General features: G+C 48.7%; 6 protein-coding genes, 3 long non-coding RNA genes and 1 other non-coding gene across 36 annotated transcripts; 6 read left to right on the top strand and 4 right to left on the bottom strand.

The window, feature by feature from the left end:
* Window positions 1-8,496: 8,496 nt before the first annotated feature.
* Tmem216 (transmembrane protein 216) lies at window positions 8,497-13,733 on the top strand. 4 transcript variants are annotated; one of them, XM_052760730.1, is made up of 5 exons: window positions 8,497-8,625; window positions 9,180-9,281; window positions 9,716-9,811; window positions 11,991-12,192; window positions 13,138-13,733. In XM_052760730.1, the coding sequence occupies exons 1-5, from the start codon at window positions 8,613-8,615 to the stop codon at window positions 13,172-13,174; spliced, it is 450 nt and encodes a 149-aa protein (XP_052616690.1). In that variant the 5' UTR covers window positions 8,497-8,612; the 3' UTR covers window positions 13,175-13,733. The 4 variants fall into 4 exon arrangements, with proteins under 4 accessions (XP_052616690.1, XP_052616691.1, XP_052616692.1 ...); XM_052760731.1 differs by having other exon boundaries at window positions 8,498-8,625; window positions 9,719-9,811; XM_052760732.1 differs by having other exon boundaries at window positions 8,500-8,625; window positions 13,159-13,733.
* Cpsf7 (cleavage and polyadenylation specific factor 7) lies at window positions 12,227-38,710 on the bottom strand. Of its 7 annotated transcripts, none has more exons than XM_052760725.1 (10): window positions 38,597-38,710; window positions 37,880-37,988; window positions 32,340-32,558; window positions 31,423-31,526; window positions 30,848-31,020; window positions 27,592-28,006; window positions 26,521-26,639; window positions 24,902-25,070; window positions 24,000-24,167; window positions 17,296-19,327 (listed from the first exon to the last, which is right to left on the bottom strand). In XM_052760725.1, exons 2-9 carry the CDS (start codon window positions 37,931-37,933, stop codon window positions 24,005-24,007), a joined length of 1,416 nt encoding a protein of 471 aa, XP_052616685.1. In that variant the 5' UTR covers window positions 37,934-37,988; window positions 38,597-38,710; the 3' UTR covers window positions 17,296-19,327; window positions 24,000-24,004. The 7 variants fall into 7 exon arrangements, with proteins under 7 accessions (XP_052616678.1, XP_052616685.1, XP_052616684.1 ...); XM_052760724.1 differs by lacking the exon at window positions 38,597-38,710 and adding an exon at window positions 38,313-38,555; XM_052760718.1 differs by lacking the exons at window positions 17,296-19,327; window positions 38,597-38,710 and adding an exon at window positions 12,227-12,251 and having other exon boundaries at window positions 37,880-38,430.
* Sdhaf2 (succinate dehydrogenase complex assembly factor 2) lies at window positions 37,869-62,591 on the top strand. 4 transcript variants are annotated; one of them, XM_052760726.1, is made up of 4 exons: window positions 37,869-37,973; window positions 44,107-44,324; window positions 44,405-44,526; window positions 60,661-62,591. In XM_052760726.1, the coding sequence occupies exons 1-4, from the start codon at window positions 37,932-37,934 to the stop codon at window positions 60,789-60,791; spliced, it is 513 nt and encodes a 170-aa protein (XP_052616686.1). In that variant the 5' UTR covers window positions 37,869-37,931; the 3' UTR covers window positions 60,792-62,591. The 4 variants fall into 4 exon arrangements, with proteins under 4 accessions (XP_052616686.1, XP_052616688.1, XP_052616687.1 ...); XM_052760728.1 differs by having other exon boundaries at window positions 37,881-37,973; window positions 44,405-44,514; window positions 60,661-62,589; XM_052760727.1 differs by lacking the exon at window positions 37,869-37,973 and adding an exon at window positions 38,708-38,865.
* A 16,162-nt stretch (window positions 62,592-78,753) lies between these two features.
* Window positions 78,754-78,827, bottom strand: Trnaa-agc (transfer RNA alanine (anticodon AGC)). Its single transcript has one exon. It is a non-coding gene; the product is annotated as a tRNA-Ala (tRNA).
* A 2,509-nt stretch (window positions 78,828-81,336) lies between these two features.
* Ppp1r32 (protein phosphatase 1 regulatory subunit 32) lies at window positions 81,337-93,934 on the top strand. Of its 9 annotated transcripts, none has more exons than XM_052713241.1 (16): window positions 81,337-81,646; window positions 83,657-84,113; window positions 84,387-84,812; window positions 85,721-85,856; window positions 86,244-86,361; window positions 86,541-86,694; window positions 88,564-88,692; window positions 89,212-89,275; window positions 89,582-89,694; window positions 90,110-90,169; window positions 90,272-90,358; window positions 90,775-90,888; window positions 90,964-91,058; window positions 93,065-93,229; window positions 93,576-93,655; window positions 93,840-93,934. In XM_052713241.1, the coding sequence occupies exons 3-15, from the start codon at window positions 84,786-84,788 to the stop codon at window positions 93,643-93,645; spliced, it is 1,332 nt and encodes a 443-aa protein (XP_052569201.1). In that variant the 5' UTR covers window positions 81,337-81,646; window positions 83,657-84,113; window positions 84,387-84,785; the 3' UTR covers window positions 93,646-93,655; window positions 93,840-93,934. The 9 variants fall into 9 exon arrangements, with proteins under 9 accessions (XP_052569201.1, XP_052569202.1, XP_052569208.1 ...); XM_052713242.1 differs by having other exon boundaries at window positions 84,036-84,113; XM_052713243.1 differs by lacking the exon at window positions 81,337-81,646 and having other exon boundaries at window positions 82,461-84,113; window positions 84,387-84,556; window positions 84,692-84,812.
* A 3,790-nt stretch (window positions 93,935-97,724) lies between these two features.
* Window positions 97,725-100,103, bottom strand: LOC128094849 (uncharacterized). Its single transcript, XR_008213095.1, has 2 exons — window positions 99,946-100,103; window positions 97,725-98,376 (listed from the first exon to the last, which is right to left on the bottom strand). It is a non-coding gene; the product is annotated as an uncharacterized LOC128094849 (long non-coding RNA).
* Window positions 100,104-118,515: 18,412 nt separating this feature from the next.
* Lrrc10b (leucine rich repeat containing 10B) lies at window positions 118,516-120,616 on the top strand. The gene has a single exon (XM_052713427.1). It carries the CDS (start codon window positions 118,619-118,621, stop codon window positions 119,495-119,497), a length of 879 nt encoding a protein of 292 aa, XP_052569387.1. The 5' UTR covers window positions 118,516-118,618; the 3' UTR covers window positions 119,498-120,616.
* A 3,551-nt stretch (window positions 120,617-124,167) lies between these two features.
* On the bottom strand, window positions 124,168-186,144 carry Syt7 (synaptotagmin 7). 7 transcript variants are annotated; one of them, XM_052713420.1, is made up of 13 exons: window positions 185,709-186,144; window positions 162,445-162,548; window positions 158,050-158,129; window positions 154,324-154,455; window positions 153,157-153,384; window positions 149,503-149,871; window positions 145,665-145,787; window positions 140,401-140,536; window positions 136,576-136,846; window positions 132,384-132,553; window positions 131,836-131,950; window positions 131,121-131,320; window positions 124,168-127,456 (listed from the first exon to the last, which is right to left on the bottom strand). In XM_052713420.1, the coding sequence occupies exons 1-13, from the start codon at window positions 185,737-185,739 to the stop codon at window positions 127,352-127,354; spliced, it is 2,064 nt and encodes a 687-aa protein (XP_052569380.1). In that variant the 5' UTR covers window positions 185,740-186,144; the 3' UTR covers window positions 124,168-127,351. The 7 variants fall into 7 exon arrangements, with proteins under 7 accessions (XP_052569380.1, XP_052569379.1, XP_052569381.1 ...); XM_052713419.1 differs by lacking the exon at window positions 185,709-186,144 and adding an exon at window positions 185,366-185,507; XM_052713421.1 differs by lacking the exons at window positions 154,324-154,455; window positions 185,709-186,144 and adding an exon at window positions 185,366-185,507.
* LOC128094838 (uncharacterized) lies at window positions 182,935-189,446 on the top strand. Its single transcript, XR_008213093.1, has 3 exons — window positions 182,935-183,402; window positions 183,816-183,923; window positions 188,778-189,446. It is a non-coding gene; the product is annotated as an uncharacterized LOC128094838 (long non-coding RNA).
* Window positions 189,447-231,130: 41,684 nt separating this feature from the next.
* Window positions 231,131-244,045, top strand: LOC128095181 (uncharacterized). The gene is made up of 3 exons (XR_008213178.1): window positions 231,131-231,600; window positions 234,576-235,091; window positions 242,420-244,045. It is a non-coding gene; the product is annotated as an uncharacterized LOC128095181 (long non-coding RNA).
* The last annotated feature ends 27,211 nt before the right edge of the window (window positions 244,046-271,256 follow it).

Consider the following 271,256-nt stretch of genomic DNA (forward strand, 5'->3'; position numbering starts at 1 on the left):
ATATCCAATGTCCTCGTCTGGCTTCCTCATACACTGCACATGGTGCACATACACAAAGGCGAAGACACTCAGGCACATACTATAAAAAACAAACAAACCTTTAAAAAGATAACATATGGGCCTGGAGAGATGGCTCAGAGGTTAAGAGCACTGGCTGCTTTTCCAGAGGCCCTGAGTTCAATTTCTAACAACTGCATGGTAGCTCACAACCATCCGTAATGAGATCTGGCGCCCTCTTCTGGCGTGTAGGCATTCATGCAGGCAGAACACTGTATCCATAACAAATAAATAAATCTTTAAAAAAAGAGATAACATATAAATGTCAGTAGTCCTCAAGACCACACCTAGTTTCAGTGGTTCACTAAGAAAAAGCACAGACCTTGTCACCCCCTACCACACACACACACAGTGTAAAATATTTTTAAAAATCAAGAGTTGACTGGTATGCTCCTGTTATCTAATCCCTAAGGAGGTGGAGGCAGGAAGATTGGGAGTTCACAGCCCTCTTTAGCTACATAGCAAGTTCAAGGCCAGTCTCAGTTATAGGAAAGCCTGTTTCAAAAACAACAACAACAACAAAAATCTACTAAAACTTATTTAAAATAATGGGTGTAGTAGTCAAGGTTCTCTAGAGGAACAGAACTTCCAGAATGAATGTTTATCTATATGGGATTTATTTGAATGGTTTACAGGTTGTCCAACAATGGGTGCCTACCAACAGAAAGTTCAAGAACCCAGCAGTGGTTCAGTCCACAAGGCTGGCTGTCTTAGCTGGTTTTCAGTGTACACCAGAATCCTGAAGAGGTAGACTCTAATACCAGGGAAGGAATGGAAGTTCTAGTGAGATCACGAGCCAGCAGGCAAAGAAGGCAAGTGTCCTTCTTTCACTTCCTTTATATAGATGTGGCTCAGATGAAAAGTATATCTTCCCACCTCAAAAACCTAGATTAGAAATGGGTCTTCCCAACAGGCCTGCTGGGCAGAGAAGCAGTTAAGCTAATTGCAGATCTTCACCTCTCTCTGCTCCTCCAAGTCCGGGTCCCCAGCCTCATCCCTAGATCTGCAGCAGAACACCTCCCGAAGCCTCCCTTCCCCTCCTGCAGCCTCCCTTGCCCTCCTGCACCCACCTCCAGGGGATCACACAGATCTTCCCCTCCAGAATTCCTTCCCCCCACTCACTGCTCTGTCCCAGCCCCCAACTCCAGCAGGCACTCCTTGGGAACCTACAGGCCACTCTGACCAGGGAAGCAAGTAGGCTAACTGGAGATCTTCGCCTCTCCCTCCATTCTTCCATCAATCCCTCTGTCTCATCCCCAGCTCTGTAGCAGGTCTTCTGCTGTGGCCTCTCTTCACTCTCTGTCCCCTCTCCCGGGGAAGTAACTAAGCAGATCCTGGTGGAACACCCTGATTTTCTCCCTCTTATAAAGTCCCTCACTGCCCCCAGCCCATCCCCATTCCTAAGTCTCAGGTCCCAATACCCAGAAACACATTTTACCTGAACCCCCAGTGCCCACACCTATCAGGACCCCAGAAGATTTTTCTACAGGCAACACACAGCCACCACACTCTCCTAAGCTAAGAGGGAGAACAGAAATAGAAACCAAGGAACAAAACACACACCAAAGAAAGCAAGACCAGATATCAGCACCTAGAATTACAATCTTCCCAATCCCAAATGCCTAGATACCAGAGTAAAAACACAGTAACAGTCAGGACAATATGTCTCAACAAGAACCCGGCAACCCTACCACAAAAGGCCCTGATATATGCCAACAGGGCTGAAACACAAATAAAAACCCTTAAACAGCCTTTATGAATATGACAGGGGTCCTTAAAGAGAAAACGGATGATCCCTTAACGAAATCTATGAAAACACAAGCAGTGGAGGGAAATGAATCAAAGTCTTCAAGACCTGAAAGTGGAAATAGAATCAACAAAGAAAACCCAAACTGAGGGAAATCTGGAAATGAAAAGGTTAGGAACTCAAATAGGAACCACAGAGGCAAGCTTCATCAACAGAATACAAGAGATGTAAGAATCTCAGGCACTGAAGACACAATAGAAGAAATGGATACATTGGTCATAGAAAATATTAAATCTAAAAAATTCCAGACACAAACACCCAGGAAATCTGGGTCATTCTGAAAATACCAAATCTAAGAATAATAGGAATAGAAAAAGGAGAATAAACATAGGTCAAAGTCACAGAAGATATTCTCAATAAAATCATAGGAAATTTCCCTAACCCAAAGAAAGGGATGCCTATCACAGTACGAGAAGCATACATAACACCAAATAGACCTGACCAGAAAAGAAAGTCCCCTTAGCACATACATAATCAAAGCACTAAATATACAGAACAGAGAAAGAATATTAAAAGCTGCAAGGGGAAAAGACCAAGAAACATATAAAGGCAGACTTTTTAGAATTACACCTGACCTCTCAAGGGAGACTCTAAAAAGCTAGAAGGGCCTGGACAGATGTGCTGCAGACTCTTAAGAGACCACAGATGCCAGCTCAGACTTCAGTCACCACAGATGGAGAAAATAGGACAGTCCACGATAAAGTCAAATGTAAGCAATATCTACAAATCCAGCCCTACAGAAGGTGCTAGAAAGTAAACTAAAGAGGTTAACTACATCCAAGTAAACACAAGGAATCAATAATCCCAGACCAACAAAATCAAAGAAGAGAAGTGAACATGAGTGAGCGCATGCATACACACACACACACACACCCACACACACACACACACACACACACACACACACACACCTATCACCACCACCACCACCACCACCAACAACAACAACAACAACAATAACAATAACAACAACAAAACAGGAACCAACAATCAACGGTCTCAATTCCCCAATAAAAAGACACAGACTAACAGAGGGGATATGAAAACAGGATCTATCCTGCTGTATCCAAGAGACACACCATTATATCAAGGGTAAGCATCACTGCAAGGTAAAGAGTTGGAAAAAATATATTTCAAGCAAATGGACCTAAAAACAAGCTGGTGTAGCCACTTTAATATCTGACAAAATAGACTTCAAATCAAAACTAATCAGAAGAGATGGGGAAGGACATTACATACTCATCAAAGGAAAAATCCACCAAGATGACATTTCACTTTTTAATATCTATGTCCCAAACATAAATGGATTTTTCTTTGAGTTGCCAGCTCACAAAAAAATGACACGGAGACTTATTATTAATCATGAAAGCTCAGCTTTAGCTTAGGCTTGTTTCTAACTAGCTCTTATAACTTAAATTAACCCATTTCTTTTTGTTTGTTTGTTTGTTTTGAGACAGAGTTTCTCTGTAGCTTTGGAGCCTGTCCTCGAACTTGCTCTGTAGCCCAGGCTGGCCTTGAACTCACAGAGATTCACCTGCCTCTGCCTCCCGAGTGCACCACCACCACCCGACAAATTAACCCATTTCTATTAATCTACATGCTGTTGCATATCTCATGACTTTTACCTCTCTTCCTGCATGTCTAGCTTCCTCTGTGTCCAGCTGGCAATCCCGCCTTCCCAAAGTTCTCTCTAGAAGTCCTTGCTATAACCTCCTGCCTAGCAATGGGCTGTTTACTAAACCAGTCACAGTGACATATCTTCACACAGTATAAAGGAATATTCCCCAACACCCAAACACAAGGCCACTCAAGTTGCAAAAGAAATACTACTATAGCTTAAATCACGTATTAACCCTTACACACTGATAGTGGGAAGCTTCAATACTCTGCTCTTGCCAGAAGACAGGTCATCTAGACAAAAACTAAACAGAGAAATGCTGGCGCTAACTGAGGTTATTTATAAACTAAATTGATCTGACATATTTACAGAACATTTCATCCCCCAAAAAAAGAATATACTTTCTTCTCAGCACCTTATGGAACTTTCTCCAAAATTGACCCCATACTCAGACACAAAGCAAGTCTCAATAGATACAAGAAAATCAAAATAATATCCTTCATCCTATCTGACCACCATAAGTTAAAGCTGAATATTAACAACAATAGACACAAAAAAAGGTTTACAAACTCATGGAAACTGAACAACTTTCTATCGAATGAAAAATGGGTCAAGACAGAAATAAAGAAAGAAATCAAAGACTTTCTAGAATTGAATGAAAATGAATACATGACATACCCAAAAATCAGGAGCCCTCTTACATACAAATGACAAATAGTCTGAGAAAGAAATCAGGGAAACACCACCTTCCACAATAGCCTCAAATAATATAAAATATATTGGGATATGTCTATCTAAGTAAGATATGTATGATAAAAACTTCCAGTCACTGAAGTAAGAAATTGAAGAAGATATCAGCAGATGGAAAGATCTCTCATGGTCATGGATTGGTAGGGTTAATATAGTAAAAATGGCCACCCTATCAAAAGTGCTGTAGATAACGCCTATACAATGCATTGAACAATGGAAGTGTGGAGCTGGTGCCTACATAGAGCCTTCACCCCTATGTTCTAGTGTCTTTGGTACAGGAAGGTATTCTGCATGCTATCAAAAAAGAAACAAACACCAAGCCAGCCACAACACCTTTATCTACAATGGTATACTACCTGCAAGATAGGCTAGGGCAATAACGGCACAAATCTCATGGGAGTAACCAACCAATAACTGGTTTGACTTAAGACTTACTGCGCAAGATGGAACTCATACCTGACACTGTTTGGGTGACCGAGAACCTGAGATAGCCCAGTGCTCTAGTGTGAAACCAAATAGTACTGCTCTAAAGAAAGAAAAACAAATGTAGTGATAAAATAACTCCTAATGATATTTTGCTCTACTCAGAGATTAGTGCCTTGTTCAGCCATCATCAGAGATGATGCAGCAGATGGGAAACAGAGACCCACATTACACAGGAAGTGAGAGACCTTGGAACACTCAGCCCTAAATGAGGTGTCTCCATCAAATCCCTCCCTCTCAGAGCTCAGAGAACCCCCAAGGAAGAGGAGGTGGAGAGAATATAAGAGCCAGAGGGGATGGAGGACACAAAGAAAACAAGACTCTTTAAATCAACTGAGCAAAGCGCCTATGAATTCACAGACTGCAGCAGCAAGCACAGGGCCTGCAGGGGCTGCACCAGGTCCTCTGAGTCCATATGGCTTCCAGGTTAGGGTTTTTATGGGACTCCTGAGCATGCAAACAAGTGGGTCTCTGATTCTTGTGTTTTCTCTTGGGTTATTTTCCTTTGTTGGTTTGTTTTGTCCAACTTTGATGTGATAGTTTTGTTATTTTATTTTAAAAATAAATGGATTGAATGAAAAACCTAGCCAGAGTGAAGGCTAATAACTGAACTGTCCTATCTGCTGGGAGAGGTAAAATCTGTTTGCTTCAATGGAGTGACACTGGGTATATCAACCACTCCAGGACAGGCCACACGTTCAGCAGTGGTTGACCAACATATAATGAACTCCACAGTTTTTTGTGTGTGTGCTTTTATTTGGTTACAGTTTGGTATTCTTGTTTGTTTCTGTTTGGGTGTTGTTTTATTTTGTCTTCTTGGTTTGAGGTGTTTGTTGTTGTATTTCGTTTCTGATTGTTTTCTGAGAACGAACTTAAAGTTGGGTGGGTGGGCAGGGAGAGGATCTGGAAGGACTTGGGGGAGGGGAAGAATATGATCAAAATATATTTAAATTTAAAAGTTGTTTTAAAGGAAAAAAAGTGGAAGAAATAATCTTCCTCATGGAAGAGCACACCAATTAGTTATCCCATACAGAATTGTCAGCCCTGGAAAGAACAAAGAAAATTACGCAGCTTGAGCAGGTTGTAATTAGGAATATATATGTATATGCATGTACATTTATGCATGAAAAAAAAGCCATGGATTTGAGAGAGAGCAAGGAGGGGTACATAGGAAGGTTTGGAAGGGGGAAGGGAGAAATGATGTAATTATATTATAATCACAAAAAATAAAATAAGCGGGCTGGAGAGATGGCTCGGAGGTTAAGAGCACTGGCTGATCTTCCAGAGGCCTTGAGTTCTATTCCCAGCAACCACACAGTGGCTCACAACCATCTGTAATGATATCTGGTGCCCTCTTCTGGCATGCAGGCAGAACACCGTATATATAATAAATAAATCTTTTTTAAAAAGTAACAAAAAAGGGTGGAAAGTGGATCTTCTCACTTCAATTGATTTAATGAAGAAAAAATGTCCCTCATGGCCTTTGAGTTTTAGTTAATTCTAGATGTAGTCAAGTTGACAACCAAAAATAGCCATCACACTGGGCAGTGGTGGTGCACACCTTTAATCCCAGCACTCTGGAGGCAGAGGCAGATCTCTGAGTTTGAGGCCAGCCTGGTCTACAGAGTGACTTCCAGGGCAGCCAGAGCTACACAGAGAAACCCTGTCTCAAAAAAACCAAAAAAGAAAAAAAAAAAAAAAAGAATTGCCATCACAATGTGTAGACAGAGGTTTCCTCCGGTCTTGCCCGGCCCCGAAGTCCCGAGTTCCTATAGCTGTTTATAAACTAATCATTCAGAGGCTTAATATTAATTACCAATTGTGTGGCCTATGGCAGGCTTCTTGCTAGCTAGCTATTATAACTTAAGCCATTTCTATTAATCTATAAGTTGCCATGAGGCTGTGGCATTACTGGTTTGCTCCTTCGGCAGCAGGCTGGCATCTCTCCCTCCTCTCCTTTCTTTTCTCCCTATATCTGCCTAGATTTCCCGCCTGCCTCTAAGCTGCCTTGCCATAGGCCAATGCAGTTTTATTTATCAACTAATCAGAGCAACACATATTCACAGTGGACAGAAAGACAGCCCACAGCAACAATGTGTTAGTTTAGCAAGGTCAGTGAATACTGGAATGAATCTGTCATGGGTCTTTGTATTTCTAACCAATGGTGCACGGCCTTGAAAGGTCCTGATACTGAGTACATAGGGCAATTAAGTAGGTCAACTAACTATGTAACTATAGTAAAATTTTATTCCTCTGTAGAGGTCGGGGCTCAGCTTTATTTGTGGCTTACTAAAGAAAAGTACTGAAAGACTAGAGATACAGCTCTGTGGGGACTGTTGGATTAGAGCCCAGAAATGCAACGATTTGAATGAATAAATCAATCAATAATGTTTAAGAAGAATGCTGAGTCTTTGGCCCTGGTTTCCTCAGCCCTGGCAAACTTGCTGTGTGTGCCATTATCTGGGCCCACTGTATCATGCTCACTGACTTGGGGGCAGGAGACCAGGCTGCTATTCTGAGATTCCTGCTGTTTACTGACTCAGTCTCAGTGTCCCCTTTTCGCACCCATGGAGTTATGGCATCCTTTGACATGGGACAACATCATTTTTCTTAAAGAGCCAGGTGATAGGAAAGCTATGGACTATATAATCTCTGTTGACAATGGGTGAACTTTTCACTGTAGCATGAAAGAGATATATGTGTACACCACACGTAGATGTATGTACTGACTGGGTGATTTAAGACCCTCTATTTACAAACAAAAAAACAACCGGCCACCTTCCCTTCATCTAAGGCCCAGAGCAGGAGTGTGTATAAAGGCAGTGCAGATGGCGTACAGGACCAGAGCTCCTTTCCATGGCCTCAGCTTGCCCTGGCCCTTGTTAGACCCTAAAAGTTCCAGTTAAGACCAGCCAGAGCATTGTGGCACCCACCTATAATCCCAGTACTGGCGGGAAGCAAAGGCAGGAAGATTTGAGGCCTGCTGGCCTACATAGGGAGACCTGTCTAACCAAACCACAACAAAACCAATATGCCAGTGGAAGGCAAAAACAGGGGTGAAGGGGCCTGAAGAGCAGAGGTGGAGGTGAGGAGCAGCGGAGGGAGGCTTTCTACATAAATTTCTCTCTCCAGGTGAGGAGAAGTAACAATTACCGTCTTTACCCACACTCCTACTAGCTAGGGGTGTAGCACTTTCATTACAAGTTAGTTACTCTCTCCAGTTATTTGTTGCCTGCCTGCTACACTTTAAGGCTTGCCGGCTGAGTCAACCTGAGTCCTTTTAGAAACCTTACTCTTCCACTCCCCTGCCTGCAACAACATGCTCTTGCTGCTTCAAACTGCAACCAGGGTTCATACTCAGCTTGTTGGAAATGCCTCTCAATTCCCGCCTGGGTGTATGCAGTCTCTCAACACCCGAGCACTTTTTGGGTCGCAGGAGGATCGCGTTATAGCACCACTGTTTTTCCTTGTACTTCTAGAAAGGGCATTCTGACGGTTCTGGTTTCTCCAGTAGTATCGTGTTACGCCAACCGCCCCCAGGCAAGCCTAGTGCAGGGCAGTGCCATAGGCGTTTGTTTTGCACAAAGCAGTGGGAAAGAAGAATGGTGGGCCGGGGCCGATCCTCCGACCACACTACCCCACCCGGCCACTCAGGCCCAACGCCAGGGCGCGGGGAACAGAGTTCGAGAGCTGCTTGGGTCTTCTGGACTCCGGCTTCGTACAAAATCATCACCCTCCCACAGACCTCAGCAGGGAGTTGACCGCGAATGCTCTTCCGCGCGCGTGCGCAGCCGGTGCGATGGTCATAGAGTGGCACGGACAGGCAGAGCGGCGCTTCCGGCCCCGCCACATTTGCTCCCGGAGCTGCCGCGTACGCAGTTTCCATGGGGACTGAACATGGCGCCGCGAGGTGAGACTCCGGAGGTGTGTGTCTCTGCCCCCTGTCCCATCGGTACCTGCCAGGCCCTCCACCTCTCTGCTCTCCAGAGCTCGACCTAATACCCCATTCTTAAAAGTTGGGGGTCTCATTCTTCATTTGTCCGAGTGGGGCTTGCGTTGCCCTGACCACCCCGAGTGCCCGCATGTATAGAAGTCGGATACTGTACCCTTAAAAATCCCGGGCTGGCCCTATTCTGAGACTGCTCAGTTACGAATCCTCTAGCCTTGGACAGACACGCTGTTGGTCTCTGCGCCCCAATTTCCCCTTCAGTAGTGACAGGGTTGGATCTTTGAGGTGCCTCTCAGCTGTGATGATAGCTGAATTGCCAGAAAAGTCGACCTGAAAGTAATTCCTGGGCAAGGAGGTGAAGGCCACCCCTTCACATCAATACTCTCACTTCATAAGCAATCAGAAGTTTCTCCCTCATTCACCATGACCTTGTGTTTTCTTCAGATTACACAGAACCATACAGGGAGTAGAACTCCAGCTGCCCTTCTGCCTATTCTTTGTGTTGCTCTTTTCAGATAAAAGGTTGTCCTCAACACCTCTGGAAGTCCTGTTCTTTCTGAATGGGTGGTACTATGCGACCTATTTCCTTCTGGAGCTCCTGATTTTCCTGTATAAAGGTAAGGCTGGTCTTGACTGCCTCTGCCCCAGCAGCCCTTAACCACCTTAGTCGAGCACCACCTCCCACCAAAAACCTTTCATTCTTTTCTGGCCCTGCAGCATCTCTTTTCACTGCAAGGCAGAGGTCTCTCCAAGGGATGGCTTTAGAATGATTCTGTAGGAAATTTCTTGAGTTTGGGAAATGTGGGCTTCTCCATCCTGACTCTTCCCCATCTCTCTTTGATGAAATATTCAGATCTGTGTACCATTATAATTCAGTCATTTGGTGGAGTAGAATCCCCACACTTAGTAAAAAAGCCTGCAGCTGTAACAACCCACACCTCGATAACTGGTTCATGGGAAGCTAAGACTGGTGTCCGTGTTGTTCCTGGGTGTGTGGCAGTCCTTGTGGGGACTGTTAGGTGGTGTTTGCAGACTCTGGCTTTTACACCAGCAGGTCTCTTGCTGCCATACCCAACAGCCAACCTAGTCCTGGATGTGGTGATGCTGTTCCTTTATCTTGGCGTTGAAGTAATAAGACTGTTTTTTGGTAAGTATTGTCCAGAAAATATTTCCACTCCTTATGAGACATGCTGGAGCCTGTAACTTGATTAACAAGACAAAGAATATAACCTAGACTCACTATCAGAGGTTGGATCTGGTAATATATCCCATTACTTCTTCCCTGAAGCTTTAAGCTACTGCTTCATATTTTAGGTCAAGATTTACCTGTGTGTTTCTAAGTGGGGCTAGAGGACGGCAGTAGCATTTGATCTTAGATCATTCCTTTCCAGTTGCCTGACTGCTACAAGAGTTCTTACTTCTTGCTTTGTTTGGGAAAGTAAAGCATGCCTAAAGAGCTCTAAGATTCCCTCTACTTCTCTAAACAAGGATTTCTGTAGAAGTTTTTAAACCCCAGAAACAGAGCAAAAAACCCTTATTACTTAGAATGTATCATCTCTGAAAACAGGTTAAAGTACAAACTCAAGAGGGGGAAATGGTAAAGGGATACTAACAGTCAATTCACCTAAGTCATTATAGAGGATCAAAAACCTTGCCAAGGTGAGCATGGTGGCACATGCCTTTAATCCCAGTACTCCCAGGCAGAGGCAAGGGGCTCGCTGGGCATTCAAGACCACATAGTGAGTCCCAGGCCAGTCAGGGCTGCATAATGAGATCCTGTATCAAAAAAAGACAAAACTTGCTAATGTGCTCAAAGTCACTAAAGAAAAGCAAGCTGAAACAAGGCAAGATTTTTTTTCACATATTACATTGGCAGTACCAACAACCTACAGTATCCATATTTGTCTTTTGGAACACACACGTTTTTTTAATTAAAAAATTATTTTATGTGTATGAATGTTTTGCCTGGTGGCTACAGAGGTCAGAAGAAGATGTTGGGCTAGAGAGATGGCTTACTGCTTTTGCAGGACCCCAGTTTGGTTCCCAGCATCAGGCAACTCATAACTGCCTGTAACTCCAACTCCAGGATCCAATGTTGTCTTCTGGCCTTTGTGAACACATAAACACACAAGTAAGAATTACAAGGAAAAAAGAGGAGGGTATCAGATCCTTTGGAACTGGAGTTCCAGACTATTGAGCTGCCATGTGGGTGCTGGGAATTGAACCTAGGTCCTCAGGAAAATCAGCAAGGGCTCTTAACCTCTGAGCCATCCATTTTTCCAGCCCCAAGTAACAGATATTTTTAATTTTCTATATTTTCTTACATTATTTTCCATGTTAGTTGAAAAGTTTTTAGTGTATGTATACACACATACATTGTAGACACATTTTACATACAAAATTTTTATAAGTTGTTGTATATATACATATGGTTACAAATGCATATGTTATACACACACACACACACACACTTTGGTTTTGATTTTTTGAATCAAGGAGACCAGGATGATCTTGAACTCTCAACTCTGACACCTTAGCCTTGGCTGTCGTAGACTCTCAGTATAGACCAGGCTGGCCTCAAACTCAAGAGACCCATGTTGTTCGAATGTTAAAATGGTCTTTTAATAAAAACCCAGAGCCAGATATCAGGATGAAAGTTGAAAGATCAGAGAAGCAGAGCAAGCCACAGCCACCACCTCTTACTCACTAACTCCTCAGTCTGAAAGAACTCCAGCCAAAAGGGCTTCAGCTGAAAGGGGTTCCTCAGCCGAAAAGCCTTTAGTTCCCGTCTCCTCACACCTTATATACCTTTCTCCACCCACTGTATCACTTCCTTCTTAGTGCTGGGATTAAAGGTGTGTGCCACTGGCTTCTCTCCTAGAATGAGTCAATCTCATGTGGGTGGCTTTGAACTCACAGAGGTCCAGATGTATCTCCACCTCCCGAGTGCTAGGATTAAAGGTGTCACTGCCTGGTATCTATGTTTAATCTAGTGGCTTGTTCTGTTCTCTGATCTTCAGGCAAATTTATTAGGGTACACAGTGTATCACCACAGACCCACACCTGTCTTTGCTTCCCCCATTTTTTTTTTTTAATGCAGAATCCCATTGTTCCCTGGGTTGAGTCAGAATGGAAGCAGGGCTTCTGGAGTAAATGACTTCAGTCATGTAACGCCCTGAAGCTTCAAAGTTTTAGTTCAGTGGGACTTCACTTTTAAATATGACACTCGTATCTGTCACATCCAGACACTTCCTGAGGAGAAAATAACAGACTGCCAGGGAAAGCAGTCACCACTTGGAGGTGACTCTGGGGGCTGTGTTTTACAGGTACAAAGGGAAACCTCTGCCAGCGAAAGATGCCCCTTGGCATTAGTGTGGCCTTGACCTTTCCGTCTGCCATGATGGCTTCCTATTACCTGCTGCTGCAGACCTATGTGCTTCGCCTGGAAGCTATCATGAACAGCATCTTGCTCTTCTTTTGTGGCTCAGAGCTGCTGCTTGAAATGCTCACATTGGCCACCTTCTCCAGGTATCACTGCTGAGGGCTGGGTTCCCCACTCAGGGATGGATGCATTGCTCTTTAAAGGCCTGCAAAGTGTAGAAAACTGGATTTGAGGGGGTGTCTGTGGGGATGCTTTCCTTACTTTCAGTAGGTAGGAAGGTTGTCTGTGTGTGGGCTGCATATGTATGTTTACCTGTGTATACACAAATGTCCAGGTAGGTAGGTAGGTGTGTAGTATGTGTGCATGTGCAGACCAGAGGGTGATATCAGATGTCTTCATCAATCACTTTCCACCTTATATATTGGAGAGTCTTTCACTTGAACCCAAAGCTCTCCGATTTGGCTAATCCAGCTAGCCAAGCTAGCCAGCTTACCCCAGAAATCTCATTTCTCCTTCCATGGGTGCTGGTCTTCATGCTTGGGTGGCAAATACTTTTACCACGGAACTATCTTCCCAGTCCCAAAAGTTTCTTTTTTAAGGAAGATAGTCTTCTGTTTCTTTGGAGTAAAGAAGCTTGAAATATACAGAGTTCAAGCTAATAGTTGTTACTCAATGGTCTTTTTTTTTTTAAGTAATTATTATTATTATTATTATTATTATTATTATTATTATTTATTTTTTTTTTTTTTGGTTTTTCGAGACAGGGTTTCTCTGTGTAGCTTTGCGCTTTTCCTGGAACTCACTTGGTAGCCCAGGCTGGCCTCGAACTCACAGAGATCCGCTGGCCTCTGCCTCCCGAGTGCTGGGATTAAAGGCGTGCGCCACCACCGCCCGGCTTAAGTAATTATTTTTTATTTTATGTGCATTGGTGTTTTGCCTGCATGTATGTCTGTGTGAGGGATTCAAATCCACTGCAACTTGAGTTACAGACAATTGTGAGCTTGGAATTGAGCCTGAGTCCTCTGAAAGAGCAGCCAACGCTCTTAACTGCTGAGCCATCTCTCCAGCCCCACTCACTGGTCTTTTAACAGTTTCTTTCTTTCTGCCTTTAGTATGGACAGGATCTGAAGTACAAGAACTCCCAACTGGTAGCCCATCAGGGTGACAACACTTATCCTTCTGGCACTTCAGCCACAATTGTGAAAAGGGGTAGGTCAAGTTGGCCTGGGAAAGGTCCGGTGTGGTTTTTCCTCAGTACAGACATTTGGGCCTTGAGCACCTACCTGAGGTCAGTGGCATCGTCTTTAAACCAGGATCATCAGCAGAAGACACTGACATTTTGTGGTAGGGAAGGGCAAGGAAGGGCAAGGCTGTCCCCATCTTGGTCTAACAGCTTCCTACTGACCTCAAGTTTTCTTCCTTGGTCATCATGGCCAGAGTTCCCTGTGTGGACCATCTAGGCTTGCTGGGCTTCCAGTAGGACCTGAGCCACAGCACCCTGTACATGTACCACATCTGTCCTGCATGAGCACGAAAAGTCATGATGATGGGCTCCTGGGCTGATTCAAATACCCTCTACCCTCCATGCTCAGAGATGGAGATCCAGAACCCCCTTTTAGTAGTTCATAGTATTTTTCTATTATGATCATGAAGAAAACATGGTTTTATAATAAAAATTATTTTCTCACGTGGGGCTGGTTGTCTTTTCTTTTCTATATGACACCTGTCTTTAAGTTTCATCTCTTCTAAGTGAGGGCAGAGGCTGTCCCAGCAGTGTGTTCTGAGGCTGCTTAGTGGTAAACTTCGACACAGAGGTAGTGATGAAAGTGTCCCACTAATCTTTACCCCCCCCCCCCCCCATACCCAAGTTGCAGCCTGAATCCCAACAGGCATTGCCATGGTGTTTGTCTTCTTTAAAGACTGGGTAAATGTTCCACTGCTGCCCCAGGTTTGCTGTCTCAGTTCTTTCCCGCATAGGCCACGTATAATTAGAAATTGCAAGAAGTATATTCAAAAACTGACCAAAACCTTTTTCCTTGAATTAGCTGAAAAGGAACATTTATTGGTCAGTGCTGAATATGGCCATGTATTTTATTCCAGGAGGCTACCAGGAGTTGTGAAAGAGTCCACTGTAGGAAGCCTTGAGGTCAATCTTCTGTGTCAGACAGATCCTGGAAGATTTTTGTTTTCTTATGCTGCCTTTTAAGCCTGTTTTTTTTCCCCCTTAACTTTCTTTTATTAATGTTTTATTTAAACTCATTTTATGTGCATTGGTGTGAGGGTGTCAGATCCCCTGGAACTGGAGTCACAGTTGTGAGCTTCCATGTGGGTGCTGGGAATTGAACCCATGTCCTCTGAAAGAGCAGCCAGTGCTCTTAACTACTGAGCCATCTCTCCAGCCCCTTAACTTTTTTTTTAAAAAGATTTATTTATTATGTATACAGTGTTTTGCCTGCATGCCAGAAGAGGGCACCAGATCTCATTGATGGTTGTGAGCCACCATGTGGTTGCTGGGAATTGAACTCAGAACCTCCTAGAAGAGCAGCCAGTGCTCTTAACCTCTGAGCCATCTCTCCAGCCCCCTTTCTTAACTTTCTTAAGGCTGTCATTCTATGGGCTCCACAGCCCAAAGCACTGATGCTTTTGTTTTCTCCTCTCTGTGCCCTTGCCTCCTAGTTGTCCTTGAGTCTATGATGAAAGTTCAACCACAAAAAATAACAAAAATGTCTAATAGGCACTCTCCTGATGTTTCTATCTCCTGTCTCACTGAACATCAACTTTCTGCTTCTCACATTTGCTTTCTCTAGCTTTGCTTTGATTAGTGGCCTAGAATAGAGAGGAACCCATTCTCCGTGACTTCCAGATTTCATTTAGATGTTCACTGGTTTCAGCCCCCTTCTCAGGAGCACAAATGAACAAAGATCAGCTAAGTGGAAGTGGCTTCTACACCTAATTGTTAAAATTCAGAAGGACTTTCTAAAAAAAATTTTTAAGATACATTTTAAATAATTTAACTTTATGTGCACTGGTGTGAAGGAATCAGATCCCCTGGAACTGGGAGTTACAGTTTAGTTTTAAGTTGTCCTGTGGGTGCTGAGAATTGAACCCCAGTCCTCTGGAAGAACAGCCAGTGCTCTTAACCACAGCCATCTCTCAAGTGCCTCAGAAGGGCTTTTGAGACTGTACTCATCCATTTTGTAGGCTTAGAGGTGAGAAGTAAAAGCACCCATGGAACTCTAAGCCTGTCTTACAAGTCAACATGTACAAAGTGAACTATAAATAGAGACCCAGCCAGGGCACAGTGGTATACACCCACAGTGCCACTGAGGATGAGTTTAATGGCTGAGTAGGACATCATTTCACTTCACACTTATGTGGAAACTTAGTCCACTGGTTGCCATGGGTGGCTCCTTGTTCTTCATGCTGCTGGAGCCACTTGAATAGTCATGCACAAGAGAAACCAAGACAGTGACTGGATGTGGTGGGACACCTTAGTCCCCACCACTTTGGAAGCAGGGGTGAGGGTCACAGCTTTGAGACTAGCCTGGGGCCCCATCTCAAGACTGAGCTCTAGCTTTTCTGTAGACCACAGCATTTTACTGTGATCGTGAAGCAAACACTATAATCAATACATGTTTTTACAATTTTTTTTTTTTTAAGATGGGGGAGCGTTTACAGGTAGTTTCAAATGATCCTCCTGTTTCAAACTCCTGCGTGCTGGGACTATAGGTATACCACTCTATCTGGCCTGAATTGACTTCATTTTTTTTTTTGAGACAGAGATTCTCTACTTAGTCCAGCATGACCTTAAACTATCCTCCAGCTTCATTCCTTTCAGTGCTGAAATCATCTGGCCTAGGGAGTTAACGTGGCTAAAAGCTATGCTTGTGAGAGTGAGGCAAGCTACTTTACAGACCTGGAGACACCAATGTTCTGAGACGGTACAAAGTCTGAGGGCATAAAAAGCACATGGCTGAATGTTAAATAGGTGGATGGAGCAAACCTGGTACTTAGCAAGCATAGCAGGTAACTGACATGCACGTGACCATTGACCCCAATGTGAGAATACACATCTCAATAGTGAGGCACTAGAAAATCTAGCCCATCCAAGGAATTTCCTTTTTTCCCCCAATAACAGTACACATCTGGTCTGCAGTTTATCTTTCTGTCATGTAAGCCTATTCTTACTTCACTTAAAAAAAGTGACCTAACCGAGCATGGTGGTATACCTATATAATCCCAGCACTTTGGGAGATGAAGCAGAAGGATCAGTTCATTGTCAGCCTAAGATGTAAGAGACTGTCTTAAAAAACAAAAGGGTTGGTGTGATGGTTCAGTGGGTTAAGGTGGCAAGCCTGATTCCCCAGGAACCACATGGTAATCGAGAACAAAGTCTGCAAGTTGTCCTGACCTCTAGACGTAGGCCTGTGTGTATGAAGACAGGCAGACACACACACATGCACTAATATGTGCATGTAAAAAAAACAAAAACCAAAACACACAAAACAATCCAAGTGACTTTATGGATGCATTCCTGATTTTTGTGGATTCTGAATCTAATTCCTCCATTCAGGCTTAGATACTAAGTTTTAGGGACTAGCTCAACACCTGCATTTCAGTACTTAACCCCTCTTGTCATATTTGTCCAAACAGTAAATTGTTAAGATATGACTACTTTGCCAGTGGGCCTTTATCTGTACTGCTTTAAAAGGAGAGCTCTTATGGAAACCCCTCAGTACTTCTAAGCTTTCTAGTTTCTACTTCTCATATTTAGATGGTAACTCTGTTCACAAAACACATTCATTATGTGATTCCTAATGCATCTTTAATACGAAGGCAGAACAGCAATTATTCTCGTTTTGATGAGAGACTGAGGACATATTGCTTGCCTATGGTTAAGTAGATGGAGGACCTAAGTACTAGCACCCAGGTGTTTATTTCAAACTGGATACCACCAGAACTCCACAGGACAGGAAACACAATGTGCAAGTAAGACTGGAGAACATGAGTGGTCAGGATGACTTGGAAGCGCTCTTTAACTCAGGGAAAGGACAAACCATGAGAGGCACAAGTAAAGGTTCAAATTTTATGTCTAGGGGGCTCACCATGTCGGCTACAACTGTGGAGAAACGACTGCCCATCACCAAGTTAGTTAAGAACCTGAAGTTTCCCTACATCACACAGTATCTGCATCAGTCCACACCCATGGCCCAGACACCTCAACAAATCTATTCAATGCAGAATCCGTAAACAGCTCACACCCCATTTATTATTTAAAAATATTTTGTTACAAAAGGAAAAAAAATACAATGCAGTATAAAAGATTGACATCGTCATCAAGTTTATTACACAATTTTCAACCTATCAGAAAGACAAACAAATCACCGACAACAGGGGGACGGGGCCTTGACCTTTTGAGGGCTGGGATTCTTTTTTTTTTTTTTCTCCTTTTGCTATGAGGAATAAAACTAAAAATTCTGTCATTGAGTAAAAATAAAACAAAAATGGGGAGAAAATAATTCTCCGGGTAAACAGCTTTTCTGATATTCTATATATTGTTTTTCCTTAACTGTCACTTTACTTGGTTTTCTCTACATTTTAAAAAGACACCCCAAGTTGCTTTCAAGAATAAGCACATCACTTAACACTTGGCCAATTGGGCAGGGTGTCATGTTCTGAAGTGGAATAGGGATTGGCTTGGAGGACAGGAAGATAAGCTACAACTTGTAGCCTGTCCCAAAGGAATGTGCCTCTCCAACCCTGGGGATGCTCCCTCAGTGATTGAAGGGGTCTATTAGAAGTGTGCTAGGAAGAGAGGAAGGATCCAATTCAGTCTCTCTTCTGAGTCTGATGGGTCTCACATACCAAGTCTCATCTCACACGCCACGTCTCTTTTCACATTAGATGTCATAGACCCTGCAGATGCATGCAGAAGGAACATCACCCTATGGTACTCCAGGACTGTGGCTGCCTCCTGCAGGAGCAACCTATCACAATCTGGATGCTGAGGAAAGCAATTCCATTTGCCTGTGCAGAAAACAGCCATGAGTGTGCTGGCCCTCAGAACTCTTAGCTGAGTTCACTTAAGTCAGGCTCCATTTCTTCTCTGCTCTTTGTCAAAGGCAGGAAGCACCTCCAGGCCAAGTGAGGGGAAGTATTATAGTCAAAGGATAAAAAAAACCCAACAAAACACCACATTTGTGACTTTATCTGCCTACTAGTGCTGAGTTATCCCACAATAAGTCAAAGTATGTACCGTGGGGATGCAAGCCCATGCTTACATCAAACCTGAAAAAGAAGAGCCCATGCAAGTAGGCCACATCCTGCTCAAATTGCTTCCTTCCCCACACTCCTGGTACTTAATTAACTAGGGGTCCTCATTACTGAGGTCCCATGACATCCCTATGTCCCAAAGGCAATACCTTCCTCTAAAACAAGGAAGCAGCCTTCTTGGGGGAAGGATTCCATGTTAAATGGAAAACCTCAGGGAGAGGAAACATCTAAGAGCTGGTTATTGCAACAGACAACCGAGCCTGAAGCAGCAAATGGTGGTAACTGGCTTGGCTAGGCCTCCAGGAGAAAGGAACCTCCTGGGTTTTGCTTCTGAGGGGCAAGTCCACTGAGGAGTTAGATAGCAAGGGGTCAAAAGGAGTCAGCCCTCTAGAAGGCCAGGGCAATAAACCGTCAATACGTGAGAAGAGAAAACCCAGAACAGCAGCTTGTCACAAGGTAGTTTCTGTTCTCATGGTCCCTCCTCAAAGGGCTAGGAAGGTAAAGGAGTTGAACAAAGAAGTGGTATGTTAGCAGGGTTTGGACCCTCTTGCCCCCACCAAATCTAGTACCGAGGGCAGAACCCTGGGCATTTTTGGCACACCCAGTCACTCTCCTAAGATCCCACAAAGAGGATCCATTGTCTCTGGGAAGGAAGTTTTCTCAGTAACCTCACCATTGACTGCTCCTGGGGAATCAGAAACTCAGGTTTCCTTGGACAAAGCACCATTCTCTATGGAGACTAGGGGCTGGACATGTTGCTGTCCTCCTGTCTGCCCCCATTCTCTACCCCATCAAGTCTTTAGGTTCTTCCCCCCTGGCAAACAGGTGGTATGGGATTGGGAGGGCTGCTGAGCCATCTTCAATCCTGTAGGGCAGAGGGTATTGCCTGGAGGAAGTTAGGGGTTTGGAAGAGGGGAAAGGGGTGGAGCGGCCTCCGTCCTTTAGTCCTGATCAAGGTGAGGAGATGCAAGTCCATTAAAAACAATTTGCTTCCACCCAGACAGACTCCTGCAATGAAAGCACCAGAAGAGAAGAAAACACCAGTTAGAGGCCACTCTCTTTATCAGTAAGGGCTTATATGAGACACACTGGCATTTCCTGAAATCACAACCTAAGTCAGAATGTAGGAAGAGAATGCAAGCTTAGCAAAGTACAATAAAGTGGACTGTCTGGCATCGAGTAATGTGAGGAAATGGGTGGAGAGAACACAATGAATAGAGATTAAGACTAACCAAAATGGTGACATTTTTAAGGTTAAGAGGAAAACACAGACAATAGAATGAAGTCTCTGAAAGCAGTCTGAGAATATTTTAGCAGGGAAAGGCTGGGAATTAACATTTCAAGAAAAGTTGCTGCAAGGAAACACAGCTTCAGAAAGTCCATTATGAGCAAGTCATAGCTTACCTTAAGGGGAAGAAAAAAAAGAGAGAAAAGAAAAAGAAAAGGGAGAAATAATAGTAAGAAAAAAAGTGTATATACAACCAAATCCACCAATTCCCAAAACACCCCAGAGGTACCAGCAGGAAGCACTCCCATAGCAAACTCCTCAATTATCTGTTTTCTTTTAAAGCAGCCCTGGTTAGAACAGACTTCAAAACCAAAGAGCATACACACTCATACACCCCAACCAAAAGCCACAAACCAAACCAAAATACAGATTCCAAACATTATGCTTATGCGTGTGCACACAGATACACAGCAACAGAGCCTTTTCAGGCTGTACTGAATAAAATGCAAGTGATTGTAAGACTTTCCCCAGATAACTGTTGTGATGAGGACCCAAAAGTACAAGAACATTAACTAGGAATGACTTGGCCAAGCCAGAACTAACGCAGAGATGGAAGAAGAAACAGTAGAAGTCATCACCAAAAATATCTGACAGCCTGTTCAGAACCTTTACACCCAATAGAAGAGTCTGCTAGGCCACTTGCCACATTGCTAATCTTAAGATCCCTAGCAAACTCGAAACATGTAGATGGTAGTATGGTCACTTGATGATAAAAACAGAAGCAACAGTAAGAAGGAAAGGGGAGAATTAAATTCAATAAATTTAGTAAATTCAATGTACTAAATTGAACCTAGAACTGCAGCCATACATGAATGCTTACCCTTTATATAAGTAACTTTGTAAAAAAGCCTCACAAATCTTGTAAGAGCCAGCCAAAAAGACATATACACACAAAAGACATCTGCATGCTGCCTCATCCTTCTAACCCTGGGCTGGCACTATCTTAGCCTGCTACTCAGAATCTGTATCATCATCTTCTTGCTGACATCTCTAAACATATGTGCAAGTATTTGTCCTTTTTTCTATAAAGAAAAACTAAAGCTCTTGGTGCCTTCTTTGTTTCCTAAAATTCAGGCTCCTGAACGTTGTTTTCTCCAGACAGGGTCCTGCTGTGTAGCTTAGGTTGCTTTGAAATTATGATCCTCCTACCTTAGTCCTCCAAGTGCTGGGATTACAGGCATGTACCATCAGAACTGGCTGAATCTTTAAGCCAATTTCTGTTCAAACTTGAACAGAAAGCCCAGTTTTCAATGGATCAGGAGGACATGAATAAAGTGAGAACGAATCTATTTCAAGTAAGAAACACCCTAAAAATAATGGACAATAATTATAGAGAACTGAAGACACAGACCACCTAGAACACCCTCAAACTCCAAAGCATACACATGCACGTCCTAAAGAAAAGACATTTTTTGTGAAGTGTCCTTACAGAATGAGACACAGAGGGTAACTGGTTCGTCAAGGGAACTGGTGCTGGCAGTAGTGTCTGAATGCAGACAAAGTCAAAGATCCATCACTTTAGTTGGCCCATCAAGCCCCAGAGCTGGGGCTCTCTCCTGAGGAACAGAAGAGGATGTTGCTGTTCCATTGATGCCTCTGCACAAAACATACCTTTCTTGATCAAGGAACACATGTTCACAGCATAGAAACACAACCATCTTTTTAAGAAAAGATGCTATAAATGCTGTTCAAATAGCATGGAGGATTAAGTTCTTTACAGAGAGACCTGTACATCACTTCCCCAACATGAAACCCTTCTAAGCTACAATTTAGTAAATGAAGATACAATTCAGACTACCATGAAAATTACAGATGATTTTTTTTCTCTTTTTAAAGTGTCTGATTCACTTGTACATATATGTTAGGGGAACAGGAAAAGAAGTGACGTGGAAAACTTACCCAAGAGTGAGCTTTCCTCACTTCATCACAGGCCTGTGCCAGTCAAATAAATGTTTTTCTATAACTACCAAAAGAGGACTTTCAGGTAGATCAATAAATCTTGCTGGCACTTTCACCGTCAAAAGGTTGTTAAAGGAGCAAAGGCAGCAGGAATGTTCATATACAGTCATATAGTCTATTAAGTACACTGAATATGGATTAAGACTACAACTGCTGCTTTGTACAGACCAATTAACAGCTCCCTTCCTGATCACTTTGTTTTAGTTTTTCAAGACAAGAGTTTCTCTGTGTCGCTCTGGCTGTCCTGGAACTCACTCTGTGGACCAGACTGGCCTCCACAACTGAAGAGATCTGCCTGCCGCTGCCTCCTGAGGGCTGGGATTAAACCTCTTATCCTATCCATTTCCAAAGAACACATACTACATAATGGGAGGGGATGGCTCCCCCCACGCCCTCCCACTAGGTCCTGCTACGTGGCCCTGGCTGCCCTTGAACTTGTGGTTCTTCTATCTAGGCTTCCTGAGTACCAGCACCCCAAGTTTGATCACAACACCCAGCACTGGTTGTTTTGGATTTCAAGTAAGTCTTCAATTGTGCTAGCTCAGAAGAGGTGATGCTGCTACTTACTGAAGGGAAAGAGTAGAACCAAGACATCCATGCCCACCTTGCCCAGCCCCAACAAGAAAGAAGGCCAAAGCCACTAGTAGGCTCCATCTTCATTAACCTGCATTTCCACAGGCTACGTATGTTATGTGAGCACCTTTCAAAACGAAGTATGTTGCAAAAATCTAGAAAGACGAACACAGAACTCATTCAGAGCTAAATTGTTGGCTCTTATGCGCGTTAGTCTACATTTTAGAATTCCATGAGATAAGTAAAGAACAAAGAAAGCATTTGCCTGTTTGTTTTCTAAAGAGAGAAAGAAGGCACGAGTTGGATTGTTTGGGAGGTGAGGAGGATCTGGGAGGAGATGAGGGAGGGGGAACCATGATCAGAATATACTGTATGAAAAAAATTATTTAAAAAGACAAGAGAAAAGGCCGGGCGGTGGTGGCGCACGCCTTTAATCCCAGCACTCGGGAGGCAGAGCCAGGCGGATCTCTGTGAGTTCGAGGCCAGCCTGGGCTACCAAGTGAGTTCCAGGAAAAGGCGCAAAGCTACACAGAGAAACCCTGTCTCAAAAAACCAAAAAAAAAAAAAAAAAAAAAAAAAAAAAAGACAAGAGAAAAAGAAACAGGCAGCTTTAAAAAAAAAAGGACAGAGAAAGATGTAGATTGAAAACTTTAGTAATTTTTATCATTCCATTTACTTTCTGTGGAAGATGACAAAAACACTCTCAGCTATGAAACTGTTTAAGTAAAGTGCCAGGTTGTTTTTAATCCCAGCTTTCAAGAGTCAGAGACAGGAGGATCTTTGTGAGTTTGAGTCTAGCCTGGTCTATATAATGAGCCCATGAAAGTCAAGACCATATAAAAGAGACCCTGTCTCAAAAAACCGAAAAAGTTAAGGTAGATAACGCCAACAACAAAGTAGAGGGCAAACACAAGGGAATGCTTTCTTGTCTGTTAGTAAGCTGTACCTAGGCAGTGTTCAAAAGATTTGAGTTTACCACGAACTATGAAGATACACAAGTAAGGGTTTCCAGTTTCCGTCATCCAGTCATCCATAGTTAAGATCTACACAGCCTGCTCAACTACACTACTTCTCAACAATCAAGCAGACCACAGACCAGACAGCTCCTCCTAGCCATATTCTAGTCTATTTTATACATCTCCACAGAAACAGAACCAACACCCACTCTTTCCTACACCACAAACAATCCTTAGCAGCTTTCTTTCAGTTGGGATTGCAAAATGGTGGGATAAAACTCAAGAGTTACAGGCTCATCCTCCAAGATGGAGATGTTTCTGTGAATGAAAATCGAGAAAAGCAGAGCTGAGAGACAGGGAGCCTAAATACTGCTGACACAGTCCCCGAGCCAGACAATCCGATCTAATTTCAATTACCCACGCCAATTCCCTCACACCCCTGCTTTTAACAAAGCCTACTAAAAGCAAAAATATCCTTCTATTATAATTATTCATAGGGTCTCTAAAGCTATGAAGGATTTTTCAGAATGGTTTTTCCTAAACTAAACCTCCAGTTTTCAAAATCTCTTTAATGGCTATCAATTCTTGAAGTCATTAATATTGCTTCATGAAAACTAAGGCAATAATCCTGCCTTGGCCAGTTTTCCCTTTTACTTGAAAATTGGTATTAAAAATGTAATAATGATAGTAACAGTGGTTTTCATTTATTGAGAACTCGGGGGAGAGAGGAACATCTCTATAACAAATCTTTCTTTTTGAGACAGGGTCTCACTTTGTAGTCTAGGTTGCCCTTCAACTCATGGCAATCCTCCTGCCTTGACCTCCCAATGCTGGGATTACGGGGATGAGCCACCACACCCAGTTTATACTCAATCCATTGTTCAGGAACAGGGCTTCTTCCCACCTTTCTCAGTGGTGCCGGTCCCGTTCTCTATCCCGGTGTCTCTCATGCTCCCGGTTCCTCTCTTGGAAATAATCATCATGCCGATCTTCATTATGAAGCAAGTCTCGGTGCCGCCTGCTGCTCTCCCGGGACCGGCTGGGTGACCTCTCCCTGGACCGATGTCTTTTCCTATCAGAAAGATCCTTCAGTCTCAACTCAGAGGGCCTACCACATTCTTTCCACATGGGGTTTTGTATCTTCCAGTGTTTGCTTAAAATATTCTTAGTTCTCTATCATGGGGGTACTGTCTGAGGAGCTTAGCTCTTTGAAGCCTAATCTTTATGGGGGAAATGGTTGACAGATTTGTTAAGACCTTACTACTGTATTGGATGGGGTATTTAGAATTTTGCAAGTATTATGATTTCATCTTTATAACAGGTCTGTAGGTAAGTACTAGGACTTTCCCCCTTAAGTCTTGGAACGTTGCTAACTTCCATACTCAAGATGGTCAAACAGGTAGTTAGCAACCGAACTGAAATTCAAACCTAAGATTCAAAATCCCCATGTGTCTACCTAGTCCAATTCCCCCTTTTCCTTGATCCCATGGTGAAGATTGAACCTAGGGCCTCATGAATGCTAGGCAAGAAGTCTTATCACTGAGCTACCTCCCCAGCATGGAAGTCTGTGTTCTTTATTAGTCTTTTTTTCCTAAATGAGGCCAATGATTCTATAGAAGACAGGTTTCAGACATTAACAATAATTAATGAAATCATCTCATTAATTTCTTCTCCTTAAAGACATGAATGTTAGGTCCCCTCTTTAATCCAGACCCTTCTCAGATACCCTGGGTGTCCTTCTTTTCCCAGCCAACCTGCAGGACAGTACTGCTCGAGGCCCATCAGCCCCCAAAGCAATCAGCTCACCTGGAAGAGCTTCCACTGGCACCCACACTGTATGACTTGGCCTCTATGCCATGAAGACAGTCTTTAAGAGAGGAGATGAGGACACGACAACGCTCATCATTGGCGACTCGGGACTGTTTGATAACTGCAATGGCTGTGAGTAGTGTCTCAATGGCGTCACTGTAATCCCCTGGTAGGATGGAGAGAAAGGCCAAAGATAAGAAAAGACAGTAACCAAACTGGACCAAAAAGAGAATGCAGGAGGACACAAATTCTGAGTGACTGGCTGTTTTAAAGGGCCATGGTAAAATGGACAAGGCAGACACAGCAGGTATAAAACTGAATGAGTTATAGTATAGTTTGAAATCTGACAAAGGCTAGTTAGTGGCCCTATAATCAGTGCATCCTGATTATTGTCCAAGGGCTACCTGACAACACTGATTAAAATGAACTGTCCTAGGGCTAGAGAGATGCTTAGCTGTTCAGATCACTTGTTGGTCTTATAGAGAACCCAGGTTTGAGTTCCAACACCTACATGACAGCTCACAACCACCCATTAACTCCAGTTTTAGGGAATCCAATGGGCACCTGGGTCCCAAGGATGCATGTGATATATGTACATATACACATGCAACACACACACAAGTCTAAAAAATAAAAATAAACTGCCAAATAAACATCTGAGCCAACAATTCTAAAATTTTCTGTCCATAGAACTGTGTATGTTTAACCATGTCTTAATAATATTGTTTGTTGGGCCTGGAGAGATGGCTCAGAGGTGAAGAGCACCGACTGCTCTTCCAGAGGTCCTGAGTTCAATTCCCAGCACCCACATGGTGGCTCACAACCATCTGTAATGAGATCTGGCACCCTCTTCTGTATACATAAAAAATAAATAAATAAAAATATTGTTTGTTTTATCTTTGCTAGGACCTGGCTAGGGTACATAAATTAAGGAACAATGGCTCTACAGATAACTAGTTGTTCAACTCATGAGGTAAGTTTGTAGGCAAATAAAGTAATCTATGTAAAGTGTTTAGCCTAGTGCCAGACACACAGTAGAGCTCAACAAATATTAGATGTTAAGATATACTAATAACATAGGTGTCTAAAACATAGGAAGTAAAAAGATAATGCTGAGAGCAGGGCAAGTTAGCTAAAAGGGTGTGATATGCCTTAGGACGATAACAAACTTGCCTTTCTAGAACAGGCTACCCACAGGCCACCAGCTCTGCCCAGATTTCTTAGTGTACCAAATCTGTTATCATAGCACCATCTAGTTGAAGCACTACTTCTAAAACCCCAGAGCTTTTAATTCTACCTGTATGGAGTTACTACACAGACACAGTTCTAAAGATTGTTTCTGAGATAAAGATCTCCTGAGATAGCAATTACATTCTACAATAGATACAAAAGGAACTAGTGTCTATTACTCATGTGTAGGCACTGAGTTGTTCTCTACAGGGCTTAGACATATCAGTGGAGCTTCCCCAAGCCAAGAAACCAAGTCATATTCTTCTTTTGAAGTGCTTATCTTCTGACATCTAACAGTGCTCCAACTTCAACTTTTCAAACTTTTCCAAATGGAAATGACAAAGGGGAAAATTTAAGCCAAAGGCAGCAAAGTAAGAGTTAATTACCTGCACTGGCTCCAGACACTGCTTTGGAAATGGCACTGCTGGAAATTGCTCTGTTTCGCTTCATTATCTCTTCAAATTCAGCTTCACTCACTGTAGAGGGTGGGGGGCCCGAATCTCGGCTGCAGAGAGGTAATACCATATCAGACTGCCACATCCTTTATTACTCTCACTATATTCTATAATACTGTTATTTAATTCTTCTCTAGGATATGTCTCAAATGTTTTATGCGTTCCTTTTTTTTTTTCAAGGACAGGATTCATGTCACATATGTTCATAATTTTGGTTTGACACAAAAGTATTAATCACTGCAGGCATTTATGGCACCAAGTTTAATCAAGCTGCTTAAAGGGAGTTATGAAAAGATATGATTTGGGTCAAGTAGTTAAGATGAAAACAGAAAACACTAAATAAAATACATTGATGGGAGTTGGGGGAACTAAATTAGCCAGTAAAGTGCCTGCCAGGTAAGCATGAGAACCTGAGTTCAAATGCCCAGAACCCACATAAAAATACCAGGAATGGTGGAGCATGCTTATAATCCCAGTACTGGGAAAGTGGAGACAGGTGGATCCCTGGGGCTCACTGGCTAGCCAATTTAATCTACGTGGACAGCTCTAAGCCAATGAAACACTGTTTCAAGCAAGGTGGACAACAAAATTGAGGATGACACCAAAGGTTGTCCTTTGGCTTCCATATTCAAGTACACAAAAACACATATGCAGCTGCACACACGTGCACTTGCACATATAGGCATGCAAAACAAACCTGACAGATACTAATCTATGTTCCAGGACTCAACATCACAACACGATTATAGAGGAAAAGTATCAGCATTCAGTACTAATTCATGTAAAACAAATGTCTAAAACACTGTCTACTTAACTCACTCTGTAGACCAGGCTGGCCTGCCTTTGCCTCTGGAGTGTGTGTGCCACCACTGCCCAGCAAAATACTGTCTAGAGGTCAATCTGGTCTACATAGTGAGACCTTGTCTCAAAAACAAACAAACAAATAAATAAAAACACTGTCTACTATCCTGGCTCAAATCTGCAGGGAAATATAGTTTTTACCTGCCATGGTGGTTATAAGGTGTAGAGGCCTTCATGTAAGTATCTGGTGGAGGCCCCACTGTAGCATTTGGTGGGGGGAAGAAGGCTGGATTGAGGTGAAGGGCTGGTGGAATGGCCCCAGGGGGAGGTACAGCCAGATGAGGAGGTAATCGAGGAGGGGGGGGCATGAGATGCTGGTAGTGGATACCAGGAGGAGGAGGAGGGACACCAAAGCTTGAGGAGAGAGGTGGTGGGGGTGGAATTGGGGGTGGGGGCAGACCCATCAGGGGAAGGGCTGAAGGAGGACGGTTAAAGTAGGGCAACACGCTGGGGGGCTTATCCACACGAGCAGATGAGGGTACAAGGTTCTCAGAGGGAGTTGCCCGTCCATCAGCAGAATCACTAGAATCTCGGGAGTGGGCCCGTGGAGGTATTCCTGCAAAGCAAAACAGAGCTCATGTTACTGCCCAGGCAGGCTTTGGACATAATAGGACCAGCTCATCCCTCAACAAGTCATCGGGCACCATGCTGAAGAAAACAAGTGAAGCAGCTGAGACAAGAAACCAATCACTTGATGCCTTTCCGCTGGCCTCAGTGGAAAGAGCGAAGTATCTTGGTTGAGACAACCCCAAAAAGCAACATGATTCCAAAGTCCTGTATGTCAAAGAATGCTCTTATCTAGGGTCCTTAAAGTGCTTTGAATACATTTAACCCTTAAACTTATCTCTTGTTTTCAAATACACACATTCCAAACAACCTATAAGAAAATGATGTTGAAGCACTCTCACTGATGTTCTGCTGGATTCTACCTGCCTTAAAATCCTACATTCCCCAGATTTCAGAGACTCTTAAGGCTACTACAAGTCGACCTTCTTTATTATGCTGTACTCTAGAAATGGTCTCTGTGTCATAGAACTCTGGTCAGAGAATTGAAAAAGTATGGGAAAAGTAGGAGACAGAGCCATTTTCTATCTATATAATTTCATTGAGAGAGCTAGCTCAGCCTTCTTAAATTAGACCCCAAGAAATATATGATAGTATAGCCTTGAGAGTCTTGCAGGTAGAAAGATGCTTAGCAAATATGGAGAAGAAGAATGCTTTTTCCACTAGAACTTACGGTCAGGGCCAATGCCCAAGACAAGCCTATGGTGGGATCAACTACACTGACAACCATCTTGACTTCTTTACTCTGGGATACTGCCAGCCTGACACAGGCCCTGTTCTTCATGTTTCAAACACATGACAATCTGTTCCTTTCTCAAGTTGTTATAAACTGAAGAAGTTTTAAAGTAAGTGCAATCCTCTGTTAACCATGTTCTTAGGCACTGTTCCAATATTGACTTGTATATTTGGTTACAAGTCCCCAGAGAAGCAGCCATTTTTAAGCAGAGGACGTCCATCAGCTTTATGCTTTTCAGTAAAGTAACATGTACAAGGAAAAAGCTGAGAAGAGGTAGAAATACTATTCTCAATACAGCTATAAAGAGCTGCATCTTATGGGAGGGTCGAATTATACAAAGACTCTGAAAAAGAAGGGACTTGAAAATGTGAGTTGTCAAGGAAGCTAAGTGTGTGCCTTTAAGCCAGGGCAATTGGAGCTCACACCTCATCCACCTAGCTGTCAATACAAAGGACAAAGACAACTGTTTCTACTAAAGAGGCTCTATTTCCACATGAAGGACATACCCCATTAATACAAGGAACTACTGTTTTAGAGCTTGGTATTTAGAGTAGTGACAGCAGGTATGTGGTGAAATGTTGCTGCCACTACCTATCCCTGAGTAGTGAAAGAAAAGGAAGCTGACTATTTCAGGCAGGGCCTTACAGGGTAGCTGTACCTTGTGAGGTCAGGGTAAGCCAAGATTGGTCCTCAGGTTTAGAAATCTGATTTCCGTAATTTACCAGGGAGTAATCAGACCCCAGGAGAGTGAATTGTGCCAACCAAACTCATAAGAAATTGATACACAAACCAAAGTAGTAATTTATTAGTTGATACTAACAATTATTTACTGCCAAGCAGACTGGAATACTTGTAGGCTGGTCAATGCATTCTCTTCCCAGGAGGAAAGCCTCATTAGGAAAGTAAGGTAGCATCAGAAAGTGGTTTGGTGAACAAAGTCAGATTAAAGGGAGTAAGATGAACTTAAAGCATCAAACTAACATAGAATGTTGCACTTTTAAAAAATTGTTAAAATTTTATTATGTGTATGGGTAAATTGCCTGCATGTATGTCTGTGTACCGCACATATGCAGGGCCCACTAAAGTCAGAAGAGGGCACTGGATTCCTTGGAACTGGAGTTAGAGACAGTTGTGGGTTTCAATGTGGGTACTGGGAATTGAAGCTGGGTCCTCTGGAAGAGCAGCCAGTCTCTTAACTGCTGTGAGGCATCTCTCTGGTCCGATATACCCCCACCCCCCAGACAGGGTTTCTCTGTGTAGCCTTGGCTGTCCTAGAATTCGCTCTGTAGAGCAGGCTGGCCTCTACCTACCAAGTGCTGAGATTAAAGGCGTGCACCACCACTGCCAGGCTCCATTTTCTAAAAAACCTATGTGATATACTTGCCAAACCAACTACATATTCAATAACTGTTTCCTTTCTCTAAGATAACAATGGAAAAATAATGCTTTATTTTTATTACCTAACACTTCTTTTGGTTGATTCTTACAGAGCACTCCATATATATACTCATGATGAGATCACTTATCTTAATTACACTCTAGGGTGTCTGCTTTTTAAAAACTCAAGAGAACCAAGTCTTACTTAAAAAGCAAGCAAATTCATGGTGTGTCCATTTATGGAAGAAATAGAATTGACAGTTGACAAGAACTTCAATCACTTTTCAGTTCCGATGGGAAAGAGGTCCTAAGCAGTGAACTGACTCGTTCAAAAGGTTAAAAAGGTCAAAGGCAAAGCCGGGCGGTGGTGGCGCACGCCTTTAATCCCAGCACTCGGGAGGCAGAGCCAGGCGGATCTCTGTGAGTTCGAGGCCAGCCTGGGCTACCAAGTGAGTCCCAGGAAAGGCGCAAAGCTATACAGAGAAACCCTGTCTCGAAAAACCAAAAAAAAAAAAAAAAGTCAAAGGCAGAACCCACTGACAAGCTGAACCTGATTCCCAGGACTGTGCTATTACACAATCTCTTAGGCCTATCCACTTATTGTACTAACAAGCCATACCCAAACAGTACCCTTCTCCTAAATACTCCACATTAGTCTGAGCCCACACCATACCAACAAGCCCACAACCTCCCCCCATCATACAGATGGTCTCCACGTACCCCCTCTTGGGACTCGGACGCACTCACGTTTCCGAGCCTGCGCCTCAAACTGTGATAAGTTCTGCCGGGTGGCCGGCCTCACATCCACTTTTTCTCCATTAAGAACTTTTCCTGGCAAGAGTTCCAGCAATTTGTGGACAGAATTTTCAGAGGCTACCACCACCTCAGCATACCTGGAGGAACCAAGTAAAAAGGAGAAAATTTTTTAGACACTAGAAAAGGAACAAAAATTCTATTTGACAAAGGAAAAGACATCTTGCTAAATTAAATATTTATACACACACACACACACACACACATACATACACACACACACCAGCAGTAAGAAGGTGCCACTCTATATACTTCCTGTTTTTCCTTACTTTTTGGAATTTAAAATTAACATTCTTCCCTTCAACAGACGGATGTTCAACTTCAATCTAGCTAGGTCCTCAATCTACTAAGGCAGTTTGTCAAAACCAAAGTAGTAAGCTAGGCTGGGGTGGAAGGGGGTTGGAATCCAAGTTCAAATATATAACAGATCCGTTACCCTAACAATCACAAACTAAAGGGGGCTCCCCAAATCCAGACCTCACCCTTTAGACTGGCCATTTGCTCGGTTCTCTGCAAATTTTAACTCCACCACATCATAGACTCCTATAGAGCGAATAACCTGGATCAGCTGCTGGTCTGTAGTCCACTGGGGCCGGCAAGATGGAAAAGGGAGAAATGTCAAGAACTACATGCCTGATACCCACCCACCCAAATGTCCCAAGTCCTGTTCCCAAATCTAGGACGCCTGCCACAACCATGACCGCCCACAGGAAACCCCCAAAGTCCAGCATTATTTCAATCAGTGCAGGCTTTTCCCATTGTCCTGAACTCTAAACCCATCTAAGCCCACAGCTCCTCTGTTTGGAGATTTAAGATTGAAATTTAATTTTGACTGACATGTGGGCTGGTTGATCATTAGATCAAACAGATTGCTAGTAACTTTAACTATAGATGTGACAGGCTAGAGTTGACCATGCCAGGAACTTTCCCATCAGTATATACATCTCCTGATTTGGCACCCCCCACCACCAACCCAAAAACATGTCACACAGTTAACTTTTACAGAATAGCCAACACATATCCCAATACACTAGAGCTATCAAGGTCTTTGATCCCCATCACCCACCATTATCACAGGACCATCTAATGACCACCAAGAGTTCAAGGTGTTCACTCTGAAATCTCGTCCCATAGATGACCCTGCTAGACATAAAGCCCCAGGGTCAGGGGCAGTAATAAGATGGCAGAAAAGGCAACTACCCACTTAATCAATGCTTTCTTCGGCACCAGTACGTCCTCAGGATAGTTCTCTTTCAGAGATCAATCCAACCTGATCCCAGGAAAAAGAAATCCAACCCCATCAGAGCACAAAACAGTGCAACAGTGGTTTCTGAAAATGCCATCACCTCCCAGTGCTCTCCCTCCAGCCTACCCATAAGACTTGGTTATCCGTGCTTACCCAGGAGAAGCTGCCTACATAGACAGCTGCTCGTCTACTCCGTAGGCCACTATACGTATACAAGATTGCAGGGGTCTTGTTGTTTGGTTTGGGAGACGGCTCCTGGCGGACAGGAGGGGGTGGTTCAGTGCTACTGCTTCTATCATCTGAAGGCTGTGAGGTAGCCGTCAACACATCATCATACAGGTCAATCTGATCTGTATTGTTGAACTCCGAGTCCTAAAAGATGAGAAATTGACAATGGAGTCTTCAAACTTTTCAGTTTGTTTCTTCTGCTTCATTCTAGCTGACTTAGAACCTATAGTTAAATGCTTTGTAAAGCAATGCACAAAGCCACCCTGTCCCACTCTAGGAAACAGGGTAAGAAAGAATTCCTGATTTGAAATTCTTAGTAGTGCTTATGAGATTTCCAAGACTATTCATGGTGTGCAAGTTTCTGTTAGCCTCCTGTGAGGATCGAAAGGCAAATGGTGAATAAGCAAACAAACCACTAATAAATAATTAGATACATGTGCTGCTGTCATCAATGATGTCAGATTCAAAGACCACATCTAAAATATATTCATAAAATGTATTTTCAATATCAGGTTATATACTAGTATTGTTTTTAATAAGAGTACATTTATTTAGAAATATAAAGTAGGGAGAAAGAATGTGAAAGTGAGTAAGCAACAAAATGCGAACAAAACATTGAATTACCCTTTGGTTTATACAACTGATCCAGGGAAACTTTTAAGCTCTTAGAATACAATCTCAGCTTTCTAATAACCATCTAAGAAACATTTAAAAAAAAAAAAAAGAGTAGAGGACTGGGGATATAGCTCAGTTGTAGTAGAGTGCTTGCCTTGCACACAGAAGGCCCTGGGCTCAATTCCTAGTACTTATGTGCCATATATCAGGTAGTTTGAGGTACAAAAGGACTTAAAACTGGGCATAATGGCACATTGGCCCGTAGTCCCAGCATTTGGGAGGTAGTAGCAGATCATCAGCAGTTCACAACTGGCTTCACACAGAGTTTGAGAACAGCATGGGCTGCATCAGACCATCTTGAAAAAACCACCAACACCAATGAGATGATTCAGTGGCTCATGAGTTCAATTACCAGGACCCATATGGTAGAAGAAAAGTCTTGTCCTCTGATCTCAACACACTTGCCATATACAAACAAATGTAAAAATAAGTAAATCACCAAAATCCCAAACAAACAAATTCCCTCCTCCCAAAAAAGACTTGATGACTCCATCCTGCTCAATGCTCTAATCCTCAGAAACCACTATACCTAGCTTTCCGTATCTGTCAGTTTCCCATCCAGCTAAATATCAGCTGAAAACATCCTTTAAAAAGCTTTTTAAGATGGGGGCAGAAGAGATAGCTCAGACGTTAAGAACAATGGCCACTCTTCCAGAGAACCTGGGTTTGATTCCCAGCACCCACTGGCAGCTCACAACTCCAGTCCCAGGGGATCAGATGCCCTCCCTGGCCTCTGAAGGCAATGCACATGCATGGTGCATATACATCCATGCAGGCAAAACACTCATATGCATAAAAAATAAATGAAAAAAAAAAAAAAACTACAAAAGGCAAGGCCTGTATTCAACCCTTAGCAAAGTTGAAATAATCATTATCATCTAGAGACATTTTTACAGCATGGAGAAGGAATGCATAAAGATTGTATATGCAAAAATACCTTATCCAAGTGGTTCTGAGCATGCTAGGTGAGGTCTCTACCACTGAACTATATCTTTGATTTTTTTCTTTTTTAAATTTTGAAACAGGGTCTGGCTAAGTTATTTTTTTTTAAAAAAGATTTATTTATTTATTATGTATACAGCATGTATGTCTGCAGGCCAGAAGAGGGCACCAGATCTCATTACAGATGGTTGTGAGCCACCATGTGGTTGCTGGGAATTAAACTCAGGACCTCTGGAAGAACAGTCAGTGCTCTTAACCTCTGAGCCATCTCTCCAGCCCCTGGCTAAGTTATTAAGACTGGTCTTGAACTTGCGATCCCTTTTTGCCTCAGCCTCCTCAGTACAGGCTCATAAGTTTTTTTTTTTTAAGATTTAAGTACCTGAATATTTTGTTAAAGAGAAAGATTCTGAGACCAATCCCCCAAGGATATTAAGGACAACTAGACTTTATACCTCCCATGAAGGCTTTTTAAAGGGGGGGAAAAAAAAAGATTTTCAAATGAAACTTAAAAGACAATAATAACAGTATTTTATATATTCAATGCCAGAAAACTAGGATTCCTTTTATGCAGTATCTGTGATTGTGAGATGTATCTAAAAGTTGTAAGACAGACATCATCACCAAAAACTGGATTAAAACTAGATTTAAAAAAAAAAAAAAAAAAGTGAGCCAATAGGAAGATTTCAACTTGGAGAGCAAACACATCAGTGGAAACCTTTTCATACTGTTAGCTTAAAGGCAATCAATGGACTCTTTCAAAAATCTCAATCCTGGAGGACCTTGTTTCTGTAGATTACCACTTCAGAAAGAAAATCCAATGAATTTGAATGTTCCAAGTTTCTATGGTCTATCTGAGCCATGGAACCCCAGTTTAAAAAAAAAAAAAAAGCTAGCAATAGCTGGGCATGGTGGCACATGACTTCATCTTTCAGGAGGCAGAGACAGTTGGAGGCCAGCCTAGTCTACAGTGAGTTCCAGGACAGCCTGGGTTACAGAAAACCCTGTCTTGAAAAAAACCAATAAAAAAACCCCACTTATCCTAACAAAGAAGTAAAAAAACATATACCTACATTTTATAGGTGGCAGTGCTAAAATTTTTATTGTAAGAAGTTTAAATTGGAAATATGCATTCAACACTGAATAAGTATCTCAGCAAGATTTTGTGTTACACACACACACACACACACACACACACACACACACACACACACACACGGCTAGTTATATCATGAAACTTCCTATTAGGAATTTGATTTTGCCCTCTAATATGCTCAATGTTCCTACCTTCTAGCCCATTCTTGGTACCAACCCAATGAATTGACTAACTTGGGTATATTTTTCTCAGGGCAACCGTCTTGACTATTGGTTACCTTTTCTTCCATTTTTAGAAGGGCACATCAATTGGGGTCTCACACTCAATCTTCACAGTTCTCCTCACACCTCTCCCCATCACTGTTGCCCATTACTCTGCATTGTTACTATCCATTTTGTTATTTTACAACTTTTGTTGTTGTTGGGGCAAGGGAGGGATTCTAACAGTTTCACATCCTAGCCAAGCGGGCCTCCAATTTGTAGCAATACTGCCTCAGTCTTTAGAGCACTGGGATTATACACATGTATCACCACACCCAACTAATATCACTACTACTTTTAGCCACTAGGAATGGCACCAATTTTTGAGCACAGGGATTTACTTACACTCCCAACAACTCACTAGCTCTGGCAGTGCTCAGCAGACAGTAGTAGTTCAAATCCTTGATAAAGAACCAAGCATACTATCAAGCCCATCTCAGCATGAGAAGGAACAAACAGAAAACTTAGCAGAGTGGCAATTCTCAGTCACCGTTTTAGGTTTCCCCTGTCCAGCAGAGCAGTGTGAGTCCCAGGGCTCCCAATGCAACATCAATAATGTATCTCTGCAAAAGGTTTTGCAGTACAGGCTGCCAGAGATCAGAAGCAAATACAGGGTTCCATGTGGTAACTGTGCTAATTTCCCTTTGGGAGCAAAGTGCTCTTGAGGAAGTTGTATGCAGGGCTAGCTTGGGGCAAGTCAGTAACTGTCTCAAGATATTCAACAACCCAATTAATACTGACTGCTTTCCATCTAAGCCAACTTTTAACAACTCTTAGACTTTTAAACCATTTAGCAGCTTCCAGATTACACTAAAACCAGCTTGGCCAAAAATTAACTTATGGGGATGGGGTTCCCCTGCTCTACTTTCAAAGTCTACACTTGTTTCAATTTTCCCTTATCAAACATTGCCTGTTTGGTATATATGTCTAAGTAGTCCACACACTAATTTTGGTTTTAGACCAATAAGTCCTTTAAAAAAAAAAAAAAAAAAAAGCTAACTAAGGAACAAATTCCCGATGTTAATAATGTCTACCTTGACAAAGAAGTTGACCATTGGACAAGAACTATGTCTTGTCTATGACCCCCCCCCAAGTCACATTGCTTAAGCAATTATTAATTTTTTTTTTTAAGATCAAATATGGCCCACGGTCAAGGATTCTGCCATCTATTCTTTAAAATAAGTGAGTTGCAGTAGCAGTCAACAATACACAGATTTGGAATTGGAGTGTGTATGTGGGATACTATCTTTTAGTAATACAGAACTAAGAAAGTCTTGTTAATTAATGACAAAGCTATAAATTTCAAATGGTGAAAGTCTGATTCAAACAAACACGTAAAACTCAGGAAAGCAAGACTGGAGAGGGCTCCATAGTTAAGAGCACTTTGTCCAGAGAAGCTGAGTTTGGTTGCTAGCACTCACATCAGGCAGCTCACAACCACCTGTAGCACCAGCTCCAGGGGGACCTCATACTGCTGGGCTCCTTGGGCACCTGCACTCACATGCATGTAACCACACACATACACAAAATTGAAAATAAAATAACGGGGCAGATGAGCCTCTTTTGTTGCTTCCTATCAAAGTCAGGGTCCAACCCAGGCATTCTACTTCTCTGGCCCATTCTCCCCAGGTCTTTACGCCATTGGAATACACTAATGACAAGAACCAGCTTGCTCAAGGACAATGGTGTTGAAGAACCCAGGTTAGACAATTAAAGTTTTAAATAGAAAGTTTCCATTGAGCTTTGACTTCAAGATCACAGAACTCAACTGCATAGATTACTATTTCAAGGGACATTTGTATAAATTCCCTGGTATCGTAATAAAAATGCAAAGACAGGAACAAATTCAACCTAGCCTTTGACTTGCCTTTAAACTAGTTTATTCAATGGTCTTTACTTCCCTTCCACCTTCCAGAAATCTTAAGTTTTATAAGTAAAACGTATACCAAAATGCCCACAGGCTTCTCAAGACCACAGTTTAAAAGGACTAGACTATTTAAAAAGACTAAAGACACCTGGAGTGGAGCTGGACCCCCATCTTTAAAGTACCTAGTATACTGTGTCTTTCGAAGTTATCTCTTATACTGTCTGCACCATTGGGAGGGGACTAGCAGGAGGGACTAACATTCTGGAGCCTGGAGCTGCACTCTGAGAGAACAGCAAAGTAACAAGTATCAAAATTATCCTCACAATACTGCAACAAATGTAATTTTGATTTTTAATTACGGTTAGTCATCCAACTTTGGAATGACTTGGGGAAACGAATTCCACAGGCTGATTCACTATTCTATTACACTTGGCTTTTTATTTGCTCTTAAAGCAAACCCTTTAAAATTGAAGCCTGGAGGTTCAAATTAACATAGAGGAATGGTCAGTCGTCTTCAAAGCCTCCGCTAGGGGGAAACGCTTCGACATTAAGGGGAATTATTTTGAGCTGAGAAAGAAACCACTGTCAGTAGACTGATGAACCCAAAGCTGCTTATGATTCCTCTCACCTGGTTGAACTCTTCATCAGCGTAAATATCAATCAAGTCCACTCCTTCTGACATGGCTCCGGAAATACGCTCTCGAGCCCGGAGAACGGACAAAGTAAGAAAGATGCCACTACGGTATTCAGAAAAGGGTAAACAATTTTAAGGGACGAGGGTCCCAGGCTGGGAGGAGGGCAATGGTCTCCCGGCAGCCAGAGCCTGGCCCCACCCGCTCCGCCCCGCCCCCAGCCTCGCGCCGCCCCCAGCTCTCCCAGGCCGCCCGGGCTCGCGGGGCTCGCTGCCCATCACCCGCGGGCCCGACTCGAGTTGCGCCGAGTCGGCGCCCGTAGCTGCCTGTGGCGCCACCGCCAAGTCCAGGCCTCGACTCTCGAGAGGGCCCAAGGGCTGCGCTGTGAAGAACCATCGCAGCGAAAGCCGCAAGCTCAGCCCGCCGCACCTGCTAGACCCAGGGGGCGGCCCAAGCTGGAGTCCCCCCGCGGGCCCGGAAGCTACGGCCGCCTCCACTCCAACCGGGCCCGGTCCTCGCCCTCGGCTAGGCCTACCCTTGCTCCCTCCCACAGCTCCACTCCAGGACCTCAGCCCCTCCCTCAGAGGCCCGCGCTTCCCTCCACCCGCCGTCTTCCGCCACCGCCGCCACCTCAACCGACCCCCTCCCCGCCGCGGCGCCAGCCCCGGCCCTCCTTCCGGCCCCGCCGGCCCCCGGCCGCGCGCCCCCGTTACCGGGAATATGGCGGCGGCCGCGGAGAGTCCCGACTAGGCCCGAAGCGCGCGAACCGCTCTCCGCCCCAGGTCCCGCCCCCCCCGCCGGCGGCGTCAGACGCACCGCTACTTCCGCCATACGCTGGGACGCGCCTTCCGGCTTGAGGTCCACCTCCACTGGTGAGGTCCACGGATAGACCGCCTGGAGTTCCCGGAAGTAGCCCGGTTGCCAGCTTCCGGTGCTGTAGGGAGAAATGGCGGTGGTCACCTTGATCCCGACGCTGGCGCGGGTGAGAGAGCCGAAGATTTAGGGTTCGGGGCGGGCAGCAGCTAGGACTGTTTTGTTCTCGTCTGTGTCAAGGAGACTGTAGGGAGAGTTCAACTATCCCACAGTCCAGGGAAAGAAGCTCTTTTTCCGTTCTTTGCTGAACCCACGGTGTGCTCGAGTGAGAATACTCGGTAATATGTGGTTAAGTCGGCAGTCATCGTGCGAGACAACTCAGATCTTACTTAAGTCGCCAGGCACAGTTACCTAACCTCCTCCAAAAGCCCACTTCTAGCTCCTGTTCTTAAAGTCTTCAGTTCCTTCTCCCCGCTTTTTAGCCGGTCTTAATGTGTTTGCCCAGGCTGACCTCTAATTCGCAATTCTCCTGCCTCATCTTCCCAACTACTGGGATTATAGGCTTGAACCAACACACTTAGCTTACCCTTTTTTTTTTTTTTTTTTTAATCGTAGCCATTTGCCGCTATAAATTTACATCTTGGTGCTATTTTGGTCCCATCTCCACTTTTTTGTTAGGCTTTAATCTGTCTTGAGATTTTTTTAAAAAGCGTTTTTCACTACTCTTAACATTTTGGTTGTTCAAATCTGTGGTTTAAGCATCTGCATGTCTGTGAATTTTCCGGTTTTCATATGCTGTTGGTTTGCGGTTTTATTTCAGTGTTGTTGAAAGGTAGTTGTGATTTGTCAAGACTTGTGACATAACTTGTGTTCATCCATGCATTCGAGAGGAATGTATGGTCGGTCTATTGTATGGAATGTCTGTATATCTCAGTTAGATAAACTTATTGTGTTGTTCTAGTTGTCAAATATTGAAACCCCCCCAACCAAGCCCTGCCTCGTCTGGATGTCCTGTCCCTTATTGAAAGTGTGGTATTAAAATCTGCTGCTTTTTTTTTTTCTCTCTCCTTTCAGTTCTGTCAGTGTCTGTTTCATAGATTTGTGTTCTCTAATGTTAGATCCACATATAGTTATGATTGTTATACCTTTCTGTTAACTCTTCTTAATACTATATGTTTGTTATCTCATGCGACAGTTGTTGTTGTTGTTGTTTTTGTGAGCTAAGCCCCAAACCCAGCGCTTAGGGAATCTCATTTTCTTTTCTCTCTTTTTTTTCTTTCCTTTTTTAGATTAAAAAATATGTACATATGTGTATGTGCTTTCATGAGTGTATGTCTACTATGTGTGTAGGTGCCCATGAAGGCCAGAAGAGGGTGTTGGATTTTCTGAAATTGGAGTTATAGATGGGTATAAGCCATCTACTGAGTGTGTTGGGAACTGAACCCCAGTCCTATGTAAGAGCAGTAAATGCTCTTAACTGCTGAGCTGTCTCTCTAGCCCCAGCAATCTCATTTTCTTTTGCATCTCTTCTACAGGAATTTTCCTTGTGGTATGGTGAGGCTTACATAGAATATTTCTAAGTCTATCTTAAATTGATAATTTTAACTGCATACAAGAACTTCTCTTCTACTCCTTATGTACAGGATATTGATGCCATAGAGTATACTTTTTTTTAAATTGGAAATTGGTGTGTGTGTGTGTGTGTGTACTCACACACACTTGTGAGTATAGCTACCCACTGAACACCCACTAAAGCTGCAGAGGGTGTTGGATCCCCTGGAGCTGAAATTATATGTGCAGAGCAAGTGGCCTTGCATATCTGGTTAATTTCAGAGACTCCCTGAAGCCTTTGAGTTGTTTACTTCCGGATATTAAGGAGCATCCCTGTAGGATGGGATATATTACCTTCCTTTAAAACATTCTGTGTCTTGGGCCGGGCGGTGGTGGCGCACGCCTTTAATCCCAGCACTCGGGAGGCCGAGGCAGGCGGATCTCTGTGAGTTCGAGGCCAGCCTGGTCTACAGAGCGAGATCCAGGAAAGGCGCAAAGCTACACAGAGAAACCCTGTCTCGAAAAACCAAAAAAAAAAAAAAAAAAACATTCTGTGTCTTGGCTAGGTGTAGTAGCATAAGGCAGAGGCTGGAGGGTCTCTGAGTTCAAGACCAGCCTGACCTAGATGTCAAGTTCAGGTCAGCTAGGGCTACATAGTGAATAATAGTAATAATAATAATAATAACAACTAGGGCTACATAGTGAATAATAGTAATAATAATAATAATAATAAGAAGAAGAAGAAGAAGAAGATCCTGTGTCATAATGAGCTTCTCTCCAAAATTGAAGGAAATTGCTACACAACACCTATCATGCATGAAAGCCCTGAATTTGATCCCTAGTGTCACATACAACAGAGTGTAGTAGTAGCAGCATATGCCTATAATTTTAGCACTCTGAAGTTGGTGGCAGGAGAATGAGAAGTTTAAGGTCATCCTTGGTTCTTTAGCAAGTTCAAGGCCAGCCTAGTGTGATGCTATGATGAGATGGGAGGTAGAGACAAGAGAATCCCTGGAAGTTCACAGGCCAGCTCGGCTGACATACACAGTAGAGAACAACAAAGAAACTGTTGCAAAACAAGGTGGAAGGCGAAGAATGACACCTGAGCTGTTCCTCTAACCTCTACATGTGCACCCATGTTTGCACACATAAGGATTTTTTTAATGCATTTTCTTTTTTTTCTTTTTAACTTACGTATGAGTGCTCTATATGGATGTACAACTTTATGCCAGAAAAGGGCATCAGATCCCGCTATCGATGGTTGTGAGCCACCATGTGGTTGCTTGGAATTAAACTCAGGACCTCTGAAAGAGCAGCCAGTCCTCTTAACCATTGAGCCATCTCTCCAGCCCCTAAAATGCATTTTCAAGTGCCTTTTCCAGAGATGCTGGTCCAGAATGCTTAGGCTGTGGCTTAGGAAACTGAACTTTCACAGCATGCTGTATTCATTTACTAAAGGTGCCTTACAACAAAAATTTCTATTTTTAAAGTTCTGGAGACTGAGATCTCGGATAAAGATGGTAGTACAGTTAATTCTCTCTTGTGGTCTCACTCCACGACTTGCAGATAGCCACTTTTCCATTGTGCCCTCACATGGTCTTTCTTTATACATGCACATTTCTGACTTACTGGACAATTTGTGCCTTGGTGTGGACTTCCTTAGGGTCATGATACTTGAGGTCTCTTGAGCTTCTCAAATCTGAATGTCTGTTTCTTTTTCCAAATTTTGGAAGTTTCAGTCATTTTTTTTTTTTTTTAAAGATGGTATACGCCTGTCTGTCTCTGCCTCTCTGTATGTCTTTCTTCTGTGTGCATGTGTTCTGGGAATAGAACTCAGGTCCTTAGGCTTGGCAACAAGCACCTTTACCTTCCTCTATCAGTTCATAATCAGTAGCTTTCCCTAGTGTCTGTGATGCTCTAGTTTCTTTGTAACTATTAAAGTTGTTCAGAGTCCCCTTCCTCTTTCCTTTGCTCCCTCTGTTTTGTCTGGTATTGGAGCCCTTCGGTTTCATAGTAGCCCTGCTCTAGCCTCTCAAATGCTGGGATTACAGGCATGAAGCACCACGCCTAACTAGTTGTTCTGCTCTCTCTCTCTTTTTTTTTTTTTTTTTTTTTTTGGTTTTTTTCGAGACAGGGTTTCTCTGTGTAGCTTTGCGCCTTTTCCTGGAACTCACTTGATAGCCCAGGCTGGCCTCGAACTCACAGAGATCCGCCTGCCTCTGCCTCCCGAGTGCTGGGATTAAAGGCGTGCGCCACCACCGCCCGGCTATTGTTCTGCTCTCTTATTCTCAGTGGCTGCTGGACTTCTAAGAGTATGTTGACTCTATTAGTGTTGCAGGTTGTTCAAAATAGAAACCAACCAAGTCCCTTAGGCAATGCCAATGCCCATGTTCCAGAACATTGACCATACATTCCTGAGCCCTGGGGAAGAGGCTCCCGAACGATACTAGAGTTTGTCTGCTATCTAAGGTTTCCTCTGCACCAAAAGTAAGCAGCTCAGCTTTCTTGGTCTCTGTGGTCCCTAAGTGTCAGGAATGGGTTGTGTCCTATTGTTGCTCTGAGGCAAGAGAGACAAAAACCAGCCTCATAGGCGGCCCCTGAGACGCTGGAGCATTAGGTGGACACCCCAGCTCTGTTTCCCCAGGAAAAATTGGGAGTTGTGATCTTTTTTTTCATTCTGCAGTAAGGCAGGAATGGGAACCATGGCAAGTGAATGCTTTTTGTGTTAACCATCACCTTCGTTTGCTACAGCTTTCAACCAAGTGCCTTTTCCTATAGCACTTAGATTCAGCTTGTTCAGATGACCTTCTAGAAGTCTTACCTTTCTTTCCTAGGTAGAAGCCTGGTGCTGGGATATTTTCCCCATCATCTTGTGCTTGGGTGGTGGGTTAGAGTGTTGGGGAAAACAGGATTATGGCATGTGCAGCCTTCCTATTGGCAGCTAATTTTGTACTTATCTGGGGAGCAGGAGCCTGTTTTCCAGACTTCTCACAGAGAGAATAGATCTGTGAATTGTTGAGTCAGTATCTCCATTGGAAGGGTTTGGTGGCAAGGAGGATGTGGGTCTTCCTGTTCTGCCATCTTGCTAACATTACCACCTTACCATTGTGTCTTTTTAAAATTTGTGTATGTGTGTGATATATGTTTGTATGTGAGAGGGGGAAGGGGAGGAAGGGAAGTGCTTGCCTATCCTTGTGTGTGGAGACCAGAAGTCAACTTCAGGTGTCTTCCTCTATTTTCACTTTATTTCCAGAGACAGAATCTCTCTGTTTTAGCTGGACTCCCTGACCAGTGAACTTCTAGGATCCACCTGTGCTGGGGTTACAGATGCAGGATGCCATTCCTGGCCACACTTGGCTCTTATGTGGCTCTGCACTCAGGTCCCCATGCTTGCACAGCAGTCACTTACTTAGTGAGCCATCATCCAGCCCTTCTCATTATGTCTTAGGGTTTATGCCCTTCTTAGGTTTGGAGTCTTTAGGAGACCTGGGTATCCTTGGCTTTAACCGGTGAGTAACTGGAACACAACAGGATGTACAGTTTTAAAGAAATGCAAAAGGAGACGTGTTTCTGCTGGGGTAATTTCTGGAAAGACTGGTTAACAGTACATCTGGAATATTCATTCTGTCTTGTAGAGTGAGGTGTTGCCCAATTTATAAACATGTATCTGTGGTTCTATTTCAGTGACTATCGCCTCTAAGTCTTAGATTCATTGGTTTCTGTTTGCTTTACTATAAAGGGACCAGAATCAGCACAAGGACTAAGTGAGCTCTAATGCATTTAGCACCTTATGTGTTGAATAAATAGCAGTGATAGTAACCATTGTCTTATAAAGATGTTTGTGGTTTGTTTGTTTCAGGTACTGTCAAAACACAGCCTGCTGTCTCCTTTGTTCAGCGTGACATCATTCAGACGATTCTACAGAGGTGACAGCCCAATAGATTCTCAAAAAGACATGATTGAAATTCCTTTGCCTCCATGGCAGGAGAGAACTGATGAATCCATAGAAACCAAAAGAGCCCGCCTACTCTATGAGAGCAGGAAGAGGGGGATGCTGGAGAACTGTATTCTCCTTAGGTAGTCGGGAAGAGGGCTCTGGGTGTCACTTCTCTTTGACAGGGCAGTCTTGTCAACCTCATTTTCCTTTTCCTTTTTAGCCTCTTTGCTAAAGAATATCTGCACAACATGACAGAGAAGCAGCTGAACCTCTATGATCGCCTAATTAACGAGCCTAGCAATGACTGGGATATTTACTACTGGGCCACAGGTATGCCATGTGGTAAGCTGCATTTCATGATGATCGGATAACAAGCCTATTTGAGTCTGAAATAGTATCTTAGCAATCTTTTGAGACAGGATCTTTCTGTGTAGTCCTGGCTGTCCTTAGATCAGGCTAGCTTTGAACTCACAGAGATCTGCCTGCCTCTACCTCCTGAGTGCTGGGATTAAAGGCATGTGCCACTAAGTCAGGCCCTGTTTTCATCATTTTTATTTATATATTAGATACCAAACCTAAACAATGTTCAAAAATTTCCAGAATGTGCAAAATTTATTTAATTTGTTGTTTCTTTAAAATTTTTTTACATTTATTTATTTATTTTGTATGCATGTGTAAGTGAGCATATATGTGAATGTGTATTGAGGTCAGAGGACAACTTAATTAGCAACACATTTGCCATACAGAACATCCCACAGCACTTCCCCCATTTTTTTTTTTCAAAAAGGAAGGTTTTAACCTTAAAGTAAAATTACATATAATTTGGGAATTTGGGCGTAGCTTCTCTTACTACTTCCTGCTGGAGGGGGGCGCTGTATCTTATGGGGATACAAAGAAAATTTTAGAATTATGGAATCGTCCATGAGGGTGTATTGTCTGAGCCAGTTGCCTTCAAATCGTTCTGGATGTTGGATCATCTGGGCCATGGTGTCATCGGAGACCTTTCAGGGGGTCTTGGCTGGTCAAACCTGATGTATCTTAATCTGGAACAAATCCATAGCCTTTGGCTTTCTGTGGGAACAAAAGCAGAGTCTCCTTTCCAAAGCAACATATCCTTATATCCAAATTTTGAAGTCATGGTATCTTTAAAATATACACATTGGTTTAACTCAACATCTTTTTTTTTTTTTTTTTTTTTTTTTTTTGGTTTTTCGAGATAGGGTTTCTCTGTGTAGCTTTGCGCCTTTCCTGGGACTCACTTGGTAGCCCAGGCTGGCCTCGAACTCACAGAGATCCGCCTGGCTCTGCCTCCCGAGTGCTGGGATTAAAGGCGTGCGCCACCACCGCCCGGCTAACTCAACATCTTTTATGATCAAATGTTTTTCTGCAGTTAAAAATCCCAAAGACAACACAATCCAGATTCTCCGTGTAATATCCATTTTTATGTGGCTTATTTTTTATACTACCTTTACTGTCTCTTTAAAGACTTTATTTTTTAAAACTATGTATTTGTTTCTATAACTCTATATATCACCTTTTTTGTCTCTTTCAAGCCTATGTATCTTTTACACACATTGTAAACTATTACATCTGAATCTGTCTTATTGTGAATCTATTGCCTTAAACTGCAGCAGCTATGGCTGCTGGCTCTGCCCACCTCAGCTTCCCAACATGGTGTTACCTTTTCCACCAGCTCTGGGAGCTATCGTGGGTCTATGCTTTTAGCCAAGCAGCGTGTAGTCCAGAAACCTCTTTTTTTGTTGTTTTGTACTAGCAAAGTCTAAATCCACCATGCAGCTTAATGTGCCACTTGAAGAGGTCTTATTCACGCCATACTGCAGGTCGAGCGCACACGCTAGGAACCCACAAGTAGCTCAAACTGGTAGCTGCCGCTCATTTGAGAGAGACAATTAGGAACTGTTTTTAGATCCGTTTTAGAATCTTTTTTCTCAGGTTTTAGGTGGAAACTCTTGCCACCACGTTGGACGCCATTTGTAGCTAGAGTTTTCCTGCCTGGCCCCCAGTCAGGACAAATCTCTATCACCTGCCAGTCCCACAGCTGCTCAAACCCGACCAAGTAAACACAGAGACTTATATTGGTTACAAACTGTATGGCCGTGGCAGGCTTCTTGCTAACTGTTCTTACAGCTTAAATTAATCCATTTCCATATGGCTCGTGGCTTACCGGCATCTTTACCTGCTGTTTCTCATCGTGGCGGCTGGCAGTGTCTCTCTGACTCAGCCTTCCACTTCCCAGCTTTATTCTCCTCCTTGTCCCGCCTATACTTCCTGCCTAGCCAATGGCCAATCAGTGTTTTATTTATTGACTAATTAGCAACACATTTGCCATACAGAACATCCCACAGCAAACTTACTTTTCTCTTTTCACCCTGTGGGTTCCAGGAATTGAACAGAGATCATCAGGCCTTGCAGCAATACCTTTCCTGCCCTTGGTTCAGTTTTTTTGTGAGACAGATAGGCTACAGTCTGATGTAGGTGGAAAGGGAATGTAGTAAAGCAAGTGAAACTCACAGTATCAAAGGGAAGGCTGAAGACTAGGTTGGGAACGGGATAGAAATATGCGAGACTGCTTCCTGCAGAACAAGCCAGTTCAGTTGAGAGACAAGGCGTCAAAGTAAAGGCGGCAATATTTTTGGGTTGTTTTGTCTTTTGAGACAGGATCTCGTTGTATAGCCCAGGCTGGCCTGGAACTTGCTATCTAGACCAAGCTGACCTTGAACTCTGCCTGCTTCTGCCACCTGAGTGCTGGAATTAATGGCCAGGCACTTGCTCTGTTTTGAGACGGCAACTTACTGTGTGGCCCAGGCTGGCTTTGAACTCATGATCCTTTCATCTCAGCCTCCTCAGGGCTGAATTTACAGAGTGTTGGGAATACAGACATGTGCCACCATCCCTAGTCAGGATGATGACTTTTTATTCTAACAGCTTAATGCAAAGATGAAGGGCTCTTGTCCAAAGTCCACCTTAATCCTGGGGGGCCAGTGAGGGCTCTTAAAAGGGAAAGTTTAAGGAAGTAGGAACAGAGGCTGCAAATAAATCAAGCGTTTTTTGTTTTTGTTTTTGTTTTTTTGTTTTTTTTAAACAGATTTAGCTATTTATTATAAGCGCCAGAGATGGTTGAGAGCCACCATGTGGTTGCTGGGAGTTGAACTCAGGACCTCTGGAAGAACAGTCAGTGCTCTTAACCACTGAGCCATCTCTCCAGCCCCAAATCAAGCGTTTTTGAATTGCAGGCCACAGGTATAATGAAGATTGGCTTTCTTAGGGTAATGCTCTCCGAACTTCCTGAGTTTTCTGTGACTTAAACAGTTTCACATTAGTGTAATGGCCATCTTAAGCTGTATATTAACAGATTGCCTACTCATAACTTCCTGTAACTCCAGCTTTTAGCCTTTTATGAGCATGTGCACTCATTGTACACTCACACAATTACAATTAAAGATAAAGTAAATCTTTTTTAAAAACAGGAGTCTAGATGCGTATTTGGTTATTGGAAAACCCAGCAAATTCTATATATTTGCTGTCTGGCCCTCTGTAGAACAAGTTTGATGCTGACTTAGCATAAGACGTTTGAGAATGACCTTTGTTGCTTGTGTCAGTAGTTCATTCTTTTGTTTGTTGAGTGATACTCCAGTGTGTGGATTATACCACAGTTTAGTTCTTGACCAGTAGAGGGATTCTAGTGTTTTCAGTTGTAGGCAATTATAACCACTGTCACCATAAACACTTGTGTACAGATTTTGTGAAAATAGATTTCAAGTTTTCTTGGATAAGTACCCAAAAGAGTCATTGGATTGTGAGTGTGTTTCCCTTTATACCATACTTTATCCATATGGGCCAGACAGTAAATATTTTAGGTACTGCTAGCCATATGGTCTCTCATAACTCTGTAACTGCATCTGTAGCATGTGATCAACCACAGGTAGCAGGTCTACAAATGAGTGTGCCTGTGTCTCAACTGAATGTCAATCTTGGACATTGGATTTGGACTTCATATACTTTCTAATCATGAAGTATTATCCTTTTGACTTTTCTCCCTCAACTTTTTGAAAATCAGTCTTGCTGGACATGGTGGTGCACACCTTTAATCCTAGCACTTGGGAGGCAGAGGCAGGTTGATCTCTGAGTTTGAGGCCAGCCAAGGATACATAATGAGGCCCTGTCTCAAAATTAAAAAAAAAAAAAATCATTCTTTGCATATGAGCCATTACAAAAATAGGCAACTGTCCATAGTTTCCACTTATGTACTTAGCTTATGCTAAGATTTAAGGAGTATCTACTATGTGCTTACGTTTTCATGACATTCTGGGAAAGACAAAACAACAGGGACAATGGATAGCAGCGATTGCCAGAGACAAATTATGAAGGAACACTTGATGTCTTAGGGTTTCTATTGCTGGGAAGAGACACCATGACCACAGCAACTCTTGTAAGTGAAAACATTTAATTGAGGTGGCTCACTTACAGTTTCAGAGGTTCGGTCCATTATCATCATGGCAGGGAGCATGGTGGCATGCAGGCAGACATGGAGCTGGAGAAGTAGCTGAGAATCCTATATCTTGCAGGCAATAGGAAGTCAGCTGAGTCACTGGACATTATCCTGAGCATAGGAAACCTCAAAGCCCACCCCCACAGTGACACACTTCTTCCAACAAGGCCATGCCCACTCCAACAAAGCCACACCTCCTAATAGTGCCACTCCCTATGAGCCACTCCCTTTGAGGGCCAGATACATTCAAACTACCACACTTGGTGTTGTCAACATGACAGCCATGTTGGTGAGACGTCATGGGTGTAACTTTTGACATTGCTAGGAGATATAATCTAATAGCAAATTCATTGTACCTCTGGCTCTTGCAATCTTTCTGCCCCCTCTTCCACAATGATCCCTGAATCTTAGGTGCAGGAATTGTGTTGTAGTTGGCACTGGACTCTACAACTTCAATTTGATCAGTTGTGGTTTTCTGTAATGGTCTCTGTCTCTTGCAAAGAGACATTTCCTTGGTGGAGGGTGAGCACTGTTCTTTCTGTGGGCATAAGGACAGATATTTAGAATACACTTAGGATTATGCTAGTGTAGTGAAGTGGCAATTGTAGGTTCTCCTCCAAGATCTATGATTTCCCTACCCCTGGATTTCCAGTACCAGGCATGGTTTCCCTCTTGTTGAGCAGGTCTTAATTCCAATTAGAGAACTGTTGGTTACTGCTAAGGTATGTGTACCATTATTGCACCCTTATAGTTATCATGCCACTCTGGTTGTGGCTCAAAGATGTCATAGATGGGTAGGACTGTTGGTTGCCTCCATCCTTTGGAATCTTGAATGGTGCTGTCTTAGATTTTCTGTTGCTGTGAAGAGACACCATGACCACAGCAACTCTTATAAATGGAAACATTTAATTGAGGTGGCTTGCTTACAGTTTCAGAGGTTCAGTCCATTATTATCATGGTGGGACATGGTGGCGTGTAGGCAGATTGGTGCTGGAGAAGTAGCTAGGAGTCCTATGTCTTGCGGGCAACATGAAGTGGTCTATCTCTATGCATTTCTTAAGCATATGTGAGACCTCAAAGTCCACCTCCACAAAGACATACTTCCTCCAACAAGACCACACATACTCCAACAAGGCCATACCTCCTAATAGTGCCTCTCCCTTTGGGGGCCATTTTCTTTCAAACCACCACAGGTGCCTTCATTTCTTTTCTTTGGTGAAGTGACTCTCCCAAGTTTATTAATATAAGTTATTTGGCTTTGAAATCCTGTACCAGCCTTATATCCCAAAATTAACACTAGAGAGTCTTGATTTATTAACAGTTCAAGATCTTTCGTCTCCATGAATATTGGTGTATAATATTTCATAAGTTGTCATCTGGTTTTGATCAGATAGGTTGTGAAGTGCTCTTTTCCATTTTCTGGAAAATATATGTAGAATTGGTGTTATTTCTTCCATAAATATGTGATAAAATTTGCTAGTGAAGTTATCTGGGCTAGTAGTTTTCCCTCCTGGATACTTTAAACTGTGAAGCCAGTATTTTTAATAGAGATTGAATGATTGTAGATGTTTCCTCTGGGGTGAGATCCAGTCATTTGTCTTTCAGAGTATTTGCCGTTTCATCTAAGATGTCCGGTATATGGATAGGATTTTATTTGCAATGGCTTCTTCTTCCTTTTACTGTTATAGGAGCTATAGTAGTATCTTTCCTGGACCTGTAATATGGCTCAGCTAGTGATGCCACTTGTTGCTGAAGCCTGGTGACCTGAGTTCAATCACTGGAATCCACATAAAAGTGGAAGGAGAGAACCAACTTCACAGAGTTGTCCTCTGACCGCTGAGTGCATGCTGTGGCATTTGTACCCTCCATTATGTACTCACACACTTACTAAGAATAAATAATAAGCCGGGTGGTAATGCACACCTCTAATCACAGCACTTGAGCGGCAAAAGCAGGTAGATCTCTGTGAGTTTGAGGCCAGCCTGGTCTACATAGTTAGTCCCTGGGTAGTCAGAGCTACATAGTAAGACCTCCTCCTACCCCGCAAATAAATAATAATAGGTATCTTTTATATCTGTTATTGGCAATTTTTATTTTATCTCTCACCCCCTCCCCCTGTCTTTTATTTTGATCAGTATTGCCAGAAGTTGCCATTGATTTCATTTTTTTTCCTTCAGAGGGCTTGTCTTTTACATCATTGGTATTTTCTGTTGTTTCCAGTTTTCAGTTCCATTGGTTTCTGTGGTTACTCATGTCTTTCTTGTCTTGAGTGTGATTGGCATTTCCTAGTTGTTTGAAGTAGAAGCTAAGCTCATCAGAGACCTTCTTTTCCACCATAAACATTCAGTCCCTCTAAGCCAGTGGTTCCCACCCCTCCTAATGCTGCGACTCTTTAATACAGTTTCTCACATTGTGGTGACCACCAACTATAAAATTATTTCATTGCTTCTTCATAACTGTAATTTTGCTACTGTTATGAATTGTAATGTAAATATCTGATATGCAAGATATCTGATATGTGACTCCTGTGAAAGGGTCATTCAACCCCAAAGGGGTTGTGACCCACAGGTTGAGAAACACTGCTCTAAGTACTGTTCGAACTTCTGTTATATAACCTTCATTTCCTAAGATTCAAATTATTTTCTAATTTCTCTCATGACTCTGTTCAGCCTATGAGTTATTCAGAAGTACATTTAAGTTTCAAGTATTTGGGAATTTGCCAGAATTTATTGAAGTTTGCTTTCAGGCCTGAGATACAAGTACTTTGGTGATATTCTGTGTACACTTGAATGTGTATCTTTTGTTCTTGTGGCCAGAGCACTCTATGAGTGACAGCTAGGACAAGGAGGTTGATGGGGCGTTCTCCATAGTTCTCAGTTTCTGAGGGAGGAACACTGGAGTCTGTAAGTATGGGTTGTCTGTCACCCTTCTCTTTTCTGGGTCTTTGTTCAGGTGTTAGGTGTAAACACATCTGGAACTGTTATATTTTCATGTCAAATTGCTTCCTTTGTCATTGTGTTTCTCTGTCTCTATTGTTGATAATGATTCTTGCTTTGAGGTTCTGTTAGTATAGACACTCTAGCTTTTTTAAACATTTATGTGTGTGTGTGTGTGTGTGTGTGTGTGTGTGTGTGTGTGTGTGTGTGTGGAGGAGGGGCACCTGTACACTACAGTGTAGATGTGAAGGCCAGAGGACAGCTTGTGGGAGTTGATTCTCTGCTTCCACTTGCAGGTTTCAGGGATTGAACTCAGGTCCTAGGATTTGGGGACAAATACCTTGATCAACTAAGCCAGCTTGTTGGGCCTTCACATTTCTTTTGATTAGTTTTTGCCTGGTGTGTAGCTTCCTGTTTGGATTATTTTCCTCTTTCTTTATGAACAATTACCACAAGTTTATTAAACTTGGAGCCACATCTATTTCTTGGATCATAGTTCTGTGGGTCAGTAGCTCTGCCCAGATCTCACACTCTGAAATCAGTGCGTCAGGTGTACTGTGTTTCTGTCTGGAATCGCTGGGGAAGGATTTAATTCTAAACTCATTGACATTTTTTTTCCCCTGAGAATTTGTTTCCTTATGTTGGAGGGCTGGTTCCTTATTGACCTGCCAGCAGCCAGTTCCCTTCAGCTCTTTGAGGACCTTGCTCCGTGGCCCTCTCTGCCTGAGCAGTGGCTCTCCTCCCTCCTACCTCACCTTTGTCTGACTGCCCCTTCCGTTACCCGCTGGAGTGCCTGTGTTCTAAAATCACCAACTATCGTTGTCTTTATATGTAAATTGAGTTTTCTGTAGACAGAATACAGTCTTTCTTTTCTTATCCAGTCTGATGGTGTCTGCTAGTGCGTTTAGACCTTTCATATTTACTAAATTCTCAATGTGTTTGAATTCAACTCCACCATTTTTGGTTGTCGTTTCTTCCATCTGTTCTTTTTCTCTTTCTCTTATTGGTTTGTGTGTGGGGGGGGGTATCGCCACTCTTGATTTATTTATGTCCTTTTAGGTTTTTAATGATTGCTCCTGGGTTCACAGTGTACAGCTTTAATTAATCATAGTCTGCTTTCGAGACCTGTGACCCTCATGTATAATGTATGGCCTTTACAACAGAGTGTGCCACCCCATCCCCACCCCCGCTGCCCTCAGCTTTTGTACTGTGGTCATTCTTTTTACTTTGACCTTTACTCTAAGCCTGGAACACATTTCTCCTGTTTTACTGTGGGCAGTAAAGGAAAATAATTCAAAATATATGTTCCACTCTCATTAACTCTGGCCATTTTGGAGATGGTTGTTTCTTTATATAAGTCTCTGTTTCTATTCTATCCTGCCATAATCCCTCTGCTGAACTTCCTTTCCTATTCCTTGTAGCACAAATTGAGTGCTTTGAATTCCCTGCCTTGGGTATGGAACTGAAGGCTCACAGGTTTGTTTGTTTCCCAGCACTTTATGAAGGCGTACTTCTTTTGCCAGACTGTCAGTGTGGAACTCCAGTTCCAGGGGTTCTGGCACCCACTTACGGCTTCCGTGGGCACCAGGCACACACATGGTACACATACATATACACAGAGACAAAACACTCACATGCATAAAATAAATAAATAAATCCAAAATCAAAATAAAAAGAATTTTTGAAGTTATTCTTTAAGAGATGAGGTCTTACTGTGCTCCCCAGGCTGGCCCCAAACTCCTGAGCCTCCAACAAACCTCATGCTTCAGCCTCCTGAGTAACTAGGATTACAGACACATGTTGCCATGTCCAGTTTAGAACAGGTTTGTTTGGCTCACAGTTTTGGGGGGTTCAGTCTCTGGGTGATGGACCCCAGTGCTGGAAGAACTGAGATGTGTAGGTGAGGCAGCACATGGCAGCAGCAAGTAGCTGCTAAGCATTGTTCACTTCCTGGCCAGGAAGCATGTGTTGGGGGGGAGGGAGGGACTGGATCCTGGTATTTCCTTTGAGAATCTATCTCCAATGACTGGAAGACTTCTTGGGACCCCCAAGGTTTTCACTACCTCCCAATAGCACCAAGCTGGGGACATATAGGGGACATTGTCCTTGGAGGAACATTCCCCATCTAACTATAGCACTGTGTCTAGTGTTTGTTTTGGTATTTATTCTGTTTGGTGCTTGGGATGTTCTATACATTAAATGTGTTGCTCTGATTGGTTAATAAATAAAACACTGATTGGCCAGTAGCCAGGTAGGAAGTATAGGCGGAACAAGGAGAGAGGAGAATTCTGGGAAGTGGAAGGCTGAGTCAGAGAGACAGACGTTGCCGGCCGCCATGATGAGAAGCAGATGTTAAGATACTGGTAAACCACGAGCCACGTGGCAACTTATAGATTAATAGAAATGGGTTAATTTAAGATATAAGAACTAGATAACAAGAAGCCTGCTGCGGCCATATAGTTTGTAAGCAATGTAAGTCTCTGTGTGTTTACTTGGTTGGGTCTGAGCGGCTGTGGGACTGACGGGTGAGAGAGATTTGTCCTGACCGTGGGCCAGACAGGAAAACTCTAGCTACAGTTTGGGTTCTCTGGACATGCTGGATCTGGATTTTTATGTCTTTGATTATTATTGGGAGGTTCTTCAGTCTCCATCATGCCCTCCTTTTCTTTTGCAATTCTGATTGCACTTTGAACAACTTGTGTCCACAGTTCTTGGCTTCTGTTCTGTGTGCTTCTCTCTTTGTGAATCAGTGTGGGTCCTTTGTATCTGGCAGCATCTCTTGGCCTCTCTTTCACTGATTTTTCCTTTTATTGTGTCAGATGTCACGATGAGCCTCTTGAAGTCATTTTGCATTGCTGCTCTGTGATTTTATTTTTGGCATTTCCATATGACATTTAGACTTTCTCATTCCCTGCTGGAATTCCTCATCTGTTCTTAGACTTTGCCTGTTTTTTCCACCAGCGCTTTTGATGTTAGTCATAATTACTTTGAATTCTTAGTGGGAGTCCTGACACAAGTTATCCCTGAGTCTGTTTCTATTGCTTGCTTGCTTGTAGTTTCCTTCTTTCTGGATTTATTTTATTTTTCAATATGTGTGTCTGTTTGCCACATGTGAGCACAGGTGTGTCAGTGGAGGCCAAAGGCATTGGATCCCCTGGAACAGGAATACAAGTGGTTGTGAGCCACCTGTCATAGGTGCTGAAATCAAACTCAGGTCCTTTAGAAAAGCAGTACATGCCCTTAACTGCTGAGCCATCTCTCCAGCCCCTGCATCACATTTATTTTTTTTGAGAGAGAGATAGATTGAGATTGTGTTACAGTGCACATGTGGAACTCTGAGTGTGAAGTTGGTTTTCTTTTACCTTAACATGGGTTTCGGGAATGGAATTGGAGCATGACAAACAGCTTTGCCTAGTTTGTTAGGTGCTTCCAGGGATTCCCCTGTCTTGTTAGAGGAGCACTGGGATTACATATGTGCTCCTTTATGTGAGTCCTGAACATTCTAACATAGGCCCTCATGCTTGCATGCAAAGTGCTTTACTTACTGGGCCGTATCCTGAGCCCTGTGTTAGCTTTTTGAAATGGGTTCTCATTGTGTATCCTAGGCTGGCTTCAAATCTTTTTTTTTTCCTTTTGAGACAGGGTCTCACTGTGTAGCCCTGGCTGTCCTGGAACTTATAGAGATCTACTCACCTCTGCCTCCAGAGTACTGGGATTAAAGGCAGGCTCCACCTCACTTGGCTTTGGTTTTAAATTTCTGATTTTTCTGTCTCAGTTTTACCAGTGCCAGGAGTATAGGTATGTGCCAACCCACCCGTGTCTAACTGGTGTTAGACACCTTAGTTAGACATTGGAGATGAAGATATGTAGTGTCTGTGTCTTGAGGAGCCATGCAGCATCTAGGCTGTTACTGTAGGGAATCAAGTTAGTGAGCTTGGCAGTTAAGCTCAGTCTAGATGATGATTTTGCTCTGTTTATTCAGGACCTCAGCAGCCTCATGTAATGGTGTGCTCAGGGCAGAAGTTGTTTCTAAAGAGTGTTGTCAGTGTTTCTGTTCTATTCCCAGCCTTCAGCCTTCCTATATTTCTGGGCCTCAGAAGGATGCTGTCTGCATGCTCTGGCCTTCCTCAGTGCTAGACTCCTGTGCCTTCCACTTGGCCTTGCTAGTTGAGGGGTGGCAAGGATGACCTTCCCTCTTTTCCTTGTTCAGCCTTGATCTCGGGCACCGCCTACGGCCTGGCTCTCAGAGGTGGGTTTGCTCAGTGATAGTGTCGCCCCCTCAGGCCTATGTAGATGTAACCGTCTTGTTAAATAAGAAACACAGAGCCAAATACAGAGTTAAAAGTCAAGAGGTCAGAGCAATAGCTAAGAGCTGAGATTAAAAACCTTACCCTTCACTGCCGCTGCTGTCCTACCTCTCCGCAAGAGACCTACTTCCTGTGTGTTTGTCCTTTTTATTGACTTTCTATTTCTGTCTTCTCATTGGTTGTAAACCCAACCACATGACCTCCTCTTCACTGCCCATCTATACAGACCTCCAGGTCTTCTATGGTTGGTATTGAGATTAAAGGCGTGTGTCTCCATGCTGGTGGTATCCTTGAACACACAGAGATCTACCTGTTATGTGATTGGGATTAAGGGCATGTGCTACCACTGCCAGACTTTTGGTATGGCTTGCTATTAGCTCTGACCCCCAGGCAACTTTATTTATTAACATACAAATAAAATCACATTTCAGTACAAATAAAATATCACCGTAGGCCTACATGTTGCTAGAGTTTTCCTGCCTGGCCCACAGTCAGGACAAATCTCTCTCACCCGCCAGTCCCAAGCCCCTCAAACCCGATCAAGTAAACACAGAGACTTATATTGGTTACAAACTGTATGGCAGTGGCAGGCTTCTTGCTAACTGTTCTTACAGCTTAAATTAATCCATTTCTATTAATCTATACCTTGCCACATGGCTTGTGGCTTACCGGTACTTTATATCTTCCTTGTCCTGATGGCGGCTGGCAGTGTCTCCTCCACCCAGCTTCCTGTTCTCTCAATTCTCCTCTCTGTTAGTCCCGCCTATACTTCCTGCCTGGCCACTGCCAATCAGTGATTTATTCATTGACCAATCAGCAACACATTTGACATACAGACCATCCCACAGCACCTACATGTTTTTCTTTTTTCTTTTCTCCTTTGACTCTTCTTTCAGCCCGTATGAGAGAGACAAGACTGATTTCTTCACTCTCAGTCACAGGTTACCTTTGTTCTTTCTAAGAGAGGGCCCCAGCTGAGCTCCCTGTTCTTTGACCACATGGACTGGGCTCCTCCTCCTGGCTTCCTACTCTGGGCCCAGATTCCATCAGGGCAATCCAGTGGAGGCTTTCAAGGAAGAGCCTGTGATTGAGTACCAGCTCCACTTGGGTGTGTGGGCCCAGAGCTTTCCATTCTTAGGCTAACCCACACTAGGCTTTGGACAGTTACTTTAGATGTAGCTGAGGGTTTTTTGTTTTTTGGTTTGTTTTTTTTTTTAAATTTTATTTTGTTTGTTTTGAGACAGGGTCTCAAAATGTAGTCTTGGATAGCCTGGAATTCACTGGAATAAGCCGGTCTCTAACAGAGATCACCTGCCTCTGCCTCCTGAATGCTGGGATTAAAGGCCTCTGCCACCATTCCTGGCTTACGAATTCTTGTCTGTTTGTATTACACTCAGTGGCTCTTCCTGTCACAACCCAGCAAGTGCTCATGTCCAGTTTCCTGTTTGATGGGCTTCTCTTCCTTATTCTTTATACTTTGCTGCACTGTGACCTCAGCCCTGACAATGTTATTTGTTGTCAGGCTTTTCCTTACTGTTAAAGTGCATGTGATATCCTTTCCAACTCTCTGTACTCTAAGGGAAGCCTCAAACTCCTGGATTTTATTTTGACTGTCACACAAAACCCAGAACAGGCCAGGACTGTTCCTCCTTCATGGCTTAGCAGGTAAAAGTGCGGCCTCACAAGCCTAGGACCTGGGTTAGATCCCTGAAACTCACATAAAGAGCTCATGCAGTAGAGCATGCTTTCTATTGTTTTGTTGTTTGTTAAGATGGGGTCTCGTTATGCGGCTCTGACTGGCCTGGCATTTACTATGTAGACCAGGCTGGCCTTGAACTCACAGAGATCCACTTGTTTTTGTGCTAGAATTACAGTCTCACACCACCGCATCCAAGTGGTACATATCTGTAATGCCAATACTTTTATAGCAAATCCTCTGGAAGCTGGTAGGCCAGCCAGCCTGGAACATCCAGCTCAGAGACAAGGTAGGAGGAGAGAACTGACCTCCATGGCCATACTGTAGTATGCCTGCATGTGCACACACACAATTTTTAAAAATAAAAAATACAGGGGGCTGGAGAGATGGCTCAGAGGTTAAGAGTACTGACTGTACTCCCAGAGGTCCTAAGTTCAATTCCCAGCAACCACATGGTGGCTCACAACCATCTGTAATGAGATCTTGCGCCCTCTTCTGTATACATAATAAATAAATAAATTTTAAAAAATAAAAAAATAAAAAGTACAATAAAAATATAAAATTAAAAAAAAAAAAACTGTGTGGAGATGACTTCACGATTAAGAGCATTTGCTATTCTTGCAGAAAACCCAGGTTTGATTTCAAGCACTCACATGGCTGCTCACAAACGGCTGTAATTCCAGTTCCTGGAGCTCTGATGCCTTTCTTTGGCCTTTGCTGGCACCAGTCATGCATATAATATATGTATACACTTGCAGGCAAAATACTTATACACTAAAAAATAAATACTAAGAAAAAAAATTTTAACCCCCCAAATCCAAAATACACCCAGAATATTCACTGGTTGCCAGGCTCTGGGCTGACAGAATCTGTCTTGGTTTGAAGGGATTCTTTCTAGCATTTTATTTAGTTTTCTGGAACTTGCCACCTAAGCTTTGCTGGTGGGAGGCTTTGCTTGTAATTAATTGGCATCTTAAACAAGTGTCTCTAGTATGGAAAGAAAGTGACGAATGCTGCCAGACTCCTACCACTAGACAGGACTGGCACTTTCATCTTTTTGTCTTCTTGTCTTCTTGCCCCTTTGCCTGTCCATTAACATCTCATTCTGCAGGTTTATGTTCATACTATGGACTTCTCATTTCTTTCAGAAAATTCCCATTTGCTTAAGTTTACTATAGCTAATTTCTGTCACTTAGATCCAAGGGTACCTAACTGATAAAGAGAAGAAGCACAGCTTTGTTTCGGGGAGTTTATAGCTTAGAATAGGAGCACTGGAAATGGAGCTCAATGGCAGAACACTTGGAGCGTGTACATGAGGCCCTACCTGGGTTCAGTCTCCAGCACCACAAAACACAAAAGAATATAAGTGTAAACAATACTGTAGTCTCCCTTTCTTTCTAGGGAATTCATTATAAAATGCTCAGAGGATTCCTAAAACTGGATGACCCCAAGCCCTGTGTAGCCCTTGCTTTCCCCCATATACCCTGCAGTGTTACCTGCTGCATGGCACTAGAATCAACCTGTCTGTCCATGTCTATGCCCTGGTGCCTTCTTTGCATCATACTCTTGTGCTTTGGTCTGTTATTGAAAAAAACAATTATATATATTTATGTTATATAAAAAAAAAATGATTACATAGCCAGATACAGTGGCTCACGCCTTTAATCCCAGTACTCAGGAGGCAGAGGCAGGCAGATCTCTGTGAGTTCAAGGTCAGCCTGGTCTACATAGTGGGTTCCAGGACAGATGGAGCTGTATAGTAAGATCCTGTCTCGAAAACAAACAAAAAACAAAGAATGTGGTCACTTGAACATAAGCCTGCAATATTTCTACATTCATTATATTCCCAAAACTAAGATGTCTAAGTGACTAATGTATGAGTAGCATATACAGTGTGGATGTATTGGACAAAGGATGATTCATATGCAAGGTGGACAGAGCAGGATGGTGTAAGATTTTATCAGCCTATTAAGAATAACATGCAGTTTAGAACTCACAAATTATTTCTGGGACTTTGCATTTTATTTGTCAGACTGTAGAGGAGCCAAGCTAAGTGACACTGTGGATGTGGAAACCAAAGGTAAGGCACCTAGAAGACAGCTGAGGCCGAATGCAAGCAAAGCGGTCTAGCCAAGATGCACAATCAAAGGGTCATCTGATTTGTTTCTTAAGTACCAGATAGTAAATGTTTTAGTCATGAGGCCATATGAACTCCGTCGTCATCCCTCAGCTCTGCCATTGTAATACAAAGTAGCCTGGACCATATGCAAGCGAATGAGAGCAGCTGCACTAACGAAACTTTATACAGGTATAAGCCAATCCTGGTATAGCCTAGAGTATTTGGAGGCCCGTGGTCTATTTATCCATCTGTGGTTCTTGGCGATTGCCAGAGTTTCAACTTGCTCTTTGTTGTTGTTTACTTTTAGATTTTTAAAGAGATGTTTTCTTTTAAAAATTATTTTTATAGTACATGTGTGTCTGTGTCTGTGTCCGTATGCGTGTGTAAGAGGTCAGAGGATAACTTGGGAGTTGGTTCTTTCCTTCTACCATGTGGGATCCAGGGACTGAACTCAGGTTATTAGGGCAAGTGTCTACCCATTGAGCCTTTGAGCTGGCCCTTAAAATTTATTTTTTATTTTTATTGATATATGTGTGTGGGTGCCTATGGGTGGCCAGAAGAGGGCATAGGATCTCTTGGAATTGGAGTTAAAGGTAATCGTGAGCAGCCTGACATGGGTGTTTGGGAAGTGATCTCTGGTCCACTTCAGGAGCAACAAGCACTCATAACAGCTAAGCTATCTCTCAGCCTCTGTTTTTGTTTTTGGAGATAGGGTTTTACTCTAGCCTGGGCTAGCCTGGAACTCACTCTGTGACCCAGGCTGGTCTTGAACTTATAGTAATCATCCTGCCTTAGCCTCCTAAGTGCTGAGACTGCAGCATAAGCTCTGTATGCAGCTTCATAGCTCCGTGTCTTTCACATGAACATTGACAATGGTACAATTCTTTCTGCCTACCCTTCTGTTGCAGAAGCAAAACCAGCCCCAGAAATATTTGAAAATGAAGTCCTGGAACTGCTGAGAGAGTTCGCGAAAAACAGAAACAAAGAGCAGAGACTGCGTGCCCCAGATCTGGAATATCTCTTTGAAAAGCCTTGGTAGACTGTGTGCCACTGTCCGTCATGGTGGTTAGTATATGGACAGAAACTGCTTCTGGTACAGACTTTGGCTTCCTGCTTTTCCTTAGGCCCTTGAACCTCTACCAGGACAGACATGTAATATGAAGATGATACACTCATTCTAACCTGCACTTGTCTGTACAGCACTGGTCGACCCCTTCTCCGGCTGCTATGTGCTGTGGTGCAGGTCTGCCACAAGAGGGCACTGTAGGGGAAGCAATTCAGCTGCCTCAGCCCCAGCAGTACAAAAGATGCAGCTGCTATATGAAGAGCCACCCACCCCACCCCACCCCACCCCACACCCAGTGCCCTGGCCTTTGTTAAGGTAAAACTGCCTTCTTCCAACCTGGTGTAGTTTTTTCTGCCAGAGAGAGCCAGTCCAAGCCCCTGAGCTGAGCCTGTCAAAGGCATAGCAAGCTGAATGAGGCACACCAATGGTGTGAGCACGCTGCTTAAGTCAACATCCTCATCAGATTTTCTTCACAACACACACTTTGTAAACCGAAAGGTAATTGAATATTGAAGGATATCAAGACAAGGAAATTGAAAGTTTTCTAACCCTTACAATAATTATCTTCATTTGGTCTGTTCTGTGCAACCATAGTAATGCTTATAATGGGGTTTTACAAACTTACAGGGTTTCTGACCTTGTGGCACTGTGGCAAACTTTTCCTCTCATTTCTACAGCCTTTAAAATTATTTTAGTTGACCAAATAATGATGACACTTAAGAAATAACATGTTAACTGGGTGTCATGGGTCATGCCTGTAATCCTAGCCCTTGGGGTCTGAGGTAGAAGTATCACCAAGAGTTTGAAGCCAGCCTGGGCTATAAAGTGAGTTTGAGGCCAGCCTGGACCACACTGTTAGAATGAAGTAGCTGGGAGGCCTGTGCATTGCTGAAGGTGTTCTCTCTTTAGGAGCTCTGCTCTCAGCTGAGGAGAGGCAGTTATTGGCCAAGAAGTGAAAGTCATGGCTGGAGAAAAGCAGGCCAGAACTGATAAACATGAGCTTGGTAACGATAAGAGCTGTAGGCAAAGAGGAACAAAAGAGTTCCCTGGCCAGAGGAGGAAGTGGGGAAACCAGCCTTCAGTTACCTCTCAGCACTCCCACGGACAGGTGGCATTAGGCCTGTTTATAGACGAGAGAGTTGCCATGGAAGGAGTGAGTAATACATTCTTTATCAAAAGCCAGAATTTGGGGCTGGAGAGATAGCTCAGTGGTTAAGAGCACTGGCTGGCTGCTCCTCCAGGGGACCCAGGCTTACTTCTTAGCACCTACATAGTGGCTCATAACTGTCTGTAACTCCAGTTCCAAAGGAGCCAATGCCCTCTTCTGGTCTCTGGGCACTGCATGCACATGCTATATGGACATACGTGCAGGCAAAATGCATAGAATAAAGTATGGGTTGGAGAGATGGCTCAGCAGTTAAGAACACTGGCTACTCTTCCAGAGGACCTGGATTCAATTTCCAGCACTCAAAAGGCAGCTCACAACTGTCTATAACTCCAGTCCCAGGGGAATCTGACACCATCACACAGACAAAATGACAAAGCACCTTAAAATAAATAAATCGGGGCTGGAGAGATGGCTCAGTGGTTAAGAGCACTGGCTGCTCTTCCAGACGACCTGAGTTCAATTCCCAGCACCTACATGGTGGCTCACAATGATTTATAATGCAATCTGGTGCCCTCTTCTGGCATGCAGGCAGAACACTGTATACATAATAAATAAATAAATCTTTAAAAAGTAAATAAAAAAGAAAAAGAAAAACTAGAATTTATTACTGTTTGATTTAGCTTTCTGCTAGATGACAGGGCTTCTTCACTTCTGGACACTGCACTGGAAAAGAGAAGGCAAGTAAATAAATGACCGTCTGAGACCCCAGGTCTGAGGTGAGTAGGCTACCAGCTACTTCCCAAATGAGGGCATTCCCTCACCTTGGCCACCCAGAACAGCTCTGGTAAGGGAGAAATGTTGGGGAATATTATTTTAAGGTATGTTACTTTTGTTTATGTTGCATTTTTTTTTTTTTAAACTCTGTGAAGCTGTGTTACTGTGCCTGTCTAAAACCCCTGATGGGAGCCAGGTGGCGGTGGTGCACGCCTTTAATCCCAGTGTTCGGGAGGCAGAGCCAGGTGGATCTCTGTGAGTTTGAGGCCAGCCTGATCTACAGAGCGAGATCCAGGACAGGCACCAAAACTACACAGAGAAACACTGTCTCGAAAAACCAAAAAATAAAACACCTGAAAGTCTAATAAAGATCTGAACAGCCAATAGCGAGGCAAGAGAAAGGATAGGCGGGGTTGGCAGCCAGAGAGAATGAAAAGGAGGAGAAATCTGGGAGGGGGGGGGAGGAGGAGGAGGAGGAGGAGGAGGAGGAGGAGGAGGAGCCCAAGAAAGAAGAGGACTCCAGGGGCCAGCCACCCAGCTACACAGCAAGCCATGGAGTAAGAGTAAGATTTACAGAAGTAAGAGAGTGGGAAAAGCCCAGAGGCAAAAGACAGCCGGGTTAAGTTAAGGAAAGCTGGCTAGGAACAAGCCAAACTAAGGCCGGACATTTGTAATAAAGAAGCCTCCATGTGTGATTTATTTGGGAGCTGGGTGGCGGGCCCCCCAAAGAACAAAAACAAACCACAACAGGAAGCAGTGCAGCACGGTGGTTGCAAGTTCAAGGCTTCCCTTCATTGCTTAGCTGCTGAGTAAACTCACTGGCCTAAGCTTTGGTTTCTAACTAAAGGGAGCTTTAATACATAACACTGGGATGGCTCCTAGTGCACGGCACCATAGGATGACAGGAGCCTTTGCTTGTAGCCTCACCCTGAGACTTAGAGCCTGTCTTCTAACAGATTGCCTATCATCAGTTGCATGCATACATGCAGGGCAGTTTCATCTGAAGGTCAGAAGGCTGAGCCTATTAAAGTAACCACAGAGTGCCTTACCAACCAGTGGAAACTGGAAAAGGGAAAAAAAAAAAAAAACTACCTTGGTGACAAGTCCTTTGATGGAAAAGTATAGCTCTCACTTAAGCAAGGAATGGGAATGAGACCTAGGGAGTAGAAGCAGGAGGTTAGAGGTGCTGGCCCTTTGCTTGGGCTTCTGATGTCCCTCGGGGGGAGTGCTAAACAGACAGGGTTTATATATAGAAACATCTGGACTGTAAGGAGTGCACAGGAATTGCTAGCACCTTCCCTATTTATCCTGAGTACCTTATACAACAAGCCCCAGAAGCCAAGTATGCAGTGTTGGCTCTCCTCAACTCTGATCCCTTCTTACCCTCATTTCATCTCATTTCAGTGTTCAGTTGCTGTCACTTGTACCTGAGAAGGGCATGCTTCTAAAGGGATTGTTTTCCTTCCAGGCTGCTGGTTTGTGTAATCTTTGAAAGTGAAGGATCTTGCTAACTTCAGCTGCTTAGTGTCAAGCCCAAGGGTGCTATGTAAACAGCTTTCCCCTTTGTTAGGCATTAAGGAAAACTAGGCCGGCCACAGTGCATTTTCAAAAAAATTAATAAACGTATCACCGGGGCCAGCAGCTCCCCAGGAGCCACAAGAAGCACCAGCTAGACTCATTGTTTTCAGTTTGACATGTTGCTTGCTGACCTCATTCAGAGCCTGCATCAGGCACATGAGCCTCTGACCTGCCCAGAGGTCTGCACTGGACCTGTGGGTCCTGTAGATGTATCCAACCTTCTTATTAAATAATAAACACAGAACCAATGCAAAGAAGAAAGCCAAGAGGTCAGAGCTAAGAGCTAAAACCTTACCCTTCCTCCTGCGGTGGTCCTACCTCTCCGAACCAGAGCTACCCCTGTGTTAAAGTCTTTATATAGAGTTCCTGTCCTGCCTTCTCATTGGTTGTAAACCCAACCACATGACCGCCTCCTCACAGCCTGTCTGTATAGGCCTCCAGGGTTTCCATGATTGGTATTAAGGTTAAAAGCATGTGTATCCAATAATGGCTGTATCCCTGAACACACAGAGACTTACCCAGCTCTGCCTACCAAGTGCTGGAATTACAAGCGTACGCTACCACTGCCCTGCTTTCCTATGGCTTGCTAATAGCTCTGACCCCCGGGCAACTTTATTTATTAACATACAAATAATATTTTAATACAAATAAAATATCACCATAGGGTCCCCTTGCACAGGCTTCTCCGGAAACATCAAACCAGGTCAAGGCTGCTTCCTTCCCATCACTTCCTCCCTTCGTTGTTTTAAGTTGTACCCAGGCTTTCCCTGGTGGGTGAGTGTCTCTTGTGGCTGCCATTGGAGAGGCATCTCTTATTGACATGGAGCACCAGCTGGAGATCATCCACCCTCTTTCTTCAGCTCTCACCAAGGCGGCAGTGGCACAACCTGGCTTATATTTTTAAGCATCAGTGGGGAAGGAGACTCCTCTGAGATAGTTGAGAGCTTCACATTTATCCTTCAGTCCACCTGCCACTTTGTGGCTAGACAGGGAGAGGAGAGCTTTGTAGTAAGTAAGCCCAGAGCCAGGTAGAGTGCCACTCACCTGTAAGCCTAGCATTCAGGCAGCTGAGATAGGAAATAACTGTGAGTTTAAGGTTAGCCTGGGTTACATAGTTAATACCAGCCCAACCAGGGTTATGGAATAAAGCTCTATCTCCACTAGATGTCCACCTCTGGCCTTTACAGACATGTGTGCACACCCGTTCACACAGACAAACACACATGTTTGCATGTACACTAGCACTGATGAGCACGACCATTCATACACAAAGGTAAGTCAAACAGCCTAATATGATAAGGTCAGTGAGACTGGGAAGCTGAAAGTCCCCCTTGTTAGTACAGCCCATCATTTGTAGGATACTGAACTTTCTTGTCCTGCGGCTAGCCATTTGAGACTAGCCAGGTGACACCTGAGTTTCCCAGCAAGCTCTGTGGGGATGGGCTGTGTAAGCCTCTATCCCCATCTAGTAAAACAGCATGGGTGGATGGGTAGCTTCAAATAGGGGCTCTCAAACATCTAGCCACACCTGGTGATACATATGGACCAGAGCGCAGTGAGATCCTGTTTCCAAAGATGAACTTTAAAAAGCAGTCAATTGGGAGAAATGTAGACATCTGAGCTGTGAAAGTATCAATCTTGAAAAAAGGAGATGTGTAGAAAATTCTGACCCATGATGAGTGATGTCCAGGTCCCAGGCTGCACCTGAATCTAGAGGTTCCTGGCCAACATGAGAGTATTGTCTGCAAAATGTGAAATTGGCACACCATTTTACATAACTAGCCAGCACTGCATATGATTCTTTGTTTTTGTTGCTGTTAATTTTTTTTTTTTTTTTTTTTTTTTTGGTTTTTCGAGACAGGGTTTCTCTGTGTAGCTTTGCGCCTTTCCTGGAACTCACTTGGTAGTCCAGGCTGGCCTCCAACTCACAGAGATCCGCCTGGCTCTGCCTCCCGAGTGCTGGGATTAAAGGCGTGCACCACCACTGCCCGGCTGTTGCTGTTAATTTTAGACAGGGTCTCATTTAGCCCAGGCTAGTCTTGAGCTTGATATGACCTTAATCCCTGATCCTCATGCCTTTACCACATGCTGAGACTCCCACTGTGTGCTGTGAGGCCGGTGATATGGCTCAGCTGGTAAAGGGGCTTCTGCACCAAGCCGTAACTGACTCCTCCAAGTTGTCCTCTGACCTCCTCACACATGTTGGGGCACTCACACAAAATACAGGTGTGCGCTGCCATACCCAGCTTGTCTGTGTTTAATAGTGAGATTTGCCTGTGGGGGCTGGAGAGATGGCTGAGTGGTTAACAGTGATTGTGCTCTTGCAGAGGACTCAGGCTTGGTTCCTAGTTTGGCACCCATGTTGGACAGATCACAACTTCCTGTAACTCAGCTCCAGAGGGATCCAGCCTCTCTGGCTTCCATGTACACCTGCATGTAGCTAGAGTTTTCCTGCCTGGTTCACAGTCAGGACAAATCTCTGACACCCGCCAGTCCCATAGCCGTCAGACCCAACCAAATAAACACAGAGACTTATATTGCAAACTCTATGGCCGTGGCAGGCTTCTTGCTAACTGTTCTTACAGCTTAAATTAATCCATTTCCATTAATCTATACCTTGCCACATGGCTCATGGCTTACCGGCATCTTTACATGCTGTTTGTCATCATGGCGGCTGGCAGTGTCTCTCTGCCTCAGCCTTCCACTTCCCAGCTCTATTCTCCTCCTTGTCCCGCCTATACTTCCTGCCTGGCCACGGGCCAATCATTGATTTATTTATTGACCAATCAGCAACACATTTGACATACAGACCATCCCACAGCACCTGCACTCACATGCACATACCCCACACAGACTCATAATTTAATATAATAAAAATTTGGATCAAGAGAGACGGCTCAATGGTTAAGAACAATTGCTATTCTTGAAGAGGACCCAAGTTCAGTTCCCAAAACTCAGGCAGCTCATAACCACTGTAACTCTAGCTCCAGGGCATCTGACCTCCTGATGTCAGAGGGCATCTGTACAAGTGCACACATACACACCACACACACATTTTTAAAAAAAAATGTAAGCTAAAAAAAGTGCCTATTTTACCCTAGAACACATACAGGGAAAATAACAAAGCTGTTAAGAGCAGGCATTTGGGAATTGGGGATCAGAGTATGGCTCAGTGGTTAAGCACTTGCCTAGCATGCATGAGATCTTAGGTTCAATTCCTAGTCCTGCAACAAATCTGTAAAACTAAAGCAGTGGGTCTGGAGAGATAGGCTAGGGCTTAAGAGCACTGATTGCTGCTCTTCCAGAGGACCTGGGCTCAATTCCCAGCATCCACATAGCAGCTCACAACTATCTGTGATTCCAGTTCCAGGGGATTCAACACCCTCACATAGCTGTACATGCAGGCAAAACACTAATGCACATAAAAAAACCACCACCAACAACAGCTTTTTAGAACTCATGCTCAGAATCCTAGAACCATCACTGGTCAGTCAGGTGACTGGCCACATTTCTTCTCCAGCTTCTGCTTCTCTCCTGTGGATGCTCCTGAACCTAACTTTCTAGTGCAGGGAGAGACAAGGACTAAAGGATGCATTGAAAGTGCTCAGTGTGGTACCTGGTACCCTAGGGACACAATAGTAGCCATAGTAAATGGTTAACTCTGGCCATGTGCCCAGATGGCTAAGGGTTTTATGTAGATCTTATCATTTAATCCTTGTTTACCATTTCCCCCCTATTGGTAGGAAATAAGGCTTGGTAGAATGGGTTGCTTGCTCAGAGTCACAGATAGGAAGTAATAGGACTAGGGTCTGAAAGGAGGCAATGGCCCCCAGGGCTACCATGTGCCACACTTCTTCATGGCATGAGCCCCTTTGTAGATCTTGCCGCAGTCTGTGGAAGGCTACTGATCTCCGATGACTCAGCTGTAGCTACCCTCTGGTGGCTCCCTGTAGAACTGTTAGTCACTTCTTGTAAAATAATGCCTGGCATACATAACTTAAAAGGAGGAAGGATTTGTTTTGACTCACAGTTTCAAAAGTTATGGTCCATGGTTGGCAGAGCGCCACAGCAGAAGGGTATGGAGGGCCAACCTTCCCCATCTCATAGTGGCCAGGCAGTAGAGAGAAACAGAAGGGACAAGATGCATCCTGGGTGTGTCTTCAGGACCTATTTCCTCCAACTAGGCCCCACCTCTTACTTTTCACTACCTTCAAATAATGCCACCATATGATAACTCCATAAGGAATGAGGTCAGAGCCCTCAGGAGCCAGTGACTTCCCAAAAGCCCATCAGCTGGCAACACAGTCCCCAGTATATGAGCCTGTGGGAGACATTTCATATTCAAACTGTAATGAGTACCCCGGGGCATTGATTTTTCACAGAGAGATGGTCACAGCCTTAGCCACTGCAGACTTAATTACTTAAGCCCTCCAAGTAGGACACACAAAGCCAAGCTCTCTTGCTGACAGTTTGAGCTCAGACTTCCTTTAGACTTAGGGAGGGGAGAGCAAGAGGGAAGGATTAGAATTCCCATCCTGCTTTGAATATTTCCTACTCTCCTGGGAAGGAGAGACAAAGTCTGGTGCTTACAGGGTTGTCCTGTCACTGGCTGCCTGTTTCCTCAGAGTGTGGGTGAGGGGGATGGCTGAGGGTTGGATGAGTGTTTTCAGAAAGCACATAGGGACCTCATTCCACGGTCCCCAGGTTGGTTTTCACCCCATCACAGCTCCTGCTCCAAGGCTGTTACTGACAAACCAGCACTGGTTCCTCCTGAGGCTGGAGACCCTGAGGCTAGCCCTCTTTTGAGCTGGACCCTTGCTCCCCAACCCCTGCTGCTCCGGGCTCCCATCCCTCAGCAGGGTCATGCTGTGGGAGGTTTCAGTGGATACTGGATTAGATAGCGTGTCTCCTGTTTAAGCAGAAGCAGGATGAGTGCTGCTCAGAAATCTAATTGGAAAGATAGACTGTAATGGTTTTCACTAGATGCTGGGGATGGAGAAGAGTGTGCCTTGTCTTCCCTTGAAGTCCTCACTGTTGTCTTCTGTGCTTTATTCCATTGATTGCCAAGCAGTGTGCTATGCCCAGTACCAGACACACAGACAGATCAATGAGATACAGCTCACACTGCGGGGACTGCTGAAGAGAAATGGCTAAATGGAAGGCCTGGGAGGCCTTGTCTGTGTGTCTCTGCCACTGACCCCCAAAGGCAGCAGCAGGACAGAAGCTAGCCTTGGGTGATAGGTCTATTTGCAGTTGTGATGAGGATACCAGGCCACGGGATCTTTAAGGCCATACATATAAAAGTTCCTTATTCTGAATTCAACTCCTCAATCTGGATTGCCAGACTCTTAAGCCGGGCAGCCTTATCCTTTGCTGTGCAGCTTCGATAGGATCAGCCATGGTCCTGACATTGGCTACCGATTTGTCAGTGATCATGAAGCTTTCATGATGAGTGCTCACTCTAGTTCTCCTGCCTCTGCTGCTGTCCATCAGCCTTCCCAGGCCACATGTGTGGAGAGTGAGGGACTATGTCTAAGCCATGCCCAGTCTCAACTGACCGGTGAATCTGGTAAAGACAAGAAGAATTAAGCTGAGCAATTAAACGCTCTCACTGCTCTTGCAGAGGACCTGAGTTGGGTTCCCAGCACCCACATGGCAACTCACAACTGGCTGTTACTCCAGTTCCAGGGCAGTATCTTTCTCTGGCTTGCACAGGTACTACATACACGTGGTACATAGACATACATGCAGGCAAGATACTCATATGAATAAAATAAAAGTAAATTTAAAGACTAGAATTAGCCACACCCAGTCCTAATTGCTAACCCACAAACTCTGGCTTATTAGTTCATGCCACCATGTTTGGGCTGATTTGTTATGTACCATCATTGCCACAGTTGATAATTGATGCAGGTGGTAAATTGGGCTCCAATGTGGCCTTGCTTACAGGGAGAAAAGTCATTGACTGGCCAGTGGGAATGAGAATTTGTCCCTTAAACTGGAGAACTTGCCACTTCAATTTTTTTTCTTTTTACTTTAAAAACCTGTGGGTGGGCAGGACCAGGCATGTAAGACAGTCTGTGGACTTTTGGAAGTCCTCTCCCTCCACCATGTGGTTCTGGGGATTGAACGCTCCAGGCTAATAATAACAAGCACTTTTACCTACTGAAGCCCTCAATTTTTTTTTAAGGTAGTTTCTTAGTATCTCCAGCTCTAGGCAGTTAGTACATCCATCTTGCCTGAACACATGCAATTTCTCCTTTGCTATTTGAACAGCAAGTGATGACTAATACTATGGACCGTTTACTCCAACCAGACACTGGGCTACCAGTGGGGGCGGTATGCTGCTCCTAGGGATAGCTTGCTCTGCCATCCTACTTCCTTATAGTCCAGGAGTAGGATGTCAAAGGAAGATTCCCCACCCACCCAGGGAGAAGAGCTGGGCAGTGGGAAGATGGAAAGAAGTTCAGGAGCCCAGCAGTGGCTGGCTGTCCCGCCCGCCCTGAGCAGGTGGCCAGGGTGGCCTGCCGGGTCTTTGGTGGCTGAGTGGTTGGACAAAGAGAAGCCACACAAGCATGAGACAAGACTACTGCATATCACCACAGATCTGGACTTTGAGCTGGACATGGGGGCTTGTGCCCCAAGTGTGAAGTAAACCTTGATTTGGCAAACAAGAGGGTTGGCAGTGCCAGAGATGAGGGTGAGAAACCATTTCTGCTTTCTATATCATTTCCATTTTCTGCGTAAATGGCTTATGGTGGTGGTGGGGGGTGGGGTGGGGCTTCTAGACACACAGCAAACCGGAGGGAGCCTCAGTAAGGACTTGTGTTATCAGTCAGGCCAGAGGAATGTGGGTAAAAGGAATGAAAGGCCTTGGTCCTCAGGCCCTTCAACCTGCCATTGTACTGCTACTGATTTCCCAGAGGCTACTTGGTCAGAACAGTGGGCTACACAAAGCAGGAGGGCCACCTAAATTCTTTCAGACTGTGTGAATATGAAAAAACCACCTTTCCTGTGGTAAGCTGGAGACTTGGCTCCATAGTCCTTTCCTTGTTATTGTGTGCCGCAGTTGGACACATCTTAGAACAGAAGGCTCATGGTGTATCACCAGCCTGTCTTAGTAGAGCAGACTCATCGTGTGTCACCAGTGCAACTAGGGACAGTGGACTCATGCTGTGTCACTAGCTTTCCACCTCATTACTCTAGGATAGCGTTCCTTCCCAAGCACACTGTGACCTCTGCATCCTCAGACCAAGCAGACCTTAGACAACTGTTGCCATTGCGTCTGAACAGTAGGAGAAACCTCCACCCTTGGCTTTACGGTCTGACATTTCCTTGGGCTTCCGGCTGCATCTCTAGTCATATCTTTGCCTCTGTGAGTCACATCTAAGTCATGGAAAATGATGACTTTGTGATACGCTAATCTCCTTCTCCATATACTCTGAATAGTGACCTCATCCACACCAGGGTGTCCCTGACTACCTGTATGTGAGTTATTCTCCTTCAAACCATGCTTAAGAGTTCCAGCCTCAGAACTGATTGCCAATGTGGCACCTCTACTATGCCTTAAAGGCTCAACAGGTCCAGGGATCCAGGAGCATAGCTCTGTGGTAGAGCTCTTACCTCATATATACCAGGCCTTGCGTTCAAGACTCAGCAACTCCTCGCCCCTCACCTAGGCAGCGTAGGAGAGCTGGCCCTGGTGGTGTGGGCACAGGACAGCTGACAGGCTGACCAACTCAGCTACCATCCAGGCCCAGATTCAGGGATTTGAGTTGGCCCACCCCAACATCTACTCCATCTGTGAGCTACTGGATGGGAAAAGGGGCTGGTTCTGCAGAACCATAGCCAAAGGGTCTCCATGACTCAGGACAACAGGAGGATATCAAAGAGGAATCTCGGCGAGGGTCCAGTATTGATAGTGTAGCAGAAGCTAGAGGCCTTGCACTAGACCGATGACATTGCAATGAAAATTTGCAAGTAAAGCTATTTGGGCAAAAGGGTATATACTGTGTGACACACCACAGCTTCCAGTGCCGCTGTGATGAATGTGATGGAGAGGCAGACAAGATGGAGGAGCAGAATGGTACATGTACAGCAGAACTGGAGACTCACACAGCTGTGCCAGGAGTCAGAGAAGGCTGTAGTAGATAGAGGAGCAGGTCGTGCCTAGCAGAGGTTGGGGAGAATTCCCGCCTCCCACTGCCCAAGAGACGGTTTCTCTGTGTAACAGCCCTGGCTGTTCTGGAACTCACTTTGTAGACCAGGCTGGCCACAAACTCACAGAGATCTGCTTGCCTCTGCCTCCTGAGTGCTGAGATTAAAGGTATGCACCATGACTGCCCGGCTGTTTTTTTTTCCTTTTATTTTTTATTTCCTTTCGGGGGGGGGGGGGGAGGGGGAGGTTACAAGGGTGGAAGGTAGATATGGAAGGACTGGAAAATGAATGGGATTGGGGTTTTCGATGGGAAATTCCCAAAGAATCAATAAAAAATTATGTTTAAGAAAAAAAGACTCAGTAATACACACACCCACACACACCCACTCACCAACGCACACACACATACACACACACACACACACACACACACACACACACACACACACACACAGAGTTGCTTCCACAGCTTTCCCAGAAGGCATGTCCTTGGTCTGTCTCCAGAGGCCAGAAGGAAGGAGCTGAGTACTGAGGCCTCCCTACTGTACTATCCTTGGGTTGTCTTAGTCAATCACCAGCCAGAGCCCTGTGTACGGACAAAGATTCAAAGGATATCTGTGGCTTGCTCTGGCACAAGTATCAGTTTGTCACCAAAGGGGATAAAATGGTGGTCAGTGTCCAGAATGTTTTGTTTCAGTGATGTGTGTGCAGGTATAGTTTCTAGAAACCACAGAGACCCCTGCCACCTAACAGGCCCCTAGGCAACGTTGCCAGAGGTTTGGAGCTGGGAACCTGGGTCACATGGCCTGTTGCCTGGTCAGTGTCAGGAAGACAGTCAAACAGTGCCTCCTCCCCTGATTTGGTCAGTCATCACCTCTGGGAGCCTGAGTCTGAGACTGTAAGCTGAGAAGTTGCTTACCATATGTGAAGTGTTCGTACAGAAAAGCAGGAGCGCTCTTATCATCCCCACTGAAGCTGAGAAGCAGAAGCAGTGAGATGTCTTGCTGCTTGCCCGCCGGGTCTTCCAGTTTGTCTCTATCCCTCCTAAAACATCAGGGAGCCGTCTCCTCTTGGGAGCCCCACACTGCTGTTTGGGGCCTGCACTCTACCTACTCTCTCTTGTCTGAGGCTCCTGCCCAAGACCTCAGTCTCTAGTGGGTGCTGCAGCTCCCGAGTCAGGTCCCACTGGACCTCAAGACTAGCCTCTTGATGCTTCTAGTAGTTGGTAGCACACAAAATCCCACTTCCTAAATATGGCTTTCACCTTTGCAAACACAAATGCAGCTGGAGAATGATCTCTTGTCGCCTCAGGAACCATTGAGGAGATCTGTGCAGGGAGAGGGATTGCGGGCAGAGGAGACTGTGCAGTCAGAGGCAGGCACTTGGGGAGTGCAGGGTGTGTTTGGAGAGGGCAGCAATGTTCCTGGTGGGGCGAGGACAGAGGGCATCCAGTGGGAAAACATTAGGTTGGGGCTTCAAGAAGAGAGAGCGGCAGATCTCATACAGTATGCTAAAACTGCTGCACTTAATTATAAAGAAAAACAGTGTTTTAGGTTTTCATTATGATGAAACAGCTGAGATAATTAACGTATAAATACAAAAAAGATGTTTGGTTCAAGGTTTCAGAGGTTCTGGTCTAGGACTGGGCAGACCCATTGCTTTGGCTTCTAATGGGGGAGTCAGCCAGTTATGGCAGGAAGTGTGTGGCAGAGAACTGTTCACTTTGTGGTCAGGAAGCAAAAGAAGGAAGAGGGAGCCAGGGTCACCAATCCCTGAGAACATGCTTCCAGTGACCTAAGGACCTCTGGTGTTGCTCCACCTCTTAAAGGGCCACAGTACCTACCAGTAGTGCCACTGTGGGGACCCAGGCTTTAACACATTAACAGACATTTAACATACAAAATATAGCAATGTAGTGTTTAAAAATTATGCTTGCCAGGCGGTGGTGGCGCACGCTTTTAATCCCAGCACTTGGGAGGCAGAGCCAGATGGATCTCTGTGAGTTCGAGGCCAGCCTGGGCTACAGAGTAAGATCCAGGAAAGGCACCAAAAACTACACAGAGAAACCCTGTCTCGAAAAATGAAACAAACAAACAAACAAACAAACAAAACCTAACAAACAAAAAATTATGATGCTTAATCACAGACATATAATTCAGTGATAAAGCCCTGGCCTAGTATTCCTGTAAGGCCTTGGGTTCTATCCCCAGCACTATAAAATAAAAACAAGTAAGTTAAAATTATGAAGATTGGGCCAGGGATGATGTCTCAGTGGGTAAAAGTGCTCATTGGGAAAGCTTGATGACCTGAGTTCAAATCCTCAGAACCTGTGTAAAGCTGGGTTCAGTGGGCTATATCTGTAGTCTCAGAGTAGCTATGGCAATATGGGAGGTTGAGTCAGGAGGATCCCCTAGAAGCTCTGCAACCAGGAGCCCGGAGTATGAAGCACAGATGCGAACAGGTGAGTGTGAAGGGCCAACACCGGAGGCTGACCTTTGATCTTTACACACATGCTGTGGCCCACAGGCGTCCTCACACATAATCATGTAGACTCATCAGTCAGTCGGTCAATCCATCAATATTGAAGATAAGGATGCCTAAAAGTCAGGATGGGCTGAGTTGTGTATGGAGACCCCAGAACTTGGTGGCTCCTAGCAGGACGTATCTGCTTTTTGCTTGTCTTACGTGTCATGGACTGTGGTCTTGGTGAGACATCTTTATTGTCCTCACTCTGGGCCTCTCACTGGCAGAGCACTCGTGTGCCCGCGTGGAATACTGCAGGTACAGACGGGCATGTGTTAGTGGGCTCAGGCTGTGGTTTAGTCTGTTTTCTGCTGCCATCACAGAATGCCACTGACTGGTCAATCCGAAACAGAAGTCTATTTAGTTTACAGCTCTGGAGACTGGGAAGTCCAGAGTATGGTGCCATCTGGTGATGACCTTTGTACTGGTCGTCCAGTGGCAGAGGGACAAGTCAGTACCTGTTAGATAGAAAGGGTGTCTGCTCAAGGGTCCCTTCTCTTCACATCACGCCACTAAAGCTGCTATCATGGGCCCAACCTGCCTGACATCATCTAACCCTAATCACATCTCTATACTATCAAACACACGAATTTGGGGGGTTAAGTTTTCGACAGATGGATTTTTGGGGGACACATTTAAATCACAGCAGGCTGCCATAATAGATCACCAGGCTGTTCCCATCTGCCAGGTCCCACATTCACTCTCCATCCTTGAGGGGAACCTTGTACCAACTCCAGGGGACCTCAGATGGGAATGGCACAGAGTGGCTCCTCCCACAGCACCAGCCATTCCAACTCAAGGCAGGCTGGGAGTGTAGTACTGCCCATGCTGTTCACTGAGTCCTGTCTGTGTGGCAGGCTGTGTGTTCAGTACTTGAACACTGTCTTTTCTGGATCCTCCACTTCACTCTGAACCGTTTCTCCATGATTCCAGCTTGCGGCCGAGAAACAGGCTTAGGGCGGAGAGGCTTGGGTTTGGGCTATGAGCCCAGCTCTCCCTCTAACCCCTTCCCCGAGTGTCTGTCTTGCTGATGGCTTTGGAGAATCTCCTTTGCTGTGTGAGACTGAGACGGGCTCCTGTTCGCTCATCTTGCAGCATCTTCTGAGGGAGTCATAAATTTTTAAATCTTGTGCAAGATCAACAAGCTCACCAGAGGAGACAGTGAACAGAACAGGCCGAGCCAGAACAGCCATCAAATCAGCACTGTTCTTCCAGGAAATGTTCATGGTCGGCTGAAGGAGGAAGCACAGAGTTATGCTAGGAGTGTGGAGTGAGGAGAGAGCCATCCTGGGAGTCTATGTCGTTGAGAAGAAGGGAGCTGGGGAGAGATTGCATTTAACATATTAGACTCAGAGCATTTGTATTCCCAGTGATGATGTCACTCCATGAACAGAGTCCCCGAAGTGAGCATGCGTGTGTGTTCACTCACCCTGTATGTACATTTACATTTGCATGTGGAAGTCAGAGGACAGCCTTAACTGTTACTGCTTAGACTCTGTCCACCATGTTTATTTTTTTAAATCGTTGTTTTTATGTGTGTGTGTATGTATGTTTGTGTGTGCACATGGGTGTGCATGTTGTGGGAAGGCCAGGGATCAACGTCAGGTATCTTCCTCAGTCACTATCCATCTGCATTTTTTTTTTTTTTTTGGTTTTTCGAGACAGGGTTTCTCTGTGTAGCTTTGAGCCTTTCCTGGAACTCATTTGGTAGCCCAGGCTGGCCTCGAACTCACAGCGATCCGCCTGGCTCTGCCTCCCGAGTGCTGGGATTAAAGGCGTGCGCCACCACCGCCCGGCTCCATCTGCATTTTTTAGATGGAGTCTCTCACTGAACCTGGAACTCACAGATCAGCTAGATGCTGGCCAGTGAGCCCCAGCGATCCATCCCCATCTCTCCTTTTTCGGGGCTGGGATTACCAGCACAGGCTGCTGTCCCCAACTTTTTCGTGTGTCTCTGGGAGATCAAGCTCAGGTCCTCATGCTTGCGTGACAAGCACTTTACTGACCAAACTGTTTCCATAGTTGGCCTTGTGTTTTGAGACAGGGTGTCTCACTGCCTTGAAACTTGCCCAGTAGGCTGGGCCAGTGGACTAGCGAGCTCCAAGCAAGCGTCCTCTTATCTCTGCTTTCCAAATGATAGGAATACAGGCATATGCTACCATATCTGGCTTTTTTTTAATGTGTGGTGTGTGTGTGTGTGTGTGTGTGTGTGTGTGTGTGTGTGTGTGTGCGCGCGCGCGCGCGCGCGCGTGTGCACACACACACACACACACACACACATGTTCACACAATAGTTTCCTCTGAGATTGAAGCATTCCATCTTGCAGGAAAGTTCTTTAAGCAGAATGGTAAAGGACTCAAAATAGCTTCAGGAAGTCCCTGAAACTGATCAGATTCACTGTGCCTCTCTGTGCCAGCTATAAAAGCTGAGAGTCCCTCTTAGACAAGCCAGGCTGCAAAGAAGACTCTTGAGACCAGACCAGCTTCCTGGAAGAAGCAGAAACCAACTGAGCTGCCTGGGTGAGGTTTAGACCAACTGAGGCACCTGGAAAGGACACTCTTCAACTTTTTGAGCTGCCTACAGGCTGTTCAGTGTGCTCCAGGTTCCCTGCTTTGTGAACTGTCACCCATGCTGGGGTGGGCTTTGGTGATGCAACTGTCTGAATCATTTTGGTTCCTGTAAGTTACCCTTCACCACACACCTGTCACTAACCTCAGTAAAACTCACTGGTTAATCAAGTTGGACTTTGATGGTAGATAGGATTCTGGTACTTTTGTCTGTCAAGGGCTGCCTACCTGGGGTGAGTAGATGTATATGTTGTGTCTCCCCAGGAAAGGTTTGGTCACACAACATCACCATATGTGTTCATGGTGCTTGTGGAGGTCAGATGGCATCGGATCTCCTTGAACTGGAGTAGAGATGATTGTGAACCACCATGTGGGTACTGGGAACTAAACCTGGGTCCTCTGCAAGAGCAACATGTTTGTTTGTTTTTTTTGTTTGTTTGTTTTTTGCTTTTTTCGAGACAGGGTTTCTCTGTGTAGCTTTGCGCCTTTCCTGGAACTCACTCTGTAGCCCAGGCTGGCCTCAAACTCACAGAGATCTGCCTGGCTCTGCCTCCCAAGTGCTGGGATTAAAGGTGTGTGCCACCACCGCCCGGCTGAAGAGCAACATGTGCTGAGCCATCTCTCCATCCTTCCCTCCTTTTAGAAAATGTGGGTTCTGGGGATTGACCTCAGGTCCTCATCTTGCCTGGAAAACATGCTACTGACCAGCCTGCTACTCCAGTCTCTCGAAGCAGTTTTGAAAGTTTGGTCCTGTTCTGCCATTCCTTCCTCACTAAGGCTTGCTGGTTCCAGTGCAGAGAAACTAGAGATGGAGCCCTGTCCACTGGCGTCTCTGGATACATGATCTGTCTACACAGTCCCATCACCCACCACTCCCCCACGGCCATCATGTGGCACCATTCAGACTTTCCTTCACTCTCTGGCTGTTTCATCTCTCTTTACTGAGCCCAGGAAGCAGCCACCTCCTACTGTCATGACTAGACAAGCCTCCTTGGCCGGTCTGTGACAGATCTCTGATATAAAGGCATGTCCATAAGGCCCCAAAGTTAGGGCTCTTAAATATCTTCATTTATTTTCTTTTGAATTAAGGTTTCCTGTAGCCTAAACTGGCCTTGAATTCACTATCTAGCAGAGGATGACATTGAACTTCTAGGATCCTCCTGCTTTGACCTCCTGAGTGCTGTGATTGCACACTTGTGCCACTGAGTGGTGGCATCACTAGTTTTATACAGTGCTGGGGATCGAACCCAGGGCCTCATGCATGCTAGGCAAGCACTCTACCAACTGAGCTACATCCGCATCCCCCGGCTTCCCACTTCTGATTTTTTTTTTTTTTTGATTAAGACTGGACAGTGGTGGTGCACACGTTTAATCCCAGCATTCAGGAGGCAGAGGCAGGTGAATCTCCGAGTTAGAGGCCAGCCTGGTGTACAAATCAAGTTCCAGGACAGCCAGGGTTATACAGAGACACTGTCTCAAAAAACAAAACAAAACAAAACAAAAAAAACCAAAAAACAAAAAACAAAAAACCAACCAACCTAACAAAAAAAGGATGAAAAAAACCATGTCATCAAAAGGAAGATTTTTTGAAAGGAGCTCAGAGAACCTCTAACACAACCCACGAGGTGCTATCAAAGTGGTTAGCAGTGTGGCCTTGGAGGCAGGTGAACCTGCTTCAAATAGTGGCTGCTTCCTTTACTAGCTGCTTCCTTTACTAGCTGCGTGACCCCAGATAAGGCAGGCAGTCTCTCTGCGCCTCTTCACCCATGGGGAGGATCTGATCTTTTCCACTTGCATGTAGTGAGGGTTAGATGTGCTAATATGTGGGGAATGATCAAGATGGCTTCTGGTACCCAGCAAATCCCAATCGGCCTGCTGTTACCGTCAACCTGTGAGGCTCTTGCTTGAATGCCCCTGTTAGATGGTACCCTTCCATTAAGCTGGACTCTACTGGCCTGTCTCTTCTTGGCTCTGCGCTCCAAGATCAGCCATAGAGATGAACCGACCAAGGTGAAACCATGCATGCTTGATGGCGTGACATCTTACATGCTCCATTTAGCCCTTTTATGGGGACCTGTAGCCCAAGAGCGTAAATATCTGAACTGATTCGGATCTACAAAAGAGGAGGATGTTGCCCTCCTGCCCAAGGCAGCCATTGCTTTGCAAAACCATTAAGCTGAACCAAGTGGTGGCAGAGCTTACCGCCGCAGTCCCTGCACTCTGCAGAGGATTTCCCGGCAGGAAGGGAACGGACTCTTGAGTTAAAGCTGAATTTGGAGCCAAGATCCACCTCTTCCTGCCTGTGAGACTGCAGTCGGCCTCCCCATTTGTAAAGTAGGCTTATTAACAATAATTCCTGGCTGGTAGGACTGGAGCAAAAATTGATGAGATGTAGTGGGGAGAGGACTGGGAGTGTAACTCACTTCTTAAAGTGCTTGCCCAGCATACACAAAGCCCTGGGTTAAAGCCCTAGCACTGGATCAACTGAGCAAGTAGCCCATGCCTGTGATCCAGCACTTGGGAAGTAGAGACAGCAGGAACACAGATTCAAGGCCACCAGTGGCTACACAGCAAGTCAACATGAAGCCCTATCTCAAAAGTAAAACGCCAGATGTTTCCTAGGTCGGTGCCTGCTGTGGGCCGCAAAAACATGAAGCAGGAATTCAGCCGACTATAGCCAAGGCTAATGTCTGGAAGAAGCAGGGCTCCTCCAGAGGAAAAGCCAAGCCTCAAGGCGTCTCGGTGACACTAGCTTTTAAATATATATTACCCAGTTCCTGCAATGATTTTCTCGTGTGCTTTTCCAATTAATTCTTCTAAGAACTTCTAACAGTGTATTTTATCCGAGTTACCTCTCAAACATCCAAAGACAAGTAAGTGGCAGACAGAATAAGCATTCCAGACTACCTGCTAGTCTCCTGAATTAAGGTAAATATCTATACGGAGACATCACCCAGGTCAGTCGGATAAGGCGGACATTAGGTACATAGCTTTGTTTCTTGTGCAAATTAAGCTCAGACCCTCCTTTCTTCCTCACGCCAAATGGCATCCCCAGAGTTCCCCTAAAACAATTAGCCCAGAATGAAGGGCTTTTTTCTTACCAGGTACATTCAAGCAGGTTTCCTAGCTACCGAGAAGACTCACCCGGCCCGACCAGAAGCAGCAGGGCAGAGGATTGCTGATGGTATGTGTAGGGAGACGGGTTATGGGAAGAGGAGAAGAAGGAACGAAGATGGAGATATGAATGAAGACAAAGATGAGAACGAGATGGAGAGAACTTAGAACTATGAGAGGACAGGAGGAGAAGGGACAGAGAGGAGCTAAGTATGAGAACACAACTGAAGCTGTGGAGATAGAATTTTGTCTTAGAAGAACAAAGTGAATGGACTGAAGAGTTTCGTTTAAGTAGATTCATTGATACCCCTCAGATTAGTACCCCCGCTGCTTGTAGCGTCTTCCCGAGGACTCTGGGAGAAATCTCCTCAGGGCAGGCACCTGAGGGGGTTTCCATAAGTGCCCAGCACAGAGACAGTAGTTAATAAATAGGAACGATTATGGGAAGAATGTGGGTGATGTGGGTCCTGGGTTTTCAACCTCAATTGAAAGGATTGTTAGCTTCTCTGTAGAAGTAGAAAAGCCTAGGTACACGGAGGGGCCCAAGTCACATAATTTGCAAGGACCTTCATCCATGTGGGCAGCCCTTAGGCTTCAGCCACTCGTGAGATCCAGGCCTATTGAGTTTGTTCTGGAGAGTGGGTGTGCGGGGGTGCGTAGGTGAACCAGACTCTGGCCATCTGTCCACTCTGCAAGCTCCTCCAAGGAGTCCCAGCTCTATTAATGTTCTCACCCGCAGTTCTGGGTGACAGCCACTAGATGTCGCTGCATAACAGAAAACAAGGTCTGCAGCAACCTGGGACTGCCAGCCCTAAGCAGTTACTTCTGTAGCCCCAAAGGGGCTATCTAGAACTTTCCTCCCACCTCTCTTCCCTGTACAGGACCCAGACACACAGAATCTGTCTCAGAACCCAGGCTGAAGACCACTTCGTATTTGCTGTTTCCTTCCTGGTGGAGAGTCCTCTTTCCCCTCTGCCCGTGCAGATTGCCAGACATGGTTGTCAGGTATGTTATCTCACCAAAGCCCCTGACCTTGAGAGCCAGATGTGTCCTCCCAGCTTGCAGAGGCAGAAACAGGCTCAGAATAGTCCTACAGAGGAGACAGTTTTGAGCTCAGACTCAGAGCAGAGCTCCTTCCACCCCATCCCATGACTGTGTCTGAGAACCTGTGGGATTCCTGTCTTTAACTGTTTGCCTCAACCCTTTGCCTAAAGAACAGGGACATGGCTCAGTAGGTAAGGCACTTGCCTCACAAGCATGAAGGTCTGAGTTTGGATCCCTGGAAACCGAGTATTGTTGTGGAATGGAATAACTGGTTAACTATGTAGAGATGTGTTGCGTTTATTTAGCTATGTAGAGATGTGTTGCTTTTATTTAGCTATGTAAAGATGTGTTGCTTTTATTTAGCTATGTAAAGATGTGTTGCATTTATTTAGCTATGTAAAGATGTGTTGCTTTTATTTAGCTATGTAAAGATGTGTTGCTTTTGTTTATGCTGCATTTGTTTAACTTGTAAAGATGTGCTGCTGTTTCACTTTGCCTACCTAAGCACCTGATTGGTTTAATAAAAAGCTGAACATCCAATAGATAAGCAGAAGAGGAATGGGGGGGGGGGCTGGTGGGCAGAGAGCAAAGGGGAACTGGCCAGCCCGCCAGAGCCAGCCAGATACGGAGGAAGCAGGAAAGCAGGATGGACAGTATAAAGATCAGGTAAACGAGCCTCGGGGCAGCACGTAGATTAAGAGAAATGGGTTAGTTTAAGTTAAAGAAAAAAAAAAGAGCTAGCTAGAAACAAGCCTAAGCTAAGGCCAGGCATTCATAATTAATAATAATAAGTCTCTGTGTCATGATCTGGGGGCTGGCAGTCCAAGAAAGCCTGCTACAACGTATAAAGCTGTGTGTGGAGGAATGGACTTGTAATTCCAGCCAATGCAGGATGGGAGACAGGCAGATTCCTGGAAGCTCGGGGACCAGATAGCATGACTTATGTGGCAAAGTTCCAGACCAGTGAGAGACTGTGTCTCAAACAAAATGTGGAAGGAGCCTACGGTGGTCAGTGTTCATTGTCAGCTTGACAGGACCTAGCATTTACTGGGAGATGGGCTACAGGGTATGCTTATAGGAAGGGTTATTTTGTTTTGTTTTTTGATACAAGGTCTGTCTCTTTAGGCCTGGCTGACCTGGTACTTGATATTAGACTAGGCTGACCTCAAACCCACAGAGGTCTCCCTGCCTCTGCCCCTGGATTAACCGACGGGGAAGATCTATTTAAATTAAGGACGTACCATTTCCTGTCCTGGGGAGGAACCTGGACTATGTAAAATGGAGAAAGCTAGCTGAACAGTAAGATGTATTCATTGGCTGTTTTCTTAGAGGGTATAGGATATCCTGGAGCTGGAATTACAGATGACTGTGAGTCATCTGAAGTGGTGTTTTCTGAAAGAGCAGGAAGTGCTCTTAACCACTGAGCCACCTCTCCAGACCCTGATTTCTGCTCTCTAGTTGTACATGTAATGAAACCAGCTATATCAAGCCTCTCTTACCCTGACTTCTCTGCCTTGCTGGGCTGTATGCTTGAACTGAGAGCCCAATAAACCCTTAGCTTGCCTTTTTCAGAGTATCTTGTCAAAACAACAGAAAAAGAAACCAAGACAGAGCCTAAGGTCATACACTGAGGCTGCCCTCTGGCACGCACTTGCATACGGTGTTGGTACATACATTCGTTTACACACACACACACACACACACACACACACACACACACACACACACACGGCATCTCCCTCCAGGGCTTTCCTTAGCTCAGTAGATGGCCTTTTTCATGCACTGGTGCTTGGCTAAGTGCTTCGTTTGTGCTGCAACCCACAGGCAGTTGTCATTATTGTCCCTGTCTTCCAGAAAGGGCTACTAAGGCACACACACCCTGGACCAAGTTTCATATGTGTTTGGTGGCAGAGCCACGGCCCGTACCACCCAGCTTCAGAACCTGAGCTCAGGCTGTGACCTCTTCCCCAGGGGTGGCGGAGCAGCACTGACTGCTCTCTGCCTTTGCCCGGGGCGTGCCCCACCGATGACCTTCTCAATCTTCCCGTGATTCCTGTGTGGAGTGCCCAGGAGCCTCTCTGTTGGCAAGCTGGAGCTGCTTGGTGGAGGCAAGGCTGAGTGCCCCTGACCTCTGGGCTGAGTCATGACTTTGGAGGGTGAGAATCCGGTGTGCCTCGGTTTGTCCTGAAGCCCTCCTAGACGCCCTCCTAGACGAGGGTCAGTTCTGAAGCCAGGGCTTCTCTGTCGTGGTATGAAGTGCTCATGATCCCTGGTGCTGGTAGGGCTAATGTGACGTGCAGATATCTGAGGCAGGGCAGCCCCTTTCTCTTTCTGTTCCTTTTCCTCACAGGTCACTTGTCCCAGAAGAGAAGTTCACACACTCATGACAGCTGAAGGCAGAGAATCTACAGCTGGCTGTTAACCCCCGGTGTGTTCAAAATGAAATGATTTGAAGTTCCATTTGGGCCGCAGCATTGACTGAAAGCAGCAGTGATGGCAGAACTTGCACCCCAATAATTGGCAGACCCTGATCAGAGTGCCCCCTCTCCTCCTAGAGATCCAACTGTCACAGTGTTTACAAGGCTGAAAACCAACTGGAGGCATGCAGGCTGTTAGGGCAATCCCGGGGAGCTGGCTGGGGGCTGCCTGGAGACAATAGCTTGCAGGTAAGTAACAGTGTTGCCCCCTTCCTTCCATCAAGAGCTGGACCCACACTTTCCTGCCAGAAGTTACATACTTAAGATGGAGAAGTGAGGTCCTGAAAAGGAAAGACACCTTATGAAAGCCAGCAAGCCTGGTTGGAGCTGCTGCGGTTATTGGCCATATACCAAGAGCCCCAAGCTCATGGGGGAGTCTGGGAGATTGTAAGAGGTAATGTGTGTAAAGAGCTTAGCACAGATTTGGCTGGAGCAGAACAGAGTAAACATTAATTTACCAAGAGGCATAAGAATGGGATCAGGATCCACCCACATGGAATCTCAATTGGGTTATTTTTTTGATTTTGAGATCTCTGGCTGGTCGAGCTGCTTTGCCTATCTAAGCCTCTTGTTCCCCAGCGAAGAGAGGATAATAATAGCTACCTGGAAGAGCCGATAGGAGGATGGAGATAAAGGATGTAATGTGTCTGGTGAGAAGTGGGTACTCTATAAACGGGAATGATTGTCCAGGGTTATCGCTTATTTCACGTCAGTTAGGACAAACAACTGTTCGTGGTCTTGTGCAGGCAGCTGGGCCCAGAGTCATGGAGATAGGACCAAGTCTGGGCCATGCCTGACGCTCCCCTCTTGGGCAGGTCAGCCCTTCAGTGGGCCATGGCTTGAGAAGGGCTTCAGAGGCTTGGGACGCTGTTGCTAGGTGCTGGTTGCCAAGCAACACTCTGTTTCTTCTAGCTTGGCCATCTCCACCTCAGGAGGGCCGGCTTCTCAGCAGCTCCTGCCTCCTGTGGCCTCTGCCGACCTCAGAGACAGCTGCAGAGGGCAGGTGAGGGTGGGGCCTACTGTCTAAGGCCCCAGGAGAGCACAGTGAGCTTCCAGAGGGAGCGGGGTGGGGAAGGAACTGAGTAAAAGATGGAGGTGAGGGGTATGTCTCACAGGAGAGAAGAAGTCCCAGGTAGGCAGTGATCTGGTCATGTACTCCATAAGACACACGCGTGTGTGTGTGTGTGTGTGTGTGTGTGTGTGTGTGTGTGTGTGTGTGGGTGTGGGTGTGGGGTGGTGTCAGACCAGAGGACTAGGATTCAGATACCCCGGGTCTGAATCCCAGCTCTTGGCTCTTGTCAAGAGCTTCAGTTTATTCCTCGGCACTGAAGCCTCTTGGCTTTAAAATGGGGGCGGCATTTGAAAGCTGGTGTGAGACAAGCCACACGTGTGAGAGTGTGAGAATTCAAGATGGGTTCTTCCTTTGGCTTGAGGTGCAGTGTCCAGAAACGGGAACAGGGGCCTTACAAGAAGGACTCGAGTCTGTGGGGGTGATTGCCCCTGCTGGGGTTGGAGCCTGGGACCAGGACTCCTGAGGGCCTCCCGGGTTTCTTCTCAGGCCTGCGGGGCCCTGCCCCACAGCATCATGATGGGAAAACTCCCTCTCGGGGTTGTCTCTCCTTATGTGAAGATGAGTTCGGGGGGGTGCTCTGACCCTCTGAAGTTTTATGCTACCAGCTACTGCACAGCCTATGGTGAGGACCCCCCGATGTGGGACCCTGGGTGGGAAGAGGGGCCAGGAGAGGCACAGTCTCTAGGAAAATCCTACTACGGTGACCTGCCGCACAGAGCTGTTCTACTATTCCCGGAACCCAAGGGCTCACACTATCCAGCTGGCCTTGTCCAGCCACCCCCTTGTCTTGTCACTGCAGTGAGTCTGCCACATGGTTCTTGTGTCCCCACGCCATTGGCTCTGTTTCCTGCCATCATAGTCCCCTGAAGGGCCAGGTCTACCCAGCTCCCATCACCTAGGGTGTTGGGTATTCCCCTGGCTTAGTGGCTCCTGGGCCCTGGGGGATGCTGACACTGGAAGCCACGCCTCCTTTTCTGATGACCTTTGACCCTGTCTTGCTCCCTGGCAGGTCGGGAGGAGTTCAAGCCCCGAATGGGGAGCCACGTAGGCACAGGCTACAAGTCCAACTATCGGCCCCTGGTCTCCTACCAGCCCCACCTGGACACCCTGGAGAATCCAGCCGTGGGGTACGGTTTCCGTTGCCCCCCTTTCCTCCCACCTCTGCCCTGCTGGATTTCAGCTACCAGAGATGTCATTGCCCCGCGCTCCAAGGCAAAGCCTGGCAGCCCTCAGCCCGAGAACAAAGGCAGGAAAGGCGGGCAGATGGCGCCGGAGGTCACAGCGCTTACCTCCTCCTGCCCCTTAGGGAACAAATCCGGGACACTTCCAAGTCTGTGACCAGTCAGAGCTACTCTCCCCTAGAAGTGCCCGATGGCAAGCACTCCCTGCCCTGGAACCTGTACCAGACCACCTCTGGCTATGGGCGAGAGAAGCTCAATTCGGGGCCGCTCTCCAAGGAGGTCAGTGCTGGGCCCATGCTGGGAAGGAGGGAACCCAGGATGTGTGCAGGAAGGCAGGGAGGGTGGGTTCCTTCGAGCAAGCAGGAACAGTGCTTCCAACCATCGCACAAAGCTCAGATGACAGTCTTGGGTGGGGGAGCACTCCCCAGTGTGACCTTCCCGTCATCCACGCTGTCCCCACCGCCACCCTCCCCTCCATTTCTCCCCACAGCCCTGTCACCACCCTCCCCTCTACTCCATCCTCCCAGATGCCAGGGTCCTACTCCTGTTCAGAGCCTTTGCCACTACTCTCCCCACCTCCCACCCGCGCATAATCACCCCCATCTTCTCTGCTTCTGTTGTCTATCGCCACCATTCAAGTCACCACCGTGGTCCTGAGGATGGCTGTTCCTTCATCCAGCCAATCTGTTCTGAACACATTTTGACTTTGGAGGGAGTGTGCTTAGGCTGTAGCTCAGTGCTTAGGGTGCTTGCCTAACATCCATGAGACTCTGGGTTCCATCCCCAGCACTTCATAAACCAGGCATAGTGGTATTTACCTGTAATCCCAGCACTGGGGAGATGGAGGAGGCAGGATAAGGAGTTCAAAGTTATCCTTAGCTACATATCAAGTTTGAGGCCAGCCTGAGCCACATGAGACTGTATCTCAACTTTGATGATGATGGCAGGAGATATGGCTCAGAGATTAAGGGTGTTTGCTGCTCTTCCAGAGGATGTGAGTACAGTTCCCAGCACCCACATCAGGAGACTCATAACTGCCTGCAACTCCAGCTTTAGGATATCTGATGCCCTTATCTGGCCTCTGTGGACACCTGTCTACATGTGACATATATAAGCACAGACACATAAAATACTAATAAATCTGTTTTTTTTTTTTTTTTTTTTTTTGGTTTTTCGAGACAGGGTTTCTCTGTGTAGCTTTGCACCTTTCCTGGGACTCACTTGGTAGCCCAGGCTGGCCTCGAACTCACAGAGATCCGCCTGGCTCTGCCTCCCGAGTGCTGGGATTAAAGGCGTGCGCCACCACCGCCCGGCATAAATCTGTTTTTTAAAAAGATTTAATTATTACTATATAGGCATGTGTGCCTGCCCACCAGAAGAGGGCACCAGATCTCATTACAGATGGTTGTGAGCCACCATGTGGTTGCTGGGAATTGAACTCAGGACCTCTGGAAGAGCAGCCAGTGCTCTTAACCGCTGAGCCATCTCTCCAGCCCCACTAATAAATCTTTTTATTTTAAAAAATCGGAAGGAGGGGCTGGAGAGATGCCTCAGAGGTTAAGAGCACAGACTGCTCTTCCAGAGGTCCTGAGTTCAATTCCCAGCAACCACATGGTGGCTCACAACCATCTGTAATGAGATCTGGTGCCCTCTTCTGGCCTGCAGGAATATATGCTGTATACATAATAAATAAATAAATCTTTAAAAAAAAATCAGAAGGAGTAAGAGCAGAGGAAAATACGTGAGGAAGGAAGATGAAATACAAGCCCAAGGGCTGGGAAAGAGGTTACTATGGAGACACTGGGCAAGGTTCAAAAGAGGCTGCATCATCCCTCTAGCTATCAAAGGGATGTGTGTGCCCCGCAGTACATCTGTGCAAAGGCCCTGAGGCAGGAGTCTCTGGTTGTGAGGCTCAACAAGGAGCTGAGGGCTTGCAGCAGCCTGAGGACGCGACGTCCCTATGGACCCGCTGTCAGGGTGTGAGAGTCACTGTGAGCAAGACATTGCAAACTCTGATGCAGGAGGGACCCCCTGGCTGCACCGTACCAGAGCCACATAGACTGCCGTGAAGGTGGTCTGTGGAATGGAGGGGGACAGTGATCGGCACCCCTCACCTGCCAGGTCAATCACTTGCACTCCCTCCTCCAGGTGAGGAAGGTCCACTTCGACACCCAGGATCACGGGCCTCAGACCATCACAGGGCTGGAGCCCAAGGAGGTTCCCCTGCTCCACCAGCAGCAGGGCAAGGGCTCTATGGAGTGGGAGAACTCGCACTATGTGAGTGGATGTCTGCTCTGGCTGGAATGGGAAGGGCTGTGGGACCACACCGGCCTCCTCCCCCTGCAGAGCTTGGACCTGTGATTACTCTCTCAGGGAGCTACTGCATGTGGGCTCGGGCCCCCGTGAAACACTGTAGAGAGCAAGGCATTTTCAATTTGATAGTTATCCAACTGCATCCAAGTGGCCACCATACCCTGCCCTGTCCCGTGTGTCCCAGGACCAAGCTTACGTGTATTCCATCAGCTTTTCCCCCTTCATCACGACCCCCCTTTCTTCTGTGTGAGTTCCTCAGGGTCATTTCCAGGAACTCAGCATGGTGCGTGACTTGGAATTATCATGGAGGCATCTGGCATGCCTCATCAGGCGTATTAGATGTCTTTCGGGGTGTTGTGCTAGTCTCCTCCTCTAAGGCTCACTGGGAGTTCATATATCCAAAGAGCTGCCACCACCGTCACGGAATGCTCACCTTCCACCCTGGCCCACTGTGTCCCTATTGCCCTGGCTTGTGTGTTCCAGGGCCCACGCTTCATGACTTCTGAGTACAATTCCAAGTATATCAAGGAGACTCCAAACCACCCAGGTAGCCCCCCCCCCCCAAGCTCGGCCTTCCTTCTCCAATCCCTTGGGGAGACTCCAGGGGGATTGGAGCTAGTACAGTTCTCAGAAGCCACCAGGGGAGAAAGGACGACAGACATCCAGGTGGCTTGAGGGAGCTGGGTCCCGGGGCTGATCTCAGTGCCCTGGCCTGCTGATGTAGCAGGGTCACTAGGGCCTGACCACGGCTACTCCTGGCCTGTTAGTTCCTATTCTTCCTTCTGCTTTCCTGGCCTCGACCCTGGAGTCTGTCCCTCTCCTGCTGGGACACAGAGAACTGTGGCTTTTGCAGATCTCTTGCTCAAGAAGACAATCGGTTCCAAAGAAGAAACTGGGTTCACTGAAGAGTCTACCAAGAATCCCATCGTCTTCCAGCCACCCTCACAGGCGTTTCCCGGGGACCCTGTGAGTGTTGTTTCAGGAGCATTGAAATTCTCAAGACTAGGGGTCTGCAGTCACTTTTTAAACTTCTGACACAAAGCCCTCCAGTCAAGTATGGAGTGAAAGAGCATTAAAGAACACCACTACCGTGGTTCAGGGCATCCCTTTATAGATGAGAATACTGAGGTCCAAGTAAGTGAGGGGGCAGGGCCAAGGTCACTCAACGCTCAGATGGAAACTTTCCCTGCTGGCTCCCATTCAGGACCATGGGGTTGGTCATTCCACCCAAACTCCACTTATTCCTCAGGTGCACTGCTCACACCCGTCCGTACAGAACCCCTCTGCATGCCTGGCACAGTGGGGGCTGGAATCAGAGGGTGTGGGAGCCACTGAGGGCAAGGGAGGCTAGGCTGATTTCCCACTGTGCACCCCTCTCCAGATCCTCCAGCCAGGACGGAGTGTCACCAAGTCAGACTACCTCCCAATAAGTCACCCTCAGGTAAGTGCTGTGCTCCTAGGGGGCCAGGGCCACCTGTGGGGACAATTGCACCTGGCTTGGAATTGTGAAGGGGTGGTACTCATGGCTGCTTTGCTCCTTCAGGGAAGTGAGTTTCTGCCTGTGCTGGCCAGAGGCTCTGATCGAGACACAGGATACAGCCGAGTGAATGAAAGGACCTTGAACCCCAGAGTGAGTGACAGGGGCCCAGCAGGGAAGAATGGGAGCAGGCAGACTATCTGGAGAGGCAGATGAAGGGTGTCTCAGATGGAACGTAAAGCTGGGGACTGAGCCGGGCGGTGGTGGCGCACGCCTTTAATCCCAGCACTCAGGAGGCAGAGGCAGGCGGATCTCTGTGAGTTCGAGGCCAGCCTGGGCTACCAAGTGAGTTCCAGGAGAGGCGCAAAGCTACACAGAGAAACCCTGTCTCGAAAAACCAAAAAAAAAAAAAAAAAAAAAAAAAAAAAAGCTGGGGACTGGGGCAGAGAGGTGTGTTTTGAAACTTGGAATGATTTGTCAGGGTGTGGAAGCACCCTGCCCATCCTTCCTCAGTTTTACGACCTCAGCTAGCCATCCAGCCTCCCATTTTGTGGCTCTACTCCCTACAGATGCCTACTCCAAGTCCACAGCCCACCAGCATGAGCCACAGGTCCTACCAGCCACCCCAGCGGATGCAACAGACTAATGTTGCCCTGCTTGGCAGGGAGTCTGTGGGGAACAAGGTAACAGCGCCACACCCACCCCTACCCCTAAGAACGGCGCCTGAGTCCTGAACATCCTGTCTTCATCTTGTGCAGGAGCCCACAGGATTCACGATTAACAACCCCAGCTATGTCCGGGGCTCCTATGAGTCTGACAGAGATCAGCGGTACCTGACTACCTACAACCAAGGGTAAGGCTCCCCTCCGGGCTGAAGGCTGAGACCCATTTGACAGACTGTAAATGAGGCAGGGCAAGTAATGAGGCCATAACCTCTGGAAGGAGAACCAAGACCCACACTGAACTCTCCCAGAAACGGACCGTCAGCCGAGCATCCCATGCCAGCCCCTCACTGGCAGAGTGGTCTTTAGGGGGCTTATGGAAGTTGAATGCAAAGGAAAGGCAACAGTGATGGGCTGTTATGAGGCCAGCTGTCCTGTGGCAGAAACTCTAGACAAAAGTGTAAGGCACACAGCTCCGAGCTGTCCCCACCTGAGGGTGAGAGCCAGGACAATCACATCCCAGACCCATTAGTCACTAGCTGAAAAGCTGTCCCCAAGGTGACATTACGTTTCCTGGGGGCTCCTTGTTCAGGAGAAGCAGGTCTAGCAGCTCCAAGGGAGGGCGCTCTCACAGACAGGCAGATAAGATACTAGGACCAGTCTGGTGGGCTCGGGAATGGTAAACGAATGCAGGGGTCTGCAGCAGCAGCAGCAGCAAAAAACATCAGTTGCTAAGTTACTGCATCCACCACATGCCAGGTAGGCTCAGTGCTCGCTCAGCAGGTAAGCTCTGATCCATGACTCAGGCCTGGAGGAGGGCTTCCAGGGGAGGCAGCCAAAGAGATGGGGGGGGGGCAGCTTCTGAGACCAGGGCCGGGGGGTGGGGGACGCATCTAGGAGCAGCAGAAAAAGGACAGTCTTGCTATGTGGCCCTGAATTGCCTGGAACTTTCTCTGTAGACCAGACTGGCCTAGAGCTTGTGGCAATAACTCCTTCTGTCTTTGTCTCCTGAGTGCTAGAATCACACATTTATTAGCCCATTCCAACAGGAAGTATTTTTTGGGGAGCGGGGGAAGCAGAATCCTAGAGTTGGGAAAGCCAGGGTTCCTCCCAGCACACCTCTCATCAACACACACACACACACACACACACACACACACACACACACACACACACACGCACCTACTGTCCCCCAATACCTGAGTCTTCCAAGTTCCTCTGGCTTGTCAGGCTTCCCTTCTGCTACTCCTGTTCTAGGGTCCTTCCTGTTTTCAGAGTCTTGACAGAGGGCAGATATTAGCCTAGGTCGGGTGGGCAAACCATGTGATCACATGGGCGGAGAGGAGGAACAGGAAGCTGGGATGAGGGTGCTGTAAGAAGGTAGCATTGGAGTCTAGACTGCAGAGTACCCTGACTGAGGACCAGCCAGCAATAGAGGTCTGAGCTAGAAGAGCCTTTGGTGGCTTCTGAGCTAAACCCTTGGGCCTCAGCTTGGGAGCACAGTAACTTCTCTCCTTCTCATAAAGGCGATGGGGAAAAGGGAGCATTTTGGGTGTTGGGGGACAAAGATCTGTCCCTCTTTAGGTGACCGCTCCCCTTTTGAGGCCCCCATAGGCCCTCCTCAGGCAATAGTCTTTACTGCAAGTCCCTACCCTGCCCACACACCCGCCCCCATTACCTGTCAGGAATTCCTGCCAGGTATCAGGCATCCTGTTTCTTGCTGGAGATCCCCAAACCCCCAGGGGTTGTAATCACTGATTTCCAAATGGACCTATGGGCATCCTGGCACTCTATCTTCATAAGCCAAGAGTGGGGTCCAAGTCTTAGTCATTTTGTGTCTCAAAACTTGGCCTAAGTCTCAGCTCTTTGGGTGGATGGAAGGAAAGCAGAGGCTTAGGGGAGCCTGGTGGAGCAGGGCTCCTCCCTGGGTTCTGGCAGGGTCACAGGTTGGTATACCACAGATCCTCTTCATTGCTCTTCACATCTGTCTCAGCTTTGGAGCGAGGGAGAGGCACTCAGCTCCAGGAACGAGAACAGGCTTCCTGAGTGAGAATGTCCTTGGTGGGCAAGGCCTCAGGTGTATGGGCAGAGGCGAGGGGACTGAAGAGCTCCGAGGCCCAAGATCAGTTGGTAGTGAAGGGTGGGGCAGGCCTCAGAAAGAGGTGAGTGGTGGCCAACGACCCTTGTACTATATTAGGTACTTTGAGAACATCCCCAAGGGGCTGGACCGAGAAGGCTGGACTCGAGGCGGCATCCAGCCCCAGAAAGCAGGAGGCTACGCCCTCAATGAGCCGGTTACCCGCATGGATGCCACCCCCAACCCCACGGAGACCCTGCGGCACCTGCACCCCCATGTTGCAAGGTAGCATGCCCCCTCAGCTCTGCCGCTGTCCGGTTTCCTCGCTTGGCGGCCTCTTCCAGGCTGTGGTATCTGTGAGGCCGTTTCCTCTGGCCTCCTACCTGCCCAGATTCATTCCCTCGGCTCTGTCTAGTGAATGAACTGTGGGCCTGCCCCTCCTGTGACTCCTGCTCAGTTCTTCCAAACCTCCACTTGGACAGTAAAGGCTCCAGTTGGCAGGCAGAGAATGTCTGTGGTTTGGCTGTCCTTGTCTGGGCCTTGCAGGCTCTTGGGATCTCAGGGAGGGAGGCAGAGGAGAGAGGCGCAAGCCTGGTCCCCCACCCACTATCAGCTTCCTTTCTTCCCGCAGAACCTTGACTTCAGTTGACCCCTACTACCGAGACATACCTCATAGCAACCGCTACACGGCTTCCAGTTGAATCTGGAGGGGTAAGGGAACAGGATACCCTCCTGCACCCCCTCCCCAGGGGAAGACATCATTGGCCAGCTCCCTTCCCAAGCCCTGGGTTAAGCTAGGCTTTGAGGGATGGGAGTCAGGATGCCCTTTGTTTCTGCTGAAGAGTGTTCACCCTGGGGCCTTCCCTCAGACCTTGTCTTTGTTCCTTCTACCCAGGTTTGTCGTGATGGGGCAAGCTGCTTTCCCTGTGGTCCCCAAGATCCCCCCAGTTACTTTCCTAAGGAAATAAAGAACACTGAATCAGCACAGAATTGCAGTCTTTGTGCGGCAGGGTGGTGCTCGGCAAAGGGATCGAGCTAGGGTGTGTCTGGGTAGAGGGTTCAAGGCCAGATTTGGAGTCGAGGGACTTGTTGAGCTTCTGAGGCTCAGCAGACAAGATGCACCATTGGTTCCTGCCCTGTTGAGATAAGCTCCTCAGTTTGTGCTGTCTAGGATAGTGATCAGTCGGGCCAGGGTGGAGCTGGGATGCAGGGGAGGGGAGGGGAGGGCCAGAGGGCAGGCGTGGCGAGAGACCAGTTACTGAGTTTCCTGGGTCTGGTTACCTCTCTAAAATGGGAACACAGATTAAAGCAGGACTTCTGGGTCCCACTTTTGGCCTCAGAAGAGAGAAGTCTATAGGGATAGACCAGGAAAATGCCAGAGAGGTGGAGAGGACTCTGATAGATGGGCAGCTAGACACGAGCACAGGGTCGAGGGCTGACGACAAAGGCTGAGTCTCCCTCCCGCCAAGCAACCAGAGGAAGACAACATCTTCTTTGAGAATGAGAACAAGTTGTCTGTTAGAGGGATGCCCCACTGAGCACAGTTCCCAATGAGCAAATGTGTGGGAAGACAGGGCAGCCGGACACCGGAGCTCCTCACCTGCAAGGCAGAATCTAGCCTGTCTCTTAGCACCTGTTGCCACTCAGCCAGGTACTTGTTCAGTACACAGCTGTGCAACTACATGCCATGGTTCTCTTAGCGACAACCCCTTGTCCCCCAGGAGCCTAGCTCCTAAAGAGGTATGTCAGTTACTCGGGGTCCTGGAGGGCAGCCAAATGGCAGCAGTCCTGAACTTGGGGGTGTCCTCTCAAAGCCCAAACTGGCATGAGGAGGGGATGGCCACTCAGGGCCCAGCAGCCATTCACTACCCCTGTGTCCTTTTGTGCTTCTCAGTGGATATCCATGTTGCAGTTTTGCTGGCCCTGGAGCCCAGCTGTACCCAGTGCAGTCCTATGTAGCAGGCCTGGGGGCTGTCCACAGCCTGGCAGGGGCTCCATGTGGGCTGTGGGAGGCTCCAGCTGGTTCCAGGGTTGGAAGAGGGGAGTCAGGGACACATAGTCTCTGGGCTCCAAACCCAACCAGACTCAGGGCCCAGTGACAGGCTCACAGGCTGTGCGTGGGGACTTGCTGGTCCATGGCCTACAACATTAGGGGTGAGTCACCAACCCGAGACAGGCCTGGGTCCCAACAATGTCCTATCATAACTTCATAGTGGGGTGAGGGCACCCTTCTTTACCTAGCCCCTCCCTGCCCAAACACACACACACACACACACACACACACACATACACACACACACGCATGCATGGACAACACAAAAGCACACACAAGCAGTTAAAAAGGACACAGAGCCCTGAAGATGCCTATATACAAACACACAGGCACATCTACACCAACAAAATATAACAGTTGCACACTTGGTCATGGTGGCACATATCTGAGGAGCACTGGTGAGGTGGAAACAGGAGGGTCAGGAATTTAAGACCATCCTCAGCTACATGGGCCAGCCTGGACTACACGAGACCTTGTTTCAGGAAAACTTAAAAAAATAACAAATGACATGAGCACATCTGGAAACACAAGAAGAACATGTACACTATACATAGGTGTTTACACGAGCACCTAAGACACTTACATATGCACATCTAGACACAGTGATGACCAAGGACTCGGGAATGCAGACACATGAAAATAGACATACAAGGGGTCGGGGAGATGGCTCAGTCAGAAAATCATTTGTTGCACAGCATGAAGAGGAGTTTGGATCCCCAACACCTATGGACGAAAGCTGGGCACAGTGACATGTGTCTTCGGTCTCAGTGCTGGGCAGGCAGAAACAGGAGATCCCTGGAGCTTCTGGAGACAGCCTGGCTGAATCCATGAGCTTTGGGTTTGGTGACAGACTATCTTAAAAAATAAGTTGGAAAGCAATTGAGAAAGACATTCAAGGTAAAACTCCACCCCTCTCCTAAGTATGAACGCATATGCGTGCGTGCACACATGCACACACATACATACACCACACACACACACAAATGGATATGCATATAGCAACTTACAAAGCAAACACACACACACACACACACTGACACATATGCACATCCACACACATTCACACACCCACATACATTCACCACTCCCAACCCCACTTCACTTCTTGAATCTGTTTCCCCAGGAGAGTCACTTTACAGCTCATGTTTCCTGCTTGTTCTATTTCTCTAACTGACCCAGCAGGGGACATGGTGTCTGTGTCGGGGACACTAGAGTCTGATAACACCCGTTCTCCATTGCTTCTCCTTATTCTGTGCCCTGCATGCCCAGTTTCCAGGACATGTGAGATGATGCGCCCAATAATGATTCTTGAGCAGGGGCTGTGGACTCAGCCTCCAAGGAGGGGTGAAGATATACTGTGTGTTCCCTGAATTTCTGTTTCTGTCTACAGCAGGGGCTACAGCCTGCTTCCCGGTAGACAACTCATGGGTCCTTGTTTGGGTCCTCTGCCCCAGTCCAAGAAACTCTGTGAGGACAAGGTAGCATAAGGGGCAGGAAGGATGTCTAGAAAGGGTCAAGGTTGAGCCATGGTGGTAGCTGTAGGGTCCCTGCTTGGTAGGCCTGAGTTGTCTCAGGCCACATAGCCATAAGGGATGTGAATAAGGCCTGCTGGTAAGGGGTGGACTTGGAACCCTTCAGTGGCAGCTATGGCCTGGTAGGGTCACTCAGCCCCAAGTCAAGTTTGCTTCCTTAGAGACCTTTGCAATAGGCCTAAAGGGAGCTGAGGTGCAGGAGGACAGTGACAGATGGGCTGAACCCGGGGCATGGCTAGGGCCTTAGAAATGGGTACTCTGGAGAAGGCAGGCTGTTCAGATCTGAAGACCTTGCTCGTGGCCCTCCATATTCACCTCCTGGCTGGTAAGACTCAGCAGGGGGCACAAACAGCATTTGTCTAGTTCACAACTGACACACCAGAGACCAGCACAGTGCTGTCTAGAATGTTTGGAAGAACATGGGGAATATAGGTCAGTGGATGGGTGGGTGGGTGGATGGATGGGTGGGTGGATGGATGGGTGGGTGGATGGATGGGTGGGTGGATGGATGGATGGATGGATGGATGGGTGGGTGGATGGATGGGTGGGTGGATGGATGGGTGGGTGGATGGATGGATGGATGGATGGATGGATGGATGGGTGGATGAGTGGGTGGGTAGATGGGTGGGTGGATGGATGGATGGATGGGTGGATGGATGAGAGGATGGATGGATGGATGGATAGATGGATGGAAGGATGGATAGATATATAGATGGATGGGTGGGTGAGTGGATGGAATTATACTGTCTGCCTTGGAAGTACCAGATGTGTGTTTCTGGGTGTCGCCTGCCCTGACGATGACGGGATGTTGGTCAGCAGGCTCCTTGCATCTGTGCAGCAGACAGCTGAGGCTCTTGTGTGCTCCCTGCCAGCCTCCTTGGCTGTGACCCTCAGGACATCTTCTGTGCTCTTTGTGACTGCACTGCCCTTTCAGCCTCCCCTTCCCTGTCTGTCATCCAGCCTCTCTGACCGATCCTAGCAGCTTTCCTCTTGGGGCGAAGGGACCCTACATTTCAACCTGGTGGGTGAGTAATTAGTCTGTCTAACCTGGCAGGGAGGCTGGCCCTGTGCATGGCTGGGCCCCACCCGTTCCCAGGGTCACACTCTGCCAGACCTTTGTGGCAGCTGACTACCGTAGATCTTCCAGAATGCTTCCTTCCCCACGCTACAGGTATCTTAGAAAAGGTTCCAGGGGTGCCATGCTCATGATTAACCTTTATTCAGCTCCCACGGCTTGCCAGGTGCTGAGAATACTCCGTGGGCCTTCCCCTCTGCAGCTAGAGCACAGAGTGTCTCCCTGTGGGGGCATGTTGAGGACACATGTAGGCAGGGTGGTGACGGCATTAGGGTGGGGTGCAGAGTAGGGCAGAGAGGGAGTGAAGCTGGGCCAGGCCGTACCTCTTACGCACAGGGACATGTGTGAGGCTGCTGCCCGTCATAGCAGCATGGCAGCTGATGTTGACAGGTACCATCTGGCCTGGAGCACGTGATGACGCAGAACCAGTAGCTCATGGGCTTGACAGCTGGCCAGCTGGGAAAATGGGGCTCCCAGGAGAGTGAAGAGGGGGCTTGTTCAAAGGCATCTGTCTGTGGGAACTGGAGGCTCTGGGCGGGCTGGGGGCTGGGGATGGTGGGCATGGTACACACAGGCAGATGGAGTACATGAAACTTCTCTGATTTCCTCTCTGACCATCTGGAGAGCCACCCATTCCCCAGGAACTGTTCCCCAAACAACCACACATGCAGAAGGGAGGAATGGGACCAGGGGCCGCCCACCCAGGGTTTCTCTTGAAGAGTCAGGGCCCCTGAGTACTTCTGGCTTCCTCCAGGTGCCGCTCCAAACAGATCTGCCAAAAAAAAAAAAAAAAAAAAAAAAAAAGTCTTTGAGGAATACACGTCCTCCCCCAACTCCCAAAGACCTTTGGAATAACCAGGTCAACCTGAGTCAGAGAGAAGAAGCCACCTGCCCAAAGTCATGTGATTTAGTGAGCACATACTGTCTCTGGACCTTTTTATCAGGTCACTTAATTGGGGGCCTGGGATGGGCAGGAGCCTAGAAGCTTCTCATTTGCGGCCAGTGACAATAAGGGCTTCATTTACTTTTGTGCTAAATGGAGAGGATATGAGTGTTAGAATGTGTAAGGTGTTTGTGTGTGTTTGTGTGAAGTCCTAGGTAAACAGCCAAGTCAGAGAGGCAACTGCCCGCCTGACCTAAGCTCGGATGATGCTAAGCTGTTTTCAGCAAAGATGTTATGAGCTCCAGTGTCCAGTGACAGGTATGGACCCTAGGCATCCAGTCTTACAACAGTCACCTTCTCCCACTGGGCCCTGGTACCATAGGCAGAAGGCTGACACTGACAACCCAGGACAGAAACAGCATCTTGTGGCACAGAGGCTCCTTGGTTCACAGTGGAAGGTAGGTGTAGGGTGAGGAATGGGTGGGGGTGGCTCATGTGACTCCCAGAGTGATAGCAACCTGGGTCTCAAAGTTTCTTGAAAGATACAGAAACCAATTTGATGGCCTTATTTTATATTTTAAAATGATACTTGATTCATTTATTTTGTGTGGGTGGGGGAGGCGAGCACAAGTGTGCCACAGCTTAGGTCAGAGGACAACTTGAAGGAGTTGATTCTCTTTTTCATCATTTGAATCTAACTCAGGTCCTCAGGCTTGGGGGCAGGTGAATTTTCCCTCTGCACATCTTGCTGACTTGATGCCCTATTTTATTATTTTTGGGGGTCAAAGTCCCACTGAGTAGCCTAGGATAGTGTTAATCCTATAACAATCTTTTTAAATAATAATTGATTATTTTTAAAATTTTTAAAATTTTATGTGCATTTGGTGTTTTTCCTGTATGTATGTCTGAGTAAGGCTGCTAGAGTCCCTGGAACTGGAGTTACAGATAGTTGTGAGCTGCCATGCGGATGCTTGGAATTGAACCCAGGTCCTCTGGAAGAAGAGCCAGTAATCTTAACTGCTGAACCATCTCTCCAGCCCCTACGATATCCTTTGGCCTATGACATCCTACGATAATCTCTTGGCATCAGTCTACCAAGTGCTGGGATTGCAGAAAGCCATGATACTCCAAATGCAGGACAATCTGAATGCACGAACCATCCCCTCCCCACCACACAACAAAGGAACATAATTAAAATATTTTAGAGGTTTTGAACTCTCATATAATCCTCAAGCAGACATGAGGACATATAGCTTAAGTTTTCCTGCCTGGCCCACAGTCAGGACAAATCTCTATCACCTGCCAGTCCCACAGCCCCTCAGACCCAACCAAGTAAACACAGAGACTTGTATTGGTTTCAAACTGTATGGCCATGGCAGGCTTCTTGCTAACTGTTCTTACAGCTTAAATTAATCCATTTCCATTAATCTATACCTTGCCACATGGCTCGTGGCTTACCGGTATCTTCACATTCTGTTTCTCATTGTGGTGGCTGGCAGCGTCTCTCTGACTCAGCCTTCCACTTCCCAGCTTTATTCTCCTCCTTGTCCCGCCTACACTTCCTGCCTAGCCAATGGCCAATCAGTGTTTTATTTAATGACTAATCAGCAACACATTTGCCATACAGAACATCCCACAGCAAGGACAAGGCTTAGAGGCACACAGTCATCTTCTATGGTCCGGAGCTCCCCTGCTGCTCTGGATATAGCCCTGGCTGCTACTCCCCTTCATCAGGCAGAATCCTGCTTGGCTGTTCTCCCTTCTGTTTCAAAAATCTGTGTGGTACTTATTGGGGGACACTCTGGGGACACGTAGGTCACATACCTGTGCTCAGCTTCCAAGGTCTGTTGTGTGTCTTAGTTAGCTGTCTATTGCTGTGATAAAACTCCATGACCAAGATCAACTTGGGGAGGACAGGGTTAATTTCTTCTCACAGCTTGTACTCCATCAGCGAAGTCAAGGAAGAAACTTAAGGCAGGGATCTGGAGGGAGGAATTGAAGCAGGGGCAGTGGAGGAGTGCTCCTTACTGGCTTATCCCTTGTGGTTTGCTGAACCTGCTTTCTTATGGCACCCAGAACTATCAGCCCAGGGGTGGCACCACTCACAGTGAGCTGGGAGGCTACATCTCACTATGTAACTGAGGATGAAGCTCAGTTGATAGAGTGCTTGCCTAGCACACACAAACCCTGGGTTTGATCCCCAGCACTACTTAAAGTCGGTGGCAGCACATGCCTGTAATCCCAGGAGTTGGAAGATGGCCACAAAAGGATCAGCAGTTCAGGGCTACCCCACATACTGAGTTCAAGGTCAACCTGGGATATAGTACGTGAAACACTGTCTCAAGGGAGAGAAGAAGGGGAAATTAGATAGATAGATAGATAGATAGATAGATAGATAGATAGATAGATAGACAGACAGACAGATAGATATATGTGTGTGCATGTCTTGGTCTGTCAGTAGCTGGATTTAGCAAAGATATTAGTCTAGTTATTCCCAGTCTCACTCCATTTCCAGTGAATGGATCTACCCTTAAGTTCTCAAATCCAATCAGGTCAGGATTTCTGTCTTCTTCCTTGTTGTTTCCTTCTCCCTAGGGAGTGGACTACCTTCCACACAGCTTGTAAGCAGGAGAGACACACCTATTCACATGGCTTTGTTTGGACTTTAAAAAAGCCTTTTCAAAGGAGCATGGTGGTTGGTGGTGCATGCCTTTAATCTCAGCACTTGGGAGGCAGAGGTAGGTAGATGTCTGAGATCAGCCTGGTCTACATAGCAAATTCCAGGCCAGCCAGGGCTACATAATGAGACCCCCATCTCATAAATAGTAAATCAGTCAATCAATCAATCAATCAATCAATCAATTGATAAATAAATAAAGTTATCATTGGAGCTGAATTGTAAATGACCCAGACTGGGTTCTCAGCACCCACATGGCTGCTCACAAACATCTGTAACTCCAGCTCCAGGGGATCTGATGCCCCCTCTGGCCTCCTCAAGCACCAGGAAAGCTGGTAGTTAAGCGGTCACATATGACGGCAAGAAGCACTGCCTCCTTCAGGCCCTGTAGCCCAAGGTCATGGGTGGAGCAAATACTACCACATTTCCCCTTTTTGTCTAAATAAGAAGGTTCTAAGCCTAATGTAAACTATATACAATAAGAATGACTATCAGGTATTGTCCAGGAGAAACAAAGGGTAATAACATAAACAAAAATGGAACTACAACCAACAAGAACAAGGTCAAACAAGAGACACATGCTCAATGTCCAGAAATGTCCAGGTCATAGGTAAATGGCAAATTACTGAGATTACTCCAATAGCTGTCCTATCCTGAAGAATCTAACTCTAGCACCTAATATGTTCTTAGCTAATACATGAGAGGATTGTAACTGTAACTATCTAGTCTTCAACTCCATCAAAGACCTGAGAAGGAAAATATTACCTGAGAAAACAGGAAGTGAGAGCAAGCAGCTTCCAAAAAATTGCTAGAATAGACAGAGACAGCTGGCAGCCTGGACAGTCACCTAAAGATTCTCAGCACCATTGGGGGCATCCATTTTGACTACAGGCCTAGAATATCTGACAGACCATTTTCAGAAGCAGGAATTTTGAAAGACCATCTTACCCTGTCTTGGCAAGGTTCAGTAGTCGCTTTTCCTTGTGTCCTGCTCGTCTGGAAAGGACAGCAATCATACCGTCAGCAGTCAAGGCAAGGGCAGTTCTTTGCCCAGCAGACCATTTTGTGCCAAGAAGAAGACAAACTTCCATACAGAGTGTCTTTGAAGCTCAACATTCTCTCAGGAGTAGATGAGTACTGCCAGGAGCAATTGTGTCTCATGTCAACAGAATTCTAAGTTATCAAAACATTTAAATGCCATATTCTCTAGGTCTATGAAGTGTTTGAAGATTACCTATCCATCTGACATATATTTCTGTAAATCTGGAAAACTTAACTAACATAACTGTAGATATGATAATCATGGGTGACTATTAATGTGTAAATTTTATCTACTTAAATAACCCAAGGACTAAGGCTTTACATATCAAGGTAAACAATCTGTAAATAGATGTACAGTATAAGGACTAAATTGTGACAATATACAAAATATCTTAAACAGAGGTAGAAATGTATAGTGCAATATGTTAACAATAACCTAAATATGTATCAATATACAAAATATCCTAAGCAAAGGTAGAACACACAGACAATATGACAATTATAATTTTACATTTATATCAATATACAAAATATTTCAGATAGGAGTAGGAATATGTGTACAATATGACAATTATAGTTTTGAATTTGTATCAATATACAAATTATCTTAAATAGGAGTAGAAAAATAGTTTGCATTTGTATCTATATATAAGAATCCATATCAGTGCAAATTATCTAAGGCTGATAGTTTGCTAAATTAGTTTACTAGTATATACAAAAATCTACCTTAATATACTATACCTATCTATTCCCCTTTTTTCTTTTCCAAAAAAGAATCATGAGTCTAAGTTTTATTGTCCTCCCCCCCAACCCTATAACCCTGAGATAATGAAAACTTTTGGGAGAGGGGCATTGTTTTCTTAAAATTGCTTCCTGCTGTTTAGGGGCTGATGGTATCTCTGCAGGATCCTGTAAGAAAGCCAAATGGTTAAGTCTCAATAGTAATAGTTGTAATGTTTGTAGCCAGTCTCAGAGTAACAGGTAAGGTTATCTCAGATTCTGGCTAGAAGTGTAATATGATGGACCATCTCATCTTGGAACTGTCCTGAAGAGTTTGCAGTCCAAAGCTGATCATTGAGTAGTGTTTTTTGGCTCAATGGCATCATTATGGACCAGGCAGAGTCATTGTTGTGGAGCCCCATCTTCCTTCTGGATGACTTCAGAGATTGCTATTGGAAAGACTTATTTTTCACTGGGGAAAACTTGAGAGGAGAGAAATGGCTCAGTGGTTAAGAATACTGACTGATGTTCCAGAGGAACCGGGTTCAATTCCCAGATTGTCTTGTGTCCAATCACGCTTGATAAAAAAATTAAAAAATAAAAAGAAGGGACCATGTGACCTCTCTTTCTTCTCTCTTTTAAGAGGTCACATACAATGGCAAAAAGCACCGCCTCCTTTGGGCCATATAGCCCAAAGTCATGAGCGGAGCAAATACCACTACAGGTAGTATACATACATGTTGGAATCTGCCCACAAGTCAACTGGGTATCTGGGTAGAAGCGTATGGACTGTAGAAACAATGAAGAAGACAGAACAGAGTCGAGAGGACTGCCAGTCACTGCCGGACAGCCCCGAGTTTATTTCACAGCCAGCTTATATACAATCTTGAAGGAAGAAGTAGAACAATGCACAGCCCAGACATTCAGCCACTATCTATCCTGTCTTTGCATCAAAGAGCAGGTTGTTTCATTTTCTATCTGGATGTACCTCTGGCTGGTGTCAGCAGCCTGCGGATAGCTAAATAGTATGTTCCTCCCTGTGGGCTAATCAGGACTTTCTCAAAGCCCTTCAAGGAGACTCTGTGGGCTAATCAGGACTTTCTCACAGCCCTGAAGCAAGCAAGCCTGAACTCTATTGACTCAGAATAGACTTCAGATTCAAACTGGGGCACAGTCAGTTGTGGGCTCCCACAATTCCTCCTTTTTTATTTATTTAAGATCCCACTGAGTCTTTCAGATGACTATGCCTGTCTTAGGTTGTTCCTTGCCACACTCCAATCTTACCCATCATGGGAGCATGAATTCCATCATCATGTCTTGTCTTAGGTTGAAAGGAGGCAAGGAAAACTCACTCTTTGGCTACCAGCCTCTGGTATCATAAGTCAGTGGAATGTGCAGAGTTTTACTTCATGGAGTTCCGAGCCCAATCTCCATAATGAGTTCATAATCAGCTTGAAAATCATAGGCAAACAGATTATGCCTACTAAGACACATGATCCAATAACTACAGTACTATTAAGAGCAAAGTAAATGATGACCACGATAGAGTAACCTTTTTGAATTGTTCTAAAATATCTTCAGCTGTTTTAGCTGTGTCAAAAATCCAATTCAGCCTTTTTCATTTCTATAATCTCTTGATGTAATTTAGCCAAATCTAAGGATTCATTAGAATCATGCCAAATTCCTTTAAGATGTGCTTTAACTCTTTCCCATCCAATAGCACTTTCATTATATACAAGAGATGTAACACAAATTCATTCATAATTAGCATGACATTTCAAATGCACTATTGTTTTCAGGCTTTGGAGTTCATCTCCCAGAAATTGTACCACATCATACAAAACATTCAATTTCTGTTCCATTTTCACATCTATACCTTCTTGAATCTCTAAGGTCATAGGAACATTTATAGACAATTGATTAACAAAGGCTGCTGTCTGAATGGATTGAGACAAAGGCCACTGAAGCAACAGTAGTAGTAGCAAGCATAGTAACAAGAGCTGCAAATCCTGCTATAACTAATCCAGCAACAGGCTTCTGTCTGTAACCATGTAACCCTTTATTATCAAACCATGGATCACTCATATATACTGGCAATATCACAAAAGAAGGTTGTTTTAACACTATTACATGAGTATGATTATCCGTTTGAGAAATACAGTTAGTCAAAATATAATTAAGACATGATACATTAAACATAGAACTATTCATAGAAATATTTGCTTCACCAACTAAAAGAACTTAGGGCAACTTAACACAAGCTAAAACAGTTCCTTCCAGAGGACAAACAGGCTTCAAGTGACTGGAATGTCTTGTCACTGTTCCCATGTGGCAGCAAGTTTCCAAACATAAGTTTGTGGAGATCCAGTACTGGAATACCAAATTTCAGCTGACAGTCCTTGGCCCCAAGATTCTGCTGTAGACACAGGATAAAAGTCACTATAATCATCTTGATTTCTGGACTAGTCAAGAATATATTGCTGTGTCCCTGTGATGTTATACTTTAAAGGAACAATGCCAGTATATCGTCTCCATAACAAGATTCTGTTAGACTCTCCCAACTCTTTTGTGCGTGGAGGAAATCATTGAGGGGGGTGAAATATTACTTATCCAATTACCTTGAGGAAACAATAACTTTGTATAATGTGTACATTGTTCATCGTGTCCCAATACTTGTTTTGGAAACACTCCAAGACATCCTTTTGCAAAAAAGTATTTTTTTTTTTTGCAAAACATACAGGAATCCCTTTACCATATCCAATATAAGAAAAACTGCGAGCAATCTGGAACACTTGGGTGGCATGTTGATCTAAAAGCCTGGTGTCATTACTTTTCCTTCCCAAGTTGCAAGATGTAAAATTGGTGGATCAGGAACATAAGCCCAATAGGTCTCACTCTGGCGTCTCTGTGTGGTCATCAGCAACATCAGGGCCAGCACCTCTCTGCTCCATACACCGGCAACCAACGAGCTTCACTTTCATCCTGTGAAAAACACAAACATGCCCTCGTCCCCATATTAATACAGGGTCGAGGCCCTTCCATAAACCAGTACAAGGATCTTTCTATTTGACTTGGGCAAATTTTGTGGTGGTGCTTTCATGCCAAAACTGACCTGCTGCAGATTTTACAGAAGCATCCACATTTAAAAAATTTAAAACAAATAAGGCATGATTTAATACATTATGTGATGACTGACGGAGGGTATAATTTCCCCTTCTTTAATTTTTGAAGATGTATTTTGAGGCTGCCATGAGTTCTTTCAATGATACCTTGTCCTTGAGGATTATAAGGAATACCTGTTTTATGCTCTTGAGGATTATAAGGAATACCTGTTTTATGCTCAATTTGCCATTGAGAACAAAATTGATAAAAGGCTTTACTAACATATCCAGATCCATCATCAGTTTTAATAACTTTTGGTATTCCCATATAGGAGAGACATTTCAGGCAACAAGCAATTACATGCTTGGTAGCTTCACCAGTTTGAGCAGTAGCCATTAAAAATCCTGAATAAGTATCAATTGTTACATGAACATATTTCAATTTTCCAAACTCTGTAATATGAGTAACATCCATTTGCCATAAATGATTAGGAAGATGACCTCGAAGATTTACTCCAAAATAAGGTACAGGCAGATATTGTGGACATGTAGCACATTTTTGACAATTTGACAAGCGGTTTTTCTTGTTAAACCAAATTGTTTTCTTAAGCTTTTACTATTTTGATGATGCAACACATGTGATCCCTGAGCAAGCTCAACTTGAGATAAAGCAATCAACCGAGTAAATTTATCAGCTAAAGGGTTACCTTCAGCCAATGGACCAGGAAGATTTGAATGTGCTCTAATACGTCTCACAAAACATGGCAATTTTCTTAAATGAATGGCATCCTGAATTTGTTGAAATAACATTCTTATTTGCTCATTAGTAGTTTTAATATAAGAAACAGTTTCTATAACTTGAAGAGCTCTCTCTATATAATGATTAGCTGTATATAAATTAAATGAACCATCTTTAATAACTTGAAAGACTACAGCAACAGCTCGTCAACTACTTGAGCTGAAGCAGTAGTAGTCTAGATTACATATCCTTTTCCTTTGAATACATAGGCTGCTTTTCCATTAGATGAGCCATTAGTAAAATCTAAAGCAGCATCTTTCACTGGAGTTTGCATTACCACTTTAGGGAAAATAAAAGAGTGCATCTAAGCAAATTGTAATAATTGATCAACAGGATAATGATTATCAATTTAACCCCAAAATTGAGCAAAAGCAATTGCCTAGGAATCATTAATTTGAAATAGCCTATCAATTTTGTTGTCGAGTGAATGGCACACCAATAGTCTCAGGCTCTTTGCCAAAATATCTTCTAGATTCAACTTGACTCTTGTGCACTAGATATGCTACAGCTTCATAATATGAATATAATACTTTAGCTGATGAAGCAGGAAGATGTAAACATAAAAGTGGACCATTTTTGCCATAATATGACTGCAGGAGTAAGTCTAGTGGGCAGGATATATGCTTGCCAAGGTTGATCATAATCAATATAATGTACCTGCTGATACTGAATAGCATTCTCAACCTGTGAAAGAACCTGTCTTCCTCCTTCAGGTAACTGTCTGGGTGAATTAGGATCATCATCTCCTTTTAAAATATCATTCAAAGGCTCTAATCACCAGTAGATAATTTTAAATAAGATCGTAACTATTGGATAGCCCCTAATAACTTTTGAAAATCATTCAAAGTTTTAAACTCATCTTTTCTTATTTCCAATTTCTGAGGCTTTAATTCCTTAGGTTATAATATATGTCCTAAACATTGTAAAGGCAGAATCATCGGCTAATTTTTAAAATGAAGAAAACCAACCAGAATTAATCTAATATGGTAAAATCCCCAATATGTGCTACAGTTTCCCTTCAAATTCAGCAGTGTTCACATCCCCTCTGGCCTTCTACAACTTCCCATGTGCCTTCAGGTCAGGCCTTTGACTGTGTTTGCTCTTCTGGACCAGCCAGACATAGACAAATTCCTCTTTCCCCTTTCCTTTCCTTATCCCAGTCTTTTGCCTTCTCTTGCTTTTCAAACAATATGCAAATCTCCATTCAAGTCCTTTTTCTTGTGGTTTCTTCCCTGCAGTTTAGAACATTGCATAGGTATAACATTTCAAAAAAGAATAGAAGCCAGGTGGTGGTGGCGCATGCCTTTAATCCCAGCACTGGGGAGGCAGAGGCAGGTGGGTCTCTGTGAGTTCGAGGCCAGTCTGGACTACAGAGTGAGTTCCAGGATAGGCTCCAAAGCTACACAGAGAAACCTCGTCTCGAAAAAAACAAAAGAAAAAAAAAAAGAAACATATATATGTATATATCATAACAAAAACATATTTTTATTAATATAAAAAACCTGTATCAATGTGAACCATTTAAGATAGCAGTAGTTTTTTTTAAATCTTAACCCATAATAATTTGTAACCAATTCTCTTAAATGATGACAAGTATTTGTAACCCATTGAACTCAAATGACCAAAATCCATGTAATTTTTCTTTTCCTGTGGAAGCAAAAGCAGAATTTCTCCCAAACACAGTGTATCTTTGACTTTTGTTCTAAAGTCAAAGCTTTTCAAAGTATGCAGGCTGGTAATTCAACATTTTTTTTTCAAGCAGTATCAGGACAGAGAAGGGTTAAGGTGGGAAGCTGCTGGCCTGCAGAAGAGACCTTGAAGTTATCACAGTGAAGAAGGACTTGGCTTAGGAAGGAAGGGAGGGGGAGAGTGGGCACAGAGTGTGCCCTTGGCTGCCAGTGTTCCTGAAAAAGAAGTTTTTTAACTCCTTTGACTATAATAATTAACAATTAACTCCGGACTCTCTGTCAGCTTTCAGCACGGCTTGTCAGTTGTAGACAGTAAACTCCCTGCCACTTCACCTGTAACCCCTGTCTCTGCCCTTCCTGCTCTGAGAATGCACACCCCCACCCTCTGAGAGACACTGACTGGCTGCAGCTTCTCTTGCTGGCCAAGACCAGCTCCACAAGTGCTGCAGGCCTGATAGCAAGAGAGCTTCGGAGGGAGGCGGCCCTTGCCACGCCTCTCTCTCCTTCTCTTCCAGGAAAATGAGTGAGATTAGTAGACAGAAACAAGTAAGACTTACACAGACAGCCAAGTACTGGTACATCAGCACTGAGAAGATGGCCTCATCTAACAGATGTCTTCTCTTGCAATACACAAGCCCTACCTGGCAGGAGCTACCTGCTTATCTCAGTTCAGTCAGGGGGACCCAGTCCCCTTCAACACATGGAACAGAACAGTAACATAGTACAGTAGGAACACAGACCAAGACAAAGAATGCTCACATCTACATTTACCAGCTGCAGTGAACAGATCTGAAAGTGAGACACTGGGCTAATGGTTTGCAGTAGTGACCTGCTTAATCTTTCCAGAGAAACCAGTCATAGTCAGGAATGGATGTGGGGGAGAATCTTGAGGTGGGGGAGAATCTTCATTACAATGCTTAGCAGCCTCTTCCTCTAATTCTGCCTCATACCAGAATCTAACTGGCCATTATCATTAGATAACTTTATGAAAGCATCTGCATAAAGCGATCTCTCTGGCAGAGCAGAATGTTTAGTTTGCATTTTACTTGATTCAGGAAACATTTTCTATCTGTCAGGACGAGGATCTAAACTGTCCCAAATAAGTGTCCAGAGACTAAAGACATCTGCTGGAAGCTTTTCTGGACCGTGCTTATCATAATACCTCTGTATTTTTTTAAAGATTTATTTATTTATTATGTATACAGTGTTCTGCCTGCATGCCAGATCTCATTACAGAAGGTTGTGAGCCACCATGTGGTTGCTGGGAAATGAACTCAGGACCTCTGGAATAGCAGCCAGTGCTCTTAACCACTGAGCCATCTCTCCAGCCCAATACCTCTGTATTTTAACTCTAATACGTCTCCAAGTATCTGCATTCAAGGTACCCTGCCCAGGAAACCAAGGACAAATCTTTTCTACAAATTCTAAAAATTTACACAGTTGCTGACCTCCTACTTTGGTACCTCTAGCCTTTAAGATATCTTTAAGTAAATGTACAAACAGCTGTTTTCTATTTCCTTGACCCATACTTATTTTTTACACTTATTCTCAAATTTTTTTTACTGCGCATCCGCTTTTTTTTATTTACACTTATCACTTTTATTCTCAAGTCGTATTTACCACGGCTTCCACCTTTTTTGAGTGCACTCCTTTTTCTCCTGTGGTGTCTGTCATGAAATCCCCAGTGCCCAGCCCCCACAGCAGGCGCTACCTGTCGGAACCTCCTGGTGAGTCCACTGGGTATCTGGGTGGAGGTGTGTGGATTGTAGAGACAAAGAAGAAGACAGAACAGAGTCGAGAGGACTGCCAGTCAATGCCAGACAGTCCTGAGTTTATTTCACAGCCAGATTATCTACAGTCTTGAAGGACAGAAGTAGAACAATGCACAGCCCAGGCATTCAGCCACTATCTATTCTGTCCTTGCGTCAAGGAGCAAGGTAGTTTCATTTTCTATCTGGATGTACCTCTGGCTGGTGTCAGCAGCTTGTGTATAGCTAGATAGTTATGTTCCTTCCTGTGGGCTAATCAGGACTTTCTCACAGCCCTGGAGCAAGCAAGCCTGAACTCTATTGACTCAGAATAGACTTCAGATTCAAAATGGGAAACTGAGTCAGTTGTGGACTCCCACACATACATACATATATACATACAGGCAAAACACTCATACCCATAAAATAAATCTTTATAAAAATTATTGTTATTAGTGTATATGTGTGCATCTGCATGGTGTGTGTTTGTGTGTGGTGTGTATCACAGCACATGGAAGTCAGAGAGCAATATTGCAGTCAGTTCTCTCTACCTTTGTAGTTCTGGGATCAACCTCATGGAGTCAGGCAAGCAAGGCGAGCACTTTTTTTTTTTTTTTTTTTTTTTTTTTTTTTTAAGCTGCTGAGCTATCCCCTTGGCCCAGTTTGGGCTTTCTTGAGACAGATATCAGGTTAGCCTCAGACTTGTTATGTCACTAAAGCTGGCCTTAACTCCTGATCCTTCCGCCGTTACCTCTCAACTGATGGGATGGCAGGTGAGTGCCACCACATCTGACTGTTGTCTCTGTGTCATTCATCATGACCCATCCTCCTCCAACCGCCCAGATAACCTGGCCCGTGATTTCTAGGGTCACAGAACCACCCCTGCAGCTGGCTTATGACCTCTACTGCTCAGCCCTTTGAGCCTGCTACCCTGGGCCTTGACACACCTATCCCCATCTTGGAGCTTCAGAAACATCTGGTTGACACTGATGGGGAAAGAGTCAGGGGAGAGCTAGCTCACCTCTGCCTCTGCTCCAAGGCTTCTGTGATAGGCAGAGGCGGGTCACAATCTCAGGCCTCAGAAATGGTGCCCTGTTTAGCTGGTGACACCCCCCCCCCCCCCCCCCCCGTACAGATGTGGCTTCTTTCTTATCCCCTTAGGGCCCCTTCCTTGGCATCTGTGAGATCAGGGCTCCTTTCCTTCCCTCTCACCTGCAGGTCCAGCCTGAATAGTCTTCTGGGTAGAATCTTGGCTTCTGTGATGATGCATGCCATCCCTCTCCAGAGCTTATGGGCATCAGCTGTCTGCACTTCAAGTTCAAAGGCAGGCTTTTGGACCTACAAAATTCCTTTTCTCATTCAAACCCTGGCTGCTGTAAGACTCTGTAGTCTCAGCTCTGGATTTCAAAGCCTCTTTTGCAACTCTGAGCCGAGGATTTGCCTCTTTGTTCTGGTTGCCCTGGAGAGTAGCCGGCTGGGAAGCCAACTCTGCTTAAGAATGGAGGGGAGTGGTTGGAGGAAAGTATCTTCTGAGGAACCGCTGGTCCTGAGTTAATGCCTCGCTTGACCAGCCACCCAGCCCTTAGCTTCATGTAGATCCCCCAGGGCAGAGTGGTTCTGCCCTCTGTGGACTGGAGGAGGGGGAGAAGGAGACCACACTTTAGAAAGTGCCAAAAATCGGTTAATAGATGGCTCAACAGGTAAGAGCACCGACCGACCAAGCATGAGGTCCTGAGTTCAAATCCCTAGAGTTAGGGGCAGGGAGTTAGCTCAGTGGTTAAAGCACTTACCTCACAAGCATGAAGACCAGAGTTTGGATCCTTAGAATTTAGATAAATGCTGGGTGGCTCCCCCCGCTCCCCATAAATGCAGCCTCAGAAGGCAGAAACCCAGAATCCCCAGGGGAAGCTCCGGGCTTGATTGAGAGACCTTGCCTTATTGAATCAAGAGGAGGAGTAAACAAAGAGAATTCCCAACATCAACTATGGTCCTCTGCATACATGCACACCCACATGAACAAATACTACCCACATGTATGCCTTTATATACACACATATCACACACAACAGAGAGGGGGTGAGGGAAACAGAGAGAGAGAGACAGCCAGAGGGAAAGAGAGGGGAAACCCAGAATCTACATAAGAACGTGGGTATGGATCTATGCACCTGTAACTTCAGAGCTGGGGTAAGCTGAGGGATGCAGACAGAAGGATCACTGGGGTTTGCAGACCACCAGGCTCAGTGACAGATCCTGTCTCAAGGGAACAAGGAAGGAAGTATTGGAGTAGGACAATCAAGTTCTCCTCTGCCCTTTGTGCATAGATGTGTGCATCCGACACACACATTGCATGAAAATGTTATTTACTTTACTTATGGACAGTTTTTTTTAGGCCTCACTCTTACTGTTTATATTTTCTTTGTGTGTGTGTGTGTGTGTGTGTGTGTGTGTGTACTTGTTCATGTATTCATGTGTGTGTAGATACAAGTGCACTTGTGTGCATATGTGGTTTTGGAGGTCAAAGGACAACCTGAGTAGTGTTCCTTGGAGGCCATCCGCCTTGTTTTTTGAGACAGGGTCTCTCACTTGCTTGGAACTTGCCAATTAGGCCTGGATGGCCCATGAGCCCCAGGGATCCATCTTCATCTGCCTCTCCAAGTGCTGGAGTTTGAAGCACATGTCACCAAGCAGCTTTTTACATGGGTTCTGGGGATCAGATTCTGATCCCCGTGGTTTTGAGACAAGTACTTCACCAACTGATGCCTTTTCGATTTTAAGACGAGGCAAGGGCCTCTCGGTCCGGCACTCAGTTCTGGCTCGTTCTCCAGGTGTGAGGACTGAGGTTCAGCAGGAACGAGGAGGTCAAGCGGACAGGTGATGCGGAGAGAACACGAACAGAGAGGCTCCCTACTCTCCTAGAGCTCCCATCCTTAACAACCTTCAATCCAGCAACCCCTGACAGGGTCACCGGGTCAGGAACCCATTTTGCAACATGGCGGCCCACTAGGTCCCACCGTGATAGCCGGGATCCACCAAGCCCACCACTCCCCTTCATCACCCTCTGATCTCTGTTGCTTCAGCTCTGTTGTCTCCGGGGATGGGGTGGGGTGGAAGGTGTAGGCAGGTGACGATGCACTAGGGTTCCACGGAATGTGATCCGCAAGCCACGTCTGGGTTCGCGTTTCACTGGACTGGAGGAGAGGCGTGGCGGAGACTGACCCAGTCCTGTGAACTCCTTTCCCATGCACCTCAGGGCTCTGGGATAACAGTAGGCTGGGGACTGCCTGTAATGTGCCCTCAGGAAACCCTGAACATGGGTCCTCTGCACTTGGGGGCCTCTTTGTTCTCTTGAATCTGCTTTGGGACTCTTTTCTCTCACCTGCAGGATCCCCCCCACCCCCGCCCCGTCCACTTAGTCCTCATGCTGCGATAGGGAGTGGGGGGTGTTTCTGTTTCTTGGCCACTCTTGTCCTCTCCGGCTACAGCAACATCTTCAAGTGGGGCACTCCTGGAAATGTTGTTTTCAGGCTGAGGACAAGCATTTAGGCACACTGAGTGGTTTCTTTGATTTCTCTCAGCCAACTGAGTCCAAGATCCAAGGTATGAAAAGTTTTGGCTTCATAATAAGATGGATCTGCATCTCAGCTTTGCCTCTTCCCAGCTGTGTGACCTTGCTCAAGCTGCTTACCCCCTCTGAATCTGTTTCCTCATCTGTGGAGTGGGAGGGTGGTGGGGGATACAGTACCTGCCGGGTGGATCGGCAGTGAAGGGTAAATTAGACAGCCCGTAGGTGCTCGGTAAATGACAACGTTCATTACCGTGTGGGAGAGAAGCAAGATGAGAGGGGGAGCCGTGCAGGCTTCCTCCTGCAGCTGTTGTTCAAATGCACGATCTCTGCTCTGAGTCGCTCAGTGACCTCAGATTCAAAGTCAACACCAAAAGCAGGTGCTGCCTCCTCACCTTGCCCCTCTGCCTCACCTGCAGCCACACCCTGGTAGCTCCAAGGCCCCAGGAAGCCCCTGAGCTGCTCTGCAAATCTCAGACCCACTTTCACCCCACTGACCACCTTCAGGAATGCACCCCTGTGCACATCTTCCTGCCTTACTCTTGTCCTGGCTCAATGCTACTCTCTTATAGTAGCCTCCCTTGGCCACTCAGGTGTCTGTCAGTGGCAGCCCACTTGCCTCTTTTCCTCCTCCTCCTCCTCCTCCTCCTCCTCCTCCTCCTCCTCCGTCCTTGCTTCATTTCCCCCACAACCTGATCACCATTCAACTGCTTTTTAGTTGACTGTCTCCACTGGCAGAATACTATCCTCAGAGACACAGACTTTGGCCTTGGTGTGTATATTCATAGCAATCCCCAGTGCCCAGGCCTCGAAGCAGGTATTTGATGTTATTTTGAATGTATACCTTAAAGACTATGGAGAATTAGATTCTGGCTGGTCCAGGTAAGGGGACAGCCCTGGGGCATGAAGAAGCTGTTACTCTCCTTTCCCCAATGAGAGAATTAGATTAGATCTTCAGGAGATCATGAACCTGTGCATGAACACAGTAGTGGGTGAGTCCCTTCTGCAGGGTTTTTGGAAGCCAGGGTCTCTGGCTTCTTCCAGACATTAAGAGCATACCCACCCCCACCACACACACACACACACACACACACACACACACACACACACGAGGCAACCAGTCCTCTCCTTGCCCTGACATTTCCTGATTGGTTCTAATAAGCTGGAGTCTTTGCTTTCTAAGAACCTCATGGAATGTGACATTCTGGGACTATTCAAGTCTCAGCAAGCAGCCAGTGGTCCTGGCTCAGGGCAGGGAGGAACACTCAAGGGGAGCCTAGGCAGGGTCGGCGGGAGAGAGGTACCTACAGGGACACAGAAGGGGAAACAAAAGCCCTCTTCTGTGTGATTTGTCAGTTTTTCGTTCTTTTATTTCAAAGAAAACAGATTTAGAACAAGCATAAGAAATGTGAACAATTGTGAATGCTGGAGACTGGGTACAGAGACATTTATCACCGAGAGCACTGAGCTGTTTTCATAGTCAAAAAAACCTTCATATAGATTTGACGGGGGAATAAGATTATTATAGCTGGTGATTGGCAATAGAGTCCATTTTGAGGGCCTGGGGACTTGCCCTTGGGTATTTTTGCAGTGTGTGTGAACAGAGGGCATAGCTGTGTCTGAGCTGGAACCTAGCACTATCAGAGCCCTGGCTCCTCCTTGCAGGTCTCAGTTTTCTGCTCTCTGAGGAGTGGGGAAAGGCTGAGGGGCCCCATGCTGGGATGAAGCTAATTCATTAGTGACACCTCAGCAGGGACCGGGCTCCTGCAGTGCCAGCGTGACTCATTGAGATGATTGCCTCACCGCCAGTCTGCGTGGGCCCTGAACGCAGCAGCACATTTTACCTTTACCCACTGAGAAGGGCCTGGTGGGAGGTAAAGGTACAGGATCTACCCAGAACAAGAAAAAGACCTAGAGGAAGTGGAGGGCTGGCCTCCATGCTCCTAACCCCAGGAGCAATGCCTGGCTGGTGCTGGAATGGAGGCATTCACGGGCCTTCTGGGATGCCCACAGAGTCCAGGAGGGCCGCCTGGTGCGGCAGTGCCAACCTGAGCATGTGGTGAGGGTGGGCTGACTGGATTCCCTCCTCCACATCGAATGTCCCTTGGTAAAGATGCTGAAGGGATGTGGGGGGTTGGGAGATACTCATGCCTGGCTGGGTCTGTCCTGGATTTCTGGTATGTGAGTGTCCACCTCCTCTGAGAAATCCTCTCAAGTAAGGAGAAGGGAAGAGTGTTGAGTTGGGACTTAACATGGTCTAGGAACTTGAGGAACTTGAACCCTATCTAGCTGGGGATGAGAATCTATCCCTCTGGGGTCTGATGTCTGGGCTTGGCTCTTTCTGGACATGGATCCCTTACCTTGGCTGTGGTCCTCACATAATTTTATTAGTACATGGCTGTTTCCTAGTAACAGCCTGCTTCTGTCTGTGTCTCCCAGTATTTGCTCACCCCAAGAAACCCCTTGCTTGAAGACCACTGGTGCTCTGCCCTTCTGGTCCTTTAGCTAACAAATATCTATGAGGATCAGAGAAACGGAAGCCAGGAGTGAAAAAAGAATTTGCTGGATGGTTTCATCGCTAGGAAATTCAAAAGCAAGCCAAGTTGACCCCTGATGATAGAGGTCATGATCAAAGTTGCTTCTGGGATGTGAAAGAGGCGTGAGGGAACTTTTGAACTTTAGAAATGGGACATGAGGGCTGGGGATGTAGCACAGTCAGTAGGGCGCTTTGCCTAGCATGCTCAAGGCTCTGGGTTTGATCCCCAACACCATATAATCAGAACACAGTGGCGTACACCTGTAATCCCAGCATTAGGGAGGTGGGAGGACCAGAAATTTGGTGACCTGGTGACCTATTGAGGTGTAGGCTAGCCTGAGCTATGCGAGACTCACAGAGGAACAAAAGCTTAAACAAGGTGGTGGGGGGTAGGGGGGTGGCGGGGGTTGGGGGGTTGGGTGGTGGGTGGTGGGGGAGCCCGTGACAGCATAGGTATACACATTTGTCAAACTACACTCAATAGCACCGAAGGACGCCCCAAGCCCGCCCTTCTTTATAGCATCATTTTTTAGATTTCAGATAGGTTCTTGCTATGCTGCCCAGTCTGGTTAACATAGCAGGGGTGACAGGTGTGAGTCACCCTAACCCCCTTTCATTGCCTCCAATCTGAGACAAGGGCTTTCTGTGAACCCTGTTAGCCTTAAATCACTATATAGCTTAGGCTGACTTGAACTTGCAAAAATCCTCCAATTTCTGCTCTGAAAGTTCCGGGACTATAGGCCTGAGCCACCACACCCGGGTTCTTGCTGTATGTTGTTGCTCAGGCTGGTTGACAGCTAGGATTATAGAGGTGAATCAATGTGTCTTCCTTCCTCTGTCTTAATGGTAAAATCGTCGTGGCAGTAGGGATGGTTTGGAGGACACTAAGGTCTGTCGGGTCAGAGAAGGCAAGGGGAGGAGGTGTGAGGTCTGCTGACTGAGTTCCTAGGTTGCTGCACAACCCTCTAGAAGGTTTGCCTAATTCCTGGAGGCTGCTTTCCTCCTCGTTTCTATGGGATTACTGATTCCTTTCTCCTGGTTTTTGTATTGTGAGTCAGAAACTCTGTTGAGGAAAAATTCACCGGAGGAGTGGGGTGGAACGATGTGTTTTCTTTTACTGGGAAGTTATATGGTTAGGAATTGGGGCTCTCGAGTCACACGAACGCCCGTTTTTTTTTTTTTTTCTTTGTCAACCAGCTTAAGTCCAATCGCTTTATCTATCTTTAAAATATGGGGAGTAGCTTTTAGCAAAGCGCCGTGCACGTGGAGCGTTGGCAGAGTGGAAGAGGGGAGGAGGCGGGTCAAAAGGCTGTTGGTGAGTCACAGAACCAAGGTGATTATCGTTGGTGGCACTCAAAGGTGGTCACTTGTTCCAGTCCCCCGCCCACCATAGTCACACGCAGACTTTGGGTATCCTCGGAGGGGCCCAGATAGGAGCTGCGGGTTTGGAGTGGGAAAGCTCCAGCAACGGGCGGAACCCGGCGAGGGCGGAGTCAAGCATAGTCCCGCAAACCCTCAGATCTAAAAAAGGCCAGAACATAGCATTGTTCCTAGTTAGTCCAAGATAGTCTTGAAGTGACCGCGCCACCCCCTCCCCCCTCCTCCACTGGGCGACTGGTAACACGCTGCTGGACGGGAACGAAAAAGCAAGTGACCTCGCCTTTCAGGTCCTCCTCCAGTATCCCTCCTCCATTTCTTCAGTCCCAGGTTCCTTTCTCCTGGGCCCACCAGCCTTGAGGCACACACAGCTATATCAAATGGCCCGCTGAGGCAGGTGTAGATAGTGTCGGACGTCGGGGCTCAGCGCTAGCCCTGTGCTAGGTTTGCGCTCAGCGGCTGCCTCGGCTCGCGCTAGCTCCGGGAAGGGCTAGCTAGCTGGGGACCCGCTTCGGCTTCGGGACCCCACTCTTGCAGGCCGCCTTGGCCCCGCCCCACCCCGCCCTCCCTCTGCCTCATTGGCAGCCGCACGCGCGTCGGGGGTTGCCAAGGCGACGGGTCGCTAAGCTGCGAGTCAGCTCGAACTCGAGCCAGTCGGCCTCTGGCGGAGGCAGCGGGGGAGGCCAGAGGGCGGGCGGCCGAACGCGGTGCCGGGCGGCGGGGCCCAGGCGGGCGCCTCCTCCCGGCACGGCCCCCCTCCCGGCACACAGGCAGGCCGGGGCGGGGGGCCCCCGAGGTCCAGCGGCCCGGGCCCCGTCGGGGCAGCCGGGGCGGGGCGATGCCGGGTGGTGGCAGCGGCGGCCCGGGCCGGGGCCCGTGACCATGGGTATCGCGGAGTCCACGCCGGACGAGCTGCCGTCGGACGCCGAGGAGCAGCTGCGCAGCGGCGAGCAGCAGCTGGAGCTGAGCGGGCGGCGGCTGCGGCGGCTGCCCAGCGCCGTGTGCGCGCTGAGCCGCCTGCAGAAGCTGTATGTGAGCGGCACCGGGCTGCGCGAGCTGCCCGAGGAGATCGAGGAGCTGCGCGAGCTGCGCATCCTGGCGCTCGACTTCAACAAGCTGGAGCGCCTGCCCGACGGCCTGTGTCGCCTGCCGCGCCTCACGCGTCTCTACCTGGGCGGCAACCGGTTGCTGGCGCTGCCACCCGACTTTGCGCAGCTGCAGAGCCTGCGCTGCCTCTGGATCGAGGGCAACTTCTTGCGGCGCTTCCCGCGGCCGCTGCTGCGCCTGGTGGCGCTGCAATCGCTGCAGATGGGCGACAACCGGCTGCGCGCGCTGCCGGCGGAGCTGCCGCGCATGACGGGCTTGCGTGGCCTCTGGCTCTACGGCAACCGCTTCGAAGAGTTCCCGCCCGCGCTGCTGCGCATGGGCCGGCTGCACATCCTCGACCTCGACCGCAACCGCCTGGGCGGCTTCCCCGACCTGCACCCGCTGCGCGCGTTGCGAGTTTTCTCCTACGACCACAACCCGGTCACTGGACCCCCGCGCGTGGCAGACACCGTTTTCTTAGTTGGCGAGGGCGCCGTCGAGCGCATGGCTGAGCGCGACGAGCCCATTCCGCGGCCGCCACCCCGGCGTCCAGTCCGGGCCTTTGAGGATGAGGAGGAAGAAGACCTGCTCATAGGAGGCTCAGGACCCAGGGCCTTGGGGCCTGCCAGGGACAGCCTCCGAGCCTTGGAAGCCCCTCCAGGATTGGGCACCTGAGCCTCTGCCTTGAGTGATGGGCTTGGCCACTCTGGAAGGAGGGGCTCTAGGAGGCCGTGGCTGTCTGGATATAGGGTGCCGCTGGGCCTCTTGCTTGGGGCAGTGAAGGAGAGGCATTGAGCAAGCTGCCCGGCACAGGCAGGCCTGAGGCTATCTTCAGACACTCCTGGGTAGTAAGAAAGACTCCCTGGACAGACCTCTGGGCAATTTTCAGACCAAGAAGTCTGGGATAGAGCCACTGATGGTACAACAGATGAGCTGGTTCTCACCTGGAACCAGGGTCACTACTATCCACAGAATCATCCCCACTCTGACACTGGATGCCCAGGGTGCCTATCACTTTCATCTGGGGTTTGGATCTCCTAGGCCTACCCTAGCTGTTGCTGGAGCCATTACTTCTGGGGTGGACTGTATGGAGGCAATACTTTCCCTCCGTGTGTGTGTGTGTGTGTGTGTGTGTGTGTGTGTGTGTGTGTGTGTGTGTGTGTGTGTTTGGGGGAGGGTGTTGGTTCTGGCCAGAGGTAGGGCATAGGGACTCTGTCTAGGACAGAAGCAGGACACAGATTCGGGCCTAACACCTTAGCCTCCCTCAGCTCTCCACCAGGTCCCCGATATCTGTATCGAGAGGAAGACAGGGTCTCCACCCACCTTTCCCTCTGATCTCTTCTCCCAGCATGTGTTGAAAGATTGCTGGGCAAAGAGATCTTTCCTCTCCTATAGCCTGTGCCCTCAGTTGTCAAGTTTGAAAAGAAGCCACTGTGCCTCTAGGGCCTCCTGGCCCGAAGAGAGAGGGCTTCTGCACTCCCGGAGGCTGCTCAGGGCCTCTCTACTGCTGGCACTCTCCATTTCCTTACATGGGCACAGCCAGGGTGGCTGGCACGGCATGGGGCACTGGACGGGCACCATGTGCCTCTACTCCGTCACCAGGGACAGCCTCCGAGGGGGTGAGGAGACAGGCTCTGCAATTCCCAGGGCCAGATCCAAGCAATAACAGGAGGAAGGGGCCAGAGGACACTCAGGGACACTGTCAGGGGCTGGAGCCCCAGAAGGTAGTGTTTTCTTTAGGAAGAAAAAAAAAGCAACAACTGGTTGTAAACATAAATTATATTTCTTGGAGAATGTGTGTTTCCCACATGTCTATTTATTTATAAGCCCGGGAGCACCAAGTTCCACTGCTGTGGGTGCACCTCCCCCACCCTCGTGCCCCGGCTCTGTGTCAGAATGACCCCAGCCGGCCAACTGTTGTGTCCTTCCTGTCTGGGGAACAAGTAAGTGCAGGCTGCAGGAAGAAATGGCATCGGCTCCCTGAAGCTGGGGGTCTGGCGCCTTTGGGTGCTGCGGTCTTCCCCATGCGGGCTCACCCCACCCTTGGCGGTGCTGTGGGGGTCATTTGCAGCTTAGGTCTCAGGTTCTGGCTCTCGCCCCAGCGGGGCCGGTCTTGCTCTACCCTCTCCCCAGTACTGGCCTCTCCCATTCACTCTGTGACTGTACTTGCTTCATTCTCCCCTGCCTTTCTCAGCCTGAGCTCCCTCAGTTTTGACCTCTATCACCATGGCAATGAGGACTGATGTCATATGAGGCCCAAAGGTCAGGCTCAGCCCAGTAGCTGGGCTCTGGGTAAGGAGGAGGCTGGGCATGGATCTGGAGTGAGATAAGACTGTGGATAGAAAGAGTGAGAAAGTGGGGAGATTGGAAGCTGCCTCTTTTACGAGGAGTAAGACCAGTGCGGGACCCCGCTGCAGGCTTTGTCTTTGTTGAGGTGCCATCAGGGCTCTGGGCCTTCTTGGAGCCTGAAAACTTGGGGGTAAGGATTTGGGAGGAGAGGTGAACGGATGGGTGGGTGAGTGTTTCAGCCCACCAGGGACTGACCTCTTAACCCAGAACTTGTCAGGTACAGGGGAAACCCCTGGGGACCAGGTCTGGCCCCTTCCTACTTCAGCTGTTGGCTGAGTGATCCTGATGAAGTCTTGGTCTCCTGGGCCTCAGTTTCACCATCTGTAGCTGAGGAGTTGGTCTGATGCTCCAGCCCAACCCTCGGCTCACTGTGTATCCACTGTCCTTTGGTGTGGAGCTGCTACAGCTCAGGTTTCCTTCTGGTGTTTCTGCTCCCCTGCCCTGGCTCACCTGAGGCCAGATAGTCTGGGCAATGCCCTAGAGTGTGGACTCCCCTGGGCCACCCTGAGGTGTTCAGGTTCCCCCATTTTTTTCTTTGTCCAGCTTGGCACCCTTAACTATGGCTGTTTACTAACCAAGCGTGAGCTACTGAGGCTGTCTGGAGCAGATGCAGTTTCTCCTGGAAAGTTCGTTTGGTTAGAGTTCCTGCTGCTGGCTGAGGGCAGTGTTATGGATCTCTCTGAAGAAATGAGGCACCTGGGGGAGGAAGGAGTGTTGCCCGTTACCCTGACACAGCACCCCTTGGTGGTGGTGAAGGCACTGGGTGAGGGGTCCCAACATCACCTCCACTCTTACTTGGCCCCTGGAGAGAAGGAAGAGATGTGTGACACTTGTGGTCTCATCTACAGTCCCCACACAGTCTCAGGGTAGTCAGAGGGGGCGCAAAAGGGGAGCAGGACAGGAAAGCTCTAAGGAGCCCCAGGTGTGTGTCAGGCCAGGGCAGAGGCCACAAGGGCTAGTGGTTAGAGCAGGAGGAAAGGCTAAAGGAACAAGAGAGCAAGAAACAGGTTGAAGAGGGTCTGTGATCTGCCCATTGGCCTATTTGTGGACTCCTAACCCAGTGCTCAGCTCACACTACGGGAGAGCTACTCCATTCTTGGCTGGCTGGCAAGTGAGATGGATGAGAATTACAGCCAGGCTCCTCCCCTCTGACCCTCAAGTCTCTAGACTGCTTCCCAAGCCTCCAGGTCAGCTGACCGCTTGACTGGCAGGCAGGGTAGCTTTCCTAGCTTTGCTACTGCCCCTGCAAGGGCTTGGGAAAGGGGGAAAATGGGGTTCTTGGGAACTGGAGACTCTCCCCCAGAAACCCCTCCCCTCCCTCCATGCAGCCACACTGGCTTTGACGCTCTCCCAAAGCTTCCCCAAGACATCGGGGCACTGTGACTCTGAAGATGGACATTTATTACCACGGCCAGGCATGCCACACAGGACGTGTATTCAGACAGGGAACCCTGCCCAAGGGCTCACAATCTAAGAGACGCCACACTCACACATGTGTGCACATACAGACACATACACAGACACACACAGGACCCAGACACGGGGAGGGGATGACTTCACAAGAAACAGATGGGGGTGGGGGGAGGCGGCTCAGGATGGAGCATCAAGCATGTTCAGATTGTTCTTTGGGCTGTCGTTCTCAGGGAGAGGAGAGCCCAGAATTCAGGAAGGCCGGTGAGACCTTTGGAAGCAGTGTATCTGGGAGGGACTTGCAGGAGAACGTGGTCTCAGGCACATGAAGGGATGGATGGGTAGCTCAGAGCAGGCAGAGAGAGTAAGCCAGAAGTTCAGAGGCCCTGTGCCAGTGGCCAGGGTCTGGCACCTCTGCTGTGCAAACACTTATGCTAAAGCTGTTTCCTGGGTTCACTTTCCCAAAGAGAAGCTAAACCAAACCCAGGCTGGTTTAGGGTTCCCCTGAAGCTACTTACCTGACCCCAGGACTCCCTCCAACCCCTGGAATGGAAGCCAAACGAAGCTGCGTTTTACCCCCTCCCATACGCATGTGCACACTAGGCAAGCGCTCTGCCTCTGAGCTGCACCGCAGCCTGCAGACACCTTTTCAAAGGGAAGTTCAGACCATATTGTAGGAAGTTGGAGGGGCAGAAGCAGGACGGGTGGGAAGCTTCAGAATAGGGGGACTTAGTACAGACTCAGGAGGCTGCTGGCCCCAGATATGGGGGGGGGGGCAGAGGTTATGTGACCCTCTTCACTCCAGAGTGGGACAGGGCCCATGATATGGGGTTCCCTTAGTGTCTATCTGAAGCAGATATCGTTTTCCTTCTGCAGTACCCTGAGAACTGGCAGGCCAGCTGCCCTGGACCGAGCAGGGAGTGGCTAGGAAATTATTGCTTCTTTGTGAAGAGAGGACACCGAGGGCCCAGCAAAGGACATGGCTTGCCAGAGCCACAGACAGGAGGGCACTGGAGTCCAGTCTCTCAGACTCTCAGGTTGGAACTTGCCAATGGGGCTCTTTAGATTGGAGAGATTTTTTTTTTTCCAACCACAGAGCGTCAGCATAGACAACAGGTTGGAGAAAGGCCACAGGTCCAGTAGGCTGACCTAGAGCTCAGTCTAATCTTTTCTTTCCTCATCAGGACCCGGAAGGAGACATTGTCCCCAAGTCACAGCAGCTGAGCAAGTGATGGTGAGGTGGTGGTTGGGGGCCCCACTTTGCCTTTCCTGCCTACCAGGGATGGTGTTAAGGGTCCTCTGGGAAGAGAGGGAGTGCACTGGAGAGCTGTAGGAGAGCCGACTACTTCTAAGCACGACTGTAGGCCTGACCCAGGACATGCAATGCTCTCTGGTGGGTGTGGAGATGACAGTCTAGATCTGAAAGGAAGCTCAGGCAGGCCCGAGCCACTGGTGAAAAATCAAGTCCCAGAGGTGACAAAGTGAGTGGAGAGACCCCCAGACTTCCCATTTTCCCCACTCCCCGCTGCTGCTTCCCTTGGAGGAAGAGAGAGGGCTGGGACCCACAGAGGAAACAGCCAAGGCCCTACTTTTTCACGATCCTTTATTTATCAGAACAGGCCTTGCCACAAAAAGCAGGGCCCATTCCCACAAAAATATGATTTTGCAAAGAGGAAGATTTTGCTGGCTTAGAGGGTGCATATGGTGGAAAATTTTGTATGGTTCTTTTTCCCTTTTTTCTTCATTTCTCTTTGCTGTAATTTTTCTCTTTTTTTATGATAGTGGATTTTTGTTTTATTTTTTATAAAACACTTGCGCTCAAGGACTCAAACACAATACAAACAGCGCCACCAATTCCCACCCCTGAGGGCCCCAGCTGAGCTGGGGATCCCCTTGGCTTTTTTTTTTTTTCTCTTTTGTGGCTGTTTTCCTTTGTCCCTTCCCTGGCCTCTGGTGCCAGAGGCCAGGTGGAGGGGTGTGCTGGGGCAGGTGGAATTTGTATAGCAGTTACATGGAGAAGATGGTCACAAGAAAGGATACCTAAACAACATGACAGCTAAGTCTAGGGTGCCCACAAGATGTCAGATGACACTCAGAAAGGGGCTTGGGACACAGTGAAGAGACAGATCGGCTCTGGTGGTCCCTAGAGGCTCTGTGGGGCAGGGTGGATGGGCAGGTGGGCCTTGCTTTCAGGTATCAGTGACGACTTTGCTCTGGGTAGCACCTTCAGAGCCCTCCTGCCTTGATCCTCTAGGTCAGGTGATGGTGGCCTCACAACCTCCCCCATGAGGTAGGTGAAGTATTATTACCATCATTTTACAGATGGGGAAACTGAGGCCCAGGGAGTGTGGGTGACTTGCCCAAGATCCTAGGATGGTGGTAGCAGAGCTCTGGTGCCCTCCCCACCCTCAAGTTCCCCCCTTTCCCTGCTTCCCGATTACCCTAACTGTCCCATACCCAGACTCCTTATCACCCAAATGCCTCTTGTGCAAACCCGCTCTGCTCTTAGCCCACCGTTTGGAACCTCTTGCCGGTAGCCCCACTCCAGCTACGTGTGGGGGCTGAGGAATTCCAGGTCGGGTCACCAGAGTTCCTAGGTAGGGTCTGAGGGGAACCAGCTCTGTAGGAGATGCTCTCTGAGCTGATTGGCTAAGAAATGCATGAGCAAGACTCCCATAAATCCTCTGCCATGCTTAGACTCATTGGTGGAAGTTGGTTGGGTCCCTCAGACGGCCCTGTGGGAATGCTCAGGGAACTGAGGCAGACAGAGTAAAGGATAGTCGCTATTTCTCTCATTTTCAGACTCTTGACAGTACCCTTTCCTATTTCCACACAGCCTCTGGGGTCCCTTCCTGGGGGCTACACCCAGCTGGGCAAGGCAGTCGGGGAGGGTCCCACTTGAAGCAAAAGCTGCGGTATAGAAACACTTGGATCTACAAGTAATATGGGTAACTATTTGTTTCACAATAGAATTCTTCACCCTACAAATGATTCACCTACAACATAAGAGATTCCTCCAGGTACCAGGGGACAGGGTGTGAAATGCAATTTAAGAACATTTTGATTATGGGCAAAAGGACCTCACTGCCTAGAGCAGAAAGTTGAGCTTAAGGAGAATCTCACTAAAGGAAAATGTGCCCAAATACCTATGTTTCCATTGTGCTCTAGATGTGGAGATCTAGTACAGAGCCCCTTCTGTCCCTGGGGTGCCAAGGTTGCCAGCCAGGGTAGAACTGTGGTCCCCAACTGTTACCACAGATGTGGTGGTCTGGTGCCACCTGGTGGTAGGTTCTGGGAATGTCGGGCTCAAGTCTCTGGACTGGTTTTGAGGCTCTGTCACCAGTGGGGCTTTTCTCAAAAGAGCATAAAGGGATGACGGGACTTAAGAGGGATCATCCTGGAGTCTGCTGTTTCCAAGGGGAAGCCAGTTCTAGTCTCAGCAGAGGCTGGGAAGAAAAACGGCAGCTTCTTTGGATATGGCAACCTCAGACTCCTGGAATGTTCCCTGCTTCCTCTGTTCACACGGTAGGGGGTGGTGCAGGGAGAGTTACTGCTCTGGGGGGACGAGGGAGGGTGGGAGAATGTGTCAAGACAGCCTGGAGAAGGTCCGGGGCAGACCAGATAATGCAAAGAAAGGAATGGATATGGTGGGGTAAGAGGTGGGGCTGAGGGACTGTATCCAAGCCAGAGAGTGTGGAGCAGATGCCAACTTGGCATCTGGGAAGGTGGGGGGGGGGGTTCCTGGGTGAGGGTTAGGGATGCCTGAGAAGGATGGGAGTGGTGCCCTGGTGGAACGCCATGCACATGGTGAGTCGAGTCGGTGCCTACAAAATGTGAGCCCAGGCCCAAGGAATGACATTGTAAGGGAGTCACTACTGGGGAATTCTGGGTGTAGGGGCTACAGAGACAGGCAAAATGGGTGCCAGGAGGCAGCTGAAACATCTGCCTTGGTCCAGACGACTCCTTCTACTCAGCTGTCCATACCCTTCCTCTCCTACCATCCTTGTGGCCTTAACCTTAACCTGACTCAGCCCCACCTCATCCACATGAAACTCTGCTACTCTCCATAGCCAGTTAGCACTGCTGGCCCCAGGGGGACAGGGAGTGAGCACCCCCTTTCACACATGTGCGCATGAGCTTACACGTGCACGTGTGTGCACGTGCGTGGACACACACACACACACATACACACACACACACACATACACACACGTACGGTAGACACAACACAAATACACAGGGCCATGTCTCCAGGACCCCAGAGCACAGGCTATATACTATCCTCAGCATCCAGGGCCCAGCCGGCACCTGAAGCTGGGATGGGCTGGATGACCAGGCCGTGGCCAAACGCCTCGGCCTTCCTCTCCTGGGCCCCAAAAAGGGGGGCTAGGGAAGGGGTGGCTTCTCTCCACTCCAGGCACTGCCTTAAAGAAAACGGGGGGCTATGCCCACCTGGCGGGCCTCTGGAGGGAGCTGCCCATCTGGCTCTTGAGCTTCCCCCCACTTCTTTAGTATCAGCAAATCAGGAAAGAAAGAGGCAAAGCAGGGAAATGGCTCCCAGAGCCCCCACACCCAAGCTGGACTCATGGGGGTGGGGCTGGAACTTCCTAGAAATGGGGCCCAGTAGAGTTCCGGTGCCCCTCCCTGGCTGAGCTCTCAGGGTTCTCCCCTCACCCAAGGCAGGGGGGCCAGGCTGGGCATTGTGCATAAAGTGGTGGGGGCATGATGGGGACCCAGGCCTTGGCCCTTGGGGCCTCCTCTGGCCCCCACTCAGGCTTTCAGCTGGTGCCACTGGGCCACAGGCTGCCGAGGGCGAGCGATCATGTCCTTCCAGTGTTTAACTTCACCTGGTCCGCTCTTCCAGGACAGGTAGATCTGGGGAGGAAGAGAAGATGCATTATGGCAGGCTCTGAGACTTGGGTCCTGTCCCACAGTGACAGCCTGTCCCACAGAGGCTGTCCCTTTCCCTCCTTGCCAGCCTGACCTAGTTTTCTGCCCGTGCTATCCCCTCCGGGGTCTGGGCAGGCCTGGCCCTTTGACATCAACTACAACCTATTTTGCAGTGGAGGTCAGGACACAGGCAGTCGGCTTGGGTGACCTTCTCTGCCCTATGAGGGGGCACCTTTGTTACTCTCCCTTCCATCTCCTGGCATTTCCTGTGGCCACCCACCCCAAGGCTCTGCACTAGGAACTTTACAGCCAGAGGTCGATGTATCCTTACAAACCTGACAGGTGAGCAGAAGATATGATTAGCCCCCATTTTCAGAAGGGGAAACTAAGGTACAGAGTTAGGAGTCTTACCTAGACTTTTAGAGTTTTAATGTTCAAAATGATGTAAGGCAGGTCTTGGGAGGGTTCTAGACTTCTGATCCTGCCCAGGCTCATGTAAGGGCTCCATAACATTGCAGGGATGCCCCAGAGACCCCCCAAAGTATGCTCAGCTGAGCCTGGCTTGGACACTGATGGGTGCTTAAGAGCAAGGACATGGGAAGAAAAATCGATAGTGCTGCAGGATCCTGGCCAGGGCACCGTAAGGCCATCAAGATGACCACTTAGAGGGTGAGAAACACTCCCAGGCCAAAGAGCCTGGGGGGCCTTGACCACTGAGTACAATGTGCTCGCTAGTGCTGGATCCTGGACCAGAGATGGGGCGTTAGTGGAAGAACTGGCCAAACGCAAATGAAGTCTGGTGGGTTCGCAAGAAGGTCTCGTGTCAGTCTGTTCCTTAAACTGTGACAGACGCAATGTGAGGGGCTAGCAGTTGAGGGATATGGGCACTCTATGTTATCTTTGCTACTTTTCTGTAAATTTAAAACTATTCACCAGGTTTAGTGTCTCATCCCTAAAACCCTCACACTGAGGCAGGAGGATTGCTACGAGCATGAGGTCAGCCTGGAGGTACATAGTGAGTTTGAGGCCAGTCTGGGCTACAAAGTAAGACCCTGTCAAAACAAACAAACAAACAGTAAAACCACCAAGACAGAATGAACAAATACTATGCATGGGGTAGAATATCCCGTCAGCCTCAGGCCCCTCTACGCTGGACTGAGAGTAGTGCCTGCCTTGTAGACAGCTGGAGAGGGCACAGTCTGCAGTCCTCATGTGACTGAGGTCTCAGTCAGTTCCCTGTCTCTGAGGCTCACTCTTCAAAGAGACTACTCCTCTCCACTACCCCCACCAGGCCACAGAAAAGTGCTCCTGTGCCTCTGCTTTGCATTAGCAACTTCAGCCTACCATGACACCGTAGCCTGAAGCAAGGCCAGATTCCCGGCCTCCAGGAGCTGAGCTTGGAACTGTGACTCAGAAAGGTTCTGAGCGAGGTCCTCCGGTTTTCTACACTACCCAGGCCAAAGCAAAAACAAAACCACTTTTGACTTGGTTTGGTCCACAGAAGGTAGGTGAAGGTAATCACCAAGGAATAGCTAATTTTACATGACCGGGCTGTATTAGGGGCCAGATAGGCCTCTGAGGGCTCAGCAGGCCCTGCCCTGAGCATACACTCTAGCTGTGGTTCCTGTGCCCACAGGTTGGCTGAGTGATAACCCCAGCTTTCTTCCCACAAGCTTAGCTGCTTTCCTCTGCCCAACAGCTAGGTCTTCCCTTCCATCTGTTAGTGGAATGCCTGCAGATTGGACCCCTCCCTGCAGAAGCCAGGCCATCCTTCTCCAAACTCGGCCACTGTGGGGGTTGGAATGATAATGGCCCCCATAGGCTCATTATATTTGAATGTTTGGTCCTCAGCTGGTGGAACTTTTTGGGGAGGATTAGGAGGCGCGGCCTTGATGGAGGAGGTACGTCACTGGGGATGAGCTTTGAGGTTTTAGAAGCCCATACCATTCCCAGTTAGCTTTCTCTGCCTTGTGCTTGTTGGTCAGATGTGAGTTCTCGGCTACTGCACCAGTGCCTGCCTGCCTGCTGCCGCCATGCTCCCCACCATGATGGTCATAGTCTCAGCCTCTGACACTGTAAGCAAGCCCTCAATTAAATGCCTGAGTTATTATTTTGTATTTTATTATAAGTTGCCTTGGTCATGGTGCTTTTTCACAGCAGTGGAAAGATAACCAAAACAGTCATATACCCAGGGACCTGTGTTTTCCATTCCCGCATTCCCTCTGCTCTGATCACAGGAACCTGAACTATTTCTGGTCAAACTTCTGTGACCTGGCCAGGGCTCATTCAGTAGAGTGCTTGTCCAGGACACATGAAGCCCGGGATTCAAGCCCCTGCACTACATAAAGCAGACACTGTGGCACTTGCCTATAATCCCAGTGTCTGGGAGGTAGAAGCAGTGGGATCAGAAATTCAAGGTCATGCTCAGCTATATTATGAGTTTGAGGCCATCCTGAGCATGGTGGCACAAGCCTTTAATCCCAGCACTAGGGAGGCAGAGGCAGGTGGAACTCTTGTGTTCAAGACCAGCTTGGTCCACACTGTGAGTTCCGTATCTGCCAGGGATATGTAGAAAGACTATCTCAAAACAAATAACCAAAATAAAACAGTAGAAAGCAAACTTCTGTTACCGAATAGATGATCACATGTGCCATGGGTAGGAACACCTCAAAACTAGCTTCTATTACAGTAGAAGCTCTATGTATGCTCCAAGTGCCAGGCTAGGCTGCTCACTATGCCCTTATCAAATGCTCCCACTATACTGTGTAGCTAGGACTTCCCTACTTTAATTTTGAGCAGAGAAAACGAGGCTCAGAGAGTGACAGCTGTTAAGGGTAGGGTTCCAGGGCCAGAGACATGTATAGGTCGGTGGCAGTGAATGCCTGGGTTCCAGTCCAAATGCCACAAAACAAACGAACAACAACAAAACCAGAACCCCACAGACTTTTGCGCCCATACTCCCAACATTGAATCAGAAACACAGGGACATGCTTTTCAAAGTAGAAAAGTGGAGGGTTTATGTCACAGAACTATGTTGTAGAAAAATTCACATCAGGTCTGGCTTCTTGCTTAACATGCAAGAAGAGGTCACCTTTGCCAGGCAGTGGTGGCACACGCCTTTGATCCCAGCACTCAGGAGGCAGAGGCAGGCAGATCTCTGTGAGCTCGAGGCCAGTCTGGTCTACAGAGTGAGTTCCAGGACAGCCAGAGCTACACAGAGAAACCCTGTCTCGGAAAAACAAAAACAAAAAGCAAACAAACAAAAGAGGTCACCTTCATCCAGAATCTCCACCTGTGACATCTCGGGTGACTCTGGCATTAGCTTCATTTTACAGATAAGAACACAGAAGCTCAGAGAGGCCACGTGACTTACTCCAAGCCACCCTGGAGTCCAAATCACCTAGGAGCTGAAGTCAGGTCCTTGGTTTCTGGCAAGGGCTCCACCCACTCAGCTTGCCCCATGAACAGGGCTGAACCAGTCTGAGAGCCCATTCAGAAGACCTTCGGGGAACTCAAGGCACTCCCCCGTTCCTTCTTTCCCTGCTGACTGGGTCTTCCCTGGTGTCCAGGCCTGTGCTCGTCCTTGGCCCCTGCTGCCCCTTAAGGACAAACCCTTGTGCCCCTGGCTGTGCACCCCACCCAGCCGTACCTTGCCAATGACGTCATTGCGGCTGAGCTTGTCTTTATCCATGACAGTGATGATGATGGTGGTCTCCCTCAGCTTCTCTGTGGGGATGTCGAAGGCGAAAGACTCGTTGAAGATGGGGTTCAGATTCCTCTTCTTTGTTACTGTCTTCTTCTTCTCTACCCGCTTGTCTTTATACATCAGCCACACCTTCACGTAGGGGTCTGGGGGTGGGGCGGTAGAGGAAGGGTCAGAGGGACAGAATGTGTGTGTTGGGGAGACTCGAGGATCCTCATGCCCTTCTAGGTGCAGAAACTTAAGCGGGAGCTGGCTACGTGCTTTCTAAGAGGGCCATGAGGCCAGTGCAAGAACAAGAGAGATTAGGGAAAATCAGCAGGTGGCGGAACCGAAAACCACCCTGGACACTACCCCAACATTCTTATACTAGCGCTCCAGACAGGTCTCCCCAAGGCCACACAAAAGTGGCACTGGAGCTAGACCTGGGGCTCCCCACCACAACGTTGCCTTTCTTCCTGACTCAGGGAGGCCTGGTTGCCAAGATGACGCTGACCCAGAGCGTGTCCAAAGAGTTCTGGTATCTCTAGTCAGAGGAGCTAGGATGGGTAGGGGCCGGCGTTGGGGCCCCAGCCCACTTCTATCTTCCCTATCCAAAGTGACGGTCCTCTCACAGGAAGCTCCCTGCACCCACTGCCCACCCCGTCACGATGAGCCGCAGCACCTGACGTGCCCCCGATGTCCATGGCTTTGAGGTTGCGAGCTTTGATGATATTCACGATGATGGAGTTGGCGGAGGGGTTGTAGCAGAGAGACAAGAGCAGCTCCCCTCGGCTCCCCTGCAGGGCAACAGCAGAGGTGAGGCTGGGTCACAGGGAAGGGGACGCTCCCCGTGATCTCCCTGCAGGGATGGCAGGTGTGGGAACTAGAAGGGAGGGTGTGGCCAGAGAGCTTCCACAGGTCCCTTCTGCTCCGACCTGGGTGATGCCAGCCCCTCTGTCACTGCCATGCCATCTCCTCTCCTCTGGCAGGTCTGTGCTGACCCAGGCCTCCCAATTCCCTAAACAGAGCCCTGGGCTCATTGCACAGCTCAGGTGATTCACCCCCAACTTCTAAAGCCCAGCACTCCAGCCACGGGTAGGAGTGAGCTCTCTGGGGGCTGCCCATCACTCCACTCTGAGTCCTGCTGCCATCCCAAGGCTGAGAATGGTCAGGGACCCTCTGCCAACCCTGACCCCATTGCTCCGGTTAGAGGACTGCAGGGGACCTTACACTCCCATCGCTGCATGGCTTCAGATCCTTCCAGAAGGTCTGCATCTGGGTCAGGTCCACCTTGTTGAGAGGGATGGACACCTCCCCAATGGGGTCATTGCGGCTGAAACGGTCGTAGTCCAGGACCTGGAGGTAGAGGACCCTCTGCACCACTTTCTCATAGGGAAAACCTGCCGTGGGGGCAGATAAACAAGGTGAGGAGGGTTGTCACAGCAACAAGAACAGACACTGGGATGGAGGGAAGGGAGGATGAAGAGGGAAGAAAGGAGGGAAGAGAGGAAGGGGAGGCAGAAAGGAGGCCCTGTGAGCGGGGCTAGCCCTATGTCCTCTGTCAGCAGCCTAGGCCAGGGGGGTCACAGCTGACTGCAGTAGCACTTTCTGAAGTGCCAGCAAGAACTCTGTCCCATGTGTCCCGACAGACCGGGAAACAGGCTCAGATGGTTTACATGACAATCCCAGGGCCAACAGGAAGACCAAGGCTATTAATGTGCTCATTGCTTGTGTGTCCATTTCCGGTCTCGTCAGTGCCCCCCCTTGCACTCTGGAGCAAGTCTGGGCAAGTTGGCTCTGCCTGATCTAGAAAGACAGGAGAGGGAGACTAGAAAGGTGCCTGTGAGAACAGCCCAGCTTCGGGGACTCTGCTTTCTCTTCACTTCCTCCCCGGGCATTAGCCTGTCTATCTGCTCTTCCTGAACAGACCCCATGATGGGTATCCAAGCCAGCAGCAACTCTTGCCCAACAGCCACGAGAGTGTCCAAACCGCCCTTCCTGCTCCCAAGTTTCTTCCCATGGTCCATTCTCAACACTGTGGCTGGATTGATTTTTTTTAAAAATAGCCAGCATGCCACAGCCCGCTCCTTTTAACATCTCAGTGCACTCAGAAGGAAAGCCAGTCCACCTCGGTGTCTAGTCCTTCCGAAGTGTGGCCCCAGTGTCTTTCCACTGTGGGCTGGTACCCACCCTTCCCTCTGCGCCCAGGCTCCATTCCTAGACTTTCCCCCTGATCCTGGCTCTGCCGGCATCAGGACCTAACCTGTGAGCCCCCATCATGCCTGCTCCAGCCAATTCTAACCTGTGAGCCCCCATCATGCCTGCTCCAGCCAATTCTAACCTGTGAGCCCCCATCATGCCTGCTCCAGCCAATTCTAACCTGTGAGCCCCCATCATGCCTGCTCCAGCCAATTCTCAACTTTCACATCTAGGTTCTCTTTCCTGGCATCCCAGATGGGTGGGCTGCCCTGTAACACACTCCATCACTTTCCTTCCTTGGCTCTGGGGCAAGCCCAAACAGACTTATCCACCTGTCTCCTCCATTATCTCATGGTTTGCCTGTCAGGCCAGGGTAGGCATTTGATATTTTAAAATTACATTTATGTCTGTGCATGTGTGAATGTGTTTATGTGTGTGTGCATGCACTCATGTGACGACACATGGGTGTGCATGTACCACAGTGCGAGTGTGGAAGTCAGAAGACAAGTTGGCGGGGATCGGTTCCCTCTTCCCACCGTGGGGATCCTGAGGATCAACAAAGGTTGTTAGACTTGGCATCAAGCACCTTACCTGCTGAGCCACCACTGACCCAGATAAATATTCATTAAGAGAATAAAGCCTTTCATCCCAGCACTCAGGAGGCAGAGCCAAGCGGATCTCTGCGAGTTCGAGGCCAGCCTGGTCTGCAGAGCGAGATCCAGGACAGGCACCAAAACTATACAGAGAAACCCTGTCTCGAAAAACCAAAAAGAGAGGAGAGAGAGAATAAAGAATTGGGGGCTGGGGAGGTGGCTCAGTGGGTAACAGCACTTGCCACACAAGCATGAGGACCTGAGTTTGAATCCCCAGCACCCATGTAAAGTCTGGGTGTGGTGGGGGGTACTGTAACCCCAGCACTGGGGGAACTGGGGCTTGGGCAGAGACAGGTGGATTCCTGAAGCTTGCTGTCCAGCTCCTCCAGCCAACTGGTGAGCTCCAGGTTCAACAAGAGACTGTCTCAAAAAAATAAGGTGGATGTGTCTGGAGAGATGGTTCAGCAGTTGAGAGTTAGTTCTGTTTTTGCAGAGGACCAAAGTTCAGTTCCTAGTACCCATGTCAGGTTGCTCATAACCTCTTCTGGCCTCCACAGGCCCCTCACACACGAGGGTTTTTGCTCATGTCAATACACACAAATGCACATAAAATATTTTCTTTAAAAAAATGGTCAAGAGCAATTGAAGAAGACACTGAAGGTTGACATCTGCCTTCCACATGCATTCATGCACACACACACACACACACACACACACACACACACACACACACACACAGAATAAATAATTGAATGGATGAATAAATGTGAGTGAGTTGGCCCGATGGAGTCATGGAGTGCTGGAGAGGCCAGAATGAAAGGAGAAAGGGAGAGGAGCAGGTCTGACCTCTGGGAAGTGCAGGGGACCTGGGACAGCACAGGACAGCCTAGAGGTGATGTGAGATACTGGAGTGTGAGCATGAAGAAGGGGACATGAGCCCCATCAGTTGGACTGGTGGAGATGAGCAGAGGGAAGAACACTAGAAGGTTCTTCACCTTTACTGAAGACACAAAAACCACAGAGAAGCCTGTGATGGAAGCAAAATCCGGAAGAGAATACCTCTGATTCATTCAGGCTCTCCCTTTCTACTTACTAAAGGAGAGTATCTTGCCCATTTTGAAGGCCCTGAAGGACTTTGCCCAGGGGATTCTTGGCATCTGTTTAGGTAAAATACATGAAGACAAGTGTCCTGGGAATATCAGTGGCTCCGCAAGGTCCCTGTGCCTAAATCAGTTTCTCTAACACCACATGAAACAGTCTCTCCTATATGGCAAAAACCTCACCCATCAGAACCTGTCTTGAATGGCTGGTTTTGAGGGATTTTTTTTTTCTCTGCACACCAAGGGGAGACCATGCAGGGCTCCCCCAGAACATGACTTAATTATTGTCACAGCTTTGTCCTTCATGAGACTAGAGTGATTGGAGAGCTGTATCAATTCCTCATTCTTTTCTGAACTCCCAGGATCCAGCTAAAAGTTGGTGGTGAGCAAATGCTTGTGTGAGAGACGAGGTCTGGGGCTCCGCCCCTAAGTCGTGATCACTCCTGTGTTAGCTATATATGCCTCCAGATGCCAAGTCTCTGGCTGGTTGGCCGTGCCATCTCTGACCTGGTGCCCATTCTGACCTGGGGAGGAGGATCCCAGGAACACAGAGGCACCTAGCACACTGTCGAGTCATGGAATGCACAGGTGCTGACAGGCTTGGATGCAGCTGGGGAAGAGTCCCTGGGACTAGAAGGCGAGGGCACTTCAAAGCATTGTAATTCCGCAGGGAATGATTTTCCCTGGCTGAATCAGGGAATATGGGGAAAGAATTAAGGCCTCCCATGGTAGGACCTGGGATAAGAACAGTCCCCTCCCTGCACACCCTGTGTCCTCAGACATGAGAGATAAAGAGTGACTTTGGAAGCCAGGGGCACATCCAGCTCAATGCCTCTCGGAGCCAGAAGGAATGGCTCCGAGATCTTGCGTGCCTCCCATGGTGGGAAGGGGTCAAAGGCCAGCAACAGACCATATCTTTGACATCTTCTGGATGTCAGGGCCTGCTCTAGGTGCTTTGAAAAGTTGCTAATTTGTTTAATTATCATTATTACCCTTATTTTATAACTGAAGACACCAAGGACCAGAGAGGTTAGGATCTTGCTTAATGCCACACAGCTAGTAAAAGAAAAAGCCGAGATTCCAGCTCAGACAGTCTAGAGCAAGGGGCTGATGGAGATGAAGATGAGGACAAAGGGAACAGTCCCAGAAGGTTCTGGCACTTCCACCAGATGCAAACGGGCCCTTCACATGGTTGCTCCAGAGCAATACACCTCTGAGTGCCATGAGCTGGGACCCTAGCCTGCACCAGTCAGTCTCCCTCCTCAGCCTATGACTGGCATGTTGACTTCCCTCACCTCTTAGGGCCAATCTCAGCTGGAGGTAAAGTGCATTGGGTTAACCAGGCATGTGTTTGCATGGAATTAGTGTGTGCAAGTATCTTACATGCATGTGTGTGCCCCTGCCTGTGTGTGCTTGTTCACACAGGCACCTGCAGGCATGGGTTTGTTCACATTGCTTGCCTGCAGCCACATGGGCGGGATGGGATCAGTGGGGGGGCAAGAGGCACACTGGGAATGGCACCAGTCTCACCTTCGAAGAGGAAGGTCTCATTCCAGTGTGGGTTCAGGTTCTTCCGCTTCACCTTGGTCTCCAGTTTGTGCTTCTTGTCAGGCAGCAGGTAGATCTTGACGAAGGGGTCACTGGTGCCGCTGAAATCCTTGGCTGGCAGCTCCTGGGCCTTCATGACTTTCACGGTGAGTGTGGACTCCTGGAAGTTGTAGCCAACGCTGAACTGGATGCGGCCCAGGTTTTCTCGGCTGCAGCCCTCATGGGCCTCATCCTCCTCGGAACCCGGAGACAGCTGCAATGGGAGAAGACGGAAAGTTGGTGGGGATTCTGCTTCCACCAGGCTCCTGGGCAGCATGACAGGGTCCATGACAGCAGGTCAAGCCAACTTCTCCTGGTCACAACGTGGCTGGCTGGGGTAGTGACCCGTCACATCTGTGGCCAGTGGAGGATGTCCAGGCTCTGAGAGTCCTGACTTAACCAGAAAGGGAGGGGAACTGGGCCAGGATGATTCTGTCTCCTAGACCCCAGAGCAGGAAACCCACATCCCCGCCTCCTCTTGAAGCCATAAGTCTGCTCAGCTCTAAGAGCCACCCTGAGCAGTTCTGGCTTCCCTCCCTCCTTTTCCAGCCCTGTGGACCCATGGGAGGCACAGCAGCTCTTACAAAGGAGGCTCTCTGGGGGTGGTGGATGATGCAGTTTACAAGATATGTTCAGGAGATGATGAGAAGCTGAGAGGCTTGCCAGGCTGTCCCCAGGGAGTCTGATTGAACCAGGCTGGGGTCCCTGGGCACTGAGGTTGGACCTCCAGGCTCTGCCTGTTCCCCATCTCCACCCCTCAGGACAGAGGCTTGGATAGGCATGGACAGCGGTGGATGGTCACAAGGAGGGACTGGGTGCCACATTTTCATGCCAACATAGAAAGGGGAGGAGCAATTGGGCTCTCTCAGTTGGATTACTGCTCACTAGGAATAAGGGAAGGCCTTCAGGTTCTACCCTGCCCAGTCAGGGGCCTTGCTGGCCTGGGTGTCTTGAGTCCACATTTCCGTTGGTAATAGGTGGGAGTCAAGAGCAGCCCCCGGGGAACTGTAGATGGGACAGAATGGTAGGCATTTGCTCTCTCTGCACACCCACTCCTTGGCTCCCCCCTGCTTCCTGGAGTGGCAACCCCAGCTTCTTAACACAGACTATCCCAGGTGACATAAGGCAGACAGGCACCTACCATGGCGAAGACACATCACCTTCTTACTGCCGGACCAGGCGGCTGTCACCCGCCTCTCACTGAGGAGACTGACTCAAAGAGGTTAAGTCACGTGTCCAAGCTTGCACAGCAGTAAGGACCCTCTGACTTCAAGCTCCACTCTTTCTACCAAAGCATGCCCAGGCCCCAAGTCATAGCAAGGCCCTCCCCATAGCCACCGTAAGCAAAGACCTGCCTGCACCAAGGAGAAGTGTCCAAGTCACATTGATGACGGTGAATACTGCACCCAGGCGAGTGGCCTGCCGCATGCCAACCCTTCCCTATGTCCCATGCTTGGCATCCTTTGTGCCTTCCTATATCCTAAGGCAGGCAGTAGTATGTTCAAAGTTTGCCTTGGAGAGCAGAGATATTAGGCCACTCACCTCAAGCCCCATGATTGACTGGCCAGTCAGAACCTGAAACCAGGTTTGTGGCCAGCAACAGTGGGTGCCTGGGCCCTGAACTTAGACCATAGTTTGAGTCTGACCCCTGTCTCCACCCAGCGGCTGAGGGGGAATTGTACCACTGAAATAGTGTGTGTGTGTATGTGTGTGTCTGTGTGAGACTGGGGTTCATATAGCCCAGGCTGGCCTCTAATTCTCTGTGTTGAAAAGCTGGCCTTGAACAGAAGCTGGTCTACTTGCCTCTGTCACCTGACTTCTGGGACATATGCCACCACATCTAGTTTTTAGGGTGCTAGGGAATCAATCCAACAGTGCTTCACGCATGTTAGGCAAGCACTCTACCAACTGAGCTACGTCCCTAGCCCATTGCTGGAGCTCCTGTCCATCCCCCAACAGCTCCGCCCACCCAGGATGCGGCTTTCCATGTTGAGCCCTCCACCCCCACATCTTCCTCAGCTCATAGCAGCCCTCCTCTTCCCCCAAACTTCGCTTTCTGAACCTGCAGGCTGGGGACCTTCGACTGCAGGGTTCCCAAGAGGCTGAATGGGTGCATGGCACAAGTAGGCAGAGCCAGCCAAGACTACCTGCACCCCAGTTCCCTCTCATGTTAGAGTTGTCTTAGGCCGCCATAAGTGTGGCCTAGGTTCCCTCCTACGTCCCCTCCACTCTTGGAGTGGCGGGGGGGGGGGGAACCTGGGTCATCTAGGTGGCCTCACTTTTGAAAGGGGCAGAGCCTCTGGACCCACTTGCTTAGCTTTCTCATTGCCCAGCCCTAAGCCCTAGTGAACAGGCCATTTCCATGGCAACCAAGTTGCCCAATCCCCCCCCCCCCCCCCCGCGCCCCCAGCCCCAAACCTCTGTCCCAAAAGTAAGCCTTAAAAGACATCAAGCCAGCCTGTGCCAGGCCCCATGTTCCCCAGTGGGGATGGCTCTGTCCATCTCTAGGTTTCTGACTCCTGGCCCTCAGCCTCTGCAGCCTGGTGTCTGAAGAGCACCATGGGGTGAGGTCACAGGACATAGTCTGTCCTGCTTATCTTTATGGTCACTGCTAACAGCAATGACCTTGCACTGGCAGAGGGCTGGGCAATCAGACTTACCCTCCCACCTCCAGGCATCTGTGGAGTACATGAGAGGGAGACCAGCTTGTACTTCCTTCCGCTGTTGAGTGTGCCAGCCTCTCCCTGAGGGCAGCAAGGGGCCAGCCAGCTGGCTGGGAAAGGGCTGTCCCTTCTGGGAACCTGACTACCAGGAAACAGCACCAATTAAGGGGCTGTGCGAGCAGGCAGGGTGGTCTGTGGTAATGGGCTGCCCAGAGCAGAAGACAGCCAGTCTACATACAAAGTTGGAGACAGGGCCCGTTGCAAAGGGCCAGGCCAGGGGTAACACAGACTCGGGGCTCCACCTCAGGCCTGGTGCCTGGGAAACTGAATCCTTATCCAGGTGACTTGTGTGACTCTGTGTGCATCTCGCTACTTGAGATAGGTCAGACTGGCAGGAAATTGTGGGTCTGGGTGGTTAGGGGTGGCTAGAACCCTGCCTCCACAGGAGGGGACCCAAGGAGTTCTGTTATGTCCAGTAGAAAGAGAAGTCCTGGGTTCCCACCATTCCTAGCCTCCCTTCAAGGGACTTCTGGCCCACCAGATCCTTAACTGGTTCTTGTCTGCTCACTTTCTATGCCTGTCAGCGGGCCACCCTCAGGGGATTAACCCAGCGTCTCTCTGGAAAGTTCAGGTAGCTGTGACATAATGTTACCACAAGGGGGTGTCATGCAAACTGCAGCCCCCCCGCGTGGTGAACCACCAAGACTGGGATCACAGGCCTGTCAGCAACAAAGAGCAACTGAGGTCACTGGTGGGCTACGAGACAGTCACCCTCGGGAGCTCCACCTTACACCTCTGCTCAAGGCACTGCCATTGGAGGGAAGAGACGTCTGCCTCAAGGCCACTACCGGACAGCCTCTCCTCCTAGGACATAAGAAGGTCTTGTATGGGTATAGGCTTTTCCTCAGTTCGGAAAAGGATCAAAGGAAGACAAATGAGGAAACTGAGGCATGGAAAGGCATTCTGATGCAAGAGTCGGGAAAAGAAACCAGGCCTCACTCAGTCAGCAAACACTGAGCAGCCATGGATCGTGCTGGGAATGAATAAGTCTCTGACTGAGTTGCCTACTTCTGGTCCCCCCACAGCCCACCCCCAATCTTCTCACCATGAGCATCTCGCTGGTGAGGGAGTTGACGAGATCCGAGACAGAGGACCGGGGCTCCGTTCTGCGGTCAGACTCATCGTGAGGCGTCTGGCCAGGCACTGGGGCTGTATTTACAGCCTTCCCTCCTGCAGGCAACCTGGAGGTTGGGGGCGGGAGGGATAGGTCCAATGAGCATGGCCTGCAGGTTGGACTGGGCTGGACTCCATGGGCCTGGGTGGCCACAGGATCTTCTCTGAGAACTCAGCCCTTGCCACCTCCTGTGGCCAGCAGGAGTGAAACCCTGGTTCACAGAAAGCCTGGTTTTCCCTGAAGACCCCCACTCAGGGCTCATCCTTCCTGAGCCTCTGCCTCAAGTGACTGGCTGAGCTGCCCTGTGGGGGCTGTTTAGGGGGAGCCTTCATCCCTCCCGTTACCCCTCTCCCGGCCCGAACTCCCCTCAGCTCTCTGACTTACATGGCTATTCTCTGAGCTTCTCTGCGCTGCAGAGACCTTCTCCACCTAGCCTGGAAAGGAACAGGCGCCAGGTGGCCTGTCCAGGTGTCTCTCCACGTCATTACCCTCTGCAAACACTCCACAGCCTCTCTCCCAGAGCCCCACCTGTGTTTGCTCAGCCTCAGCAGAGCCAAGGTGTTCTTCACCCTGTAGCCAAGGTGAGGCTGGGACCACTGTCCACATGGCTCTGTCTGGCAGTGTCTGCCATGACAGGCAGCTCTTTCGCTATCTCATGCAGTACTAGCCATGAGCTCGGAATCTGTACATTTGCCGTGTGGCTAATGTGAAGGAGTACTAACTGTGTGTGTGTGTGTGTGTGTGTGTGTGTGTGTGTGTGTGTGTTCGTATATGTATGTGCATGTGTGTGGAGGCCTTGACGTCTGTCATTCCTCAGGTGCTCTCTCTCTTGTTTTAGAAACAGGGTCTCTCACTAGTCTGTGGCTTGCAAAGGCTGGCTAACCAGTGAGGCCCAGGAAGCTGCCCGACTTCACGTCCCCAGCACAGGGGTTACAGACCCACCCTGCCCTGCTTTTCTTTTTCCGTAGGTTCTAGGGGCTCAAGTCCTTGTGCTTGTATGGCAAGTGTTTTACTGACTGAGCTATCACTCCAACCCTGAGCGTGGAAGTTTTAATCTGATTTAATACAAGCTCCTTTACAGGCTGAAGATGCAGCTCAGTAGTAAAGTGCTTGCTAATCCAACATTAATCAAGACCCTAGGTTCTGTTTCTAACACAACACACACACAGACAAAAAAAATGTGCCACGCCCATCAGCTTGAATAGCCATCTTTGGGTAAGGCACATGATAACCTCATGTGTCCCAGTCCCCACCGCGCTCCCCACGCGCACAAACACATTTGATGAGACTCTTACCCTGAGTCAGAGAAAGACAGGCCACCACCACCTAGCAGGCAACAATGTCCACACCCACTGCCATGCTGGTCCAGGGGGCTGGGATCTCTGGTTTAATAGCCAGATGATGAGCCCAGGCTCCATTCAGCCAGGACTTAGGAAGGGACAACTAAGACCCTGCCCAGGGACCAGGCTGGAATGTCTCATGAGGAGGAAGAGGTGGGGACAGGCAGTGAGGAAGAGATGGCGTAGGGCTTGGGGAAGGCTAAAATTAAACAGTTTTGAGAGCACAGAGCCACACAGGCTGAATACAAGCCACATCCCCTGGCACAGACCAGCTTGAAAGTACACGGGCGGCCACAGCAGGCAGATACAGACATGCTCAGAATATGCCAGGCCCTGGGGGAAGACACCAGGATCCAACAGCAGGGCGTGCACACAGACACACATACATACACGTAAAAATTCACACAAGCCCAACAGATACCTAGAGCAACAGGGAGAAGACGGCACAGGCAACGGGCAGGGCAGCCAGAGCCTCTGTGGTGACACACACAGCTGGAGGCACACTCAGATCCCCCAGAAGGGAAGATCCAGCCATGCGGAAGTGTGCGTGTGAATTGGAACAAATCGGAAGCAGGAAAGGCAGGTCATCAGGTGCCCTGTACACCTGCCGTGAGACCCTGGCCTTGCTCTGTAACACAGCCCGACACACCCGCCCACCTGCCTGCCCTCTCCCTGGGCACCCTAGAGGTTCGGACACGCCAGTGCACAGTGGCAGGCACACACGAGACCCCCCCCCCCAACACACACGACCACACACACGCACATGGACATGTGCTCGCACAGACAGGCACGGGGAGGAAGAGGAGACTGAAATAGCTGGAGAGGTAAAGTCAGGTTAAAAATAGAGCAGGAGAGGAGAGAGCGTGAGATTGACTGCTGAAGGTATGAGAAAGTCGGAGTTATTTTGGCCACACCACAGCGTCAGCATAGCTGCAAAGCAGCCTGGGAAAAGATGGTCAGCACCCCTGAAGCTGTCGGAGGTCACAGGATAGAGAGAGAGGCAGAGGGAGAGGCAGAGGGGCTGGTCACTGGCCCAGGGACACCCCTGTGAGGAGCAGATGGAGAAAGGAGATAGAGAGACAGAGAGACAGAGAGAGGAGAGGCTAAGAAAGGTTAGTCAGACGTGTGGGGAAGGCTGCTGGGTGGACAAGGGGACAAGGAGGAGCGTGGCGGCCGACAGGAGAGGCAGAGAGGAGGCGGGGGACACACAGAGGCGGAAGAAACATGGCGGCTTCGGAGGAGGCGAGCAATGGGGGTGGCCTGGTCCGCTCTGCCCCCCACTCGGGGTGGGGGTGGGGCCACGGTGGAAACCATTTGGATCCCAAGGAGCAAAGGTGAAATGCTGGAAGGATGGCTATGAACGCGCAGTGGGTGGTGTGGGAGGATGAGTGGGGCAGACGCAGCGAGGGTCTCCACCTCCCACCACGCCTATGCTCGAGAGTACCTTGAGGTCCATGCTGAGGCCTAGCGCCTGGGAGATCCTGGAAGGCGCCCTTCAGGAGCACCAAGAAATGCTGGGTGGGTTGGAGGCAGACTGCCCCTCACATTCCCTGTAGCTGGTTGGGTGCTCGTATTCTTTGTCTGGGCCCTGGAGTGGCTTCTCCTCCCCACAGAGCTCTGTGTCACAGGACCCTGCTGCTTAACAGGCCAAAGGGACTGAGCATTTCCTCCAACAGCAGTCAAGACGCCTGGTCAAGGGCTCAGCTGGGGTAGAGAGGGCATGCTTCAGTGGAAGGGACAGATGAGCCAGCCTGTGGCTGTAAGGCCCAAAGGTCAAAGGGTGGGTCCCTAAGGTGCTACCGCCTGGTGGAGGCACCTATGTAGGCCAAGCTATGGGACAGGGGCACCTGCTAGGGAAGAATCACTTGAGTCTGCAGCCCCTTGAAGCTGCCCACTCCTTGGAGACACCCCGAGAGCTGTGAGACATGAGTTTCAAATATGAGAGGGCATGAACAGGTGGGAATGGCATGTGTCCACTAGGAAGGTGGGACCAGGTGGTGGGGAGAGCCCAGGGCAGGCCTCCACCTCCATACCCACCTTTCCCAGGCAGGCAGAGGACAAGCTGATGTCATGATCAGAAGGGATGGGTGTACTAAAATATGGAGACCTGAGTGAGTGGCAAGGAGGTATAAATAGGCCGTTGGGTGAAAATGGAGCCGGTTAATTAACACATGGGTGATGTGAAATCTCGTTTCCAGCCTGCATCTGCTCCCTCACGCTTCACACCTTCCTCCCCAGCCCTCCCTGGCAAAGGGCTTGGGTTCTTAGCCGGCCTTCAGAGGGCTCCAGCCCCCCTGCATCCTCTTGTCCCTGGCCCCGCTCCTCTCCTCTCCTCGGGGCTCTCGGGCCTGCTTGGAGCCCATCTTTGAGACCCTGTGGCTTCTGTCAGACCCAGGTGGGTAGGGGGTGGCAGGCTCTGCTACTTCCCCAAACCCCGCTTTACATACACGGGCTCAGGGGCTGACACCAGTCGTGCCACCAAGGGAAAGAACAGGTCTCATCCTCCCCTCCTACTCTCTAGGGGTGTCTGACCCACTCAACATGCAGCATGGATTCAGGGTGGGAAGGAAAGAGAGGGCTGGTCTCCAGAAGCCACTGTGAGATAGCCAGTCAGCTGTCACACACAGCCTACCTCCCCTTCCCTACGCTACAAGTCCCTGGCAGCAGCCTGGGGCAGTCCCTTCCTGTCCCTAACAGCCTCTAATGAGCATCAGGGTTACCAGTCTAATCCTGATCTCTGCCCAGCTCACAGGATCTGACAAGTGCCCCAGCCCTTGGGCCCATTTCCTCATTAGATGCTTTGTGTGTTCCTCAGAGGTCACCCTACTCAATCCTTCATTTGACAGAGGCAGAGGCGGAAGCCTAGACAGGGTCTCTGACTTGTCTGAGGTCACAGCGTGAGGCGCCGGCTAAACCAGGGCTGGCCCACTTGCCCTTCCATAGGCTGCTGCGGGTCTCATGGGAAGCAGAACTGAGCACCAACAGACGTGAAGCCAGCCTAAGGCCAGGTCAAGGGAACAAGTAGGTAAGGACTCCACCTTTGGGAGTGCTAATAAACCCTGCAACCCTCCCTTCACCTATGAGCAGTGTCCACCCACTCCTTGACACAGAGGACAGCGGGAGGTGCTCCCCTGAACTCCAGGTGGCAGAGGCTAGGAGTTACAGCCTGTACTGCAGCCACCTAACTACTGCTAGTCTTCACAGGGCCCTGAGGTAGGCAACAGGAAGCCTGACAGAACCAGGCTTTGCTGTCAATGGTTGGCCCCACTTTCCATTCCTGGAGGCTGTGCTCAGGGACCACCCCTTCTGGTTCCTTCTGGTCACCAGGCCTCTCCCACTGCTCTTCACCCCAGACCCTCCCCACCAGGGGCTCCTCTTCCATGGCTGAATAGCACAACAGGCCCTGCAGGCCAGAGGGAGGTTGAGGTGGTGGGGATGAGGAAGAACAGGCTTATGCCATTCCCCAACATCGCCCCTCACTCACCAACCACCAGAGAAACAGGGATTTCTGGGTTGGGGAAGGGGGCAGAGATGAAAGATGGAGGGGCGGCAAAGGGAGGCAAGCAGGGAGATGGGCCCAGGAGTCTGGGCTTGCTCCAGGCCAGGACAAGCATGCTGGGAAGCAGGCTTGATCCAGAATGGTCCCAGGATGGTCCCTTCATCGACCCAAGGGACACCACTGAAGTGGTCAGGGGACAGGAGACCAGCTGGAGGACTTCTCCCCCCACTCCAGCATCTGCTGAAGACACCACCACCTCGTCCAGCAGTCGGGGCCGGGTGAGGCAGGTGGCCTCTCCGGGCCTCCTTCTCTGCTGCTGCTGCCGCCGCCGCCGCAGGCCTCGCTCGTGCTCGTACCTCTTGTCCCCCTGAGCGTTCTGGTTCTGCTGGGTTCCTGGGTTTTGCAGGTCAGGGATATTGGCAAAGTCATCCTGTTCCGAAAGCCCTAATACCAGGGATAGCACCACCATCCGGCCTTCCCTGCCCAGGATGGGCAGCCCACCAGCCGGGGTGAAAGGAGGCGGCCCCATGGACAGGGGCAAGGGTGAGGGGAGGAGAGAGACAGAAACAAAGAGAGAGAAGAGAAAAAGCGTAAGAAACTGGCCCTGGAGAAAAGAAACCAATCTTCAGAACTGTAAATAGTTGGAGAACTGAGGTGGGGGGGGGGGGAGGAGGAAAGGGGAGGGTCCAGCTGGCCTTGGGCCAAGAGTGGGAGTCTCTGGGGTAACATGGGAAAGGGGCTAGGCACAGGCCCGAGGACAGGACTTAGGTATCTGGGATAGTCCCCAGGGAACACACAGGCTGGAGAGTGGAGCAGAGAGGCCCTGGGCCCTGGTATCCCCAGCTGAAGTCACTCTGGTTGTCTGTTCCCTGGGAGAAGGGGGAGAGGCTCTCTCAATATCTTGTACAGGGCATACACCTGGGAGGTTCGGGACACAGGGGGAGCACTACAGAAACATCTGACATCCAACGGGCACTGTACACTGTGCTCAGGGATGCCCTTCCTAGATCTCGGGGTCATGGTCAACCAGATGTCCTTGAAGCCAGCTAAGTAGCTTCTTTCAAGCTTCCAGATATACAGCCCATCGTAGGAGAATTCCATTCTGTTCCTTCTGGGGTCCCAGGCATAGTGGGACCTCTCTCTTGTCCACTTCCCCAGAGAGTCAGAGAACGACCAGAGGCCTCCAGGACCTGCTCCGTGGAGGCCTTTCTGTGGAGAAGCAGTTCAGAAGGCACCAGGGAACAAAGGTGGAGAGTAAGTCCAGAAACTTGGCAAGGTCTGGGCATGCTTTGGCAGGGCTGCAGGGAGTCTGTGCCCGCAGTAGACACTGCTCTGAGGAAGGTGGGCAAAGCAGAATGGTGGGCAGGCATCCACAGGATGAGAGTGACTGGGAGAGGATGTGTGGGCAGCATCATGGGGTCTGAGGCCACACACCTTGAGTGTGGAGGCCTCCTCAGAGAACCACTGTGTGGAGCTTTCCTGGTGTCACAGGCACTTCCTGGGAGGAAATGCACATTCTGGTGGCTGTTCTCCCTCAAAGCCATCAAAGTCTGAGTTTGCAGGGGCTTTGTAGAGCTTGAGAGAACCTCTGTAGAGCCCATCAGAACAAAGAGTGGAAGAAGGATTCTCAGGACAGGCATGAAAGCATGCCTCAAGAAGGGCCAAGGGAAAGACAGGGAGACGGACCGACAGAATGTTCCAGAAGGGGGTGGACCTTAGGTCAGGAATTTATCACTTCAGGCACTGATGGAAGGCAAGTGCTTCTGTGATTACTCCCCAGGGAGACTGTCAAAATGGGAACTCAAGCCAGACACAGCATCTGGGATGAGGCATGCGGGCATAAGAGTTGTGGAAAATGGGGGACACCACCGGGGTCTGAGTGAGGGGATGAAGCTAAGCATGGAGGTGCCCTTTTTCTTCTGAGTCTTTGTCTTGGGCACACCAAGCTGACACTTGTGATGGCATCTACCTTTTGGGGCTCCACTCTCCCCTTCCCTCAGGCCGGATGCTGGCTTCTTTTGTTCCTGACTATCACTAATGTCTGAGTTGGTAAAATTCCATTTGGCTGTTCAGGAGCTAGTTGAGCTGGGGGAAGGCGAACCCAACGAAAACACGTGTTTTTTTTTTTTTTTTTTTTTTTTTTCCAGTTAATGCATTTTTCAGATACTGCTTTTGGTCTTCTTTAAAACCGAGCTGCTCCTCTGCATAAATACCCAGATTGTCATTCTCTGCAGCATCACAGACCACGAGGGCAAGGACGAGGAGCAGAGCTGGACTTGGGGGAGACAGACTGGTCTGGTTGGATGGGGTTGTACCTATAAGGCGGGAGTGCGTTCCTGCGGGACCTGGATGGCCCTCACATGTGGACTCTGGGGCCTCTGGATTAGGGTGAAAGACCCTCAGCAATACAGCAGGCAGCTAAACTGTAAGGCAGGGGTTGGCACCCCTCAGCCTATCAGTGGTTCTGTACAGTCCACAAGCTAGGGACGGTTTCTGTAATCTAGAAATATTAAGAGGAAAAAAGAAAACCTTATGTGGTAGAGACTGAACGCATCTGGCTTTCTCCGGCCTTTACAGACAGAATATGCAACCCCTTCTTGTGAGGGATAAGTAGAAGAAGGCTGAGCTTGGAGGTGGCCAGCAGGTAAGGGGAGTGTGAAAGCTGCTGTGGGGGCAGGATCGTGGGTATGTGATGCTGGCATCTGAGCCATGCCCCAGGATGCTGGCATTTAAGTCATGCCCATCAGAATTCTGGTTGCTTAGGAAGATGGTGGGCCGGAAGAGTTGGTATCTGGGTTTCTCCTGCTGCTGGGGGAGCTTAGGCACAGGCTCCAGCCTAAGCAATTGCAGGAAGAACAGGAAAAGGGTGGGCATACTCCCCGTTAAGGTCAGGTGGGGCCCAGCTGAGCCTTACTTCTGTTCATGCCACAGCAGAACCAGATCTCTTCATCTCCTACTTCATGGCCACAGCACCTATCCCAAAACAATTCGCGGCCAGACAGGAGGCCTTGCTGGACATCTTCTCTGGTTCAGCACTTGATTGCCTTCCCTGAAGGCCGTTGGACAGGCTTCCCTGATTTCCCAGGGGCAGCCTTGGGCAGATTGGCTGGTGGGCCATGATACAGGCCTCTTGCAACCAGGTGTGGGCACCTAGTTCTGTCGGAGGGCCCTTCCACAAGTGTGGCTCTTGTCTGAGTTGGATGTTCTGGCTGGGCTCTCAGATGGAGATATAACATGCTTTGAGAAACTTTCTTGCCTTCTGGAAGCCCCCGTATATTTCCAGTGAGCTTGGCCTCAGGCTTCTCCTCTTCCTCCCAGACTTAATGGTGCCACTCTATACCTAAGAGGTCTTCCAGGGAAGCCCTGGGTGATAGGAATGATCCCCTCATGGCTGGAACAAGGCTCACGGGCCCACACCTCTCAGCTCCTAGAGTGAACATCCCTATGAGGGTGAGGTAGTGGGGCAAGTGTCAGGGAAGCTGTGAAGGTCAGCTGCTGGCTAGTGTGGTGTTGCTTCTCCAAGCTAGGTCCTTGAGAAAAATACCATACTTGGCAGCTTTGGGAGGGGGGGGTGGTGGCTCAGTTTGTCCTCAGGGGAGGGGTCATTATGATAGGGCTGGGGTCAGGGATGGATGGATGGATGGACAGGGAAGTGACATGGGAGGAGGGCGCATGGGGCAGAAAGGTCAGCGGAGTCTGGTTACAGACAGAAGGGGAATTGGAGGGAGGACGGCAGGGCTCTGGAGATTCAGTGACAGGGATGGGTTAGGGAGAGGGGGAGGGAAGGGCAGAGTGAGGCTTGGCTGGCACGACAAGAGCACGGGACAGATCGGGGGGGGGGGTGGTGGAGAGGCAGATCTCAGGGGCCTCCGGAGCACTTCATTATGTGTTCTCACTAAACTTTGGAGGGGGGCTTCTCTTCTCAAGCCTCAGATGCCGTGGAAGAGTTCTAGGGTCCTCAGAGTGCTAGGGACTCTGACACAAATCCTTTCATGGTGGCACTCCAGATGTAAGTCTCAAAAGGCTGGAGAGGGGGACCCCTAAGCCTGCCAGACACACTGTGGGAATATGTGTGTCCCCACATGGAGGAACATGAGTGTCCTGCTCCATCTGCTCCCAAGGAGACTTGGTGGTGGGGGGGGAAAGGCTGGGTGGGGGAGGTGGGGAGCTGGCCCGCTCAAGGGGAGGACTTACAGGAAAGATTTCATGTCCAAGCCTCGGTTTCGAATCTGCCCCACCACGTGGTCCCAGCTGCCTGGGTTGGAGCGGCTGCGGCCCCCAGCTGCCCGGTACTTGGAGCCGGCCGAGGTGCCCTGCCGAGCCTGACCCCGGCCATAGGCCCGGGGGTTGGAGCCCGGTGCCGAGGCCGCATGGGCCTGCAGCTGGCCCAGGCTCTGGCTGGTGGTGGGCTGGCTGGGCTGCCGGCCCCGCTGGTTCTGGCTCAGCGGTTGCTGCAGGCTCTGCTGCCGCATCAGTGTGCGGGGTCGCTGGCATTTCGGCTCTCCCGCGGAGCTGGGGATAGACTCAAGGGTAGTGGCCGTGGACAGGGTGGAGTCCTCGAAACTTGGGGCGGGTGGAGGAGAGGAGAGAAAGGAGAAGCAGGTGAAGGGATCACAGTGGAAGAGAAAGAAGCCGAGGGCCAGGGCTGGGAGGCCCCAGTGCAGGGCACGCTCGGCTGGACCTCGCCAGGTCTCCATCGGAGCTGTCACTGCTGCTGTCGCTGCCTCACCCACCCGGAGGTCCCCAGGCTGGCCCCACCCACCCACCTCTGGACATAGCTCGCTGGCTCCCCCAGTACCTCTGGTCTGGGCCAACCTCTCTGCCGGTCTGAGTGGGCCACAGGAGCTGTGGCAGCTGCGTGGTGAAGGCTGGTCCCCAGGGCCCTATGACTGCCCGTCATGTTGGAATGGGAGGAGCGGGGAGCTGCCGCCACCCCTCTGCCATCTCACTAGGGGGACACTAGGAACATCTGCCTCTGTGTTCTAGGTACTACTGTCCTTTGGAGACAGAAAGAAATCCAGGCCAGCACAGAGCTGGCCTAGTAATGGCTGGGGAGGCAGGGCAGACTCTCTCATGCTTTCTCGGAGGGAGAAGAGAAGGCAGACTCTCAGAGAAGCCTGCCCTGTGGCCAGGGCAGCCTTGGGATTCCGTGCTGGGGCAGATCTCTGACTTCTGCCTAGGGTATCCTGCCCTGGTACTTAGAGAACAATTCCCACTCAGAAGTGGGTACCAAGGAATGGGCAGACAGGCGTGGCGGGGGGGGGGGTTTCCAGGGGCCACTGGTCTGGCCTTACTCTAATTCTGACCAACAGTGAGTGATCTTGCTTTTTACATACAAGAGGATGTCCGTGCAATGGCCCACCAGCATCTCTAAACACACTGGGTGAAGCAGGGCAAGGACAGACAGGAAAACAGGGCGTAGTTGTGAGAGGTGCTGAAGAGCCAGAGAGACCTGGGTTCAAAGCTCACCTCTGCCACTTACTAACTGGGCAACTCTAGATGAGGTTTTATACCTCTTCAGGCCTTAGTTTCTCTGCTATAGACAGAGAGTACAAAACAGCCCTTCAGTGGCCTTCTTCAGAGCTGAGGTCAGGGCTGTACCACTAACTGCTACCTGCCAGGACTTGGGGGCAGGAGTTTGTGTTTTGCCTTAAGGTTTTGTGTTTCTGCTGTTTTGTGCTCTGGCCAGAGATTTAGCAATTCCCATGACAGGACTGAAGGCAAGCTGTCTGTCACTCAAGTCCCAGGGAGTCAAACCAGACACTGTGTTGAACAATTCCGAGGAAGTCCCTTCTCCCTGGGTCCGACGTTCCAGCTTTCTCTTCCTTTCCAAATCCAGCTGACTGGAACTGGGAGTGGTGAACTATGACCTATAAGCTGAGTCTGGCCCACTGCCTGCTTTTATAAATAAAGTTTTACTGGAACGCAGCCGCTGGCACTTGTTTACATTCCACTTCAGGCCGCTTGTCTGTCACAATGGCAAGGGCTGAGCAGTGAAAGATGCGGCCTTAGCTTGCAAAGCCGAAATATTTCCCAGATGTCACCTGGCCCTTTACTGAGAGAGTTGGTCCACCCCTGCTCTAGGGCCATGGGATAGCCAAGTACATCTTGGGAGTAGTAGAAGGAGGCCCCAGGGCCCTTGGGAGTCACGTTCACCACAGCAGCCAAACCTCAGCCATGCTCACCCCCTGAACTTACTCTGGGAACCAAAAGACAATAGTTAGGTGGCCCCTGTGGGCTGGGCAAATAAAGAGAGAGGGGGAAGGAGAGAGAGAGAGGAAGAAAGAGAGAGAGAGAGAGAGAGAGAGAGAGAGAGAGAGAGAGGACAGAATGAGAAAAGAAAGCAAAACATGGCTGTAGCTGGGGTTCTAGGCAGGCAGCAGCCTGGCCTGACTCGGGCTGGGAATCAGGGCTCTCTCTCTCCAGGGCAGGCCTGGGTCTGTCCAGCCTTGGTAGGCCCACAGCTCAATGGGGGCAGGCCAGCTGGGGGAGGGGTGCACACCGTCTTCTCTGTCTCCTTGCTGACCTGATTTTGGTTTCCTATCACATCCAAAATTAGTCCAATTTACAACCTTTCAGTCACAGGAAACTAAAACTGGATCCTCCAGGCCTGAAGCCAGTGAGCGAATGCCAAGGAAGCCCAGTCAATCCTGAGCCTGGCTGGAGCAGCCTGGGGGGCGGGGGGGGGGGGGGAATGTGGTTCTCCGATGGGGTGTGAGGCATCCGTCTCTAGGGACATTCCCGAGCAAATGAGGCCTCAGCTTGGTAGCCCTCTGTGGTTCGATGTGTGTGCGTGGGGTCTTCTGAAGAGAGCCAAGAGGCCCTTGAATTGAGCTGGATAACAGGTACTAAGAAGGCATCAAGGCTGTCGGCCTTCTGAGGGGAGGCTCTTTCATTGGCTGGGAATGAGATCGTATCATCAGCTGAAAGTGGAACCCACATTCAAATTTGTGAGGTGCTCATGGTTCAGAGGACCTGGGAATTGGAAGGGCTCTACTGTGGGAGTCTGGAAGTTCAGAAAGCCAAGAGGATATGAGGCAGCCTTAGTGGGAAGACAGATCATGCTGTGTCAACCCTCCACGACTGCTTGGCAAGCCCAGGAAGCCATCAAAAAGGGACAGGCTCTTCTGACCACCCTTTGACATTTGAAAGGAGCTGCTTGCGGAGGCTCAACAATCCCAACCCTCAAGAACTCCTAACAGTGGGATAGCTCACTGACCAAGATAGGGCCAGCCAGTGGGGATGGCTTCAATGAGATGAACGTTTGCAGCAGCCTCGTGGCTGCTCACAGATGAAACCCTGTGGCGGATGGTGTCATGGCACAAGCAAGGCTGGAACAAGCAGATGAACTCATTCGAAATGGAATGGCTCAAGGCTGGGTCTAGAGCCATCAGCTGGCCCAAAGAGGAAAGGCCCACTGGCTGATAAGTGGTGTAAACACAGGCAGAGAAGGGCCTGCTCCCCAGGAATGGGATGGTCCCACAGTGGGACAACCAAGGGCCTGCTGCCCACAGAGGGGTGACCTGATGGCTGAGATGGGGTGGCCAGTCAAAGAGGATGGGATGGCCCAAGGACTGGAGTGAAGCTGCTCTGGGGACAGAGAATGGAATGACCTGGTCACTGGCGAAGGAAGACATTAATGGGAGGCTGCCAGAGGCCTGAATGCGAGAGCATGTGGCTGGAGTTGGTTGTGCCTGATGGCGAGGACGATGAAGGGATGGAATGAGCCAGGGGCCGAGGACGGCACCTCTGGGGGCAGCAGCGGGCGTGCCAGGGGTCCCGCTGTCCACCCTGGTGGGGGCAGGCCTGAGCTCACGGCTCTGGCCGCCATGGGGTGCCATCACTCACTTGGACAAGTTGAGCTTCCCTGCGGCCAGGTGGCTCTGCACCATCCGCCAGCGACCTCTCCCCGCCTTGCCACTGCTGCCCGGCTCGCTGGGGGCAGCCCCGCCGCTTCTCAAGGCGTCCTCTCCGGGTGGTGGCACCGGCGCCGGCTTCTCCCCCAGCCGGCCTTCCCGCTCCACCGCCAGCCCCGCCGCCGCAGTGGCCACTTTGGCGCCTGACAGGAGGGTGCCACTGGAGGCGTGTAGGAGGCAGCCAGGCCAGAGGCGCACCGGGGGTGGCGGTGGGGGAGAGAGGGCAGGCCACACGTGGGGGTGGGAGGGGGGGAAGAAGAGGAAAAACATCGACAGATAAAAGGAAGAAAGAGACAGTGAGAGAGGAGGAGAGAAACAGACGGACAAGAGACAGACAGAGAGAAAGAGAGACATCAGCACTGCAAATGGGTTAACAGTGGAGCCTGCAGAGGAGAGAGGGGGGCCGGGCGGGCTGGGGTCAGAGAACAACGCACCACGACAATGGAGGGGGGCCCCTCCCCACCGCCTAGGGCAGGAGCGGTGGGGGTTGGGGGAGGGCAGCCACCTCCAACTCTATCCCACAGGACAACGAAGGGTTAACGACGGAGGAAGAGCGGGCTGTCCAGGCCAGGAGGCCCCCAGGCAGGGAGAGAGAGAAAGCCGTGTTAGTCAGAGTTCATCACCACCACCACCACCATCACCGCCACCACCGCCACGAACCACCGACCACCGACCACCGACCACCAGCAGCCACGGCCGCAGCAGCACACAGCGGGGGGGGAGGAAAAAGCGAGCCACAACCGAGAGGGAGGGACCAAAACGGGCAACCCCATCCTGACTGCACGGAGGGTGGGGAGCCAGGGGGCGTGGCGAGCCAGGGGGCGTGGCGAGCCAGGGGGCGTGGCTGGGGACCAGGTGTGGCTGCGGAGGGGGCTCTCCTGCATGGCTGGCCCTGGGGGGAGGTGACAGGAGAGGGACAGGCAGATGAGGGGGGCAGGAGGGGTTGCTCGTCTCCATGGCCAGCCTGCCCATGGGGTGAATGGAGGGAAAGTGGAGGGAGAGGAGTAGGAGAGGAAGTGGGGGGGGGGGCAGGAGAAGGGAAGGGTGGGGCGTGCGCGGATACTCAGTACATATGATCAAACCAGGTAAAGTCACTCACTTGAGGGACAGTCGAGGGTCGCCATAAGGGGCGTAGGGTGAAATGTTTAGAATAAACTCCTTGGGAGGATAGGAACTCCATTTCTGCTGCACTGTGCTTTCATTGTTATTCCAAAAGTCTCTGTCTAGGTCGCTGGAGGGGCAGAGAGAGAGGGGAGAAAACAAGGAGATAGAAGGAGAGACCAGAACAGCAAGTCCTGCAGGGGCAGAAGGGGCCAGAGGGGACGCGGGGCCCCCCTGGGGGCACACAGAGGGTCTGCTCCTGCAGAAGAAGAAAGGCAGGAGGGTGGATGGGCACCGCAGCCTGGCCGGGCATCCTTGCGCTCGCTCACACATCCATGTAGGCGCACACATTCTTACAAGCACACATGCACTGAAAGGCTGGCCGGGGGAAACCGCACAGGAAGGAGACAGGCTGCAGGCAGGCAGACGGGAGGGCCTCGTGCCTAGGAAGCTGGTGGGAGAGAGAAAGACCATGAGAGAGGAGGGGGTTGGGATGGGAGCGGGGTGGGAGGCAGGGCCTGAGTGGTCCAGGGGAACTCTGGGAGAAGGGGAAGGTACTAGTTTAATGTTAGATGGTGCTGGAAAGTAGGGCAAGTCCTGTTGCTGGTAGCTGGCCCTGTCTCTCTCTGGCCTCAGTTTCCCTCAAAGGAGAAGACTGGCTTTTCTCCCTCTTACAGCTTTTCTCCAGCAGCCTAACGTGTCCCCAGGCCTCTTCCTCTGGTGAGGCTGGAATGCAGGGTTTCTGTGAGACCGGTGATTGGACTGGTTGGGTGAGGCTTCCAGATAAGGGAAGTATCATCCGGGGTCCTCAAGATGCTTTGTGCTGGGGCCTGTGTGGAGGGAGTTTGCTCTTCTGCCAGTGGGGCCAGTGGGACCTGCCCAGCCTTGGGCCCACAGTATACACTGGGCCTGGCTGGCTGGGAAGGTTTCTTGTTCTCCTGTTCCTAAGGCGGAGCTGCTGGATTTAGAAGGGACCCTCACCCTGGTCCAGCACTCCTCCTTCTGGGTGATTTGTCCTCAGCTGACATGCTGAGTGCATAAAGGGTGCAGGAATTTCTGTGTGGGGATATAGGGTAGGGGTAGGTGGCAGAATCCTGGGCTCCTGCAGGTCATGGCCTGGAGGTTTCAGAAACTATGGACAGCTTGTTTCCTGGGCTCCCAAAGTGACAGAGATAGGCACTGAGAGAGAGAGAGACGTAGTTCCCAGGCCACTGGACCATTCTAGAAGGGAGCCATGCATGAGTGACTGGGATATTGCTAGAGTAAAGATCTAGGGGAAGATTCTGGCCTGTGTTCAAGCTTGGATGAGGGGAGGCATGGATAGAGGCCCAGCATCACCGGGGCATTCTCCCCTAACAATCAACTGTTCTCAGGGGAGCTGCTTCTCATGTCCCTGAGAGTTAGATCTTGACCTTTGGTGCTCCATCTGAGACCCAGGAATGGAGAAGAAAAAAGATGAGAAGCTGGGCTGCCACCATGGGCCCAGAGGAGATGGTGCCCTTGGCTATCACTGGCGATAGTTACTGACTGTCTAAATACACTTTGGAAATGTCTCATAGGGGAGTCTATGCACAAAGTTCAAGCCCAGGCTGAGCCAGCTCACAGAGACAGGGGGAGCATTGGGTAGGGGAGGGAGGCAGGATAGTCTCCAGTAGAAAATTCTCTCTCTATGAAAGATCTCATGGCCATCAGAGATACTCCTTTGGCTCCACTCCCCAGCAAGACCTTGCTTGGATGGAGATTCCCTGCATCAGGTGTTAAAGGAATGCATCAGGCTGACAGTCTCCCACCTCATGCCCCTCCAGGTCTCCATCCAATCTAGGTCCTAGAGGGAAAAGATCCACCCAGTATCATTGCCAGGCTGCCCCCCGCCACACCCTGAGTTCTGGGGCCACTGGCATTTCTACCATGGTACTGGAAAAGAAGATTCCCTCATAAAAGAAGGCTGGAGAAACTGGTTCCTTTACTGTAGAACTTATCAGAGTCTTAAATGCGCCAATGGCCATCACTATCACCCAAAGGGAGATGGAGCGTGCAGTGTTTCCCAGACTTGGTTGGCTGTGAAATCCTGGATGTGTTAATCATTTCTAAGACACAGGTTCTCTGAGGAACACAGTTTGGGAAGCACTGCTGAAGAACACAGTGTCCCAGAACCCTGGACAGCACGATTCCTTTGGAGGAGGTCCTAAGCCAGTGGGGATCTGTGTAGTAAATAAACTGCCCAGGACAGGGACTAGCGGAACACAGACGTGAGCAGTGGCGTCTACGTCAGGGGCAGGGCGTCCAGTAGCACATCAGGTGGAAGCAGGCTCAGGCTGTGGACACTGTGTCTACAGGGTGTCCCTGTGCCTTGGAGAGTCCTCTGGACCCTGGCTGCAGCCTGCTTCCTGCCCTGACATCCTCCTTTCTAGAATGCCTGCCCTGTCATGAGCACCCCTGTCTGGGAAGGTTATGATCATCTGTCTTCACTGGGGGCTTCAAATAGCCCAGACTGGAGGTGGCCTCCTGCTCCCCCTCACGTGATCCTCCTCAATCCCTACCTTCAGAAAGCTCTGAGCCCGTGTTCTGCAATAGCCCCCAAGTCCCACCAGCTCCTGTCTTTGATGACGAGAGTGTGCAACCAAACTCAGCTTCAAAGACTCCCCGCCGTCTCCTCCTGAGCTTTCCACCCACCCAAGCCCTAGTTGGCCCACCCTTCTATTCATCCCCCACCTCAGACAACCCCCACCACAACGTCTATGAAAGCCCCAAACAGGGTCAGAGCAAGAGATTTAAAAAAAAAAAAAAAAGGAGGGGCGGGGAGGAAGCCCTCAGGAAGGGACAGGGAGCGAGGGGAAGAATGATAGATGCAGGAGGCAAGGGTGTGCAGGGGTGCAGGGGAAGGGCCTTGAATTGACAGGGGAGGGATATGGGGAGGGCTGGGGGCTCAGCTTCCAGGCAAAGCCCCTTGGCCAGCAGGCTTGATCCCATCCAGATGGGCTGGACAGAACTCCCTATGAAGGTCTGGTCTCCATGGAGCGCAAGGTGGAGAAAGCTCCATTCTCAGAGCCTGAGCAGGGAGTTCTGTATTGTTTCCCAGTGACTCTCAGCAGAGAGCTGGCCAAGGTGGTCTTGGTCTATAGACTAGGCTCTTAGATCTTAGTGGGGAACCCTAGGCAGGGTACAACCAGTAGGACCTGAAGGGGGACAAGATGCATTAGGAGGGCAGAGCCTCTCCCTATGGGCCTGATTCCCCCGGGGCTCAGCACTGAGGCCAGCGGGGGTCCTTATGATTTGTCTGCCACCCTTTCCAGGTTGTCCTGGGAGCATGTGTGGAGAGTGAGAAAAGAAACCCGGCTTATTGAGGCGGGGGTTCCAAGCCCATAAGTAGGGTCTCAGGCAGGAGACTGAAGGGTCCATGGGCCTGCCTAGGGGAGTGGGGTTGGGGACAGTGTGAGTGACATTAAGAGATGGATGAAAGAATCAGTATGGCACATACAGGGCTGTGGGTGAGAGGCAGCCTTAAGCAGGCTGCAGTCTCCAGAATCTCAGGTCTGGGGCACAAGCAGAAAAAGGGGGCCCTGGGGCTATTCATGGTTCTGAGACCAAGAAGGTGGGCATGGTCATGGCCTCAGGGAGTGAGGGAGATACTCGATATGTGTGTGGCCAGGTCTGAGTACTGGGAGGAGGGGCTTCTCCCATTTGGGCTATCTGTGTACCCCCAAACTGGCAGCCTGGCACCTACTTGATGGCTTTCTTCTCACTGCGCCCACGCCCCGAGTCTGGCGTGCCCACCGTCTCCAAGGAGTTCTTGTAGCGTTTGCCCTGTGGAGACAATGTCAGGGTTACTTCTTGTGGGGAGATCTGGACATTCCCCATCTCCCCAGAACAGGGGCTCCAGAGGAAAGGAGAGAGACTAAAATTTAGATTATCAACGAAGTCCAGAGTCAGCGTGAGGGATTGTTGTCATTGTGGGGTAGCTGTCCCATGGCTGGGCACCCTGGGGGATCTAGGACCTGCCTCTGCCCACAAGCGATCCTTCAATGCCTGACCCTCAGGTATCAGGCCATTCTGTCTGCCTGTCTCCTGGGCCTCTGGCCCAGCTCCCAGAAACACAGTTCCCTCTGCCGTGGACAGACGGCTCTCAGGCGCCTGGCCACGTCACAATGTCCACGTCACCACCCCCAGATGGTGGGGGCGGCATCCTGCAGGGCAAGGTTGGCAGTGGCCAATGACGTGAGTGGCGGGGGTGGGGAGGAGGTCATGTGTCTGGACCTGCCAGGGTAGCTGGACATTGCCTGGGGGCTCGCTGGGGTCCTCATGCCCTAGGGCTAGGAGGCAGGGACAAGGCTTTTGTAAGAGGTAATTTTGGGAAGAGAGAGTCCATCCTGACCCTGGGGGCTCCAAAGCTGCCTGACCCCTGGGCAGGCCCCAGAGTTGCTTAGCCCAATGTGAGCAGAAAAGAAACAGGGCTAGGATGGGCATCCTGGGTCCACCAGGGCGAGGAAGAATAGCAACGACCAGGCCTGCTGCTGGGAAGGTGAGCACCATTCACCTTCTCGGTTTGGGTTTCTAAATTTAGCTCATGCAGAGCCCGGCCCCATTAACATTCCTGGCTGCCACCAAGCATCCTCACGAACACCCCATGGGCCTCAGGCCTGGGCCAGGCACCAGGTTGGTGCAGGCAGTTTGAAGATGCAGGCTGAACAGGGGCCAGGTCTGCCCTGCAGACCCCTTTACCATTGGGTACTAACTGGCCCTGGCCTAGCTGAGTGGGGACAGACAAACCCAGCCACACAGACACACATGTATGCAAGCATGCGCATGCATGCTTCAACATTCCCTCATGTGCACCGACACCGCAGCCATAACAGTCAATTATTCCATCCTTCCAAATAGAGAATAAAAGCTGCCACAGCCGTGTTCCCACATGCCCCCACCAGCTGCAGCCCCTTCCGGGCCACGGGAATCTGGGGAAAACTGCAGCAAAGCTCCCAGAAAAATGTGGAGTGCAGAGCTCTCCCTCTATTTTACCTGCAGCACCTCTGTATCTCAGGGCACCTTGATGTGGCCCTGGCAGGGCCACCAGTGCCCCATATCACCCTGGCCAAGCCTTCTACCTCTCTGACCTGCCTTTCCTCCCTCCTGGAATACTCTGATGTCACCAGGTGGGTCCAATGGAGAAGGGGTTCCTGGTACCAGACAGCATCACTTTCTCTGTTTATGTCAGCTCCTCTATCCTGGCACAAAGCCACACAAAGGCAAGGCGGCTCACTCTCTAGCGCCTAGAGTGGCACCTGGCACTTACAGGTATCACAGTACCAACTGGAAGTGCCATCTTATTTCCCCATCCACACTGGAGCTCGGGCCTCAAGCTGTTTACCTGAGCTCAAATCATCAAACTCAAATACAGAGATGCCGGGTCCTTCAGGCCCACAGAGCCACCCTCCTGCACATTTCTCTGGTCCTTCTCATTATTCATTACTTAGGGGTTCAAATCTCAAACAATTCCCAACATTGAATGAGACCACCGGGGTGAGGCCATGCTGTGGTCACCAAGGGCTGTTTTTGGAAGGACCTTAGGCAGGAGCCAGAGCCCCACTATTCCCCAGCATCTGGGCAGTACAGGGCCCTTCTGAGGGAAACCTCGGAACTCCATCTACCTCCTCCTCTTTCTTTCAGGTATTTGCAAGAGAGCTTGCCCTGGCTAGCACCCTCTTCCAAGAATGTCCAGCTGCCCCTTCCTCAAGGCCAGGCAGGGCTGGGCTTGGTGATCTTGATGGCCCAGGGCACTGGGGAGAGCTTCCGATTGCCTCCCTTCTGCAGCTCAGGGAACCTTTCCTGCTGGCTGCAGTCACTAACTGCAGCAGGAGCCAGGGTGCTGTGTGGTACAGGACCCAGAGCAGGACTGGGCCGGGCAGTGAGGATTTCACAGGACAACCCAAATTAACAGAAAACCTAGGTGAGGTTCCAGAGATATTGGGTGGCTTGAGAGGAACTCAATGGCACTAGCCTACCTGTCAGGGAGGGAGGGGACTTGCCAGGATGATTTGGAAAAAGCCAGCTGAAGATTAGGGAAGTTATTAATGTTTGGAAATGGGATCTAGGCTGTCAAGGTATCATGTCACTGGGGCTGAGGGCACAGGAAGGCAAGGAGAGCCCAGCTGCTGTCTGTGAGGATAGCATTTTAAACTCCTTCTAAAGACAAGGAAATAGCCTGGGTAAAGAGGGTCCTGTCATCTGGGATCCATGGTGTCAGGAGCTTGGGGTGGTGTGTGTGGGGGTTGGGGGGGTGTGAGAAAGCAATGTTCTATGAAGAGCAAGTCCAGGGAGACAAACTGTGGTCTGGAACCCTGGGAAGGTTCCTGGCTGGAGGCCAGAGAGGTTGCTGGTTCAGAACCTCCCAAATGCCCAGTGCACTCAGAAGTCCCCAACTACAAACAAACCTGTCTCACACTCTGTTCCCATCAGAGATGAGTGCTGGTGGGACGAGGCTGTTTGTACTCTGGTCTTGGAAAGGGTGTCTTCACACACACACACACACACACACACACACACACACACACACACACACTCAGAGTGGCATAGTGCACATGCAGGGGAGACTAGGACATGGGGCAGACCTCAGCTACACAAGGATCTGAGAAAATGATACACATCCCACTGCTCAGCAGTATGTACACGTGCGCACACACACACACACACACACACACACACACACACACACACACACACAGAGTCACTAGCTCATACAACCTTCTTCCTCTGCCTTCAAACACTGACAGGTAGGAACAGTCTAACTGGTCCTACAAGGCAACAAGGCACACACCAGGCTTCGGTGTATGCAGAGCAGCCACTTCCACGGTCTCTCGGAAGACACTGGTACTCAGGGCATGAAGCCCAGCTCCCTAGAGTACCTCCCTTGAAATTTTGAGGCAGATACAGTGGACCAAGGGACAGTGGAGGGCAGCTAGCTTACATCCCTGCCCACAGCAGGGGATGGGTCACACTCACATAGGGAGCTGACTTGTGGTTCCTCCACAGGGGTGGGAGCTGCCAATCAATACCCTAGGGTGGAGAGGCTCACCCAGTAAACAAATTTGCCTTCTTGAAGGAGCCATGCTGGGTTATCAGCTTCTTAGGTTCTCCCTATAGATTCTTTACCAGACCTGAAACACTTTCCTAAGGTACTGCCCCTTCTCTTCCTACATGGGAGTGGGGCATGCAGCCTCTACCCACTCAGGGCCTATGACTCAGCTTTCAGCTTGTCCTTCTGGTCCTCTGAGTATGCTGCCCCAATCATCCCATTCTGAGCCGGGGTGGGCGTGGGCATGAGGGGTCGAGGGGTGTCTGATCCCTGCCTGCACCCGGGACATCTCTGGACCTCTATTGAGATCACTCCCTGTATCCCTTACAAGTCTCACTGCACGAGTGGGCAGGGTGGGAGGTAGGACTCAAGCTGAAGGGCCCGGAAAGGGGGACCTGCGGGAACCGCAGCACTTGCCTAGCTGCAGAGTGCTGGCGGAACGGGTGGCTCACAGCTCTCCCTCCCGGCGCCCTCGGGTGATGAATGTCCCTCCTGACAGTCTCGTTACTTATTGATAGCCTAATCCCGCTCGTTAATTCCCCAGCCCTCGTTAAAAATGAAAAGAAGCCGTTTGTGCTTGTACAAACCAGGAGAATCAGGATGGATGTGCAGGCGGCTGGGGGGCGGGGCGGGGCGGGCGGCGCCTTCTCATTGGTCAGAAGGCTATGTGGCTTGGCCACGCCCGCTGGGGGCGTGCGGAGGGAAAAGGTTCCAAGGGCCTCAATTCTCAGTCTGTGCGTGTGTATCTGCAGTTCTTTAGGCGTGAGGTGGAGCATGTGAGCACATCCGCCCGCCAGTGTAGTGCTCTACGAATGTGTCCCCATGTGTGTGCCTCCGGGTGTAAAAAGATGTATAGGACCAAGACCCAAGCAAAGGAAGGGGGTGAGGACGTGTAAGCTCGAGGTGCGAAGTTCTGGGCACTTGTCCCTGACTGTCAGCGGCGGACAGGTCATCTGCTTAGGCACTCCACAGAATTCAGAAGTCAGCGGTTGCAGAACGGCAAGGTGCAGGGTCAGGCCCAGCCCCAAAGGGTCTCCCCGACAAGAGCCTCACCAGTTTGCGCTGACACCAGTGGCACAGGCCGCAGAGGACGATAGTGACGCTAAGGCTGACGGTGATGATGGCAGAGACCAGCAGGACATCGCGGGTGGGCGCCCCTGAGGAGGACACGCACAGTCAGAGCGTTACGAACCAGGGCCACTCTCCATCCCAGAGGCCCCAGAACAAGCACCCCCTTCCCCTCTTTTTTTTTTTCTGGCACTTTGCACTACCAGCTCTGCTTTTTCGGCCTGAACCCGGGAAGTCCTCTCTGCTCACTGCCTCGGCTTCTTCACCAGTACAAATGGAAGAAACACGCTGTTGAGACACTCTGTCATTCTCTAAACATTACTCCTTTCAAAGAGGGAGGACACACTGATGCCCCCTAGGTCCATCGACGACTCTAGAAGAACACTGCTTCTGTGTGGCCTTCCCGTGCTTCCACATGCCACACTCAGTTCTGAACAGCAAACAGGCCCAAAGGCCATCTGCCTTCTAAGCACCTTCAGACTCTCTTAAGGGCTTGGCCAAGACTCAACAATGACATGTGTAATCAAAAGGGAATCTCTGGGATCTTCTGCCCACAGTAACTCAACTTTGCTTGTGCTGGAAGCCCTCTTCTGTCAGCTCCAGCCTAAGCCCCTTGGCTTGCTTCCAGCCTTCTCCATCCCCGTTGGCTCCAGCCTCCTCAGCATTATTTGTAAGGTCCCAGAAGCTCACAAGAGCCACCTGAAGCTTCCATTGTAAGCATTCTATGGTCTCATGTTTTAGGGGTGGAGACCCACTGGAGGAGGAAAGCCTGGGGGTTTCTGCACAGATCCTGTTTCCTAACTCTGTGGCTCTGAATAAGTCATATGCACACTCAGTTCTCTCCTCTGGAAATGCAGATTTAACAGCCTCCCCTGTCTTCCTCACAGGGGGTTGTAAACATTAGCCCAAAACAAATGTACAGAACACAAAACCTGGACCAAAAATGACCATGTGGGGGAGTGAGCGGAGAAAAAGCAACAAGGAGCATATATGAGCTCTAAATATGTGTGCACTGGGATGTGTCCTAAATCAAGAAGATGCAGTTTATTTACAGAGGAGCCCGCATGGGCTTCTCGGTGCCAGTGATTGTGGTAATTAAGAGTTGACGGTATCTGTCTGGCCCTGGTTCCTGTGGTTTTAGCTTCTGCCTCTCTTCTCCTCTGGGTCTCTCCTGCATAGATGCCTCATAGAGGAGAGCTGGGTGGTCATTCTCAGCTCTCAGGGCCCCTAGACCCCCTCCCACCATCACTGCAGCACCCCGAGGACCCTATTTATTGCCCATTCTTTCTAGAAGGCTCTTTGGGCCAAATCAACTTCCTAGACCTCCCAGGAAACGCCACCCTGACACAGCCTTCACAAGCCCACTACCTGCCAGCCAGGTGATCACTCCTAATCACAGGAAACCCCTGAGCCCAATTCCTGTCAGCTTTCTGTGCAGCAACTATGAGCTCTGAGCTGGTCCTGCCCTATGGCCACGGACAGGCCCTTGATGTCTGGGACATCGTTGTCGAATATGTGAAAGAACTCAGAGGATGAGCCAGGAGTTCCAGGTATTTCACCTATAGGGACAACTTCATCCTCATAACAACAGTGAGCTAAGGAATATAAGTTAGTTTCATTTTACAGATAGGGTAACTGAGACTTAAGGGGCTGCGATACCATGTTCAGTCACCCAGCAGTGGATGAGAACTGAAGTTCAAGTCCAGGCAGTCTGTCTCAGGGTCCATATTCTTTGCCTTGGATATTGGTTGGTGGTTCTCAAAGTGTAGTCTTTGGAACACCTAGGGTTCCCTGGACTCTCTTGGGGGCTGCAGAGGTAGATTCTGAGTAGAGAAGGCTGAAGCCCTCTCCAATCAAATCAGCATCATTTCCCTTGGCTTCCCATCTCAGGCTTTTGAAGAAAATTACATTTGAAGAAGGAGATGCTGAGCAAAGTTGAATCCTTCTGGAACGATGGCTCTAGGGTCTCCTGCAGTGTGGATGCTATTATCTTTCAAGGAGCTGACTCCTCCCCCACAAGATCCCTCAGCCCCCTCAGCATCCTTTGCACAGCCCTTGAAGGCAGGGTGAAACAAATGCTTGCCATTACAAATTGCACTGATGATGGGAACAAAAGTGACAAGATGTCCTTGGCCAGCATGCCCTCAAGTGCTGTTACCATCAAGGGGCACAAACGTGTTCTCGCCTGCCAGCCAGAAGGAGTCATTCCTGGAGGATGGAGTCATTGTGTCCCTGGGCTGCAAGGGACCTTGGAAGTCACAGAGTCAGGCCCCATGATGCATGATCCCCTCTGGACAGCCCTGGTGGTGACAAGGAGCTGTTCCTGCAGGAGGCTAGCTCTCCTGCAGACACCGTTGAGGAGACTGCTGTAGCTTGTGCTGAGTCCAATCTATCTCCCTGGAACTCGCAGCTGCAGTCCTCAGCCTGCCCTCGGGCAGCTCTGCCACATGACAGGCCTCTGAATCCCTGCCGACAGTTCTCATGTCCCCTTCAAGTCTTCTCCAGGCAAAGCCGCCCCAGCTCTTCTATCCCTTCCTCAGATGACATACATGGTTTCAAGTCCCCTTATCGTCCGCACATTAACATTTGAGGAAAGGAAATGTTGCAGCCCTAGTCAGCCTTTGCCCAGGGCGGAGTTCCACGACCTCTCCTTGGGCAGAAGAGACATCCTGGGTCCCCAGGGGTGAGACACAGACAAGGGCAGACAGATGACATTGGGAGATGTGGGAGGCAGGGAACTAAGCAGAAGCAGCCTGCTGGACCAATTGTAGGGGGTGTCCAGGAAGGGAGGGGTGAGCTCAGGCATACTGCTGCCCCTCTGCCCAGGCCTGTGCTGGGCATGTCACCACATGGGAACTCAGCATTCATGATCAAACTGCGTCCTGTCCTCCCGCCCATACCACCCTCAAGCAAACCTCAAAAAAAGGAGAACCAAGGAGGTGGCCCATTTCTGAAGGGGGCCCAATGCCAATACATAGAACTCTCTGGCAGGTCAGCTCCATGGGGGCAGAGATCAATTCCTTAGGTAACACTATTCCATCATGGATACTGGAACCTGGTATATAGTAAGTGCTCAATAAATACTTGGTGGAAGAATGAAAGAGAAAGACTCCCAGGCCTCTGGGAGTAAGAATAGCCCGGGGAGGCTGCCATTTATTAAGCACCCACTGTGTACCACACTTCAGGACCTGTGAAGACACAGGCTGTCAACGCTTCACTCACTCCAGTATCCTTGGTGACACACAAAGACGTGCTCAGTAAATATTTGTTGAATGTTCAATGCCTGCATATGTTATCTCATTTGTCACCCAAACAAGATAGAAGAGAAGAGATGGGAGAGGCGTTAATGACAGTCTCAGAGCCTCTCTCTTTTACACACATACACACACACACACACACACACACACACACACACACACACACAGAGGCATGCATGCACATTCTGAACTAGGACCCTGTTTATTCCTTCTCCATGACAAACTTTGCCCTGCAGACCCTTGAGTTGTCAAGACCCTGATGAAAACCCCTCCATGAAGCCTCCCTTAATCTGTCAAATGAGAATCAATGTCTTATGCTTCAGCATTGCACTGTGCCTTTAGAGTGCAGTCATTAAGTGCTGTGGCTCTACAACCAGACTTCTCAAATTCTGGCTCAGACTCTTCCGAGTCATGTGACTTAATCCCTGCATGCCTTGGTTTCTCTACCTGTAAGCGAGGACTAATAATAGCACCGTTTTCCTTGGACTACTGGGAGACTAAGAGGAATTAGCACATATAATGTGCTTAGCACAGTGCCTGACCCAGAGTAAGCAATAAACGCTAGCTATTATCATAATGTTACTGCATTGTGCCCTGGACCAGAGATATCTGGGACAGGGAGCTGGGCTCACTGAGCAGTGAATGAAACACCGAACTGGTCCACTCTCATTTCTCCCCAGGACAGCAGAGGCCAAGGGTCAACATTTTACTGGGTTCTGTGCATGTTTATTCACCCCTACCCGAGGAAGTGGCCCTCTAGAAGCTTAACTATGGCAGGCATCAGTGACTGTTTCTGGATGGAAGGGGAAGAGCTGGGACATGGGGGTGTGGGGGTAGGGGCAACAGCTGGAAGCCAGGCTAGGCCTCAGGTGTGAACTGTAGACCGGTTCAGGCTGGTAAGGCTTTGCTTCCACCGCCTCTCATCTCCTCAGCAAGCCATGATTTATGGATGAACAGAATCAAACAGGACCGCGGGCTGCTGGATGCCCTGGGGAAGCTGCTTGAGAAGCAATGGACTTCTGAGGGCAAGCTCACTGGCTGCCTGGCAGGGGGGAGGGCAGGTATATGTACAAAGAACACAGATAGAGACTCTGCAGCCCTCTCATGGACACGCACCACGGAGACTCATCCCTAACACAGATATTCATGCTCACGCACACGTATGCATGCATGCCCATGGCCAGGGCCATGAGCAGATGTCCAGTCCACTCCATCACTCACGAAGCCTGGGCTTTCGGGTGCTTCCTCTGGCTTGAAACGCTTGCTCCTGAGTTAGACATCATTTGTCTACTCACATATTGCATCCTCTTTCCTTTCGAGGTGGAGCAGAGTAGGCACTGCAGGCTTTTTGGAAGCTCATGACCTGGGTTCAAGCCCCAGCCCCATCACTGGCCATGTGTATAACCCAAGCAAGGCCCAGGGTGGGTCTCAGTGCTCTCTCTTCCAGTTGATGACCTCCTGGTGTAGTGCTGTCAGGACTAACTGACAGCCAACATCCACTGGGGACACCTGGTGTCGCAGACACCACACCAGGTAGTTTCTGCGTATCATCTCTAGAGCCTTGAGCTATTGAGTACTCCCCGCTGACGGGGGAAGAAGCAGAGGTCCGGATAACCAAAGGCCCTTTAGCGTGGCCTCCCTCTGGGTGGAACCATGTCACAAGACATGCTCTATGGTACCGCCTAGCCACATCTACTTCATTCCTTCCCACGTACACCCAGGCTAGGCATTTTATGCCTAGGAGGCTTTGCCTGGTGTCTTAGTTAGGTTTCCATTGCTGTGATAAAGACTATGACCAAAAGCAACTTGGGGAGGAAAAGGTTGATTTCATCTTACACTTTCAGGTACCACTCCATCAATGAGAGTAGTCAGGGCAAGAACTCAAGCAGGGCAGGAACCTGGAGGCAGAAACTGAAGCATAAGCCATGGAGGAACGCTGCTGACAGGCTTCCTCCTCCTGGCTTGCTCAGTTTTACACCAAGGACCATCTGTCCAGGGGTGGTACCACCCACAGTGGACGGGGCCCTCACACATCAATCATTAATCAAGAAAATGCTCTATCGACTTGCCTACAGGCAATCTGGATGGAGGCATTTTCTCAAGTAAGATGATCTCTTCCTAGATTTGTCTAGGTTTGTGTCAAGTTGACTGGATGGCTGTTCCTTACAGTCTTTTCTTCAAGGCACTTGACCAAAGATGGTCTTCATTGCCTTCCATAGGCCTATCTAGGTACCAGAAGTATGACAGTTCACCGTTTGGGATTCATAATTAGCTGTCTATATCCTTTCCATGTTGGAGTACCTGGAGGGCTGAGACCCCAGATCCATGATCTTTACAGTCAAACATCCATAGAGAGACTGCAAGAGACAATTGCTAAATAAATGCATGAAATCATCCAGTTTCAGGATATCCCACTTCCTTCAGGAAGCCCTCCCCAAGGACACAGCAGTGTCTTCTTCCTCCAAGCTTGAACTAACTGACCTTCTGTCTCATTCTCTTTTCTTAGGCATAGATCAGTTTCCCTCAACCAGGGCCAAGGGGGTAATGCTCTGTCTTCCTGGCTCATGGAGCCCAGATCATACCATAGGGAGGCCACTGGACCCACTAGAAATCACATAGGCTTGTCCCCCCAAATTCACTCACATTTGTACTATGAATGGTGACATAGATACTGCCTATGCCTTTCCATCACTTTCAACCTGGACTGTCCCCTTTCCTGGAGGCTCCTTCTAGTATCCCTAATGTGTATGCCATTGATCTCCTTACCAAGTACTTTTAGCCATAGTCATTGATAGCACCAAGTCAGGTTCATAGCCCTCAGCACTTCTTTGAAAGTAAATTTCTTTTGGGGGGAGAAGGGGAGGTGAGACAGGGTCTCACTAGGTATCCCTAGTATTAGAACGCAATATGTAGACCAGGCTGCCCTCAAACTCACAGAGATCGCCTGCTTCTGCTTCCTGAGTGCTGGGACTAAAGTTGTGGGGCCACCACACTCAAATGAAAGTAAGTCTGTTATGCCCATTTTACAGTGAAGGAAACTGAGGGTCAGAAGGATTCAGAGCCTGCCCAGGAGCATACAGCAAGAGAGAGGTAAAACCAGGATGGGACTTGAGGTCTTCAGGACCTATGTCCCATGGCTCTCCTCTGCTGTTCTCTAGGAATGCTGTGTCTTAAATCACTCAATGGCTAGAGGGAAAAGAAAGAGACTGAGTGAACACTAGATAAAGAAGTCAGTGAAAGGACTTGTCCTAGCTAGTCTTTGTCTGTCTTCCTTCCTTCCTTCCTTCCTTCCTTCCTTCCTTCCTTCCTTCCTTCCTTCCTTCCTTCCTTTCTTTCTTTCTTTCTTTCTTTCTTTCTTTCTTTCTTTCTTTCTTTCTTGCCAACTTGACACAGCTAGAATCATTAAGAAGTGGGAACCTAAGTGAGGAGCAAGCCAGTAAGTGATGTCCCTCCGTGACTTCTGCCCCCCAGGTTCTTGTCTTTAGTTCCTGCCCTGACTTCTTTCAGTGATGAACTGTGATATGGAACTGTGAAATAAAATAAACCCTTTCCTCCCCGAGTTGCTCTTGTCACGGTAATTTATCACAACAATAGAAACCCTAAGCTAAGACAGGGCTCTTCTTCAAGAACTGCCCAGAAGGAGCCAGGGCTGAATTTTCCCAGCACTTCAGACACTCCTCTGGCATATGTTGCCTAGGGATCTTCCCCCAGATGCTAGCCTGATAAACCACCCTCAGTTGGTAGAGGCTCAGCCTGCTTAAGAGTCCCAGAAGAAGCTGGGGGGCCAGGTGTTGGAGCTGGGCTAGCTGGGAGTGGAAAGAACAGAGAGTAGTCTGAGCGTGTGCCCAGGACTCCATCATTGGTACTGACTAGGGTACAGCCACTATTCTACACACACACACACACACACACACACACACACACACACACACACACACACACACGGGGGGGGGGGGGAGGGAGAGGGAGAGGAGTACTGTAGGGTGGTTGGGTCTACCTCTGCCAGCACCTTCCCATCCTGAGCCTGCTTCCTCCCACCTGCACTATGCAGCGCTTCCCTCAGCCCCCAGGATGACGTCCAAGGTGGAAGGCAGTGAAAGCTGGAGTCATGGCTTTCCACAGGAAGCCCCCTCCAAGTGCATGTTGACATGGCAGGGCGGGGGGCGGGCATTGACAAGTGAACAGAGCCTACCAGCCTGGGGTAGGTAATGTGGACATGGGAACGTTACATTCGCGCCACCTCCCTTCTTTCTCCAGCCCAGTACACACCAGAAAGCCAGGAAGTGGTGAGAAAGGAAGACAGAACCACCGAGCCAAAACCTGAACCCAGGCAGGCAGGCAAAGCTCTGCTGCTTGGCAGTCAGTAGAATTTTCTGTCCTCTCTTCACTCCGAAACTCCTCCTTCCAGACCACCCACCTTGGAGCCTGGCAGCTCTCTTCTTGCAAGGCAAAGAGAAAATGAGATGGGTGGGAGAAGAGAAGAGGAAAGAGGAGGGGAGAGGGCCCAGCGTGCCTTTCAAAGGAAAGCTGGGTCTTGGCCCTCTCCCATGCCCTCTGGACATTGTCTTGGAATGTCCTTCAGAAAGCAGTGGAGGAGCCCACAATACCTTGGGCCTCACCTGGGGCAAGAACAAGAGGAGGCCCGAGGGGAAGCGTTTTTTTGGAACGTTACAAGTAGCTGAAAATAGGGGCTTAACACAAGCAAGCTTCCTCAACCTTGACTGTCATAAAAGCAGATAATGTGTGAGTGAGCCAGGGAGAGCATGCTGGCAGGGGCCGCAGAGGCCGGCCGGCTGCACGCAGACAGTTTTAGAATTCAGAGGAGATGCCAAGTGAGTAAACAGCGAATGAAGGATCACCCGGATGGGCCAAAAGCAGGTCCAGCAAGAATTGGACGGGGACATGTCAGGATCCACAAGCACTCAGACTCCTCATCGGGGGGTGAGGCCTGGCAAGCGACAGGGTCTTATCCACGCCTTCCCTGTTTCTGCTCTCTCTTCCAGCAGACATCATCATGGCCTAGGGAATAATGGCTCACATTTGTACTGTGCGGAACAGTTTGTGAAATGCTGGACAGTTTACCGAAGGGTTCACATCCATTATCACACTTAATGGAGGTCATGAGGGCATCTTCTGCCTAGTCACCGCCTCCCTACATCACAGTCACTCTCCCATCCCACGGTTCCTGGCCTGGGAGAGCTTTGAGTGCTGGTCTTCAGCTTCAAAAGGAGGGGAGACAGGCTATCTGTAGACTACAAAGATCTGCTAAGGCCAGAAGTCATCAGGATCAAGGCCGTTCAGGATGGACAGGTTCAAGTGGCAGCTCCATGCAGGGTATCTAGCCAAGTTATCCAGGAACCTGCTGCTCTCCCTGCCCACCTTGTTCCCAAAGCTGATGAGATGCCTGGGCAGCCATGAAAACGATCGCATCCATCAGAGCAGCAGGAGCCCAAGAAAGGAGGAGCTCACATGAAGGGCCTCTTCGGCAGGAGTGTGGAGCGGGGGCAGGATCAGAGATGTGTGATGATTAAGTACAAGCCTTGACCACTAGTTACTCCTATGAATAATGCATTGTTGTGCCTTGGCCTAAATCAGCATCTTATTGTTATTAATAATACACAGCAGCACAGAAGCTGGGGTTGGAACGCTGTGTTGTATCTCATTGGAGGATCTCAGAGCACTGCACACAGTTCCTCATACTGATGACTCAACTCCACCTCCCCAGGCTACAGGCTTCCTTGTGGGCCAGGAAGGGCACCTGTCCTTCCCTGACTTCCTCCCACCTGAGGCTCGGAGTCACAAAGGCCACATGAGTGAGGACTCATCCATCCTGGATTTCAAGTACTCAGCCAGGGCTTGGGGTGGGGGAGGGGAGTACACTTAATCTTCGCCAGCTCAAGGGCTCTTGAAGATGCAAGATTATGTGAAGCAGCTTCCAGAGATGTTTAAGAAGGTAAGAGGTAACTAGAGAGGGACTCCAGATGTGGGCAAGAAGGGTGGAGAGACACTGGTAGGGATCTGAATCCAGCTCTGCCTCTCATCAGTTGTGTGACCTTGGGCTGCTCACTCCGCTCTCTGCCCTCAGGCTGGTGGCTAGGACTGAGGGTGTCCCTCCTGTCTGCTATCTCACTATAGGACAAGACAGCTGTCACAGGGTTAGTGATTAGGAGGACGGAGCGGCTGAGCGCTTCAGTGCTGCCCGTGGTGCTGAAACAGATGTGGGCCCGGCTATCCCTGTCCTTGGTGCTGAACAGTCCTCAGTCCCAGAACCGTGGCCTCCTCACTGCCCCCATAGAGAAGGACTCGAGACGGGAACCTTCTCACAATTACAGCGCAGTAGGTATATAGCTCTCTCTTCCTCGGCCGGTCCCTTCCTGACCAAGCCCCAGCTGAAGCCACCAGAAGACCTCCAGAGCTCCTTTTCTGTAGACGGTGGGGTCCCAGCGAGTCACAAGTCTCTCCGCTCAAGTAAATACCACACCCTCTTCCCTCTAGGCAGTCTGCCACACTGCCTCCTGGTGGCAGGCTGGGAACTGCACCCAGAGCGGGAGCACAGAAGGTCCCCAGTGGTGGTGCAGGGTGCGCCGGGAAGGAGCGGCAGAAGGCCTGGCCCCCGCCGCCCCCTCACTGCTCCTAGGGCAATCTGGCACTCTGAGCTTGCATCATTGCCCAACACATGCACGCTCCAACTCGTCCGTCCTTGTCCTAGCCTGGTTGGGCGCCTGGCTGCTCGGGTCACAGTGCAGACTGAACAGATGACCAGACTGCACCAAGCGAAATGCTGATTCCTCGTCCAGGTGGTGGGCGGTGTTGACTTGACAAACACCAACCTTTCCTCCCTATGATTTGCTTCCCTCCGGGGCAGAGGCTCCATCCCCACAGCCACCCAAATAAGAACCTTCTCACAGCTCTTCCCTAGGAAAAAAAAAGTGAGGAGCTTGGAGAGGAGGCCATACCCATAAGACAGGCCTATTCTACAGGTGAGAGGCTCTCAGTGAAGTAGTTGTGCTTGGTGATTCTACAGATCTACGTTAGCCTGACTGGCTGAAGAAACTCCCCCCCCCCCCCCCAGTCACCCAAAACAAAAAGCAGGGATCAGGGGCTAGCGACAGGGCTCATCAGGTAGGGTGCTTACCTAATATGTACTAGGTCCTAGGTTTGATTCCCAGCACACCATAGGCTGGGAATAATGATGCACACCTGTAATCCCGCACTCAGGATGCGGAGGCAGGTGGATCAGGAGGCCAGTTTGGGATACCTGAAACCCTACCTCAGTACGAACAAACATAAAAACACCAAAGACAATCCTGAACCACAGATTCTTGGCATGCGGGGGAAGGAGTGAAGCTAATTTTCTTTAATTATAGTAGAGCCATCATTGAGCACTTGTTACCTACTAAGCGCCATGCTAAGATGATGCTAAACATCATCTCCTTCAGCCTTACAAACACCCACCGGAGGAAGCACCATATTCAGCCTCTTACGAATGAAGAAAGTGAGGATCAGAGAGCTGGAGGGAGCCCTCAGAGTGATGCAGACATGAAGACTGGCATGGGAGACCCTACCTTCCACCCTTAAACTTCAGCTATCTTCCAGTGTTCCCGAGGCCGCACCATCCCTCGGGTATCTGCAAGACCATTCTCTCCTCCCAACACCCTCCCCTCTCAGTTGAGAGCCACATGGATGAGACGGTGGCGCCTAGCACTCAGCAGTACGCATAGCCTTACTAAGTGTTGTCATAGCCGCCGCCGGCGGAACTGAGCCTGGTGATACTGAGGGGTGAGGGCAGGCAGGAATGACCTCACAGGAGTCGATACTAAGGCTCAGAGGAATAAATGGCTTGCCCTAAGTCTCATTTTGAGTCAGAACTCAGTTGAAGGTGCTGGGCCTGCCAGCATAGCGCATATTTCCCACTTGTTCAAGGCTGGGGTCCTGGGTACACAAGGCTGGAAAATCCTCGGGGCTATGAGGCTTTCTGAGGCCCTGACCCGGGCTGCTTCCCTTCTTCCTGCTCCCTAGAGGCCACCAGCTGGCTCAGCTTTAAGTTGGAGTCTTGGAGTCTCATTCTAAATGGTTTTTTTCTTCCAGGCAATTACCTCCTGCTAATTAGGAAGCGAGGCTGCCAGTCCCAGGGCCCCCGGACTGACCCCTTTCTCAACCCACAGGGATGAGGGTGTGTGGAGGCAGTGAGTGGCAGCCCTAGTCACAAACACTTCCTGGGTCAGGGCCGGTCAGGGCAGTGGGGGCAGTGGAGGATCAAGGAGTCTCAAGGACATGGAGAAGGGAAGGGAAGATGCTGGCGGGGTGGGGGTGGGGCTGAGTGGGAGTGAGCCGGGAGACCAGGAGCTAGAAGCAGCCTAGACACACCCATGCAGAGTAATAGAGGTCTGGGCAGCAGAAGGGGCCAGAATACCTGGGAAAACATAGCTACAAGGAAGTCAGGAAGGAATGGGATAAAGGAAGGGAGGAAGGAAGAAATTCCAAGGAACTGACACGGAGACAGACAGATCTCCGTTCTTCAGAGAGGAGAGAGAAGGCACCCCATAAGATGGCCAAGATTACAAAAGAGGATGGCAGAGAGGGAGCTACTAGGAGACTCCAAGAGGGAGACGGAGACGGGAAGGACAGGGAGGGAGGAGGAATCACTGGAAGAAACCCCAGGGAGGAGTGGAGAATGGGGGAGAATGACTTGGAGTGGCAGCTCCCAGAGCCCCAAGAAGGGCTATTTCTACATCGTTGTCCTTGAGCCTCCCCAATGTCAGCACCCAGCCAGCCGGGCCTGCATACCTTCCTACACAGCCACAGGTGCGGGCGGGGCACGATGATCACCCAGCTAGCTCATGCCCCAGATGTTCCACATTCTGGGGACAGTCAGCTGACTTTCCTCCATGTCAACCTGTAACCTCTTCGAGTGGACTGAGCCAGGGGACCCTCCTGGGTCACAGTAACATAACTGGTGCGTGTGGGGGCTGTGAGCTGCAGCCTGTCTGTGTCTCAGCAGGGGGATCAACACACAAAGAAGTAGTGATTGGCCAAGGTCATACAGCCAGTGAGTGAGGAAGCCAGACACAGAGGACTCAGGGGCTAAGTCCCAGTAGGGGGTCCCATTCTCTGCTGGGCAGCAACAGCAGATGAATGTTGATCTTGGCTGCCAGCAAGTCAGACCTTGATGTGTACCACATGGAAGGGAGCAAGTGTGGCCAGGGGTTGAAAGAGAAGCAAAAAAAAAAAAAAAAAAAAGAGGGGGGGGGGGTGCTGGGTAGGAGGGCTCTGCAAAGGCGACCATGGCAGCTAACATTATTGAGTACTTACTAGGCACAGTGCGTCACCTGCTTAACACATGATGTGTGGGATTCCATTTGATCCCCATGACAACCCTATCACCCTATTATAGTGAAGAAACAGAGTCAGAAGAACTAGCCAGTGAAATGGTTCTAACCTGGCGGCCAGCCAGCCATGTTGAGGCCCACCATTGAGAAGATCACTTCACTATGGCATTATCTGAGTTCCCAGCTCTGAAAATCTAGGCCCAAAATGTCAATGGGGCTGCAGTTTTTCTTGCTGCATGAAAGGAAAGCACTCTTGTTTGTTTGTTTTTTGAGACAGGGTGTCTCTGTGTAGCTTTGGAGCCTGTTCTGGATCTCACTCTGTAGCCCAGGCTGGCCTCGAACTCACAGAGATCTGCCTGGCTCTGCCTCCGAGTGCTGGGATTAAAGGCGTGCACCGCCGCCTGGCCTGAGAGCACTCTTAGGAGATTCCACATTCAGTAAGTCCCATTTCTAGGCACTGTATACAGCCTAGGTTCTAGTCTTAGCTCAGCCACTTACTGTGGGACTTCAGGTAGGTCATTTGCCTTCTCTGGGGCTTGGTGCCCTCACCTGTAACGTCTAAGAGTAGGGACCAGATACCAATGACGGCTCGTGCACACATGGTGCCGACCTGCCGAGAGACACAGTTCTAGGTGGGTTACATCCCAAGATCCCCAGAGGCAGCACCATTATCTCCATTTCACAAACAGGAAAGGAGGCACTGCAAGGTTAAGCTACCGAAGGTCACAAAGAGAATCAGGACACAGCAGGTCCGGGATCTGAAAGCCATCACGTGTGTGTCTACCTGTGTCGTGTGTGTGTGTGTGTGTGTGTGTGTGTGTGTGTGTGTGTGTGTGTAAGCTTGTGGAGGCCAGAGGACAACCATGGACTGGATCATGTTCCTCAGGAACTGTCCACCCTGTTTTGTTTGTTTGTTTGTTTTTGTTTTTTACATCTTTGTTATTATTTATTTTGTTTGAGGGGCATGCAGGCACCATAACGAGCATGTGGAGGTCAGAGGACAACTTGCAGTAGCTTTTCTTCCCTGCCATCATGTGAGTGCCAGGGTTGAGCACAGGATTATGCTTGGTGGCAGGTGCCTTTTCCCGTGGAGCCATCACGCCAGCTCTACCTTGGTTTGTTTTGTCTTTTTTTTTTTGAAACAGGATCTCTCACTGGCCTAGAGCCCACCAAGGTGGCTGGGCTGGCTGGCTGGCAAGCTCAGGAATCCTCCTGTCTCTTCCTGCCCACTGCTAAGATTACAAGGGTGTACCACTGTGTCAGGATTTTGTTTTTAAATGTGTATTTTGGGGATTGAACTCAGGTCCTTTGCTTTCAAGGCAAGCACTTTACCAACTGAGCCATCCCCCCAGCTCAGAATCTGATTGTTTTTGATCCAGAGCCCCAGTGGTCTGCCTGCCATTCTGCATTCTCTTGGTCATTTCCCTGCATGTGACTTATCCTTCTTTACCTGTTCATCAGTTCTTAATCAGTATCTACCTGGAATAGCCATACTGGGTCACATATGCCCACAAGTATTCCAGTACCAAGAAGAGGCCAACTCTGGTATGTGCTTAGGCACACACACACACACACACACACACACACACACACACACCCTTCTGTGTTCTGGTTGGTTTGTGGAGACCTTGTGCCATGTTGCAGTGCATAGCCACGTGGTAGTGACGTGGGCCACCACACCCTCTCTCCTCTGCTTCTTTCTAGTGCCTGGGTGGCTGGCACGTCACACCACACACCTGCTGGCACCCCATCCCCACTGCCTTCCTCACGCCTCTCCTCTAGCAGAAGCAGGCACCTTCTCCAGGAAGGAAGCAGGCTCAGGCACAGCCTGGCTCCCACGGCCTGAAGATGCCAGCCAACTTGGGGGTGGGAAGGGAGGAAGAGGCATCAGCATGAGGCTCCGGGGGGCTTAGGGTCTATGATTCCTACCAAAGACCAAGTCTTCCCTCGGTTCTGGCTGTCATAGCTCAGCTCTCACAACCCTAAGGATGCCAGCCCCCCTTAGTCATTTCCACAAATGAGACAGATGGGGGACATGGGAACAGAGGGTCTAGCCCTTACTCCCAAGCAGGGTGATAGTACCACCAGGGCCCCTCTGGCTGAGTTTTAACTGCACCCCTCCACCCCATCCCTGGTCCCTACGCTCTCCTCCCCCTGCCCAAACATCTCAGAGTTCTGGGTATTTTTAGGCCTCAGCTGACAGGCTGTGAAATCGCTCCCTTCGCGCCTCCCCAACCAGGCGGGGGCTGGAGAGGGAGGAATGAGGTTGGGGAGGGCCACACAGACAATTCACTGGGCTCCTCCCAGGCTGGCAGGTGCCAAGCAGTAAGTGAGGGGCTCCTCCCCTTTTCCCCAGATCCTCTGGCCAGAGGATCCCTCCACTTTGCCTGGAGAAGAATGAAAACAGTACAGAAAGGGACCTCTACTCCATTCACAGGGACTGGAGAATGAAGGGTTTACAGGGGACAGCCCTAAGCACTAAGGAAGGTGCTGGGACACCCTCTGAGTCCGACTCTGCAGCCAAGCCGACTCTAAGCACTCCCTTCTGAGAAGTGGACTGAGAGACAGGCTGGCTGGGATCCTAGTAGGACAAGGGAAGTGCTAGGCAGCATAGCTCAGTGGTTACCACCCAGCCTATGGACTAAGAATGACTCAAATTCTTTATCCTGATTTGTGGAATAACCCAGCCAAGATCCTCTAGCTCTCTGGTCCTCAGTTTCCTCACCTACACAACCTAGAAAATAAGGTCTCACATACACACATACACACTCACACACACACACACACACACACACACACACACACACACACACTCATATGCATGAATGGGCACACAGACTCAAATGCCAACACATGTATGTGTGCTACCAGCACCTCAGCGTAAAGCTGTTTGCCCTGGGATGACTGTTCTCAGGGGAAATAGGAAGACATTCCAGACCCTGTTGGAAATGGGCCCCTGTACCAGGGGCCATGGGCATGGGGTGGAGTAGCGTGCCCAGTTGTCATGGAGACAGTTTAGCTCTGTTGAGACTCTGGAGCCCAGACCTGGCAGCATGAGTGTGAGTTCCGTGGTTCCTGCTATGGCCTTACCCTGATGCCCAAAGTGAGGGGTGGGGTGCAGAACTAATCTTTAGCAGTATCGCCTATGTCCCTGGGGCCCTGGAACCACTCACCTTGGCTCCCCACCCATCTCTGAGAGGCCTTTTCTAATGGCCCCAGTGCTAGAAGGTCCTCTCAGGGTCTTTACTGATGCCCATCCACACTGGCTACCATCTGACTGCCCACTTCCCACCACCGGTTTGCTAAGGCCAGGACCCAGGTCAGTGGAATCCTGAAAAATTACGGCCTTGGGCTCAACCCTGTTCAGGTGAAAGAATGAGGCAGGAAGCCTGAAACAGAGCTGGGCAGGTATGTTCCCTGGTGAGACTCTAATCCACTGCCAGCTTGCTGCCAAGCTTCCCATCTCCCACACTGCCACACCATTATAGTTCTTTACAGCGATCTGTTCAAAAGGCTTCCATTATCTTACGAAAGCAAAACAAAACTGGGGACGTAGCTCGGTTGGCAGAATTTTGGGCTAGCATGCACAGGGCCCTGGGTTCAATCCTTGGCATTTCATAACCTAAGTGTGGTGGTATAAACCTATAATCCCAGCACGTGGGAGGTAAAGGCAAGCACACCAGAAGCCCAAGGTCCTCTCTGGCTACGGTAGAAGTTCCAAGCCAGCCTGGAATACACGAGACCCTGTTACTCCGCCTGTCAATAGCCCCATTCTATAATCTCTGAAGCCAGGCCTTTCCTAATCTGGCCCAATTTACCTTCCCAAGCCTCACTCTGGACTACCGCTCCCCAGAATCTCCTTTCCAGACAAGTTCAGGCACTGCCTCGACTGGCCAAGACCTCTCAGGCCCCTGAACTTTCATGTGTGCTTCTCCCAATTGCCAAATGCCTGGCCTGTGCTTCTTTCTAAGGCAAGCTCTTCTTTGGCCTTCAAAACCCAAAGCTCTACCCCCAAAGCTCTTGGATCCCGCAGCACGGCTGGAATCCCGAACTGACTTCTAATTGCAAGTCCCTGCCAGGGTATACTGACGACGACGATGGACACGTTACGTGCTTAGAAGAGCATCCACCACACAGCCAGCACCCCACCAATCTGTGTTATCTTGACAGCTACTGATTACCGTGGCCTCGGTGAAATCCTCCCCAAAGTCTTCCACTGAGGAAGTGGCATACACGTCCTTCCCGGAGCTTCCGGAACCCCCGTCCCACACATCAATCTCTCAGAACGGGGTAATGTTGATAACAGCTGCCCTTCCATACCACGAGTGTTTACTATGTGCGAAGCTCTGGGATGACTGCTTCTTTTTGCCTCATCCTCCAGTCACCCAGAAACGAAGAAGCATCCTCATGCCCATTTCACAGAGGAGGAAACTAAGGCAGCAGGGGAAGAGCGAGACAGCAACAATTACCTCTACAGGAGCTCACAAGGACAGCAGATGGGTCTAGGGCCCTGGCTTTAGCAAGGCATCCCTGGTACCACACGTGTAAGGTGCCCAGCATATACTGAGTGCTCTGCAAATAAGAGGTTGCTACTACAGTGCTTCTGCTAATATTAGTGGTGGGGAGGTGTTGGGTGAGCTGAGAAGGAACTCCTTAAGCTACACGCCCTGCAGAGCACAACCTACTCCATTCCTAGGGGAAGAAACCAGGGTCTCAGAGGGGTCCTGGGTCTGTTACACATAGGGTCAGACACGGGGAAGACAGGGAACCCTAATATCTCACTGGGCCTAGAGACCCCATGGGATGTTTTGATGAGCAACTCCTCTAGGGGGCTCTGGTGTACTCAGATTGGGCCGAGCACGAGAGGGCCTGCTCTGGGCTGGCCAAGTCAGCCACAGCTCTCTGGCCCTGCTGACACTATCCCATAGTAATGAGACGGATCCAATTTGTACCCAGAGCCCCACCGGGAGCAGCTGCCGCGGCAGGGTTTGAAGTAATTTAATTGGACACATTAGCCACACAGCTCTCTCCTCTACTCCCCTGTTTGGGGCTTCACGCAGGCACCCCTTTCTCACTTACCAAGCCCTGGCAGGAAGCAGCCGCACACACCACCAACCAGTTAGAACAGACTCAGTGGCACCCCTCTTCTCTTTTTTCTGGGGTTCCTGGAGGTGCACAAACCCGAGGCCCCTTTTTTGCTGATGCAAACAGTAGCTATGGAAACTTATTGAAGCCGAGACTCAGACCCTCCCTTTTGCCTCCTCCACTGGGAAGAACAGGGTCACCCCTTTCTCTCCATCAAGCAGCCCCAGAAGCCCTCATCCTCCCAAGCTCCAAGGACACTGGAAGGAGCAGGGCCAGAAGCATAACGCTGTTCTGACAGTACGTTTGGTTCTGTCACTATCAGGGTAACTACTGATTCAGGGGACAGTCCTTCTCTTCGGGTCTTGGGGAGGGGTGCAAACACACATGCATAGAATCAGACAGAGTCACTAACACACAGATGAGTTCAGTTTAACCCACCTACACACACACACACACACACACACACACACACACACACACACACAGAGCCACACAGCATCATGGTGATCTTGTGTCTGTATACAGAATACTCCCACAACCATCCCATGTCCACACCCATGCATGCTTACTGCTAGGTGAGGCCCTGCTCCCTGAAGATGGAAGCCTCAGAGGTAGCCAAGTTGGCAGGTTGAGGGTGTGGCAGGGGGCAGGCAGGATCCCTAGAGAGCCCTGACAGGCTGAGTACAGGGCCGGGGGAGGTGTCCTCCCCAAAGCTTTCCGTCACAGCTCCCCATGCACCTCAATGCACCTCGCTATGAATACACTCATTAGCTGCTGTTTACAGCGGGCAGGGCACTCGGCACTCGGATGAGCGCAGCTATCACGGCCAGCCAGCTGCCGCCCGCACACGCACACACGTAGGTACACACAGTCACCAGGCTTCTCCTACCACCCTGTCTTCCCCTTCCCCCTCACTCAAGCCCCACATGCTCTATCACATGGACATACCAATTCCCCAAACATCCCAGCCCACCCTATAACTCAGTTTCAGGCCCAACCACCCAGGGTGACACACCTTTCCCAAGGGCCCCTTGCAGGTAGAAGCTGCCAAGCCTTCGTGAGGAGCCGATGAGCCAGCCCACCTTCCTACCAACGGGTCAGAATGCAGGAATAGATGCTGGGCTCTCTCCAGTCCCTTCCACAGGTTCCACGCTGTCTGCCAACTCTGTTTCAACCCTCAGGGAATTCTGCTGGGTGAGACAAAGCTTGGCCCTCCAGAGGCAAATTGGACAGAGACCAGCAGGGCTACCCCCTGCTGCCTGAAGGTCAGCACCTCCAAGTCCATGGAACTGGCACAATTCGCTTGGCACCACTGGCTGGGGTTCCCTGGCAAGGTAGAAGGGTACCCAGGCTTAGCCTGGCACAGGCTGGCTCCGGCACCTGGCCAGAGCAGTGACTGCCCTGATAGAGAAAGCTGACCTCATTGGCCACGAGTGCCACCTGTGGGCACTGACCATGGAATGGTCTACACATAGAGATGTCCGTGCCCACCTGGGATATCTCGGTGTCTCCTAGGAGCCCACGGAACCAACTCCTCCTCCTCCACTCAGGACTAAGCCTCCCAGCCAGCACATGGTCCCCTCAGCAGCTACTCCCTGCTGTTCTGGGCCTCACTCCCCTGGGGGAAGCAGTTATTGAAAACGGTCCATCAGATTCAATAAGAATTCAAAGTCCCTGAGAGAATAGAGGGGTGGGTGGAGAGTGGGGATGGAGAGGAGGGGACCACATGCTCCTCCTTTGCCCTTCCCCCATGGCATGCTTCAATATTAGGCCTGGAGGGCCCTTGCTCTGTTGCCCTTGGAGCCTGTGGGTCAACTAGGCCCGGGACCAGCTGCCCAAAGACCCGTCTTTGCTTGCTTGATGACCACCTGGTCCTCTGCCTTCTAGCTTTCCCCCTGCCCCTCCCCACCACCTACCACAAGCTGGCCTATCACCATGATCCAACCTTCTCTGGCACCCCTACCATCAAGGAGAGGCTGCAGGACCATCTCCTTTCTCCATCCTTGGGTTCATAAACACCTAGCCTGATGGCCAACCTATCCCTACAAGGCACAGAACAGCACAGACCAGAGTCAGTGAGAGGTCTGTCTCCTCAGCAACTCTACAGCTTAGAGGGGCCCCTATACCCAAAGGTCATCCTCCCCTAACCCACTGTTAGACTTACTCATCCTCAGACCCCATCCCTGCCATACCTGTTGGAGGGACCAAGTGTTCTGAAGTACTACCCTCTGCCCCAAGCCCAGGACACAGGCACAGCAGCAAACGGAGTCTGTGCAGATGGGGTTAGCTAGACGAGGAATGTCCTTTGGAGAGCAGTTGTCAGGGAAATTGTGGGATGGTCTGTCTTTGTTGGATTTCCACATCACCCAGCCTTGGCCCTGGCACCATCTATGGTCCTCATACCATAAACTTAACCTGTTCTTTCAGCCCTAACTCCAGCTTCACACCAACCCCTTCATCAGACTCTGCCCTGAAGTTGTGCCCAGGGAGTAGACGGGAGATTTAGACAATTACCTTGCCATGCCAAGGCCCTCTGCCCTATATGATACATCTAACTCTGGCCCCTTTGCCCCTAAGGAATGACCTGCCTGATGGAGTGTCTGTAGGGGACAGAGCCCACTAACAGGTGGGACAGATGGAGGCTTCAGACACTGCTGTCCAGTGGGACTAACCAAGTCCCAGGAGCCTGCTGACCGAGTAGGAAGCCCTCAGGACCTGACCTCTCCCTCCCAGCCCTTCTCTTTGGCCTTGCTCACTAGCTCACCGCAAGGTCACTTCTCCCTCCCTCCTCCTTCCCGCGGCTGTCCTGCCTGTCCCGCCTGCCCACTGCAACGCTGACCCCTGCAGGCCTGCTGAGGCCCTGCCCAGCCTGGGGACAGGCCATCAGAGAGACAGACTAAGGAGGCAGGCGAGGCCAGCTTTGGGATGCAGAGGCTAAAGGATGGGAGAGAGAGGACAGAGGAGGCTGAAGGTACAGGGTAGAGGTGGCTGGGAAGGCTGGAGTAGGATCTCATGGGTGTGCATGGGAAGGAACAGGTCTGCATTCTCCATCTGCCTCCTGTTCTCTTCCATGGCCCCTTTCTTTATAATAACAGGAGTAACAGTGCCCGGGGCCAGGGACCAGGTGGGAAGGGAAGAGCACTCATCAGGTAAAGTCTTAGTCTTAGGATGAGCCCTATGGGGACCTGCAGAGTGAGCGAGCAAAGGGAGAGAGAATACCATAGGAACCCTTCTGGAACTGGCCCGGGGCTTGATGAGCAGGAGAGCATAAGGTATCTTTTATTTATTTAGTTTTTAATAGGGCAACAGTGGGCCACAGGTGTTCCTGAGAAGGGTGGATGAGGAGACCAGGCTGTAAGAGGTACTGGCTCCTGTGGGACCGGAGGGGAGATGAGGGACTGGTCTGAGTCACACAGGAATTAATTTGCATATCTCACTCCTACCTGGTGCCAGGCAAAGGGGAGTTGTGGGTGGTTAGAAATGGGGGACATAGGGCCTTAGCTGTGGGTAGCAGAGCCTGGGGGACTTTGAGTAAGCTGCTAGGGATGGGAGTGACATGGAGCTAGAGGGATTCTGGGAAGTGGGCAGTGACACTAAGGATCACAAAAGGCTCCCAGAGATCCCAACGGAGCAGGATCCAAACATACCTTACCCACTCGCTACAACCTATTTTTGTTTCCACCAGCCCAGTGCCCACACAAGAGAGAAGAAAACCTCACCAGCTTCCTTCACAGTCAGAGCCAACCTTGCCACAGGCATTGGCGGACCCTGGAGTTTTCAAGGGGCAAGATAGGTAAGCAGGAAGGGAAGGGTTCAGAGGCTGCCAGCCTGTCAGGAACAGCTGTGGAATCCAGGCCCTTTGCCCAGAAGATGCCAAGCACATCAAGTTGGCCTCTGTGGAGAGGGCAGAGGTGCTTGGAGGAGTGGTAATGTCACGGTGCCAAAGTATCAGAGGATAAGAGTGGGTGGGTGGAAGCACGGTCCCAGGCCAGTGACCTGACAGCAATGGAGACTGCCCCCCCCCCCCCTGCACTCCCTTCCACTCTCATCCTGACCTGGCCTCTGAACTTGGTTGCTGAGCGTGAACCAAGCAAAGAGATGGCCCTGCCTTTGGTGCAAGTGTAGGAAGTGGGCTTTCCCAGGGGAACAATGTCAGGCTAAGTGACCTGGGTTCAGACAGATGAGGGGAAGGACCCTCAAAGGTAATGTCCCTTCAGCCCACACCTAGAGGACATTCAGAGAAGGACATGAAGCTCCAGAGGAGACTGAGGCTCAGACCCAAGTCCCGAGTGAGTACAACGTCTGCCACCCAGTAGGTCAATCTCAGTGGACTTGGAGTGGCCCTCGGGAGAAAACAGCGAGTGTGGATTGGGCACAAATGGTCAAAGTCAGTGTCCACCAGCATGCTGTGCACAGCTTCGGGGCTTGCGTCCCCGTCCCCTTCTGTGGAAGGTTTCAGGGCTGGTCTTTCTCACAGCACATGCCTCCCCCAGGGCCCACAGCAGGGAATCCAGAGACTCTTGTAGGAGCAGGTCTTAGGCTGGAGCCCCACTCTTAGCCTAGCCCAGAAACAGAAACCCCGGAGGCCAAGAGGCTGAACTAGGAGAAGTGGGGGTAGGGGGGTTCTGCTGGGTCTGAAGGAGTATCCCAGGTGGGAGCTGGAACTGAGCCTGGACAGGAGCTGCAGGGGACCTGTCTACAGGTGGGCACTGCGTGGGGGAGGCGTCAGGAGCCAAGGAGGAAATGGCAGAGCAATTTCCCGAGGAAGGAGGAGAGATTCCTGGCTTGGGCTCTAAGGATGCTAGAAGGATGCTAAGCCGACAGTGGGCTCCCAGGCCACTCCCTTTCAGAAAGGCAAAGGGGTGCGGCCCCCTTCCTCACCCTCCCTGGTAGGACTGGAGTGAGTTTGGTGTTCTTTGCGTCCCCCTCCCCAAGCCCAGGAGAACATTGCCCGGCCACCCCCATTGTCATCAGCCGCTGAGATTTCTCTTCAGGTACCCCTGCCTCCCCTTCACCGCTCTTGCGGTTCCCCACCCCCCAGAAGCCTCTATCCCCGCCGCTGCACCAGATTCCCACTTGCCCCCTGGAGCCCTCTCAATTCACAGTTGGCATCACAGATGACACTCCGCTCCTCTGTGCCCACAATCTTGGCCCAAAGCTGCCAGGATCCTCCTTGCCCCGAGGTTCCCCAACATTGACATCCCCAGGGCACCGGTGTTGGGGAGCAGGGGGTACCTCTGAAGGCACTGCCCGGCTCCCACGGGGACAGCGGCTCCTCGCTCCACCACACACGTTGTCCTTGGGCTGCTGGGGGGTGGGGGGGAGGTCCTTGTGGGGACACTGCGAACCCGGCCCCGGGCATCCAGCCTAGCAACGTCCCGACTGCGGGGTCTAAGTCTGAGTCTCTGCCACTAGAACCCACGCCCCGGGGCTGGGATGACCCTGGTAGGAAGGGGTGCAATTCGTGCGGCTCCAGCCGACAGCAGCCCTAGGCTGGGGCTCCGAGACGGCGACCAGGCGCTGCAGCCATCCTGCCCGCCGGTGCGGGGCGCCCCAGCCCGCGCGGGGCCGCGCTTACCTGGGCTGGCCGCCTCCGGGTCCCGGTACATGGTCCCCTCGTCGCCGGCTCCCTCCGGGCTCCTCAGAGCCGCCTGCGGCCGCGCGCTGCTCTGCCTCCGCTGCAGGGCATGGGGCCGGGCGACCCCCGGGGGCGGGTCCGAGGGCGGGGGCCGCGCGGGCTGCACCGAGCCGCTGAGCCGGGGAGCGGGGGCCGCCCGCCAGCCCTCCCGGCCGCCCGCGGAGCACGCTGCCGCCGCCGCCGAGACGCGCGGAGCCTCCTCCCTCTGGCCTGCGCGCCGCGTGTGCGCGCCGGAGCGTGTGTGAGTGTGTACGAGGCGGAGAGAGTGTGTGTGTGTGTATGTATGTATGTGTGTGCGTGCGTGCGTGTGTGAGTGTGTGTATGTGTGTGTGTGCGCCCGGGGCACCGCCGGCGCCGCCCGCCCGCCGCCGAGCGCCACGGCCACTGTCACTGCTGCGCCCACTACCGGCCACGCGCTGCACTGCAGCCCTGGACTGGCCGCCGCCGCCCGGAGCCGCCCCGAGGGCACGGCCGCCGCCCCGCACACCCCAAACGCTCACGAGGCCCCTGCCTGGAAGGGCCGCGGAGCTCCACGGCTAGGTTCGTCCAGACTATGGAAGACGTGACCCACTCGGCCTGTGAGCCACGGGTGGCGGTGGACTCGCACGCCACCGGGTCGCCCAGCTGGCCATCTCCTCCGAGGTGCCCTCTGACTCCGTTCCGAAAGGCGTGGAGATCCGCCCCGGGTTTTCCGCTCGGTGGCCGCTCGAGGGCGTTAGCTCCGGACTCGGAACAGTGGAGGACCAGGGAAGAAGGGTTGGTGGGTATCAAAACCAGGAGTGGAGTATGTTGCCAGTTCTGGGCCTCGGTCTGACAGTCTTGTCTTTCCCAGAGCTGACGCGCTGCAGGAACAGATAGGATAGAATCTCCTTCTTCCGTGGGGTACTACATATGGCAACCTTTCCCACCTATTCCAGCTCTGTGAAAAAAGAAAGCAGCTGTTAGCCCCTATTCATTCCTCTCTTGACCCTGTTCTCTCGGTCCTCCTGTTTCCCTTGACCCAGTGTGCCCCTGATAGAAATGAAATCCCCTTCTGCCAACCTTGAGGATCTCTTGGCGCACTCTCTGCTATCTGCTCCCTGTATCTGTTTAACGTTTTCCAGATCTGACAGATTCTGTTTTTCTCTACAGAATCGGGACTATTTGATTCTGGGGCGGGGAAGAGACAGAATCATGTCTCAAGAACTTTGAAGGCCCAGGATCGTACCATGGGGATCAGGAACCAGGCCTCCTTACACACATCTTCACAGGGACTCACTTCTCTGCCCTCAGTACACACAAGCATACAAACAGCCTAGCTCACAAAGAATCACAGACCTTTCCCACAGTGCATGTCTTGCCCCTACCCTGCACTGAAAGGGGTGGGTAAGACAGCATAATTGTTGGAATACAAACGTCAGCATCTTCCTTCCATGCAATTGACAAGTGAACCAGGCTTTCCAACATTGAAGGTTTCTGCTCCCAGAAAGCCACCTAGCTGGCTTCATACTGTGTGTGTGGCTCATGCCCTACCATATCTCCACCTCCTACGTGGTACAGCCAGCACCAATGGGGACAAATCTTTGTTCCAAGTGTCCCTCACTGTGCGCGCGCGTGCACACACACACACACACACACACACACACACACACACACCCCACACATTCACCTCCACCCACAGCTTTTCCGGCTGAGAAATAGATAAGGAAATTCCCCCAGCAAACCTTCTCTAAGACTGTTCCGGTGGAAAACAGATTTCCTGGGACTGAATATTCTAATTAAAAATGGAAGGGGAGCAAATGGAAGGCATGTGTAGGTTAGGGCCTGTAATTCCCCAGTGGCCAGAAATCTCAGCCCTCACCCTGTGGTCAAGGGCTGTTTTGTTCCACATCCTGCAGCCATCCTCACTCACATGCAGCCAAGAATCCAGGAGCTAGCCACAGCCTGTGTGTGTGTGTGTGTGGGGGGTGTCTGCGAACCCTGGGAAGCCAAGCCAGTAGGCTGGGGTTCTCGGGTCACCAGCCTTCACTCGTGCCACCTTCCAGATCTGTCTGCTTCTCTCAGTGCCTTCTAAAGAGTGAAGAGGGGCACTATCCCCTACCCCAGCCATCAATGGGTATACAGGAAGGGCTCCTCTTCAGAAATCTTCCTACTCCAGATTCTCCCACCCTCCAGAGAGAAAGGAGAGGGGAACAGCATAATCCCTTGCCATTGTAACTTGACAGGTTTTTTTTACTGTGTGTCTGGAAGCTCCCAGTTTCTCAAAGCTGATGAAGAGGACATCAGAGAGATGACCCAAGTCACCTCCTCAGGTGACAAATGATGAAAGTCAAGCCCCTAGAGGAGACCCAGAGAGCCATAAACTCTGAGAGCTCACAACCCAGGGTGCTGTTAGGGGACCTGGAGAAGTCCTTGGTTTCATTCCCAGATTTTTACCTGCCATTCTGAGATCCATGAAAAGATTCTTCCATTTGCTCCCAACTCAGGGCTTACAAATAAAACTCACCTCATTCTCTCTCAGCAGGCATGAGATAGCCACTATTCTAAAGAGTGGAGATGGACAGTCCCCCAGACATGCTAGATAAAACCTCAAGAGATCGCTTTGTGCAAAACAAGGCTCTGGGGCATTGTGGGCTTTGATTTATTTCTTTTTTATTTTTATTTTTTGAGTACCGGGGACTGAGTCCAGGGCCTTATGCTTGCTAGGGAAGTACTCTACCATTGAGCTAAATCTTCAACCCCCTGAGACTTTGAAAACCCCTTTTCTGTGGTTTTCAGGCACTTTGTTCAGGGAAAGCAGCAGCATTGGAAAGAGGACAAAATACACATTCATGTGGCTCTGCCATTCACAGCTGTAGTTAACCTGCACAGACACAGGTCTCGGGGCCTTGGTTTCTTCTTTCTATATAATGAGGGTAACAATACTTATTTCTTTGATTACCATAAGATTAAATGTGATACCATTAATGATACCTGAAGCATCTGATTTATTCTTGATATTGATTCCTATTTTTTTTTTTTATCCTTAAGAGAGACGCTGTAAACTCTCCATTCTCATGTTTTGCTTGTTGAAGAAATCATTTCAGAAGTCTAACCTCAAACCATCTTGCTACATTTGAAGGCTACTCTCTTCTGCTGGAGCATCCTGAGAGCCCAGCCAGCTGGGAGTTCCTGCCTTCTAAGCACTCAAAAGGACAAGGCAGAGGCAGGAAATGGAGTCTGCAGGAGAACTCAGGTCCTTGGACAAAGAACCCAGGAGACTGTGAATTACCCCCACCCTGCTCTCAGGCTCTGACTCTTCTTAGAAGAGGTCCTGTGCCTCTGGAGGAGGGACTTCAGGAGAGGCCCTTTCCTTCCATGACGCTACCGCCGGGTGGGCCCCTGTGTCCTGGATTCCATGACGTGGCAGGAAGCGTTCATAGCACCTAATTCCCCAAGGGCTGGCTTGCTGCATGCCTTGGACCCCTCAGGCCTGTTTCCCATCTGGCACAGTCATTGAAATCAGGTGTCCTGGGCCAGCTGCAGGCTGAGAGTAGGAGCAGAGAGGGACATTTTGTCCCTCTGGAGCAGACGCCAGGCCTCTACTCTCCCAAACAGGGCCCCCGAGGCCACCTGGCTGTGTTGCTAGGCCACGGCATGGAGGCAGGGCTCCTGGGTCTGCCAGCATCTTCCCTGACATGATCTCCATACTGCTGTTTCCCTACAGCTCCTGTCCCCTCACCCCCACCCACCAGACTACAGGATGAATTATTAATAAAAATGCTGAGGAAGCTGTTTGTGTGTGCGTGTGGCAGAACAAATACACCTCTCTCCTTGTCACCATCCATGTGGCAACAGACTCAGACTGAGCATTGGCCTGATCCAGCAGTGACACATCAGAGCCTACACAGTATACGAGGCCAGCCTAAAGCACTTGTCCCACAACCCTGTCCCCAACCCCCATCCATCCCCTTCCTCCTCTGCAGAGGTCCGGAGTCTGGAGTGGATAAAAGCACAGGATTAACAGATCAGCCAGTGTGGTGCTGCATGTCTGTAAATCTAGTACTTGGAAGGTTGAGGGAGGAAGATCAGGAGTTCAAGATTAGCCTGAACTATAAAAGATACTGTCTCAAAAGAACAATAAACAGATGCCATCATCCTAAAAGGACAGGACAGCAAAGACCAAGAAGGCAGTAGCAGCTATCACCATGCCCGTCTCATCACAAGGAGATGCAATCAGTGTTTTTGGATTTCCTACCCATGCCCAGCCCTGTGGTACTCCTGCTTTGGAGGCCTAGTCCTAAAAAGATGGGGTTTATGCCACAACATCAAGAGCATAATTCTAGTCCTGTGCTCTGCTCCTGCCTTGTTTCTCTAGCTCTTAGTCTAGATGGTTATCTCTAGGCCTTGGTTTCCCCATCAGGGCTAAAAATAGTACTGCAGAGATGTCAAAATATGTTGGCAAGATACGGCAAGATGTTTTTCCTGGTTCCCCAGACGTGACCCCAAAGCATCAAGAATCCTGACCCAGGCTGATCTCTCTATATCTACAGGCACTCAAGAACCCCCCAGGCTGCTGCAGGTCCAGAAGCATGCATTCTCTTACTAGAAGCCCCGCCTCCAGATCACCTGTCCTCCCATGTGTTTCTCTCCATCTTGATTCTCTCCCTTTTTAAAAAATTTTAAACATTTATTTATATCTGTTTTTTTTTTTTTTTTTTTTGTGTGTGTGTGTGTGTGTGTGTGTGTATGTATGTGTGAGCATGCACACGCCATGGCTTGTGGGAATCAGTTCTCTCCTTCCACTGTATGAGTTCCCAGGACCAAGTTCAGATCATAGGGTTTGGTGGCAGGTGCCTTTACCTGCCAAGCTATCTTGTGCTGCTGTCTCTCTTTCCCCCATGTTCCTCCTGATAGCCATCCATACTTCACTCAGCTTTTGTAGCATCGGCCCCCAAAGCCCCCAAGCTGAAAACAGGTGGCCTTCTTCTAGTCAGCTCCTCCAGGGACAGCTACAGCCTTCAAGGGAAGCTTGATCTCAGGCCTCTTCGTTGACTCTTGGGCTGCTCCAGACCCCTGAGACTGACTGAGGCCCCTTGGAAATTCCTCATCTTGCTGATGTCAAGCTCAGGGAGCTGGGGTAAGACCCTCAATTCTTCCGAGAATCTGCTTACCATTCTGTGCCATAGGGATGCTGTTTTACCATCTTGGTAGTGTCTCGAGTCCTGGGGATCTCATTCCCCTAGGAAAAAAATACAGACAGACATAGATACAACATTTTGCTTATCAGTAAGTGTGTGGCCTGAAGTTTCCAGGAAAGCTCCCTTGTCCTGAAGCTCTCTCTACAAGGTGGCTTCCAACAGTCTCAGCCCAGTTCTTTGCACTCCTGGTCCTCCCCATGATGACTCTGGGTCATGAGAGAGGTGGGCTGGGGGTATCTATTCCTAAAGTGTTCCCCTCTAGCCTTTGTGGCCTCTTCCTTCAGCACTGCTGTGGCTGGAGCCAGCCTGTCTGCAGCTCAGACTGGTGTTTTAATCCTTCTTGGAACCCATTGAACCGGCTTCACCTGCCTTTCAAGGTATTTAAAGGTTCTTTGACCAAATGCTTTTTGATCCTCCATTGATGGGAAACAGGCAGAGGCTCTTGCGCCAGCTGCCCCATTCCCCCTATGTGATTAGTCTCTAAGAGCTCTTTTTGATATTGCAGAAACTGTCTGTGGTTTGTTCAAAGCCCTAGCTCTTGCCACTACCTCCCCCAGAGAACCAAGCTGGTCAGCTCCAGCCTGCACTGCCCATCCCCAGTGATGGCCTAGTTAACAGGGGCCTCCCAGGATCAAACTCCTACCTAGACTGCTTTAGGACCCCAGCCCCAGCCGAGTTGATAGAGAATCCAGTCCTGCTCCTCTCAGGGAGCTTCCTGGAGTCTGGATACGATGGGATGAGGGATTAGTGGCCCCTAGACTTCAGAGGACCATACCTCTCCATCTACCCCCTGAGGAAAGACAGGTCAGAGGGCCCATGGGGTCTCTGGACCTGTTTTCAGGGTCTGGTTAATGAGATATCTTAGCTTGATACTGAGGAGGGGAAACTGAGGCTCTGAGTTTCAGATTCAGAGTTGTGTATGAGAGGACAGAAACTAGAACATATTACCCAGTGTCTTCCCCCCCCACACACACACCCGTCCCTTCAAGGAAGGACTTAGTGTATCCCAGGTTGGTCTCCAACAGGCTGTGAAGTCACGGATAACCGCGAACTTCTGATCTTTCTGCCTCTATCATTCAAGGCCGAGGTAAAAGGCACCAGTAAGCCAAGTTTACGTAGTGCTGGGGATGGAACCAGCTAAGCAATCACTTTACCAGTTGAACTACATACACTCCCATTCCCATCCCAAGATCTCTGTGCTCCAGTAGTGGGCAGCTGCCAGTCTCCAAGGAGCTCCTCAGCTGGGTTTTGATCCAAAATTGGAGGTTCGGGGGTTGGGGAGAGAGACCAGGTGCTTTTGCTCCTAATAGTGGAGAACCTGTAATCGCCCAGCTTGGGGCCCTGGATTGCCACCTCTCAACTGGAGCCCAGAAAGGAGCGTCCCTCTGTGTCAACACCAAACCGGTGCTGGAGCGCTAGAGTGGAGTCAGGGTCCTTACAGGAGACGGGCGAGGACGGTGTGCGCGTGCGCAGAGGGGGCGTGGCGGCGCCCTCGTGAGCTGACAAATTGCGGCGGACTAGAGAACAGGACAGTGCTCTCCCTGGAGGAGGAGACCCATCTACAGAGCCAATAAGCACCAGACGCTGAAAAGTGCTCAAACCACTGCTCAAGGTCCACCCCAGCTCTCACTGAAGCTGAAGACCGCAGTGGGTGTGAGGGTCCTTCAGATCGTAGGATTATCCGTGAGGAGACGCCTAGTGTCCTGCAACCACCCTTCCTAGCTTTGGGCTTAGGACGAGTTCCAGCACCCCAGGATGGGGGGCGGGGTGCAAATCACCTGGTCCCCTCCTTCACCAAGACCTCCAGAGAGGCTGCTGGGCACCTTAGCTGTGCCAGACCCAGCGCCAGAACCCAGTCCCGGCACTGTAATAATCATAATAGCAGCTGCCAGCATTTATTGAGCTCTGAGGGCTTGCCTGGCCCGAGTGCCAAATGCATAACACGCATTATCCCACTTAATAGTCACAGCAACCAACATAGAAATCGTCTTGTGATAATCCCCTTAGGAAGGTGAGGAGCCTGAGCCTCGATGGTCCGTGTTTCTCCCTCCCCCGCTGCTCTGCAAGGTCACAGCCAGAAGGAGGGGTAAGGGAGCCAGTCACCTGAGTGGGCTGTGCTGCCTGTGGCTCTGAAAGCCTTAGAGGTGAAACTGGGCAGGTACCAGGGGCAGCCCCTCAGCCACCTGTGGTCCTGCCCACAGAGGTGGAGGGGGAGCACAGGCCCCCAGTAGTGTGGGAGGAGGAAAAAGAAAAGGTTCTATCTCCCACATTTTGGCTGCTCCAATTTCTCCTAGGTCCCCTGTCTTCCTGCTCCTGTCCCTCCCAACTGTGGGTGGCCCCCAAGGCTCTGTCCTCAGCCTTCATCTTCCACGTGTCTCTTCTTGTGATCTCATTCACTCCCACAGCCTCAGCTCCTGCTTCAGCCCAGCTTCCAGCCCTGTCTCTGGAGCCCTGACCTCCCTCCGGAGCCTGGCATCTGCATTCTTAATGAAGCATCTCCACCCAGGTGGAGTGAGCTAATTCCCTTCCCCAGGGAAGCAGCCCCCATTAGATCACACGGCCGCCCACCCCAGAAGGCCTCATTAACTCTCCCAAGCCCCAGATCTGTTTCCCAGATCCTCCTGGAACTCTTCCCCTTATCCAATCAGCCTCTTTGCTCTGCAGAGCTTCTCACACCCTGTCTCCTCTGACTCTGCAGCCACCTCCCTAAGTCACACTCACAGCCTCTCACCCTGTGCCTCAGCCATGGCTCCTGACCAGTCCCTTGCCTTCTTCTGTCCCTCCCTCCCAGTGTCCTTCTTCATTGTGACTTTCTGACCAAGATCTGATCAGGCCCCTTCCCTCCCAACTCCTGGGAATCTCCAATAGCTCCCTGCTACCAGTGGCATTAGTTATGAGCAGCTTTGCCCTAAGGGGTGTCTTCTCCAGCACCCTTGCTGGCTCACCCTTTAGCTAAACACTCTGAGTTTCCACCTATGGGTCCCCACCCTCTGAGGCCCATCTGACAATCCGTTTCTTCCAGGGAGCTGTCCCTGCTTGTCCTGGGAGAGCCCGAATTCTCCTCTGAAGCCCAAAGTGATTCTTCGATGGAATCACTTAATAATATTTAACATCTTTTTCTTTTCTTTTCTTTTTGAAACAGGGTTTCTCTGTGTAGCTCTGGCTGTCCTGGAACTCGCTCTGTAGACCAGGTTGGGGCTCACAGAGATCTGCCCCACCTCTAGAGTGCTGGGATTAAAGTCGTGAGCCACCACTACTCGGCTTATTTAGTATCTTTCTAAACTGCTAAAGCACTGGAGATCCTTCTTTTATTTTATTTCTTGAGACAGGGTCTCACCATGTAGCCCAGGCTGACCTTGAATCCTGCCTCCCTCTCCCAGTCCCTCCACCCCTGACCTCTAAGCCTGGGGTTACAGGCAGACACCACTACACCTGGCAGTGGGAACTCTTTAAATGGAAGAATTACTTATTACTGTCCATCTCCATCTTCTTTCCTTCATATTTTTACCGATCTATCCAACAAACATGGGTTGAGTAGCTACTTTATGCTAAACATTGGCTGTGAAGAAGTCTAACTCCGAGCTACCTCTGGGTGCCAGGCATGCAATGGAATCAAGTCAGTGATAGAAGGGTGTTTGAGTATATTCAGTATGATAGCCCTGCCCGGTGTATGCCTTTCCATCCACTAGCCACCGGAATGCCAGACTTTAGGTCATGGTATGCAGCTGACATAAGACCAAGCCCTGCAGTGAACAGTACAGCATGCACAATTGCAAGTGTGAGTCAAGTCCTCTTGAACTTGACAATACAATGACCTTAGCCCTGGGGAAATACAGAAGCTTCCCAAATGCCCACTGTGTGGCATCAAGCATGAGTCTCATAAATCTTTGCTGAATTAAGTGGGTTTGAGGAAGAAAGGGAACATAAATGGGACTGGAGAGGAAAAGAAAGGTCATGGGGGCCAGGGCGTTTTCATAACAGCTGCACAAAGTAGCCCTGCCATCTACTACAGAGGGATAGATGAGATCATGGACATACACTTCTCTGAGCTCTAAAGAGGAGAGCTAAATAAATGTATTGGTGATATTATTAGTCTGTCCCCATCAGACCAGGTAAGTCCTCCTAGCTCTGAAACCTCGGCTTCTCCACTCCCTGAGAAAATCAGCCAGGCCCTGTGACACCTCACCGCTCTCGCTGGGCCTCAGTGTCTCTCCTTCGGTGTAAAGATGTGAAAAGGTGTGGTCCCGAGGAGCCCTGGTTCTGCTGGTGACATAGTCCCAGGGTCAGTGTCTGCCTAGGACACACCTTTGTTCTCTCCTGCTTGCCACTCCCTGGGCTGAGCTGAGCTGTCCACACAGTGTCTTCAAGGTCACTCCCTGACATATTTGTCTTTCTGGTCAAACAAGGGCATGAGGACTTTTCATCAGTGAGCACCCTTATAAATCCTGGAGCATGGGCTTACAGGTTTTTTTTTTTTCTTTCTTTTTTTCTCTGTGTCTCTGTGTATGCAGATATATGTACATATGTGTGTATGCACAAGGAGACCAGCAGTCAATGTCTTCCTCAATTGTTCTCTACCTTATTTTTTGAGACAGGGTCTTTCACTAAACCTAGGGCTCTCTGGCCAGCAAACCCCAGGGGTCACTTTCTCTTTGCCTTCCCAGCCCTGAGACTACAAGTGTGCACAGCTGTGTCAAGCTATTTACACAGGTGCCAGGGGGCTAACCTTGGGTCCTCATACTTACATAGTGACAGTAAGCCACTTTGCCAACTGAACCATGTCCCTAGCCCCTTAGAGCCTGTTTTCTAGAAAATTCCTTTGTGTAGACCTTCTTTTCCATCCCAAGCCCATGATCTGGCCCCTTGGGGCCTTCCTACCCCAATCCACACAGGTCTTGGAGTACCAAATCCCCTGGTGAAAGGATGGGGACTGCAGCAGGAGAGACGCTCCTCCAGAGGACCACCGTGTCCCCTCGGATCATCTCCTGACATCGACCAGGTCCCTCTTGCCTTCTTTTTCTTTAACCAGCACATGTTACTGCTGCTGTATGTGTTACTTCTGTGTCACTCTGATCAGATACTGAACAGAAACGACTCACGGGAAGAAGGATTTATTTTGGCTCATGGTTTTAGGGGGTTTCAGTCTATCAGGGCGGGGAAGCCATGGTGGAACGTATCCGTCTGCGGCAGTGGGAATGTGAGAAACTGTTCCAATGGCCTTGGATCAGGAAGCAGAGCTAGAACTAAGGACCAGATCAGGACTTTAAAGTCCCAGCCTTAGTGACCTACTTCTTCCAGCTAGACTTCACAAAATAAAATCATCAGCTGGGGGACAACTACTTTAATATGAGCCTGTGGGGGGCACTTCAGATTCAAAATTTAAAAAGTGATAAGTTTCCCCCCCACATAGTATCCCTCAGTCCACAACCTCCCATTGCCTCATTCTCTGCCCTCCTCCTGTGCCCTCATCTCCTCTCCACATCCTCCCTGTCCCCATCTCCTGTCGTCATCCTCTGCCCTCCTTCCTACCCTCACCCCCTGACCTCATCCTCTGTCCTCATCCCCTGTCCTCATCCTCTGCCCTCCTTCCCTTCCCTCATCTCCTCTCTCCACATCCTCCCTGTCCTTATTCCCTTCCCTCATCCTCTGCCCTCCTTACCACCCTCTCCCCTGTCCCCATCTCCTGTCCTCATCCTCTGCCCTCCTTCCCTGACCTCATCCTCTGCCCTCCTCCCCTGCCCTCATCTCCTCTCTCCACATCCTCCCTGTCCTTATTCCCTTCCCTCATCCTCTGCCCTCCTTCCCACCCTCTCCCCTGTCCTCATCCCCTGTCCTAAACCCCTGCCCTCATCCACTGCCCTCCCAAGGTGAGGCTTGCTCCACAGTCTCCACTCAGCCTCCAACCTGGCTTCCGCTTCTGTGTGCTCACCTATGGCATCAAAGCATCAGCTCAGAGCCTTTCCATGGATCCCCTTTGCTTTTGAGCAAAAGCTCAGATTCCCTTCTTCACCTAACCAGGCCTTTGCAGGGTTGTCAGAGGGACTGAAGGATATAGCTCAGCTGGTAGAGTTCTTGCTTAGCATGTAGAAGTCCTGCATTTAATTCCCAGTACCGCATAAACCAGATGTGGTAGTGCACACCTGTAATCCTAGCACTCAGGAGGCGAAGACAGGAGGATCAGGTGTTCAAGGTCATCCTCAGCTACAAAAAAGAGCTCAAGGTCAGCCTGGGCTATATGAGAATTTTACTTTTTTTTTTAAACCCTGCCAAAGGGTTATGGGGAGCACACTTCAGACAGTGGGTACAAAGGTGTGATGGCGCCTGGGTGGGAAGAGTCAGAAACCTGATATGACAGGAGCCTGGGATGGGCATCAGGGCATATCAGGCACACCTGCTATGTTCTGAGTTCTCATACTGAGGATGCAGCGGGCTCTGAAATAAAGATCTCTGCCCTTGGAAAGCTGATAGCCTGGCCTGGAATGCTGTCATCAGCCCTAGCATTGGATACAGAATAAGTTAGAAGACAGGAGCATTGTGGGAATAAGGGATGGCTATGGCAATATTCACCAGGTGGGAAAACGGTCATGTGACTAGGCTTGAGGGAGGGGAGGGATTCGGCCCTGTGTGTAACAGAGGTATCGGAGGCTAGGGAGTAACCGGGCAAAGACCCTAAGCTGAGAGAGCAACAGCCGGGGCTAGAGGGACGGCAGGGACACGGGTGGACCGGAGCAGGAGAGGAAGGGAGATGAGGTGGGAAGGGCAAGTCACAGCAAGGACTTCGGGCGGCGGAGGGCCACTGAGTGCTTTGTAAGGAACAAGGACAGATGGGAGCTGGCTCCATGGTGGGAGAGCCTCTGTGGCTGTGTGGAGGAGCTGGGCAAGCAAAGGGAGGCAAGGTGGATGCTGTGGCGATAATCCGGTTGAGAAATGATGGTGGTTGGATGACGTGGGGGAGGCGGTCTGTGGATCTATTTTGAAGGCAGAACCCAAAGGATTTCCTGATGGATTGGCTGTGAGTTGTGACAAGAAGGAGGCGGTGAGGCAGCCAGCAGGGTTTGGCCTGAGTGATGGCAGGGTAGGGTTGCCAATGGCTGACTCGGGAGGTTCTCATGCCAGCTGCCCTCCCTTCCAATCCTTTCTCATATCGCCCACCACCCAGGAAACTTTTTAGACTTTTCCCCCAGTTGCTCCTCACTATGGAATTTTAATTCCAAAGTTACCATAAGTCCATATACTTTGAGAAAACACAAACCATTTCTCTATGTAAGATGATTTTTGTCCTCCAGGAACCAACGTGTGTGTGTGTGTGTGTGTGTGTGTGTGTGTTCCCTGGAGGATGTATATGATGGATACAGTTGAAAAGGGAGAACTGAGCTCAGCTTTGCCCATGTTGGGTCAGAGCTCCCTAGTACAGGGAGAGATCATATATAGATGAATGGATACTTGAGGTCCAAGGCTGGAGATGAGGATTTGGAGTCATAAGCATATAGATACTGTTTAAAGTCAGGAGAGCGCATGGGCTCGCCAGTGGAGTAAATGAAGAGAGACCAAAATTAAAGGCTGAGCTTGGAGTACACAGTGTTGTCTGGGGGAAGAGAGAAAGCCTGCATAGAAGTTGGAAGGAGCAACCAGAGATGTAGAGAAAGAAGGGAAGGGAGGGGAGAGGAGGGAAGGGGAGGGGAGAGGAGGGAAGGGGAGGGGAGGGGAGGGGAGGGGAGGGGAGGGGAGGGAAGGGAAGGGAAGGGAAGGGAAGGGAAGGGAAGGGAAGGGAAGGGAAGGGAAGGGAAGGGAAGGGAAGGGAAGGGAAGGGAAGCTGATGACTCCTGGGAGCATAGTAGAAGTCATGTTCCTAGGAGCAGGAGGGCTCTACTCCCAAAGGCTTCCAGAAATCCAGTTGTAGGAAGCCGGCAAACTGATCATTGGTGAAGCCACATGGGAACCTTCAGTCATCTTCATGAGACTATCTCTGACAGAGGAAACTCTAGCAGGAGGTTTTTTGGAGAGGAGGTAAGGAAATGAGCAGTAGCTGGGAGAGGACAAGCCAGGATCCAGGGGATTGCATGAGATTTGGAGAAAAGGCATCAGGTTTGTGCAGGGAGAGAAGATTGATGGGTGGGAAGGGCTGGAGGATGTCCTTGAACAGAGCAGCAGTTCTGGGTTCCGTGTCTGAACGGCTGGGAACACAGATAGTCATAGGCAGGGTGTGATGAGGTATACTGGTGGGTGCAGAGACTGGTAAGGGGGATGCACCATCCAAGCATGGGGGTGCTTCTGGTTGGATTGTCTTCAGGGAGTGGGAAACAGGGTCAACCTCTGAATGAGGAAGAGAAGGGGAGGGGAGGCCATGCATGGGGAGGGCACAGATGAAGGGAACAGTGATTGCAGCCCCGAGCTTCCAGGCCCTCTCACTACAAGACCAGGCTGCTCACCTCCAGGTCTCAAGCTCCCCGACTCTGCTGAACTTTAATTGTGTTGGGTAGCAATGGAAGAAGAGATTAAATCAGGTGTCATTCTTCAGATGCTGTCCCCTTGTTTGCTGAGAACCTGGACTTGCTGATTAGGCTAAACAAGCTAGTGATCAAGCTCATGGGATCCACCTGCCTCCACCTCCCCAACACTGGGACTGCAAATGCTCTCTGCCACATCAGGCATTTTGACGTGGCTACTGAGGACTGAACTTGGGTCCTCGAACTTGAATGGCAAGCACTTTAGTGACTGAACCAGCTCTCCAGGACCCAATTTTAAATTTTTAAAATGTTCATTCCTGTGACTCCACCAGAAGAGGGTCCTTATCTTTTAAATCCTAGTGACTAGCAAGGGCCGTGTAGTCAGGCAGCCAGTGTGGGAAGGAATCTGGGCCTTTTCACGGTTGTTTTTTTTTTTTTTTTTTTTTTTTAATGCCCTGTGCCTTCTGGTCTGTGAAAAGAAGCCAGCACCATGTTGTGGGTGTTTTATTCGTGTTGCCTGGAGAGCAGATGAAGGTGCAGTGGGTGGAGAATGAAGGGGGCACGTGGGGGTGGGTTTGTTCTTCGCCCCTGCAAGCCAAGGAGAATGAGGAGGATCGTGTCACATCTGTGTCCCCACTGAGGGAAGGCTTTGACTCCCTGAACCCCAGTACTCAACTCCACCATGTGAGTTGAAAAGTGCTCTGTTAGTAGCTGGGTGTGGTGGCACATGCTTTTAATCCCAGCACTGGGAGGCAGAGACAGGTGGATCTCTGAGTTCAAGGCCAGCCTGGTCTGGAGAGCAAGTTCCAGAACAGCCAGAGTTACACAGAAAGACTCTGTCTTGAAAAAACAAAAAAAAGAAAGAAAAGCACTCAATTATGTATGGACCCTGGGGACAGACCCACTAGTAAGCTCAGAACAATCAGAGCTCAGGGCCACACTGGTCACTTTCAACTTTCAGCAGAGCTTACAGGACCAGGGAGGTGAAGCCTCTTTCCCTAGGCCCCACCCTTGGACTTCCTCCCCAGCCTGGCCCTTCCTGTTTGCCTCCCTGCCCTCCACCTCCTCACCCCTGGACATTTCCTCCATGGGTTCAGGATAGGTGTGGCTTTCTCTCTTAAGAGCCTAGAGTTATTCCTATGAGGGCATGTCCAGTGTGCAAGTGTATGTGTATGTAAGTGGATATAGGTGTAGGTGCATGTGTTTATGAGTATGTGTGTGCACATATGTGTATATGTGTGTGAACATGTGATGTATGTATATATGTGTATGCATGGGCGTATCTGTGTATGCATAAGTGTGAGTGTGGGGGAAAGGAGAATTGAAGGAGATGGTGTGGTCTTGCTCTCTGCTCATAAAAAGACTTCAGAAAGAGCAGCCATAAGAGGGGCCTTGTGTCCTGCCTAGACACCTGCTGAGAACACACGTAGAGCAGGGCCTTTTGCTCCAGCAGTTCACTCTCTATCCCCTGAAACCTGGAGGCAGCAATAAAACCTCATCACAGGGGCCTTCAGGGAGCAAGTGCTAATGGGCCGGGATGGGTTATGGCTTGAAAGGACAGCTGCAATGTTCCCATCCCATCCAAAGGCCTAGTAGAGGGCTGGGCAGGAGCGCCTAAGTGCCAGGTGGTGGTAAGGCTGGAGTGAAGTGGGTACAAAGTGCTTTGCAGAGCCCTAGCCCTGCTTCTCACCTCTTAATGACCAGCCAGAGAGTCACGGGAAGCCTTGGCCTCAAGTCTCAGAAGAGGCTGGCTCCTGCACTAATGGCTGGCTGCTCTAGCCACTCACATCCTTCAAGCAGGCAGCCTAATGGAGAGCTGGTTATCAGGTGCGCTGGCCCCTCTCTCTGCCCTCCTCCACAAGAGGGTTATGGCCGTGGGTCTAGGAGAAATCAGTCCACAAACAGGTGTCTTTGGGCATCACCCAGCCATGCCCACTCTGCTTACACCACAAGGCAAACCAAACAGAAAGGCATGGGGCCAGCCTACAGATCTGCAGTCATCATTCCTAGGAAGCTTGCTACCTCTTTGGCCTCCTTCAGATGACTGAGATAAAAGAAGTCATTTACGGCCCTCACTCATGGTGTCCAGCCAGAAGCACAGTAAGATAGGATGACAATAACCACTCTTTTCACTGAGAGCCTACTGTATGCCAGGCAATGTTCTAGATGTCAGGAAGAGTGCTGAATGAGAAGCTTCCCTTAAAGCCCATATTGCTGAATTCAGTCCTCATCACTGCCATTCCCAGTTTTCAGATGGGGAAACTGAGTAAGAATGGCCCCCATAGACTCATATATTTGAATGCTTAGTCACCAGAGTGTGGCACTATTCCAAAGGGTTATAAAGATTAGGAGATGTGCCTTTGTTGGAAGAAATGTGTCACTGAGGGTGGGCTTTGAGGTCTCAAAAGCCCATACCAGGCCCAGTGTCTCTCTCTCTACCTACTGATCAGTATATAGAGCTCTGTTACTGTTCTATCACCTGCCTGCTCCCCACCATAATGATGATGGACTAAACCTCTGAAACTGTAAGCAAGGCCCCAGTTAAATGCTTTCTTTGTGAGAGTCACCTTGGTCATGGTGTCTCTTCATAACAGTAGAACAAGTGACTAAGACAGAAGAAGAAGGACATTGCTTACCCAGTCCTAGTGTCTCCTTTACCCATCTGTTTCCCCAAGACTTCGCATCCTTAGCCCCCTCACATTGTTCAGGGGGAGACCAGAGATGTGGAAAAGATGGAGTGGACCATAGACAGGTCAGGATGGGTAGTGATGAGGACTCTTGGAAGAACATGTTGGGCTGGAAAGGCATTTCTCATCAAGAGCATGCCTATCTAACATGGCTTAGAGAAAGGCTCCCAAGTAGGAAGATGAGCCAGGGGTCCACATCTGGGCTCTGATGGGCAGATGCTAACTTTCAGGACTTCCTCTATATCAATCAGCTACAGACCCATGCCCAACCCAGGCTGCAAGTCCAGGCTGGGAGAGAAATACTTGCTTGATTTTCTCTCATTCAGGTCAATTACAATATTAAGACGTGTGTGTGTGTGTGTGTGTGTGTGTGTGTGTGTGTGTGTGTGTGTGTGATGCTCTGCCTCTTGTAACAGATTAGGCAAATCAAAACTCAGAGCAGAGAAGTAACTGGCTGATCCTGGGGTATGTGCCAAGTCACAAGCCTCCGGAGGGAGAGGGGGTTCCCTGGATTCCTCAGGTTTGAGATGTTCACCCAGTGAGGGGGGATCAACTCTTTAGTCACAGGATGGAAGAGAATCAGAGGGACAAAGAGGGCCTGGAGCAATGGCTCAGTGTAAGCAGATGCTGCTCTTGAAGAGGATCCAAGTTTGGTTCCCAGCGCCTACATTCAACAGCTCACAAATGCTTGTAACTCTAGCTCCAGGAGAGTCCAACATCCGCTACAGGATTCTGCAGGCACCTGCCTACACACACACACACACACACACACACACACACACACACACACACACACACACTAAAAATAAAATCAATATTTTAACAGAGAGGGGGGCTCTACAAACCACAGTGAGTCCCCAGGAAGCTGTGCCCACACTGCATCACGTATCTTCCCCTCCCAGCCCTTCCCTTCCAACAGCCTCCCCCTGACTGGCTAACTTCCATCCATCCTCCAGGGCAGTTGAGGTTCTGTCTCCTGCAGGAAGTCTCCCCTAGTTTCTCTGGTATTCCTGGTACACTTCCCTGCTAGGGTACTAATCATCTGGTATGTCATGAACTGACATCTCTAGTTTTTTTTGTTTGTTTGTTTTAAATTATGTATGTTAATTATTATTATTATTTGCAGTACTGGGGAGGGGGATGAACCCAGGGCCTCATAAATGCTAGAGAAGCCAACTACCACTGAGCTTCCTCCCCAGACCCTTATTTGTTCATTTAAGATTTTATTCATTTTTATTATTTTGGAAGTGTTCTGCCTGCATGTGTGTATATGTACCACATGCATGCCTGGTGCCCATGGAGGCCAGAAGAGGGCGCCAGATTCCCTTAAACTGGAGCTACAGACCATTGTGTGCCATACTGTGATGCTGAAAACTAGACCCAGGTCCTCTGCAAGATCACCAAATGCATTTAAACACTGAGCCATCTCTCCAACACCCCAGGCCTGTTTCAAATGTTTTATTGGGAGGCAAGGTCTTGCTAAGTTTCCCAGACTTTACTTTTCGTTTTTACAAATCATTTGTTTATTTATCTTTATTTTTATGTGCATTGTTCTGCCTGCATATATGTCTGTGTGAGGGTGTCAGGTCCCCTGAAACTGGAGCCACAGATAGCCATGAACCACACTGTGGGTGCTGGGAATTGAACCCCGGGTCCTCTGGAAGAGCAATCAGCACTCCAAAACACTGAGTCATCTCTCCAGCACCCCAGGCTTTTCTTGAAGGAACTTCTCTTTTTTTCTTCCCTTCCTCCCTCCTTCCTCCATCTTTCCTCCTTCCCTTCTTCCTCTTCCCCCTTTTCCTTCCTCTTTTCCTCTCTGCCACCCTCTCTCTCTTTGAGACAGGGTCTTATGTATCATAGGCTGGCCTTGAACTGGCCACGTAGTAGAATATGACCATTAACTTCCTGGGATTACAGGTTTGAGCCACACCCAGTTTATGTGCTGCTCAGGACTGAACCGGTTGGTGCAGATTAAACAAGCATTGTACCAACTGAACCATATCACAGCCTTAGCTTTAAAATTTTCAATCCTCCCATCTAAACCTCCCAGACGCTGGGATTACAGCTGTGCAGCATCACATCCTGCAACATCTATAGAGATCAGCTATCTGCTCTGTCAGGTATCCAGGGCCAAACAGGACCCAGCCCAGCACTGACACGTACAGTAGCCTAGGATGTGTGTGGCTTGAGTCTAGCTAGACGGGTGTAGTGGGAAGGAAGGAAGTGATTGCATTGGGATGGGATACCAGACATCCCGGGGAAAAGTCCAGGGACCTTGATTGGCAAATCACTGAGGGCAAGGATTAGAGCAGAGGACTGGTGTAATGATCTGGGAGGATGCTGCTTTGTTTTTGGGCCTAAGACTGTATCCATGAGTGGTCCACAGGTCCGGGAAACTAAGGCATGCCATGGAAGGCCATTTCCAGGGTGTCCAGAGAGGGTAAGCAAGATGTTTGAGGTGATGTATCTGGGCTATTGTTCTGGACCAGGGATCTGTACCATCATTACTCAGCTTTCCCTACCTAGCAGCCTCCTGTCTCTGGGTAAATAAGCTGCCACAGGCTCCAGGGATGCAGCATCAGAGGGAGGTGACAATAAAGGCTTATCAAACCACCATGTAGGAGGCAGCCACAAATTTCAGCGGCTAAGTAATCTGTGTCTACTGTTGACTTAGCAAGAGCTCGGGCCTCTGAAATGTCAGTGTCACGATCTGCCTACAGTTGTCAGGGCTGTTGAAGCTGGGGAAACTGAGTCACTGGAGGAGCATAAAGCACTATGTGGCAAAAGGTTTCAAAGGTGAGGAGTGGGGGTTTGAGGCTTGAATGTTTGGACACCAGGCCATCAGGCCCCAGCTGGTCATTTCTAGGGAGACTAAAAGTTTCAATTTTTGGCATGGACAGGAGTTAAGAATTACAGCTGCTCTGGTACAGACAGGGATTGTGCTGGCTAGTTTTATGTCAACTTGACACAAGCTAAAGCCATCTGGGAGGAGGAAACCTCAATTAAGAAAATGCATCCATAGGATCAGGCTGTAGGCAAGCCTGTAAGGCGTTTTCTTAATTAGTGATTGATGAGGGAGGGCCCAGCCCATTGTGAGTGGTGCCATCCCTGGGCTGGTGGTCCTGGGTTCTATAAGAAAGCAGGCTGAACAAGACAGGGGAAGCAAGCCAGTAGGTAGCACCCCTCCATGGCCTCTGCATCAGCTCCTGCCTCCAGGTTCCAGCCCTGTTTGAGCTCCTGTCCAGACTTCCTTCAGTGATGAACAGCAGTGTGGAAGTAAAGCCAAACAAACCCTTTCCTCCCCAACTTGCTTTTAGTCATGGTGTTTAATCATCACGGCAACAGAAACCCTGACTAGGACAGGGGTAGTTGAGGCTCAACTGTGAGGACCCACTGCTCAGTGACTGCAGAGCCTGGCTTTACCCATGAGCCTCTGCCATTTCACTAAGTACCTTATAACCCGACTCACACATAGTATAGAGAGGAAGTCTGCCTTGGCCCAGTGCCTCCCCACCCAGAGCCATCCTAGTGAAGCTACTTGTGGGCAATGTTGAAGAGTGTAGGACTTAGGTCCTTTCTGAATGCCAGAGAGGTCACACTCACCTTTAGCCTACATGGGTAGCTTTGGGACCTTCCTCCATCACAGCTCCTTGGGGGACCCCAGGCAAATCTTTAGTCTGCCCGGTGCCTCAGTTTCTTCCACCTGTCAAGTGAATGTGAAAGTCTCCAAGGTCCTGCTCTTCCGTGGTGAAGGAGTCATCTTCCCTGCACGCCCCTAACAACCTGCTTCTCTGTTCTCCATGGCATAGGGTCTTGATTTCTTTTTATTTTATTTACATCTGTGATTGTGTGTGCCCCGACAATTCATAAAAACACAAGCATGGCCGGGCGATGGTGGCGCACGCCTTTAATCCCAGCACTCGGGAGGCAGAGCCAGGCGGATCTCTGTGAGTTCGAGGCCAGCCTGGGCTACCAAGTGAGTTCCAGGAAAGGCGCAAAGCTACACAGAGAAACCCTGTCTCGAAAAACCAAAAAAAAAAAAAACAAAAAAAAAACACAAGCATGTACCACAGAGCATATATGCAGGTTGGAGTACAACTTGCAGGAGTCAGTTTCTACTCTGTGGATTCTGGGGACCCAACGCAGATCATCAGGCTTGTTGGTAAGCACCATTACTCACTGAGCCGTCTCTTTGGGCCCTAGGGTCTCAGTTTCTTTCATTACTCTCTCCCCAGGTGCCTGCTACACAGTAGGAGCTCAGACATGCTACTGGCTTTGCAACCCCCAGTGACCATCCCACCTCCTCCTTCCAGGTCCCTTTTCCCAGGAAGCCTGATTGGTGCACCACCCCCACCCTCGGTTTCAGCTGGGCCCTGCAAAGCTGGGCTGTATCATGGCTCCTGTGCACGTGTTGGGATACAGATCTGGAAGCCTCCCCCTGCTTCTCTTCCACCTTCTCTTTTCCATCGGGGGTGCGTGGGCACAGTGTCTTCTTTTAGATTCCCCTCGGCACGGCTAGGATGAGTGCCAGGGCCTTGGTGGTACAGCCGGTGCTCCAGGGGGTTGTTTACAGCCTGCAGTGAATCACCCACAACAGCCCAGAGAAGGCTGGGCTGGCCTGGGCTCAGGAATGGAAACAAGGAGACCATGACATTTTTACTCTTTAGACAGAGACTCATGTAGCTCAGACTGGCTTCCAACTCACCGTGTAGCTGAGGATGACCTTGAACTCTGGATCCTCCTGCCTACAGGACCAGAGTGCTGGGATTTTAGATTTACACCACTAAACCTAGTTTATGTGCTACTGGGGTTTGAGCTCAGGGCTCAGTGCATGCTAAGCAAGTACTCTAATAATTAAACTACATTTCCTGTTTGGGACCGTGTTTTGTGAGGATGAAGCTCAGTTTGTAGAGGGCTTGCTTAGCATGCATGAAGCCCTGGATTCTAGCCCCAGTCCTGCATAACTGTTGTAATTCCAGCACTCTGGAGGTAGAGGCAGAGGATCCTCGGTTAAATAGTGAGTTTGAGGCCAACCTGGAATACATGAGACCCTGTTTTTAAAGGGGGAAGGGTGGAGAGATACCTTAGTGGTTAAAATACTTGCTACACAAGCATGTAGATGGGAGTTTGGGTCCCTAGAACCCACATAAATGCTGGATGGGCATCGTGGCCTGTCTGCAATATCAGGGCTGAGGAGATAGAGACAGGGTCTCCCTGGAGCAAGCTGAGTGGGCAGACTCGCTATATCAGCAGGCCCTGAGTTCAACTGAAAGCCCCTGTTCCAGAGACAGGTGGAGAGAGCAACTGAGGAAGACTCTTGACATCAACCTCCAGCCTCTCCAGGAACACTTGAGAGCTCATATGCATGCATGCATGCAAGCACATGCTCCTGCACATACCACACACACACACACACACACACACGCGCGTGCGCACACACACACTCATACACCACATACACACATTCACACACACACACTCACTCACTTACACACATACACACATCACATATACACAAACACTCATACAATATACACCCCACACATCATACATATACATACACACTCAAACATATATGCACACATACCCCATATACATACATACACATATTCACACACATACAAACACACACACCCCATCATACACACATACACACACCCACTACATACACACACACACAAACACACATGCACACCCCCCACATACATACACACACACATACACACATACCATACATACACACACATTCACTCACACATCCCCATATACACATACTCACACACATGCACACACACCCCACATACACACACACCCATAGACACATACAAACACTCACACACACGTACCCCACATACACACACATACACATCACATATATCCATATAAGCCTCTTGAGATGCTGGAACAGGGACCCAAAGTTCTCCCAGCCCTCCCCAGTCCTAGAGGAGCAGGGACTGGGATTTGAGAAGCCAAGCTGGGCCAGGATGGAGAGGACCTATTCTGTTTAAGTTCACTGACTCATTCATTCATCTCCCACACCTAAACAGGGCTTCACTCTGGGGGGGTCTTGGGCTGGGAACCCCAGGTGTTTATGCGTGTGTCTCACTCAAGAATGAATTATTTCAGACCTTGGCCTCTAGGCGCTTATAAGGGGTGTTGTGAGCCATTGGAGACCATCATGGGGTGATTTGAGGTACCATTTATTTGGTGACTCAGGCTTCACTGGGGCAAAAGCAGTAGCCATATGCCCAATTGCAGAGGTTGTGTATCACAGTGAGTGTCTGGGTGCTGGCCTGACCATCTGTGTGTGCCTTGGTTCCCACTCTCCTCGGGTCTCTGTTTCCTCATTTGTAACATTGACATGATGCTTTAGTAGGGGGTTGGGGCCGGCCTCAAAACTTTCATAGGTTTCCCCAGTGATGAAGGGGTATCCCACCGGAACAAGAGGTGTGAGTTGTCCACAGGGCAGGGACCTGGGTATTAGTGAGGTCCTGGGGGCTGGGCAGGTAGGGCAAACAGGGCAGTCTGTTTAAGCAAGGAGGGGAGCTTGGAATAGGACACTGCCAGCCAATAAGACCATCTCTCCAGGCCCAGTGTTTGCTGTTGGAACAAGAGCCGGGTGTGTCAACAGTAGAGGATGAGGTGGCCCTTCACTGCATACACAGCCTGTCCCTGGGGCCAGCTGACAGAGACCCATGGAGCCCAATGTTCCCATAAAGTGGGTGCTCAGAGAGCACCTGCCTGAACTGTACCCTAGCTCTCTTCCCAAGCCTCAGCCTGAGGTGAGGAGCAGGGATGGCATGCCCCCTCAGGAAAGGAAAGGGCCCCTAGTGCCAGCAACTAAGGCCTCCAGCTTTTCTCCGTGGGGAAAACCTGTTGCACACAGGCTCAGTCTTTTTTATTATGTTAATGACATTTTATTTATTTATTCATTGGGTAGGGGAGGCGCACACCATAGTGTGCACGTGGAGGTCAGAGGACAACTAGCAGGAGTTGGTTTTCACCTCCCACTGTCTGGGCCCTGAAGATCAAACTTGGGTCACGTAGCTTGACAGCAAGTGCCTTTACCCGCCCCGTGAGTCATCTTACCATCCCATAGGCTCAGTCTTGACTCTGATACCAATTTGATGGATGACCCCGGGCCAGTCCCTTGCCTCTCTCAGATGAGTCTCAGTGTCACTTTCACTTCCTGAAATGAGAGTATGAGAGATAATATACCAGCCATTTGCCCGTGGGACCCTGCCTCTTCTACCTAATGCAGCTTGCTGGCTGACTCCATTATGTAGTAGCCAATGGTCACGTGTCTACTAGGACATGAGGGTGCAGCTGGCTCTCCAGCTTTAGTGAGCTTCTCCTTTAGAAGGGAAGCCACTATGGCTCCAGACTGTACACAGGGGCCACCTGTGGCTTCATGCATGGCTCTGCAGAGGCTCTGGAGTCACACAAAGCTTAAGTCACATCCTGATGCTACCATTGGCTAACCATGTGGTCTTACACATTGCGTGTCATCTTTGAGCTGGGGGTGATGATGCCAACCTACGGGATTGCAGCTACACCACTTAGCCCTAGCATTGTGCCTTCTCAGGATGCTTGGAAGGTGTTCAGAAAGCCTTGCTGCTATTATTGTAACCAAGGATCCTGACAACTCCTCTCAGCCATGGAAGAAAAATCTCTGGCCCTAGCATGGGTAAGACAAAGTAAATCAAGTGCCCCCAGATTGATGGGCAGCCTGGGGCTGCATGGGACAGAAGGCTTGGGAAGCAATGATTATGCCCCTCCCCCTTCCATTTCATCCCATCCACACCCCATTAAACTTGTAGTTCAGATGTCCTCAGAAGAACCCCCCTCGGGCTGGATAAATGGCTTACTTGGTAAAGTACTTGCCTTGCAAGTGTGAGAACTAGAACTCTATCCTCAGATCTCACATAAAAAGCCAGGTCCAGCAGTCTGAGTTTGTAATCCCCATAATGACGATGGGAGGAGGTGGACACCTGAAGCTCCCTGGCCGGCTAGCCTAGCCTACATACATAATGCAGTTCTAGGCCAACGGGAGACCCTGTCTCAAACAAACAAACAATCAAACAAAAGGAAGGCACTTGGGGAACAACACCCAAAGTTACCCTCTGATCTCCACATGAATTGCATACATGCATCTGTACACACATGTGCACTCTCCCACAGGCACACACGCATGTGCACACACAAGCCTGTCAGATCCTGGCTAGCTATGGTTGGTCAGAGAAGAATGAGGGTGCTGGCTAGGGCGGGCTTCCTACCGTGCAGGTAGAGAAACTGAGGCTCAGGTGTTAGGAGAACCATCAAGAGCCCCCAGCCTGGCCCCTCACCTCTTTATAGACAGCAGAGTGAGGGATGGAAGCTCCAAATCCTAGATCTTGTGAGCCTGAGCCCTGCCCTGCTCTTTCAGGTCCCCAGCAATTCCAGCACCCCCTCTGAGGAGCCCGAGTCTGGGGAAGCAGATGGTGCCAGAGCCTGCCAGGTACTGGCTGCCCTGGAGCCCAGCTGTTGTACAGATGTGGGGCAGGGGAGGGTGTGTGGAACCAGGTTCAGAAGGCAGGGGCCCTTGGCAGCTCCCGCTTGAGTCACGCATCAGCTCTGGGAGTGGTAATGAGGGGATCAGGGTTATTACTGCCGAGTGACTGGGAGTGTGCTCGCTCACCCGAGCAACCGCCGGCGGCGGCGGCGGCGGCGGCGGCAGCAGTAGCTTTTCCCACTTAGCTGTCAAGCTGCCTCACCCCTGCCCTCCTGTCCACCCTCAGTCTCTGGCCTCCGCAAGCCTCATTAGAGCTGCCTGGGTGTGCCTCCCAGACACATCATTTCTCGCAGTGTTCTTCCTGGGCCCAGGTCTTGGGGGCCTGGCCTTGGGGGTCAGACAGGTACAGTGATCCTTGAAGCTGATGTACAGATAGGGTATGGCAGGGACACCATCACCACGGCCAGACTTTGGTCACTCAACGGGGCTCTGAAGTCAGCAGAGCCAGGAACACCTAAGTGTCTAGGGAGGACCGTCCCTTCTCTCCAACTGGGCCTCATGTCTTTGCTTCTGCTCCAGTCAGCAGAAATAGAGCCACACATTTGAGTGGCCTAGAACTGGGATACGAGACAGAGGACCAAGGTAGCAGTCATAATCGCAAATGACAGATGGCCAAACCTTAGTGCTTGCTCTGTCCCAGCTGCCCTGGTCTGTACTGGGCTTGTTTTAATTTACTCAGTCCTCCAAACAGCTCTGTGGACTGGTGTATTATCACCCCCATTCTATAGAAGAAATAACTGGCCCCAAAAGGTTAAGTAAGTGGCCTCAGGTCACACAGCTGGTGAGCAGAGCAGCTGGGCTTTCATCCAAACATCCTGGCCCCAGAAACCTCTCTTTCGACTTCAACCTCACAGGGCTTCCTGACACCTGACCCAGGACCTCTCTGCTTGAGTCAGCTCTGCTCCCATCCTTATATTCATGTTCTAGAGAGACAGCGGCCGCCCCATGCATTTTCCAGAATCTTCCTTTGTGTTCTCAGCCATCCCTCCTCTGTGTGCTGGCTTAGGCTCTTTCCATGGCATAAGCCTGGCTTCAAGGCCATTGCCCCGTGTGACTGATTGGGCTCAGATACATGAGCACTCATGAGGCACAGGGAGAGGAACGTGAGGGGAATAGTGGAGAGAAAAGGACCTTGGGGTCAGTTCAGTGGCTTAGGGACATGTAAAGTGGCCACCTCCCTGAGCCTCAGTCTCTGGAGGTGGGATGTCCTCCCAGCCTCCCTTGAGGATTCATGATGCCAAGTTCCAAAGGTCCTGTACCTAACGGATTCATAAGCAGCCAGTGGGACCAGTGCTGGGTCCCTCTCCTCCACTTGGTAAGTTCAGACAGGACCTTTTGGTTTCAGGATCCCAAGAAACCTTCTGCTCTCAGTGTCTCTGTGCTGGAGTCCTACACTCATAGCAAGACCTGAAAAAGAGACCAGTGCTCGCCAGGCAGCCCCTTGTGACCTGCGGTGGGGGACAACCCTCACCCTATCTCGTGGGGCCCAGCACCCGCCCTCCTCGCGCCTGGAAAGGTAGGTGGCGCCCTGCCGCCCCTCCATGCTGTCGTCTCCACCTCCAAGAGTGAGACTCCAGGGAGACCGTCTCCTGGCAGCAGAGCTCCCGCTTCCCTGCATGGGTGTGTGTGATGCTGCCACACCCTCTGAGGGCTGCCTAGACCCTAAGAGGGGGTTTGGGGGTTCAGTTCTGTCAGGGGCACAGCACCCCCGTGGGAAGTGGAGGCAGATGAGATGGCCATCCTGCTGTGACTCCTGCTTTTAGGTGAGAGGAGGCACAGGTGCATGGCAGGTGCCGGATGCTAGGGACAACATCCCTCAGCGGGGTTCTTGAACACTTTGGCCACCAGCAGGGTCTGAGTGCCTGGGGGAGCTGTGCCTTGGACGATGGCTGTTGAGAAAATATTTGTTCAGCCTTGTCTCAAGGGAGTGACAGTGGTGGGCTCTGTCCAAGACTGCCCTCTGTCCACTCATGCACAGCAGCTCCTTCTTGGCCAGTCTCAGTGGAAGATAATGAGGTGCTCAAAACTGCGATGAAGCCATGGACGGCTACGCGGGTGCAGATGTAGCCTCGTCCCAAACTCTCCTTGCCTCGGGAGGGTCCCTGAAGCCAATCCCGGAAAATTTTATGGAGCCCAAAACACATTTGAAATTTTGTCTCAGTCAGAAGGGTCTGAAAATGAAACCAATAAAATAATGAGAAGTTGTGTGGGTGGTTTAATTTTGAGGCGGGCTGTAGCTCAAACTGGCCTTGAATTCCTGATCCGCCTGCCTCTTTCTCTAAGTTCTGGGATTCCAGGCATGCACCACCATGCCCAGCTTAATTGATGTTTATGTTTTGAATGAGTAGCACACGCACAAGGTTCAAAATTCAAGTTTAAAAAGAAGAAAAAAAACCACAGAAACAAGCTGGGGATGCTGGTGTGTGATAGCAGTACTCTGGAGGCGGAGGCAGGAGGATTGCCATGAGTTCCAGGCCAGCCTGAAATATAGCAAGAGATCCTATCTCAGACAAACTAACGAAAAAAAAATCTCCAAGCCAACTAAACAAACCCTCTCTAAAGCAATGACTACAAAACCCCAAAGCAGAGCTAGGAGGTGGCTCAGCATGTAAAGGCTCTTACACTGAATCTGAAGACCTGAGTTCGATTCCTGAGACCCACAACATAGAAAGAACTGACTACCATAAGTTGTCCTCTGACCTCTACATGTGTGCTGTGGAATGGGAGAGTACACACACACACACACACACACACACACACACACACACACACAGAGAGAGAGAGAGAGAGAGAGAGAGAGAGAGAGAGAGAGAGAGAGAGAAGACAGCCAAGAGTCCTACCAGCCCCCCATTTCCCCTCTGCAAAGAGAGGCATCCTTATTTCCTGGAACATATTGTGTATGAACCATAACCTTCCTTGGTGTCCAGACCCGCAGTCTTTTACCTTGTGTGCACATCCTTCTCCTACCCGCCTCTCTTCCCTGGCAGATGTGTCTTGGTTACCGCTAAGGCGTTTTTTTTTTTTTTGGAAACAGTGCCCTCATCCCTAGTTTATGGCTATGCAGGACTTCCTTATATGGAGGGACCATGCGTTAGTTAACAGATCGTATTGATGCACACTTAGCTTGTTTCCAGCCTTTGGCAATTACTTTAAATGTTGCAATAAATAATCTCCCACGTGTGCTGCTTCAGTGGGTGATTGCAAACCTGCAAGGGGAGGCCCTCCTGGGGGAGGTGTGGGGATCTGAGGTACTGACGGGGTGGAGAGGGTCACAATGCCTTCCACAGTGGCGCCCCCAAGCTGTACCAGCCCAGCCTTGTCTGCTTGTCCTGCTCCCCTGTGGCTTTGCCAGCAGGCATGTTATCAAACTGTGAGCTTTGCCAATCTGATATTTGAACAAGGCTGTGTCAGTGTGGTAAGAAACTTTAAGACAGCAATTATAAAGTCGGCTGTCTGTTGAGCTGAAGGACATTGTGCCAGGCACGTGGCACACGTGACGTGGTACTCATTTCTCCTGAAGGACCACTGGAGGTAGATGGCAATTGCCTATTCCATACAGGAAGAAACTGAGGCTAAGAGGAGTTAGGTGCTTTCCGAAGACCCCACGGCCTCAAAGAGCAGAGCGGGATTTCAACCCAGATCGTCTGACCCAAGCAACCCTGCTGCTCTTACCCTGTTCCAGGCAGCCTTCTGGTGATAGGCTTCTGAAGGCACCCCAGGCTGAGGGCACTGGGCCCACCCAGAGTTATTGCTCCTCACTAGGGAGTGATGGACAGAGATTCAGTCCCCCACAGTCTGGCCTGGCATGGAGCCCTCCCTGTTATGAGCCCTCTGAATCTCAGCTCTGTCTTCAGGACAGAGAGGGCAGGCTCAGTGGAAAGTGGGCAGGTCATCATCCCCTCCCTTGGCAATCACAGGGTTCATTTCCAAGCCCTGACTTCCTCGGCCTCTCCCTGAGGACTTCCCTCTCCGGAGCTATCCCCTGTGCTCTCCCAGGGAGTCTATCCACAGTAAGCCCGAGATCCAGGATGTGGCCCCTCTGCTCTCTGATTTCAGACCCTGTGACACTGTGCCTTCCAGATACACCTGCGCTTCTTCTAGAGCTGACCTGGTCCCCAGGGAAACCGAGGAGACTCCAGCTGCCAGGATTTCTTCTGGTTGCACTCAGGAGGTGACTCTATGGACCCAAATGGCTTTACAGAAACTCTGAACTCTGATCCTGGCCAGCGTGGGTGGGGCAGGAGGTTCTGTCAACAGTGGGAGAAACTCGTTAAGTGAATGTCAATAGGATTAAAGGCTTGGATGGTCCAGGAGACACCAGTGACATCACCTGACAGTAGGAAAGGACTCCCTGGAGCATGTGGGGGTTGGGGAGTGGGGGGCAAATAGTAGCACAGATGGGGAGGGAGAGAGAGGGATGACTTATGAGATGAACAAAGGGGAAAGACAAGCCACCCAGACAGACAGAAGGTCCAAGAGGAGAGAAAAGAAAAGCACAGAGGGCTGGCAAGATGGCTCACTGGACAAAGGAGCTTTCCGCCAAGTCTGACCACCTGAGTTCAATTCCTGGGACCCACACGCATGCTCCATCCCTGCAAATAAATAAAGAAATGTCATTAGAAGTTAAAAAAGAAAGCACGAAAGCCCAAGAAATGAGAAAGAGCATTTAGAAAAGAGGATGAGGGGGTAATAAAAAGATTTAGAACTCAGAGACACACCCAGGATGGCAGAGAAGAAACCAGAGAACCAGAGAGAAGGCACGCACAGAGGCTGAGTGGGTCTGTGGACAGAGGGAGGAAATGAAGATTGAGCTACTAACCGTGTTCTGGCCTGGGAAGCCTTCTCAGGAAGCTGTGGACGGCATCCCCAGGGACTCCGAGTGGCAGGTTTGTCACTCAGGCAAGAATAAAATGGATGGAACACCCACATGGTATCCAGCTTGGCTGTAGGTGTCCAGGACAAGTAGGGGACTGGCAGAGAGAGGAGGAGATGGTCTCTGTCCTAGGGATTATAAGCACACAGGGAAATTGAAACAGTTTGGCCCAGAAGAGCCCCTGACCCTGGGGACCCATGGTGAGGTCACATGGCAAAAGCTAGGAATAAATGTAGTCCTAGGCCCTTGTCACCGTGCTTAATCTATGGAACCATAGTACTGCACAGCCAAGGGTGTGTGTGCACACACGAGTCCTCAGCCCTTTAACACACAGGAGGAGGTGTATGTAGCCTGCCTGGTGTCTGGTGTGAGTAATGGTGGGCTGTCTTTCACCTGGAGCTTGCTAGGCTCATCACAAAGGTTGGGGAAGGAAGGGTACTGAGCAAAGACTGGGGTCTGACCCCTATAGGTATGTGTTAGGGACCAGTTTGAGCTCCAGCTCTGCCATTGTTTGGGGTACCACCTTGTCAAGGGACTCTCTTCTCCAAACCGTTTTCTGGGGGATAACGGCAGGGCTACTGAGGGATTCACAGAAAGTTCCTGCACATTGAAGGGCTTCATCAGTCTGCCTTGCCTTGTCCCAAGTTCATGGAAAGGTCAGTAAGATCCCCCTGGCTGCCCTTGACCCTGGGAGGAAGCTGGGAGAAGCAGAATGTGTGGGAAAGAGAACTGGTCTTGCTCCCTGCAGCGGTGGAGCCAGGAGAGCTGAGGGTGGGAGAGGAAGCCGGGCCAGATAACTGGCATCCCCAAGGCCACATCCCACCCAGCCCTTGCACACCGAGGACCACAGGACACAGGGGAATTCCTGGAGCTGTCTAGCTCCTGGCAGGGTCCAGGATTTCTGCTGTGCCTGCCAGGCCCGGGCTGCTGGTTGGCATACAGACAGGCAAGCCAGCAGGCAGGCTGGCTGGCCAGCGGGCACTGCAGGAGGGTAAATTCCACATTTGCATTTGGATGTTCCTGGCCCCAAGGGCCGCTGACCTTTACAGCTGTTACTTCCGCCCCTCTTCCAGGCCTACTGAGCTCAGCCATGCTGGCCATTCCATGTCCCAGCCTCATAGGTAGGTGTCCAGGGACCTGGGAAATGCCCTGCAGACCCCCAGCTGGCGCTCCTCACTTATCCAACTGTACCCCAATATCAGTTGCTGCCCCCTCCCCAATTCCCTCACAACCTCAGGATCCCCTCTGTCCCCCACAGTGAGTCACTGACTGATACACAGACAGCTTGGGCCCTTGGATTAGCAGTGTCATGGAGACACCAGTCGCCCCCAGCTGCTGTGACATCTCCCCGGGGAATCCCCGTCTATACTGAGTGGCAGCAGTGCTGTGCACTGAGCGTTGTCAGCTTTTCTGGGCTCAGCAGTCGGGCCTGCACCTCTGAGGGTAGAAATGCTTCCCAGCCCACCTGGTCCCCAAGGACTCTTGTCACGGGTGACTTGACTAGCCAGCTGACTGAGCAAATCCCATAAGATTTTTATAAATTAAAATCCATCTCCCAGATGGCTCAGTGCAGAAAACTTCTTGCTCTACAAGTATAAAGACCTGTGTTCGAATCCCCAGAACCCACATAAAAAGCTGCGTGTAGTAGAGTACACTATGGGGAGGCAGAGACTGATAATTCAGTGAGATACCCAAGGGTATAGGGCATAGGGTAATGGATGGAGCAGGACACCTGATGTCTTTCTCGGGCCTCTGAGCATATGTACATGCATGCACATCTGCACATACTCACATACAAAGTTTGTTTTTTTTCTTTAAAAATGTCTGTATTTTGTGTGCATGGGTGTTTTACCTGCATGTATGTTTATGTGCCACATGTGTGCCTGGTACCCACAAATGCCAGAAGAGGGTGTTGGATCTCCTGGAATTGGAGTTAGACAGTTGTGAGCTGCCATGTGGGTGCTGGGAGTCAAACTCAGGTCTTTTGGAAGAGCAGCAAGTACTCTAAACTGCTGAGCCATGTCTCCAGCCCCCACTTACAGAATCTAAAAACAAAGTCGATCCCCCAGCCCTCTGGGGACAGGTTCTCTACGCAGCCCCAGGAACACAAAGACAGGACATGACTCCTTTTTGACCAGTGCTAAGGACTGAGCCAAGGGTTTGGGGAATGCCCGGAAAGTACTCCAGCACTGAGCCCCATTCATTCTTTTTCAAAATCAACATTTTATTATCTTTTTATGTATTTAGTTCGTGTGGTGGAGGTGGCGTGGTGTGGCACGTGTGTGGAGATCAGAGGACCACTTGCAGGAATCACTTCCCTCCTTTCTCCTGGCTTCTGGGTGTGGGGCTCTGGTTGCCAGGCTTGGCAGCAGGTGACTTTGCCATCTGAGTCACCTCCCTGGCCCTGCTGTTTCTTCTTCTTCCTCCCACCTCTCTGGCCAGGTGTGTGTGTGTGTGTGTGTGTGTGTGTGTGTGTGTGTGTGTGTGTGTGCGCGCGCGCGCATATGTATCTGGGGTGGGGGGAGCTTGGTGATTATCAGGGGTTGAATTGCCTGTAGAGGATATGCTGAAGTGCCTTCCCCCACTACCTCAGAGTAGGATCACATTCGGAGGTTGGCACTGACCATGCAGGCCTGCTGAGGTAGGGTGGCCCTGATTCCAATATGCCTGGTATCCTTAGGAGGAAAAATAGTAAAGACTGATGCAAGATCAGAGGCTGTCACATGACAGCAGAGACAGGCTAAGCCTCAAGGCTCCAGGTAGGGAGCAGCAAGGAGGGCCAGGAAGGGGCAGGGAGGGGTTGTCCCCCCCCCCCCAGAACAAGCCTGGAGGGAGGCCCTACCAGGACTTTATTGAAGATTTCAGAGCTGGGAGATAATCCGTTATTGTTTGAAGGTGCCCAGGTTGTCATTAGTTACGGCAGCCCTAAGATGGGAATGCAACCAGGGACAAGGGCCCCAGTCTGCTGTGCTTCTAGGAGAATGAGGAAGAGATGGCAGCAATCCAGGAGGCTGGCAGGTGAAAACACAACAGTGGGCTGGAGGTCTGAGAGAGCAACCAGCCTTGTGAATGCTTGCTCCTGCCTGGCACTGTTAGCAGATCTGTTTGTTTCTTCCTGTGTTGCCCAGGCTGGCTCAGAATTCCTGGGCTCCAGGTCCTCCTGACTCCCAAGAGGCTAAGCCTGCAGAGGTGGGCCACAGCACTGACTTGTGATAGGTCTTACGGCAAAATTCACCTAATCCTATCAATCCCATCGCCAAGGCTGTGATACGCCACTCGATCGGTGGGGCTCAGAGAAGTTGACGGTGCACAGTGGTCTACGGCAGGGGAGGACTTGAACCCAAGATCTGGACTCCAGACTCCACACACTTAACTATTACTCCGTGCCCTGGGTAGGAAGCAAACAAGGGGCTGAGGACTTGGAGGAACCACCTGGAGAAAGAACCAAAGACTCTTTCCAACACAACCTGGTCGTGCATCACCTCCCTCTCGCTCAGCTCTTCCATAGCTCCCCGTCTTCCAAGTCCAAGCTCCCTCACCTGGCATACAAGGGACTTACCCAGCACACACACACACACACACGCACACGCACACGCACACGCACACACACACACACACACGCATGCACGCACATGCACACGCACATGCACACACACCTGCTCCTCACCCTGCCGCAGCTGCGGAGAAGCCAGCTGGTGTGGTGGCAGGGGAGGCGGAAAGGCCGAGCTGAGCTAGGATACCTGTTCTGTCACTTACGAACGTGACTTCTGACCCTGGTACTTCACCTGTGAGGTAGGAATGGGACCAGGCACCATAGTTGAGGGAAGGCTTTGTGGAAGTCACCTGCCCACAGGTCTCCTCCACCTGGGCTTCTTTCTGTCCTTATTGAAGAGGTTTCCAGGCTGGCCTTGACCTGCTGGTGAGTCTCGCTGCTACTGCTCACCCATGCTTCTGACTAGATGCTTTTCTGACTAGAATTCTCTGCTCTCCTTCAAGATCCACCTTGAGGCATCCTCTGCTCTGGCTGTCCCCACCAGGACCTCTCAGGGATCTCTCAGGGACATCTAGCCTGGAGACTCGTCTACTAGAGACCTTATATCCATTACCTCATCCTTTCCTCCTGGGTTAGCAGCAGGGGGCACATAGGTTTCTTGCCTCAGTTTACCTGTCTCCATGATACAGCATGCCTGGTATGATTTCTCTACCCCTGCTCCCACTGCTTCTTATCATTTGTCCATCCTCTCTAACTGGTCTCCATGGCTCCAACTGGCTGCCCTGCCACCTCCTGTCAATTGTGGCCTCAGCAGGGGGTGGGGGAAGGGGCAGACCCCTCTCTCCATCTGACAAGCAGATTACAGAGCTGTCTTTTCCAGAAGACAGTGGGTGACAAGGGTAATTAGCTGCCTGCCAGCTAGCCACCCTGATGAGCTGGCTGTGCCCTGGGTTGGTGACAACTGTGGCCAGTGTCTCCCTCCCCATTGTAGTTCTGGGTACAGAGATCCTTGTACTAGCCCCAAAGTGCACTAAAGGGGCCTTGCCAACCATGACATCATCTCATGCTGGGGGCCTTAGAAGGACCGGGTTCCAGTCCCACTTATGTTCTGCCGCATTCGTGATTGAACCCTGGTGCCAGGTGTACAGGTGGGTCTGAGTGGGACGCAGTGGCCTGGAGGACACAATGCCTGCAGGTGCCCCTCCATTGGGTGATGGTGTAAACTCTCCACTACCCACAGCCTGCCCAATACCTCCCACACCACATGCTAATCACACAGGGTTGTACAGGGTTGCCATGGCTCTGGGTGGACTGGGCTAGCCTCAGTTAATTCTCTTCCTCTGTTACCTACCTGTTCTTTACTCTATGTCTGAGCAATAGGCATGATTGGAAGTTGACCAGGTGGAAATCCAGAAGAAACGTATCTTGAAAAGTAAGAGACACACTGGGATAAGTAAATTCCTTTTGACCTTAACCTCCATTTTTTTTTTTTTTTTGGCCAGGTGTTGTAGACATGTTGCCTGGAGGTAAAGCAGCCATTCATTATGCTACTGCAAGACTGAAAGTCAACCTTGAAAGCTGGAGACATCTTGAAACCGGCACACTAGCCCTGGGCCTTTACCTCTTAGACCCCTTGTTACATGCAAAGAACACAGCTTTCAGGTGTTCTTCGACTGGAGATCAAATGTGTCGCTACGGATGTTCCCATTGTGCCAGGCCACTTTAGGCCTGTGCTTGAGTGGTGGCACCGCTCAATACCTGTGGATGGGCTGAGATCTCAGGATGCCACAAAGTCCCACTCATCTGTCCCTACAGTGGCCCTCTGGGTGGATATCTGCTCATTCCCCTGAGACCTAACCAGAGAGAAGAGTGTGAAGAGGAAGTCAAGGCCAACCCTCCCCTGAGCCTTTAGAATGTGACTCTCACTTGCTCAGACAGCCATACCAACATGGCCAGGGGGCGTCCTGGGGTGGAAAAAGCCACCAGGCCAGTAGTCCCTCTTCCTGTGGGCATACACTGCTCAGAGGGAAGGAGCCCAATCCGGACATGGAGTATCAAGGGACAGCCAGAGGTGAAACTGATGGAGGAGAAAGGCAAACAGCAGAGAGGAGGCTGGGGTGTGGCTCGGTGAGTAGAGTGCTTGCCTAGCATGCGTGAGGTCCCAGGTTCAGTCCCCAGAACCACATCAGCCAGGCCTGATGCCCATTCCTGTATCCCAGCACTCAGGAGGTAGAGGCAGGAGGACCAGAAGTTCAAGGTTATCCTCGGCAGCTTAAAATTTCAGGGTCAGACTGGGATACATGAGACCTTATTAAAAAGCATTTTAAGCCGAAAGGGTGTCTCAGGGAGAGGAACCAGTCTGTGAACAAGCCTTGCTAGCTCAACATGAGGGACGGGTGAGAGAGAAGTTAGTGGGAAGTGAGAAGCCAGGCCTGGGCCTGATGAGCTATATTGGGTTTTATATACAAGGGCATGGAGGAGTGGACAGTGTTCCAGCAGAGAGAAGTAACCTGGGGTTAGAATTACAGCATCCCTCGGCTTCTCCTGACCCGAGATTCTGAGTCTCTGAGGCTGCAGCTAAAAACCAAACAACTCTGTAAATCGAATGTTGGCCACATGAAGATGTTCACAGGGCAGTGACTGTGGAAGGTCTAAGGTTTCCTTCATTACCACAGGGAGACAGGAATAAGAGGTAAGACATCCCTCAAGTTCAAAGCCAGCCCCATACAGCTCTTGACATGGGCTCTAACTACCAACACCGTCAGGGAGACAGCATCTCCTCTTCTCCTGTCTGGGTTCTGGACACAAAGTGTGATCTGAGAGAGAATGCCATCATTGTTCATGGATTATTTCACTGCTGACCTGAGAGGGGACTGCTTCTGAGGATGGGAGGGGGGAGCGTGTCCTGAGCAGCAGACGTGCTTATTAGAAGGCTGGAGTTTGGTTCTTCATGTCTCCCGAAGTCCAGGGCACCAAAGAGCTGTGTGTAAAAGACTTGGTGCTCAACTTGGCATGATTAGATGGTGGAGAGGGGCCTAATGGTAGTTTTTAGGCACACATTGGGGGTGTGCCCTGGAAGGGTAGAGTGGAAATCCAGCCTCCTCTTATCTCTCTTTCCTTCTGGCCACAATAAAGTGAACAGCCTGCTCCGCCCTGTGTTGCCTTTACACTGGGCCAAAGGCAACCCCGACCTGATGCCTCCAAAACTGTGAGCTAAAGCAAGTCTTTTCTTGAGTTGATTGTCTCTGGTGTTTTGTTATAGTAACAGAAAGCTAACACGTTAAGGGGACCTGTTTGGCCCTCTGTAGAAAGCAAGAACCCTGTGCATTCTTGCAAACCCAAGTCTTGTCTCAGAGGGGTCTCTTTCCCTGCTTTTCTTGGTGCACTAGCTCTTGGTTCCAGAGATCCTTGTGAATTGATGTAATATCCACAATGATGCCCGCTGCGGCTGAGGGACCTTTTGCAATGTTTAAACAATTCATACTACTCTTATATTTGTATATATAAATTTAGATATAATGTGCATGAAATACGATGCTGATTTTTTTTTTTTTTACTGCTTCCTGGGTGCCGAACACTACAAGTGCTAATCATTTTTTTTAAATGGTTAACAGGATTTTAGTAAAATTTCAAAAACCTATTCATTCAGATTTGACTTCAAATAAGGATTTCAACTATCACATTAATTATAATTTCTATTTTACCTCTTTGTTTCAATGAATAATTCTGAATGTTAGAAAAAGTATCTTTGGGGGGACAATACTTTAAAATTTCATTTGCTGGAGAGATGGCTCAGTGATTAAAAAATACTTACCGTTTTTGCAGAGGACCTGGGTTTGGTTCCCAGCACCCATGTGATGGCTCACAACAGCCTGTAACTCTAGTTCTAAGGAGTCTGACTCCCTCTTCTAGGCTCCTCAGGTACCCGCACACACATGGCACACATAAACTCCTGCAGGTACACATACATTCACTAAATAAGTCTTTAAAAATTTCATTCACTGTAATTTGTCTTTGATTATTTTTGTAGTTATTAGAAATCGAACCCAGAACCTTCAGAATACAAAGGAAGCACCCCAGCACTGAGCCCTTCCTCCAGCCCCTCAGTTTATATTTTGGCAAACTCTATTTCTTTTGATCACTACCATCACTGAAATTAGTCATTTTTGGTGAAATGAAGATGTGGACATTTTATAAAATAAAATAAAAATTTATGAATTATGTATCACGCTATCGCTTGTCTAAACACAGCCGTCCCTGTCAGTGGGCTACCCAAACAACAGTTTCCAAGCATTTAAAAACCAAGGCCTTACACACACTCCTGTTTTGCCACTGTGAAGGTGTGTATGTCGAGGTAGGAGAAGAGAACATATTTTATTTAACAGCTTGTTGGGTTTGGGAATATTTAGGCATATGGTATGTGGGTCTTCATCTGCAGTCCCAAAAATTTCAGAGGCTGTTCTGGATTTAAAAAAAAAAATAGCTTCATTGATACGTAATTTACATTCTACCATCTGCTCTTGTGGAGGACCCGGGTTCGGATCCCAGTACCCACATTGGGCAACTCACAAATGCCTGTGACTCCAGCTCCAAGGCATCTGACTACCCATTCTGATGTGCTCGGGCACCTGCACACACACACACACACACACACACACACACACACACACACACACACACAAAATAAAATTTAAGATGTTTTTTAAGTGCTCACCCTTCTAACGTGTACGCTTCATTTTTAAAAATATATTTCCAGCCTTGCTTTAATCACCATTAATACCATTTAAATCTTGTTGCCCTCCATGAGCAGTTGTTCTAAAATTCTCAAGTGTGCTTCCTGCCTGCATACATTTGCCTGGGCGGTACAGAGGCTCACATGCCGTGTGGCCATTTGCCTTTTCCTTTGCTTGGCATGACGTTTTCCGTGCTCTTTCATTTCGTAGCGTGTATCAATGCTTCTCTCCTTTTCATCGCTGAATAATATTCCACTGTGTGGCCACAGCCATTCATCATATAAGAGACCTTTAAAGGATTTCCATTTTAGTTTACGCCTAAGAACACTCCCATGCAACTCTTTGTGGGGGGACATTTGTTTTCAGTTCCCTGGGGCATGTACCTGGGAGTGAAATTATTGAGGCATCTGGTAATTCTATGGTTTATTGTCTGAGGAGCTGCTGAGTGGGTTTTCCAAAGCAACCATGCGTTCCCACCGGCGGTGCACAGAAGTTCTAATCCCTTCCCACACTTGCCAGCATTTGCTATTGTCTGCCTGGCTTTATAATCCAGCCAGCCTAGCGGGTGTGAAGTGGCTTCTCATTGTGGCTCTGATTTGCATTTCCCCGTTGAGTTGTGTAGCGAAGTAGCTTTGCATGTGTTTATTGGCCATTTGCAGATCTTTGGAGAAATGTATATTCGAATCCTTGCCCATTTTTTAATTGGGTGATTCAGGTCTGCATTTCATGCTGCCAGGGATAAAGCGGCAGGCAGGAAGACCCCAGCACAGATACAGGCAGCCTGAGCCCTTTGGGTAGCCACACTTACCTGCTTTACAGAGGCACTTGATGGGCGTCCTTGTCTAGCACGTGTAAAGCCCTGGGTTTGATCCCCACCACCTCATGAATCAGGCATTGTGATATAACCTATAACCCCTGAACTTGGGAGGTGGAAGGCAGGAGGGTCAGGAATCCAGGGCCATCTTCAGTTATATATGGAATTTGAGGCCAGCCTGGGATACCTGAGACCGTGCTTCAGAAACCACAGGGACCTGGGCAGATGGCTTAGTCAAGAGGCGCTTGCCATACAAGCATGAGGACCTGAGTTCGAAACTCACCACCCATGTGGAAGCTGTGGTGTATATTTGTGATCCTAGTGCTGTGGAGGCAGACAGGAGGGCACTGGGGTCTGCTGGCCAAGGAGCCTAGCCAATCAGTGAGCTCCATCACCAAAATATCAGGTGAGGAGCTGGAGAGATGGCTCAGCAGTTAAGAGTGCTTGCTATGTTCTTTCTCTCTCTCTCTCTCTCTCTCTCTCTCTCTCTCTCTCTCTCTCTCTCTCTCACACACACACACACACACACACACACACACACACACACACACACACACAAAGAAATAAAAATAAATTTAAAAATACTAGGGAACAACTGAAGAAGATACACAGAGTCAGCCTCCAGCACATGCTCCCCACATAGAATAAATTAATCAATTTAATTACATTACAACACCCCCCCCCCCCGAAGGTAGCTGCTGTGTTCCAGGGTCCTGCTATTGCCTCTCTTCTACAATACTTCCTCTAGCGTCTCTCTTACAGAGTGATATATGACCATGTTTGGGCCAGACCCAAAGAGGCCGTGGCTAAGGTCTGACCAGCTTGTGTGGTCCACACACGTCTCCCCAGGCCTCAGCTGTGCACACCTGTGAAACTCAGTTTCCCCACCATCCATAGCTGGCCCCTTTCCCTGGGGCAGAGCTCCTGAGGGTCACAGCACCAAGTTAGGGATTGTGAACAGTGCTAATTGGAGGAAGCCCTTGGGGTGTGTTGTGGAAAATTGTCCTCTGTAACCTTTCCTGCGGGGTCCCAGAGCCCCAGGACACTATACAGCCCAGGCAGCCCCTGCGCCTCAGAGTGTGAAGCCCTCAGGTCTGGACACCCCTGCCCCCAAACCCAGCTGTCCATCCATCTCTTCCTCCTCTTCGGGGCCACCCAAGCCTCCTCCCTCTTTTCCCGAGTGGCAAGTGGCGTGTGACTGCTCAAGGGATGTGAGAGGCAATAGGAAAGTGACAGAACACCCCTTAATTACCATCTTCTTTCTGCATCCCAGCACCTAAATTTAGCCAACAGAGCCTGGGCACAGGGGATGAAACCCCTCCCTCTCCAGTCCCCTGTCCTTAGGGAAGAGAGAGCCAGACCCCCTCTTAGAGGGTCTTCTCACCAGCCTGGGGATGGGTCAGGATACAGCAGAGGACAGTGAGGGCACCGAGTTCCAGGGGGGACACTCCCCGACGTAAACGGCAGCTGGGGCCACAAAGCACCAGGGAACAGAATGGCACTGCGACTGTGACTGGAAGCCTGGGAGAGAAAGAAGGGGGAGGAGAGAAGGGGTCAGGGTGTGAGCGACCCAGATCCTGGATCCCCCGCCATGCTCCCAGACTCTGGACTACCTCTTGACTGCTGTGTAGCCTCTGGCCAGTCAGCCAACCTCTCTGGACACGTTTCTTCATCTGAACACAGTGCACCAGCCGAGTAAAGTGGTTGTGAGGTTTCGGTAAGAGATCACAGATAACGCGTGGAGCACCAGGCAAACACTGGTGGGGCCGGTCGTGATGCCCATCCAAGTTCCGTGCCAGGTTAGCCCTGCAGTAGGACCTAGGGGTCTAGACTCCTCATCCAGTGCTCATCCACGAAGCCCTACTCCTTTAGTAATCCCCCGATTCTCTCTTTTTCCAGGATCTAATGCAGCCCAAGCTGGTCTTCATTCACTATGCAGCTTGAACTTCTGATCCTCCTGCCTCTACCTCCTATGTGCTAGGATTACAGGCACGGACCTCTACACCCAGTTTATATGGTGTTGGGGATTGAACCCAAGGCTCTGCAAGCACTCTACCAACCAAGTCACATCTCCAGTCCTGCAGTGACTCTGCTTTACACAGGGACACACAGGCAGAGGCAGAAGAATTGCCCGGCCCCAGGTCACCAGCCAGCAAATCTGGCCTCCGTTTTCGGCAGGTGCAGGACCTTCCTATCGTGCCTAGGGGGTGCTGCCCTTCTTCCGGGGCTGCTCAGAGCTGCCCACTCCAGGAAGACCTCCAGCTGCCTTCACACCCTGCCTGCAGGCTCTCTGGCTGCAGAGGCCTGTTGTCGGTCACACGCTGCCGGCCCCCGCCCCCCAGCTCCAAGAGTTCTAGAGACACCTCACTTGTTGCTTCTGTGACTCACTGGGATTCAAAGTCACCAAATCTTTGTAAAAAGTGAAAAAGAGGACACAGCTGGAGGGAGCTGGGAAGACAGAGTGAATGTGTGCCTGGCTAGCTCTGCACCCCAGGTATTGGCAGTGGCTTTATCTAGGCACGGTGGGGTCAGGTAGGGATTCTGGGATCAGGCGGGCCCAACCTGGTCTCAGGTCTTGGTTCCTCATAGGCAGGACTGGGCAGTAGAGCCACCCTCTTGGGGCAGGAGGCAGATGGAAAAAGATAGGCAGTAGAACCAGCTCTCCCATCCTGAACTGTCATGGGCAATAGCTTCTCATTCAGTACTGGGATAAAGCGACACTCAGCTGAGGCAGGAGCTGGGGCACATCATCCCTATGTAGGGAACTGCTGGGTGCCAGCCTTCAGGGGCATCCATTGGCCAGTCCTGGGAAGCTCCTGCCCCTACACTGCCCTGGCCCCAGGTATCCCTTGCCACCAACTCCAGACTGACACCAGCTACATGGAGTCAAGTTTAAACCTGCAGGCAGGCGCTTGCACCAGCCTGTCTCATAACCAAAGGAATCGGCACATGTTAAGCAGATGTCAAATTCAGCCTGGGCAGAGTCTACGCTCCAAACCCCTGGCCCACCTCTGACCCTGAGCAGGATGCAGACACCTCCCTTGAGTTAGAGTCACCAAGCCCCTTTCGGGAGTGGGAGGTGATACATCAGGAGAGTGTTCTTTCACAAAGTAGGAAGTGAGAAGCCACACACTCCTCCTGGTCATGTCCTTCTTGAAGAGGCTTGTGGGGGTCTGAGTTTCAGTGAAGTTACTCCCATGCAGTGGCGTGCTCATGATGCTGATGACGTACAGGCAGCTCATGTGTCGTGGGCCGGTTTCGGGCACCACGCAACTGTCCTAAAATCTGACGCATGTTGAGTCACCTCTTGCTCACAGTGCCTTAGGAGATGTCACCGTGACTGGGAGGCCCAGCCAGGTCAGAGCACCGGGGCTGTCAGAACTGGTGGGGGAGTGGGGCTCCCATCCGGGCAGTCTGAATCCATGTTTGCTTACCCTGCAGCATGCATGCTCCCTCTGCCTCACCTCTGTGACTTGTTCCCCCAGGCCTGGGATATAATGCCGACTGGAGGATGGATGTTGGGAAGGGAGGTGTGAGCCTGGGGCTTGCACAGTCCCTGAAGCCCCCTGAGAATGCCCTTACCAGCTCCCCAGCCCTCCCTGAAGGTCCTGTGACCTCAACAAAGGCAAATGTAAGAGTCAGAGAGACAGCCCAAGCTGCAGGGAAATGTTTTCTCAGCTGCCTCCTGCTCCTTCTCTCGCTCACTCTCCAGTGAACCTGATGCATAGGGAGGTGCACTGGCCTTGAACAGCACATCCCTGGATGACACAGTGAAAAGTTGTTCCTGTGAATGGCAGAATCTAGGTTTCCATCCTAGCCAAGGGGAAGAGACATGTTCACAGTCCCCTCATGGAAATCTGGGTACTGCAAGGGGTGCCCTGGGGTCTTCATTACACGGTGGCTTTCATGATTGGTATTGTCATAGGGTGATCATTCAATCCCACCCACTCAGGGAGGGGAACAGAAGGAACCAACAGGGATGCAGGGAGATGGCTCAGGGAGTGAACGCCCTTGCTGTCAGGAACTAATGACACTGAGTTTAATCCTTGGGAATCTATGTAAAACCTTGGATGTAGTGGCTTAACGCTGTAATCCCAGCAGAGATAGATGGCAGAGACAGGAGAATCAGCTGGCAGCTCATGGCCAGCTAGCCTGGAATACACAGTTTCAGGAACCCTGGTGATCCCAGGGTGATAACTTCTGGAGTAGAAAGACAAGACTGCCTGGAGGGAAGACTGCCCTGGTACAGAGTTCTCTCCGCATCAACCATGCCACATGATCAGGCCTTCCACTGATACTTCCCAAGGGAAGATTCTGGAAAGGATCAACGCCTGCTAATTTCTCGAGTGGAATCACATAGCATGTCCGTGGTGTTTATTGGGTGTAAAATGGCCTAGGAACAGAATCCCTGTATATAAGGGCTCTTAAGAGGGTCACAAGTGACCTGTGTGTACTCAGGATACGTTCGTCTACAGGAGAAAGAAAAACCCCAAAGCCACAAGAGTGGGAATACTGCGGGTTTCTTTTTTCCTCCCAAGTAAACCAAATGTGGAGGTATCGGCTCCGGGGCTGGTATGGCAGTCCCACGGTGGTGCCTACATCACCACTTGTTTCTTGGTCATCTTACATGTGGTTTCTACACTGTCACAAATGGCCGCCCCAGCTCCAATAAGCACGTGCATATTACAACCAGCAAAGAAGAGACGAAGAGAGCTTTCTATCCCACAGAAGAACTGTAGATATCGTAAAGGGAAATCTGGAATATACAGTCTTCATTTCAGGTGACTTTGTGCCCAGCCAGGCGTCAGGAGTTCAGTGAGAAACATGCTTGGAGACAGCTGGCAACCTCCGGAATCCCATCATCTGCTCCTGTTCCACGGGAAGGCTGGCTGTGTGTTTCCTGGCACCGTGCCCCCAGCGGTCTCGAATCACTCACTCTTTGTTCTTACGCCTTTCTCGTTCTTGGACGTTAGTCCAATTCAGCACGATGCCAGACTGCTGTACGAGCAGACTCCGCACGCAGCACAGAGCCTCCCCTCCGGCCTCCAAAGCCCTTGGCCTTTGGGTCCTGCCGTCTGCCACAGCTCTGCGCACCTCTGCGCCACAGTTCTGCGCACCTCTGCCCCACCCTCTGGGCCAGTGCCTGCCAAGACTCCCCTCCTCAGCCTTCTGCAGGACTCCAAGCTGACCTTGAAGGCCCACTGCAGGAGGACGCCTCGTGTGTGTGTCTTCCTCAGTCTCTAGGGAGAATCGACTCCCTTTCTCTGGCCTCCCTTGGGCTTCCGGAGCCTTCCGTCATCTCTCTATTTATAGTTAGAGTCAGGTGGCTCTGGCCTCCACGTTGCTGGGCCTGGCTGGGAGAGCGGGTTCTGTCACCTGCCTGGGAAAGCTGGGATTTTCCAAGACAGTCCTGTGTCCCCCTCACCATGCCGATCCCCCGGAGATCGGCTCCCACACCGGGGAGACCCTTACCATGCTCACCCTGCTAGCGGCTTGCCCCTCGCTTTGCCCCTCAGCGCGTCATCTCTGACAGACAGCTGGAGCACCCTGTGCAGGACTGCATTCTCTGCCATCCCTGTGGCTCGCAGGACTGGGGACCAGCACCCTCCTGCCCCTGCAGGTCAGAACCCCACAGTCCTGCTCTGTGACCTCAAGTAAGTTACCAGTCTTTTCTGAGCTTCTTCCATTTATAGCTGACCCCATTCTGACCTAACACACTGGGGTTTCCAAGAGACCCGAGGACAGGGATAAGAGGCCCCCAGGTTCCTGTGGGCTTCAGAGCCCCCTTTCCTTGACCCTCAGAAGTTGAAGGCAAGGACTGCTGTGCGTCTGGACATGGTCCCAAGGGCTGGCAGTGCCCAACCCACCTGGCTTAGAGACCACTGAAAGCCACTCTGGCTGAGGGTCCTGAATGAAGGTACCAACAGGGAGAACCGGTGTGGGCCGCCCCCTAGTGGACACCAAGAGAATGTCTTCCTGACCATCCTGTGGTCCAGACTAGAATGTCTCTGAGTCTGAAGTCAGGGTCCACGCTGAGCCTATCAATCACTGCCAACTGAGACAAATTTCATCTCATTCAGCAAACCTCAGTTTCCTCAATCTTGCAAACTGAGATGATACCCCCCACAGGACCACACCAAGGCTTTCATCGGGAGACTCGGGAGACCAGCCTTGCACAGCGGTGTTTCCAGGTCTGCAGGGGCAGAGACTTGTTGGGGACCACAAGGAGCTGATAGTGAGGAGGAAGGAGACAGGGCTTCTGAGCTGTTGCTGAGAGCTCTCTGGGTGCTGTTTCACAGCGACCTTGGACTCTGGCATATTAATCTCTCCCTCCAGCTCTGGGCATTCTCAGAAGTTTTAGCTCTTATTAACATACCTGTCCCAGGAACAAGCTTATAACTGTATCCAATTAACCTTTCTGCCAACAACAATTTGCTATGAGTTCTTTGTCAGTGTTCACAGGGATATCTCTGCTTTCCCTAATCCTGAAAAACAGAAGCATTGCATACGAGCTACACCATGATGGCCCCGTGGTCAGGGCCGCAAGACACTGGCCTCTGGGGAGAAGTCGAGGTCCTCCAGGAGCTCTGGCTGCTATGCTGGCTGGACCCTAGGTGAAGGCTGTGTATTTGGATGTGGGTGGGGAGAAGAGGCCTCCCTGTGTGTGCCAATAGATGTAAAAGAGGTTTGACGCCTCTGGGTGGAAGGGAACTTTCTGAAATGCATATTGGGTATGGAAACAGGTTTGGGTTCCTTTGTGCTGTCAAAGCTGACAATGGGTGCTGCAGCCTGAGGGCTTCTGACTGGACCTGCTGCAGAGATTGCCTGGGAGCTCTTTGTATTAGGCTGTGTGCTCCTTTGGGGGTGACTGGAGATGAGATTGTAACTGCAGTTCTCCCCCTCCCTTAGGATGGGCCTCTCTTACAGTGACCCTTGAACTCATCTCTGATGTCCTAGGGAGGTCCAGAGGCCCTAGTGGAGGCAGCGTCCGAGGATCTGCAAGGGATGCCCTCTGAGACCTATGCATGCTATGGCCCACCAGCTTTTACTAAACACCTATTACGAGTGCCTATAGGTAAGCCTATAGACAGACAGTCTGACTGGATAGTGGAGAGGAGGCATGATCCATAGGCTGGCAGGAGAGGAACAGAGCCCTGGGAGGTGGGCTGAGATAGACTAGATATGTGTGTGTGTGGGGGGTACCTGGGTACAAGATCACCTTCCCTAAAACCCCCACTCAGGAGTAGGGAAAACAATGAGGGCAACCTGGAGCCTGCGACTGGATCCCAGGCCTGATGCCACCTTGTGGAAAGACAGAGGCAGCCCTGAGAGTTCCCAGTCCCTAGCCAGTCAAACTGGCATTTTCTCTTCTGTATGCTCTCCCTCCCACTCCCTCTGACCTCTCCATTGCGGCTTTCCTGCTCGTCACCTGTGAGGTGTACCTCCGTGTCCTTACCCTTCTGTCCCTTACCCTGGGTCCTACCTCCTCTTGCCTCCCCCAGGGCTCTGGCCAACACTACCTCCTTTTCCAAGGCTCAGCTCCAAACACCTGTTTCCTTTGGAAGCGTCTCTCACCCCAGTTCTGTTCTATCTCCTGGGCTGGGACCCTGGTGGGACCTCTGCCCATACCCAAGGCTCCCTGGCCCAGCATGTTGCCATCCCTCCCTGAACAGGCTCTGCTGAAGTTGCTTCTTCTGTTTTACAAAGGACAGCAGGAGGCTGGTACGGTTTTCATTGAACTGCAGGGCTGCGTGCCTGCATGGGATTTGTGCTTTAGAAGTTCACCAAGGCGGCTGGCAGAGGCAGGGTGAGGGCACAGGGCTTCTGTGATCGCTAGGCAGGGAGGCTGGAAGGGGAGGGGGAGGGGAGGACTTCTCATGGTACAGCCTTTGCTTGATCTGAGCCTGGCCCTGCACAGAAGTCATGTGTCTGACTCCCCACCTCCCACCCCCAACCAGGCGAATAAAAATCAGATTTCTCAGATGTGTGTAATAGGCTTTCAGGTGCCAGGGGCAGGATTTTTAAAGAATTTTTTAAGTGCACAAAAAAGTCATAATGTAAAATTTATCATCTTAGCCCCACCTCCCTCCTTGAGAGTCAAGGCCTTGCTCTGCAGCCCAGACTGGCCTTGAGTAAGAGATCTTCCCAAGTGCAAGAACTGCAAACCAGAACCACTGTGTCTCATCTGCTCAGGCTGGCTTTTTTTTTTTTTATGCATTCAAAGATGACCTTGAACTTCTGATCCTCTTGATTCTCCAGATATGTAGCACGCTTGATTTATGCAAGGCCGGGGATTGAACCTAGGCCCTTGTGCCTGATAGGCAGGCATTCTACCAACTGAGCCGTATCCCCAGCTTCAATTTTAACTGCTTTTTGTTTTGTTTTGAGATAGGGTCTCCCTGTGCTGCTCTGGCTGGCCTCAGACTCGCCGAGATCCACTAGCTCTGCCTCACAAGTGCTGGGGTTAAGGCGAGTGCTCCCACACCCAGCAACTGTTTTTTACACGTTTATTTAATTTGTGCATGGGGTGGGTGAGCGTCCGAGTGTACGTGGGCACAGGCACGCCGTGGTGTGTATGAAGATCGGAGGACAGCTTTTAGGAGTTGGTTCTCTCCTTCCTCCGTGTGGGTCCTGGGACTGAACTGAAGTCATACAATCCGTGGCACTTGCTGTCTGGCTGGTCCTTGTTTTTGTGTTCAGTTCAGTAGTAAACAGATTCAATTGTGCATCAGGTCTCTGGAGCTTTCCTACAGTGCAAGGCTGAACCTCTGCACCTGCTGCACAGAGCCTCCCATCTTCCCATCCCCCTTTCCTGCCTTTGGCCCCCACCCTTCTGTCTCAGTGTCTGTAAGAGACTACTTTCTGCCTCCTCTAAGGGAATCCTATACTATCTGTCTCCTGGGACTCGAAGTCTATACATTTTAATCTTCACGTAGTTCTGGGGCATGTGGTGTACTGGGTCAGGTTTGAGAACCAGTGGCTTGTCACCCAAGCTGATGGGACTCACCCTGTTTTTTGCCCTTAGGAGTAAAACCAAATCCTGAGCCTTTAGTGAGGATTCCCTGTGACCTCTGTGGGTAATTTTCTCTCAGACAGGCCATCAAAGTCTACCCTAGTCAGATCAGGCTAAGAACCCAACATCCCAAATTAGGATTAATTTTCAAGACCTGCATTTTTGTGGTGTTTTTGGATGCTGGCTACTCAGAGTGTGATCCTGCATCCTTTGGAGCTGCTTAGAAAAGTCCTCCCAGGCCCCACCTCTACTGCAGCATCTCAATGAGTGTGTTAGCCAGCTCCTCAGGGGCTCATGAGGGTGATGGATGTGGGGAGGGCTGGGAGCTGGGTCAATGGAGGAGAGGGGACTTGCAAAGAGTTGGGGACAGAGGCCTGACACCAGAGCTCCACCTCTTACTCCCACACTGGGAGGGTAGAGAGACTGGTAGAGAGCCTAGGCTGATGGGGGGCTGGGTCTACTCCATGGCTTTGAATAAACTGTTTTATGTGCCTGTCAAGAGCTTCCTGGTACCTTAGCTCCTGATTCTCAGTCAGGATCTGGTGTCCAGCCAGGCTAGGCCTCAGCTACAAATTCCCAGGACTGTGGGAACATGGCCTTGAACTTGGCCTTCTCTTTAGCTGTCTGCCCTGTCTATAATCCTCCCAGTAGGGCACCTAATCTGCTGGGGCAGTAGGAGTTATCAATGCAGTCATATTTTGTCATAACGGAACACCACAGAAGGGTTTCACAGCCATAAGATGGCTCAGTCCCCACAGAGACCTAGGAGGTTGGCAGAGGGTAAGTCTCGGGATGGTTGAAGACTCGCACAATGTCCCACTTGTAGTAAGTGCCCAAGTTGTCATTTGAACTTGAGGTCTCTGTCAGGGCTGAGGTCCTCATCCAGGCGCCTGTGTTTTTTGCTCTTTTGTCTTCTCCAGGGGACAGCACCATATGACTGTTGGGTGCTGGACCTAGTAGGATTTGAACTTAGGGTTGTGCATGCCCAGATCCCGAATTCTTAATTGCTGAGCCCAGCCTCTTCTCCCCATTTTCAGACAAGAATCTGCACAAGCCAGCCTGAGCACGTGAGGATCCCTGCGGACTGGCTTTCAGCCACCCTGACTCCCCCTGGGACTGTCGTCTCAGCAGTAACCATCACTGATGAACCTGGTCCTAGGACCTGTAGTCTCATGAGCTCAGCAGCACGAGGAAAAGATGGAAAGTGACACCTTCTGGTCCCAAGGCTCTGTGCAGGGGCAGGGTGGTGGCGGGGGCGCAGATTGGACACCTGGGCCTGGGAGTTGGCCTGGTGCAGCAGCTGTCACATCAGGAGGTGGCAGGAATGGAAGCTGACAGCATGGGTAGAGGTACGTGCCCTCCCAGGCACTGTGGGGTGCCCGTCACAGCCAGGATGGAGGCTGAGGCAGGGCAGGTGGGGGTGCAGAGCACATGGGACAGCCCCTGGCTAGCCAGGCAGGGCCTGTGCTGGCTGCCACACAGTGGTAGGAGGCACAGGAGTGACAAGCGATGATTGAAATGGCAGCTGGAACCCTCCCTAGCTGCAAACTGCGGTGAGTGACTTCTCCTGAACTTCAGTTCCTGACTCTAACGGGGGTGGTCATGGCACCTCTCACCCTGCTGGGAGCCTTTGGGGCACCAGTATACATGAAGTACCTGGTGCCTGGCACGCCTTCTCATGTGGGTTGGCTGAGATGAATAGAAGCAATTTACACCTGGCTGCTGTGAGGGGCAGGTGAATTCCATATGGGAAAAAAATGCATGGTGACAAGCGTACAGCAAGCTCTGTCGGTAATTGGTATTATTATTAGGAACAGGCCAGCTACATAATTTGCAGAGCTCAATGCAGAAGGAAATGCAGGGCTCTCACATGTAACTGATTAAAAGCCCCAAAACTGTGAGGCCGGTAAGGTTGGCATAGTAGGTAAAGGTGTTTGCCACCAACCCTGGCATTAATTGGATCCCCAGGATCCACTGGGAGAGCTGGCCCCTACAAGTTGCTCTCTGACTTTCTACATGTGCACTGTGGCAGGTGCACGCATGTGTGCATGTACACACACACACGCACAGTGTTTTTAAATATAAAGTAATAATAACAACAACAACGATAATAATAATAACAATTGCAAGACAATGGCTACAGAGCTGTGGCTGGCAGCAGGGTCTGTCTGAGCATACATACCTGCAGAGTCCATAGCTGGATCTGGTGAGGAGACAAGATACCCAGGTTCTTATACTGGACTTGTCTGTGCTGAGTTAAGGATTCCCCAGCCCTGTGTCCTGGTCTCCAGATTATTCTGGTAAAATTCTGTGTATAGCCTCTGGCCCTTCCCTTCCCAATTCATCACTCAGCACGAAAGAGCAGACTCCTTGAGGTTAAAACACGTGACCCTGCAGCATGAACTTCTCCCGGAGGGATGTGAGCAAGCAGCTGCTCACCCCAGACAGGTCACCAGTGACTGACTGATGTCATGATTCCAACGGGGAGCTTATAAGGTTTACTTGTAGGAATGTGGGTGGCACCCCCAAACAGTCACATCACTGAAAAGTCTCATCAGCACAAAGTAAGACACTGCCCCCCCTTCCATAACCTCTGCCACATGAGCCTACTAGACCACATGCAACTCAGTCAGAATTGCATGCAGCGAGCGGGTAGGGATGCTGGGAAGGCTTAGCTGCAATCTCAAGTGGGTGGAGTCTAGTGACCCTCCCCACCTCGTCTATGAAAGGATGTCTGTAGGCCCAATCCTTTGTGTGTGTGTGTGTGTGTGTGTGTGTGTGTGTGTGTGTGTGTGTGTGTGTGTGTGTGTGTGTGTGTGTGGCAGTGTGCAAGCATATGGAAACCAGAAGTCAGTATCTCCACCTTATTTTTAACTTTATGCATTATTAGGGTGTGTGCATGTGTGGTATGTATGCACACTATGACGTGTGGAGGACAGAGGACAGCTCTCAGGAGTTGGTTCTCTCCTTCCACTGTGGTGTCTGGGACTCGAACTCAAGTCCTGAGGCTTGTGTGGCAAATGCCTGTACTCACTGAGCTGTCTACCTTACCAGGCTCTTCACACCTTATTTTTTGAGACTGGGTTTCTCACTGACACTGGAGCTCACTGGTTGCCTAGGCTGGCCAGTAAGTGCTGGGGAATCTTCCTGTCTCTACCTCCGAGGGCTGTGGTTCCAGATGCATGCAGCCACACCCGGCTCTTTATATGACTGCTGGGGACCCAAACTCAGGACCTCACGCTTGTGCAGAAAGTGCTTTACCCACTGAGCCAGCTCCCCAGTCTCAACAGAGCCAGTCCTGAAAGTCTCTTGTGAGCAGTCGTAGCTGCTTTGATGAGTGTGCTCCGGGGACAGTGTTCCACAACAGAGCCTGTGAAATCATCCTATTCCCTCTCCAAGAGAGCAAGCCCAAGGGTACATAGGACCCTGACATAATGCACTATGATGACCCAGAACAACCTTAGACAGGACAGGGACTCCAGAGCCCTGTGGTAGCAGAGGGTGTGCAGAGGAGGAAAGGGTGGGAAGGACCGTGCACATGTGCTAGCCTGGGCTGTCCCTGGGGGTGGGGACGGGGGTGGTTCTGTTCTCTTGGTGTCTCTATGTTTTCTCCAATAGCAGGGATTGCTTTTGTAATAGCAGGCAAAACCCATAAACAAGCTCTATTCAAGAAAAAACACTGTTCTCATAGGAACCAGGAAGACAGGCCCCCGGTGCAGAGTACATTCAAGGAGGAGAAAATAAAAGCCATGAAGATGGTTAAATTAGAATAACTCATCTATGCTAACCCTTCATAGCTCACCCGCTCCACAAACGCCTGGTGTGAGAGGCTAGGACTGAGTTCTACTGAGCTGAGCTGGCTGGCTAGCGTGTGTGTGTGTGTGTGTGTGTGTGTGTGTGTGTGTGTGTGTGTGTATCTAAGTGTGATGGTGTCTGTGAGGGACTGAGTGTGGGAGGTGGGGAACAGTTGGTCTTTCCAGGAGCTGGACCCAAAGTGTCCTCTGTGATGCTGAGTGGCAGGATGACCCAGAAAGAACATAGGCTTTGGAACAGGGCAGAATGGCGTCTGAATCCCAGCCCCACCGAACCTGTCATGATGCTTCCCCAAGCAGCTGCTCCCTGGTGTGTAGAAGACAGAGCTCAGTATCTAAACTGCAGGATTATGGTTCTGACAGTGAAAGAAAACCAACTGGTCCCTAGTGCCTAGTAGATATTCAACCAGTAGAGACTCCTCCGCTCCACTCCCTGACACATCTTACCATTACATTGAACTTCGACATCTTCAGAGGCTAGACCTCATCATGACCTGTGACCTGACCCTTGTGAATAGGAGAGAGGACTGATGGCACTCTGGGGGACCAGGGTCTGGAGTCCCTGGTCCACTCTGGTTGCTATCTGTGCTCCAAGACGGCTGGGAGTCAAGCCCTTGATAGGACCATGGAAGGAGCCATTTGGTGGAGCGTGGAGACCCCTAGTGGTCTTACCAGAGACTGCACTTCTCGGCCTGCAAAAGTGTCTTGAACGTGTCCTGGACGTATTGGTGGTAGTGCTGTAGATGAAGATGGGGGATAACTATCAGTCCTAAGAATCCATTGCCAGATGCAGCAGAGGCCAGGCCATTCTATTTCTACTTCTTGCCCCCACAAACATTCATATAGAAAAGGGGCTTGGGCAAGATACCCTTACAGTCCATGGGATGATGTTCTACAAGGCACCTATGGGAATCTGAAAATTCATATGATTTTCAAAGTCCTAACTTGACCAATAAATTGAGTCTGAAGTCACACTCCCTTCCTCCTCAGCAGGCATGATGAAAACCCCTAGACTCGTGCTTACAGAGGCTGGTGCTTGTGGTATACCAGCTACCAGAAGAAACCCTTCATGTATGGCTTCTCATCCCATTCCCCACAGAGCAGAGACTATGAGCTTAGTAAGCAGCTCATGTTCCAGGTGTGGCTTGTAGAGTGTAGAGTGGAGATTTGAACCTAGGACCACTGGGCTCCAGAGCCCAAGCTCTTGTTCATGAATCATACCTGCCTAACAGGGCCTGACAAAGCACATTACTCATAACTCTGGGTCTCAGAGTCTTTCTTGGCCAAGCCAGATGTCCTGCTTGTTTCTTGTTTGGTGACTGTTTCAGAGGCCCCTGAGGGTGCTGGTTCCCAGGCCAGGCTGGACTTTGGACTTATTACCTGGGTTCTCTGTGTCTGGGCTTTCAAAAGGCTTCCTCGATTGTTCTAATGAGGATCAGAGCCCAGAATGAAAACAACACTGGTCTGCTCAGTGTGAAGCCTGTGGAGCTGGAAAAAGTGGTGTATGTCTGCAATCCCAGTACTCAGGAAGCAGAAGCAGGAAGAGCCATAGTTCAAGAGCAGCCTTGGCTATATGAGAACTTGTCTGAAAAACTACCCGTCCAAAGCCTTTGTGGCCTCCACCCAGGTCTTCTCAACTACCTTATAGATGAAATCACACCTGTAACATGTACAAGTGGACGCAGCTCAGCAAAAATTCAAGGTTTTGCAAACACACCAGCAGATGAACAAACGTTCTCCCCCCCACAACCCCACAAGAAACCCTGTACCCATTAGCAGGCGTTCCTCACTTCCCACCCATCCCTAGCCCTACAACTCAAATCTGCTTCCTGTGTCTATGGACTTGTGGAATCATAAAAGATGTGCCCTTTTTAAAATTGCGTTTCTGGGGCTGAAGAGATGACTCAGTGGTTAGGAGCACTTTGCACTGCAAAGGACCCAAGTTCAGTTCCCAGCACTAATGCCAGGCAGCTGGCTCCTGCCTATAACTCCAGCTTCAGGGGATCAGACGCCCCCTTCTGGCTTCTTTGGGCACCAGCACACACATGTGGCATATATTCACATAGACAATATATATACACTAAAATAATTTTTTAAAAAATCATGCATGTGTGTGTATGTGTGTGTGTGTGTGTGTGTGTGTGTGTGTGTGTGTGTGTGTGAGAGAGAGAGAGAGAGAGAGAGAGAGAGAGAGAGAGAGAGAGAGAGAACATGCTTCAGTGTGCATGTGAAGCTCAGAGGACAACTTTGTAGAGTCAGTTCTCTCCTTCCATATTTATGTGGGTTCTAGGGATTGAACTTGGGTCCCCAGACACAGAGAAAGCACTTGGGAGGCACTTGCTTAGTGAATTGCTCTCCCTGTCTGCTTACTTCACTCCTTAGCCGGTAAGCCTCTTAACCCACACAGATCTGCCCTGGTGGCTTAAGCTTGGAGCGGCTAGTGAGAGGGCCATATTACTTTAATCAGATAATCAGATTATTCCCCTCCTTGGCATCTGGCAGAGATCAGAGCATTAGGCAAAGGGAAATGAAAGCATAAAGCACCCATCCCACTGGGCAGATATTATCAAGTGCCTGCTATACACAGGCCAAAGGCCCAAGCTCGGCAATGCAGCACACCCCTGGGGCTTCTTTAGCGCAATGAAGCCTCAGTCACCTGTCCTTCCTACCCGGTCCTCAGAGCTTACATCTATCACCATAAAGTGCCATGTTGAGCATTTCACGTGGAATCTCTCACCTGACCCTCACAACAGCAGGTACAGGAAGTGCCTTATTGGAGACTGACAGGTACAGGAAGAGGAGAGTTTGTCGGTTCACATACGGAAGGTTGGTAGACTTCAAGTGTGATGTGGTCAAGGCTCCCCTGTCTCTCTGCTTTCCTTACATCCCATGGCTTCCTTGGTGACTGTGAGATGGCCACCAGGGGCAGCCAGGCAGAATGCTTCCTTATTCTGTTCCCGCAAATGAGAGATGCTGCTTTCCAAGATTATCTTTCAACAATGAGGAGGATGTTCACCCCAAAACCATAATGAGTCTTGACTTACATTTCGTTATCCCAGATTGGCTTAGACTTACCCATCCGCTGATCCAGGGGTCCTCCACTCTGACTGATGGAACATCAAAATCATCCTGTGAGTTTTGGAGAAAATAAAAAGTATTGACACTGAGGACTACGTTAAGGACAATCTCCCTATTAAGTTAGGACTCTGGGGGTGACCCCAGGCACCAAGGTTTTAAGAAAGCATCCCAAGAATGTCTAGCACATAAGGAAAGCTTTGGGGTTAGAATTTGGACACCATTTCCAAAGGAGGTCATCACCCCGGGATGAGGACCCCAGGCAGAACAAATGAAGACATCCATCAGAAAACATCATACCCATGACCCATTGCTAGACCCCACTGCCCAGTGTGTACCAGTAATTAATAATTTTTAAAATCCTGTAATTTTCTTGTGAATAGCATAATTATATTGCTTGGCAATTTGCGTGTGTGCTAAGAGCATTAATTTGCTAAATGTAAACATCTAAATCTATGCCGCAATTATTGTAAACCGAGTTAGCATGCCTTGATTTTTAATATCCGGGGAGCTTCTCCCGTTATAAGGTGTCCAGGAGCAGGGAATGCGGCTCAGTCAACAAAGCACTTGCCTTGCGAGCATGAGGGCCTGAGCTTCATCCCCAGAACCCACATTTTTTTTTAAAAGGCAGACGTGGAACAAACCTGTGCTGTCAGAGTTTGTGAGGCAGAGACAGGTGGATCACTGGGGCTCCCTGGCCAGGCAGCCTAGCTACTCGGTGAGTTCCAGGACACCGAGAGACACTGCCAAAAACCAAGGTAGATAGTGCTTGAGGAATGACGCCTGAGGTTGTCCTAAACACACACACACACACACACACACACACACACACACACACACACACGAAGGGGCTCGAGACTTCTTCAGCTTCTAGAGATTCCATGCCTGATGTTCAGCCACAGGCTGAGCTGTACAGCCCTAAACACATCCCTACTGTGGAAGTTGTCAGACTTGATCCCATTTCTCCACGGCCCTAGAGTGCCATTACACCTAGTCCCTTGGCCGAGGCTTTGTAGTAGTTGGATGTTCCCTCAACCCCTTGGCTCTGACCTTATTGTGCAGTTTGTACCGAGCAGTGAGCTGAGAGGTGGAAAGAGGCTAAACAGGTCCCATATGGCTGCTGCCCATCAGTCTGTGCCTGGGATGGTTCATTGTATGGGTGGGTACACTGGACTGAGCTAAGGGAAACCCAGATAACTGATAGACACAATTGGTGGGTGTGTCTGGAAGGGTGCCTCTGGAAGAGACTAGCATCGGACTCTCTAGGTGACCACCCATAGTAGTTACTTTCCTTGTTTCTTTAACAAAATATCCAACAAAAGCAACTTCAGAAGGGACGGGTTAAGAGCACTAGCTGCTCTTCCAGAAGGCCTAAGTTCAGTTCCCAGCAACCATATGGTGGCTCACAGCCATCTATCTGTGGGTAGATCTGTATCTACCCACATCTATCTGTAGAGGGATCTGATGCCCTCTTCTAGAATAAAGGAGTACATGCAGATAGAGGACACACACACACACACACACACACACACACACACACACACACACACACACATAAAAAGAAAGGAAGAGTTTATTCTGGCTCACAGTTTGAGGGTACAGACCACCGTGGTAGGGAAATCATGGAGGAAGGAGTGTGAGGGGCTGGTCACGTTGCCTCCAGAGCCAGGAAGCAGAGGGAGATGGACACTGGTGCTCAGCTCATGTTCTCTTTCTGTTCAGCCCAGGCCACCAGCCGGTGGATGATGCTGTCCGCATTCAGGGTGTGTCTTCCCACCTCAATGAACCTAATCTGGAAACTCCCTCACAGACATGCTCAGAGGCTTGTCTCCATGGTGACTCTAAGTCAATTGATAATCAAGACTGACCATCATGCCACCAAGGGCCTGGACTGAAGGAAAGGCGGGGGAGGGGGAGCTCTCTCCTCAGTCAGGCTGACATTCTGTCCTCCTCTTGGATATCCACACTCTTGATTCTTGTTCCTTTGCTCACAGGCTAAAGCACACCTGCAGCTTCTCTGGGGCAGCAGCTTGCAGGGGCCACACAGTGGGACTCTGGCCTCCAGAGTCATGTGAGTCAATCTCCACAATAAGCTTGTGCATGTACACGTGCACAATCTTGGCTGACACAGGACCACGGGAAGAGACGGGACCCTGTGCTGTGCCGGATGCCGTGGTGACCTGAGAAGCTCTGAGGGGATTAGCCAGCTCACTTCTGGATGCATCTGGAAGGGCATTTCAGAGTGGGCTAACTAAGGGGGATGCCCTGCCTCTGGTGGGCTCTTCCTGTCTCCTAGAGGTGAACAGCGGCTTCTTCCTCACTCTCCTATGGCCATATTGTTCTTTCTCACTGTGATCCCAAAGCAGTAAATCCGGCCAACCATGGGCCAAAACTCTGAGACCACGAGCCAAAGAAACGTCCGTCCTGAAACCTGTCTCTCAGGCATTTTTCACAGAAATGAAAAATTGACCGACACACTCCTCCTGGAGCAGAGTCACAAAGTCAAGCGAGACTGTGCTACAGAGGGCGAGAATACTGGATCACTGTTTCCAAGCACTCAACTTTGAGATGCTGGTTACACAGCACCATTGCAGCATTAGCTACCTAATACACATTCTTAAAGTAGGCTGGAGGTAGATACTCAGACTTAATGATTTTTTACTTCAGAGGAATTTAACAGCTGAGCCCAAGGACACAGAGTAACTGAACAGAGAGGCTTTCCCCGTTGGTGCCCAGTGATCACAGCCAGCCTTTTGAGGGCGTGGCCAAGTCTTAATCTAAGGCTAGAGATTCTGCACCCCAGTATCTCAAAATTAAACAACCTAACTCCATCTCATCTTCTATGTGGCCTTGGATAGGCCTCTAAACTTCCCTGGGCCTCAGTTTCCTTATCTGTAGAAGGGGACAATAATGACAATAGATGCTTGTGCTATGCAGATTAAAAAAACTCCGTACAAGATGCGCAGAGCAGGATGTGGTCCACAGTAACCATAAGAGGAGCTGGAGGCACTCCTCTCACACAGTTCTCTCAATTACTAGCCAGGGTCTTATCGTTTTTTTAGAAGATGTATTTATGTATATGAGTGCTCTGTATGGATGTACACCTTTATGCCAGAAGAGGGCACCAGATCTCATTACAGATGGTTGTGAGCCACCCTGTGGTTGCTGGGAATTGAACTCAGGACCTCTGGAAGAACAGCCAATGCTCTTCACCACTGAGCCATCTCTTCAGCCCCAGGTCTTATCATTCTTAGGAGCTGAAGTAAAGAGAGATCTACTGACCAATATTCTGCCTCCACTACTGTGGTGGATTGAATGAGAAAGGTCCTTCATGGTCTTGGGCATTTAAACACTTGGTCTCCAGTTGGTGGCACTGTTTGGGGAGGTAGAGGAGGTGCAGCCTTGTTGTGGGGACCACAGCATCACCAGGGATGCCTTGCGAGATAAAACCCTATCGACACTTCCGATTTGGTCTCTCTGCTTTGTGTTTTCGGTTGCCTAAACTCTCAGCTTTCTGTTCCTGCCACCATGTCTGCACTCTGTTGCTGTGCTTCTGCTTTGCTATCATGGACTTGGACTCCTCTGTAACCATAATCCAAATAAACTCTTTTATACGTTGACTTAGCAAGGTGTTTTATCACAGCAACAGAAAAGTAACTGATATAACTACTCACTTTTATTAGTGTGTGTGTGTGTGTGTGTGTGTGTGTATGTGTGTGTGTGTGTATGAGAGAGAGAGAGAGAGAGAGAGAGCGCACATGCAACCTGCGTGTAGCGGTCAGAGGACAACCTCAGGTGTTGTTCCTCAGGTACCAGCTGCCATTTTTTTTTTCTTTGAGACAGTGTCTCTCACTGGCCCGGAACTCACCAAGCAGGTTGTCTGACTGGCTATCCAGCCCCAGAGACCTTCCTGTCTCCACCTCCCCAGTGTTGGGATTATAAGAAAGCACTGTCATGTCTGGCCTTTTTTAAGTAAGTTCTGGGACTTGAACTCAGGTCCTTATGTTTACACTTTACTGGCTGAACCATTTCTCCATGCTTGGCTCACATCTGGCAACCTTGGAGTAGCTGAGTGTAGGAATAGCATGCAGGGCAGAAGCCGACTAAATTCCTAGTGCCCCTTTTGTGTCAGGCAGCTTTGAACTGGGCTGAGGACTGGTTGGTCCATGGGGACCTCCCTGAGATTGGCTGGGCAGAGGAGGAGCAAGTTCCCTGGGTTGATGTGTGTGTCCTGGAATTGCCTTCCAGACTCTGAGACTTAGTTTACTCCAAAGTGAAAGGGGGATGCTGCTGGGAAGTGGGCCAGAGCCTCCTGTCCAGGGTCCTCTTGCTGCCTGTAGCAAGGTCCCTCCTTCCCAAGGGGAGCCTGAGCCCTGCTGAGCTGGCAGACCCTGGGGACCCTGACATCTGTGCCCACAACTCCACGCCAGTGCAAAGCTGGTCTCTAAAAGGCAAGGATAGGCGCAGGGCTTTCTCTGGAGAGCAGTGTGCCCAGGGCCTGACTTCTAGGCTAGGCCCAGAGGGCTCCAAAGCTGTATGCTGGGGGTAGGGCTGGGGAGGGGGGCTCTGCTGATGGAGAAGGTTGGCAGAGCCCTGAGCTAGGCTCAGGGGAAACAGAGAGAATGTCCCCAACTCTGGTCACTTTGCTCTGGGAGTCCGTTTCCTTGAAATGAGACTCATATTCTCATGTATCTTGGACCTGTACAGATGTTCCCTGTGGGGGTTGGGATGGGGGAAAAAAAGACTCTTGCTAAACGGTAACGACTGAAGGACCTAGAGGCCTGCTCTATTGGGTCCTCAGTTCCTGTGCTGTAAAACCCAAGCAAGAAGTTTGAAGAGCCTCCCAGCTGGGACATGCCTCACAGTCCTGAGTGATGCTGTCTCTCTAACTCAGCCTCACCCAGGAATGCGACATGTGGGTGGGAGAAACCACCAATCCTATTGCTATGTATATATGTGTTTAGTTTGTGGGGTTATTTTTTCCCCAGTACTGGGGATAGAAGCCTGGCCCTTGTACTCTATCACTGAGCTACATTCACAGACCTCTATTTTCTATTTTATTAACAAGTCAGGGGCTTGTTAAGCTGCTCAGGCTGGTCTTGAACCCATGCTCCTCTTGCTCAGCCTCCCAAGTAGCCGGAATAACAGCCCTATGCCTGTATCTGAAACTAAAATGTTTCCTTACAGGCTTACGTTTTGAATGGTCAGGCCCCTGCTTGTGGCTCTATTTGAAGGCTGTGGAGTCCTCAGGAGGTGAGGCCCTGGCTGACAGAAGTGAGCCACTAGGGGCGGGCTCTCTCTCTTTCCTGGTCTGTCCCATGTCAACAGTCGCCATCACGCACTCCAGAGGCCACCAACCTGCTTTGCCTCACAATAAACTGGACCCTCCAGAACCGTGAGCCCAAACCAACTTGTGTCAGATACGTTGTCATAGTGACCGATGCCCTGGCTCGAGCCTGGAAATATAGAAGACAAGGAATGAAAGGAACAAAATGACAGGATGCCACCAGGATAAGTCAGTCCCCAAAGCGAGGCGGGTCTTAGTTTCATTTCCTGTCACTGATTAAAATACTCTTAACAAAAGCAACTTACGTGAGAAAAGGTTGATCTCGGCTCACAGTTCCAAGTACAGTCCTTCATGACGGAGCACCTAGCTGGAGGCCTGGTGGTGTCAAGAGGACCCATACTCCCAGCAATCAGCATGAGGGATACTGGGGACAACGAGGGAATTTGAGTGTGGACTGTGGAGTGGAAAGACACAGATGAGGGTTAGGGAAGTGGCTTGGCTCTTAAGAGAGCTTGCTTAGCAAGCCCAAAGCCTGAAGACCAGGGTTAAAGTTCCCAGCACCCACATCAGGTGTCTCCCAACTGTCGGGCAACTCCAGATTCAGGGGTTCTATGTAGCCTCCAGGGGATCGGTCTGGCCTCCGGGGATCTGTCTGGTCTCCATGGCACCTGAGCAGATGTGGCTCACATACATGGAGAAATAAACACACAAACACATAAAAAAATTTTTAATCAAATAAGTACTTTTTTTTTTCTTGAGACAGGGTTTTTTCTGTGTAACAGTCTTAGCTGTCCTGGAACTCACTTTGCAGGACAGGCTGGCCTCGAACTCACTGAGATCTGCCTGCCTCTGCCTCCCATGTGCTGGGATTAAAGGTGTGCGCCACCACCACTCAATAGATACTTTTTTTAAAGAAGAAAAATGTAGTTTGTAGTTTGTGTCCCCCAATATATTGTGCGCCCTAATAAACTTATCTGGGGTCAGAGAACAGAACAGCCACTAGATATAGAGGCCAGAAAATGGTGGCACACACGCCTTTAAATCCTAGCCTTCTGGAGGCAGAGATCCATCCAGATCTCTGTGAGTTCAAAGCCACACTGGAAACACCCAGGCATGGTGACTCACGCCTTTAGTCCCAGGAAGTGATGGCAGGAAGCAGAAAGGCATATAAGGTGTGAAAACCAGGAACTAGAGCCTGGTTAAGCTTTTAGGCTTTTAGCAGCAGTTCAGCTGAGATCCATTTGGATGAGGACTCAGAGGCTTCCAGTCTGAGGAAACAGGATCAGCTGAGGAACTTGGCCAGGTGAGGTAGCTGTGGCTTGTTCTGCTTCTCTGATCTTCCAGTCTTCACCCCAATACCTGGCTCTCAGGTTTGATTTTTATTATTAAGACCTTCTAAGATTCCTGCTACACTTGTATAGCTCTGGCTGTCCTGGAACTCACTCGGTAGAACAGGCTGGCCTCAAACTCAAGATCTGCCTACTTCTGCTATCTGAGTGCTGGGATTAAAGGTGTGTGCCACTACTGCCTGGCTATACATGTAAATTTTTTAATTAAAAAAAAATAAAGGACTGTTAGGATGGTTCAGCCACTCAGCGTGATGACCTGAGTGTGACCTCAAGAACCCACATAACAGGAGAGAACTGACCCCCTGAACCCTGTCCTTTGATTTCTATATACATACTGTGGCACCATCAGATCATGCACATAAACTAAAAGTTTTAACAAAACCAGATATATCAACACAAATGCATAGAAAAACATATTGAGAGAGTATTTAGAGTACAAGTAATCAAAACATCAACTGATGATGGTAAATGTGGTCAACTGCTTTAAAAAAGAGAAGCAAGAAATTCACTGGCTATCAGTAACCACTTTGCTAAGTAAGCTCTGTGTTATTTAACCACCATTGAGTGGTGTTTAAGACAACTGATTTTACTCTCCTTGCATCTACTACATTAAGGAAAACAAAATGGAGTGGTAAATGGGAGCTCTAGAGTTGTATGGGAATGGTTACCCCTAAATGTGGCCAACAAGGGGCACACTGTCCAAAGTTATCATTGAACCATCATGAAGAATCAGGTGTAGTGGCCCATGCTGGTAAATCCCAGCATTTAGGGGCTAAGCCAGTAGGACCCTCCGTTACAGGCCAGCTGAGATATTGAATAAAATCTTTTCTCAAATACAGTAAAGATGAATCTACCTGCTTTTAAGATACCCATCCCAACATGGTAGCAAATAATCAGGGAGTTGAAGACAAGATTTCATTCCATTTCTCTGCTTAGGCCAAGTAATCCTTTACTCGACAGTGCTATCAAGTACACTTTGTGCCCCTCACCACTTAACTTCAGTAAGCATACCCCTTCCTTCTGCTAACAGCCATTAGAGTCTCCAGATATTCTCAAATGTCCCTTCAGATTCAAGACTGACAAGATTGAGAACCTCTGGCCTAATTTTTAAACCAATGGCCTAGTTTTCTGTTGAATACTAGTAAGTGGCTAAGCTTTGATCTAGCACATTTTTATCCTTGGTTTTGATAATGAGCTGTATTGCCAACTTTATCATCTATTAAATATTTTACACATTTTTATCTATTTTTATTATTATCTGTTTGGTTGGTTGGTTTTGGTTTTATGAGACAAGGTTTCTCTGTGTAGTCCTGGTTTACCTGGAACTCACTTTGTAGACCAGGCTGGCCTTGGTCTCACAGAGATCAGCCTTTCTCTGCTTCCCAAGTGCTGGGACTAAAATCATGTGCTGCTGCCGATTTTGTTGATCTATTGTCTACTTTTTTGCCCAGAACCTTGTATGGTTGATTACTATAGCCTTGTGATACAGTTTGAAATCAGAAAATATGATGTCTACAGCTATGTTATTTTTCATAAAATTGCATTGAGAATCTAGGATCTTTAGTGCTTCTTAGTGAAGTTTCAGATTTTTTCCTATGCTTGTAGAAATTGTTGGGATTTCTAAAGGCACTTCATTGCATTGTGTTGGGTAATATGGTCATTAATTTGATTAAATCAATTCTTCCACTCCCTGTACCTTGATAATTTTGTTGGTTTTAACTTATTTCCATCAGTTTCTCATGGTTTTCAGGTGTAATTATCTAAGGGTGCATTACCAAAAATCAACATTTCAGTCAATTCTCTCCCTCTCCTCTCTCCTCTCCTCCTCCTCTCCTCCTCCTCCCCTCCCCTCCCCATCCCCTCTCCCCTCTCCCTCTCCTCTCCTCTCCTCTCCCTCCTCCTCTCCTCGCTCTGTAGCCTTTGATGTCCAGGCCATCCTCGAACTCTCAGAAGATCTGCCTGCCTCTGCCTCCCAAGTGCTGGCATTAAAGGTGTGTACCACCGCAGCCTTTTTATTTTCTACTATTTTATTGTTGTTATTTGTTTTTTGAGACAGGGTTTATGTGACCCTAGCTGTCCTGGAACTTATTATGTAGACCAGGCTGGCCTTGAACTCAGAGAGCCAACTGCCTGTGGAATTAAAGGCATGTTCCACTATGCCCAGCCTCATTCACTCTTTTGATGAGTTTATCTGAAGTCTTACATAATTGTTCCCAGAATTCAAGGACTCAGCTTTCATTGTGTGGTTGTATATAGAGTACACTCACAATATTGTAAATTGGGTTGAGCACAGTTCATGTCTCCAACTCGTGAGTACTTTAAAACTAGAGTTTAACAGCGTATTCAAAATAATAGTAAACACCATGACTGTAAACTGGCCAAGCCACAAAACTAAGCAAGTTCAACCCTATTATTCTGTGTACATGCCCCTCAGAACTACAGTATTTTTCTAAACATCTTGTTACCCACCTCAGCCTAGCTTCAAAATATCCATTCACATTGTAGAAAACTACTGATCTATTGTATTTTTTTTCCTATTTTGCACCATGTTTAAACTTATTGGGAAAAGTTTGAATTGTATAATAATATAAATGAAAACCAATAAAATAGTATTGATTCACTTTATTTTACATTTTTGTTTCATAAATATGAAAAATAATTGTCTTACACTGGTTATTGTGGCACATGTCTGTAATTCCAGCACTTAGGTGGTGGAAGCATGGTGCTCAGAAGTTCAAGGTCATCTTTAGCTACATAAGGAAGTTCAAGACAAGTTGCAGCTAAAAATCCTGTCTCAAAATATAATAATTTTCTTGGACTGGGGATATAGTTCAATGGTTGAGAGCATACTCTTTGCTCGAGCACTTATGTTCCATTCCCTGAAGTAAAAGAATAGCAATATCTGTTTGATGTGGTGGGAAAGCCTACTGTACTGGCTGGTTTTGTGTCAACTTGGCACAAGCTAGAGTCATCAGAGAGGAAGGACCTCAGTTGAGAAAATGCCTCCATGAGATCCAGCTATAAGACATTTTCAATTAGTGATCATTGTGGGAGGGGGTCAGCCTATTGTGTGTGGTGCCATCCCAAGGCTGGTGTTCCTAGGTTCTGTAAGCAAGCCAGCAAGAAGCCTTGCTTCCTGCCTCCACGTTCCAGCACCCTGCTTGAATTCCTATTCTGACTTCCTCCAATGATGCACTATGATTTGGAAGTGGTAAACCAAATAAATCCTTTCCATCCCAATTTGAGTTTTTGGTCATGATGTTTTGTCACAGCAAGTAGAAACCCTAAGACACCTGGAAGGCTAAAGCAGGAAAAAAGTGTCAGTTCATGCCTAGGTTACACAGTAAAACCCTGTGTTTAAAATAATAATAATAATAATGAACATTAACAATTAACAATAATGTTCTTCTATAGAGGAGGAAAGTAATGGGTCCTTACTGGGCACACCCAGTAAGATCAGGGAAAGAGAATACAAAAAGAGCATTTTAAAAATGAAAAAAGAATAATTGAGAGGTGGATACATACTTGTGAATTTAAGATAAGAAAGGTAAAAAATGAGAGACTGAGACCACAAGGGGAAGCTGCTAACTTCTAAAACGTGTAATTAATGGATTGTGTTTATCATGACCTGCTCTACTTCCTTGGTGTGTATTCTGGCAATGGGCTAAAATTTGTAAACGATCCATTTTTTAACCATGCATTTGAACTGTAAGTCTCCAATTAATGATGACAGGGCTGTGTGTGGGGGGGGTGAAATACAGTGTCTCCCACACAAAAGAGAAGTGGTGTGTTCTGAGCTACACCATCAGCCCTCACGATTTAATGTTTCAAGAGCTCATAGTGGTAGCTATGCTTGCTCCTGAGTCATACAGCAAGCCAAACTAGAAACAAACAAAAGCTTTGCCTTGCAAAACTGAATGTTCTTTAAATTATATAGCTATGGAAGTCTTGGAATGCATTGACTGTGGTGGTGATGGGGTATTGGACCCACTTTGCCTCAGGATTTTCTGACACATGATATGTTCTTTTGCCCTAGCCACAAAACACATCATGACACAAATATTAAATACTAATGTATAGTTAAAAAGTTCTTAAATGAAGCTGCTTCTTTGTCATGATATATAGACTTGAACTTGAGCTTTAAAGAACTGGTGTGTCACTTTCACAAAGCAACCTAGCCTTATGAATTAACTCTAAATGTAGCTGGGTGTGGTAACCATTAGGGAGCTGGGACTAATTCTTCTATTCAAAAGATGACTCACAAGGCACTATTTACATTAGAGTAGAAAAACCAGTCTTGATGTAGTTTCTTTAACTAATTAGTGACATATTTTCTTAAATTAATACATTGAAAGAGTGACCAGAGTCTAAAAGCAATAAATGGTTATATGGGGTTTGGGATTATGGCTCAGTGGTATAGCACTTGCCTAACAAATATGAGGCCCTAGCTTCAAACTACCATAGCAAACAGAGAAAAAGGCTATTCCCTCTCAACCTGAGCACCTCAGTCTTAAAACAATAGCCACAGACAGCTGAGCTTTCTGGAGACCAGCTTGTGTCAATGTTAATTGTTAATTGTTAAGCACTGCAGTTCCTAAGGATTATCAACCACAGTCTACCAAGTGTCCACACCAACAACTCAGCATTCTCTGCATTCAGAGTCTTACTGATTCATGGTTAGTTCACTCAGCAACACATACCTGTCATAGATCAGACACTCTAACAGGTGTTTTTGTATAACTAATTACAGTTATGGTGCATGCTGTGCCTCTCATAGCAATCCCGCGACACTGGAGTCTGTCTTATTCACCTCTTACAACAAGTCATGATGAGCTCTTGAAACATGCTGTGGTGAATAGCCTTAACTGTCCATCAGAAGATATATGGATAAACTGTAGTACCTTCACACAATTGAATGCCACTCTGTAATAAAGAAAAAGGCACAAACCAGAGCTGCATGCTTCAGCATGTATATGTAGGAAACACTTAAATGAAATTTTTAAAGCATTTAATAAAGTATTAAAAAAAAGTCAGGCACTATTTTTTTTTCAACCTTAAGGGAGAAGATTTTGGCAATTGATTGCAATATTATACGTAGCAAATTTATCCACAAATATCTGCATGCACAGGAAATAACATGAACAATAACAAGTGCAATATTATTTTGTAGTAAAAGAAATATCATTTTGTATTAATAGAAAAGAGAGTCATGAAATTGTGGTGCATAAATCCTCTGCATCCAGGATAAAAGATTAAGGAATCTATAACAATGTATATAATTAGCTCTAAGACACTTCTAGAAAACAGAATTACTATAAACATTGGTTATTTCTAGGAAGTTACACTGGGCACCTGTGGCATACTTGTGAAAAAGAACCTTTTCACTTGTCCCTGGAAATGTCATTTCTTTGTTGTCTGGACCTTCACATAATTATAAACCGTTTATATGTTCCTCCTATGCCTGTTTTTATTTTCTCTTTCCATTTTGTTTTTTTTGGGTTTGATCTTTTAAAAAAGTATTTATTTATTTTTATTTTATGTGTGTGAATGTTTTCCCTGCATGCACACATTATACACCATGTGCCCGTTGGATCCCTTGGAACTGGTAAGTAAACCTAGGTCCTCTGCAAGACCAGCAAGTGCTGTTCACCACTGAGCCTAACTTTTGTTTCTTTGTTTGTCTAGATAGCTCCATTCTGGCTACCAAACCATGATTTCCCTGCCTCCACCTTATGAGTGATGGGATTAACAGCATTACCCAGTATGCCAAGCTTCTAGTCTGCCTTTATCTGAACACTTTCCTAATCTCCATCAACTGGCAGTGCCTGGGGCATCCATCTTTTCAGAGATGCCTCTACCAGTTAATGGCACAAAGCAATGAAACAGTTTCTAAAAACAATGATCTTGGGGATGGGAAGATAGCTCCAATAGACGGTGATTACCAGTAAGTCAGTATTTTAGAGGCAAATATGAAATCACCTATATAATTCATTTAGGATACTGATATCTACCACATTAGATGAGTTCCCATAATTTTATTTTTATGTAAATTGTTTTAAAAGTTGAGGTTTAACAAAAATGAGTTTGCACATTTGCCTACTCCTGCCAGAAGCTATTTCAAAAGATGGTATTAGGGGCTGGAGATGTAACTCGGGATAGAGTATGTACATATGAACAAGGCCTTGGATTTGATTCTCAGTATCCACTCTCCCAGCTACCCAAAAATGGTCTGTCAGATTACAGATAGGGAGCTTGCAAAGTGTGTCACAGTTGGTAGAGTGCTTGCCTAGCATTCATGAAGCCCTGGGTTTGATCCCTTGCACCACATTAGTCTGGTACATTGGCACATGTCTTTAATCCAGGCATTTGGGGGGAGTAAAGGCAGTAGGATCTCTGAGTTCTGAGGCCAGGGTGGTCTACAGGAAGTTCTAGGCCAGCCAGGACTAGACAATGAGACACTGTGTTAAAAAGACAAAAGATTATAGAGATCTGGCCAGCAACATGGTAGGTTGTGCTTAGAGACAGGATGATCAGAAATTCAAGGTCAGCTTTGGTTACTAAAACCAGTCTCTGGTCTCAAAGCAGAGTGAGAGGGATGCTAACACATGAGTCTTTCTTTGTAACACCAGGGATCACTGTAAACTAGAAATTTCAACACTATCTAAAAGTGTTAAGCTAATGTTATTCTCAAGATTTATCTGAAAACTTGCTTATTCATGAAACTACTTCTAACCCTCCCTCATTTTTATTGGCCCATATTGCATTTAAACATCTTTAAATTGTCTAATTTTAATTCAACTAAAAAGAAAACTTACTTAAAATTGTAGAAAGCATTGCCTCAAAGTAGTTTACCTTGAGGTGTCCTCAGAATCCCCTTTCCAGCAAAAATTTAATACAATTTCATATTTCAGTAGATAAAGCCAGACCTGAAATTAGAAGAAATGAATTGTTGAGTTTACTGAATGTTGGCAAGTTGCTTATAGATCTTCACTCTTGACCCTGCTCACTTTTCTGATTTCTAACTCAAAAATCACAATTTTCCCATTCTACCTATTACCTCCCCCCCCCACACACACACACTCACTAAATAATGTTTTTTAAAGCCTCATGGAGCTGGAGAGGTGGCTCTTAGGGTTAAAATGCATGCTGTTCTTGCAGAAGACTGGAGTCCAGTTCCCAGCACCCACACCAGATAGCCCACAACTGCCTGTGACTCCAGCTCTAGCGGAATCCAGTGCTTCTGGTCTTTACATACTCACGTACATGCATACTCTGGGATCTGCTTGCCTGTGCCTCTGGAGTGCTGGCATTAAAGGTATGTGCCCCGCCGGGTGGTGGTGGCACACACCTTTAATCCCAGCACTCGGGAGGCAGAGCCAGGCGGATCTCTGTGAGTTCGAGGCCAGCTTGGGCTACCAAGTGAGTCCCAGGAAAGGCGCAAAACTACACAGAGAAACCCTGTCTCGAAAAACCAAAAAAAAAAAAATGTGCCCCCGTGCTTAGCTGTCTTTCAAGGTATACTGGAATGAGGCCGAACATAAGCCAAGGGGGAGTGAGGACGAAGCTCTGTGTTGCAGCACGTACTCACCATGTTCAAGGTCCCCAGTTAGATGTCCTGAACAAAATACATTAACAAAAAGAAAGGAGATTGTAGCAGGAATCTTAGAGAGTCTTATTAATAAAATCAAACCTGAAGCCAGTTATTGGGGTCAATACTGGAAGATCAGAGAGACAGAGCAAGCCACAGCTAACCTCACCTGGCCGACTTCTCAGCTGATCTTATTTCCTCAGACTGGAAGCTTCTGTGTCCTCATATCTGAATGGCTCTCAGCTGAACTGTGCTCCAAAGCCTGAAAGCTTAACCAGCCAAATGCTTAACCAGCCAAATGCTTCTAGTTCCTGGTCTTCACGCCTATATATCTTTACTTTCTGCCATCACTCCCTGGGATTAAAGGCTCGCTTTCTGGGATTAAAGGCGTGAGTCACCATGCTTGGCTGTATCCTTGAACAGACGGATTTCTGCCTCTGGAATGCTAGGATTAAAGGCATGTGCTACCACTGCCTATCCTCTATGTTTAATATTGTGGCTATTCTGTCTCTGATAAGTTTATTAGGGTGCACAATATTTTGGGGAACACAATTCCACCTCGGGAGATAGGCATGGACACTCAAGGAAACAAAGCACAGCTCTCATCTCAAAGGGAATAATGATCATGTATTCTGATGCAAGTGTGATCATGATCTGTAGACATGAAATGGCCTCAAATAACATGTTCTAGTGTGAAAGTAGTTACATGAACTTTAAAAAAAATGTCATATAACTGCTCTCACTTTGTAGTCCTGGGTGATGGTAGAACTTGTATAAATAGGATAGTTATTATAGCACTCAGATCTGCCTGCTTCTGTCCTGCCCAGACCTGGGATTACAGGTGGGCTGCTACAACCCATCAGGTTTTTATCTGTCAGTTCTGGGGATCCCAACTCCATTGTGTGGTGATAGATTAATTGAGTTTCCTCAGCCTTTAGGGAGGTTCTAGTCAATTAGTCCTGAAGAATATTTAGCAGGTGTATCTTCTTTCTGGGATTTCAGTTACTTAATGCTGGCCTGTAACCCTGAAATAAGCACTTAAAAACTGCCTTTACTAAAAAGCATTGACTTTTTTATTCAGACCAACAATATTACCTGAAAGCAGACCGAAGCTTGGCATCTCTGCCTTCATTTTGTGTCTGTGTCACTCTGGCTCAGGTTCCAGCTTAACTTGCACAGGCATATTCCGTTAATCATTTAAGGAGTGTCTGTCTACATAGCTGGTCTTACTCTTTTAAGGATGAAGGTATGGACTTCTCATTTTCCTACACTTTCATTCACCTTAGATTTTCAGAATGGCAAAATCTCATAGGACAGACCCCAGGAAGATAAGGATAATTAACACAGAATGTGAGGCTGCTCCTTTTAGCTTGAGTAATCAACTTGTAGGAACAAAATTGCACAAGTCAGGACTTCTTCATACCACCTTGCAGAGCCAGAGCTGAAATAAAGCTCAAAAGGCGACACAAATGACCAAGACTTCTAATAGGTCTACATCTCACCCAGTTCCCCAGTAACTATATGTACTACATCTAAACCTAAAGGTCATGTCAGAACAAAAAAAAAAAAACAAACTTGAGGGTCACTGGATCCTTTCATTTGTTCCTTTCCCCAGCATGTTGATTAATCCTCTCTCTGCTTTTTGTCTCTTTAATTGTAGTGTTGGTGCACTACACTTGTTGAGTGTTAAAACCCCAGAGTTGGGGCTTTTGTCCTTCTGTCCTGACCACAGTTCCAGCACTGCAGAGACTGTTGCAGGAGTATTACACAGGCAGAGGAATCCAGCCCAGCCTAGCTGTACAGTGAGGCTCAACCTCAAACATATGGGAAGGGAGGCCTAGCACACATGTGGCCACTGAACTCAATCCCCAGCATCTTAAAAAGTTTGTTTAAAGGATATTAACCTGTACATTATGATTCATGCATGTAATTCCAGTACTTGGGAAAGGGAGGCAGAAGGATTTCCAGGAGTTCCAGGCCACCTGGGCTATAATATATATTATGTATATAATATAATATGATATAATATGGGCATATAATATATAATATGAATATTAGGAAGTTGTACATAGTAGTTTGTATTTAAATCCAGCTTTACCATTTTTTAGCTAAGTAGTGTTGGGCAAACTATTAAACAAATTGTTTGGATTTGGAAAATCAAATTTGTTCAAAACACCATTATAGTGATATTTTATTTGTGCTGAAATGTGATTTTATTTGTATGTTAATAAATAAAGTTGCCTGAAGGTCAGAGCTAATAGCAAGCCATTTAGCAGAAGTCTGGCAGTGGTAGCACACGCCCTTTAATCCAATCACATGGCAGGCAGAGTCTATGTGTTCAAGGATACAGCCAGCTTGGTGACACATGCCTTTAATCCAAGTACCAACCATAGAGACCTGGAGGTCTGTATAGACAGGCAGTGATGAGGAGGTCATGTGGTTGTGTTTAGAACCAATGAGAAGGCAGAACAGAAAGTCAATAAAAATACAGACACACAGGAAGTAGGTCTCTTTCTCAGGGGAAGGACAGCAGCAGCTGGTAAGCTAAAGTGCTCTGACCTCTTGGACTTTTAACTCTTTATTTGGATCTGTGTTTCTTATTTAATAAGACTGTTTAGAATTACATCTACACACCATACAAAATTCTCAAAGAGCTAACAAAAATTTAAATCCTCCAGAAAAGTTCCACCTTCCAGAACTTCCACAACCTCCTCAAACAGCACCACTAACTGGGAACCAAATGTTCAAATACGAGCTCCTGTGGAGGACATTTCTCATTTAAGCCACTAATGTGCAAGATAGTCATCAGGGAAATACAAAATGAAACAAGAGTCAAGCTACTCTATACCCAATACTAAACTCCAATTATGAAATATTGGCAGAGATAAAAAGCAACCATAACTCCATGTTCCTTTGAAATTAAAATGATACAGCCACAATGGATCAAGTTTGACAGCTAAAATTTTATAGACTCTTATGCTTGTATTTTGTCCAGATGGATTTGTATGTCCACACAGAATACATCATGACCCTCAAAGCTTTGCTCACTACAGTCAGTGCCAGGACATCAGGAGCTCCAGTGGCAGAGCATTTCTCTGGGACATGCAAGGCCTTGGCTCCAAACCAACAGAAACCGTGTCCATCAGTACATGAGTGAGTCAAGGACAGCCTCCTTTGGATTTGGAACTCTTATAGGTCCAATCCACAGATCCTGGCAATGAAGGATTAGCATCTCAGAAGCACTGAAGAGTGAAAGAAGACAGATGTAAAAGGGCTCTCTTTATTCTATACCTACCCCATGTGATGGATTATAAACTGTTTCACTCTGTTTTTATGACACTGTAGGAAAGGAAAATCCCTAACAGCAGACACCATGGATTCTAGGGAAAAGCAAGACACTGACTTCAATGGGACTTTCTTGAGGGCAAGATATAGTTAGTGGTTTGGGGGGTTAGAGAGAGATAAGATCTCAATTTGTGACTCACCATGGCCTTGAACTTGAAGGAATCCTCCTGTTTTAGTGCTGGTATTACAGGCATACCTCTCCATGATGGCATTTAGGTACATGAATTGAACCCAAGGTCCTCTTCTACAGCAGTCAATCTAGCTGAGCTGAGTTCAGCCCCAGTCCTACTGGTAGTCTCCTATATGGTGATTTGGGTGGTGATTAACATGGCCTCATACACTTAACAAAACACAACTTATAAATTCAAAATTACATGCTTTAAATTTGTCAGGAGCTGAATGTGGTGATGCTTGCCTGTAATCTCAAACATCAGAGGTTGACAAAATGAGTTCGAGGCTAGACTGGAGACCTGAGACCTAGTCTGTAAAAAATGAAAGAAAAAAAATGTACCCAGCTTGGTGGAACAGTATATAATTCACAGCATTGGTGAGTCTGGGCTAGAAGACCCCAAAATTGAGGACAGCCTGGGCTATGTAAATAACCAATGCCTTATCTAAAAAATAAAAACAAAAACAAATAAACAAAAAGTTTTGACTTTATTCCTTGTAAATTATATCTGACCAGATAGAAGTTCCATAGAATTTCTGGAAAACAGCAAGGCAGAGAGAGAGCCAAGTAGGAACCTGAGATTACAGGAATCTTGAAAGCTAAGCCACAGACTGCTTACATTGATACAATGTAATGGATAATTGGTATACTTGATACTTGTCAGGATGAAGCAGTTTACACTTATGTCTCCTCACCACTTGACAGCACAAAGCCATGGTCAGAAAGAGATAAGGGCAGGAGTCTGGAAGTATCACAGAAACTGTAATCAGACTACGACAATAAAACTAACTTTAAAAATGAAAAGTAAATACAGGAGGTTGAAATGCTATACACAAAGCAGTAGGTAGTTGGTGGTGGCATTTGTCACATAAAGCAGTAGATAGTTGGTCTAGAAGCACATTTCTTCCAATGTTATTTGTTTGTTTATTTTGAGACATGGTCTTACTCTATGACCCAAGCTGACAAGGAAGTCATTATGTAGCCCAAGTTGGCCTCAAACTCAAGGCAGACCTTTTGTTTTGACCCTACTTGCTAAGTACTGAGATTGCAAGTGCAGCCATTATGAGCATCTTAGTACCTGTTGTGCTATGGTGAAGCCTGTTTTGTTTTCATACAGGGTCTCATGTAATTCAGGCTGGCCATTAACTCACTTTGTAGCTGAACTCCAGATCCTCAAGTTTCCTCCAGCCCTCAAGTCTCCTCCAGCCAACAGCTGGGATTTTGAGACCACGGCAGCTACGCTCAATGACAACTACTTTTTGACAAATTGGAGCCTGGAGAAGTGGTTCATGTCTTTAATCCCAGCACACAGTAGGCAACATCAGGCAGATCTCTGTGAGTTTTGGGCCAGCCTGATCTACATAATGGAGGTCTAGGCTAGTCAGCGTTATGTATAAAGATCATGTCTCAGAAAGAAAGAAAAAAAGAAATGTAATAGTTTTCATCTTGTCAGAATTCCCCTTTATAGAACTCTGCAGTGTTGACTTTGCAAATAAATTTACAAATTAGACATTTGTTGATCCCACCAAGCAAAAATAAAGACCTCTACCCAAATTTAGGTTAAGTAAGCAAGCTTTATTTACTATGTATAGGACTGACTCTCCAAAGTTGAATTTGAGAGAGCAGGAAGGGTGAACTTTCATAGAGAAAAAGGTATAAACTGGGGATTTTTGGAGGAATTTGGTAGCATACAGGACTTGGCAAGCAAATTACAGAAGCAGACAGATCATCTTGACAGAACATCTCAAGATATCTCAAGATTCCTTGGCAGAACATTTTTTTTTTTTTTTTGGTTTTTCGAGACAGGGTTTCTCTGTGTAGCTTTAGAGCCTGTCCTGGAACTCAGTCTGTAACCCAGGCTGGCCTCAAACTCACAGAGATCCACCTGCCTTTGCCTCCCGAGTGTTGGGATTAAAGGCATGCGCCACCACCACCTAGCTACAGAATATCTTATAAGGGCACAGTTCAGGGTATGTTCAAAGGATGAGTCAAACTCCATAGGGTGGAGAACATGAAGTCTTAGTTAGAGTTTCTATTACTGTGAAGAGACACCATGACCACAGCAACTATTACAAAGGAAGACATTTAACTGTGGCTTGCTTATAGTTTGAGAGGTTTAGTCCATTATCTTTATGGCAATGTTTTGGCAGACGTGATGCTGGAGAAGGAGCTGAGAGTTCTACATCTTGATCAGCAGGCAGCAGAAGCAACTGCACCTTACCGGGCATAGCTTGAGCATATAAGACTTCAAAGCCCACATCTGTGATACACTTCCTCCAATAATGTCACACCTACTCTAATAAGGCCACACCTGCTTATAGTGCCACTCCCTATAGGCCAAGCATACCTACTCAAACCACCATATATGTCAAATTCCAGAAATAGGTTAATATATGGTCAAACTTGAATTTTACAATAATCATAAATGAACTTATTCTCACCTTGTAATAAAATAGCTTCCAACCTTAAGATGGAGTCAGGCTTGTCCATCATTTCCCCCTTGGGTTATGTGTCTCCTTCAAATCCTTGATAGGGAACTGTCATTTCTGTCTGTTGCATGGGCTGATAATGTTGGTGGAGGATATGTATTTTAGCATAGTCTGTCTGATAGGAGACAAAATTTATAATGCATCAGAAGATACATGGCCTGATTGTGAACAGTATTAGGAGGAGTATTAGGGTCCTACAGCAGCTGAAATGAGAGTGGTTAGCCATGGGGACCAGATGAATAGGAATTGGTACCAATTATTTCTTCCTTGGTAGTCTAAGTATTTGGTTTTTTTTTTTTTTTTTTTTTTTTTTTTTTTTTTTTTTTTTTTGGTTTTTCGAGGCAGGGTTTCTCTGTGTAGCTTTGTGCCTTTCCTGGAACTCACTTGGTAGCCCAGGCTGGCCTCGAACTCACAGAGATCCGCCCGGCTCTGCCTCCCGAGTGCTGGGATTAAAGGCGTGCGCCACCACCGCCCAGCAGTATTTGGTTTTAAGATAGTTTCTTACCATAGCTAAAGTTTCTCTAATTACTCTTGATTGAAACTGCATAGTTTCTCCTAGGGCCACACATAGCCCTTGTTTCATAAGGAGCAAATCAAGACCTCTCCTGTTTTGTAATACTACTTCTGCCAAAGAATCTACTTGTTCTCATCCTAGAGACTGAATTTAATTTGGGCATTTAGAGTTTTGAACCTTTGATCTTATAGAACTAGTACCCCCCCAGATGTTTCCAGTGCTATGGAACCAGCTATTCTCGTACCCAATAAAAATGGAATGAAATGGGAGCCACCGACTTGGTCCTGGGATGGCCATGTAAGTAGCCTGCCTCCTCATCACAAATATAATTGAGGGATAATATGAGTGAGAATACAAAACTGGGTGTGTTCCACGTACAATGCAGGAGACAGATAAGCAACCCCATTATTCCATCTGTAGAGGCCCACCTGGCTTCTAAAGGGGTAGAAAGAAGTAGTTGTTTGTTCTCAAAGCAAGCTGGTGACAGTTAGGTTTCATACTATGGTCACACAATTAGCCAAATAAAGAGATGCCATGTGATCTGATGCACTGGACATAATGCATAGTCCCTGTCCCTGTATATCACCTAGTGTTAGTTGGGGCTGGGAACAAAAACAGGTATCAGCAGTAACTTATGGAAATGCTGTAATAGATAGGTTATAAGCCATCCCCACATAACAAGGGAGTTTGGGACCCAGACAAAGCCAACAATATTGTGTTAGGTTAGGTGCAGAATGATTAAGGAAGGAAAAGGCTGCTGAGAGCATAGATAAAAGGGAACCTCTGTTGGAAGAGTAGATGTGAGTATTGGAGTCCTTTGAATTTTAAGTGGGGGCAAGGTGTATGAAAGTGTATGCAGAGGCATATGTAAGGGTAGTTTAGAAATTGAAATAGGCCTGACAGTAGTTGGCATGTCCTTAGGATGTATGTGTGTTGTGGTAAGCTGTGAGTGTGCTATGATGAGACATGGACATAATGGGAGAATCTGGGGTACTGGGAGATTTCTATCTGGACCTATAGGTTTTGGTATTTCTGGTTGAGTTTGCTCTCTTTGCATTGTAACTAAGGTACAGGGATCATGTCCAGAGAGACATAACCTAAATCCCCAGGGTTTCTTTGGTACCCAGGGGAGAATGATATATGTTCCACATTTTGTGCATAAAGGTTACAGGATTGCATGATCCTTGTTCATGATTGGGCTTGATCTCAGTAAGGTTTGGGGGTTTTCCCAGGAGGCAAGTTACAAAGCTCTAAGAAGTACAGTGCTGTTCATGTTTACTGTCTTCAGCATGAGAGCAAGCTCCATGAGCTGGACAAGCATAAATTTGGGTGTCTTGCAGGCTTCTTTCATGACTAAGATTGCTACAGTAACAAGTACCTGTATGTTCTTTTTTGGGCAGGCACCGTGCCAAGCAACTTGATCCATGCCAAATGCATAACTAGGCCCAAACATCAACAGCACAGCCTAGGCTGAATAGATTGCAAAGGTCAGTGTTCAGCCTGGGTTGGTCCTGGGTCCTGACTGAAGCCAAAATTTCTCCTGTTGTTAACCTAAATTCCCGGCTCCAGGTGAGACTCTTGTTAGGATTTTCATAGCTAGAGTTTAAGACCATAAATGCAATCTAACAGGTTAGGACTATGATTGTAGTTTACAAAGCAGTAAGAGAAAACAAGAACAAATTAGTAACAAAACAAAAAAAAATTTTAAACCTTAAAAATCTTAATTTTGATCCTGCCCTGGACTTCCCTTCTGGAGCACAGGTGAGTGCCCTAGCTGGGCCCGGACCCCATCCCTGGACACCAGCCACTCTGGGGAAGACCTGCCCAACTTGGCCCCAGGTTCTGGCCACTGGGCAGGTTCCCTTCTAGCCCCACTGGGAAGGATCCCCTTCTCCAAGATCCCCAGCAGACCCTGCAATCTCCACACCCTGCCCCCATGCCCATCCGCCCAAGCCCCAAGCCTCTTCCTGAGACTTAGAGGCTGGCCCCCAGCTCCCATCTTGCCCTTTTCCTGAGACTTAGAGGCCAGCCCCCCAGCTCCCATGCTCCCATCCTGCCCCGGACTTCCCTTCTGGAGCAGAGAGAGAGAGAGAGAGAGAGAGAGAGAGAGAGAGAGAGAGAAGAGCTCCCATCCTGCCCCGGACATCCAATTTGGACAAGAGAGCTCCCATCTAGACAAGAGAGAGACACTTCCTGAATCTGTCAGCTCTGTCTGAAACAAGTGTGCGGATAAGACCAAGAACAAACCACAAGGAGATGGGCAGACGTCAAGGCAGAAACACATACAACAAAATGAATAGCAATACATCATCACCAGGACCTAGCCCTCCTCCAACACCTAGACCTGAACATCAGAAATTGGAAGAAGCAGAAGAAAACAGCCTTATGAATGACATCATGAAGAAGCTAGAGGCTTGTGTAGAGGAAAAGACAAAGCACAATGTAAACAACTAGAGGAAAGGGCAAACAAATTAGAAGAAATCAATAAAGTCCTAGAAGAAAACAATGAAGTACTGAAAGAAAATCAAGAAAAATCAATGAAACAAATGAAGGAAACAGTCCAAGACCTGAAAAGGGAAATAGAAAAAATGAAGAAGACACAAACAGAGGGAATGCTGGAAATAGAAAATCTGAGTAAATGATTGGGAACTTCAGATGCAAGTATAATCAACAGAATGCAAGAGATGGAAGAGAGGATCTCTGGCGTTGAAGATACAGTAGAAGAAATAGATTTATTAGTCAAAGAAAACACTAAAGCCAACAAAGTCATGAACCAAAAAGTCCAAGAAATTTGGGACACCATGAAAAGACCAAACCTATGAATAATAGGGAGAAGGAGAAGAATACCAACTCAAGGGCACAGAAAATATATTCAACAAGATCATAGAAGAAAACTTTCCCAACTTAAAGAAGGAAATGCCTATGAAGATACAAGAAGCCTATAGAACACCAAACAGACTAGACCCCAAAAAAAGTCCCCTCGCCACATAATAATTAAACAAATAAACGTGCAGAATAAAGAAAGAATATTAAGAGCAGCAAAGGAAAAGGGCCAAGTGACATATAAAGGCAAACCCATCAGAATAACACCGATTTCTCAATGGAGACTTTGAAAGCCAGAAGGACCTGGACAGATGTAATGCAGACACTAAGAGACAGTGGATACCAGCCTAGACTAATATACCCAGCAAAACTTTCAATCATCATAGACGGAGTGAACAAGACATTCCATGACAAAGCCAGATTTAAACAATACTTATCCACAAACCCAGCCCCTACAGAAAGCACTAGAAGGAAAATTCCAACCTAAGGAAGTCAGATACACCCTCAAAAACACAGGCAATAGATAAAGCCACAGCAGTAAACCCCAACAAAGAGAAGTACACACACCATCACCACCAAAAAATAACAGGAATGAACAATCACTGGTCATTAATATCCCTTAATATCAATGGACTTAATTCACCTATAAAAAGACATAGGCTTACAGAATGGATACGAAAGCAGGACCCATCTTTCTGCTGCATACAAGAACACATCTCAAATTCAAAGATAGACACTACCTAAAAATAAAAGCTGGGAAAAGACTTTCCAATCAAACGGTCTTAAGAAACAAGCGAGTGTAGCCATCCTGATATCCAGCAAAATAGACTTCAAACTAAAATCAATCAAAAGAGATCAAGAAGGGCATTACATACTCATCACAGGAAAGATCCACAAAGATGAAGTCTCAATTCTGAACATTTATGCCCCAAACACAAGGGCACCCACATATGTAAAAGAAACATTACTAAAGCTTAAATCACATATAAAACCCCACACATTAATAGTGGGAGACCTCAACACCCCCACTTTCAGCACTGGACAGATCTCCCAAATTGAAACTTAACAGAGAAATAAAGGACTTAACTGATGTCATGACTCAAATGGACTTTATCGATATCTACAGATCATTCCATCCTAACAAAAAAGAATATACCTTTTTCTGAGCACTCCATGGAACCTTCTCTAAAATCGACCATATACTTGGCCACAAAACAAATTTAAACAGATACAACACAATTGGAATAACCTCCTGTGTTCTATCAGACCACCATGGTCTAAAGTTGGATTTCAACAACAACAAAAACTACAGAAAACCTACAGTCTCATGGAAACTGAATAATACCCAACTGAATCACCAATGGGTTAAGGAAGAAATAAAGAAAGAAATTAAAGACTTCCTAGAGATCAACAAAAATGAAGACACACATGTCCAAACCTATGGGACACTATGAAAGCAGTGCTAAGAGGGAAATTCATAGCACTAAATGCCCACATAAAGAAGTTGGAGAAATCTCACACTAGTGACTTAACAGCACACCTGAAAGCTCTAGAACAAGAAGAAACAAAGTCTCCCAGGAAAAATAGACCCCAGGAAATTATCAAAGTGAGAGCTGAAATCAATAAAATAGAAACAAAGAGGACAATACAAAAAATTAATGAAACAAAGAGTTGGTTCTTTGAGAAAATCAACAAGATAGACAAGCCTTATCCAAACTAACCAAAAGGCAGAGAGAGAGCATCCAAATTAACAAAATCAGAAATGAAAAAGGGGACATAACAACAGACATTGAGGAAATCCAGAGAATCATCAGGTCATACTTCAAAAAACTCTATTCCACAAAACTGGAAAACGTAAAAGAAATGGATAACTTTCTGGATAGGTACCACATAACCTAAGTTAAATCAAGACCAGATAAACTATTTAAATAGTCCAATAACCCCTAATGAAATAGAAACAGTCATTAAAAGTTTCCAACCAAAAAAAGCCCAGGACCAGATGATTTCAGCACAGAATTCTACCAGATCTTCAAAGAAGAGTTAATACCAATACTCTCTAAATTGTTCCACACAATAGAAACAGAAGGAACATTACCAAACTCCTTCTATGAGGCTACAATTACCCTGATTCCTAAACCAAACAAGGATACAACAAAGAAAGAGAACTACAGACCGATCTCCCTCATGAACATTGATGCAGAAATACTCAATAAAATACTGGCAAACAGACTCCAAGAACACATCAAAACAATTATCCACCATGATCAAGTAGGCTTCATTCCAGGGATGCAAGGGTGGTTCAACATATGAAAATCCATCAATATAATATACCATATAAACAAACTCAAAGAAAAAAACCACATGATCATCTCACTAGATGCAGAAAAGGCATTTGACAAAATCCAAAACCCCATCATGATAAAGGTCTTGGAGCGATCAGGAATACAGGGAACATACCTAAACATAATAAAGGCAATTTACAGCAAGCCAACAGCCAACATCAAATTAAATGGAGAGAAACTCCAAGCAATTCCACTAAAATCAGGAATGAGGCAAGGCTGTCCTCTCTCCCCATACTTATTCAATATAGTACTTGAAGTTCTAGCCAGAGCAATAAGACAACATAAGGAGATTAAGGGGATACAAATTGGAAAGGAAGAAGTCAAGCTTTCCCAATTTGCAGATGACATGATAGTATACTTGAGCGACCCCAAAGATTCCACCAAGGAACTGATACAGCTTATAAACACCTTCAGCAACATAGCAGGATACAAGATCAACTCAAAAAAATCAGTAGCCCTCCTATATATAATGGACAAAGAAGCAGAGAAGGAAATCAGAGATACATCACCCTTTACTATAGCCACAAATGACATAAAATACCTGGGGTAACACTAACCAAGCAAGTGAAGGACCTATATGACAATAACTTTAAGTCCCTGAAAAAAGAAATTGAAGAAGATGTCAGAAAATGGAAAGATCTCCCATGTTCATGAATAGGCAGGACTAACATAGTAAAAATGACAATCTTACCAAAAGCAATCTACAGATTCAATGCAATCCCCATCAAAATACCAACACAATTCTTCACAGACCTGGAAAGATTAATACTCAACTTCATATGGAAAAACAAAAAACTCAGGATAGCCAAAAGAATCCTGTACAATAACACAACCTCTGGAGGCATCACGATCCCTGACTTCAAGCTCTACTATAGAGCTACAGTAATAAAAACAGCTTGGTACTGGCATAAAAACCGACATGTGGACCAATGGAATCGAACTGAAGACCCTGACATTAATCCACACACCTATGAACATATAATTTTTGACAAAGAAGCCAAAAGTGCACAATGGAAAAAAGAAAGCATCTTCAATAAATGGTGCTGGCATAACTGGATATCAACATGTAGAAGGCTGCAAATAGATCCATATCTATCACCGTGCACAAAACTTAAGTCCAAGTGGATCAAAGACCTCAACATAAATCCAGCTACTCTGAACCTGCTAGAAGAGAAAGTAGTAAGTAGTCTTGAATGCATTGGCATAGGAGACCACTTCCTAAATAGAACACCAGTAGCACAGACACTGAGAGAAGCAATCAATCAATGGGACCTCTTGAAACTGAGAAGCTTTTGTAGAGCAAAGGATACGGTCAACAAGGCAAAGTGACAGCCTACAGAATGGGAAAAGATCTTCACCAACCCCACATCTGACAGAGGACTGATATCCAGAATATATAAGGAACTCAAGAAATTAGACATCAAAATGCCCAACAGTCCAATGAAGAAATGGGCTATAGAACTAAACAGAGAATTCTCAACAGAGGAAACTCAAATGGCCGAAAGACATTTAAGGAATTGCTCAACATCCCTAATCATCAGGGAAATGCAAATCAAAAAACTCTAAGATACCACCTTATACCTGTCAGAATGACTAAGATCAAAAACACTGAAGACACCTTATGCTGGAGAGGATGTGGAGCTAGGGGAACTCTCCTCCACTGCTGGTGGGAATGCAAGCTTGTACAACCACTTTGGAAATCAATATGGCGCTTTCTTAGAAAATTGGGAATCCATCTCCCCAAGATCCAGCTATACCACTCTTGGGCATATACCCAAGGAATGCTCAACCACACCACAAGAAGCACTTGTTCAGCTATGTTCATATCAGCATTGTTTGTAATAGCCAGAACCTGGAAACAACCTAGATGCCCTTCAACTGAAGAATGGATAAACAAAATGTGGTACATATACACAATGGAATACTACTCAGCAGAGAAAAACAATGACATGATAAGGTTTGCAGACCTCACCAGGGAGGCTACCTGGAAAACAGGAACCCAAGAAAGACACGGGGATCACCCAATGACAGAGAAATGGAATGAGATCTACATGAACAGCCTGGACATGAGTGGGGATAGTGAAGGGCGAGGGTCGAGGGAAAGAGAGCTTGGGGGAATGGAGATCCCAGCCGGATCAACAACAGAGAGGGAGAACAAGGAATAGGAGATCATGGTAAAGGAAGACCACATGAGAATAGGAAGAAGCAAAGTGCTAGAGAGGCCCACAGAAATCCACAAAGATACCCCCACAACAGACTGCTGGCAGTGGTCGAGATACAGCCCGAACTGACCTACTCTGGTGATGGGATGACCAAACACCCTAATTGTCATGCTAGAAACCTCATCCAACTACTGAGGGATCTGGATGCAGAGATCCATGGCTAGGCCCCGGGTGGATCACTGGGAGTCCGTTTAGCGAGAATGAGGAGGGTTTATATGAGCGAGAATTGTTGAGACCAAGTTTGAATAAGTAGCCAAACTAACGGAAACACATGAACTATGAACCAATGGCTGAGGGGTCACCAACTGGATCAGGCCCTCTGAATGGATGAGACAATTGATTGGCTTGATCTGTTTGGGAGGCATCCAGGCAGTGGGACCGGGTCCTGTGCTCATTGCATGAGTCGGCTGTTTGAAACCTGGGGCCTATGCAGGATCGCTTGGCTCGGCCTGGGAGGAGGGGACTGGACCTACCTGGACTGAGTCTACCAGGTTGATCTCAGTTCGCGGGAAGGCTTTGCACTGGAGGAGGTGGGGATGGGGGGGTGGGCTGGGGGAAGGTGAGGGGGGCGGGGAGGGGGGGAGAACAAGGGAATTCGTGCCTGATATGTAGAACTGAATTGTATTGCAAAATAAAAATTAAAATTAAAAAAAAAATCTTAATTTTAAGAGGGCCACATTCAGTTGCTGTCTATTTCTGGTGGCCCATTTCTCCTTCTGTAGGGTCCTTGGGTGCCTTCTTAAGTTGAGAGTGATGAATCTAGGCAGGAATAACTGCAGTGGGCATCCAGAGACTCATACTGTAAGGCCCTTTCCGTCTGGATTCAAGCTGGTCATTTCTGAAGTAGTGGATCAATAAAGTGCCTCTGTACTGAAATACATGGTCAGGTGGATGGTACCCAATAGGCTGAGCAGCCTAGACCTGAGGAAAGATCTTACCTAAACTTCATTGCAATCCTTTTAAGGATTCAGAGATTGGAGTTGGACAATCTATTAACAGCCCTCGGTGTACCCGAAGGATCATGGGGGGAGGGGGGTTGGACTGCCTATAGACTATTTCATATAAGGTGAACTTTTCTCTGTATGGGGTACAACAGGCCCTCAGGAGGGCATAAGGCAAGAGTTCAACCTAAATACGATCAGTCTCAAGTATAATTTAGTTAATATTTCTTTCATAGTTCTACTAATCATTTCTAATGTTCCTGAACTTTGAGACTGACACATACAATATAATTTCTAATTCATGTTAAAAGCAATGGTTCTTACCTTTTTTAATGCTGTGACCCTTTAATACAGTTCCTCATGTTGTGGTGTCTCCCAACCATAAAATTATTTTCATTGCTACTTCATAACTGTTATTTTGCTATTGTTATAAATTGTAATGTAAATGTCTGTGTTTCCCAATGGTCTTAGGTGACCACTATAAAAGGATAGTTTGACCCCTCCAAGGCTCTTTACTAGACTATTATGTGTTTTAGACAAGTATAGTAACAAAACTTCACAGAGTTAAATAAATGCAACAGAAAAGAATGCAAAACATCTTCGCATCATTAAAAAAATGTTCCACAGTATAAACAAATGTAACACATCTTAAAATAATATTCTATAACACTGATCTTGCTCCCCAGCCCATTCCAAGGGGGCATTGCCTTCCACAGTGACAAAGGTCTGGCAACATCAGCAAAGCCAGGTATTCAGAGGCAGCAATATCTGAGAGCCCCCAAGAATTCCCTAATTTGTTTCTTTGTGATTGGGGTAGGGATTCTCATTATAGCCTCTATGCAGGCCTTTGATCGAGACTTGTTGCAACAATGGAATACTCAGATTAACATCCCTCCAATCTCAGAAACAAATCATAAACTAGCACATGTTTCTGAGAGAAATATTAGAAGATATTATTCTAATGAGTGATCACCAGCCATCCATATTATACAAGAACAGGGCACAACAACTGATGATCTTCCAAAGACACCAACAGCTCTACCTTTGAAATGGTTAACAGACAAGCCTGTATGGTTCAGCAATGGCCTTTAACGACAGAGAAACTCCAGGCTTTAGAAGAGCTGGTAGAAGAACAGTTAAATGCTCAGCATAAGAAGAATCAACCAGCCCTTGGAATTCTCCTGTATTTGTTATTAAAAAGAAATCTGGTAAATGGAGAATGGTAACAGACCTTAGAGCAGTTAACAAAGTAATTCAGCCAATGGGCTCTCTACAATCTGGAATTCCTTTGCTTACTCTGTTACCAAAAGGATGGCGTCTCATAGTTATTGATTTAAAAGACTGTTTCTTTTCAATACCCTTACAAGAAAAAGACAGAGAAAGATTAGCTTTCACAGTGCCTACTTATAATAATTCTCAACCGGTTAAAAGATTTCAATGGAGGGTCCTCCCACAGGGAATGTTGAATAGCCCAACTCTGAGCCAATATTTTGTACAACAGTCATTGGAAGTGATACATAAAAAATTTCCTAAATCTATAATTTATCATTATATGGATGATATTTTACTAGCTGACTCAAATGCAGATACTTTAGAAAGAATGTTTGAAGAAGTAAAGAAAATTTTGCCTTGCTGGGGATTACAAATTGCTCCTGAAAAGATACAAAGAGGAGATTCTATTAATTATTTAGGATATAAAATAGAGCTACAAAAAATTAGACCCCAAAAAGGTGCAAATTAGGAGAGATAGACGACAGACTCT

This window comes from Peromyscus californicus, unplaced genomic scaffold (assembly GCF_007827085.1).
Source record: "Peromyscus californicus insignis strain IS unplaced genomic scaffold, ASM782708v3 Scaffold_4__1_contigs__length_199733344, whole genome shotgun sequence".
NCBI lineage: Eukaryota > Metazoa > Chordata > Mammalia > Rodentia > Cricetidae > Peromyscus > Peromyscus californicus.

Excerpts from the sequence above, each read along its gene's own strand:
- Sdhaf2 (XM_052760726.1), top strand. The coding sequence starts at position 37,932 with ATGGCTCCGGAAATACGCTCTCGAGCCCGGAGAACGGACAAA. Across the intron at positions 37,974-44,106 it reads GAGCCCGGAGAACGGACAAA|GTACTGTCAAAACACAGCCT; the intron begins GTAAGAAAGATG and ends TGTTTGTTTCAG. Across the intron at positions 44,527-60,660 it reads GGCCACAGGTATGCCATGTG|AAGCAAAACCAGCCCCAGAA; the intron begins GTAAGCTGCATT and ends CTTCTGTTGCAG.
- Ppp1r32 (XM_052713241.1), top strand. The coding sequence starts at position 84,786 with ATGGAGATAAAGGATGTAATGTGTCTG. Across the intron at positions 84,813-85,720 it reads TAAAGGATGTAATGTGTCTG|GCCTGCGGGGCCCTGCCCCA; the intron begins GTGAGAAGTGGG and ends GTTTCTTCTCAG. Across the intron at positions 90,170-90,271 it reads TCCCAATAAGTCACCCTCAG|GGAAGTGAGTTTCTGCCTGT; the intron begins GTAAGTGCTGTG and ends TTGCTCCTTCAG.
- Lrrc10b (XM_052713427.1), top strand. The coding sequence starts at position 118,619 with ATGGGTATCGCGGAGTCCACGCCGGACGAGCTGCCGTCGGACGCCGAG.
- Tmem216 (XM_052760730.1), top strand. Across the intron at positions 9,282-9,715 it reads CCTGATTTTCCTGTATAAAG|CAGGTCTCTTGCTGCCATAC; the intron begins GTAAGGCTGGTC and ends CTTTTACACCAG. Across the intron at positions 9,812-11,990 it reads AGTAATAAGACTGTTTTTTG|GTACAAAGGGAAACCTCTGC; the intron begins GTAAGTATTGTC and ends TGTGTTTTACAG.
- Syt7 (XM_052713419.1), bottom strand. The coding sequence starts at position 185,492 with ATGCCCGGGGCCGGGTTCGCAGTGTCCCCACAAGGACCTCCCCCCCAC. Across the intron at positions 145,788-149,502 it reads TTGGACATGAAATCTTTCCT|GGAAGGCCGGATGGTGGTGC; the intron begins GTAAGTCCTCCC and ends CATCCTGGGCAG. Across the intron at positions 131,951-132,383 it reads AGCCATGCAGCGATGGGAGT|GGGAGCCGAGGGGAGCTGCT; the intron begins GTAAGGTCCCCT and ends GTTGCCCTGCAG.
- Cpsf7 (XM_052760718.1), bottom strand. The coding sequence starts at position 37,933 with ATGTCAGAAGGAGTGGACTTGATTGATATTTACGCTGATGAAGAGTTC. Across the intron at positions 31,021-31,422 it reads GCAAATGGCCAGTCTAAAGG|GTATGCTGAGGTGGTGGTAG; the intron begins GTGAGGTCTGGA and ends TGGTTCCTCCAG. Across the intron at positions 25,071-26,520 it reads AGTGTCTGGAGCCAGTGCAG|GGGATTACAGTGACGCCATT; the intron begins GTAATTAACTCT and ends CCATCCTACCAG.